This window comes from Crinia signifera, chromosome 4, assembly GCF_055691185.1.
Source record: "Crinia signifera chromosome 4, ASM5569118v1, whole genome shotgun sequence".
Classification (NCBI taxonomy): Eukaryota; Metazoa; Chordata; class Amphibia; order Anura; family Myobatrachidae; genus Crinia; species Crinia signifera.
Window position 1 is genome coordinate 256,697,387 of NC_139220.1, and position 243,793 is coordinate 256,941,179.

Below are 243,793 nucleotides of genomic sequence, written 5' to 3' on the forward strand. Positions count from 1 at the left end.
GCATAAAAATGTTGTAACGACATTATAAAATAATTACCATAGCCGTTTATAAGGCTCAATGATAAGAATTATAATCATTAACTGTAGTTAGTGAAGTTTGTGAAAACAAGGTTTTGGCAGCCGTCAACTGAACCTTTTTGTGGAACAAACGTCATGTCTTCATACTTGGCAACCCTGAACACCTTCCACTGAGTACGTAGAACAGGGAAGAAGGAATTAAAGAATTACTTTACCCACAATCCCAACGTGCCTAAGCAGCACTAGAGATTGAAACTGGTTTTCAAGGTCAAGAAAAGCATCCAAGTTTGAGGACTCTGTAGATGTCCTTGTTCCAGCTGTACGGATCTCAACCATCAGGCAACATTCCGGGTTCAGTGGGGTATTTATGAAATGTCACCTTAAAATGTAATATCAAGTGTGGAGTATGAGGGCTGTGCACTTAATATTAGTACCACTTTACATTTTGGGGTCATACCTTCTGCGCTGCTGCATAAATATACCACTAGGGTTACTGTGAATAATGTGGTTTAAATAAAAAAGATGTTATATATTATAAAGGTATTTATGGGTATTATCTAAACATTACACACCATACTGGTTTATCAATTATTGAGGGTGAAATGTAATAGAATGAGAGATTCAGAAAGTGAGAGATTTGGTAAGAAATCTCCAGGTTTTTTTTTAAAGCGGCAATCAAACTGATTTTGCAGTGTAAATGATTGCCGCTTTAAAAAAACTTGAATCTCTCACTTTCTGAATCTCTCATCCTATTATATTTCACCCTTGGTATCTATATATAAGCCATGCTGTTGGCCAATTATACCCTAACTCAACTGTATAATGTGGGATACATAAAACTCCTCCTGTGATACCCTCTCTCCTCCTCACTTCATACGTACTTTCTGATTTCTCCCCAATGGGGACTGTTGGTAAACACATGAGGCAGCTCCATCTTGCCCTTTATACTGCATGGACGGCGTAATAAATGATTAACATTAACCAATGCTAACCATTGGTTCAATAACCACCATGGCCCTAACTATGTGGAGTTTGTATATTCTCCCCGTTCTTGCGTGGGTTTCCTCTGAGTACTCTGGTTTCCTCCCACAATCCAAAAATATACTGGAAGGATAAAGGTTATTTGGTTTCCAACAAAAATAAACCCTAGACTGTGTGTGTGTGTGTGTGTGTGTGTGCGTGTACATGTGGTAGGGAATATAGATTGTATGCTGCACTGGGGCAGGGACTGATTTGAGTGTTCAAATATTCTCTGTAAAGCGCTGCAGAATATGTATAAGAAACTGTTAATAAATAAATGTAGTGGCTGCTAACTAGACTGTGGGGAACCCAGGCAACTAGAAACTTCCTCCCCACATTTGCCTATATTGGTTGGTATGCATACCCTCCAACATGACCCATTCCATTAGGTACAAAATGCTCTGTTCCTGGACTTCTTAATCTATGGTTGCCGTCACCTGTGTTGAACTAGTTCATTTATAAGAAAGGTGTTTCACCACAGGTGGAGGCAGTCATATAAGTAAAGCTAGGTACACATATATACAATCGTCGGGCCGTTCTTCCAATCTGGGGGCAAACGGCCGTTCGATTGTATAGGTGTGTACGCTGTCCCAATTGCTGCTGTGCGATCGATAAACGGCCAAAAACGCTCTTGGCCGTCCACGGTCGGTCGGTCGAAGGTTCTTTGCTGCTTAATATTTCATCCGACAGGACGGCTCCATATCGGAACAAAAGTGAAGTGTGTACGCATGTTTGATCGATATCCTTGACAGTTTGACAAAGCACGGTGGTATGCTGCATTATGAGAGACCCTGTAACCCTTTGCCTGCTGTTTTAGCTAATGTGTGTTTAATGCCTCACTGCCCAACACTTTAGAGGCATCACTTTAAGACATTAATCAATGTTGAAGTTTTAATAGAGTGTGCTGGAAGCTCTTTGCAGGGCACCATAACACACTATTAAAACTTCAACATTGATTAATGTCTTAAAGTGATGCCTCTAAAGTGTTGGGCAGTGAGGCATTAAACACACATTAGTTAAAACAGCAGGCAAAGGGTTACAGGGTCTCTCATATACTTCTTCTTGCGATTGTTTGGACGGGAGTACATCGGACGTCGCAAGTAAAATTGTACATATGTGTACGCGCAGAACGGTCGTATGTTTTGGACGGTCGAACGTGTATTCGGTCGAACGAACGGTCGCAAGAAAAATGAAATTGTACATATGTGTACCCAGCTTAAGAGGTAAGTCCTGGAACAGAGCATTTTGTACCTAATGGAATGGGTCACGTTGGAGGGTATGGGTACGCATTGTATGAATAAAGCATCACAGCTGAGTACTTGTTCCACAGGCGTGTCCCATCTATCATTAACAAAGAAGCTATACTTTCTTATCAGTATGGTAATTGTAACATGTCATGATCCAAGGTCACAGCATTATTGTAATGTGATAGTGTATATCTTTGGAGAGACAGAAAGAAGCTGAACACCTGGTAACATGTCTGCTAATCTGGGGTTTAGATCAAGCATGGCAATGCTGAACACCGGTAATTACCAGCTGTGGATGTTCATAGTGGAATTGCTTCTTTGTAAAGACCAGTGGAAGGTTCTCAGGCAGCTCAGATAAACCAGAAAGCAATCCTGAGAAGTAGGATAAAAGAAACGGTCAGGCTAAGGCGCAGTAATCATTTCTTTACGGATTAATCGTATCGGAGCACAATATACTGTATGAGTTCTGTACTGTTATTAGCTGCCTTGATTTATCAATAAGTGGGTCATGAATAACAAAGTGGAGCAATTTGCAGGAATCATACTACAAGCAGAAGGCATTGCAAATAAAAAAATCGAGATAAATGTAATGTCGTCTATTGGATGATGTAGTAGGAAAAAGTCCAACTCTGGGGTGTATAGTGCTCAGGGGCGGATTGGCCCTGGCGGGAAACCGGGCAATTTCCCAGTCGGCCGACCCATAACAGATCAAAACACATCGCTAGACCCCCCTGGCTGGGCCGCGGGCCGCGACTTTAGCGGTTATTTGCAGCCGCATCATTTTGCCTATCTCAAAGATGGCTACATATGCGGCCGGGCTGTTTTGACAGCAGTCAAAATGGCCGCGGGAGGGCTGCTGCGCATGCGCAGTCACAAGCAGCTCCTCCCGTGGTACTTTGGTGTGCAGTAGTACAAGCTGGAAGAAGAGCTGCTCCCCTCTGTCTCTAAAAGTATTTAAAGCTGTGGTGCCCAGCAGCGCTGCGCTGCTTTTTGCTTCCAGTGTCCAGGATTGCTGAAAAGTAAACTGTCCATGGCATTTTGGGAGCGGATTAGGAGAGGATTGAGGAGCACTGTGTGCAGCCAACAGCTGAGAACACTGTAGTAGAGCTTCTTTCAGCACAAAAGCCGCCCAGTGTGTACAGGCAGGCGATGAGCGGTGAGCTCCCGCACCGTCGCCGTTCATCTGCTGGTATTATATGTTTCTTTGAGGTCCAGTGTAGGTTCCACTTTCCATTACAAATGTGCTGTTTGCAGACAATAACGACGTTTGAAGACAAAATTAAGCGCTGATAAGGCGCTGTGATCAGTACACTAAGGCCCTAATTCAGGTTGACTTGGTAAGCTCGAACATCGCAGCTTACCGAGCGCCTGAGACGCTGTCTGGCTCAATATCTCCCCACTGATGAATCCCCTCTGCACCATGCGATGGGATGTGTACAAGAATACATCCATCGCATGCCGTCGCTAGGAGGAGAAATCATTCCATGGTCGCTGACCTTTGACCGCTTTCTCCTGCCTTCTCAAATAAAAGTCATTCTCAACTGACTTTTATTTCCGAGCGATAGGACGAAGGCAGGGCGGGCGGCTGACGTCCAGTGACATCAGCCCCCACCCCCGGCAAGCATCGGTCCGCCCGCGTACCCATGGGAACGCCCAGCGTTTTCATGGGGACGCCGATAAAACGCTGGGCATTCCCATGGTCCGGCATTGTCACCGCAACCAACAGCCCGGCGAGCGTGTAAGCCAATGCTGTTCGTTGGCATGGTCTGCATATGCGCAAATACGTGCTTGCACATGCGCAGACCCCCAAACAATGGAACGGGGCCGATTTTGCTCCATTCAGTGTAAAACACAACATTCTTTCTTTCCCATAGTTATGGTTGTGTTCTGATGAAATTGTGCAACTCTTCTTGAGAACTTTAAGTAGTGGGGACAATCGCACAGAAACAGTTGTAACAAAACATTCGGGAAACATCCGGGAAACTTAACTTTTGCTAGTGCTCAATGCACATAAGGTGAAGGGTAAATATTTTCTCAACAGGTGTTTATGACATGAGGTGACGATGGATCGAAGCTCCTGAAATAGCATGCTTTGTGCTTGTGTGTGTGTTATGGGTAATGTCTATATACCATATGATTTTGTGCAGGGTTGTGGAGTGCATGGGAGTTTACGTGTGTTTTTTTTTTTTCATTTATGGGAGGAACTCTCCCTTCCATCTTCTTCATGCTGACCACTCTTATTCCTGGCACACAGATCTTCTATTTCTACATGGTGGCTTGAGCAGGTGACGCTGCTGGCTATTGCTTCCCAATGATGGTAATATACTGAGAGTGCAATGATGTGCTATAATCAGTAGTGAATTTATCACAAGGCAACTAAAACAGCCACTTAGGGCCCAGAAGGTTCCAGGGGTCCCCATGCGGGCCCCATGCAAGGGCTGAATCATGGAGCTGAGAGGGCATTTCTGATTTTTCGGTGGACAAAATTGTACAAGTGTAAGGCTGGCTGAATACTCTCTGCATGCTGTCAGTGAATAGACAGCTACTGAGCCAATCCCTTGCGACCTGCTGTCCAGCCAATTGCTGTAGCCAATCACTGCACACTGACTACTAGAAGGATCCTGGGAAAGCACTCACAAATCACCAGTGCTATGGTTGTCTCACCCAAGCAGCATTCAGGTTTCTCAGCTCCTGTGGATATTGCTCCTGGTAGAGACCTGTACTTTTCCAGCTTGCCTCATCAGTCCAGATGCTCCACTCCATCGGTGTTCCACCATCGATCCAGATACTCCAATTCATGGGTGTTCCCTCAGAGATCCTGATACCCAGCTCCATCTGTGTTCTGCCATCGATCCTGGTTATCTGTTCATCAATGTTCCACCATAGATCCTGATCTTCTGCTCCATCCGTGTTCCGCCATCTCTCAGAACCCTCTGCTCCATTGGTGTTATGCCATCCATCCTGATCCTCTACTCATTGGTGTTTATCATCAACCCTAACATTCTGCTTCATCGATGTTCTACCATCGATTCTGAACCTGCACCATCAGTATATTCCCAGTCTCTATTTATCAGTAACGTATTGCCAACTACCTAGTCTCCTGCTGTATCCATTGCATTACTGGGACTTCATCATTGTTTCACACTGCATCTATTGATACATCTCACCATGGATGTTATACTAGCTACAGCATTGACTGTGCATACAATTATGTGACTGCATTACCTGTGATACCGAATTGCCAAGTCTTCTGTCGCTGTTTATTCCATCACTTGCATGCCTTAATAAAAGACTTGTTTTTATATAACCTTCTCTTCCATTCTGGTCACGCCTTCAGACCTAAGCTTAACAGTGTACAACATTCTGGTTTATGTACAAGAACGTTATCAGTCACCCAGGTTCATATGTCAGCTCCTATGCCTGAGGCCTCCACCAGTCAGAGACAGACCTCAGGCTTGACACATGATCTATGAGAGAGTATCTCCTTTCCCACAGATTTGTAACCCCAAACCCACACCTATATCGACCCCCGCAATCTCCCACATCTTTATTCAACGCAATATTTGAGGCTCAATTTCATACCACACTTAACTTAGGTCTCCTCCTAGTTACTTGACCTTTATAGCATGATTCTTTCTGGTACATATATTGTTGAGGTCAACAGCAGAAATCAATGGGGGTAATGTACTAAGATGGGAGTTCTATTTTATATGGGATGATGCTATGGGCAACCAATCAGAATTTACTGCTTATTTATTTAACACCTTCTAGATAATAGATAGTATCGGATTGGTTGCCCATAGGAACATCCCATGTGAAAAAGAACTTCAGTCTTAGTAAATTTCCCCCATAGTTATAGGCGAATCTAAGGGGTGGTCCGTGGGTGCACCAGACCACCCATTAGACTGCCCGGCGCCTGTACCTTTAAATGTTAATTCTGGCCGCCGCTGCCCAGGTTTGACATTACAAATATGCCCGCAGGACCCAGTAGGGCTGCGCGCATGCCCGACTGCAAGCAGCTCCTCCTATGGGGCGGGATATATTAATATACATCGCTGCCCTTCGCCGCCTGGCCGCCGCGATGCTGCCGCATATGTACTAACATATGCGGCTGGCATCGCTATGCAGTGACGGAGGCCCCCCGCGATTCCTGGAATGTGGTGTGCGGGGGGTCTCCGTCACCTCCCTGCCCCCTCCTGCATCCCTCACGCCGGGGACAGCTAAGCAGGCTGTCCCCGGCACCTGCTCCCACCCCTGCAGCCGGAAGGACGTCCGGCTACGTCACTAGGGGGAGGAAGGTGTTACCTTACGGGTCCAGGAGGACATGGACCAGGTAAGATAGGGAGGGGGAGAGGGGGGTCGGCGGGTTTTTCGGCGGAGGCGTCGGGCGGCGAAAAGAAGCCCATAGGTTTCTATAGGGTATCGCCACCCAAAGGTGGCGATACCCTACACTGCGGTGACGTGGTGGTCGGGTAATAGTACATAGGAAAATGCGGTAAAACAGGGGTTTTACCGCATTTTCCCGTTAGTACATCCCGCCCATGGTCCTTTCCAGAGCGTGCGCCACATGCAGGGCCGGATTTGTGCCTAGGCCCGTGAGGCACCGGCCTCAGGGCGGCACTAATTAAGGGCGGCAGGCAGGCTGACATTCTGTTAAATGGCACAGCGGGTGGGCAGTGGCGAGTGACGAGCGCCGCCGCCGCAAATTATCCTATGTCGGCGGCAGCGCCGCTCATCACCCGCCACTGCCCACCACTCTGCCATGCATTACATCACCGCTTAGTGGCTGGATCCGACGGTCCCCCTGCGCATCCGAAAATGGCTCATTGCTGCCGGCTCCCGCCCATTGGCTACTCCACACACACAGTCTATTGGCTGCTGTGTATCCAGCAGCTGAGCTGATTGGCGCGCAGATCCTTCCTGCGCTCAGTCAGTCACAGTGTGTGAGCCGGAGAGAGACTGATGGAGACACTGTGCTAATCACTGTACTAATAAGTGCCTCCCTCCGGGTCCTCCGTACAGTGAGCAGTCCAGAGTGCTTAAAAAAATATGAAGGTGGGCTACAGTTAAATTTTTATGAAATATATAAATAACAAAATATATATACATTTATGATTACATTAAAACAGGGTTGCCGACCCTCCCGGAATTACCGGGAGGATCCCGAAAATCTGGTCCTCCTCCCGGCCCCCCGGAAAGGTGGGCAACCCTCCTGGATTCTGGGGGACCCCCACGCCACCCCCCGATTGCGGCGTCTTCCCCATACCTTTGGATTGAAATCCATCAATCCGCGGGTCTCAGAGGAGGGGGAGGAGCTAAAATCGCGTCATTTTAGCCCCGCCCCCTCAACGTAGATCTGTGAATTGGGGTTTTTACCATCCTGGGGGCGGGGCTTAATGATGTATAGCTCAAGCCCCGCCCCCCGAACTGCAGCTGGAAGTCTCCTCTCCGACAGAAAAAGTCGGCAACCCTGCATTAAAATAGGGGGGCAAAAAATGTTGTGCCTAGGGGCAGCCTGGCCCCTAAATTCGCCCCTGGCCACATGACCTTGGGCGGCGCCGGCTCCCTCCGTGACTTCCTCCTCCTTCATCCTCCCTCCGGCTCCTGCATGTGCTGTGCTGCTGTGACAGGGACTAGAGCACACACGTGTGTTTGTGTGGCGCAGCAGCCCAGCCAGCACAGGCGTCGGCATGATCTGAGACTTCTTCCCGGCTCCTGGTCCTGGAGACCTCTCATTCTGGGCGCCGGTAAGTGCAGCAGTGAGAGTGACTCACTGCTGCAGTGCTGCCTGTGATTTATATTTGGCAATGTGAAAAATCTTGCCCAGCCTCCTGCCCAGTGCCAGCCCAGCAATGGCTTTTATTTTTTTTTTAAAAGCTGTAATCTTTCCCAGTGCCCTACAGGCCCTGTAGGGCACTGGGCAGGACACTGAGAAAGATTACAGCATATTTTTTTTTTAAATAAAAGCCATTGCTGGGCACTGTTAAGCCACACCCCTCAAATGAGGCCACACCCCTTTTTAGGCCATGCCCCCTTAATTTTTTCCGCAATCCATTACCTCCAGTCTAGGACCATCCATTAGCATATTTCTAGATTTGCCTATGCCCATAGTTATAGTTAGAATGAGATGCCTCCTTATTTTCTAGAAATAGACTTATTTCTTTACTGAATGTAAACCTAAAAATATGTGCCTAAAACAGCCATGTCCAAACTATGGCCCTCCAGCTGTTGTGAAACTACAAGTCCCATCATTCCTTGCCAAAGTTTTGCTATTAGGGAATGCTAAAACTATGGCAAGGCATGCTGGGATGTGTAGTTTCACAACAGCTGGAGGGCCGTAGTTTGGACATGCCTGGCCTAAATCATTCCTTATGAGCTTTATTTAACATACATAGGGCTAAATTTCTACTTGGAATTTCTCGGCTGTGACTCACTAAATGTTGTTAGCGCTGAAAAGCTGTGTAAGGAAAATGCAAATACTTGACACATGAAAGAAACACACTGGAGTTATTTGTCATAGAAAAAACTTTGGGGCCAAAGCAGTGTCAGAATGAGGCATGAAAGGCTCACATACAGAATGCAATGGTAGGGGCCCATGCATAAGGGGTCCATAGCTACCACAGATGATTGGCCAACCAGAAAGGACAGTGGTCAAGAGACAGGGGGAGAGAAAGAATGTTAGCGAGAGAAGGGGAGAAAAAGAGGATGTTGTGGCGAGTCAGGGCTTAAGATAGAGGGCATCAGGGAGAGAGTGAGAGACTATGCCAGGTGGGGGAAGACTGTCAGAGAGGGATTAGAGACAGGGCTAGAGAGAGGGGCTTGGGGAAAGAAATGGGTAGGAGAGAGAGAGGATACTGAGGCAGAGATATAAAGAGGTGAGAGAAAGAGCGGTGGCATGGGAAAGAGAGAGGAGGGAAGAAAGGAGAGAGGGGCAACTGGATAGAGCAGGATATCTCCACCCCCAGTATAGATGGCGCTGTGGGCCTCCCACTTCATCCCACTCTCCCAGTAAAGGTGCCGCTGTGTACTCCCCCCAGGACAAATGGTGCTGTGTACCTCAGCAGCACAGGGTTTCCCCTCACCAGCACCACGCTACCACCAGGCCTCTGCATTGCATTGTCGAGTCTCCGCACCACACCCCCGAGTCCCCGCCAGTGCCAAACTTCCCATTAGGCATGTTAGACACATGCCATGGGCGGCACATGTTAGGGGGGATGTTTGTGATAGTACTGTCAGCCTGAAAGGTACCAGCAACTGCAAAATATACTCTATACACCAAGGGATTAACTATATAAAAAAAAACCTAGGTTGAATTAGATGGACGCAGGTCTTTATTCAGCCTGATCTACTATGTAACTATGTAACTATACTGTACCATATTCCATCTTGAATAGAGTGGGCCCCATAGCAACTACATCCTCTGCACCCTCTATTGTTCTGCCACTGAATCCTGATCCCTGGGATCCTGAGATTTAGCCCTAAATCACTGGAATTTGAATAGGAATTAGCTTGCACATGTACAAATCTAATGCTGGGCAGTGCTGAACACCAGCTCAGATGCTGCTTGGCTGCTTCAAACCCCGGCTTTGCGGCTCTACAGCATTGCGCAGCGTGACCTAGTATCAGGGGTCACACTGTGCAAAACATCTGCTGCTGGGCTCCCGTCCATCTGCCAATCCTCTGCTAACCTCTGCACCGCCTCCTGCCCACCATACTGAACCATCTCCTATCAATGCACCGCCTACGCTCCGAAGCAATGCCCAGCTTCTGCCCGATGCATCGCATAGCTCCTTCTTGTTGGCAATTGAGTTTTACCCACGCAGTCAGGATCACCTTCTGTATCAAGCTTCATTCAGTAGACACACACTGGAAAGGTCTTTGTGGTATGATTGGTTTTATATAAACTGGAACTGGTCATAACATGAACTTGTAATGAGAACAAGGTAACTGTACATGAATATCTTTCTCTGCATACTGCATCTGTCTTTCTCCTTCATGTAACCTTCAGACACAGGAAACAACAACAAACAAGTATATACATACATCACAGACTGTAAGACATACAAACACATATGTGACAGCACCGCCTGCTGTCCCTCCAGTGTAATTGCAACTTAAGTCTCATCTGATGTATTTATTCTCAACACCCCTTCTCAACAGATGAGGCTTGATCCACGAGACCCATCTTTCTGGATAGTCTGTGATGTCTTTCTCCAACCAATGGCTTGGTGAGAATGTCCGCAGTCATCTCTTCTGTTGGGCAATATTCCAAGTTAAGAAGACCTTGTTCCTGTAGATCCTTCAAGAAATGGTATTTCACATCGATGTGCTTGGTCCTTGGATTTACCCGTTCTGTTTGAGCTAATGCGAGACATCCTTGATTATCTTCAAAGATTTTTGTAGATTCTACTTGTTTCTGTCCCAAATCAGCTAACAATTGTCTTAGCCATATTAGCTCTTGACTTGCTTGAGCTGCTGAAACATACTCTGCTTCTGTTGAAGAAAGTGCAACGCATGATTGCTTCCTACTTGTCCAACTGATCGGTCCTTCACCAAGTAGAAATATGTGTCCACTTGTAGACTTTCTGTCATTAGAGTCTCCAGCCCAATCTGCATCCGCGTATCCAATCAGATCACAATTTCTGCTTGCTGGAAGATTAAGCACTAAGTTAATGGTTCCCTTTAAATAACGTATTACCCTTTTCACAGCATTCCAGTCCATCTGACTTGGCTTGGAGACCTTTCTGCTTAGAGTTGATACTGCTGTAGCGATGTCAGGTCTGGTAATAGTGGCAATGTACAGCAATTTTCCTATTGCCTTTCTGTATTGGTGATTATCTGGTAATGGTGTACCTTCATTGTACATTTCCTTTATGTAGTTGGTTTCCATGGGAGTACTTGCCGGTTTTGCATCTTGCATCCCAAACTCTTCAATGGCTTCCTGTATCTTTTGTTTCTGGTTTAAGGTAAAGTCACCGTTTTCTTCTCTTGATATTTGAATACCTAAATAGTGTGTTATATTTCCTAGGTCTTTTGTTTCAAATTCCTTATTCAGGATCTGCAGTAATTCCACTTTATCCCCTTCTTGCTCGAAACATACTAGAAGATCGTCCACATAGATTAACAGGTAGATCCACCTGTCAGTTATCTTCTTGACATATAGGCAAGGATCTGCTTTGCTTCTCACGAAGTCTTCCTGAATGAGGATTTCATTTAATTTTGTGTTCCAGGCTCTTGCCGCCTGCTTTAGACCATATATACTTTTCTGGAGCTTGCACACTAGGTCTGGACTTTCAGGGTCTTTGAAACCCGGTGGCTGTTCCATGTAAATATCCTCTTTTAGCTCGCCATGTAAGAACGCTGTCTTTACATCAAAGTGTCTTACTTGCATATCCTTTGCGGCTGCTACTGTAAGCAATGTCCTGATGGTTGTGTGCTTTACTACTGGAGCAAATGTCTCATCATAGTCCTCTCCATATTTTTGTGAGTATCCTTTGGCTACTAGTCTGGCCTTGTATCGCTCCACTTTTCCATCTGTGTTGTATTTAACTTTGAATGTCCATTTGCTGCCTATGGTTTTCCTTCCTGATGGCAGTTCTGTTAGTATCCATGTCTGATTGTCATGCATGGATTTAATTTCTTCTTTTGCTGCTTCTATCCATTTCTCAGCTTCCCTTTCTGGTAAGTTGGATATTTCTTCCCAGGATGTGGGTTCACATATACTAGTGGTGCTAGCTTTATATGAGAGACGCACTGGTGGTTTGCCTTTGTTCTCTCTGCTCGAGCGCCTTACTTCACCTGTTGTGCACTCTTCCATACCTTTGGTAATTGGTTCCAGACCGACTTCAACCTCTTTGATGGTATCTGTTGTGGTGGTGTCACTAGAGTCAGCGTTGTCTCCTTTATCCAGATCGGCTGGAATCATTACTTCATTTCTTAGCTCCTCCACAAAGGTCACACTGTTGCTTATGGTTATCTTATCTGTCTTTGGGTTCAGAATTCTGTATCCTTTGGAACATTCACTGTATCCAACGAAGATTCCTTCTACTGCGCGATTCTGCAGTTTACTTCGTTTTTCTGCTGGAATGTACATAAATGCTTTACATCCAAAGACTCTTATGTGTTTCACATTTGGTTTCTTGCCATGCCACAACTCATATGGTGTTTTCTCCACTGTTCTTGAGAATAATCTGTTTTGTAAGTACGTGGCTGTCATTACGGCTTCACCCCAGTATTTGTCAGGTAGTCCTGAATCTGTTAACATGCATCTGATCATTTCTGTCAGAGTCCTATTCTTCCTTTCAGCTACCCCATTCTGTTCCGGTGAATAGGGTACGGTCTTGTGGTGCTCTATACCGAGCTGTCTCAGGAAGTGTTCTATTCTGTGACCGGTGAATTCACCTCCATTGTCGCTACGAAACACTAGTGGATTTCTTTGAAATTTATTTGTAGCCATTGTTATATAATCCTTTAACTTGTCCAGTACTTCATCTTTGCTTTTGATGAGATAAGTAACTGTGTATCTGGAGTAGTCATCAGTGAAAGTCACTATATATCTGTTACCGCTTGGTGTATGTACTTGCATTGGGCCACACACGTCGCTGTGTATGAGATCTAGAGGTCTCTGGGCTCTGTTCTCACTTTGTTTTGGAACTGTCATTCTTGTGGCTTTGGCTTTTATACAGCATTCACACCTCATGGTTGTTGAACAGTCTGATACTGTGAGATCCTTCGTTAGACCTCTCTTTTGTAGTTCCTTAATGCTGTCTGGATGCCTGTGTCCTAGTCGTCTGTGCCACATATGAATACAGTCGTTGTGTTCATGTGTGCTTAATCTCACCTGTTGTACTGTCGTGTCTAGGCGATACAGGTGTTTCTCTGCTTTGGCTGTGGCTACTGTTTCTGTTCCATTCTGGATAAGACACATCTTGTCTTGGAATTTAACAGTAAGTCCTTTATCCGTTAAGCACTTTACAGATATTAATCCGCCTTCCAATCTGGGAACATATAGTACATCTTTAATTGGTATTGTTTTGTCACTTTCATTAGTACTGGAGCATATGAGCATACCATGCCCTTTACCTTCTGCAGTGATATTGGTACCATCTGCAAGATAGATTGCTTCTCTATGACTTGTGTCAATCTCGGTGAAGAAATCTCTGTCGCTTGTCATGTGACTTGTTGCTCCTGAATCTATGAACCAACTAAAGTTTGTATGTGTTACTGTCGCTTTAAAAGTTCCATTCCACTTATCTGTGCATATATCTGTGAGTGCAGCTTTCACTTTCTGCTTGGACCCTTTTAAAAGTAGTTTCTGCTGTTCTTCTTTCCATATGGAACACTGTCTTTTTAAATGCCCGATTTTCTTACATCTAAAACATGCTCTTGTTTCTTTGTTATGCACCCTGATGTCTGTAACTTTGAGAGATTTTTCAGAGTCACTGTCCAAACAATCCTGTGTGATTTCTTTCCTGCGCTGATATTCATCTATAAGCCTATTTTTCACAAAGTCTAGTGTGAGTTCTGTTTCAGGTCTTGTTTCCAAGGCATTTATCAGTGCACTGTATGTGTCTGGTAGACTGCACAGGAGTATGGCTACTATGTGACTGCATTTCAGCTCTTCTCCTATAGATCTGAGCTTTGCTACCATTTCCAGCAATTTACTTATATGCTCTTGCATAGTCTGCCCTTTGCCAAGTCTCATCTGGTACAGTTTTCTTAGCAGGAATAATTTGCTGTTTAAACTGCTTCTTTCATGTAGCTTCTGCAATGTCTCCCACATGCCCTTTGCAGTGTTTTCTCCATTTAAATGGACTAATTGATCATCCTCAACTAATAAGCCTATAGTTGCACGTGCTTGTCTGTTCTTCTTGTCCCATTCCTGGTAATTATCACTTGGTCTGTCTGTAGTTATGACTTCCCACAAATCATCTTTAGTCAGCAGCATTTCAACTTTAAATTTCCACAGTTGGTAGTTATCATTAGACAGCTTGGTTACTGCAAGTCTAAGATCTGTGCTGCTTGCCATCTCTTCTGCTTATCTGCTATTCCCCTTGAGTTATACTGTAATACTGGGTTTACTCACAGTTGCTTTGCAGATCTCTCAGAGATGTTTCTGGTGCCTTAATCCTTGTAAGCTTTACTCCTGGTAACTGGGATCCTCTTGTCTGTGTCTGGGCCCATAACCTGTTGGCAATTGAGTTTTACCCACGCAGTCAGGATCACCTTCTGTATCAAGCTTCATTCAGTAGACACACACTGGAAAGGTCTTTGTGGTATGATTGGTTTTATATAAACTGGAACTGGTCATAACATGAACTTGTAATGAGAACAAGGTAACTGTACATGAATATCTTTCTCTGCATACTGCATCTGTCTTTCTCCTTCATGTAACCTTCAGACACAGGAAACAACAACAAACAAGTATATACATACATCACAGACTGTAAGACATACAAACACATATGTGACAGCACCGCCTGCTGTCCCTCCAGTGTAATTGCAACTTAAGTCTCATCTGATGTATTTATTCTCAACACTTCTCTGCCTGCCACCACCAGGTAAATAACAGTGCATGGCACCCGGTCTGAGGAGAGCAGGGGAGTTACAGTTCATCTCAGGAATCTCAGGATTGAGCATTTTTTAATCCGGAATCCTGATAACAATGTCTCACAGCACTGAGCTCATGGGTTCAAAAAGCTCAGGCTACATTGCCAGCAGTTAGGGAAGGTTATGCAGGAGAAGGGGAATTAGAGGGAAGCCTGGGTAATGCGATCTGGAGATAGTGTTATTATAACAATTAGTTTACAATTTAATTTTAGTAAATTCGGGCAGACTGCACTTTCCATTATCACAGTGGCGGATTCAGGGGGGGGGGCAACTGGGCACGTGCCCCCTGTCATTTGTAGCTGAGGACCAGGGCTTTCCAACGAGCCCAGCCCCGTGTCTCTAGCCCCTTGGGAACCGGAGATATCGCCTGGCAAAGCTGTAACGTTTTTTCTCCATAGGATAATATGGGACCCGTCAATTCCGACCCCCACCCTGTTCCGACGGCTGCCAGTTCACCCCCTGGCAAAACGCTCACAAAACGCTGGCCCTTCAATATAATATCAGGCTGGTCCATATCGGTCAATTGGTTCCAGAGATATTGCGTGTAAACCGATTTTTTTATTTTTGAAATGTAATTTCATGGCTGTTCATGTTCTTTGAGGGCAGATTACTTTGGAACCAAACATTCCAGTTTCACTGGACCAAAATCATTTAAAGCCCACTCAAAAGTTCTTCAATATGATACTTGTCTCATGTAAATGGGCCAGTTGGTTCCGAATATATAGCCGGTTAAATGAGATAACTGGTTAAAGGGGGGGAGGGGTGGTTTTCTCTCCCTCTCACACCAGAAAATGCAGGGACTAGGCTGGTGTAAAAGGGGCCAACCTGGAGTATTATTTCAAATAACCGGGACCTGCAGTGCTCTGTATACAGCCATGCTCTGCCACTGTCAATGGCTATCACTTCTGCCTGGTGGCGGCTGTCCCCCATTTATCGTGAACATGTATTCCCCCTTGGCAATGAGCATGTAATCCCACATGGCAATGGGCATGGAACCTCTGGCAATGAGCATGGAACCCTTGGCAATGAGCATGTAGATAAGCAGCACTTATGTAGCATAATTTTTAATAGGCATTATGGTGTTTGGCATAATACATAATGGACATAATGGCGTGTAACTTAACGTGTAATGGACATTATGGTGTAAATGTTTAATAAGCGCCTTTGGTGGACAATGTCCCTGTTTATGAAGCGGATTGTGAATTTTGGCTTAATCTGTGTGGCATTATGTGAATTTTGTCTCAATTCATGTGGCATTATGTGAATTTTGGCTCAATCCATGTGGCATTTTATGAATTTGGCTCAATCCATGTGGCATTATGTGAATTTTGACACAATCCATGTGGCATTATGTGAATTTTGGCTCAATCCATTTGGCATTATGTGAATTTTGGCTCAATCTGTGTGTTATTATGTGAATTTTGGCTCAATCCGTGTGGCATTATGTGAATTTTAACACAATCCATGCGGCATTATTTGATTTTTTGGCTCAATCCATGTGGCATTATGTGAATTTTGGCTCATTCCATTCGGCATCATGTGTAAGGGGGAAGTATAAAGGGGTCTAGTATTTTGTTGCATAATGTGTAGAAATTGTATATGGTGTTGTACACTACACTCAAGGACATGCCCCCTGTTGAGTGGCCACACCCCCTTTTTCAGGAGCGCGCCTTTGGCGCGCGCACAACTACATCCTTCACTTTTGTCACCATGGTGGGCCTGTGTACTTTAAATGCCAGGGCCTATTTTTAATCCTATTCCCACCTTCTCTCTGCCGCTCTCTTAGCATGTACACTGGCACCACTAACACCGCCCCTCCCCCACCTAAACCCTCTTTTATCATGGTGCCCCCCTGTCATTTTATCCTGGATCCGCCCCTGCATTATCAGTATGGGAAATGCAATGTAGTTACTAAACAACTGAAACCAAACCAAAAGGTATTTTCATAAATTCTACTCCAATTACTTAATAGTGCATTCAGGTAATACTAAAATACTGTGAACATAACATGAAATTTTGGGGGGATAAATTAGCCCATAGGTCTGTAAACATAAAACGGAAAAATTCAGCTTCCAGAATTAACTATAGATGTACACAATTTTGTAACAATGTAGGGACACAATGCAGAGACATGTACATAACAATGTGTAACCTGGGCACATTTTTTAATTGAGTAATGGAATCACTGTGCTGTGGTAACAGTATCACCAAGTATTTTATGAGCATGGTAAACTGATTAGATTATGCTTGGCATCTACTAATGTAGCTACTGCCACTTATGGGGCCTAATTCATGTGTGTGTGAAGTGAACATGCCTACATAGCTACAATTTCTCAGGCTACGAACTTGCTAATCATCACAAGTATATTTTCGCCCAGAAAAGAATATAGATGCCCACTAGAGTCATCACAACTGCTTACACATGCGCGGCATGAAAGCAATATCGAGGAACATCGATTCCCAGAGTGAGTCTATGGTTTGTGACAGGCCTGCGTTCCTAGTTACCTCCATTAAATGGTTCCATCCTGTCACAGGCTCTGTGTTGAAATTGTCACTGTGAGCTGCACCAAAAAGGTATCTTGGGTGCATGCACAGTTTACTGATAATCCCTTAGTTGAGTGAACTGCGTACAAACATGAATTAAGCCCATAATTCTCACTATGTTTTACTCAGGACAAAATGACACAGTTCGGAAGGCATGTATCAGCATGGCTCAATACAGTACTTGTGAATAAAAAAATTATCTACAAATAGGTACATTCAAAACAGAGTTAGGCTTTATCAAGTAGCACAGTACATGTGTGAAGTGTAGCCTCTAGTGAGGCTCTGCACCGCATCAGGAATACAGTATGTTCACATTTATTGACAGTAATATCCAACACTTTTGTTCAGGATTATTTCAAAAGCCACTTTCCACATGCGGCCTGATTCTGGTTCTGACACAGGTCCTGCAGTAAGGCAGCAGACATCAGCAGAGTGAGTGTCTGCACAGTGGCGGTTTTTACCTATGGGCTGCAGGGCTGCAGCGCCCCCCCCAGGTAAAATCCGCCACTGTAGTGAATAGGGATGGCCATCGACTATCGATGTTCCCAAAACAGCGATGGTCGGGACCTAGTGCTCAAAGTTTTGGGCATCGATAGGCAAGGGTTGAATAGTTTTATGCCATCGATGGATGGCAACCGATGGTGATTATTTTTTATCTTTTTCCCTGCCACTGTCTGCTGCTGCCCTACTACCACCTGTCATCTCACTCTCTGTCACTGCAGTTTGCGCCGCAGCATCTTGTCTTCTATTGCCAGGGCCAGGGATGATCGGCTGGTCGTGGTTGACTCAGTGGCAACGCATTTCGATTGGCCGTCCGGCCAGGTGTGCATATATAACGTGCCTTCTGTGCTACGGCTGAGCTGTGTGGACATGTGCGCGTCGCGGAGTGAACTGCAGTGGTCTGGAGTCGCGCTGCTGCTGGCTGCCGTTAGGTGATGAGTCTTTCACTCATGATTCGCTGTTCCTTACCACATAACTGACCAAAAGGATGACATATAAACACGATTTACTTAATTTAATATTTGTTTATGTATTTCGCAATAAGAAACATTTGGCCTAGGGCATAGTTGCCTACTTTTGAAAACTAGTTTCAGGGAGATTATAGTTGGCAGTAGAATTTTGCATAGCTCCCTATTAAGTGTATGTGTCATGCTCCACCCAAGGGGCATGGTCAGTTCCATATATGGGCATATATGTGCTTAAATGCTTGTTGCAAGATATTTCTAGATAACATTGGTAACTATATACTTTGGGAAATGTAGCAAGTATTGATAATAACAGTGCTGCCTGCAATATTGGATTATTTGTTTGCGATTATTTGCTGTTCATTAGTAACAACATACGTGATAATAAATGTGATACCTATGTAATAAATTCCAAGTGTAAATCCCACTTGATTGTATATATCTCTGATTTCTTTTTTCCTCAAAAAGGTAACAGCTGCATAAGGTGGGTTAGAAGAAATGAGGGAGATTTCTAGACTTTTCAGGGAGAGAGGGAGATTGCTCCTATTTCAGGGAGTCTCCTGCAGAATGCAGGAATGTAGGCAACTATGGCCTAGGGGTGCCTTTAAAAAAATGTTGATGCTCTAGGGTGCCAGGTGTAAAAACAGTTTGGGAACCACTGCTCTATGGTCATTTTAATGGAATTGCCTTTATGTCTTACAGCAGTCATTCTTGCCGTTACCTACTGTAGCTTTTCACAACCAAACTGAATTTTTTAGAATTGCATTTGTCTCCCACAGTTCCTGTACTCCAGTCCTATGCCTGCCTAAGCAGCTATTACATATCCTCCATAACATTGCTTGTACACGGATGGGTATAAGTCACCCCAGCCAGGTGCTTTATCTGCCTGTGCCTCCTCCCCTTGCGTAAATGAAGTAATATTTAATGGCATGCATAATAAACGGCCATAAAAGCTATTTGTTCGTACTGTTTCCTCGTATGTGACGTCTTCCAAGAACATCATAATTACAAAATGCTGCCTTTTGTTGTTCCTTTTATTAGGAGTTATCAAATAATAGACGTCAGGACAAAACATTTCCAAGCAACAAAAAGAACGTACATCAAAAGAATGCCTGAATTCTGTACACTAATGCTATTATTACAGCAAGGTCTCACAGGATCACATGACCATCAGCTCCGCACGCCAAGACACAGGATGGTGTGAACAAGTTAATGCAATATGAAATATCAAGCTAAAACAATACTATGCAGTCTCAAGAGAATAGCTGAACATGTAATTTCATTGTAAATTCTGCAAATCCAGCACATAATTAATCTGTGGATAAATAACCCATCCTAATAACCCTGTTCATAGCTTTGAGATATTTGGAGTATCATTTTTGAATCTCAACCTTATTTTCTGCTGCAACTGAAATTAAAAAAGTTACTTATTTCCCAGAGCTTCATTCTACAGCACTTACATTAAACCGTACAGTTCCAAATGTGCAGGTCACCTGATATCCGCTCATACCACCCCCATACTTGCTTACTTTTGAAAACTAGATTCAGGGAGATTATAGTCGGTAGTAGAAATTTGCACAGAGCCCCATTAAGGGGGGGTCGGGGTCTAGTTCCATATATGGAGAGATTGTGAAAAGAGATTGTCAAAGAGGCATCTAGAATCATGAGTGTGTACTGCTATATATGAGTGGAATCTTTTTAATTTACTTATATCCAAATATAGATGAGCCCTAAAGCAGTTAGTAAGAGCCAGGGGCTGGCTGACAACTTTTAGTCTGGGGGGCAACACAAGCAAGTGGCCCATCACCATCGTTTCACCACCCTACCCTCTCCCATCTAGTATGCAGCAAGGATTAAACAATCCTTCCCCACCACACATATACACCAGAAACGGGGACAGTGCGCGCCGAAGTCGCGCTGCAAAAATTTACACTATAATGCCCATTACACATAATGCCACACACCATAATGCCCATTACACATAAAGCCATCACTGTAATTTCCAAACATAATGCCAACACCATAATGCCCATCAAACATAATGCCAACACCGTAATGTCCATTACACATAATGCCAACACCGCAATGCCAATTAAATATAATGCGACACCCCAATAATGCCCAGTACACATAATTCCAACAACATAATGCCCATAAATTATAATGCCACACGCCGTAATGCCCAGTACTCATAATGCATAGGCTGCTCCCCTGCATAACAGGAGGACACCAATGGCTGCTCCTCCTACTTAACAGGAGGACACCACAGGCTGCTCCTCCTGCATTACAACAGGAGGACATCACAGGCTGCTCCCAATTCATAAAAACAGAAGGACACCACAGGCTGTTCCTCCTGCATAACATCAGGACACCACAGGCTGCTCCCCCTGCATACCATCAGGACACCACAGGCTGCTCCCAATGCATAAAAACGGGAGGACACCGCAGGCTGCTCCCCCTGCATAACATCAGGATACTGAAGGCTGCACCCCTTGCATAATAACAGGACTTTCTCCGGAAGCCTGTGGTGTCCTGACTCCTCAGTCCCGTTTTCTCCCTGTAAAGATGCTAATACTGTACCTGCGGTAGTGAAGCTGACCTCGCCGCCGGATGAGAACACCGAGGCTGCAGGCCTGCAGCACTAGTAAGGGGAAGTACACGCGCGCAGGCCGGCCGCCGGAAGTATGGTGCCATGATCGGCAGAGGCAGGATTCCTTGTGTCTGCTCTGGCCCCCCTCGTCCCGCCTACATCCAGCCCACAGCCCTGCCCAGTGCCCTTTGTAGCTGCCTCCTGCACTGTCTATACATGTCCTCAGTGGAGGAGGACGGCAGCCATTGTCTTGGAGCGCAAAAAAGCCCCTTGCAAGCTCGCTGTGCTCGCCACGCTGTGCTCGCCACGCTGTGGGCACGGTGGCTCGCTACGCGAGCCACCTATTCTTTTCTCCCTCTATGGGGGTTGTGGACCCCCACGAGGGAAAATAGCAGGTGGCCGTCCGGCACCCAGCTGTCGGCGGTTTGACAGTCGGGATCCCGATGTCGGTAAATGACGGGATCCCGACTGTCGGGAACGCGTCCGGCACCCGCAGGAGGGTAGGCAGCTATGACCTTCCCCCTTACTCACATAGCTGTCCTGCACTGCAATTGAAACCACTTGCACTATTTGTGTCAGGAGCAAAGTACCAGTTCCCTGTGGCCTATCGTAGGCCTTAGTTCTCCTCCAAAATTATGGTCATGCAATAAAATGTATTTATTTGTATAGACACCTCCTTCAGCATGTATGTCTATCATTCAGGTCCTTCTGGATCACTCCAAAATAAATTATCTGGTTCTCCTACATACTATATTGCTTTATTACAGTGGCACTCGTTCATTTTCCACCTGGGTTCTCCTTGACAGTTTGTAGTCATAAGAATGTCAATAACAATGTTGATATTCAGAATGTCGCCAATGCAGCGTCCACATGGTTAAAAACAAACATGTCGACATTCCGAGAATTTTATTTGAAACCGTTCAACGTTATTAACGGAGAAATGCGTTAACCCTTTGAGTGCCAATTGAATTTGTCAAATTAGGTGTGAAATTTGCCCAAGCAAAAAAATATTTTTCCATAATGACCTGTAATGTTTACCTTATATAGGAAATATAATCTTTTTTACACAGCATTTTTATTTGAATTTATATAACAAATGTGAGTGACCAGTGGCGGTTTTTACCTATGGGCTGCAGCCCCCCCCCCCCCCAGGTAAAATCCGCCACTGTAGTGAAGCCAAATGCAGTCTGTGAGACTGCACTGGCTTCACTATGACTGGCAGTGACTTCCTATTGGAAGTCCGACCTGCCAGTCACAAAGGCAGTCCCATTGGTAGGTGTTACCTCCCTCCGGGATGCCTTGTTGCGGGCTGCCGGGCAAAAACGGCAAATGCGCATGCGCAGTACCTATATCGGTACTGCGCACGCGCTAGTCCCGGTGCCTGTAACTTATATTGTACAGGTACCTGGACCAGAGCTGGATTAACAATGGGCCTGATGGAGATACCGCCAGGCAAACCTGGAACGTTTTCCCCATAGGATAACATGGGACCCGCTAATTCCGACCTCCACCCAGTTCCAACGGCTGCTAGTTCCCCCTACAGCATCACAGAAACTCGAGGTTGATCTCAGTTGAACCCAAATCGCTGGGCCTTCAATCTGATACCTGCTCCATATGGGTTCATTGGTTCTAGAGATATTGCAGGTAAAACTATTTTTTTTTTTCATTTCTGAAATGTAATTTCATGGCTGTTCATGTTGTTTGAGGACAGATTTCTCTGGACCCAAACGGCCCAGTTTCACGGGACCAAAATCATTCGAAGGCTACATGTAAATGGGTCAGTTGGTTCCGAAGATATAGCTGGTTGTTTAAAGGGGGACGGGGGTGGTTTTCTCTCCCCCTCACACCAGAAAATGCTGGTGTAAAAGGGGCCAGTCCGAGAATGTCCCTGCATGATCCTGGGACCATATTCCCTGCATTTTCTGGTATTAAAGGGGTAATATTTCAAATAGCCGGGACATGCAGTGCTCTGAATACAGCCGGGCAGCCCCCTGCTCTCTGCCCGGCTGTTAATGGCTGTCATTTCTGCCCGGCAGCGACTGTCCCCCAGTTACCGCGAGCATGTTTTCCCCCTTGGCAATGAGCATGTAATCCCACATGGCAACGAGGATGGAACCAATGGCAATGAGCATGGAACCACTGGCAATGAACATGGAACCCCTGGCAATGAACATGTAGGTAAGCAACACTTATGTAGCATAATTTTTAATAGGCATTATGGTGTTTGGCATCATACGTAATGGAGATTATGGTGTGAGGCTTAACATGTAACGGGCATTATGGTGTAAATTTTTAATGTGCGCCTTTGGCGCGCAATGCCCCTATTTATGAAGCATATTGTGCATTATTGCTCAAACTGTTTGGTATAGTGCAGGAATGTCCAAACTATGGCCCTCCAGCTGTGAAACTACAAGTCCCATCATGCATTGCCACAGTTTTGCAATTAGGGAATGCTAAAACTACTGTATGTCAAGGCATGCTGGGACATGTAGTTTCACAACAGCTGGAGGGCCACTGTTTGGACATGCCTGTATAGTGTGTATTTTGGCTCAATCCATGTGGCAAAATGTGAATTTTGCCTTAATCTGTGTGGCCTAACGTGAATTTAGACTCAATCTGTGTGCCATAGTGTGAATTTTTGCTCAATCGGTGTGAATTTTGTCTCAATTTTGTCTCATTCCATGTGGCATAATGTGTAAGAAGCAAGTACAGTATGAGTTACTTTTGTGTTACATGATTTGTATAAGGGGTATATGGTGTGGTAAACTTAGGTTACCACATAAAAGGTGCTGACATATTGGGTGACATTCTATGCTATGCGCTAAATGCGCATGTTTAATTCGCACACCACATCGCCGCAAATCGCCTATTTTGAAATCGCATTTTTCAGCCTAAATGCGCATATTTAATGTGATGCGCATTGGAGGCTGAAAAGTGCGAATAGGGGCGATTTGCAGCGAAGTGGTGCGCTGTTTTTAGTCCTGAAAATGTGCGATTTTCATGTCTGAAAATCGCACATTTGCAGGACAGCGCAAGGTTGTAAAAAAAAGAACCGAGCGCGGGGTCCCCCGCCCGAGTGTAACCAGCCCCGGGCTCACTGAGCCGGTGCTGGTGACATAAAATCAGGGTCCCCGACAAATAGGGGTCCCCTTGATTTTATGAAACCAGCACCGGGCTCAAGGTCCGGCGCTGGTTCCCAAAATACGGGGGACAAAGTGACTAGGGGTCCCCCGTATTTTAAGAACCAGCACCGGACACAACCAGCCAGCAGGGTAATGCCACAGCCGGGGGGAGACTTTTTATACAAGTCCCCCCGGCCAAAGCATTAACCCCCTGGCTGGTCAGCATGGGCAGGGGTCCTGGGGGACGCCGAGGGAGTAACATCTCAGCGCATCCAGAGCAGAGATGTTACTCCCTCGGCGTCTATATTCAGAATGATTTCTGGCCAATCAGGAGCCGACTTTCTCGGCTCCTGATTGGCCGAGAAATCATTCTGTTCAGAGACGGCGAGGAGGAAACATCTCAGCGCCGGACAACCTCCTGCAAGCCGGGTACCAGTCTGGAGCAGCGCTGTCACCGGAGGTCGCCGCCGGGGAGCAGGTGAGTTGGATTTTCCTCCTTAGGTACCCCTCCCCGTATTTTGGGAACCAGCGCCGGACCTTGAGCCCGGTGCTGGTTTCATAAAATCAAGGGGACCCCTATTTGTCGGGGACCCTGATTTTATGTCACCAGCACCGGCTCAGTGAGCCCGGGGCTGGTTACACTCGGGCGGGGGACCCCGCGCTCGTTTTTTTTTTTATTTAACCATTTGTTTTATTTTTTACAGCAGAACCCTGCACGGAACATTGCGATCTGTGCAGGGTTCTGGCTAATTCGCCTAACAGACCCAGGTCTGAAATTAGTGCGAAAATTAGTCACTTAAAAAATGCGATGTGTAAATGCGCATAGCATTAAATAAGCGACTTGTATACTTTTCTGTGCGCAAACATCTGGATGCGATAAAAATGCGAATTAATCTCGCATTTTTATTCACCAGACCTTAACGCACAAAATATGCGATTTCAGCCCCTATGCGCATTCCATTAAATCAACGATTTAATGGGAAAATGCGATATCGCCATTTTGTGGTCTAATTACCGCAAAATAACGAAAATCGCATAGCATAGAATGTCACCCATTGTCTACTAAGTTTCGGTTTTTAGTATTTTTTTATGACTGGAGTGCCGCCTCACCCCGCAAGTATCTTAGGACATCGGCGTCCTGTGGTGCACCTTTTGGAGTGCACCCGCCAATATATCTCCCTGCATTTTTTCTTATGCCAGCCCCCTGCCTTTTCCAGGCATATATAATTAGTTGAAAGTATTTACACAAATAGAGACACACCCATGTGCAGACCACCCAAACAGAACACTTGTCACGCCACCCACATTATTAGGTGCTGGCCGCAGCCCCTATTATTGCGCATAATAGGCCCTTGATAATTTTTAGCTCCAGGCCCATTTAGACCTTAATCTGGCTCTGACCTGGACCATGATTACTTCTATGGACAGGAGCCGGGGACGGGAAGAGGCAATGGCGGCGGTGACAGGGGGAGGGGGGTGCCTGCAGCCCCCCTCACCGAACGAGGCAGGAGCTGCCACTGTGACCGACACTGGCATTTTTAGTGGATATTTTGAACATCTCTCACAGAGATGTTGGCACTCAAAGGGTGAAGGATCATAGACTTTCCTGCACTATCCATTTGACCGGTTATTGATGTTCCACCACCAACAACTCCCAAGTAATGTTCTCCATCCTATGAATACCCCTGCATCAGGACCACCATTGTAACGGAGGTCCGATAAGCTCATTCCAGTCTGACTTTAACATTACAGTATGATAGGGAGCCGGTGAGAAAATCCAGTCTCCTTAAAGGTTACACCGCTAGCACAGCCCACCCACAGAGAAAACAGGTCTACTAGTTCGGACACCTCCGTGCCCACCCTTTTGACTGTGGAGAGAGAGGATTCAGATGCACACTAGTGGCTTTTTGCACACTGCCCTGTACCTGGACAGCTGAGGTGTCCTGCGGCTGCATATTCGTAAGTGCGGATGATCCATCGGCTCTTTTGATCCATCTGGTTCATGTCCCAAATTTACCAAATAATACCATCCGGACTCCGAACTGATTGTTACCCAAATATCCTTAGGAGGCGAGCATAGCACCATTTACAATATGCAATTTACTGGAACTTTATAACCGGATCATCTGGCTCAGACATTAATTACTACACTGATGTAAGACTGATTTGTAATTATTATATTATTTTATTGAGTGTGACATATGTGCATTGCTATAAATCCTTAAATAGTTATTAAATACATTTTAATTTATAACAGTCACTTATATTGCGCTTCTTTAACAATACATTTTTACTTGATCATAGTCTCCTGGGTACTACTTAGGTCTTAGGAACATCAAATTTGTGACTTTATTTATACTTAAGAATTGGGGCCAGATATATCAAGCTTCAAAGTGCGAGATGTACTAAGCCTTGGAAAGTGATCCAATGAAGAATGGCAAACCACAAACCAATCAGCTTCTAACTGTCATTTTTCAAACATAGCCTTTGACATAGCAATTAGGAGCTTATTGGCTGGTGCATTATCACTCACCATTTTATCACTTTTCAAGCTTAGTACATCTTTATAAAAAGCCAGCCAATCAGCTCCTACCTGCCATGTAATAGGCTGGGTATAAAAAATGACAGGTAAGAGCTGGTTGTTTATCTCTCCACTTTATCATTTTTTGAAGCTTGATACATCTGGCCCTTGGTCAGATATGCACCACTAGGGAGGGTTAGGCACTAGGAGGAGGTTAGGGTTAGGCACTAGGGTGAGCTTAGGGTTAGGTACTAGGTGAGCTTAGGGTTATGCACTAGGACAGTGGTTCCCAAACTTTTTTGAATCAAGGCGTCCTACAGCATCAAAATATTTTCAAGGCACCCCTAGGCCAAATGCTTCTTATCGAGAAATTCAGATTTTTTTTTTTAAATTAAGTGCATTGTGTTTATATGTCACAGTTATCTGGTGAGGGACAGGATTTGCTTCTGTTTGCCCCCATATATTATGATTCGCAGCCACAAGCACTGGTTTTTCCTGGTACATTGACCATAACGAATATGAATTGATCCTGGTCCACCAACCCAAGCCACCCCTGCAAGTGTCCTGAGGCACCCCATGGTGCCTAGGCACACAGTTTGGGAACCACTGCACTAGGAGGAGGTTAGGGTTAGGCACTAGGAGGAGGTTAGGGTTAGCCGCTAGGGTGAGGTTAGCGTTAGGCGCTAGGGTGAGGTTAGGGTTAGGCACTAGGAGGAGGTAAGGGTTAGCCACTAGGGTTAGGTTAGGGTTAGGCACTAGGAGGAGGTTAGGGTTAGCTGCTAGGGTGAGGTTAGGGTTAGGCACTAGGAGGAGGTTAGGGCTAGGCACTAGGAGGAGGTTAGGGTGAGACCCCACTGGGCCACCAGAGACAATATGTTGACATTTCAGAATTGTCTTAACACGGGGTACAAGCTGATGGGCAACCATCATCTTGTACCCCTTATGTATCTTATGTGGAGGGATGGGGACGGGCCACATAAACATATTTTTGTCTCGGGTTTTGTTGCCAGCAGTGAGTGTTGTTCAGGACTTTGCACACTGGGATTTGCAGGGATGGAACAAACGCCACTGCGGAGCGCTAGGACCCTTATTTATTTAGAAGCTGGCCAACATTTTCCTTTTTTTTCTTTTACAGTAAAGACTGATGCTTTATATTAATGCATAGGAAGCAGTTAGAAAGAGCAGGCATTTTCCAGGAACTCCTAATGTGGGCCTCCTCCAGGAACTGACATTTGTGTAAATGTAATCTTAAAAAAAGGGAACCCAGGCTTGGCTTTAGAGAGAGTAACTTGAATAAAGTGATCTTAGTTTCTGTACATTAACTTCATGGGGTCCAATTACAAGATATAATGTATGAGACATTTCCCTATAAATTCTCCTTTATTTTTCTTTTTTTTATTATGTTTCTGAATTTGTTTTATACACTGGGTGTAAATGATGATTTGCTGGCCTCCCCTTTAGCAGTGCATCTTGTGTTATAGAATGTATTGATGTTTATCTCTTTCAAACATTGATAATGATGTCACACTTTCCTTATATTAGTATTGAGGCAGGCATCCGTACAGAAGAGAAAATTCTTGCAATTAGTGAGATTTTCAAGAAGCTTAGTAGAAATTAATTTTCAGGCAGATCGTGTCTCATACGCCTTTTAGACTGAGACAAAAACACGGGCATCCTACCCTTGCCCTGGTCCTAACCAGGGTGTAACATGGGGAGTACCCGGGTGGGAGGCACTGTAAACGGGTATGCCAGGTCATCTGCGGAATTTATGGAGGTTGGGCGGCGGACGGGTAGTGGAGGCAGGAAGGAGGTGAATGGATGCCTGTGTGCAGCATCCATTCACCTCACGGACAGGGGCTAGGGAGGGTGCACAGAGGCTGGGGGCAGCCCAGCAGCTTACCTTGTTGCTGGGTTTGCAACCAGGCCCTGGCATGGCAATCCACGGTTTTGGCACTTGGAGATTATGTCATCTCCAAGCACTACCCCCGTTTACACTGCGGGTCGGCACCACAGTGTAAACGTAGCAAATCACTGATCCAACCAGGCTTGGAACCGTGATCAAAATATCGTGTCGGATCCAGGATTTTGGTGTAAAAAAGGTATTATTTAAAAAATAAAAATATCTAAGATGCAGCGCAGCACCCTCTATGTCATTATGTGTATTTTACGATATATGGCAAAGTGTATAGGTTTACATAGCCAGATAGCAATGAAGTGGGCAGACCTAGAATAAGGCCCTATGTCCCTCCAGCTGTTGCGAAACTACAAGTCCCATCATGCCTTGTCACAGTTTTGCTATTAGAGGATGCTAAAACTATGGCAAGGCATGCTGGGTTGTGTAGTTTCACAACAGCTGGAGGGCCACACTTTGGACATGCCTGCCTTAGTACATCAATGGTTAGTACACCAAAACATGTTATCAACAAACAATATTTAGGGATCACACTTATATTGAGCTTTACTATAGTACTTAACAGGGACATGCATTCAGGGGAGGCAGTGCCTCTCCTGTCATTAATGATTAAAATAATATAAAGAAGATACTTGTGACACATTTTCAAGTATCTTCTTTATAGTAATCAAATCATTTTTAACTGTCGATCATGTTTTAATTGGTTTAGGAGGCACCGAAAGCAGTGCCTCCAGCTGCCCTGTACAAATAGATAGAAGCAGGGGGCCGGTAGGGGGAGGGGACAAACAGATGTGGTGGCTGTAACAGAGCCTCTCTGTACACAGCCACTACCGCACGTCACTGGTACTTAACAGAATATAACATCAATAGTTATGTCATGAAAGAAGTGCAGGATGGTGTCGGTGACTGTTTCTTATGATTTGCTACATAGAGAATTAACTGCTTCTGTTCTTTGTTGTTACTAAGTGACTGGTTATATTTTTAAATCAAACTAATGCCTCATTTGGCAGTGTCATTCACAACCCCCATTTTACAGTAATGTTCACAAAGTTCAGAGAAAATGGTGATCCTCGTTCCACTTTTTAAAGTGCCTTTGCAATGGCTTCAGCAACAAATACTGCACCTCTGACAGCTGCCAGGGCGAGTTTATGCCAGGGCCAGTCCCAATAATCCATGTAAAGTGGATTACTATTATGCAAATTTGGCCCACCAAGACATCTATGAATGTACATACCTCCCAACTTTTCCACTTTTGGCAGCACAGTCCAGTTTTTTGGGAGGGAAGGTCCTGACAACCCTCCGGCAGACCGCAGTGTCCCACAGTGGAAAATGTTGGGGAGAAGCGGTCACCACTGTTCCGCATGCGTGATCTGTCCTTGCAACTTCTGCTACATCCAACATGCTGGAAGGATCCCCCAGATACACCTAAGAAACAAATATAAATTTTCAATTAGGTCTCCAGGCAAATTATGAATACTAAAACAATTGCTAAAAACGAATAAAAAGAAAAACAGTTGCCCCCCAGCTATTGTAGTTACACTTGCTAAGCCATGCATAGTCTAGTAATGACAAGGCATATCCCATTGCTACGGCATCACTCTAAACAGGTAACTGCATGAGTAGCACAGGGAAACAGCCGCCCTGGCACACTCCTTGTGTAATAATATCCAGAAATGTTCTAGGATTTTGGCTTTCAATTTTATTGTGGTTTAGAAATCACACAAAAGACCTGGAGGCATTTCAGATCACAAGCACTTAATAAAACCGCCCATGCTGATTTGCTAAATAATGTGTTCCATTAATGATGTATCCCTTGCCAGGCACAATACGGTAGCTAACAGGGATGACCTCATCCGGCACCATTAGTCATGTGCAGACGGGGAGGTACGACGGACTATAGGAGCTAAATGGATGCAGGCAACCACAGTCATTTGTGGGGAAAATAAGTCTGCTTTGTGGACATAAAAGAGGAAACATTGAGAAGACATTAAACAGCTACCTCCATCACTGCCATAGCCAAAAGGATATGGGCCAAGCCTAGGATCTGGGCATGTCAGTGACTGTTCTTCTAGTAATAGAACTTTTCCAAGTTAGGCTGTTTCCACATGGTTTAGGCCAGACATGTCCAAACTGAGGCCCGCCAGCTGTTGGGAAACTACACATCCCAGTATGCCTTGCCATAGTTTTAGCATTCCCTAATAGCAAAACTGTGGCAAGGCATGATGGGAAACAAAAGCTTTTCACAAAAGCTGGAGGGCCATAGTTTGGACATGCCTGGTTTAGGCTAACAATAAGTATTGGGCTATTTATGAAGTTTCTCATACAAGAGATACCAGAGATACTGTACCTACTGCAGAGTAAAGCAGTTTTATTTCCCACAATTCTTTTTTTTTTTTTTAACATCAGTCATTTTTATTGAAAATGATAGAAAGTAAACATTTTAGTCAAGAGGATACAGAAAAAAAAGGGGGAACCGAGGGGGGGGGGGGGGGGGGGATATGGGGGATACATAGACCTGAACATAGATATAATAATCCAGTGGTACATACAGAGTTATCACATTGAACCAAGCAACAATGATCGCTGCATTTGAGTATGAACCAAACGCAATTGGGGGAACAAACCAGTGAGGGAAGATCCAGTTGGGAGTCAACAATGGCTTACTTGTTAAGGCTAAATGGCATAGGATCAGTTTGGGAAGCCATGGGAAATTAGTGAGCTCCCTCGCCCTCTGTGACAAATTCATGCCATGGTGACCGGAGTACTAGTGGGGACGAGGTTGAGTAAGACTAAGGCATGTAAACTGTCTCCATAGTGAAATTGAAATGAGTTTTGTGTATGACTTTTAATAAAGAGGGTGGAGAGAGTTGTTTCCACAGTTGTGCTAATGCAGCCCTCGCTAAGATAAGGATCTACCTGAGGACATATCGTTATGTGGGGGAGCATCCTCTGAAAATAAGTGCGGTACTAGTGTAGTTTCACAGCGCCAGCATGGCGCCGTGCTACTTCCGGGTTCTACGATCGCCACAAACTATGTTAAACTATGTTAAAGAACTTAACTCCATGCCAACATGGATAGTTCATACCTCCATTATCCATGTTGGCATGGAGTTGATTTTATATAGAGTGACTAACGTAGCGAGCCACCAAACCCGCCGCGTGGGCGAGCGAAGCGAGGGGACTCATACTGGCGCTGTGAAACTACACAAGTGCCATAAGTGCAGTAAAGCCACAGAAGGGTAGGGAGAGAGCTTTAAATGCAATATTACAGTAATAATCAGGTGAAATACATCTAATCAGAAGTGGGTAAGAGCTGGGCATTCCCAGAATACATGGAAAATATGACCTATCTCACCACATTGGTGCCAGCAGTATTTTGAGGGCCAAATAGTGTGAAGTCTATCTGGGGTTAAATACAGTCTATGAAGCAGTTTTATGTGCATCTCAGTATGATTTAAACACCGGGAGATTTTAAACAAAGAGATTCAAATTTTATTCCATTGGGACTCAGATAATGTTATTTTCAGATCTTCCTCACACCTTATTTGAGCCTTGAAGTCAGGTTTAGGATCTGAGTCTACAAGGACCATGTGCCATCCCCCATAATTCTGAACTGAAGTCTGAAACTAATTATTAGCAGATTGCACTTTACTGTATTATTATTGATCTCATTCTAATGGGCCATAGGGAAGGGGAGGGGCCTAAATGCTACATGCCTCTCTGAAATGATCCACTTTAAATGATCTTAGTTAATATTGTGCTTCAGAAACACACATTTCCTAACATGGTTTCTTTATATTCACTTTTAGCTGTTAGTAAATGCGAGTTTAACTCTGGAAACACAAATTAGATTTTCATTGATTTTAAACTGATAATGAATGAAAATGGACCTTTAGAAAATATAAAGGTATAAGGTCTGGGGCAGGCAGATGGGTGACTTGCATTCTCTAAGTGGGAGGCCATGGGGGGATATGGGGGAATTGCCCACCTTTTCGTTTAAGGAGCTTCCTGGCCATTTCAGGAGTGAAGGCAAGTATGCAAAACTTGCTTATTTTTCCTTATTTGTATAATTTCTTATAACCTTAGTGATACTTAATAATTGACAACATATATTTAGTTACAGTGGATAGATGTATCATCCCTTGAATAGAGATAAAGTACCAACCAATCAGCTATTAACTGCCATGTTACGGGCTGTGTTTCAAAAAATAACAGAAGCTGATTGGTTGGTACAGATGGAGCAGTTCTCATTTGAGCTGCTCCTGGCAATTCTATGACCAATCACCATCCGCCTTCCTACGACAGAGGGGGGCGCGCACACGAGACGCTTGCGTGTCCAGTTCTGTAAGACCCCTTTGTCTGTCTCCCGCACTCCCTACCAGGGGCGGATTGGCCCACCGGGAAACCGGGCTATTTCCCGGTGGGCCGGCCAATATTGCACCAGAACCGGCTGCCTCCCCCCCCTGGCTGGGCCGCGCGTTATGCCAATACCCAAAATGGCCGCGGGAGGGCTGCTGTGCATGCGCGGCCGCACGCAGCTCCTCCCGCGGTACTTTGCTGCCTAGAGACGGAAGAAGGTGGGGGTTCCCGGGTCAGCATTGACCCTGGAGTCAGCATTGACCCCCCCCCCCCCCTCTGAAAGCCCCCCCGCCCGCCGTACACCAGATGTCAGTTCCGTCCGTGGCGTCCGGCCTCCAGCCTCTCCAGCGCACACTCACAGCTGAGTGACGAGCAGGCTGCAGGCTGCACGGAAGAGGAGGTCCCTGCTGAATTGTGCTCGTCGGAGGAGAGCACTGAATTGATCCAAGTGAGTGTCCAAGCCTGCAGCGAATAAAAAAGAAAGGCTGGACCAAACATTCATGCTTCATACATTATATGTGTGTGTGTGTGTGTGTGTGTGTGTGTGTATATATATATATGTGTGTGTGTGTGTGTGTATATATATATATATATGTGTATGTATATATATATATATGTGTGTATATATATATATATATATATATATGTGTATATATATATGTGTGTGTGTGTATATATATATATATATATATATATATATGTGTGTGTATATATATATATATGTGTATGTGTATATATATATATATATATATATATATATATATATATATATGCATGGGCGGATTGGCCCACCGGGATACCGGCCTTTTTCCCGGTGGGCCGGCCCATTTCAGCCATGCAGCGGCCGCTCACCCCCCCTGGCTGGGCCGCAGACCGCCCGACCGCCTTCTCCGCGGTTAGCGACCGCGGCCACAGCACTTTTCCCTGGAAGCAATGATAATGGCCGCGGGAGGGCTGGTGCGCATGCGTGGTCGCACGCAGCAGCTCCCACGGCCCCTTTGAGTGTGTCTGTGCGGCTGCTAAGTTGCGTGCTGGGGATCAAAAACAGGAAGGGGGCGGCAGCAGAATTAAAGACTGAGCAGCAGTCTGCAGCGCCGCCCATCTTTCTGCTAGCCTCCTCCCTATAGCAGCAGCAGCAGAGCAGCAGCCTGGCAGCCACAGCCATAGGAAGAGCCAGCCAAGCATGGGCAGAGCCTGGAGCACCTCTACAGCTAGCCAGCCAGGTATATAATGTGTGCTGGGGATGGGCATGATATGATGGGCATCAAGGTGTGTGGCATATGTATAATGGGCTTCAAGGTGTGTGGCATATGTATAATGGGCATCACGGTGTGTGGCGTATGTATAATGGGCATCACGGTGTGCGGCATATGTATAATGGGCATCACGGTGTGCGGCATATGTATATTGGGCATCACAGTATGCGGCATATGTATAATAGCATCATGGTGTGTGGCAAATGTATAATGGGCATCACGGTGTGCGGCATATGTATAATGGGCATCACGGTGTGAGGCATATGTATAATGAGCATCACGGTGTTTGGCATATGTATATTGGGCATCACAGTGTGTGACATATGTATAATGGGCATCACGGTTTGTGGCATATGTATGTTGGGCATCACGGTGTGTGGAATATGTATAATGGGCATCACGGTGTGTGACATATGTATAATGGGTATCACGGTGTGTGGCGTATGTATAATGGGCATCACGGTGTGTGGCATATGTATAATGGGCATCTCGGTGTGTGACATATGTATAATGGACATCACGGTGTGTGGCATATGTATAATGAGCATCACGGTGTTTGGCATATGTATGTTGGGCATCACGGTGTTTGGCATATGTATATTGGGCATCACAGTATGCGGCATATGTATAATAGCATCATGGTGTGTGGCATATGTATAATAGCATCATGGTGTGTGGCATATGTATAATGGGCATCACTGTCTCCCCTCCCTGCATCCTCCACCACTTATTGACTCCCCTCCCTGCATCCTCTGCCACTCTGCATTCCCCCATCTACCCTGCATCCTGTGCCACCATGCCCCCCTCACACTCTGCGTCCTGTGCCACCCTGTGTAAGTCTTCCCTCCCTTCGTCCTCAGCCACCCTGCATCTCCCCTCCCAGCATTGTACGCCACCCTCCATCCCCCCTCCCTCCCTGCATCCTCTTCCACCCTGTCACTCTACTCTCACCCCTCGTCACCCCCTTCTGACCTTCATTACCAACCCCTCTCACCCTGCACCAACCCCCTCTCACCCTGTGTCTCTCATTCCGTTGCATAATGTTTTTTTATCTCAGCGGCAAAAATCAGGCGTGGCCTCGTTGGGATAGGCCACACCCCCACACTGATAGGCCACGCCCCCCCAAATCAACAACATCGCCCTCCCCCCCCCCCCCCCCCCGTCAGGGCTGCTTCAAAATATTTCCCGGGCTGGTTTTAATTTCCAATCCGCCCCTGCTCCCTACCCATACGCAGCAGCCTGCCCCCACTCCCTGCCCATCTCCCTGAAGCTGAGACTGGCAGGGAAGCTGCCGATTACCGCTTCCCACTGCTCCCCCTCACTGCTTTGCTGATGGGGACACGCGACTGGAAGAGACGCTCGCGCATCCCGATCAGCCAGTCCACTGACAGCAGCTCCACCTGTACTTTATATCTCTGTAATGGGGCATACACAGGGTGATTGAAGCCCTATTTCTAAGCGATCTGACTAGATCGCTTAGAAATTAAGCAGAGATCACTGCCTCCGCCCTATAGTGTAAATGGGATCTGGGTCGCTCAACCCGGGTTACCCATTTGCATTGCCCAGCAACCCGGGTCCGACCTGGGGAAAACCCTTCTTTTAACTCAGGTCAGAATGCCGGGTTGCTGGACCTGCGTTTTTCCAAATTGCACTTTCACACCGCATAGAGGCCCTTCTGAGAACGAATATCACAGAGTTCAAATACAATTGCACCAGTAATATGAATGACCCTGAATATTCCTGTCTCAGAAGTGTGTAACATGTCCCTCATTTTCCGGTTTCCTGTGTTTATCTGAAACACATTTTCAGCAGTATCTTGCCTATGGCTGATGACTGACATTCCTAACCACAAACACATTTCAGTCATCTCCATTAAGACTTGTTAAAGTTGCAGCAAAGTAACATTATCAGTGTGTTCCGGAAGATCAGTCACCACATGGTAGCCAGACGGTGTTTCATCAGCAGCTTCCATAACTATCAGGCAATCCAAACACTGCAACAAAGGTACAGAACAGATTTTTTTCCCTTACAGGAAACTTATACATACAGTACATAACTGAACTTCAAAGGTGCAAAAAAGCAGTTTTATTATAATTTACTACATAACACTGAAAATGAAAGAAGAAAAGTTAGGACCACAACTTACCTGACATTTTGTCAGAAATAAAGCTAGCCAATGTTTTCTTTTTGGATCCCAAATACCGTTCAGTTTAGCCTACTGGACCCGGTCTATGGATGTGCGGTGAGGTAAATGGATGAGGTGTCCCTGGCAAGTACCAGAGCCAGATTTGCACACAATTTATGAGCCGTCGGGTACATCCCGGCATTATACACATGTGCAGCAGTATATACTGCTGGAGACTCGCTGAGTTTTAATGAGAGATGTTCAGAAAAGGTAGCCAGGTGAGGCACTGCCTCACCTGCCATAGACTTTTTACTCCAGATTTTTTACTATAAAAATGATTAGAATAATAAAAACAAGATATTTTTTATATATTCTTTGTATTTTTGACATACTTTATTAACTGAAAACTCCGGCGTATACCTTAGTATGACAGGAAAGGCTGTGCCTCACCTACCTCACCCCACCGCACGCCACTCTATTCGGAGTATAATAAAAGGCTTGAGGGATTTATCAGTGGAGAGGGCTCAATTGCAGTCTATGGCCCTTATTCTGATTCGCGCGGTACGGCCCGCGTGCGGCCGTACCGCCGATGTTTTCCGTCTGCACATGCGCAGAGGTCAATCTGCGCATGTGCAGGCGAATTCGCCGCACATAACGTTACTACGCCGCAAAGGGGGCGTATAGGGGAGTGAGGGGCTTCATGCCCTCATTTCCCTATGTATACGCCCCGCGTTTCATGGGCGTTCCCATGCAAACGCGGGGCGTACGCATGCTAATGAGGGCATGACGCAACTCATGGGGGCGGAAAGCTGACGTCGCCGGATGTCAGCTTTCAGCCCCCATACAAGCTACCACACGGACGATTGTCCGTGTGGTCTCAGCTTGCGGGAGCTGCCGCGGCGTGCGGACCTGCCTTCGATGGTCGACGACCATCGAATGCAGGGGGCAGCTCCCACCATGGTGGAGGCGTAGCCTCCACCATTTTTATGCGGATCGCCAGCCGTCCGTGTACGGACGGCCGTGGCGATCCGTAGGGTGGGCGGGGATTCGTCTGGTGCGGTCGGAGCCGCATATGCGGCTCGACCGCACCAACCAGAATAAGGGCCTATGTGAGGACCACTCTCTTCACACTGAGACAACTCCAACACTTGTGCCATTTTGCCGGTGATATCAGCAGGGTGCAAATAGGTGCGCAAAGTCAATGTCAGTGCTTTGGGCCCCTACCCACTCATTCAAACAAATAAATGTAAAAATATTATAATTTACCCCTCTTGTGGTCCTGTGCTGTCACGCCACAACCTACCATACAGTGAGTGAATGGTTGTCAGCACTCTGATTGGTTAATAGCCACAGCCATCTACTAATCACAAAGCTGACAGCTATTCACTGCTCGGCTGCAGGTTGTGAGGCAGGTATAGAATGCTGCCTGACTGCTCTGTTTGTGATTCACAATCAGGCAACATTCTCTACCTGCCTCCCAAGAAGCCCTGGGACACAAGCCCAGGAGGCAGAAGCCCCTCCCCCATTCCAGGTCCAACTGTAGCAGGTGTTTGTACAAAGTGTATTGTACAAAGTCTACAATACAAAAATGTGTTTAGTGTTTGGTCTGCATCCAAAGCAGATGCAGTTTTCCAGATGACTAGCACCTGGGGTTCCGGGAGACTCTTGTAGGAGTGCCTCGAGTTGGTAGACCAAATAAATGTATTTATGTTCAAAGTGACAGGTAAAACCAGTGCTAGTGGCTGCAACTAATAAACCAGGTGAGGACTTCCAGTTCCGGCGGCTGCATGGAAGGCTGATGAGAGACGCAGCTCCGTATAGACAGCCATCCAAATAATCTTTTACTAGGCTTTAAGCCTCCCCAAACACAGCTCACTAACCCCCGCTGTGTCGCTGATCACCCCGCCTCATGGACAAATACTTTACGGCGATGCCAGGATCACGGAACCGCTCTCAGAGGGAGAAATCAAAGGGGCATAGAGAATCCAAGATGGCGCCCGGACCCTCCGCCAGCGTGTCTCTCCCTGCATCTCCTTCTCACAGTCAGTACCACTCGGAGGATGAACAGACTACAGAGGACACGCAGGTACCTGACCCCCTCTCCCTCTCTACCCCTCTGCTGCTATCTGGCACAGACCAGCCTGACGCTGCCACCCCTATCACATATGGGACTCTGGCTGCAGTCATGAGACTGACTATTGGCCCTCTCCTTAAGGAGCAAACCAAAGATATTAATCTACAATTGGCCCAGCTACAGCATAGGGTTCTCACCACAGAACACAGAGTGGGGGAAACCTTCTCTCAAGTTAATGAGATATCCAGAGTCACAACTGATCACACTAAAACTATTAATCAGTTACAGAATTAAATCCAGGATCTGGAGAACAGATCCAGGAGGAATAACCTGCAGCTAGTGGGGGTGCCTGAGACCATTAAAGGGCAAGAGCTATATGATTTTGTAAGGATCACGCTGCCTACTTTATTGCAATGCCAAGATAGATGCAATGATCTTGTGATTGAGCGGGTACACAGGCTTGGTCCACAGAAACCACAGGAGGGCGCCAGACCCCGTCCCATCATTTTCAAAACCTTGAACTATCTTCACAAGGAATTATTATGGGTCGCTTCGAGTAAAATGAGAAATGTTACCTGGGAGTCCCATAAAATCCTGCTATTTCAGGACTACTCCGCGGAGCTGTCAAAGGCCCGCAAGGATTTCTCCCAGGTCTGCTCCTCCCTAATACAAGATGGCAGAAAATTTGCATTATTATATCCGGCCCATCTGCGGATCTTTGAGGGATCCTCTTTCAAAGACTTCCTCAACCCAACCGATGCTATGGCATATTTACAGGAGCAGGCGGGTAATCCGAGATCCCCTCATCACATGGCGGACTGTGACTGACTCAGCGGCCCCCCTCAGTATTTTCTTTCCCCATAAGATGTGCGACAATGGGTAGCCTGGATTGCATGTATGTACTGACCAAGATGGTGACTGTGTCCACTTTCATTTTGCTACTCTATATTTTCGTTGTTTATTCATAAGTGCTCCCAGTACCAGTTAGAGGCCAATTGATTTACATATCTTTTTTGATCCCGCTACTAGCCAATGCGTTTGACTCATAGCAATATTTTTCCTTGATTGCTTATACCCGCATTTGGAAGCCAACCCGGCTCTGTCTGCAACAGGACTCATTATCGATTATAATGACTCACAGGTTCTTTGATGTTTTTCCTTTTGTAGGTTTATAGCGGTTTGATCACCCTCATCTTGCACCATTAAGCAGCAGGAAGGGGTGGTCACTATTGAAGTTTTAGATACACTATTAGTGAATTCTTGTTTGTTTAAGTATACCAAAAATGGACGGTTGGTGTTAGGAGCCAACCCTCTCCAAGCGAATTTCTGGGATACATATATTCTAGAATGCAGATGATTTTCCACGGAAGTCAATTTGTACAATTATTCTTGTTTGTAAGGGTCTTTATGTGTCTCTCCTCCCCCTTCTTTCCCTCTGACCTTCCTAACCCCTCCCCCTCTCTCATAGGTTTGATAAGTATGCTTATGCTATGCTCTGGAGCGGTGCACTCCGTTGCAGACACGCCATTACTGTGCCATGCTCTTGCGTTTTCCCATCCTGAGTTACTAGTTGTCACTTAAAATTGGGAGCTGGAACATTGGTGGCATAAACTCCCCGGGCAAACGCAAAAGCATCCTGATTTACTTGAACAAACTCCGTTTAGATGTAGTCATGTTACAGGAGACACACCTGATAGCCAGTGAAACGCTAAAATTAAACGCCCTGGGGTGGAAGATGGTTGCGGCTGCTCCATACACTTCAAAGGCCAGGGGTATAGCCATACTGGTCAAATCCAACCTACCTATTCAGGTGACTAACGTCAATGCGGACCCGGAGGGCCGCTTCCTATTATGCCATATGTCTTATGAGACTCAGCCATTTGTTGTTATGTCAATATATGCACCTAATGTATATATAGCAAACCATTCTTCTTAAAAATAGTGTCTTTACTAACACCCCATACACACTCTCCAGATTTGGCAACAAATCAGGAAAACTCCTCACCAATCTCCTACAGGGCCAACGTGCCCCCTCCACTATTCATCCCCTAAAGCGCCACGATAACACCTTAACTACATCTGATAAAGAAATAGCCCAAGTGCTACATAAATTTTACATCGACCTATACTCACAACCCACCTCTGACACGGCCAGGGAGGCGGCCTTCTGGGACAACCTACCTCTCCCACAACTCCCACATCCTTTCGGATCAACATTAACCCGTGATATCATGCTTCAAGAGGTAGTAGATGCCATAGCAGCACTGAAGCCAAACAAGGCCCCTGGCCCTGACACTTTACAGCGGCATATTACCGACTATTGTCCCATAGGATCGCACCCAGCCTAGTGTTGGTTTATAATGCCCTACTTAAATCCCCCAAAATCCCTCTAAGTTTCAAGTCTGCAAATATTCGGGTACTTCCTAAACCGGGTAGAGATCTTTCGGACCCTGCCTCGTATAGACCAATATCACTACTCAATCTTGATTATAAGATGCTGACCAAGATTTTGGCTGAGAGGCTAAAACCCCTTGTCCCGTTGCTGGTACATGAAGACCAGACGGGGTTCGTTTCAGGCAGACAACCGGTTACGAATATCTACCGGGTGCTTTCGGTGGTGTGTGACTCCCGATGCGCCATGTCGAACACGTCTAAAGCCATACTTTCCCTAGACGCAGAGAAGGCCTTCGACATGGTGCATTGGGACCACCTATTCCACACTCTACACCGCTTTGGATTTCCCCCAGTCTTTGTCGACTGGCTCAACGTTATATACTCAGGGTCTTCATCCAGATTACTGTGCAATGGAGATATCTCTGACCCCTTCCCCATCCTGAGAGGTACCAGACAGGGATGCCCCATGTCCCCCCTCCTCTTTGCCCTGGCCTTGGAGCCCCTGGCAGTAGCCTTGAGAACCTCACCATTATATCAGGGCGTTTCTGTACGAGGGGTGGACATGCGGGTGTCCCTGTTTGTGGACAACATGCTGTTGTTCATATCTCATCCCGAACACTCTATACCTACCGCATTTGATATTATAGACCAGTTTGGCAGCTTCTCTGGCTATAAAATAAATGTAAATAAGTCAGAATTGTTGATGTTAAGTGGTGGCTCCCCATCTTTCCCCTCATCTCCCAACTTGAACTCCATTCAAATCAAAACCACTCATATCAAATATCTAGGTGTACAGATTCCAAAAAACCCTAACTCCCTCTACTCCCTCAACTTTTCACAAGCCATGACTAAGATTAAGGCATCAACCGAGCTGTGGCACGACCTCCCGCTGTCTCTACTGGGCAGTCGAAGTTGTAAAGACTATACTTATGCCGAAACTTACTTATCTTATGCAACTATTACCAATTAAGCTAAAATCTTCAGATATAAAAATCCTAATGCAGACTTGCTCAAAATTTTTATGGAGGTCAGGAAAACCGCGCATTGCCATGGGCAAGCTTCAGATGCCTAGATCGGAAGGAGGCCTGGGCTTTCCAAACATAACTTTGTATTCCAGAGCAATGCTGTCCAGATATGCCATGGATTGGCTTCTGACAACCAATATCTTTACGGTCTATGAATTAGATTGTGCGTCCTTTTACCCATACTCCCCCGCAGCTCTTCTCCACACCCCAAGGAACAAACTCCTGAAACAAATATACGCCCACTTACTCTTTAAAGACACATATGAAGCGTGGTGGTCGGTTTGTAATACCCTCAACCACAACCCACGCACCTCACAATGGTTTACTATATGGGGCAATCCATTATTTACCCCGGGGATTAACAATCCGGCTTTCCGCCAGCTCTTCCATAAGGGCCTCAGACTCACATCACAAGTTTTTGACCCGGGTGGCAAATTACTAACAGGTAAACAGATACAAACTAACTTTGGATTTTCGGCCCAGAGTATATTCCCTATAATTCAATTACTACACTATGCTAATACATTACAGCCCAACCAGGATGACCATGACGCGGGCGATAAACTCTCCCCAGTGATCACTAAATTCCAAAACCACAAATTCAAAACTAAAATGATTTATGCTGAACTGTTGTTGCCCACGGCTCATAAACAAAAATCACAGACACAAACTCGTTGGACAATAGAAGTTCCTTTATTGAATGATACAGACATGCTATTTAAGTACTATCATAAGACGCTACGTATATTACAATCAGGGCTATTTTTGTGCAGGCTCCAGCAGGAACTGTGGCCCTTATTCTAGTTCACTCTTTCTGACAAAATATTTCTTAGATGGACAAAACCATGTGCACTGCAGGTGAGGCAGGTGTAAAACCCCACCCAAATCTAATTATCTCTGCACAAGTAACACCTGCTTTACCTGCAGTGCACATGGTTTTGTCCATCTAAGAAATATTTTGTCAGAAAGAGTGAACTAGAATAAGGGCCACAGTTCCTGCTGGAGCCTGCCTAAAAATAGCCCTGATTACAATCATCTGTATTACAGGAAACACATATAAGATTTGTATTTAGAGCCTATATGTCCCAAGCCCAAAGGAGACACTTCATTCCCGAAGAGTCCGGACGATGCTTGAAATGTAGCCTCTTTCCGGCCACTTTCTTTCATAATATATGGTCTTGCGGGCATATTAAAAAATGTTGGCATAAAATTGTGAATTATATTTATACCACCTTTGGCATCCAGGTTTCTATACATCCCCTTCCTTTGTTACTGGCAAACTTGATGTATGGCAATTGCAGGGCGCCCACTCACAACTGGTACCCTTCCTGACCTTGCTGGTGACAATGGCTAGGAAACTGATCATGAAATGTTGGACAGTCAAGAAATCACCTATGGTGACAGAGTTGATCCAGTTTCTCACACGCTTTATGTCATATGATAAATATAATGTCATGATACAGCCCAATGCGTCTGATAGCTATGATAGACGATGGGGCCTACTTGAAGCCACTCTACCTATAGACTAGGTTAAATGAGAGGTGCAAACGCTATGTTTAAATGCTTCGTTTCAGAGTGCCAGATAAAATGCCGTTGTGTACTACTCACCTATATTAGTCCCCCCCCCCCCTTTTTCCTTCCTCCCCCAACTTTCCCCCCATCTTGCCCCCCCTCCTACCCTCGTCTAACTCTTCTTTGTTTAGTTATGAAAATAAGTATCATTTGTGACGTTTGAAGTTCATTGGGGTCGCATTACTATGGTAGAAAAAACCATGAGGTGTATATTCTCCTTGGCAGATTAGGATTGTACCCAATTAAGGATCTTGGACCAGGTGAAGCTCGGTTATATCTTTGCTAGCATCCAGCTGGAAACTAGAAACTGCTAAAATCACATAATTTAGGTGTGGTTTTTTTTGTTCCTACGATATTATTGACCTCAATCACCTTAATTTTCACTCATTTCCAGTCTATTTTGATCACCGGACGCTTCTCAATATTGTTTTTATGCCAACAGGTTGTACCCAGGTAGCTGGATGACTACGCAAAGCAACACAAGTGGGCGGCACAAACACCTGGCACATCTAGCAGTGGCACTGCAGCGGCAGACAGGATGGCAATTTAAAAAACTAGGCCCCAAATAGCACATAATATTAAAAAAAGAGGTGCAAGATGGAATTGTCCCTGGGCCCTCCCACCCCCTCTTATGTTGTATAATAAACAGGACATGCACACTGTCTTTAACAAACCGATTATTTCAGTGACAGGGTCTGCCACACAACTGGCTGAAATTATTGTTTTGTTTGGGCCCTCACAATAAATGAAGCAAATCATCACTCCCTGTACAGACCGGCTCTACAGAGGCAAGATGTCGTTCTCATCCTCCGATTCCTCACACCCTTCAATGTGTACATCCTTATCCTCACAGATTATCAATTGGTCCCTGCTGGACTCCACAATCACAGGTCCATCTGTAGTCTCTGGATGCAACTGCTGGTCTTCGTTGATGAATTGATAATTCATTTTGCTGAACATCATCTTCTCGACATTTTATGGAAGCAACCTCCTACACCGCTCAGTGACCAGGTTCCCAGCTGCACTAAAAACTATTTCGGAATATGTTAAGTCTGTCGTGTCAGTCCTGAGGTGATGCTAAGTGTGCCATATCAGTCCAGGTGTGCTACTAAGTGTGCCATATCAGTCCAGTGTTTGTGCCGCCCACTTGTGTCGCTTAGCATAGTCATCCAGCTACCTCAGTGCAACCTTTTGGCCTAAAAACAATATTGTGAGGTGTTCAGGATAGGCTGGAAATGAGTGGAAATAAATGTTATTTAGGTTAATAATGGCCTAGGAGCAAAAAAAAAAAAACAAATTCTGCAATTTTATTGAGTTTTATGTTTTTTTTTTCCAAAAAATAAAGTGGCCGGTGCACATCCTTACTTCTGACACTATCATGGGTCCAGGCCCCTTGCCCCCTGTGAATCCCTGTGCATCTGACACTATTATAGATCCAGGCCCCTCACCACCTGGGAATCCCTGTGCTTCCGACACTATCATGGGTCCAGCCCCCTCACCATCTGTGAATCCCTGTGCTTCCGATACTACCACGGGTCCAGACCCCTCACCACCTGTGAATCCCTGTGCTTCCAACACTACCATGGGTCCAGGCCCCTCACCACTTGTGAATCCCTGTGCTTTCAACACGATCATGGGTCCAGGCCCCTCACCACTTGTGAATCCCTGTGCTTTCAACACGATCATGGGTCCAGGCCCCTCACCACCTGTGAATCCCTGTGCTTCTGACACTATCATGGGTCCAGGCCTCTCACCACCTGTGAATCCCTGTGTTTCCGATACTATCATGGGTCCAGGCCCCTCACCCCCTGGGAATCCCTATGCTTCCAACACTATCATGGGTCCAGCCCCCTCAACACCTGTGAATCCCTGTGCTTCCCGGGGAGCTCATTTTGCCCACCGTAACACCCCCCGACTGCAGCTCAGTGGAAGGGGAGATGGGGGAGCGGGAGTTGGGTTACGGTCAAGTCAAGTGAGGGGGGGGGGACTGGAAATGAGTCTGTGGGACCTTATATAATAAGCATCCCCTGGCTGTGGCATTACCCTGCTAGCTGGCTTTCCCCGGTACTGGTTCACTAAATACGGGGGACCCCATACTCCCCTGTATTTGGTGAACCAGGACCCAACAACTTTTTTTCACTGATTTTTGTAAATCAGGACCAGGTTATTTCCCTATATTGTTTCCCTCATGTTTTTTCCCCTCCCCCCATATGTCTTTTACAGTTTCTTCCTTATATTACTTATTTTAGTATTTGATATAACCGCGCCTTCTAGCCTTTTATTGATGTCTGGCGATGTTATTTGTAAATGGCGCTTTCAAGTATGACCGTTGTGTTCATTGCATATGTACCACAATGTTGCCATGTTTTGATCACGATTTTATTGGTCATTTGTTTTATTTTATTTTCTCTTATTCTGTATTGAAAACTCAATAAAAAATAAAAATCAGGACCAGGTATTTGAGCCTGGGACTGATTATGGCTGTGAGGAAGGGGGGGACCCCATGCCATCGGAAAAATATAAATGTGTAAATAGGGCAGATTAGCTAATCAAAATACGACCAATGCCAGTCGTATTCTGTCGTATTAAGAATACGGATACGAGTCGTATTCGTATTCTTAGTAAATTTTCCCAAAAAATCCTTTGAATCAACTTTTCTAATATCTTTTAGATCAGTTGAAACATCCTTCCTTACTGTATATAGATCAATGTACCTGAAAATCTTGTACACAGACTGGAAATCATGTTGGACTTGTGACAACTGATAATGCAGCCCCTGAGATTCCAGTATTTCCACATTCCTTAGAAGATCTCATTGAAGAGGTTGTTCTGAATCTACTTTGAAAAGCAGATTGTTGAAATAAGGAATAATAAATCATAGATCTGAAGAGGCCGCCTTGACTACCATAGAAACAGAATTTGTCAGCAGATAAGAACCAACATGGCCCACAGAGGCTGCCCTTTGGGGTTAAGGTATTACAATTAGGGTATTAGAGTTAGTTATTAGAATTTAGCGATTTGGGTTAGGGTTACAAAGAAACATAGGTACTTGTTTCCTAGCACGGCCACAATCGTGAGTAATCGTGTCCCTTACTTAAGGGACACGATTACCCACGATGGACCCGATTTCTTTTGAAATCAGGTCCATTTTGCCGGCTAGGATAAAATATCGGGGGCATCGCGTCGGTCGGGACCATTAACATTGGTCCCGACGCGACCGACGCGATGCTCCCGATATTTCCATAGACTTCAATGTTAAAAAATATTTTAACATTGAAATCTTGTCGGGAAAGGTAAAATATCGGGGGCATCGCGTCGGTCGGGACCATTAACATTGGTCCCGACGCGATGCGACGCGATGCCCCCGATTTTTGCATAGGATTCAATGTTAAAAAAATTTTTAACATTGAAATGGTGTAAAAATGTCAAAAAATGTGAAATGGGTCCATATGACCCATTTCACATTATAGATGTCCCCGTCGTCGCCCCACGATAGACGCCAACCCGAAGCGTGGCGAGCGCAGCGAGCCCGCGAGGGGCGGCGGTACGCGTCCTCCGACCTTTTCATGCCCTACTATCCACTAGGGCGTGGAGTGAGAATAGAATAGTGTGGCGAGCGCAGCGAGCCACCGAGCCCGAAGCGTGGCGAGCGCAGCGAGCCCCGCGAGGGGACGCAGATACCTTCACAGTTATACGCGTCCCCTTGCGGGCTTCACAGGTGTCCGTGGCGACGCGGACACCTGTGAAGCCCGCGAAGGGACGCGTTTACCTGTGAAGGTATCCGCGTGCGCTCGCCACGCTTCGGGCTCGGTGGCTCGCTGCGCTCGCCACACTATTCTATTCTCACTCCACGCCCTAGTGGATAGTAGGGCATGAAAAGGTCGGAGGACGCGTACCGCCGCCGCTCGCCACGCTTCGGGTATGCGTCTATCGTGGGCTGCTGTTTACGCGCTTCAATTTGGGGGGGGTTGGGAATTTTTTTCATTGAATACAATGTAAAATTGGGTCCCAGGGACCCAATTTACATTGGATTCAATGAAAAAAATCGGGTCAAAAATCGGTCGGTCGCGTCGATCGCATCGCATGCGACCAAATCGCATGCGATGCGACCGACCCGATTTTTTTCAGCACGACCACCCCGATCTTAATCGGTGTGGCCGTGCTAGGAAACAAGTACCGAAACATATAAATTGGCAGAACCACTTACAAAGAGAAACAGAATTTCACGGTAGACAAGAAGCACATAAAAGTACTGTAGGTTATAATATTATAGGTCTTGGTTATGATGATAGATAGATAGATAGATAGATAGATAGATAGATAGATAGATACATAGATACATACATAGATAGATACATAGATAGATACATAGATACATAGAGAAATGTAATCACAGGTCTGTATTATACTGTATATTATCCCCTTGGAAAGTATGCCATTGTTGTTCACCAGCGTTTCAGCTCTCTATCCTGGGTGTGGTGAGTTGAAATGCCTGAATGCGTGGCCAGTGGCGTAACTAGATACATGTGGGCCCCATAGCCAAACTTTTTAAGGGCCCCTATTTATCACCTAATGCTGAAAAATGTATACAGCATATGATACTTTGACAGGTAAAGGGGGCCCCTCTTAGCTCTGGGCCCCATAGAAGCTGCGTCCCCTGCACCTATGGTAGTTACGCCCTTGTGCGTGGCTAAACCTGACCATAATGAGCATGATATGCCCCCAAAAATAGATCAATTGAGTTTTGCCCCACGATCTCACGTCACTTTATACGGGAGATCGGGTGCGATGTAACAATTGAATACCACCCATACAGAGCCTCCCCCAGTTGGCGGGAGGTGAAATACTAAAGAACATGGGCTATGCTATTGACTAACAGTGTTTACATTTTATTGGCATGTTATTGGTGTGTGCAACATGCCTCCAGGTGAAACATCATTCATCCAAATTGTTGCATGTAGTGTATATTTATTTACTTTTTATTTCATTTCTGTGGACTAGGGGCTATGTTACAGGGTCAATGAGTGCTGGTGTCAGGGGATATTTGTTGTTTCCTGGAAGTTTCTTCTCTAAGCATTCTGCATTTAATAATTAAAAGGCTGCTGACGTCAGTAAGTCCTATGAGGTGGCACCAGCTGGGACTGAGTTCATACGAAGAGGCCCCTCGGAATAAGCGGAACATATAAACAGAAATAAACACTCATTACTTCTCTGCATCGATTGAACGATACCAGCTTGAGAGTATCTTTATAGGAGCCTGATGCTGAAAGGAACCAGATGCTTTGTTCTCCAGGGCTTGTAGATGAAATAACGAGTGGTCCAAACTTTTTGCCTTGAAACATCTGTTTGCTCTGCATGGTCACAGTGGAGTGAACCACATTCAGAACTGATTTCAATGACAGGAAACAGAATGGCATACATACAGTATACTGTAGTTCACACAAAATGCAACATACTCATAAATATGAGATTTTATAAATGTATAATAGGCAGGTACTCTATATAAATGGCCACTAGCACGTTACCTGCCAAGTGCCAACAATGGACTGTGGTGGATCCAGGAAGGCTGCTGCTACTGAGTGCAGCGTCTCCTCTGCCCGCAGGGAGGGTTAGTGATCTTACTGATCTGATGATGTTTTCTCAATCTGGTATGTCTGTCTACATTTCCTGGTCTTGACTGATATTTATATTAGCCAATAGCCGTGGTGTGGTCCTCAATACCTAGGTGCCACCAAGCAGTGGTGGACACATTAACACTGACATGAAAGGACTGTGAATGGGGAAAAGCACAACTATGCCGACCTTCTGGGGACACTATCAGACATTACACTACAAAGTTGTGAGATGAGATTTTGCAGCAGCTACTTAGAACACATTGCTGGTCCCCAGATTACTGCATACAATTATTTTCATTAGCCAGGATTTAAATAGCACCAACAAAGGATGCTGCACTTAGCAGAATATGGGACAACTGCAGTCAAAACAGTTTCCATACACTGCAGATGATAAATGGTCCACTCTTCCAATATCTGCTGTGATCTATCCATTTCTGTCAACCAAGCTCCGGGATGCTTCTGAAGATGGCATTGGCCCATTGTAGACATTGGGCACCACTTCTCAAAAGGCAGAGGGTCCACGCCAATATCTGCCACCATAGGCGATCATTAGACAGGAGTCCTGCACAGGAGTGAACAAATCGCAGGGTCCTTTTGGAGCCCCTGTCCTTGTATGTCATACATCTGGTCAATATAATTGCATCCTGTAATAAAGAATGTAATGGAATCCATCCTTTCCTTCCTTGTGTACAGAGAGCAGCAGCCTTGTAAGAAATGGAATTTTGTGATTGTTGTTATGGTTCGATCATCAATGTTCCAATTTCATTGATGGTTAACCGATCCTTACAATTGTGAATTTGTCTCTAAAATAACTTTAAGTAAATGTTCTTAACCTAATTTATACCCCTTTCACACCAGCCTACATTCCCGAGTTGGGCCCGGGAACAACCCGCGACTAGTGCTGGTGTGTAAGGCTCCCGGGCCAAAATCCAGGGAAAATTTACCTGGATTTCAACGCTGCTATGGAGCAGGGTTGTTCCCGAGTTCAACCCGGGGTCCTGGTGTACTCTCCTGAGTTGCCTGTCCTCGGTGTGTGTTGTCAGACCAGGGATCCACACCCACTATCTGTGTGGACCCCCGGCCTGCACTGAGGACCAGCACCCTGGGGTGAGTACTCTCTGCCGCCAACCCACCTCCTGCCCACCTCCGCCGCCATTCTGCCACCATCCTGCCTCCTCCCACACCAGAAAATGCAGGGACTTTTCTGGTGCCGGGAATGCCCCGTCATGATCCCTGGGCCATATTCCCAGGTGGGTATCTGCATTTTCTGGTGTGAAAGGGATATTAGTCATAACTGGCAGAGGCTTGCTGTGGAACCCTCCATGGCAATTTGTCCAGGACAGAATGGTAATCTACATAAGTATATTTGAATGATGTTTGTGTATGTAAGTATGTTTCATGATAACTCTTCAATGCTTTAACTAATCGTCTTCAAACTTTGCACACTACCTTATCACCGTAAGGGACAATCTAAGTTCGACGATGGGTTTAATTGGACAAGCCCTTAAGGGTGCTGTCAAAAGGGTCCATACTATTTCTGTTGTTTTCATGCATTGTGATATATTGTTGAAAAGCTTATGACATTCTGAATACAACCAGGTCTGCTGAAAGCGCAGCCAGGCCCTGGCAAAAAGAGTATGGTCAATGGAAGGGTGTGGCCAATGGGAGGGGCGGGCAACATCCCTGTAAAAAATTTTTGCAGGGGGTGTGGACTGTGGGCTGGCGCACAGGCTGCTGCTGCAGTTGTCTCTCTTCCCCACTCAGCACTGAGCAGCAGGGAAGAGAGGCTGTGCTGCTGCTGTAGCCTCTGCTCTCTACTCCCAATGCCCGGTCTGGGGAGGGAGGCACAGGACCTGGGCTCCTCCAACACCTGGGCCTGGGTAAAAAGTTTGTCCTGCCCCAGAAGGGGCAACCGCTGCCTTCTGCAGCAGCCCCTGCTCTCCTGGGGCTTTACAGTGGCCTACCCTAGAAATTTCTCAGTGCAGCCCGCTTCTGCAGTCCAGATCAGCCCAAGAAATTTCCGGTCAAACCACCGAAGGGTTTAAAGGCCTATAGGGGCCATTAAATGAAAAACATTTTCACATTACAAAACTTTTGCGAATTGCATAAGCATAAACTTTTACCGTCCGTTGGACTAGTGTATTATAAAAATGTAATTTATTAATAAATAAATCCACTTTTATAAACCTGTTTCAGTAATTGCTATTCATAAATAATTAGTTATTATTTCAGCTGACACCATTTCTAGGTGTGTGTCCTCCCGGCACCAGAGTCCTTGTATTTTCATTGCGAAACTGCAATACAAGCAACACTGAGAAAGACTTTCCTCCTGTAATTCCCCACAATCTGCCCCAAAGCCTATGCTGCATTGCTATTACGTTTGCTGAATACCAGTCTGGTCACCCTGGGCTCCATATCAGTAACTAATGTAAGAAAATAGGCTGAGACTTTAAGCATTTTCTATGGGACCTTTCACTGTAGAGTTACTATTCTAGTACTGTAGACTGTAAGCTCCTTGGAGCAGGACCCTCTTCCATCCTGTTGACACAGCCTTCTTGCATTTCAGTTACAGCTCTCACCTACCATCTATACCTGCATTACTTCTTACTTGTGTTCCTTCATCTCTACCAATAACAACCTGCCGCTGGTAGCATGCACACTGCTCCTCTGCTTCCTTTCATCTCTACTGTATTGTGTACTAAGAGTGGGTCATTTTTACCCGGGCCTGGGTCTGATGGAGGGCCCGCTGCCCTCCTCCCCTGTTGCAAAGAGCCAGGCAGTGGGAGAGAGAGCACAGGCTGCCACTGCCTCTATCACCAGCCCAGCACATGCTGCTCAGTAGGTATGGTCACCGTTGCTTTTGCCATCGATGCAATGGATGACCATCAATGTTTTTTTAGTTTTTACATATTGATGGTCCTCCATTTTCTTTAACTGATTGGCCAACACAGGGTGGAGCTTTACGGGTGTCGGAGGTGGATCTATGCTCTGTGTCCAGCAAAAGAGCAAAACATCGGTTTTGCTGTGCTATTGATGGTGGGAAAACCATCTGGATGGCAAAAGTATTCGACATTGGCCATAAACCATCAATAATTGTGAATCGAGGGCCATCATTACTGCTCAGTGCTGTGTTCTGAGCTAGGGAGAGAGGCCGCTGCAGTGGCTGCCTGTCCTGTCTTTCCCTGCATGTGGGCGTGTGATGTCGCCCACTGTGTAGTTTTTCCTTTTTTTTTTTTTTTATATTACAGGGGTGTGGCCACGCCCCCCTCATTTTCCTGGGATCCGGCAGAGCTGTTGGCAAACCTGCTAATGAATTGTGCAGATAATTGTTACCTGTGCTCTGAATTAGTTCTCCTCAGTTACTGTTATGTTTAGTTCTGTGTACCCTGTATTGTTCTAATGTGTGCCATATGTACAGCACTGCGAAACACTTGCGGCACCTTATAAATAAAATGTAATAATTATAATACAGTATCGCCCTTGGAATATCTGCAATTTACTGCTTCTGAGTAATGCACAAAGGATATGAACCCATCCACACCGACAAGAGTGTTTAAACAGGGGGCCCAGGTCAGAGCCCTTCTCCATAAAACTGGTTTAGAGGTCTTTAGGAGTCTAGTTAAACAGTAGGTCACATATCAGGGTAAATGGTCTCATCTTTCCACAAAAACACAGCATGCTTCCTCCTCCTGCTGCCAATAAACTCTGCAATATTTTAGCCACCCTCCCACTCCCACACAATGTGTTATTATATAACCCTTTATCTACCAGTGCCATAAGGTCCTGCAATGCTATCCTAGATTTTATCCACAAATCCTACAGTAGTCGCTTTCCAGGTGTCGTTAGAGTGTATCTCATCTTACAATGGTGTATCTACCATCTGCTCATGTTACCTCGCTCTGGGATCACTCATGTTGTGATGGATCAAACTTTCACACACACACTATACAATAATGTATCATTTGTTTAGCTATATTGCCCCAGTCGCCAGCTTGTGTGTACACCCGATATGTCTGTGAACGACATAGATCACAGACATATTACATTGGTTGTGCAGCATAGCAGAAGCCGATATATCTTGCATATACGTTATTACAGATGCCCAATTGACTGATATGCTGGCTGCAGGCACACTGAGCATCTCTTCTCATTCGTATCATTCATTTCTACCAATGACAACCTGCGGAAAACTCCTGTTTCCCTAAAAACTATATTGTATGATAACAATTGTGCTGCTAAGTGCTACCTGTGCTCTGTTTAGTTTTTAGTTTCTGTTATGTTTAGTTGTGTGCACCCTGTATTGTTCTGTGTGCCCTATGTACGGTGCTGCAAACCATTTCTGGCTCCTAATAAATAAACTGTAATAATAATATTGAATATGTGCTTCCGTTCTGGGAATTTTGCTGTAAGGACATATCAGAAAACAAAGATGAGAGAAGGGTTAGCTTAAGTAATAATGAAAATAGAGAGCTTCAATGATAAAGAGATTGGGGTGCACACTTGCCTCCTCTCCGACAAGACCACAGAAGGGGTATGGACAGAGGCGTAACTAGAACTTTGTGGGCCCCATAGCAAAATTTATAATGGGGCCCCCCTTGAAATGCCCATTACACATTATGTGTCACACTGTAATGCCCATCACACATTATGCCGCCATCGCGATGCCCTTAACATATTATGCTGCATACCATAATGATTATTACACATTATACCAGACACCATAATGCCTACCACACACCGTTATGTCCATTACATATTATACCACACACTGTAATGCCTATTACATATTATGCCACATACGTTCTGCTTATCTACATGCTTGTTGCCAGGAGTATACATGCTCGTTGCCAGGGGTTAATTGCTCGATGACAGGGAATATTTCTCCTTGCCAAGAGTCACATGCTTCTTTCCAGGGGCTTCATGATCTCTGCCAAAGGGGGAAGGGGGTTTACAAACTCATTGCACAGGGGGATTACCATCTAGTGGCCATGGCGGTTTACAAGCTCATTGTCAGGTGGAATTACTTTGTGCCTCTCCAAATTGACAAATATAGATGTATATATGTGCACACACACACACATATTTTATATATATATATATATATATATATATATATATATACACATACACACGCACTGTAGACAATATTCTGCCATCCCTTCCCTAAAGGTGCATACACACTGGCAATTACAGCGAGGAAGGTTGTGCCACAGATATGGTTGAGGGGTTTTGAACTGTGAGGGGAGAGAAAGTTCGCAGAAGCTCTGTGGAGGAGGGGGTTGTGGATTGTGGGGAGTGAGCTGGAGTGGGGAAATTATGTGAGGGAAAGTGAGTAGGAATAGCGGAGAAGGGAGAGGAGGAGGAATAGAGGGAGATGGGAGAGGAGGAATAGAGGGAAACGGGAGAGCAGGAATAGTGGGAGATAGGAGAAGAGGAGGAATAGTGGGAGACAGGAAAGAAGGAATAATGGGAGAGGGGAGAGGAGGAATAGCAGGAGACTGGAGAGGAGGGATAGTGGGAGACTGGAGAGGAGGGATAATGGGAGACAGGAGAGAGGAAGAATACTGGGAGACACGAGAGCAGGAGAGAGTAGGAATAGCAGGAGACGGGAGAGGAGGAGGAATAATGGGAGATGGGAGGAGGAATAGTGAGAGATGGGAGAGGAGGAGGAATAGTGGAAGATGGGAGAGAGGAGGAATAGTGGGAGATGGGAGAGAGGAGGAATAGTGGGAGACAGGAGAGGAGGAATAATGGGAGACAGGAGAGGAGGAATAATGGGAGATGGGAGAGCAGGAGAGAGTAGGAATAGCAAGAGACTGGAGAGGAGGAATAGTGGGAGACAGGATAAGAGGGATAGTGGGAGAAGGGAGAGGAGGAAAAGCGGGAAAGAGGAAGAATAGTGGGAGATGGGAGAGCAGGAGAGAGTAGGAATATTGGGAGATGGGAGAGAGGAGGAATAGTGGGAGATGGGAGAGAGGAGGAATAGTGGGAGACAGGAGAGGAGGAATAATGGGAGACAGGAGAGGAGGAATAATGGGAGATGGGAGAGCAGGAGAGAGTAGGAATAGCAGGAGACTGGAGAGGAGGAATAGTGGGAGACAGGATAAGAGGGATAGTGGGAGAAGGGAGAGGAGGAAAAGCGGGAAACAGGAAAGAGGAAGAATAGTGGGAGATGGGAGAGCAGGAGAGAGTAGGAATATTGGGAGATGGGAGAGAGGAGGAATAGTCGGAGATGGGAGAGAGGAGGAATAGTCGGAGACTGGAGAGGAGAAATAGTGGGTAACTGGGGAGGCTGCTCTCTCACATTCGGCGCAGGGGCCAAGTATCTGCACCCTTGATAGGGAGTGTGCGCCCGGGTGGGATCTGGCAATGAGGGTATAGGCCTGGTGAGCAGTGTACAGCAGTGAGGCCTGGTGAGCAGCAGTGTACAGGCCTGGTGAGCAGCAATGTACAGGCCTGTGAGCAGTGTGTGCAGTGAGGGTATAGTCCTGGTGAGCAGAGTGTCAGGTGAGCAGTGTACCTGTAAGCTGGATCACGTTGCAGGCTCCTGCCCGTCGCGTGCTTCTACTGCAGATCCCGCGGCTGGCTGCTGTTCCCTGCTGTGACGACTGCTGCCTTCCCACGTGGGTCGTCTGTCTGGTCCTCTCCGGGGGCACACTAGTGCGGGCGCCTCAGCGTTGCCGCACTCAGTGGCCTCCCCCGGTCCTTGCTGCTGCAGGCTGGATGAAGGGGGGGGGTTTGGTTCCTGCCGCCCGCTGTGCTCCCGCCGGCTGTCTCTCCCTGTGCTTTTTGGGACTCCCTTTGCAGCACACACCTCGCCGCTGCCAGGCCCCTCTCTCTCCGCGCTCTCCTTCCCGGCTCCACGCGGCCAGCCTCACTTCCTCCCCGCCGGTTTTCTCCGTGCCCACTGCCCGCCTCACCTCAGATCTCCTCCGCCTGTCCATCAACAAGGGGTCAGCTGAAGGGTGCTGCTGCACTTCACGGCGCCAATCATACGCCTCCTGCGTGTCCCACCATGGCTGCCGGGTGCTCCTCTTTGGTAATGGCTGCCTGCTGGAATAAAAATAAAAAGCACTGTATATATATATATATATATATATATATATATATATATATATATATATATATACACACACACACACACACACACAGTAGATATATATATTTTATATATATCTCCTATATATTTGGCTACATCTGTCACTCAAAGTGGGTGTCTGTGTCTATAACGCTCTGTTCCTGGACTTTCCTCTTGATTGGGCCAGATGTACTAAGCTTGAAAAGTGATAAAATGGAAAGTGAAAAACAACCAGCGAATCAGCTCCTACCTGTCATGCCACAGGCTGTGTTTGAAATGTGATAGGTAGGAGCTGATTGGCTGATTGTTTTTCACTCTCCATTTTATCACTTTTCAAAGCTTAGTACATCTCGCCCAATGTGTGATTGCCTTCATCTGTGCTGAACACCTTTCTGAAAAATTAACCTGTTTAAAACAGGTGATGGCAATCATACATTAAGGGGAAGTCTAGAAACAGAGCATTGTGTCCCTCCTGGAGAGGGTCATGTTGGGAGGTATGTGACAGAGAACCAGCCCAGTGAGCCCACAGACAGTGCCAGACACCCACTGCCTTCCCATGTTGCCCAGCACTGCTGCTACTCCACAGCCACCAGGTGAGCGCCCCCCTCCCGCGATTTGCGGCAAAACCTACCCCCCCCCCTCCCGCGATTTGCGGCAAAAATACCCGCTCCCCCGTGACCCCCCCTACCGCGATTCGCAGCAAAAACACCCCCGCGACCCCCCCTCCCGCAATTCGCGGCATAACCACCACCCCGCGACCCCCCCTCCCGCGAATCGCTGTAAACCCTCCCCCCTGACCCCCACCCCGATTCGCGGAAAAAACACCCCCCCGCGACCTCCCTCCCGCGATTCGCGGCAAAAAGGACCCCCCCGCGACCCCCCCTTGCACGATTGGCGGCACCCCCCCTGCGATCCCCCTCCCGCGATTCGCGGCACCCCCCCCCCCCCCGCAATTCGCAGCAGCCCCAGGATTAAATGGCACATGCAAAACACTGACATGGCTATGGTCGACAATGAAAAAGGTTGACATGAGTTTTTGAAGATTTATTTTTAATTTTTTTTAATTTTTTCATATTCATTGTCATGTGTCGACATGGACACCAATGAAGTGGCACACTTATGTCAACATTTACATGTGTTGACCTTTCTGTGTTGATTTTTTCTTGTGGCGATTCGCGTCACACCCCCCGCAACCCCCCCTCCCGCGATTCGCAGCACCCCCCGTGACCCCCCACCTCCCGCAATTCGCGGCAACCCCCCACCAGAACCCCGCCCTCCCGCGATTCGCGGCACCCACCCCCGCGACCCCCCCCTCCCGCAATTCGCGGCACCCCCCCGTGATTCGCGGCAGCTCCAGAATTAAATTGCACATGGAAAACACTGACATGGCTATGGTCGACAATGAAAAAGGTTGACATGAGTTTTTGAAGTTTTTTTGTCATTTTTTGAATATTTTCATATTCATTCTCATGTGTCGACATGGACACCAATGAAGTGCCACACTTATGTCAACATTTACATGTGTTGACCTTTCTGTGTTGATTTTTTTCTTGTGGCGATTCGCGTCACACCCCCCGCAACCCCCCCTCCGGCGATTCGCGGCACCCCGGCACCCCCCCGCGACCCCCCCCCCCTCCCGCAATTTGCGGCAACCCCCCACCGGAACCCCCATGAACCCCGCTCTCCCGCGATTCGCGGCACCCACCCCCCGCAACCCCCCCTCCCGCAAATCGCGGCACCCCCCGCGATTCGCGGCAGCCCCAGGATTAAATGGCACATGCAAAACACTGGCACGGCTATGGTCGACAATGAAAAAGGTTGACATGAGTTTTTGAAGATTTATTTCATTTTTTGAATGTTTTCATATTCATTGTCATGTGTCAACATGGACACCAATGAAGTGGCACAGTTATGTCAACATTTACATGTGTTGACCTTTCTGTGTTGAGTTTTTCTTGTGGCGATTCGCGTCGCAACCCCCACTCCCGCGATTCGCGGCACCCCCCGTGACCCCCCACCTCCCGCAATTCGCGGCAACCCCCCACCGGAACCCCTGTGAACCCCGCCCTCCCGCGATTCGCGGCACCCAACCCCGCGCCCCCCCCTCCCGCAATTCGCGGCACCCCCCGTGATTCGCGGCAGCTCCAGAATTAAATTGCACATGGAAAACACTGACATGGCTATGGTCGACAATGAAAAAGGTTGACATGAGTTTTTGAAGTTTTTTTTTTCATTTTTTGAATGTTTTCATATTCATTCTCATGTGTCGACATGGACACCAATGAAGTGCCACACTTATGTCAACATTTACATGTGTTGACCTTTCTGTGTTGATTTTTTCTTGTGGCGATTCGCGTCACACCCCCCCGCAACCCCCACTCCCGCGATTCACGGCACACACACACCCCCCCCGCGATTCTCGGCACCCCACCCCGTGACCCCCCCTCCCGTGATTCACGGCACATCCCCCGCGACCCCCCTACCATGATTCGCCGCAACCCCCGCCCCCGTAACCCCCCTCCCGCGATTTGCGGCAACCCACCCCGCGACCCCCCTCCCGCGATTCTCTGCAATCCCTCCACTTCCACGATTCGCAGCATCCACCCCCCCACAACCCCCCCCTCCTGCAATTCGCGGTACCCCCCGCGACCCCCCCTCCTGCAATTCGCGGCACCCTCCGCGACCCCCCCTCCCGCGATTCGCGGACGCCTAAGTTGCAATACAGGGCATCTTTCATACAATTCTAACCATATTTCTCATATACAAACGTTCACAAATTAAGGGGGCGCAGCCCCTTACGACGGTGTGAAGAGCGCCCGTAGGGCGCGATGAATCACCTAGTATATATATATACTGTATATATATATATATATATATATATATATATATAAATATGTAAGTGTACAGTAGATGGACACTTGGATGGGGGCATACAGCCTAGATCTCATGGTGAGCCTGGATGCTGAGGAGGAGAGGGAGGTTAGAGGACTGGGGACCTGATACAGGGGAGCTGGGTGTTAGGGACCCTGGATGCTGGGGAGGAGGGGGAGGTGTGAGGACTGAGGAAGCCAGAGTACCTTATACAGGGGAGCGGGGGGAGGAGTGAGGAGCCGCACTTCACTCTAACCCCGTTCCGGCGCCGCTGACAGCCTTATAGCTTGTCAGGCACAGCGTCACCTGGCAGCAGCTGCAGTTTAGCAAATGCAGGGAGAGCGCGCTGGTAGCGCTGGCCCGCGCACTGCGCATCACTCTCCCTGTTCGGCTGCCTTCTCGCTTCTCCTACACTGTGACGTCATCCCCCCTTTCCGCCCGGCTCCTTCCGCACGCTGGTCGCTGCCTGCCTCTCCTTGCCTGGCTCCAGTCCAGCCTCCTACTGCACGGCGCGCAGCTCTTATTATAGAGCCTGGGGGAGTTTTATAATAAAGTAATGAAACTACGAGGGTGCAGGGGACTGCTTGCTCTCCACCGGGCCCCCCCAGCCGCCGGGCCCCATAGCAGCTGCATCCCCTGCACCCACGGTAGTTCCGCCACTGGGTATGGATCATTGGATAGACAACTAGGTCGACAAGCATTAGGTCGACACCACTAGGTCGGCATGCATGAAGCTTGATATGACTGAAGGGCGACATGGGGTTAGGGCGACAGGGTCATTAGGTCGACATTCAAAAGGTCGACATGGGGTTTTTCACTTTTTTACCTGAATGTCAACACAGTCGACATGGACACTAAAAAAGTGCACCGCATCCCCTTGCTTCGGGCACGCCCTAGTGGATGGTAGGGCATGAAATACCGCCTGTTGGCACATGTTGGCTCAAAAAAAAAGGTGAAAACCCCATGTCAACCTTTTGACTTTCAACCTTGCACATGTCTACCTAATGCTTGTGTCGACCTAATGACCCTGTAGACCTAACCCAATGTCGACCTTCATGCATGTCGATCTAGTGGTGTTGACCTACTGCTTGTAGATCTAGTGACCGTATCCCCAAAAAAGAGTTCCGCATCTTATACATCCCACCTGCTTCCTAGTGAAGAGGGCAGGATATGGACATTAATAGGGAAATCCTGGAGCCGAACCAAGAGGTGGGGCTAAAATATGCCAAGATCCGTCAATTAGCCACGCCCCCTACCAGCAGACCTGAAAATCACTGCATTTTGGTTGTAGGACCTACTAATGTGTAGCCTGGTCTCACTCAGGGGCTGGCTGGCAACTTCCAGCCTGGGGGGAAACACAAGCAAGTGGCCCAGCACCATCGTTTCATCACCCTATCCTCTCCCCTCTAGTATGTAGCAAGGATTAAACAATCTTTCCCCACCACACACATATACACCAGAAATGGGGACAGTGCGCATCGAAGGCGCATTGCAAATATTTACACTGTAATGCCCATTACACATAATGACACATGCCGTAATGCCCAGTGTCAGACTGGGGCATGAAGGGCCCAGCAGGGCAATGCAGTGGTAGGGGCCCATCGGGACTTGGCTAACCATTATAGATGGCATAGCCTGCTGGATACTTCAGTGTATGTCTAGTCTAGTCTAGAATATATATATATATATATATATATATATATATATGCAAAGCCAAATGTGCGGCGCCACCTGTGCCTCCTCCGCTAGAAAAAATACAGTAGGCAATGTCCCCCTTTGTATTTTATGGGGTGTCAGCCAATCCTCAAAGTCCAAGTAATGGTAAGTTACTTACGAGAAGAAATGTGTTCAATAGATGAGGATACGGCGACTATTGCTAATTAAAACAGATAATATAGTGCTACCTGCCCTAATTGGAACAGGATTCACTGGTGTGGAGTACGGACCTGGTACCACTGAGGTAAATTAATTGGCTATAATTACCAATTAAAAATGATCACTATTGTGAATAAAAAGATTGAATTTATTACAATAAAAGTAGGGATATTCATACAATAAAACAGGGGGAGGTATAACAAATAAACAATTGGTAAGCTTCCTATCCTAAAACTGTTGTTTGGAGATCTTTTTTAAGAATATACTAAAGGGATAGAAAATATTTAAAAACAATTCAAAGTGCAAATAGTAAGTAAGGTGCTTATCTTAGATGAGGCAGGAGGGCTAGAGTGTCCCAACGTGTTTCGTCCTTCTGACTTTGGCATCCCTTGATAAAGTCAGAAGGACGAAACACGTTGGGACACTCTAGCCCTCCTGCCTCATCTAAGATAAGCACCTTACTTACTATTTGCACTTTGAATTGTTTTTAAATATTTTCTATCCCTTTAGTATATTCTTAAAGAAGATCTCCAAACAACAGTTTTAGGATAGGAAGCTTACCAATTTTTTATTTGTTATACCTCCCCCTGTTTTATTGTATGAATATCCCTACTTTTATTGTAATAAATTCAATCTTTTTATTCACAATAGTGATCATTTTTAATTGGTAATTATAGCCAATTAATTTACCTCAGTGGTACCAGGTCCGTACTCCACACCAGTGAATCCTGTTCCAATTAGGGCAGGTAGCACTGTATTATCTGTTTTAATTAGCAATAGTCGCCGTATCCTCATCTATTGAACATATATATATATATATATATATATATATATATATATATATACACACACACACATATAGCAGTTTGACTAGCAAAAACAGGGGAAAAAATTACAGTGGGTACTAGTCCATAACCCCCTTTTTAATAATCACGCCATGACATTACAGGCTGCTCCCCCTGTATAATAATAATGCCATGACACCACAGGCCGCTCTCCCTATATGATAAAAGTAATGCCATGACATACCTCCCAACTTTCCGGCTGCAGAAATAGGGACACTCGTGCGGCGAAGCCCCGCGAGCGCCCAAAAAGGGGGCGCGGCTTATGCAAATGAGGGGCGCAGCAAATCGATACTGCCTTTTTCTATTGTTAAAACACAAGAATTAAAAAATTCTGTTATATGTTTTTTAAAATCATAAAAATGCAGAAACAGAAGTCACAAAAGAAGAAATCACTGTCATGCTGTAAAAATTATAAAAAAAGAATGGCACCCAACTGTGCAGTGCTACTTCTTAGCATCACTTCTGAACCTCAGTGATAGAGAACCTTGCCACTCCAGCTACACATCCCAGCATGCCCTGCAACAGTTTTGCTATTTAGCCATGCTAAAACTTTTGCAGTGCATGCTGGGATGTGTAGTTCAACAACAGCTGAAGTGCCAAGGTTCTCTATCATTGCTCTAGGGCAGGAATGGGGAACCTTTGGCCTGCCAGCTGTTGTTGAACTACATATCCCAGTTTGCCCTACTACAGTTTTGCTATTTGGCCATGCTAAATCTATTGCAGGGCATGCTGGAATGTGTAGTTCAACAACAGCTGGAGGGCCGAAGGTTCCCCATGCCTGCTCTAGGGGGACCTACACATGCATCAGTTACGGGATGCCCAGGTCAGTCCTACAGTACGTTCTATCTGCATAGCATTTAAACCAGTTACACACTCATATGCTGATGTTACCCAAATAACCTGGACCATGTTAGCTTACCAGTTACTGACTTGCAGATGGATTGGATAACTGTCCTATAGGACATGGCAGCTGTAATTGCACTGAGGACCTTGTGGGGTTTATTGTTCTAGAAAACGTTTCTGATTTTTGAGGTCAGGAAGGACATTTTCCCCTGAGAGAGGCTAAATTGGCAACAGTCCCGCTCATGTTGCATGGGTTCAGTCTGCCTTCTGCAATTAGAATTAATAAATGGTTGAACTCAACGGACCTTTGTCTTTTTAGCCATATATGTATATAACTGTATATTAACTGCTTCATTACATATAGAAGTACAAAACAATTGGTTTTGTACAGTGTAATATTCGTAGAAACATAGGTGCAGAAACGGAAAACGGTCATTCAGTCACCAGCATGTTGGTCGACGGTCATTAAGTCTACATACATTTAGGTCGACATGTAGGAAGGTCGACATAAGTCGACATGGGTTGTTTTTTTTAAAATTGAGTCGACATGCCAACAGGCGGTATTTCATGCCCTACCATCCACTAGGGCGTGGTGGGAAAATAACATAGGGCCTTATTCTAGTTCACTCTTTCTGACAAAATCCTTCTTAGATGGACAAAACCATGTGCACTGCAGGGGGGCAGATGTAAAATGTGCAGAGATAATTAGATTTGGGTGAGTTATTTTGTTTCTGTGCAGGGTAAATACTGGCTGCTTTATTTTTACACTGCAATATAGATCTTACTTTGAAGTAAAACCCCACCCAAATCTAATTCTCACTGCACAAGTTACATCTGCCCCACCCGCAGTGCACATGGTTTTGTCCATCTAAGAAGGATTTTGTCAGAAAGAGTGAACTAGAATAACCCCCATAGTGTGCCCATGTTGACCTTTTGACTGTTGACCTACCCCCTTGTCGACCTAATGACCCTGTCAACCTAGACCCATGTCAACCTTCCTGAATGTCGACCTATACTCATGTTGACCTAATGACTGTCAACAAAAATGCTGGTGATCTATTGATCCATACACGCAGAAACACGTGAGAAGAGGCAGTGGGGAAGAAGTTGATGGAAAGAGTGAGGGAGCGAGAGCGAGACTGACTATATGTAATACCACAAGCAAAACCCATAAACTACCCCCTATAGCCTAAGCAATACACCAACCCTAATACCGTATCCCTAATTCCATAACCCATAACCTATCCCTAATACACTAAACTTATGGTTTTCCCTCTGCGTACATTCAGACCCATTCGCTGGGCTGCGAATTCACAGCCTGAGCCATTATCAGCCAAACGCGCACACAGGCGGTATGCAGTACGCATACCATCTGTGCGTACACAGCTAGCAAAGGCACTTGGGGGTGGTAACACAGTGTTTGCTGGGAGTGCCCCAGAAAAGGAAAGCATGCCACGGCTGTTGGGAGAGAGGGCCGCTGAAGACGCCAGCGCCAAGTGAGTCAAGACACTGATGACATCTCTATTTGATGGTGATGTCTGTGTGCACGGCTTCGAACAAGCTGACAATGCTCCAAAGAGCACATGATGCAAAGAAAAGAGGTGCAAGATGGAATTGTCCTAGTGCCCTCCCAACCATGCCCAGTTTGATAAATCCATCATTTCAGCGACAGGTGGCTCCCCTGGAAAAAGCTTGCCAAGTTCTCTGAATCATAGTTTCGTAATCAGCTTCTGCTGATTACAAGTATATGCTACATGTATATATTCTGCGTATGACTGTGGCTGTGTATGCATTGTTACATTAGTGTTTTCCAAGAAAGCATTATAATGTAGTATTTCATATACAGATACAGCCACAGTGACCCATATAATATATGTATCCCGTGTATATATATAATTTAATCAACATAAATTTCTTGTGCATCCTTTTCGCATAGCGGTGCACATAAGGCACATATTAAAGGAAAAAAGTTGCATGAAAAGATGCTCGGTACTACCATACCCTCCACCTGTACCTTTTTGTCTGTAAAAAGGCAAAAATAGTCCCAAGGCGCAGTCTTAATTTCTGCTGCCACACAACTGAAGTGAGGATGACTGCAAACTCCTCAAATGGTAGATATGAAGGGTAACAATATGTGTGTTGGCGCTGAAATCTTGTTGGTCCACCAATTCTTTTTCCCCAATTCTCTCGATATGATCACCCAATGATTTTCTCATGTGTAGTAAAACTGAGAGAGAAAAAGAGATGAAGGTCACTGGCAGATCCAATGCTCAAATAAAGTAGGGGGGTAACCCAGCTAAAGTTATGTGTACCCTCACTTACACAGTGGGGGGGGGGGGGTGATATGTTCCCATAAAGGTATCTTTAACTTAATGGGGATCACCAGACATAGGGCGGTATTCAATGAGGCTGATTCGTCAGGTTTTTATGGCGATTTTGTGCTGTAAGGCGAATTTCTGACTAAAACGGTGAATCACCCTATTCAATGACCAGATGGCGAATACATTTCAAGGTTTTTTGCGCCATGATTCACCGAGTAGCAATCGCTATCTTTTTATGGTGAAGTGGAAGGTGAACTTTTAAAATAAAGTATTTTGTTTTTTACAATTGGTGTCAAAAAATCTGGAATTTTATTCTGAGGAGGAGCATGCTATTTTTATTCATGTGCTGTAAGCACATGAATATATATTTAATTTAAAAAAATATATATATATATATTTTTTTTTTTTACACAGACCAGCCAGCAGGGGGCCGGAGCCGAGCCGCTCATTAGATATTCAGGTACTTATGTAGTATCTGGGCGTCCGATTTAGAAATCGGATCGCATCGCATCGCATGCGACCAAATCGTATGCGATGCGATGGTCAAGATTTTTCCATAGGATTCAATGTTAAAATGGTCCATTTTAACATAGAATTCAATGGGAAAAAGGGGTCCTTTTCCTTTCCCCACTATCCAAGTGGGCATGGAGTTGGATATAAACCTGTGGCGAGCGTAGCGAGCCACCGAGCCCGAAGCGTGGCGAGCGTAGCGAGCCCCGCGAGGGGACACAGAATACTTTTTAAGAAATATGCGTCCCCTCGCTCGCCACGCTTTGGGCTCGGTGGCTCGCTGCGCTCGCCATGGTATATAAAATCAACTCTATGCCCACTTGGATAGTGGGGAAATGAACAGGACCTTCTTAACATTGAATCCTATGCAAAATCGCATCGAATCGCATCGCATCGCATCTGATTGTATGCCTTAAGGTAAGGCATACAATCACAAAATCGGACGCCCAGATACTACATAAGTACCGATATTCATATATTCACTTCACCCGATCATTACATATGCATGATCGGGTGTAGTGAATATACCCGGTCCCCTGCTGGCACCCCCGGGGGGCAGCCTGTGCTGCTTGGCTCCCGGGGAGCCCACCTCCCCCCCCACAAACGTTCTGGGGCAGGCAGGGAGACTTCCATCTCCCTGCCTGCCACCGTCCTCAGGCTCCCTGCAGTGTCCGCCGCAGGAGCTCAAATTCGCCGGTCAGGGGCAGCGAGCCCCTGACTCGTTAAATACCGGAGCAAGCGAGGCTCCGGAACGCAGCGAGCAGTGGCGAATGTGCAGCGAATCCTAAACAGGATTTGCTGCACGTCGCCAGTATTCACATTGAATACTGCCCATAGTCCGATATGTTTTTCTCATGGGGGGGTGGGGGGAGCTTTCAATATCTTGGTATAGGGTTCACAAACTTCTAGTTATGCCCCTGATGTCAGCAGGTCTAAGTGTCTACATGGGTTGCTTTGCAGTAAATCCACTACACATGTGTGTGTCCATCAGTCCCAAATGGATCCAATGTGTCCATTAGACAAACCAAAAGGTGATGATAAATTTGTCTGGGTGAACACGTTTCAGCCGATTAGTTCACAAGTTCATAGAGCTGCCAAAACCCACTGGCTGATTATTCAATCGGATCCACATTGAAAATCATGTATTGGGTAGCATGTGTGCCTATCGGAGAAGTAGAAATTTGAAAGACTATCTAGTTAAATATGATGTAGCATCTTTGCTGGGTGGCACAGCAGAGACTACCCTTTTGGGCACCCCGAAGGCGGGATGTTACCGCTGTGGTGGCTGTGTAACTTGCAGCAACATGGTATCCGGTGACAAATTTCATCATTCCTATTCAGGAAAAACCTTAAACAGCGGATGTCATGCACCTCTAGAAATGTTGTCTACCTAGTCAGCTGTCCTGGGGATGCCACTATGTGGGGCCAACGGCGCGTGCTTTCAAAGAAAGTCTGCAATCGCCTTGGGTAAAAGTGAACAGCCAGTGGCGTGTCACTTTCAAGAGGCAAGACCAAGCCTTGCCATTCTAGAATCATAGAGCAAATTTCTCTAACTACATGTGGCGGGGATAGAGGGCTCAGATTATTGCAGGCTGAAAGCCGATGGATCTATCGTTTAGACACCTTGGGTGACAATTAATAGAATGCGATTTTTCGCACATTTTGAAATCGTACCTTATCGTATCTCATTGCACTTTTTGAATTCACATTTTTTCCTTCAAAACCGCATATTTAATGAAATGCGAATTTGCAGCAAAAAAGAGTGATAAAGTGCGATATAGTGTGATTTTTAGTCATGAAAATAGGCGATTTTCAGTCATGGAAAAAAAAAACGGCGTGGGGTCCCCACTCCTGAGCATAACCAGCCCCCGGCTCAAAGAGACGGTCCTGGTTTCATAAAATCAGGGGGCAAACCAAATAGGAGTCCCCAGGATTTCATAAAACCAGCACCAGGCTCAAGGGCCTATGCTGGTTCCCAAAATACGGGGGCCAAAATGAGTAGGGGTCCCCCATATTGCAAGAACCAGCACCGGGCCCAACCAGCCAGCAGGGTAATGCCACAGCCGGGGGGAGACTTTTTATACAAGTCCCCCCGGCCAAAGCATTTATCCCTCTGACCGGTCAGCATGGGCAGGGGTCCAGGGGAAAGGGGACCCCCCCCAAAGAAGGGGTCCCCCCTTCCAGAACTTATCTGCCCATGCCGAAGCCCGGCTCTGTCCTCGATGCCCCTGGGCGGTGGGCATCGAGCAGATAATTGTGTAGAAAAACTATTGTGTATTGCTGTGGAACTATGAGACCCAGCAAGCCTGCACCGCATGCAGGGACTTGAAGAACCACAAGTCCCAGCATGCGGGGCAATAAAGGGCCTGCTGAGACTTGTATTCCCACAGTAGAACAAATAGTTAAATAAATACACACACACACACTTACAGTAAAACTTTATTTATCCAATAATCAGTCCCCTTGTCCAGTAGTATCCATGTGGGTACCTGTGGAGAGAAAACATACTCACCAGCCGTCTTCAGGGCTTCTCCGGGACCCCTGCACTGCTCTAACCACACTCCGGTCTTCTGTTTACTTCTGGGCCTCCGCCCCCGACCGGGACATAGGCCCGCCCACCAGCCAATCATGGTCCGGCATGGGGGTTTTCCCGGACCATGATTGGCTGGTGGGCGTGCCTATGGGCCTTATTCTAGTTCACTCTGACAGAATCCTTCTCAGATGGACAAAACCATGTGCATTGCAGGTGGCGCAGATGTTACTTGTGCAGTGAGAATTAGATTTGGGTGGGGTTTTACTTCAAAGTGAGATCTATATTGCAGTGTAAAAATAAAGAAGCCAGTATTTACCCTGCACAGAAACAAAATAACTCACCAAATCTAATTCTCTCTGCACATTTTACATCTACCCCCCTTCAGTGCACATGGTTTTGTCCATCAAAGAAGGATTTTGTCAGAAAGAGTGAACTAGAATAAGGCCCTATGTCCTTATTCTATGAACTATAATAAGGCCCCATGCACAGAGTGCAATGATCTGTGCATGTCTCTGACAAATTCGCCCATCAGAAACTGGTCTGAATAATCTGCGATTTTTAGACACCTCAAAAATGCGAATTCCGTTTGCGCATACCATTAAATAAGGGATTTGTATACTTTAGAATAGGAAAACATCTGGATGCGATAAAAATGCGATTTTTTTTCCAGCAAGTGAAAAAGTGCGAGTTATCGCACAAAATGTGCGAATTTCGGGACTTAGCGCACCCTATTAAGTAGGCGATTTCGGCAAAAAATGCAATAACGCCATTTTGTTGCCTAAAAATCGCAAAAAAACACAAATCGCACCCTATTAATTGTCACCCCTTATCTCCAAAAGGCTTGAGAATTTAGGGCTTTCATGCTTTCTATAAATTTATCATCTTGTTGCAATACTGGGGGAAATTTACCAATATGAAAAACCTAGTTTTTCGTATTGGTATTTCCCCTACGGCTGCATACGACTGTTTTAGTCGTATGCAAAGTCGTGTTCCGGAGGGGAAATTACAAAGCAGTCAGATACGACTGCTTTGTAACCCTCCGATGATGTAACAATTCGTATTAGCTGGCCATATATACGGCTGCTAATACGAATTATTTCTAGCAGTCTGCACGGATCAGTCAGATCCGTGCAGGCTGCAGAGTGTAAAAAAAAATAGAAAAAAAAATAAATGTAAAAAAAAAACGGCGTGGGGTCCCCCCCACAGCCGAAACCAGCACCAGGCTGACGGAGCCTGGAGCCGGTAATTAAAAATCAGGGAACCCGACAAATAGGGGTTCCCCAATTTTTAACAACCAGTCCCAGGCTCCAGGTCCGGGGCTGGTTCCCAAAATACGGGGGACAAAATGACTAGGGGTCCCCCGTATTTCAAGAACCAGTCCCAGGCACAACCAGCCAGCAGGGTAATGTCACAGCCGGGGGGAGACTTTTTATACAAGTCCCCCCGGCCAAAACATTAACCCTACCGACCAGTCAGCCTGGCCAGGGGCCCTGGGGGAGTGGGGACCCCACAATGAAGGGGCCCCCCACCTCCAGGACTTACCTGACCAGGCTGAAGCCTGGTACTGTCCCCGATGCCCCTGGGCGGTGGGCATCGGGCTGATTCAAGTGTAAAAAAAAGAATAATCTATTGTTTTTTACTGTGGCACTACAAGTGCCAGCAAGCTGGGACTTGGAGAACCACAAGTCCCAGCCTGCTGGGCATTAAAGGGCCCGCTGGTACTTGTAGTTCCACAGTTAAAAAAATAGTACACAAAACACACTGACACACTTTTAAAATAAAACTTTAATACATACATTACACACATACTAATACTTACCTATCTTCTTCCCGTAGGTAGCCCTGGTCCTGATGTCCTCCAGTCCTGTGTCGGTGTTCCTCTTCATGTCGACGTCCTTCTTCAAGTCGACGTCCCTGTCGGCGATGGCGTCCGGTGTCCAGGTCCGACGAAATCCATGGAGGAACCTGTGGAAGGAAACCATACTCACCTGTCCCAGCGCGACGTAGTCCAGGTAAGTGTCTTGTCAAAAAAACAAACCGAACACCCCGAAACCAGCCGGACAGAGAGCCGCACGGTGTTTGTGTACATCCATCGTGCGGCTCCGCCTCCCGAATGCCGCTATTGGCCGCCTTGCGGCCTAGCGGCCAATCAGGAGCCGCTAGGCCGCAAGGCGGCCAATAGCGGCATTCGGGAGGCGGAGCCGCACGATGGATGTACACAAACACCGTGCGGCTCTCTGTCCGGCTGGTTTCGGGGTGTTCGGTTTGTTTTTTTGACAAGACCATTACCTGGACTACGTCGCGCTGGGACAGGTGAGTATGGTTTCCTTCCACAGGTTCCTCCATGGATTTCGTCGGACCCGGACACCGGACGCCATCGCCGACAGGGACGTCGACTTGAAGAAGGACGTCGACATGAAGAGGAACGCCGACACAGGACTGGAGGACATCAGGACCAGGGCTACCTACTGGAAGAAGATAGGTAAGTATTAGTATGTGTGTAATGTATGTATTAAAGTTTTATTTTAAAAGTGTGTCAGTGTGTTTTGTGTACTATTTTTTTAACTGTGGAACTACAAGTACCAGCGGGCCCTTTAATGCCCAGCAGGCTGGGACTTGTGGTTCTCCAAGTCCCAGCTTGCTGGGGAGGCTTGCTGGCACTTGTAGTGCCACAGTAAAAACCAATAGATTATTCTTTTTTTTACACTTGAATCAGCCCGATGCCCACCGCCCAGGGGCATCGGGGATAGTACCAGGCTTCAGCCTGGTCAGGTAAGTCCTGGAGGTGGGGGGCCCCTTCATTGGGGGGGTCCCCACTCCCCCAGGGCCCCTGGCCAGGCTGACTGGTCGGTAGGGTTAATGTTTTGGCCGGGGGGACTTGTATAAAAAGTCTCCCCCCGGCTGTGACATTACCCTGCTGGCTGGTTGTGCCTAGGGCTGGTTCTTAAAATACGGGGGACCCCTAGTCATTTTGTCCCCCGTATTTTGGGAACCAGCCCTGGACCTGGAGCCTGGGGCTGGTTGTTAAAAATCGGGGAACCCCTATTTGTCGGGTTCCCTGATTTTTAATTACCGGCTCCAGGCTCCTTCAGCCTGGTGCTGGTTTCGGCTGTGGGGGGGACCCCACGCCGTTTTTTTTTATTTATTTATTTATTTAATTTTTCTATTTTTTTACACTGAAGCCTGCACGGATCTGACTGATCCGTGCAGGCTAAAACGCAAATAGAACAGGATGAATTCTTTTGAATGGTGATTTCTGTCGTATCCTATCGATGGTGTAGGACATTCGTATTTGTAAATACAAATACGAATGTTCCATCTTTAGGACTACGAATTGTTGTATTTTTGGGATTGTAAATCCCGAAAATACAAATTCGTAAAAAATAAAAGGTGTATTTCTCCCTACGAATACACCTTTTTTCTACGAATCCATTTTGGTAAATGTCCCCCACTGTGTTAATTTGCAACTGTTCTTATGTTTATATCTGTGTCACTTGGCATCCGATACTGTATGTTTCTATTTTCATTGGTGCTAGGTGGGTCACGTCACTGTACAGGAGCTCCCCGTGCCTTCCCAGCGGTCGTGATGTCATTGGGATATGGCGGATCGGCAGCGAGGAGGACACATATGGTGTTTACAGGTATTTACTTAGGTGAGTGCTTTTGTAATGTTCTGGTGTTCATTATTTAAAAAAGAAAATATATGCTTTGAAATGTTGGCTATATCCGCCTCAGGGCCTCCTTTTTTATTTGAGTGCCGCAATCACCTTACATACATACATACATACATACATATACATACATACATATATACAAGCGCCTTTCAGAATGATTTTCTGTTGCTGTAAAGTAGCACTGTAAATTCTCCTCTACTATAGGCTGTTATTAATGTAATCTTTGTTGACATTCTTATACAACCATCTTAGGTTCGAGTAACTAATAAACGATATTGACGTACACATTTGTAATGTTATTCAACGTAGTATGATGTCTGTTATGCATTGGGAAATCATAAGTTTGTCGTAAAGCAGGCTATATGTTATTGTAAGTTTATTATGTTCAATTCTAGGGACTCACAGGAGTTGGTAAAACTTAATGGACAGGGTGAAAGAGAAGGGCAGTTATCCAGTGAATATGAATATTTACCGTACCTCCATTATATAGATTTCTTCCATATGTTGACTGGTGCTGCTTTAAGTTAGAGGTTGTCATTTTCAATTGAACCCTGTGGGATACTATAAGATCGTGTGATTAATGAGAGAAGCAGTGCTCTGTTTACTTTCCCTTCCCCACTCTCCCAGCTCGCATCATTGATGATCTTATAGTATCCCAGAAATGACAGACAACATAAAGCATTCACAACAAGGCCAAGGGGACAGAGGCAGTGCGTGAACCACTACAGTTGGATTTTTGTATCTGGTGGGAATTTCCACTGCACATGCCCAGAGAAGGGCCTGAACTAAACATTGTCAAGGACCTATACTGGGAAGGGCATGAGCTGTGAGGGTGTGGCCAAAGCCACATGGGAGGCAGACCCGAAACAACCCCACTGTCTCCCGCAATGCATACAAATAGTAGCAGCTCCATCTGCCCCAATGTTAATATGGCCCACTAGGACAGTGGGCGTAAGCATATGCATCCATGCAATATTCAACAATTTTGACTTTTAGACTTTTATGCCTGGGATTTCAGATAAATCTATTTCTACTAAATGCAAGTTCACGGATTTAAAGGAAAAATACATGTTACACCTAGGAAAGACAAATTGTTTGCAAGTGGTCAGAGGCAGGTGTAAATAGCAGACAATTATGACGGTCAAGAGGATTAATAAACTTCTTGTGGTTTACTGTTTGCAAATGACAGGGAGTGATTTCATCTTCTGCAGTATAACTACGTGGCACTCCCTGATTTGGTGGCTGGTCTTCAAGATGTCACGTGGAGGCCAACCATTCAGGGAACAGAATTCATGGGTTATCGAAAGTTCATTTAGTTCTAGTTCTGCATTGTTTTTTCAACAACTGGGTTGCCTGCATGGATTGAAAAAGACAAATCTACACTGGATTATGCGAGTATATTTTTGTTTTGTTGTTTTACAGGTGATCTATGGATTTCTAATGGACAAGATGATTGAGGGGCTTACAGGGCATGTATTTAAGTATGTGTTAGTGTATGCATGAACAGTATGTATGTATGTATTTGAGTGTGAGTGAGGTATGTATGAGTGATTATTAAAGCGTAAATGTAAATGCTTTGAACCTACCACCCACAACCCACAGCTGAATTGCACTTGACTTCATCCCTGGCCCTTGGGTAGCCCGGAGAGGGGACTTTAATAGGGGGCCCTGACTCCCCCAGGGAATATACCCTCACCAATAAGTAAAGCTCTGTCTTCTGTGCTCAACCCAACCTTACTCTGTAATCTCTCTCTTCCTCTCTACTGGTATAGTTATACTTCTATTCTGAAAAAAACACAATTCTGACCCAAATTGTCTCTCTAACTGCTGTCCTATCTCTCAACACAGGGACTGGCTGGCAACTTTTAACCTGGGGGGCCACTGCAGAGCACCGGCCCATAAGTAAAGGCCAAAATAGAGGTTTTCAGTACAAAAATATATGGTACTTATGTAATATCTGGGCTCCCGTTTTTCTTATGAGACCGCGTCCGCTTGCCACGCTTCGGGCACGGTGGCTTGCTGCGCTCGCCACACTATATAAAATCGATTCCATGCGTAGTTGGATAGTAGGGGTATGAAAAAATGGGGTGCATTTAACATGGGAGCCCAGATAATACATAAGTACCAAATATATATATATAGAAAAATAGAATTTGACGGCAGATAACCATTTGGCCCATCGAGTTTGCCCCTTTCTATCCTTTAGGTAATCTCAAACCTTTTTGATCCTTATTTCTTTGTAAGGATATTCATATGCCTATCCCAAGCATGTTTAAATTGTTCTACTGTCTTATCCTCTAGCACCACTTGTATTAGAGCACTTCCTATGCCAATTCAGAGACATATCACACGTGAACGCCGACGAGAAGACCCGGTATTCAGCGGCATATGCTGGGCTTTCGCGTCACATCCGGATCTGTTACCATGGCAACGCTCTTTAACCGGCTATATCTTCGGAAACAACCGACTCATTTGCATGAGACCAGTATCATGCTGAAGAACTTTTAAGTGGGTTTCAAATTATTTTGGTCCCATAAAACTGGGCCATTTTCTTCCAGAGAAATCTGCCCTCAAAGAACATGAACAGCCATGAAGTTACATTTCAGGAAAAAAATATCTCTGGAACCAATTAACCCATATGAACCAGCCTGGTATCGATTGAAGGCCCAGCGATTTGGGTTTGAATGAGCTTCTGTGATGCCAGGGGGGAACTGGCAGCCGGTCGGAACTGGGTGGGGGTTAGAATTAGTGGGTCCCATGTTATCCTATGGGAAAAATGTTCCAGCTTTGCCCGGCGGTATCTCCAGTTCCCGGGGGGCTAACTTTGTGGGGCTGGGCTCATTGGAAAGCCCTACTCCTCATCTACAAAATGGGCATATTTGGAGATCCATCACACCCATTGTTAATCCGGCCCTGATGCTAGGGAGGGCAGAGACAGACGCAGAGCCCTAGAGAGGGTAATGAGACACAGGGCACTAGGGAGGGCAGAGAGATGCAGGGCGCTAGGGAGGGCAGAGAGATGCGGGGCACTAGGGGGGGCAGAGAGAAATGCTGGGCGCTAGGGAGGGCAGAGAGAAGCAGGGCGCAAGAGAGAAGTAGGTTAATACTGACAACATACTCGTCACATGATTAAAGCGTTGTTCTATTGTGCAAGCTCGTACACAGTGATGAAGATTTCCTCATCCTGTGCATAGGGCCAAATCTCTACCCGCACTTTAGACAATATAGCCCCAAGGGTCAGACATCCTCTGTCTGCAAGGAGCAATAGAGAGTAGCAGGAATTCGGGATCTCCGCAGTAAGCACTAAGGGGCTGATTCAGACTCATTCAGTCAGGTCTAAATTTGGCTCCGTTTTAGATGGTGGGGGTCTGCACATGCGCGAATATGCGCATGTGCGAACACCTGTGCGAATATGCGCATGTGCAAACACCTGAGCTAATATGCACATGTGCGAACACCTTCGCTGAGGCATTTGCTATGTTAGGGGGAGATAGAGGGACAGCAATACAGCAAGGGCAAGATCTACAGTCAAAAGGTCGACACGAGTATTCCCCATTTATTTGGAGTGAACAGACGGTATTTCATGCCCAACCATACACTAGGGCATGGTGGGGGAATAAAATAATGTGTCAAGCGTAGCGAGGCACCGTGCCCGAAGCATGGCGAGACATGCGAGGGGATACAGTACACTTAGACCATGTGCATATCGCCTATGTTGACATTTGGGATAAAAAAAGTGAAAACCTCATGTCAACGTTTTGACTGTCGACCTTGCCATTGTCAACATAATGCTTGTGTCGACCTTCCAACCATTTCGACCTTCCAATCATGTTGACCTTATTCATTTCAATTTATTTCATGTGTCAACCTAAGCCATGTCCACCTTTAGTGGGTGACCGAATACATGTTGACCTAATATTGGTCGATCCAATGCCCCACGCGGGCTGCTTCAACCACATATGGTGATTTTCCCGATCAGATAATGTGTACATTTGTTCACAACTTCATACTTGACACTACTGGGACCAATCTGCATTCATTTGTTTCGTACTCTTTTCTGTCTAGGCCAGTGGTCCCTAAACTGTGTTCTGTAGCACCCTGGAATGCCTCAGGATTAGGGTTGCCACCTCACTCATGCTTGATTCCTGTAGATTCTCTTAAGTTTATGGAAATGCGCGCGCTCCCGGGAACGTGACATGGGCGTGGCTTATTTAGAAAGGTGGGCGTGGTCTCATTTTTTTTTTACAAATAAACACAATACTTTTTTTTACATTTCAAAAATCTAAAAGATATATATATACACACACATATATATATATATATATATATATCTGTGTGTGTGTGTGTGTGTATATATATATATATATATACATATACACACACACACGCACTTAGCAATGGGCTGGCTAGCTTTGATTTATCTTCTAATGGCAGCGGCAGGACAGGAGGACATATAGTTGTCAGTGCTGTCGGGAGCCTCACACAGGACAGTTACAGGCAGCTCACAGGAGGGCCGCAGGGTGCCGCTCCAAAATAGTCATACTCACGCAGCGCCAGCGCCGGCAGCCTACACACGCCTGCACGCCACGCAGCGGAGTTCACACACACACATACAAACACCCGATCACTAGCGGTGGGCGGGCGGCAGGCCTGTAGACAAAGACTCACGAGATGATGACATCATCATCTCGCGAGTGCTTCTGTCATACTAGGACACTCCGCAGCGGCGGCACAGGCTGGGAGAGGCTATGTGGAGGGCAGGAGGCTTTTTTAGACACCCGGATACCGGGAGAATCCCGGAATCCGGGAAACTAGAAAAGCCTCCTGGAGGGTTGCCACCAAAACCTGGAGATTCCCGGAAATCTGGAAGAGGTGGCAACCCTACTCAGGACACATGCAGGGGTGCCCTGCCCAGGGATGGTGGTAGAGGACCAATTCAAATTATTTATGGTTAATGTAACAGGCAATGCTTGTGGCTTCCAATCGTACAATATAGAAAGAAATCCTGTCCCACGTCACGTCATTAGGGAGACATATGATTACAATTTACTACATTTAATATTTTTTCTAAATCACTTCATAAGATACTTTTGGCCTAACGGTGCTATAAAAACATTTCTAATACTCTAGGGCATGGGTCCTCAAACTGCGGCCCTCCAGATGTGGTGAAACTACAAATCCCAGCATGCCTTGCCACAGTTTTCCTATAAGGGAGTGTTAAAACTGTGGCAAGGCATGCTGGGAATTGTAGTTTAACAACATCTGGAGGGCCGCAGTTTGAGGACCCATGCTCTAGGGCACCATGAAGTTTGGGAACCACTTGTCTAGGCCAATCCAAATGCCCCAAATCACTCCCATATACTAGCTTGTCACTCAACAGCTGAAAACTAGATAACATCACAGTCCTCTCCTGCTGACAGTGCAGCCTGCTTTGCGCTCTGAGGACTGCACTGACAACATATTACTGTAGTTTGAATAGGCACCAAACTGGCACTTCTGGTTCACTGGCCTTGTAAGTGTGATTTCATCATGCATCTTGAGTATCCAGAAAGTTACTCAGATGTCAGACAGTTGATCAGATGCAGTTGATCAGATGCTGCTTCATTTCAATGAAGCAGCGGATCAGGGAAGCTGGCAGTTGGTATCTTCTCATTAAGATGCAACCTGTGGTTTTAGCATCATTTCAACAGCAGATGCTTAAAAAGATGCAGCGACAGCTGAGAAATATTCATTCACCTCTGAAGCAGCTCCTAAGGCTCTGAAATACTGTAGGCTATCGCATAGTATAAAAAAAGGAAGCAGGCCCTCCCAATATTGATGGTATAGACCAGGGGTGGGGAACCTCAGGCCCAGGGGCCGTATGCAGCCCTCTTAGCCGGTCTGTGGCCCCCCACTCGTCCAGCGGCTTTCCCGGGAGTCAAGTACAGGGGAATTCTTGCGAGAGGTCGGTAGTTCTTGCAAGATTCCTCTTAATCAACAGCAGCCGGACACTGTCAGCCCTATTCAGCGGCAGCCGACGGAGCGATGGCCCCTGATTTTTTCCCCATACAAACGGCCCTTGGCACAAAAAAGGTTCATCACCCCTGGTATAGACTGAATTAAAAAATGTTTCACCAGAAAATAATAGCAGCTATCTATATGGGTAAGAAAAAATTACATTGTTTCCTTTCAGCGCACTGAATGGCATTAGTAACCAATCTTGAACCCTTTCATGAAACCTGAGTGGTACAGGTTGAGTATCCCTTATCCAAATATCCGTTATACAAATTATTCTGAAGACCATAGCTTTCAAATGTACTTTTTTTTTTTTTGCTAAAACATACTGGGGATATATGTAACTGGGACTTCAGGGGACAGGAAATGTAATTGGCACTACTGAGGACATCTGTAACTGGCACTACATGAGACAGGATATGTAACTGGCACTACTGGGGACATCTGTAACTGGCACTATTGGGGACATCTGCAACTGGCAACATGATATGTAAGTGGCACTACAGGGGACAGGATATTTAACTGGAACTACTGGGGACATCTGTAACTGGCACTACTGGGGACATGATATGTAACTGGCACTACAGGGGGCATGATATGTAACTGGCACTACAGGGGACAGGATATGTAACTGTCACTACAGGGGACAGGATATGTAACTGTCACTACAGGGGACAGGATAACATCGGATTATACTTACCGATAATTCCTTTTCTTCCTAGAGACCATGGCAGCCATCACATTGGGATATCGTCCCATTCCTTGAGTTAGACAGGTTACCTTTTTTCCCAGGCTCCTCCCCTCTTGGGTATATACCACTGCTCCTCCCTTCCACTGGTGTCTTTTCGAGTGTCTCCTTCTTCTCTGGGAAAAAAGAACATAAGGGAGGGCAAATAATGGCTGCCATGGTCTCTAGGAAGAAAAGGAATTATCGGTAAGTATAATCCGATGTTTTCTTCTACGATCCCATGGCAGCCATCACATTGGGAATACCAAAGCTAAATACACGGGAGGGCCCAGTCAAGTTATAATTCTTTTAATTATCCAGTACACCATGTAATACTTGACCTCCAAACTGAGGAACAGACACATTTAATTCATAATGTCTAGAGAACGTATGAACTGAGGACCAAGTAGCAGCGTCACATAAGTCCTTTATCGACGCCTTCGCCTTCAAAGCCCACGATGTCGCCGTAGCCCTTGTAGAGTGTTCCGTGACAATTGCCGGAACTTCTCTTCCTTCCAATTTGTACACGAATATAATGATCTCCCTGATCCACCTTGAAATGGTTTGCTTCGTAGGAGTCAATCCCTTTCTTGACCCCTCAGGGATTATAAATAAACTTTTTGTCTTCCTGATTTCCTCTGTTCTCTTCAAATAAGTAGTAATACTTCTTACTACATCTAAACTGTGTAAGGCCATTTCTTCCTCGCTCTTGGGGTCCGGATAAAACGTCGGCAGTGAAATTTCTTGGTTCAAATGAAATTCGGAAATAACTTTGGGAAGAAAATGTGGATTGGTTCTAAGAACAATCTTATCAGGAAGAATCTTTAGATATGGCTCTTCTGCCCATAGTGCTTGGAGTTCACTAACTCTTCTTGCCGAGGTAATGGCGACTAAAAATACAGTCTTCCAATTCAAGTACTTCAATGAGATTTCTGTTAACGGCTCAAAGGGTGGATTCATCAGAGCCTTTAATACTAGATTCAGGTCCCAAGAGGCTACCAGAGACCTTATTGGAGGTCTCATCCTCTTGATCGCATTCCCGAACCTAATAATCAATTGTTCTTCCGCCAGTCTTCTCTCTAATAGGACACTTAAGGCTGAAATCTGAACCTTCAATGTTGAATTGGCCAGACCATCCGCAAACCCCTTGTAGAGGAACTGTAAGACATCGGCAGTTGGGACCTCTTGTATCGCCTCCATCGATCCTCTCCAGTCGAGAAACGCTCGCCAGACTCTGTAATAAGCTACCGAAGAAACCTTCTTTCTTGCTTGGAGCAACAGAGAAATTACCTGGTCCGACAGACCCTTCTGCCTCAGATGACTCCGCTCAATCTCCACGCCGTCAAAGCTAACCCTGCGGGATCTGGATGTAGCAGCTGTCCCTGCATCAGGAGTTCTGGAACTACTGGCAATGTCCAAGGTTCTTGAACTGCCATTCTCAGCACTGTCGTGAACCATGCCCTTCGGGGCCAAAAGGGAAGAATTATTATCACTTCTGTCCCATCGTCCATAATCTTCTTTAGAACCTTGGGGATTAATGGAAATGGGGGGAACACGTACCCCAAACTGCACGTCCATTGGACGGAAAAAGCATCTATCGCTGCTGTCTGAGGAAGAGAGTATCTGGAGAAGAATCTGTTCACCTTCTTGTTTAAGTGCGTCGCCATCAGATCTACTTCCGGCACCCCAAAACGACTGGTCACTTCTTTGAAGACTCTTCCATTCAGCTCCCATTCCCCTGGGTGAACCTTGTTTCGGCTGAGGAAATCTGCCAGTATATTCTGCTCCCCTGGGACATGAATGGCTGTTAATGACTCCAAGTTCTCTTCCGCCCAAGATAGTATTCTCGAGAGCACTGTCATGAGCGACTTGCTCCTGGTGCCCCCCTGGTGATTTATGTAAGCAACTACTGAGGTATTGTCGGAGAAGATTCTTAAATGCGTCCCTTTGATCGTCTGGGAAAAGTTTCTTATTGCTCTCCATACGGCCTCTGCCTCTCGCCAATTTGACGAGTTTGTACTCTCCTTTCCCTTCCACGTGCCTTGGATTGTTTCTCCCTCGCAATGGGCTCCCCAACCTAGTTGACTTGCGTCGGTTGTGATTAACCGGAATCTTGGTGACTGCAGAGATGTTGTTTTGTCTTCCAAAGCTCCTTTGGCCCACCAGTGTAGAGACCTTCTTGCTTCCGAAGACAGATTTATCTTCCTTGTTATGGACACCCTTTTCTTTAGAAGTGGCAGGATTGTCCACTGTAACTCTCTCATCCTCCATTGAGCCCATGGAACGACCCCTATTGTGGAAGACATCATCCCTAGTAATCTTGTGCATTCCTTCAAGGATGTTATTCTTGTTTTTGCAACTGAGTCTGAAAGCCCCTTGATCTTTATGCACCTCTCTTCTGACAGTGATATCTCAAACTTTCTTGAGTCTATTATCACCCCCAGAAACTTGATTCTCTGTGTGGGCGTCAACTGGCTCTTCTGACGGTTCACTAGCCACCCGTGCGTCTCTAAACAATTGATCACAATCTATACATGCTGTGTCAACACCTGTTCGGATGGAGCCGCTATGAGTATGTCGTCTAAATACGGCCAAATAAGAATCCCTCTTCTTCTTAATAATGCCACCAGAGTTACTAACACTTTCGTGAAGACCCTCGGAGAGGCCGCAAGACCAAAGGGCAGGCACGTAAATTGGTAATGCTTCCCCTTTATGCAAAACCTGAGGTACTTTCGATGCAGCGGATGCACTGGGACATGATAGTAAGCATCTTTGAGGTCCAGGGACACCATGAAGTCCCCCCTTCTTATTCCTGCCGTAATGGTCCTCATGGTCTCCATACGAAACTTTTTTACTATTAAGAATTGATTCAGTCTTCTCAAGTCTATAATAGTTCTGAACCCCCCCGTATTTTTTTCTACGAGGAATAGTTTGGAATAAATCCCTTTCCCCCACTGGTTCCTCGGCACCGTTTCCACCGCTTTGATGGACAACAAATTGGTCAGAATCTTCTCTAATTCTCTTGACTCTAGGGCCGACCTGGGTCTTCTTGATACCTGGAAAAAATCTGTGGTGGGAATCTGGCTGAATTCCAAAGAATAACCCTCTCGAATTATCCTCTGTACCCATCTGTCCTGAATTGAAATGTCCCATACATTTGGAAATTGGGCCAGACGGGCTCCCACCGGGGGAAATAGCTGGTTGTCATTGTCTTCCACTTCTTCTATAATTCTGCCGAAAGGACTGTCTGGAGCTGGAAAAGGAGCCTCTCTGACTGTATGGCCTACCCGGCCTGTATGCTTTGGCATCTCTAAAGGCTTGCTTATAGGTACTTGGATACGGGAATTTATTCTTTTTATCCTGAGGAAGCTTTAGGGATTTGCCCCCCGTAAGCCTGTGAATCAGAGCATCTAACTTGGTGCCAAAGATGAACGATCCCTCAAACGGTAACGAGACCAGACGGTTTTTGGAATGAGAATCAGCCGACCAGGATCGCAACCATAGAGCCCTTCTCGCTGCTACTCCTGCTGCCATAGCTCTGGCCGCAAAGGAGGTAACATCCAGTGACGTTTCACAAAGAAATTCAACCGCCTTTTGAATAACCTCTAGATTCTTCATGATGTATTGTCTCGAGATCTTCTCCTCTATGTCTGTATGAAGTGTAGTGCACCACATCCTCAAAGCCCTTGTGGCTGAAGCCATCGCTACCCCTGATTTCAAAGATACCGCTGTGGAAAGATGCAGCTTCTTCAATGAACCCTCCATTCTTCGATCCATTGGATCCCGGAATGAGGCCCCATCTTCCAATGGTAATGTAGTGCGAGATGTAACCTCTGCCACAGCCGCGTCTATCTTGGAGTGATGAGGAGAGTGAGCAAGGTAACGTGGCGCTATCTGGAGGGATCTGCCTGATGGATCTCTCAAGGTGTATCCCAATTTCACCTCAGAATAAAGACAGTAATAGAAGGGGTGTGGAGATCCACTAGTGGGCGCTCCCTGTGGTTCGGGAAATGAAAAAGAGGGGAAAAGTGGAGAAGGTTACTTCCCTTTGTCTTCCTCTCCTGTGTGGCTATTTTCTCCTGTAAATATTCTTGGGTTTGGATGTTCTTGATTCCAAGTGTGTCTCGAAGATCATAGGAAAAGGATGAAATAAAAAATAGGAGAACCCACAATGAGAAGTATTCCTAAGATAAAAAATGTTAATGGAATGTCACTTTGAGCTGCGGTGGCGTACCGAACTCACTTGTGACAACAAGGATAAAAGTGCATCAAGGTATCTTTTGAGTTGATAAAGAGGGTGGCGTACCCTTACTCACGTGTTGGGACGTAAATCAAAGCGCATCAAGGTTTCTTTAAATATCCGTATTTTTATTGGACACAGTTAAAACATCAGGGGAATAAAATGGGAAAGAAGGTGTAAAGAGGAAGGTGAGGTGCCTTACCATGTGATGGTTGGGTGAAGTCAAACCGGATAACATACACCCAATTTCTCACAGGTTAGCTGGACTCACCTTCACAACTTTTCTGCCTCCTGGGGGTACACTAGATCTGGGCCGACATGTTTCGAGATAACACTATCTCTTCTTCAGGATCCAGACTAGTGTAATCCTCGTGGCTCTATATATGTGATATAGAACTTCCGGTTCCGGGTTGTGTGACCCCGGAAGTGAAAAAACATCGTTTTACTAAGTACAAACAAAAACTTGCAGTTATGTGTATAAAATATAGGTGCAAGGTCCCCCTTGCTAGTGTCCCGTCTTATGTCTCAAAACGAGATGTATTGCGGGTGTGGGATATGTTTAAAAAACTGTTCGCGGCATCTGCGGAAGTTGTTAAGCCGCGACCGGAAGTTACTCCGGCGGGGCTTGTTCTCTGTACACCCGGAAGTTCTGTAGTTCCGGGTGGCTTCACTGATGGGCGGAAGTGACGCGGGCGGGTGTTCCGTAACCGGAAGTCCGTCTGCCTAGATTCCTCCTTTGTACACCCGGAAGTTCGTTTCACATCATTCCTCATTGGCTTCATTGGGTGTAGGAAGTGATGTGAACGGCGAATAAAGGAATGTATCGATTTGTATATGATGATGCGCTGTCTTGTAACGCAGGATGAGATAAGCTTGTTGAGAGAGGATGATCTGGAATGAAAAAGGACTGTTGAAGAAACAAGATAGATGGAAAGAAGAGTATAAACAAGAATGAGAGCTGTGTAAAAGAATGAAAGCCCGAAAGGATGAATAAGCAGAGGGAATAAAATAAAAAAAAATAAAAAAAATAAAAATTTTTTTTTTTTTTTTTTAATAAATAAATAAATAAAAAGAAAATAAATAAATAAAGAAAAATCATAAAAATATGAATGAGAATAATAAAAAATAAAAAATATATAAAAAATAAAAAATAAATAATGGAAGATAAAAATAAAAATAGAAAAATTAAAACAAAAAATAAATAATGAAGAAATTTGGGGAAAATTGGGCTAAAAATAAAAATGGAGCTTAAAGTGGCAAAATAAGAATATATAAATGAACAAATAATAATAAAAATAATAATGAAATAATGATAAACATATAAAATAAAAATTACGAATACAAGTAGATGAAGAAAACTGGGAAAAAAATAAGAAAAAGAGGAAAAGGAAAAAAGGTGAAGGTGGAAGTGTTCCAAAAATGATGGGGGGAAGATGTAAAGGGCAAGAGGTGTGGGTTAGAAGGAGAAGGGAGGACCAACCGAGGATGTGACTATGATTGCAGAGGATTTTTTTTTATTTTTTTTTTATTTTATTCCCTCTGCTTATTCATCCTTTCAGGCTTTCATTCTTTTACACAGCTCTCATTCTTGTTTATACTCTTCTTTCCATCTATCTTGTTTCTTCAACAGTCCTTTTTCATTCCAGATCATCCTCTCTCAACAAGCTTATCTCATCCTGCGTTACAAGACAGCGCATCATCATATACAAATCGATACATTCCTTTATTCGCCGTTCACATCACTTCCTACACCCAATGAAGCCAATGAGGAATGATGTGAAACGAACTTCCGGGTGTACAAAGGAGGAATCTAGGCAGACGGACTTCCGGTTACGGAACACCCGCCCGCGTCACTTCCGCCCATCAGTGAAGCCACCCGGAACTACAGAACTTCCGGGTGTACAGAGAACAAGCCCCGCCGGAGTAACTTCCGGTCGCGGCTTAACAACTTCCGCAGATGCCGCGAACAGACAGTTTTTTAAACATATCCCACACCCGCAATACATCTCGTTTTGAGACATAAGACGGGACACTAGCAAGGGCGTCTATCTTGGGTATACCACACCATTTAAGAAATTCCTCATCCTTTATAGGATACATCTTATCAACACGGAATAATTTCCCTTGTTTTTTCTCCAAATTTGACCATTCTTTCACAATAGTCTCCTTCATAACACGATGGACCGGGAAGGAACGACCCTTCTTGGATCTGTCCTCAAACAACAAATCTGCCCCTTCTACGGGTGTGACAGTCTCTTTATAATTCATAGATTTATAAATATGCTTCAGCATATATTCCACTGTTTCAAAATTGAACGCTCTTGTATCCTCTTTGATCTCCCCTGGCTCATCCGAGGAATCCTTAAATTCCTCCCCATCATCAGAAGTATTATTCCCTTCATACGCCAATCCTGCCTGGTCTCTTGTTCTCTTAGACCCTTGCTCTAAATACTCCTCTTTGGCCACAAAGGATTTCTTCATCCAGTCCATTAACTTCTCCAGCATTATAGACTGATTATCAGAAGCTTCAGGCTGTGGTTCACAACTGTCACATATAGTTTTGTCAAGTGCAGCATCAATCACTTTATCACAAGCCATGCAGCGTATCTCTGTATGCTTCTTCTTAACAACTTTCTTCCTTGCTTCAGAAGGCACACTATAACAACAATAAAACCCTATTACTAATCTGAAAATAATACTCTAAAACTCCCTATCACAAAAACGAATAAGGCTCACCTCACAGGGGCACTGTTTTCTCTACTGGGGGAAGGCAGATCCATTTCACAACACCAATATCTGCAGCAACATAAAAGCCCATAGGTATATACAGATATACTGTGTTTAAAAATGATGATAGCAGAAAGTAACCCAGCGTCCTACCTTACAGCCGTTACACAGAACTCCACTGCTGCTTTGCCTCACAGCAGACACTGACAGGCTCCATCTTTTATTCAAGCAGAGCGCGCTGGGAAGCGTGCAAACGCCGTCTGGCGTACCGGAAGTGCGCAATAGCGCAAAGCATCCTGGAGCCTGTAGTCTCGGCGCATACTGCCGAAACCGGAAGTACGCTACAGGAAGACGCGACGCAAGGGATTCTGGCTCCTGTAGTCCAAATCCCAGCGTCCGCACTATAGCATCACACGCTGAAGCCAGAGTCCTGTAATCCCTGCTGTTGGAAGCGTGCACACGCTGTTTGGCGCTAGTGTGCTGGTGTCATGAAGGAGAGAGGAGGCTTACCAACTGCTCCCTGCTGTACTCCAGATGGCATGGACAGGAACCCTACAAGGGTCACGCTCCCAAGCTGCAACCACCCTGAGTGACCCCTGTATCTAAAGGTGAGCCCAAAATAAAGTAACCTTCCTGCCCTAACTAACAAGGAGACAGGAAAAAAAGACACCAGTGGAAGGGAGGAGCAGTGGTATATACCCAAGAGGGGAGGAGCCTGGGAAAAAAGGTAACCTGTCTAACTCAAGGAATGGGACGATATCCCAATGTGATGGCTGCCATGGGATCGTAGAAGAAATGTAACTGTCACTACAGGGGACAGGATATGTAACTGGCACTACTGGGGACAGGATATGTAACTTGCACTACTGGGGACATTTTTAACTGACACTACTGGGTACATGATATGTAACTGGCACTACAGGGGACAGGATATGTAACTGTCACTACAGGGGACAGGATATGTAACTGGCACTACTGGGGACAGGATATGTAACTGGCACTACTGGGGACATCTTTAACTGACACTACTGGGTACATGATATGTAACTGGCACTACTGGGGACATGATATGTACATGGCACTAAATATGTGCAAGAAAATGATTGCTTGGCATTCAAATTCAATCCCTGAGATAGGACACAAAATTTGTTTCATTTTTTTATAAAATATATTTGTGTGTATTTCATGTGTGATATGTTTATTTATACAACATAAATGCAAGATACCTTAAGATACCTCATTGAAATTTAAAAATATTCCAAAATACAGAATAATCCATTATCCAAAATGCTTCTGGGATCGAGCATTTTGGATAAGGGATACTAAACCTGTATTATTAAACTAATTGAGCATCTGCCAGTATATATACTGCCATCTTTATAGATTTGAGTGTTTCCCTTGGGGTTTGGTAATTTCCCAAATCAGTTGTGAAATAATAATAAAGGCCCCTATAAACTTAAGTCAACAGGCCATATGTTGACACATGAAAACGTCGACATATATTTAGTTGACATGGTCAATGTCCACATATTGCTTGTGTCGATCTTGTTACCATGCCAACCTAAGGTATGACAACCTTTTTCAGGTGCCGACCAGAAGTGGTTGACCTTATTACTGTTGACCCTATGACCCATACCTACACTTATGCGACTTCTCTGAGGTAAAAGTCGCATAAGATTTCCCTTGAACTGCCCGGCAGCTTCCTGGGCAGCAGGATCACATATGATGCACCATATACAGTCCTTCTGCATGTATCGTATGCAATCCCAGCAAGGGCTGCCGGGTCTGAGAGTTCTTGATTGCAGCCCCTGTGATCTCTGGCTCCGATCCAATGCACATGGGACTGGATCAGATAAAACACTTGCGACTCAACACTTTTTCTAACCCAATTTTGCAGCCTAGTGATCAGGTAAATGCCACATGCCGTCCCGCCATGCAGATCCCCGCTTACACATCCACTGGAATGCAGCCTAAAACGCTGGGCGTTCCCCTGCTCCCTTACTGGAGTGAACGCCTCGGCGAGAGTTAAACTCGCCAAAAGCTTCACTGAGGGGGTTTGCACAGGCGCATATTCGGCTGGGGGACCGAATTCGGCCTGCTATGAGCAGATCTGAATCACCCCCTTAGTCTCTATCTCTACTACAGTACACGGTAATGCTGGGTTCATCAGGTAATGGGAAGCACTGTGGGTGGAATATACATATTCTGAGCGACAACTTGGAATGAGCATCGTGTGACCATTCTGCAATGTGGCTCAGTTGTCCTGCCTGCATGTAGCCTAATACTGGGGACACGCAATCTCTCCTGGACTTAATTAAAATAGTGATGAGACCGTAAACCTAAGATGACAGATCCCCCAAGCACATTCAGAGCAGAGGTAGATTGCTAATTAAGAGGGACAAGAGAATATAGCTAAAGCCCGTCTAACATAAATCCGGCCAAACCACCAACAGTAATTATTGCCAGCTAGTATATTGTCTTAATACCGTGGTTGCAAGAGGGTAACAGGCAATGATGCAGTAGGAATGTACTTTATCAAGGGTATATTTTACATATCTTACCACTGCAGAAAGGTCTCAGATTTCCCATAATTAACTTAGACTCCAGCTTGATCAAGGTATCAAGCATTAACCTGTTTCAAGATGAATATTATATAAGCTGTGAGATACTTTGTATCATTCATACAAACGGCCTGCGCCATAAACTACATCCAGATACAGGTCCCATAAATGACTCATATCATATAATACAAGCAGATGTGCCTCTGTAATCAGAAGCTGTGTTGTTACTTGGAAGCATCCTCTAGAAAGTTGGGGGCATCTTTGAAGTGCCCCCTGCATACAAACCCCCCCCCCCTCACACACACACACGCACGCACGCACACAAACAGGCTACAGAAATCATTTGATGGTCAGTGACCATTAAATAATTTCTCCTCCTCTTCTTGGGCACATGTGAGGGGATGTGTTAGCGACACGTACACATGCAAATGTGGGGGATCGCACAGCGGGGATGGAGGGTGGCAGCCGGGCGGCGTCTACCCATTTGCTAGTCTGAACAAACCATTCTGAATCAGGCCCTATATTTGGTCACAGTAGCGTCCTCATGATGAGATGTAGTAAAAATGTCGATAACAATAAGATCGGGAGGGTTAGAGTTTGTGTGTGTGTGTGTGTGTGTGTGTGTGTGTGTGTGTGTGTGTGTGTGTGTGTGTGTGGGGGGGGGGGCACTAGAGGAGAATTCCCGAATGTGCAACACCATAAGGTTGGCAATTCTTGGAACAAAAATGTACTGACGTATCAATGGCGTAACTACAAATTCTGCTTCCACAGCCAAAAATCTTTCAGGTGCCCCACTTCCCCAATAGTAACTGTTTGTTGTCTTGTGTTGGTTCTTGTTAGAGGATTCCCTGCCCTGGCCGCTGCTGCGGGTCTGTGGTCACAGCAAGGGCCGCTGTTCACGCTCGCCTCATTCATACTATTGGAAATGTCCCTCCCAAAATGGTTGCTTCCAGCATCATAATTGCTGTGTCCTCTGAGGCGGTGGTGCTGCTTCACAGGCTTGCCCACCTTTCGCGGGGGGGGGGGGGGGAGCCTCCTGGCCATTCTGGATGGAAAGGCCACCTTGATAGCAAAATTGCAATTTTTGCAGATGGACAAACCATGTTGCACTCCAATCAGCTCCTACCTATCATTTTTCAAACAGAGCCTGTGACATAGCAGGTAGGAGCTGATTGGCTGGTGGTTTAACACTGTCCATTTTATCACTTTTCGAGCTTAGTACATCTAGCCCTTAGTAATGATCCCAGAACAGTGTGTGTCTGTAGAGATAGAGGGGTGAGTGCACCTACACAGTCTTTACATTATTCTTAGCACTAAAACTTATGGTGCACATCAGGGTCTAAATCTTGATATTATTGGCTCAGAGGCAGGTTGAGTGCATGGATGGATTGGGGTAAAAACGTCATACTTCTTGAAGTGTATATTTAGATCTTGTTTATTAGCCATCATAGAAAGAGATTATCACCTTCTATTGGCCGCAGTAAATTCCTTGGTAATCCATTTCAAATCTATTTGATTTCATTTTATGAATACTTGAGGCTCATTGCTCGGCTATGACTATGCCCATATGAATATATGTGCCAAGTGCCCACTACAGTTTATAGTATTTGTTGAGGGATTTAACTCTTCGGACAGAGTTCAGTGTGTTTCCAGAGTCATCTTGGTGATGCAGACTACACTGTGTTCCAGGAGATTGATGACTCAGGTGTTGCACTTAGCGTGACCAATACCAAGATCTGGATCGGCGGGATCCTGCGATTTGGCCCCCAAATTTTTCGGCATTTCAAGACCTGGATTGGAGTTTCCAATCTCGGGATATTGTCATTAGACTGCACACGCCCACCCGGCTCCTGGGTAAACCCGCCAATGGAAGTAAATATGTGGGGTGACCAGGGCTTTTTTTTTTATTAGTGAAGCCAATCCCAGGATCCTGGGATTAAACATTTTTCATTCCTGAATCCCGAGGTTGAAAAAAACGCCCTGGGGATTGACTTTACTCACTATTTATCATCAGTGATAATCCTACAGGTAGTTGGTGATGGGTGTTACATAAAAGTATTATCTCCATGAAAAAAAATGCATTGCATAAGATTGTAGGGATAAAATGCGTATTAACCCTTTGAGTGCCAAAATCTGTGCGATGTGCAAAAAAGCCGCTAAAAATGCCAGCGTCGCTCACATTTGTTATATAAAGTCAAATTAAAAAAAATGTGTAAAAAATGTATATTTTCTATATAATGTAAATGTTACAGGTCGTAACATTTATATTATATAGAAAATATGCAAAATATATTGGAATGTTTGCTTGGCAATTTTCCCACCTATTTTGACAAATTCACTTGGCACTCAAAGGGTTAAGAGAGGCAAATGTGCAGTACATTATTAACATATTGATAAACATAAGTTGACTAGCAAATCACATTCTGTACACTCCGGTATACATTTAATGGGTATGCCCCACAGAACGTTTGGATGGGCATTCATTTTAATGGTCATTTCTTTATATACTTGCAACCAGAATAGAGGTTTATATGGAATACTAGCCAAGGAACTAGTGGTTGTTTTATTTACCAGTTTGTATTCTTCTGTGAGCCGGGTTCATTTACCAGTTATTATTTAGCATATATAAGTGTAATAGTTGTATGAGATTTCTAATTCCTCTACACAGGCACCAGAAGCACATTCACATTGATCACAGTACCATTTATATGAGGTAGGTGGCAGTAGGAAGTATATGTGCTTTGCCTGTATACAATGAACATCTGTCTTATACATCTGGTTCTTCCTGTGCTCGGCCACAAGATCAGGATGCAGTCCAGTGTAAACCCAATGCCTGGCTTCAATTTGTTATAAAAACTGTCAGAATTAGCAGCCCAATTCCAGCTTCCTTCAGTGAGTGTTTGTGAACATGGCTTGAAGGGCTGGTGGGTAAGAAGATTTAGGAAATGGCCAAAGCTGTCATGAAAACATTGAAGATCACAAATCAGAGATAACAGCCAGTACAAAGCTGCCAGATGTTGGGATAAATGATGCCCCTACTCTGTGTGTGTGTGTGTGTGTGTGTGTGTGTGTGTGTGTGTGTGTGTGTGTGTGTGTGTGTGTGTACACACAAACAATGTTACCGGTGGGTTTAAATTTACGGAGACCCAGATGGGTGGATTCCCAGAAAAGTACTTCAACAAATCATTAATTGGTGTTTCATCCAAGAATGAGGTTTTTTTACACTGACAGAGTCCCGGGCAATATAGTCCACAGAACTCCTGAGCACGCTGTTTGGTGCAAAGTTCAGACTGTAACATTATAATACATGTACCTCAACCATGAATGTATTGTCCCAGAAATAAGACAAGGTTGAAAAACACTTGACTATTTGACTAGACTAGTGATCTTTGTCTATTGGGAAAAACATATATTATAAACTAAAATCAGCTTAAAGGGAAAATCAGCTTAAGGGAATATATATATATATATATATATATATATATATATATATATATATATACAGAGAAAAATACCAGCGCAAAACACAGTCCTCTGATGATATAGAATCCAATAATGTCTCGATGTGTGCCGCTCTTTTGAAGATCCTCACCAAAAGGATCCAGTACAGTACTTGCAGAAGAAAGGAAAAAAGCGCACTCGTGAGTATAATGAATGTATAAATTTACTTATGTACATATGCTCACATACATCAAGGTTTAGGATAATCAGCTTGCCAGCAAAACATGGTACATCAACCGGTACGATGGAACAGGTGGGGGACGTCAGATGGTATCAGGAACAACCTCCAAGGCAGACCGCTCTCACCGCCGCACTTGTAGACCTGTATCCAGGGACGTCACACCGCAAACACTCGGGACCTCTCATTTGTATGCTGGAAGCAGACAGCCAGAGACGCAGAACACGTCAGGAGTCTAAGCCACGCCCAACGCGTTTCGTCACCGTTGGACTTCGTCAGGGGGTGTGTCCATACCTCTCCTTGTCAGACATATATATGGCTATCAATTAACCCATCCAGGTGACATATATTAAACAATCTTAAGCAATTAACAAATATATACACAGTTCACATTTAAATATCTACAAGCATATGCTACAAAATGACAGTTCATCCATATATCTTTATTACATTGGATCAAACCGCAATAAAAAAGAGGGAGAAGTATATAAAAAACATCAATTTCATTTATCACTATAAAAATAAGTATATATAAAAAAGTATATATATATATATATATATATATATATATATATATAAAATATATATATATATTCATAAAAAACATACATATACCAGGTAAAAAATCTCTAATAAAAAAGCACATATTTATCTAATTCCGGAGAAATGTCAGCGAGGTAGCAGCAACCTGTAGATTTACAAACAGGGCAAAGAAAAACAATATTAATGACTAATCAGCAAATTCATACATATATCATAGTAATGAAGATATAGAAAGAAAATATAAAGAGAATAATTCATAAGGGATTACAACATCACTCCTACACATTATTGCGCGCACAGCCCGACCTCTATGATACACAGGTGGAGCACAGCTCAACAGCACCTGAGCATCGAGTTATACATACATACATACATACATACATACATACATACATACATATACACACACATATATATATATACATATACACACATACACATTCCCTTCTTGTCCTACCACCATTTATATTCATATGACAAACACCCACTATACTTCTAAAGATTACAATGTATACCAAAGCAATAACATATACATTTATAGTATATTCCTACCAAGTTATATTACAACCCTTTCTGACATAGAATTGAATTGTCAGTATACTACCTGAAGTAGAATGATTAACTACTGTGTCAGCATAGGTATGTGTACTGAGGCTTGTTTGACTGAAGGTAGTACAAAACAACCTGAGTTCACTTAAATCAGACTAATGAAATATAATGTATATATTTTATATTTTCATCAGTCCTGCTACACACACACACAATATAATGGGTATATTATGGCTTGCATCAGGACACACATACTGCAAGACTACACTTTGCAGAAGAATCAGAAGTCTACCCACATATATTACTAGCTGTATAGTAATATGCCTATTCGTAAACTGCTTATCTGATCTGCACCCATACAGTTTGATCCCTTTCAATATAGGGGAGTATTTGATTAGCTGTGGTAATTTACAGTGGGCTAATTAATCCCCCGTGGCTATCCAATTAGCCCAGAGACAGCCAGCAGGCTGCAGATAAAAGGGATTTCTTCAGGTCTGAGTAGAACCGAACAGAAATCCCTGATAAATCAGCGAACCAGTTAACAAATAGGTCCAGAACTTATCCTGTATTCTAGCAGAAAAAGGAAAGAAAGAATGTCCTTTTTGGTTGGGTGCACCTATGTATAATTAAAATATAGCTTTTAATGAGAATATATAAAAAAGATTTTTTGCGAAGTGTTAAAAAATATTTTCACACACAAAGATTAGACATACAAAGGTTAAAGTCAGAAATAACACTTAGTAAAAATGAGGTGGCAGACAGAAAGCTCTCTCTTAGTATCCTTCTCTCGGTAGTGGATGGATTGGTGTAAAAGCACCTTGTATTTAATTCATACAAGTGGGGCACTTGAATTGTGATCCCAATATATGCAGACCTATTATATATATGCTGCTTATTGGTTGTGCCCGCTCTGCGGGTACCCACAGTGTCACTACTAATGGTCCTGACACACCAGGTCAATCACCCGTTTACCCAGATTGTAACTGGGACAGAAGTGGGCTATTACCATGTGTGGTATGGAATAATAATACGCTAGGTTAATTATTATCCACTGCGATCCCGCAGGTGGATATTATATATCTCTTGGATGATAAGCCTGGCGATTAGTGTCACATAATATATGTCTCAATACACAGGATTTGTTAACAGGATCTATCAGACTCATGCGTTGTGTTACTGGTCTGAGATCACTGATAACAGATAGGTAATGTGTATCAATTGGTTCACCGCGTGTCCCTTAAAGAAGCAGTTAACTGTCCCTACTTATTGTGTCATGGATACAAGCTCAATGGCTGGGCACATAGGGACAGAAGGCACCGGTATATATACCGTTAGTGCCCCGCTATATATTGAAGGGACTGCTCTAGTATGTGCAGACTCTTATTGAGCCCAGAATTAGTTAGCGTTGAGTTACTTCCCAATTACCCTGCATATAGCCGGGACAGATCATAAGGGTAGATGATTATACTCATAAATAGTAACAAGCAGTTAGGGCTGGCGTTATTCCACTGCGAGCCCGCAAGTGGGAATTGGAGTCTACAGTGATTTAGAGCCACAGATGAGGTCACAATCTGCGCTGTCAGTATGTGCCGACGTGGCAGTGGTTCAGTGTGTGCAGAGTGATTTGAGACATAGATGCTTGAGATCACGCAAGCTCACTGTGGTGTAGTGTCCACACAGTGCTGCAGGACTTAGATATCAGATCTCATCGACCAGTACGTTCCTTCCCCAGACCCACAATGTACGCTCAAGGCCTTGAAAAAGCTGTTCTGCGAAGCGCGTGCCGGCTAGCGGTGCGCAGACAGAATCAGCTCTCTCTCCTCTTTATTATTTTCATTATTTAGGATGTATTTTGATTGTGTGTATTAGGCAGTGTCACCCCACAGCCCTTGTAAGGGTAGCGGGGCCAGACAGGCATTCATACCGGCGTCTCCAACCCTTCTGCACCCAGCCACTGAGCGTACATTGTGGGTCTGGGGAAGGAACGTACTGGTCGATGAGATCTGATATCTAAGTCCTGCAGCACTGTGTGGACACTACACCACAGTGAGCTTGCGTGATCTCAAGCATCTATGTCTCAAATCACTCTGCACACACTGAACCACTGCCACGTCGGCACATACTGACAGCGCAGATTGTGACCTCATCTGTGGCTCTAAATCACTGTAGACTCCAATTCCCACTTGCGGGCTCGCAGTGGAATAACGCCAGCCCTAACTGCTTGTTACTATTTATGAGTATAATCATCTACCCTTATGATCTGTCCCGGCTATATGCAGGGTAATTGGGAAGTAACTCAACGCTAACTAATTCTGGGCTCAATAAGAGTCTGCACATACTAGAGCAGTCCCTTCAATATATAGCGGGGCACTAACGGTATATATACCGGTGCCTTCTGTCCCTATGTGCCCAGCCATTGAGCTTGTATCCATGACACAATAAGTAGGGACAGTTAACTGCTTCTTTAAGGGACACGCGGTGAACCAATTGATACACATTACCTATCTGTTATCAGTGATCTCAGACCAGTAACACAACGCATGAGTCTGATAGATCCTGTTAACAAATCCTGTGTATTGAGACATATATTATGTGACACTAATCGCCAGGCTTATCATCCAAGAGATATATAATATCCACCTGCGGGATCGCAGTGGATAATAATTAACCTAGCGTATTATTATTCCATACCACACATAATAGCCCACTTCTGTCCCAGTTACAATCTGGGTAAACGGGTGATTGACCTGGTGTGTCAGGACCATTAGTAGTGACACTGTGGGTACCCGCAGAGCGGGCACAACCAATAAGCAGCATATATATAATAGGTCTGCATATATTGGGATCACAATTCAAGTGCCCCACTTGTATGAATTAAATACAAGGTGCTTTTACACCAATCCATCCACTACCGAGAGAAGGATACTAAGAGAGAGCTTTCTGTCTGCCACCTCATTTTTACTAAGTGTTATTTCTGACTTTAACCTTTGTATGTCTAATCTTTGTGTGTGAAAATATTTTTTAACACTTCGCAAAAAATCTTTTTTATATATTCTCATTAAAAGCTATATTTTAATTATACATAGGTGCACCCAACCAAAAAGGACATTCTTTCTTTCCTTTTTCTGCTGTGATATTTCTCACTGTCCTGGGGTAGCACACCTCCGCTATTACCACAACCTGACGGTCGTGATTGCATCTAGGGGGTCCTGTAACACATACTATATGGTCTTGTGCGACCAATTTCTTCTGCCTTTTCCTACTATCCTGTATTCTATGAGTTGAAAACAATTAAATTAAAGAAAATGGGGCTCTAATTGAATAGCACCGAACGTTAAAGTAGAGTTGCCTACCCTACCGGAATGGCCCGGGGGGTTTCTGCAAACTGAATACACCTTCCGTGCCCCTCCGAAAGGTGGACAAGTTACCTGAAATGGCATCAGTCCCCACGCAATACCTGTGAACTGTGTCTTCATGACCCCGCCCCCTGCTGGGCATTACCGGCATTACACAGCGAAGGGTGTTGCCATGATGATGCAATCACAATGGCCCGCCCCTTGTAGGTTCTCTGGGTATCCCCGACTCTGCCCCATTTCATGTCATGGGCGCCGGCCATGCCCCCTACCTCCTGGAGAGCTGGCTACCCTCTCCCTGAAAGGGCAGTCCCAAAGTCGGCAACCTGATGTTAAAGCCTGAGGCTAATACCCTTTTCTATACTCATTAAATGAATGGGCCTGATTAAATTCTCCTCTTAATCAGAATTTTTTTCTCCCCCTTTTTAATAAATATGGTTTAAATCCAGATTCATTCTGTTGCATAGTAAACTCAAAACGTAAGCAAACATTTACAACTGAGTAACGTCATAGGAACACTTATGTACAAACATGTAATTATGTTATCCAGAAAATATAATGGCACTCAAGACTATTGAAGTAAGTAGAAACCGGTTATTGCCCAATCAGAAATGTTTGGAGTGATATGTGAACTTTTTATGTTTACTGTAGTTCCAGAAAAGGTCACACTTGACCCAAACCATTGCTGCTAGCATAATAAACAATGTGCCTACTTCAATACCCCTTGCATTATCAGGATTTTCTATATATACATTCCTATACACATGAAAATGGAGCTCCAGGAAATCTCTTTAAAGATATTTAATGTCACCTTATTTCCTGGAGCACTTCTTTCTTCCTTATACATCATGCCTTGTTTGTAAATAAGGGGTAATGACCTCTGAATAAAAGTTGTCTCCATAAAGGAGTCTTTTTATTTTTTTATTGCGCTCCTTGTCTCTAAGGGGTGTACACATGGTACGATTTGGCCAGGTGATTTTGACTAGAGTGTGAAAATCGCCAAGGTTAGCCAGATTCGCCCCATGTGTACATAGCGGGAGATAGCAATGTGCAGCGCTAATGCCTGGCCAAATAGACTATGCAGGCAAGGCGAGTTTCAGTAGGGTGCCTATCGCTGTGTATTTGGCTGCGGCTGTGGGAATGCAGGATGGAGTTAACGTCTTATCTCTGACGGCTAACTACATCTTGATTAAGGACTTAGCTTAGTGAAAATCGCAGAGCTGAGTCTCATGTGTACACCCCTTAAGTCCATTCAGGGACACTGTACACTCAACCTTAGGAAGTGTACAGGCTCACTGAGTGCCAGACTGCCCTTACCCCCTGTGACTTATCACCACTTTCCCTACAATATAAGTGAGTTTTCCTACCCCATACCTCCCAACTACTGTAGCTGTGCCAGCTGGACAATTTGGGGGAATGGCTTATGATTGCAGCCCTACTTCTAAGGGGGCATGGACAGCACTCTGAGCTGCTGGCCACGCCCCCATCCCCTCTGAATAGATGCAGCGCGCATGCGCGTAGTGTCTATTCAGCAGAGCAGCGGCGGGCAGGGGGGACTCCCAACTGGCCCCCCACCGTGGGACACTGCCAGTCCTGGGTGGGACATGGGACAGTCCCCCAAAAATGGGACTGTCCCACAAAAATAGGGACAGTTGAGAGGTATGATATCCTTGCCTTGTGTCATTGTCCTACATACAGTAGTGAATGAGTTGCTCAGCATTAACCAGAGGGTTAAGGACTGGGAGTTATTGAATTACTCCCCAGGAGTGTGTTAGCAGAAATCTGTATCAAATAGAGGGCAGGATGTATTAAAATACATTGCCGCCCTTCGCCCCCCCCCCCCCCCCCCCGCCACGATGCCAGCGCATATGTACTAACATATGCGGCTGGCATCGTGGTGCGGTAACGGAGCCCCCCCCCCGGGATACCTGTACTCTGGTCTGCGGGGGGTCTCCGTCACCTCCCAGCTGGCTTCTGATGCCTACACGCCGGGGATAGCTAAGCAGGCTGTCCCTGGCGCCTCCTCCTCCCCCCTGCAGCCGGAAGAACGTCCGGCTGCGTTGATAGGGGGAGGAAGGGCTTACCTTCCGGGGTCCAGGAGGACCTGCAAGAAGGTAAGCCCAAGGGAGGGGGAGAGGGGGGGTCGGTGAGGCGGCGGGTGGTGAAAAGAAGCCCATAGGCTTCTATAGGGTATCGCCACCCAAAGGTGGCGATACCCTGCCCTGCGATAATGGTGCGGCTGGGTAATAGTACATAGGAAAATGCGGTAAAACGGGGGTTTTACCGCATTTTCCCTTTAGTACATCTCGCCCAGTGTCTGATTCATTGTGTTAGTGTGCATTTTCTATGTTCTGTGCAATTGCATGGTCCATGCATACGCGATAAATCATATGAAAAGCATCCAAATCACAAGTTGTTGACGTGAGGTCCGATGCAATGCACGGTCCCATGCGCATCATATCAGAGCCTCTGGGTCGCACGGGCTGCAGGATAGATATGTTGGATCGCCAAGCCTTTAGGCAGGCTTGGCTGGGTTTGCATACGATAGACTGAATGCAAAATGACTGCATACAGCAGTGGTGTCAAACTCATGGCCCTCCAGCTGTTGTGGAATTACACGTCCCAGAATGCCCTGCCACAGTTTTAGCAATCCATTATATAAAATCTGTGGCAGGGAATGCTGTGATGTGTAGTTCCACAACAGCTGAAAGGCCATGAGTTTGATACCACTGGCATACAGTACCCTCTATATAGTTTTGATGTCCCAGTTCCATGCATCACAGTAGAACCCCCATAATGATTATATAATGAAAAAGTCCATCTCTGTGGCCCGGAGATATTTTGGATACACTAAAAATAGCAAAGATTTTTCGTGTGTTGACCATGCCGACATTTTGCTTGTGTCGACCAAATACATGTCAACCCAAACTCAGGATCATATAAATCTCAAAATTAAAGAGTTAAAACTGAGCCACAGATGTTTGCATGGGTACCAGAATTCCGGCAAATGCTTGGATCAGTACAAAAGCATTTTTTTTTTCTTTTTAAAGGAAGGCAGCTGGTTTGTACTTGTCTGGAATGACTAATAACAAGAAAACTAGTAGCGAGTGCTCTGTGCTTGAAACATCTAAGAAACAAGGTCTGAAATCAGATGAAATTGGATCAATCATGCCAACCATACAAATGATTATTGTTCACAGCAAGGATAAAATTCAAAGCTGAACTTGCCTATTTTAATGGCATTCCTGTCAGTTAGAATTAATTTCTAGCCTCATTTATGAGAACATAATCATGTGCTAGACGCAGGAGGAGAATTTTCCAGCTGTTTAAGTCCTGGAGATCAGCAGCTATCCAAAGGCAGGATGTTAATGCCATTCTGTAACAGCATGCTGTCACTTCCTTGGCTCTGGCACCTCGGCATGGCACAAAGCTGTAGATGCCAGTTTGTAGAATAAAATATTGCTTTGGAATAAGCATTGTTAAAGGATGGCTGCTCAAATTGTAAATTGACCTTTTTATCTAACCGAATTTATTTTTTTAAATTTACACTAATTATGTAAACTTGCCAAGTATGCCATTCCACATTAAAAAACAAAAGACCAATGAACTAAAAAACAAAATAACAGCGCACAAACATAATTACAATAACTAGTTCCTGTGACAAAGACAGCTAAATGTGGTTAATCGTGTTTATGTCCGTCTCAACAAGACAGAATACATACCACCCTTAGGTGGTGTCACTTCAATTATTATAAATAAGGACTATGGCCCTTATTCTGGTTTCCTCGCAAAGGCAAATTCCTTCTCAAGTGGACAAAGTCATGTGCACTGCATTTAATATAAATGATGAGGGACAGGTTTTTTTTTTTAAGTCAAAAGACCGAAGTACAAGTTTAAATAAAAGTTTCTCTCTCTCTCTATATGTATTACTATCTTATTGCAGGTAAGATACCTCTAGTTTATGGGTGTGGTATAGGGTTCCGACAGTCGAGATCCCGACCAGGGGCGCCGATTTATATTTTTTCTGGTGGGTGCTCCCACCCCGCAACCCCCCCGCCCCACCCCCACCCACAGAGAACCAACTCGATGTCGGGTAAATGACTGTCAGGACCCCATCCGGCACCCTGGTTTATATGTAGTATGGAGTGGTCTACAAATTGAAAAGCACCTTGTAGTTTGACAATTGACAGACACAGATATGTGCTAGATGTATCCAGCTTCAAAAAGTGATAAAGTGGAGAGTGATAAACAGCCAGACAATCAGCTCCTAACTGCCATGTTACAGGCTGGGTTTGGCATGTAGGCACTGATTTGCTGGTTGTTTATCACTCTCCATTTTATCACTGTTTGAAGCTTAATACATCTGGCCCTTAAACCTGTCAGTCAGAGCCAAGCCCAAGTTAACACTAAATAATTATAGGAAAACAAAACAGTTCTGGTGCTGAGTCTGTCTGGCTGCTGGCTTGCTGGCCATGTGACAGTCATGACTGCAGTCTTTTAGCAGACACACGCACAGCAGTCGCACTTTGGAGTTGGTCTAAGGCGAATGATCCTTACACACCAACATTGATCCTGAGGAGTACCCACGGACCATGACTAGCAGGGAGGAAAAGACAACAGGCCACTACTGACATAATATGCATCCAGTAGAGGGTGGCCAATCCCGGGATTGGGATCGGTGGGATCCCGGAATTAGACTGCGCATGCGCAGTCTAATGCCGGCCAGCGCCTGAGCGTGTGCTCAGACGCTGCCCAGACCCGTCCTGGGCACGCAGAATGACTGCATCGCACCGCCGGGTCCTGGTTCCTGCTGGCTCGCGGCTTCACTACGTGGCTGCCCATTTACTCACCCGCCCGCCTCCCGGCCTCAGTGATCGGCGGCCAACCCTTCCAGCTTCACCGCCGACCCTCCCAGCCGCACAGCACTGCACAGGGTTTTTTTAATTAGGGAAGCCAATCCCGGGATTGGGCATTTTTCAGTTCCGAATTCCGGGATTGAAAAAATGCCCCAAAATTGGCAACCTTAGTCCAGCATGTACTGGGTGAGCCTGTGGACTTCTGGATAAGTGTACTGTGGCATATTGGCTGTCACTCAATGTATACTGTAACACATAATATACTGTACACATATAAGTTTTAGTTACCTTTCTTTTTTTTAACACCCTTTATATAATGCAGTATGCTAGAGGCGTAACTCTGTGAGGCTAGGGAGTCGCCTTTTCCTAAGGGGCACCTCTCCTCCCCTGCAAGTTTGAATCAGTTAATTGGAAGCGGTCAATACCGCTTCTGTGGCTGACTCCCCCTCCTAGCAGGACCATAGATGTCACAGTCTCTTTATTGTAAACATAACATACATACATATACACACACACACACGCATACACATATTTAAAGGTTCTGTGTGTGTGTGTGTGTGTGTTGGAGGGGGGGGGGGGGTTTGGGTGCACCGATATTTACAAACTTATGCCACTGCAGTATACAGTATGGTTATTTGTCATAACTTTACTAGCATAAAATTGCCAGGAGGCTAGAAATAAGCTCGGTAACCGATTGCCACTATGGACTTGACCACGGTCATTACCAGAGCCACCCTGATTGAAAGTGGTAAAAAAAAATCCAGAAACTAGCCAGGTACTGTGACAGTGCAACTGGTAGAGGGGCTTTCGTTAAAACAGTTGTGGAGGTTAAAAAAAAAAAAAGGTAGAAAGGTTGTTTTGCTCATTACGGATTTGCAACCAGTTGTTCCTTTTCTAGTACAGATTAGAAAATGACAGCTAAACTAGAATCAGATAGGTTTTCTAAAGTGTTGAGAGTAGAACAATTTTTAAAAATATCCCTGCAGAACATTTCCACAGTAGGATTAGTGAAGGCAAACCAGAGTTTGAGAAATATGCATAGTTTAGCTACAGTCATACTGCACGTATGGACGCCTGCATGGTGTCCATGAAAATAAAAGTAGATCATCACTTCATACCAGGGACGTGCAGTCAGGGGAGGCAGGGGAGGCAGAGCCTCCCCTGTCATTAATGATTAATATCATTAAAAAATACAAAGAAAATACTTATGACACATATTATGTGTCATAAGTATATGTTTTGTATTATTATAACCATTTTACCTTTTTTTTTTTTTATTTAGGAGGCATCCAGTCCGGTGCCTCCCGCTGTCTATCGTACAGTAACAGAAACAGGGGGCGGGCAGGGGGCAGGGCTGAGCACTGGGCTGTAAAAGCCCATTAAAAAAAGGTGTATAGGCGGCACCTATAGCGGTGCCTCGGTGACAGGGACGTGCATTCTGCCTATATGAAAGCAGACCCCTGTCACTGAGGCAGATGTGATTGGGCACAGTGGCGCTGCCTCAGTGACAGGGGTGTGCTTTCATATAGGCAAAAAGCACATCCCTGACTGTCACCGTGGCTCTTCTATAGGTGCCGCGTATAGCACAGAGCCATTTTTAATACCGGACGAGCCGTACCGCTGACTTGTATTGCCGCTGTCTCCCGGCCACTGGGTACCTGCGTGCTGCTCTTTTACGTTTTTTCCTGTGCACACAGGGTCCTGTGACATCGCAGGATCCTGTGTGCTGCGCTGTACAGAAGTATACAGCAGTTGACTTGCCACTCGCCGCCTGCAGCAGCACCGCCGGGCGCCGAGTATATCTTATGGATAGCAGGGAAGCAGGGAGAAAGCGGCATGCAGCAATCTGCTAGAGTAGCGGTAAGGACCCTTTTAGTACTGAAGTTTGTGACCACAGTTGATCTCAGCGTTAATGCGGCGGCGGCGGGGGGTTAGGTGGGAGAAGAGAGAGAGATTTGTATTTATGCACAGAGCCGCACTAATGTAGTGTTGTGGGGGAGATTTGTTTATATGTACAGTATGGAGTCACACTGGGGTTGTATTAGGGGATGGGGGAGGGGGGGGGGGGGGGCAGGGGGACGTATATTTGATTTGATCATATAAGAGAGGCAGTGTACACTGTATGTAGAAATGTAAAGTATGAGAGTGGCGGTAGGTGCATGTATGTATGTATGAAAGAGACCAGCAGTGTATATATATATATATATGTATGTATGAGAGCAGCAATGTATGTTTGTATGAGTGCGGTTATGTATGTATGTATGTATGTGAGAGGCGGTGTATGTATGTGTGTAGGTGAGAGCTGGTGTATACATTTATATACAGTGTGAAATAGCAGTACATGGATGTATGCTATGTATGTATGTATGAGTATCCGAATGAAATAGAAAATTATAGAAGTGTGTGTATGAGAGTGAGAATGAGAGACCAAGAAAAAGGTGAGATATGAGAGAAACCAGAGAGGGAGAAAGAAAGAAGATCCCCTTAAAGCCCCCGTACACACGGGGGGAGATATATTGCTGAGCAATATATTGCCCAGTGTCTCCTTTTCATCAGCGACCAGAGATGGTCGCTGATGAAAGGGAACCTCTGCCCGGGGAGCCGCAGAGGTAATTAGCTGGTCGCAGGAGCAAGCTCCTGCGACCAGCGATTACAATGGGGCTGAAAACAGGAGCACGCACCCGGCGATTTATCGCCGGGGCACACTTCCATCACTGGCAATATGGTCGCCTGCGACCATATTCCCAGCGATTATAGCCCCTATCGCCCCGTGTGTACACAGCATAATATTAGACAGATGACAGAGTCCTACCCCTCTGTGGCAGACAGCAGAACAGTCGGTGACTTTCACCATCCTGGTGACTCCCATCCTTAACCCCAGCCCCGCCAGCCACTGCCTGGAACTCAGAGTTTTTATAACGGAGTAATGGCTTGTTTGCTGGGCCAGCATTAAAAGGATTAACAGCGCTAACCACACCTCTTGTGCGGCACTAGCCATACAGACTCTGGGGGAAACCTAAGTTGGGGGGCCCCTTTAAAAATGTTGCTATGGGGCCCACAAAGTTCTAGTTACGCCCCTGGCTGCCAGTTTGTTGTTGCGCAGGTAATCAGTGCCTTTGGTAAACAATGCGGTATGTATGGTGTTTGTGGAGGGTGGGGGCTGTGTTTTTTTGACAGAGGTGTGTGTGTTGTGTAAAGTGACAGAAGTGCATTTGTGTAAAGTGACAGAGGTGTGTGTGTTGTGTAAAGTGACATAGATGTGTATCTGTGTGTTTGTGTAAAATGCTGTGTTTTTAAATGAAGTATAAAGGCCAAATGTACTAGCCTCTGAGTACAGTGGCTGTGCGGGGTGCTAGCTGAACTCAGAGGTTCTTTTAAAGAGGCAGACATCTACAAGACAAAACCATGCATTGTAAATGATTGCCCTGTTACAAAAAACTCAGAGTTCAGTTGGCACCCTGAACAGCCACTGAACTCAGAGGCTTCTACATTTGGCCACATGGTTTTTTTAAGTGAAAGTGTTATGTGGACAGACCCCATGGTGGCTTGGTGGAGCCAGTGACGACGGGGTCTGTGGCGACCGCTGGTCCGGGTTGCTTCTGCATTGACAGGAAGGAGCTGCTCTGCCGGTCTCTGCTGCTTATGCAGGTGGCAGCTCCTGCACTTACCTGTCAGCACAGAAGCAACCCAGTCCCAACGCTCCCCACAGAGCCCATCGGCACTGGCTCCACCAAGCCAGTGCCTCACCAACCACTAACCTCACCGCACGTCACTGCTTCATACACAGTTACACCATACTTGCCTACTTTTGAAAACTAGTTTCAGGGAGATTATATTTGGGAATAGAATTTTTAACAGCGACCCATTGAGCAGATGTATCATGCTCCACCTAAAGGGCGGGCCTAATTCCATATATGGAGAGATTTTGAATGTGGCACTTAGAAGCGTAGGTGTGCACTGCTACATCTGAGAGGGATCTTGTAAAATGACTTATATCCAAATCTAGATGAGCCCCAAAGCAGTTAGTAAGAGCTATTATACTTGGTAAAGTGCTGGGAAATGGTGCTGATAATTCAATGTAAATGTATTTGTCTATTTGTCTCTCATTCCTTTTTACCCCAACAATGCAACAGTGTAATGTTGGCTAGGTGACATTAGGGAGATTGCTAGACTAATGAGGGAGAGGGGGAGATTGCTGCTATTTCAGAGAGTCTCCTGCAGAATGCAGGAGAGTAGGCAGCTATGAGTTACACTTATCTGTTCAGGCACCCCTCCCCATCCTGCCCAATCTGAAATCAGACTCCAGCCTGCAAAGCATACAAGATGCAACTATACGGCCTCATTAAGGGCCAGATGTATCAAGCTTCAAAAAGTGACAGAGTGGAGAGTGATAAGCCAATCAGCTCCTACCTGTCATATTGCAAACCCAGCCTGTAACATGGCAGCTAGGAGCTGATTGGCTGGTAGTTTATCACTCTCCATTTTATCACTTTTTGAAGCTTGATACATCTGGGCTTAAGAGGTGGACGCTGAGTGAATCGAGCAACTAGTGAATGCAGCTGCATTTCCAAACACCGACCCCCAGCCACGAAGGTAATGTTGGAAGAAATCACACAAGGAGCGCTTGCCATAGGCTGGTGCTGATAGTGCATGCAATGTTGCAACAATATTCTAGTGTTCAGAACCACCAGTGGAGTTGTGCTGCTCACAGGCATTGTGAGCGGGCACATCAGGAATTGCACATACTAGTACACAAGGGAAAGACTAAAACTAGCATTTGCAAATTAGCACTGCTGTAACTACACAAAGAGTCATAGCTGTGCATGCAATTGTATTGATACAGAAATGTATCCAAGATCCCTACAGTGCTGAATTGCCCATTCATGCTTATATGATCGGCTTGGACTGTGAAATATCACAAGATCAGCCCCAATATGACTTTCTTGGGACACGGCACGCCATGTTGTTGAACCAAATACTTTCCCCATACTATAGGATTCATGGCGAAATGTCACTCACGTCACCATAGACCTGCCACTGTGAAAATGCTGCATGACCAGCTTTGTAACAGTTCTGTTTCCATGTCAGAAACTGGATTCCTTCTAAAGTGCTTGTGTGACCTTGCCCCAAGTTGTCACTAAATAAGAAATGTTTTCAATTTCAGACGCAGATCCTCCCAGAGCAACTTCAAACAGAAACAACATCTGAGAGGAATTGGGTAATTGTACTAATCATAACCTGGGGAGAAGGTCGAAAATTCTGAAGGGATTAACTCCTGTGTTCTCACCAACATTCCCATTTCATCCGTCACCTATTAGAGGAGAAAGCAAGAGTGGAACGGGCTTCATACAAACCTGCGGGCGGGAGTATTAGATAAACAATGGGTATATCAAAATAATGTTGATTTCTCATGTCAAATTAACAGGGAGAGGACAAAAATAGTGAAACCAATATAATGTTATTTAATAGTATGTTAGGGCCACACGTGGCTGGTACACATCGCGACTATCATGTATGCAGGAATGATGTAGCATTATTCTTCCATAAGGATCCCATTGAAGGTATGCTTGATGGATAGCAGTGGAATGAGCTGCTGCAAGTATAATAATAGATTATCCTTTCAATGTTCTGTTCAACCATAGTACAGGTTGAGTATCCCTTATGCAGATATGAGTAATCCAAATAATTCCAAAAACCATAGTTTTTAAAATGTACTTTGCTTTTTTTTTTTTTTTGATAAAAGTACTACAGGGTACATCTGTAACTGCAGTACGGGGGACATCATATGTAACTGGCACTACTGGGGACATCTGTATTAGCACTACTGGGGACATCTGTATTAGCACTACTGGGGACATCATCTGTAACGGCACTACTGGGGGCATCTGTAGCTGACACTACTGGGGACATCTCTAACAGCACTACTGGGGACATCTCTAACAGCACTACTGGGGACATCTGTAACTGGCACTATTGGGTACATCTGTAACAGCACTACTGGGGACATCTGTAACTGGCACTACTGGGGACATCTGTAACTGGCACTACTGGGGACATCTGTAACTGGCACTACTGGGGACATCTGTAACTGGCACTACTGGGGACATCTGTAACTGGCACTGCTGGGGACATGCTACGTAACTGGCACTAGTAAATATGTGCAAGAAAATGATTGCTGGGCATTCAAATGCAGTGCCTGAGATAGGACACAAACTTTGTTTCATGTTTTGGGACCTTGTTCATGCACAAATAAAATAGATTTGTGTGTATTCCATGTGTTTGATGTGTTTGTACAACAGAAATGCAAGATACCTTTAAGATACCTCATTCAAATATAAAAATATTCCAAAATATGGTAATCCATTATCCAAAATTCTTCTCGCCCTGAGTGTCTAAGTGGGTGCAAGTGACCCCATATAGTGTAATACCCCCAGGAGCCAACAGCTCCCAGCAGACCCCTCCTGAGTCTAAAGATTGAGAGGAGAACCTCCAGGCAGGTGTTTTTAGCTCTGAAAACCTCTGAAACCATTTCAAAAAATTAGATATCACAGTTATGAGTTGCACACATACCTACTGTAATCCCAAACTGTGGTAATCCAAAATTGGATGCGAGGTACACAAGGTTTTTTTTACTTGACTAAACTGCATTGCTAAAAGAATTCCCTAATTAGTCATACCTCCCAACATCAGATCGGTGGGAAAAGGAAGAACTTTTGGGGCATGGCTGCAGAATAGACACTGTGCGCATGCACACAGTGTCTATTCACGGGTGACGGGGGGACTCCCAACTGACCCCCCCCCCCCCATGGGGTACTGCCAGGAACTTCCCCAAAAAAAGGGGCGTTTGTGCGAAAAGCGGGACAGTTGGGAGGGATGCTTAGTCTGTTGTTGATCATTCACCTGTATTACTTTGCTTTTCACGTTATTGTATGAATTTCAATGGTGTATGTATGTTTTTACCCTTGGCGTTCTATGCTATCACCACCCTCAATATTACACAACTCAGTCTCTCCTGAGACCTTTTCTCCTCCTGACATATCAGGTGGACCTATTATTCCCCAGTTCTAACAGCCAGTTCTTTGTATAATCTTCAACAACTACTTATAAACCATTGAGAAAATAGCGATCTTACTAATTAAAGTGACTGCCAACCACACCCCAGCAATCAGCCCTGCTTGTTTGCACTGCCACTTTGGACATTTCTAAACTAAAGCAAACACAAGATAAAGGCTGAATATTAATTGAATGTACTCTGGTTATAATATGAGCAAAGAAGTGATTGGTTTAAGTTTGTGATGACCTATCACATCAATATTATCTTAAAGCAGATTAAAAAACAATAAAGACTATAATATTATTCTTACTATTACCAGTTATTTATACACACATATTCCGCAGCGCTTTACAGAGTATAGTTGAACATTCACATCAGTCCCTGCCCCAGTGGAGCTTACAATCTATATTCCCTACCATATGTACACGCACACGTAGATATTCTAGGGTTAAATTTGTTGGGAGCCATTTAACCTACCGGTATATTTTTGGATTGTGGGAGGAAACCGGAGTACCCGGTGTAAACCAACGCAAGTACAGGGAGAATATACAAACTCAACACAGTTAGGGCTTAAACATAGGGAAACAAATTCAAATCGCATCACAAATATATAAGAGAAACCAACCTATAAAAAGATTATGATGTGACACCTTTCAACCTCATGCACTCAGTATTCATTGTGAATGGATCAGGCAATTTCTCTTTGAATACCAGTGCAGGAAGCAGCCCATAGGCACCAGAAGTCCGGCTGTCATTTCCCTAGTTTGACCAACTCTGTGACCAATCCAATCAACTGGCCTAGCCTAATTATTCCCCTTTTACACCAAAATCCCTGGTCGGACCCTGGTCTTTGAACACAGGAGTTTCCAGGGTTGGACCCAGCTTCATACCCCATTTACACAGCACTGTGACCCAGGTCGGACCCAGGTCTGCGCCATTTACACTGAACCTGGGTCAGCACTGCTTTTCTCTATGGATGACATTAAAAATGTCCATTTTAGGACTGATAAAATCCTATCCAACCTTCCCTCAATGATTTAAAATAAAAATAAAAAGACATGACAAGTTAGCATTGAAAAATGTTGGTTTGTTTATTTTGTTAAATATTTTTTCAAAAAGTTTTATTCATTGCTCAAGCCTACATAGCAGTATAAAAGTGCAGCATCACCCATGTGCTCTCCCCAGCCCCTTCCACTGCAGCAGCAGACGGAATCTCCCATGTGCTCCCCCCAGCCCCCCACCCCTCCAAAATAATAATAATATAAATGATAAATGATATCAATTATGATTTCTGTGTGCACTGCCCGTATCCTTCATGGCTGCTGTCTTTTGCCACAGCAGCGCACTGTGGAAAGGCGTCCAGCACTTCTGGTATCCTTTCAGCACTACCCGGATGTCTCAACCTGGGTTGGGACCATTTACACCGCCCACGACCCAGGTCCAACCAGTGTTCAACCCTGGTCAGGACCTGGGTAGGAGACCAGTGTTACTGGACCTGGGTTGGCCCCTTTTACACCAATGCTGACCTGGGTCCGACCTGGGTCCAACCTGGGTTATTTCTTGGTGTAAAAGGGGTATTAGTGACCTGATAAATTATGTAGACATCATGATTTGGGTCAATGGAAAACCATTAATATGTGAGCTTCTGCAACAAACATATATTATAACGAGGTGATTAAGCACGCTTTACGGCGAAATAGGGTTTGTATTGTATGGAGGATTGCAGTGCAGATTACATTTTTAAGATCCAAAGGGTGACTGAATGTGAAGGGGGTGTAGCCTCTTCCGTTGGTACGAACAGTGCTTAGAGAGTAAAATGTACAGAATGAAGTTATGAAGGAACTTTTTTAGTAAAAATAATGTATTTTGGTGAAAGTATGAAAAAACATTTTTAACGTTTGAAAGACGTTATTGTAAACAACAGTGTCTGCAGGGTAAGTTATGCAGGGGAAGATGTACAGAATTTAGGCGTGGGTGGGTGAGGAAAAAATGTTTAGCCTGGGAGGGCCCTGTGGGCTCTACTAAACCTGATATTCCTGGCGATTGTTTATAAGCAAAATTGTCGCAAATGCCACATAGATTAATGTATACTGTAGGCGTCAGCTGCTGCATGTATAAGTGAGTCTGCTGGAACTCACATGAACTAGAAAAACATACAATACCACAAATACAATGCATTGCTGAGGTTAGGGATTTAGGTCAACTCTAAGGGCATTATTCTGGTTTACTCCTTCTGGCAACTTCCTTCTTAGATGGACAAAACCAGGTGCACTGCAGGGGGGCAGATGAAAAATGTGCAGAGATAATTAGATGTGTGTGAGTTATTTTGTTTCTATGCTGTGTACACACGGTACAATCCAGCATGAGATTTTGACTACATAGTCAAAGTCGCATGCAGATCGCACAGGTTTTTTACCTTGCGATCCCAATTCGCGCACCCGTGACAGCACAAATCGAAACCCAGATAGACAGGGCAGCAATGACTATATAGTGCAGATTGTATGAATTGTATGTAAAAAGTACAGAGTTGGCAAATTGTATAGCACTCGAATCGTAAGTTGAATAGCAAGGGAATCTCACCGGGTACACAGCATTACATATAATACCGCTTTCACACTGCCAAAATGTTTTAAAAACCGTTATTTTTATAAAGTATTTAAAACGGGTCTGAGCCTTCACATTGCAATAGATTACCGTTTTAAATACCATTTAAGTACGATTCACATCAGTCAACCCATTTAATCCCCTGAACACATTTCAATGCAGAATGCAGGGGACAGCCTATCACAGGTCTGTAATCTGTTGTTTTTACTAAATACCGTTTCAGAGCCATTCTCACTGCATAAAAAACGTCTCTGAAACGTTTTGAAATACCGGTTATCTTTAACTGGTATATCAACTCTGGCGCTTTCCCACTGCAGCCTTAAACGTTTTAAAGTGGGGAAAAAACGGCAATATACCATTTAACAAGTGCAGTGTGAAAGGGGTATCATAATAGTAAACGTCAATACATAATATAAAACATATAAAGGGCAAACTGCTTGAATATGCTGATTGGCAGCCAGCTAATTCACAGATATGTGCACCTAGATATGTATGCAGCACCTCAATGGTTCCCAAATCAATGTGCCTCTTAGATCAATGTTAGTTGTTTGAATAGGGAGTTAGGACCAGATGCACTAAACTTGAAAAGTGATAAAATGGAGAGTAATAAACAGCCAGACAGCCAATCAGTTCCTACCTGTCATGTCACAGGCTGTGTTTGAAAAAGGTCAGGCAGGAGCTGATTGGTTGGTTTATCACTCTCCATTTTATTACTTTTGAAGCTTAGTGCATCTGGCCCTTAGTCTGTTACAGTAACAGCAAAAAGCCCGTTAGTGTGTATGCTGATATACAGTATATGGAATATAGGCAAAGTAATATTTGTATTGTTTGTATAAGCCAGACAGATTGGTATAAGAAAAGCAGGTCTGCGTAAATTGAATTGAATTACCAGGCTCACCAAGGATGCAAGAGTTTGCAATCATGCACTCACTGTAGTGTGCGAGTTCTGCATCTCCCTCGGGGACGCTGTTGCACTGGGCTTCCGGAAGGCTGCAGATGGATAGGGGGAATGGATAACCCCGTTGCCAGCACTGGTAGCCTGAGACGCTAGGCTGTATAGGGTGCAGTGGGAGGTGGTGATTACCAGAAAGAGGTCAGCAGCTGGCAGTCAATGACATTCCAAGTGTGGGCGGAAGTGTAGGACAGCAAGGGCGGAAGTGACAATAAATGTGTTTAGTCTCCTAGACCAGCGGTTCCCAACCTGTGGTCCACCCGCTCGGGGGTACGCGGTGGCCCGGCCTGTAATGGCGGCCGTGGCAGTCAGACGCGCCGCCAGCTTCTGAGACTGAGGGGAGGCTTTTCCAGTCTCCTAAAAAAAGCCTCCAGGCTCCCCCAACCCGCTGCAGCCTCTCTGTGCTCCCCCCCTCAGTGCGTGCCACCGTCCCCCGGTGCATGCTGGATATTGTAGTTATCCCTCCCTCCCCGGCTTTTACTTCCTGTAAAGTCACTGCCCCGGCGCGTAAAGTGACTGCCCCGATGTGTAACACTTGAGTGGCGGCTGGGGGTGAGGGAGAACCCGCTGTTCCAGGAGCACCTCACCTCATTTACTTCCATGGACGGTGTCGGCCGGATCCGCAGCTTACAAGAAGACAAGTCCCCGGCTGCCTTTAAGGTATCTGTTCTACTGACAGGTTAGTGGGGTTGGGTAGGTTACACTTGTACTGGGGATGGCAGCGGGTAGAGAGATATACACACAGGGATACCTCTCTCTCTCTACCCCTCTCGCTCGCTCTCTCTCTCCTTCTCCCTCCCTCTCCCCCTCTCTCTCTCTCCCCCCCCTCTCTCTCTCCCCCCCCTCTCTCTCTCTTCAATTGAGGCCACACCCCTTTTTAGGTCACGCCCTCTAAAAAATTTCACGAGGGGGGTACTCATAAATGAAAATCCTAATCAAGGGGTACGGGAGACAAAAAAGGTTGGGAACCACTGTCCTAGACGAACGGAGACTTTTTCAAGACAAGAGATCTTCTTGCGGGGCATGCAGCAGGTTCTTTTCGGAGGTTCCCATGTCCGCTATCAGAGAACGTGGAAACCTCAAAAAGAACCTGCTGCATACCTCGCAAGAAGATCTCACTCACGCTTTGAGCTGCATGCCGGGAGATGACATTTGGGGAGACAGAGCAGTGCTGAAGTGTGGTGATTGACAGTGGCAGTTAGGCTATGACTCCGCCCAGGATTATACACACAGTCAGAGTGACTGATCTGGACTAATATATAGGAGACAGAGAACTTCCTGAACGGAAAAAAGAAAACTTCAAATATTACATTTACTGCATGCTTGAGGGACCATGAAACGCCACAAACAGCATTCATGGCCTGCCAAGTGTGTACTGACAGCCTGTGATCAACTTCTATGCAGAGGAATAACTCTGGGAGGCAATGGAGTCATCTCCCGCTGGGCTCCTGCTCCCAAGGGGGCACCTCTCCTACCCTGCAAGTTTGAATCAGTTAATTGAAAGCCATCAATATCGCTTCTGTGGCACTAACATTTATTCCTAATCAGAATCTGCATATTTACTGTGCATTCAAACATTCATACATATATTTGTTTAAGATGTGGGGAGGGGACGGACAGACGGGGGCCACCAATATTTATCTTGCCTCTGGGCAACCGGGGTGAACTTACGCCACTGCTTTCAAGCTGCCAACAACTGAGGGCATTACATGAAAACCGGTGCAAGGTCAGGGCATGTTATTTCTTTTTTTAGTAAAACTTGGTTAATTAATGAAAGCAATCTGTGGTACTCAAAACCCATCAGCAAACCGGTGTGCTTCATATTAATATGCATTTGTGTCTTTAAGTGTTGGGGATGCATTTATGCCGTACCGCCATCATTGGCAGCAAGTGTACAATCTGTACAGTATTTTCTTTAGAACTTGTGAACAGAAAATCTCAAATACATAATTCTCTATGAGCTTTTGAATTGTAAAATAAGCAAAGTAGTCATGTAACTTTGTGTTAAAGAAAACACCTAATGATTTGTTTTTACCCAGTAACAGACTCCAGCACAGACCCTGACTATCAGGATCTGCTATGACAGAAGGAATGTCCCTTTCACCCCCTGTCAATGAAGAAAACGCAACCTGGGGAACTTGCTCTGCCAGACTGTAGGAGGATTAGATTCTTGTGTAAAACATTGACATTTTGCCTTTTGTCTCAGTTTATTTCTGGCTAAATGTCAGGCTGCAAGCAGAAATGGAGCCTCTATATAAGGTAGCAAGAGGTCAACATCCATTACTGAGGACCCTATAGTGTCAATGTATGTAACATGCTGGAGCACACTGTAAAATTAAGAATGTGAACTAATAAAAATAAAGTCTCCATAGGTCCCATATGCCCTGCAGCGCTCTTTGTTTCAGAAGAGCAAGAACAATCAGGCATTGCCCCTAGTAAGACCAATAAATCAGTGCCACAGATCACATGCTTTGTGGAAATATCAGTAAAACATCAAAACTCCTAAAGGAAGGGACAAAAAGGGCAGAGAGACACAAAGCTCACATTTCAGCGAAATACAGACATACACGCTCATTAGCAGACACTCCATGACACCATAAATCAGGAATACAAGTAAAATGCTGTACTCTACTCTTACATCATGCTCCTAAATGTATCCTAAGGGCAGTGTTCTGCAGTAAATATTAATGACTGGCAAAAGGTAGAACTGGGATATATACACGTGTTCCTGTGGATCAAACGATCGACACCAGCATCTCAATGCAGAGGATCCTAAAAGAAGCTCCATTAATACCATAATTCTCTTCCCTTAACCCTCCTACCTTGCCACCTAAAGCTAACCCTCCTTCTAAGTGCCTAACCCTATCCCTCCCTGCCTAGTGCACATAGCCCCTCCCACCTTATGCAGGATTCCAGTGTTGGGATTGTAATCTATGTTGGAGTTCCAGCGTTAGTATTCGGTCAGCAGTTGGAATTGCGGCACTGGGATTTTAACCGCAACACTGAATGTGAGCTCTGACAAACACATAGGGGGAAAATTGCAGGTGAGGGATGCACACTGATGCGATCACAGCATATAAACGCCGGCAAAGGTAGTGCATCTATTTTGGGACAATTTAATATACAGTATTTTGCAATTTTGGGACTATGTAAAAACCGGACCCGGACAATACCCCGGACCGGACATCAAAATCTGCAGTCAGGAGCTTGTAGAGTCTGGTCCGGGGGGTGTTCCATTCTGGTGTGTCTTGTCTCTACTCAGCCTCCTTAATAAATACATTTTGTGTGTACGGACATCGATGCAGGATAAGATGGTTGTGAAGTAGAACATAATATATTGGCACAGAAGAAACCCAACTCACTTATGTATTCCCCCATTCAAGGTGAAGAATTTTCCTAGTGATGATCAGTGCCTCAAACTAATATAGCACCGGCCAGCCTGTCTATGAAGACAACTCTTCCACTAGAAGACGGTGGTCATCTTAAGGACAATATGAATTGAAACATAGAAGTTAGGTCCTTTTTCCTCAGGAACAGATACAATTCATAAGTATACGCAAACGAGTGCATTGACCATATACAATAAATCGCTTTTTACAACACTTAAAATGTGTTTATGTTCCTTGTGAAGTTTTTCTGGATGGAATCTCATCCAGAAATCGATCTCTAGCAGTATTTTTCTGGGTAAACCTATGCAAACCATCGTGGGCAGGACCCACAACTGAAGAATATTTGACCATGCTTACATTATGGAAATTTGTTTTTTAGTGGTTGTAGGATTCCTCTCCAGTAACGTTGAGTGCATTTGCAAATATTCATGGATACTACAGTAGGAAAACCTTGCCCACTTTTCTCTCTAGTATCACCTGGCAGATTAACTTGCATAGTATTGATTCTGCCCATTGTACCCATCCCCCACCACAAACATTACTGGAGATAAATACCATCATTTGTAATAGAATAGATGTAATAGACGTTTTACCTTATCTACTCGCCAGCATGTTAGAGAAGCGCAAAGGTACCAGCCATGGAAGCAACATTTAGGTCAGTTGGGTGGGAACATATTCAGTGCACAGCCAAAATGTCTCTATCTGGAAAGGTAAGCCAGGGCTACATTGTGGGGACTACATTAGTGGCCACAATTGTGGAAACCTTTTCTCAAATGAGTTTTTTTGGAGGTTTGATGGTTTATAATACCATTTATTTAAAATATCATAAAATTGTATATCAATGTAGAAATACCGTAATTCAATCAACAATGTAATGCAATAACTTTTATGAAGGATTTTTTTTTCATTAGAACAGTAGTCAGTTAATAGTTGAGTAAACTTTACTCTTAATGATGGCCTTACAACCAATGTTCCCTCTAATGTTACGAAGGCTAAAGATTTTGGCTGTGCAAATTTGGAAGGAAATTTAAATTTTTGTGCGTCACTTATGTATAACTGGAAAATGACGTTCAGCATTTGTGTTAACTTTACTTCAAAATGATATTAAACATTCAAAACACAACACACAATGTAGTTAATGGGTGAAACACACATTGAGTCCACAACTGCAAAAAGGGACCACTGCTGCTTTGTGCGCTCTGTTGTAATGTCTGTGCGCATGCTCGTCGAGGTGTGTGCGCGCACACAGCTTAGAGGGAACACTGCTTACAACTCCTTCCCATGGAGTAAACCAAGTCATTTTAGCAACATGAGAGAGCGGAATCCTGTTGAAATATAAAAGCTTCATTATCTTGGAAACGATCATGTGGGGAAGGCTTCAGTATGGGCTGAAGTATTTCATTTATGTATTTTTGCCCATTCATATTCTCAATAATAATGCAAAATTTGCCCACACCTTTGATGCTATACAAACTCATTTTACCTTGTATACACCCAGATGATTTTGATCGCGGGCATCGCGGCCATTGAATGCACTAAAAATCGGGTGCGACGCGACCGACGCAATGCCCCCGACGCGATGCCCGCGATTTCCCATAGGGATCAATGTTAAATTTCTCAATTGACCCGATTTTACTGTTCAATGCCTCAATTGACCCGATTTTTCCATAGGAAACAATGTTAAATGGCCCACAGAGGCCAAATAGCCACCCTGAAGTGTGAAATGGCCCCCACAATTGTTAACGCCACCCCACAATCAACGTGAACCCGAAGTGTGGTGAGGGGCGGCGGTACGCGTCCTACGACCTTTTCATACCCCCACTATCTACATCGGCGTGGAGAATAGAATAGTGTGGCGAGCGCAGCGAGCCACCGAGCCCGAAGCGTGGGGAGCCCCGCGAGGGGACGCGGATACCTTCACAGGTAAACGCGTCCCTTCGCGGGCTTCACAGGTATCCGCGTGCGCTCGCCACGCTTCGGGCTCGGTGTGCTCGCCACACTATTCTATTCTCAACTCCACGCCTACGTGGATAGTGGGGGTATGAAAAGGTCGTAGGACGCGTACCGCTGCGCTCGCCACGCTTTGGGTTCACATTGATCGTGGGGTGGCGTTAACAATTTGGGGGGCCATTTCACACTTTAGGGTGCCTATTTGGCCTCTGTGGCCCATTTAATATTGTTTCCTATGGAAAAATCGGGTCAATTGAGACATTTAACATTGTTCCCTATGGGAAATCGCGGGCATCGCACCCGATTTTTTAGTGCATTCAATGCCCGCGATGGGCGCCGTGCTAGGTAAAGAGTACCTGATTTTCTTCTGTCACCTATGCAGTTTCTTAATTTTTCTATCATTACTTGCTGTTGTGCACTGTTCCTGCCTTTAACAGTCTGATTTGGTAGTGACTGTGGGTGAAATTAAATATGATAAGAGGTTCAGAAAGTGAGAGATTTGGTAAGAAATCTCCAGTTTTTTTAAAGCGGCAATCATTTACACTGCAAAATCAAATCTCACAAACCAAGCACAAGATGCGTACGTTTTGTTTTGAGTCACCAGAAGGTGCAGTGGAGACTTCCAGCATGTAGAAGACATACCTGCTTGGGACTGGTCCAGCTGCTTCATCAAGTGGTTTGAGCGCATGCACCTTTTGCAGACTTCTCTGCCAAATACGTAGAAAAAAAAAAAAAGTCATATTTACTTTGTAAATAAGTTTGTTTAATTTTTTATGCATTGATAATTTATTTACTGATTTCTACATATAGAGAGCACTCACCAGACTTGCTTGAAGTACTAACGTTTAATCACATACCAACCAGGACATGTTGCATAATGAAGTCTACGTTTCGATCTTGTCGACCATGCCCATGTTGACCTAATGCTTGTGTCGACCCAATGTCCTGTCGACCTAGTGGTGTCGGCCCAATGCTTGTCAACCTAGTTGTTGTAGACCTAACAACCCACACCCATCTCTGACTGGCTATTGCAGCGCTCTGCGTACACCTCATTTCCAGTACGGCACTAGTGAGCCCATATTCATTGTCTGCTGCTCCATACCCAGAGAGCAAAATTTCCTCCAGCTATCTGTGAGATCCCTTATTTAGAAATACATATACAGCATGTATACAAATATTAAAATACAAATCCCAAAAAATACAAAAATTACAATCCAGTAATCCCTTTTTGTGGAAACTCACTCTAGTCCTGGCTTGGATAACCAATATGATATGGAGGCTTGGATAACCAATTGGATATGGAGTGCTGAGACTCAAGGGAATATTGATGATCAAAGATGTATTTGACCCAGGTGGGGGTTAATTTCAATTAGCCACATTACAGGATACTTTTGGTTTAAGCAATAAATGTTTTTTTTTTTTTTTTTTATGTACCTTCAAATACACCATTATATAGTCTACCACAGGCTTATAATATCCGGGGGACTCATGATCCCTTGGTTTATAAAAGTCCCATACATATGAAACCAGGATCCTATTAGACTATTTATCAAAGAACGAGCTTTCATCGCCTGGAATAATAGGTTTAAGTTGGACTAAGGCTATTTCAACCTTTCCTAAACCCAAAACCCTTTTCCTACATTTTGATAATACAATGAGACACCTTCGAACTGCAATGTTACAGGAAACCCATTATATGGTTTTGAACAGAGCCTATATTTCACAATCTCAGAGGAGACATAGGGTGGTGGAGGAGTCGGGCTACTGTCCTGAATGTCATGCGTCCGATGCATCATTTTACCATAACATTTTTTCGCTCTCGATATGCCCAGACCCTCTAGCAATACTAGGGCTTCATTATACGTGTTGGAATTATTTGGGACCGAACCATAAGTCAATCATTCCATTATTATCTATTATATTGACGGTGGCTAGAAAACTTATTTTAGTACAATAGACTAACGCATCCCCACCTCTCCTCAACTATTGCTCTTAAAAATGTTATACTATGACAGACGGGCTTCATTACCAGATGTTGAAAAAGGGAATGTTCATTTCTACAGATGATGGGGTTTGTACATAGAGTACTTGCCAACAGAGACCAAAACTGAAATATTACCATATATTTGAACCTATTTCCTGATATTTACTTTTGTAGATCATTAAATTTTTACAAGGCAAGTTAATGTTTAAACTTAGCGCAACCCCCTTAAGAAGATGTTAGATGCACAGATAAATTTTATAAGGATTTATTGTGACGTGACAAATAACAAAAAATAATGACATAAAAATTGGCATAAACAATTGACATACATATGAAGCAAATTTACAATTTTTTCACCAAGCTATGGATGGACTGAAATTTTCTGCACAAAGTAGTAGACTTTTTCTCACCATAGATGGGAAATGCTTCCAATGAAGTTTCTGCGGCACCACCGCAGATGGCGTTCTATGGAGGAGTCCTTAATAAAGTGCTGGTGCGTCCATAAAGTGTCTTGATGTCCAAAAGTGCAAAGTGTCAAGTGCACTGGGATTAGCAGCCTGTATCCAAATAGGTAGCTGCCTGTAGATCATTAAATTGTCTAATGTTTGCACTGCGATCTACATCATGAGTATTAATGAATATTTGGTTGATCTCTTAAAGTTACCAAATAGTTACACTTGTTGAATCTCCTTATCTGTACTGCTGGATGTTTAAGACTATCGGAAATTCTCCATTCTATACCTTTCCTTGCATTTCCCTTCCCTCCCCTATATCTCATTGTCATGTAATTCATGTTTTCCCCATATAAGTTTTATTTTTATATGTTTATTTGGTACTTGTGTACTTTCACGGCTCCCACGATGTGCATCGTACAGGGAAAAATCGCATCTGATGCAATGTCATTTTTCACAGAAATTATGGACATGAGTTGACATCATGTAAAATGCACCCCAAATGTCATTTTTCACACTGTGTCACCCCCACTATCAACGCCAACCTGAAGCGTGGCGAGCGTAGCAAGCCCGCGAGGGGCGGCGGTACGCATCCTACGACCTTTTCATACCCCCACTATCCACGCCGGCGTGGAGTTGAGAATAGAAAGTGTGGCGATTCTCAACTCCACACCGACGTGGATAGTGGGGGTATGAAAAGGTCATAGGACGCGTACCGCTGCGCTCGCCACGCTTCGGGTTGGCGTTGATAGTGGGGGTGGTACAGTGTGAAAAATGACATTTGGGGTGCATTTACATGATGTCAACTCATGTCCATAATTTCTGTGAAAAATGACATCGCATCGCATGCGATCTCATGCGATTTTATCAAAAATGCACAAAACCACGGGAAAATCGCATCGCATGCCACTACATATGGCATGCGATGGGAGCCGTGAAAGTACACAAGTACCGTTTATTTAATTATATGTACTAGGTTTACATATGTGACATTTACCGTATTGCTCAGAACGTTGCTACTGTAAAGAAATACTTTCAAGTTCCATACAGAGCTGAGCTTTGTTCTATTTTTCCATTTTCTTTTTATATATCTGGTATTTTTTCTTTTATGTATTTACTTTAAAATGTAATGTATATCTGTTCTGATAAGTGGTTTCGGATTTTGTTATTAGAAAACTAATAAACAGATTTATAACAAATTATACCTCTGGCTGGGCTATGAACAATGTTGGGCCAGCAGTCACTACCAGTGTAAAGGGAATAGGTCAGATTCGTAACGGATATGACTTCCTCTACTCCACCATGGCAGCCATCACCTGTGGGTCATACCCCAGCAGTCAAGTCACTGGGTGGGATATACCATCAAACATATATACCGACAGAAAGGAAAAACTACTTTTATATCTTCTTTATCTTTTTTTTCTAATATCACAGCACTAAGAAAAGGTCCTTCTGAATTTAGCGTCCGCTGAGGATAGGACGTAAATTCTACAGTGCTTTGTAAACATACGAGCCAAAAGCCCAGCCCCCAGCTTTACCTATATATTAGTGATTGATGCCAACCCTTTTTCTGCCCAAGAGACTGCCATGGCCCTCGTCGAGTCTCCTTTTAACCCCTTCGGGGGTTCTTGCTTATTAATCTTATAAACCTCTGTAATGCAACTTTCAATCCATCTAGTATTAGTGACTTTTGATGCTACTTGACCTTTATTTTTCCCCTTCTGTTAAAACAAATAGCCTCTTTGTTTTTCTAAGGGTACATTCACTTTTAGGACTCTTACAACATCCAATTTATTAAAATCACTCTTTAAGATCGCTCGGATTTGCACAAAAGTAAGGAAGCACTATCTCCTGATTTATATGGACACCCTTCTTGCTGACTTATAGCCACCAAGAATACTACCAAGTTAAAATCTTCCATGAAACATGTTCTAATGGTTTGAAGGGAATGTCTGTTAAAGCACTGACCACCAAGTTCAGGTCCAATGGTGCTAGCAGACAGTAAAATGTAGGCTTTATTTTCCTACTTGCCTGGACAAACTGACCTATATATCGGTCACCTGCAATATTTTTATCCAGAATAGCACCTAGGGCTGATATCTGCACCCTTAATGAACTTGCTAAGAAAGTTTTTGTCCAGTCCAGATTGTAGAAAATCCAAGATCTGGTCTGGGTCTTGTAGATCTCATCTGCCAGTTGAATCTCTTTCCCTGCCAAAAAGTTTGAAACATTGCATTCTGCCCATAAGAGCAGCTCTCTTACTTCCCTCATCATGGGAGAACCCCTTGTGCTGCCATTCCGGTTTACATAGGACACCACTGTTTGGTGGTCTGATCTCACTATTACACTTACATTGCCTTTTAAGGATTTCTGAAAATGCCAGCACGCTAATGTCACTATTCTCATTTCTCTTATATTTGAATGCACCAGCTGAAATACCTCTGGCTATTTTCCTTGTACAACTTTCTTGTCCGCAGACTGCTCCCCAGCCTACCTGGCTGGCATCCGTGGTCACCACGACTTGACATTTCATTGCGAACAACTTTCCGTGTTCCAACCTTGTCTTGTTTGACCACCATATCAAATCTGTCCTTGCCCCATTGATAGCAGCATCTTCTGAATCATCCTATTGCTGTTTCCATCCCATTGGGAAAAGAAACAGCTTTGTAGCCCCCTCATATGGAACTGTATCCAGTGGTGCCACTATGAGGCCCAGGGTCTTCATGCAGACCTCTGTTTTAAATGCTGCACCAGTTGTTAAATGCGGTTTTCTTAACCCCAAGTCTATCCATTGGGTCTTTATAAATATTAGTGTCCTCTAGGGAGGTAGCAACTTTTTTTTTTTTTTAGAGATACAAGCTATATCTGCATCCACCTTAGACGGTTCCTCCTGTTCAAATGGATACATTTTATCCACCTTTGGAGATAGTGTGACTTATAGGCGCCGTGCAGCTCAGTGAATATACAGTATGTTCCCTGTGTCTTTACCCCCAGGGTACATCTAGTGTATACCTGTATATGTTATGTATATCTGTAGGTCACTGTTTAACTTACCTTAAACCAAATTCCTAGTATATGCAAGTATATACCTGGCCAATAAATCAGATTCTGATCTGTATGTACAGAAAAAAAAAAAAGGACTCCTAATTGCGCTTTATTTGTGCATAGTGCAGCTACAGGCACACCATTTGGCGCCTCCAGAAGTTTGGCTCCCACATGGAATGGCCAAAGCAGCGGCAGGGGAAACCAGCCAGAATTCACAGGGTAAGCCACTGCTCCACTACCCGGAATGGAAGAGAGACACGGAGGCTAATACACAGGTGATGGCTGCCATGGAGGTAGAGGAAATACACCTAACCCTAGGTCTCTGCCACCCCAACAATAACTTCATAAATTATTATTGATTACTGTTGCAACAGTCTTTATATACCATGTACCGGTCCTAAATTGCCTTGTACCATAAGTCAGGGCTCGACAAACCCCAGGGGCCAGGTCACCAAAGTGACCAGATTCTGCTTCCTGGTGACCATATTTTTTGGGGAAGAAGCAGAATCTGGTTGTGGCCGGCTGCACTAGCCGCAACAGCTGGGCAGAGCTGTTGACAATGCGCTGTATGAGAGGCTGAGCGCAGGTCTGCCGTGGCGGTTACAAAACTCAAGGTTGCATTGCGAGCAAAATCGGAGTTTGTGGTTCGGGAGCCAATTGGGTGCGGCATGGCTCAAGATCTGGCATGAGTTTTGAAATAGCCACCTGAAATAGGACCTGCTCTCAGCCTCCCATACACCCAGGTGTGTTGTGCACAGCTGCCTGGCTGTTCACTTTACTGTGGATGGTCACTGCAGGGAGGAGGCTGTCTTTTACCCCTGGCAACGAGCATGTAGCTAAGCAGAACTTAGGTGACATATGTAATAAGCATAACAGCATGTGGTATATGTAATGGGCATCATGGTGTGTGGCATAATGTGTAATGTGCATGATGGTGGGATACAGTCATTAGGTCTACAACAACCAAGTCGACAAGCATTGGGTCAACACAAGCATTAGGTCGACATGGGGTATTCCACTGTTTTTTGAGCTGACAGGCGGTATTTTATGCCCTACCATTCACTAGGGCGTGGTGGGAGAATAAAATAGTGTGCCGAGCGCAATGAGGCAACGTGCCTGAAGCAAGGTGTACTTCAAACTGTGTCCATGTCGACTGACGACATTTGGGTAAAAAAAAAAAAAAAACAGTGAAAACCCCATGTCAACCTTGACCCATGTCGACCTAGTTGTTGTAGACCAAACGATACACCCATGATGGCACGTGGTAGAATATGTAATGGGTATCATGGTGTATGTCATAATGTGTAATGGGCATGATGGCATGTGGTATAATATGTAATGGGTGTGTGAAGTGCAATAGGCAATAGTGTAAGTTTTTGGTGCGCGTCTTAGCGCGCACGGTCCCTGTTTTTAGTTGGTCTGGCTCCTAGATTTTAAAGAAAATTTGTCAAGCCCTGCTGTAAGTCGTACTGCAACTCAGATGGTAACCCTTTTAAATCAAGGGGCAAGTGACTGACACTATCCAAGTAGTGCTTAGTCTTCCAGGTCAGTGAGGTTGGTGCATCTAGCTTTGATGTGTGCATGCAATGAAGTATGAATGGAGTAAGGCTGAAAGTATCAAAAACCACGTGTTTAGGGTCCTGTGTTACACATGAAAAACATCTACAGATGATACATTTTAGTAAAGTAGTAGAGGAAAGAGTAGCACATAAAGGAAGGGAATCACTATACAACTGAAATACCTGTATAACCCATTTTCTGAAATGTAATAGGTTTGTTTAAAACCAAAGTTAATGCAGACTTTTAATTGAACATTTTATTAAACATTTTATGTAATCAAAACATTTTATCTTTGGGGAGGGATTCAACAGAAAAAAAAACCAAAACCAAATAATTTAAAAAACAGTCCATAGCGCACTAATCTCCCAACCCAACAAACAGGAGACTGAGGAAGGAGGAGTCCTGAAGACACAGAGCTCTGATCCGACAGTTTATAAGATGTATTTGGTACAACAGTTCAGTGCCTTGTATCCATTGCACTGCCCCCTGGCAGAAGGAGAGGGCATGTAAGGCACAGAGACACATCAAGCAGTATTTCTGAAAAGCAAAGTTGAAAAGTAACACTTTGAAGTTACCTACTAACATGATTCTAGGGTACATTCCTCATGTTGGTAACAGATACCTGGTGAACTGGTCCTTACATGGTCTGGGTAGGCAGGTAACAGAGGTAAGGCACATTGTAAAAATGATCTTTAACATTTTGACAGAGACCCGATTTGTTGGGAATGTGCAAATATTTGGTCCAAAAAAAAGGGAATGGGACAGGACACAAAATCAGACGCTGCTTTAATGGCAGGATTCCAGTATAAAAACCATTATGGAGTAGTAACAAACCCTGCAGTGTACCACGGCAATCCCAGAATTGGTAATAACACTGGCACACAAAATGTGGTCAAGTATCACTTCAACAGCAAAAGGAATGTGTGCATACACAAAAACAAATCACCACAAAAACAAATCTACTATGGGGAGATGTATCAAACCTCCTAAATAGGACAAGTTGCCATAGCAACCAGAATCTTATTTCATAAAATGATAAAACTACAAGCAACTGTTGATTTGGGCAACACCACTTGTCCTCTTTAGAAGGTTTTAGCCACTCACTACATGGCTAAAAAAATAGGTTCTAAGCCAAGAAATAAAATTGACAAAAAAAAAAAAAACAACACACACTAAAAATTCAGATTGAACAAATGGCCTTACCAAAAAACTAATTTTAAACATTTTTGCTACATATATTTAGGTTAATCACAAAAACCTAATAAAAAAACAGCACTCCAATGCATTAATATGGGCAGTCTAAAAGAAATTAGACTGTTCATACAATTGTCAGGAGGGCAATCAAATCAATCCTAACATTAAACATAAAAAAGGAATGCTTTGTTCCCAATAAAGTCTGCTTCTCTGCAGACATAATAAAACATTAAAAGTTTGAAAAGATTTGTAACAATGTTACCATTATGGCGTGAACATATAAATATAAAGAACCAGTAACAAGAAAAACAAACTGGATGTGCCAGGTACAGTGCAGGGTCTACCGGCCACATTTCCATGTTTGCAATAGGTGGGGTGGGAATAGACTTGAGGACAAGACTTCATGGAATGTGAGAACACAGGGATTTGATCATAAAAAGATACTTCAAGTTGTCATATTGCAATGGCTAAAAAAAGGCAAATACTGATCACATTTGTTTTAGTCTGAAAAGCTTAGTCAGCTTTTCAATAGACAGACCAAGTAAAAAAAACAAAAAAAACAAAATTAAAGTGAAAAATAAATTAGATGGCTATGAAAGTCCAGCTGTGCTGGCTTGTCAGGATGTCCTCACAGTCTCATTTGTATGAATGGCTTTACCAAATGTAGGGTCATTTTTCTCAAGCCATAGTTCAGCTAGCCGCTGGGTAGAACCGTATGTAGAAGCTTTGGATCCCAAACACATTTTGTACTGTTTAGGATCAAGATTGGGGTCGCAAAACACCGGATGGTGTATGTGGACTACACCCACTTCTTCACTTCTAAAAGTCTTTAAACCGCTCTGTACCACTTTATTAAAAAGGTCCACATCCTCTAGACCCCATCCCTGAATAGAGACATCAAAGCCCCCAGCTCGTATAAGGTCTCCTTTGTGAACACAGGTAATTCCAAAGCCATAGTTCCTCCAGAAACCAGTCTTCTGTGTGAAAGCATAATGGTTATCGCTGGGAACCTGGCCAGCATAGACAATCTTGGGATCATACTGGCTGAATATAATTGGAAAGTATATTTGTTGCCCTAGGATGGTGTTGGCCCTACAGCGCTGGAGGAACTCTGTAGTAAATACCAAATCCACATCGCAAAAGAAAAGCAACGAGTCATTGCTAAATTGAGATGATCCAACTTCCAAGGCCAAAGCTCTGGAGAACTCCCCACTCACAGGTAAGATTTGCAAATCTGCCTTTGGATATTTAACACGATAATCTCTCATGAGGTCAACTTGTTTTTCTTTGTCTGTGTTGGCATCAGAATTGAAAAGCAAAATAACCAGCTTCACATTTTGGTTGGGTATGAGGCAAGTCTTTTCAAAGTTAGCCATGAACCTACTAAACATTTCAAAGCGACCAGACAATGGAACCAAAATGTTAACCTTCTTTTCTTTGGGTTCCTTGTGTTCAACCCTTGAGGCAGTGAGCTGAAAAGGAACAAACATCTTAAGCGAGTTGGAGAGGAAAGATAAGGATCCTGAATCCTGGTTTATTCTATTAGCCAACTCTTTGGCATCAATCTCTTCATGTTCCATGAATTGAATCTTGCTGAAGGTTTGTTGGAGGTAGGCATGTCTCCTCACTGGTACAGTCATTTTCTTGCCTTTGTGCTTTTTGTATAGCAGGAGCAGATCTAGAACATATTCTGCACCATACATGGGATTGAGTCTGCGGTATCCATACTGGATTTCTTTAAAGTCAATAATACGACCACGAGTTTTGGCATTGGCATTAATCATTTCCATGACTTGCATGACTATGTCATCAAGAGCTACTTTTTGTGAAGTATCCATCCCACGTCTAGGAGGTTGCCCATCAGCAGCTGAAAACAAGTACTTGCCAGTCAGGAACTCCCACTCTAGGATCTCCTCCCGTTGACGTGGTTGGAACCGCATAAAAGATGGGGCCATCCCCAGTTGTAGATCATCCCTGTGAACTTCTGTGCTGCTGTACTTGCTCATCAGGACAATCTCTCGGTGGAGCTGAATTGTGCGGTAACGCAGCTCTGCTATCTTGCGGCTCAGCATGTAACTGTGCAGCCTATATTGATATGGAGGGTTCTTATTCGGGTGTAGAGTGATGGCTCTGTGAATCTTGCTGTTTCGCAGATCTCGAATATAACCCTTTTTGTTTTGCTCGTAGTTCTCATAGAACAGCTGCTGCATCTGAATAGGGAAATAAGAAAAAAAAATAAGTTTTAGTTTCCAAAAGCAAAACCTTTAATACCTATTTTAGGAAGCAGCAAATGTCCCCCCTCCCCAAAAAAAAGACAAAAAGTAAATGTTTTGCTACCAATTCAATCGGTGGGGCTTCTAATCTTTAATTTAATCCTGCATAAAAAGATGCAACATGCAAATTATACAGCACACACTTCTTACAAACTGCCCAAAATTAAGGAAAATTCCCTGTTTTACACCCAATTTTTTGTCCAGGAATGGAATTAGAGCCCTCCCTAATAGTCAATATATTTAAGCAAATGCTCAGCTTCATCAGGAATGTAAGGAATTTGTACAAGTTTCGTAGAATATGCTTACAGGGACAAGGGAAAAAAAAAAAAGTTCAGGCGGGCTAGGTACTGACAAAGTATACTCTTGAAGTTTGCAAGACACCAAATGTGAAGTGTGCGCGTAAATCACTTGGCACGAGGAAAGCAGAAATGTTAATTTACATACATATCAAAACAGCACTGTATAACCCATATCATCCACACACTGCATAAAGCATGAGAACAGTTATAATTTTTAAAATTCAAAAGGCGGGTATAACCTGTGCATAGAAGAATCTAATGTCTCAACATTGGAAGCATAGCATCTATGAGTTACGTTGTTACAAATAAGCAAAGAACTTCATACATTCATTTATTTTTCCTGCCATTTCATAGTGCACAGACTTCACCCACAGAAGGATACGGAGCCTTCTGCCACTTCTGTTTACCCAAGACCTGTTAACGCCTTAAACGCTCTAAAGTTCCCTCGTCCATTAGGAGGTTGGATATTTGTGGTACAGCTGTTGTGAATGACATTGGCGGCTTTCCAGAAACCCAACTGAAAGAGTTTGTGTTGCATTTCTGAGTTTTAATGAAGACAAACTTTTGCCAGAGAGAGTAGAGTGCATTGGGCAAAACGGGCTTCAAAATAAGGCACATTTTATAGGGAATTTGGCATTCTGCCTGGAGATTGTCCCTAAGGATTCCATCACAGGCAGAGATTGTACTGCAGAGTCGGGCTCCAGTGTAGCAGAATTGTGAACAAGGCAGCGTTCAGCAGGTTATCAATGGATAAGTATGGGCAATGTGTGGTGCCTTATTAAGGGGGGGAAAAATAAAAAGGTGATCAGTTCAGACTCATCAGGCTTAAAATGTATCCCATTCTCTTTAAATAAAACAAAACTCAATAGGTCTAGGTAGCAGCCTCTGTATAAAAGGGTACGCTACAATTATAAAAAAAATTGACCTGCTTTGTGGGGGGGGGGGAAAGCAACTTTCTAAATTAAATATTCTTCCTATTTGTCTTGTGACCGCGCCTGCTAAACTGTACAAGACCCATTTGAAGTATTAAAATGCTGCATATTGTGATCAAGGGTTGAAATACTGGACAGAAACTTGTACTGTATAAACAAGGAGACTGTGTTCCAAAAGACAGAAGCAACCAGACAATGGAACCAAAATGTTGACCTGTCCTAGGTTGCGGATCATTTGGTCTATAACAACTAGCTCAACAAGCATTGTGTCTAGAGCAAAATGGTTTTTTTTCGTTTTTTTTTTTTTAACCCGAATGTGGACATGGACACAGGTTTGAAGTGCACCGCATTGCTCGCTGGGCTCAGCACACTGTTCTATTCTCCCATCATGCCCTAGTGGATGGTAGGGCATGAAATACCGCCTGTCGGCACATGTCAGCTCAAAAACGGTGAAAAACCCCATGTCGACCTTCCTGTTGTAGACCAAATTCTTTAACTTTGGGATCTTTATGTATGCAAGTAATGTTTATTTCCTTTCCTGAACATTATACACACTCACCCAAAAATCTGACGTCTGTAAAAAATGTTAAAGGTTAAAAAGCGATTGCTTCATACAGCTTTCCTAATAAAATGCCTCAATTGGGTATTCTCATACCATAACTCATGTCAAGCATACCATGCAATTACACTGTTGCAAGTTTATTTTGCACTTTTGAACCAACATAAATAACGGCACACCCCAAAACAATACAAGTGGAAACTTCTAGAGAGAATTGCGACAGAGTTCTTGAACTTCAAGTGCACACTGAGTGATAGGTTTGGCCTTTGCTGCAGTAACCCTGCAACATCTGAACAAGGGTAGGACTGTTCACAAAAGGTAAAAGGCATGGAGATTTGTATACGGCTAAGGACGGGGAGGGGGGCACCTGTACAGTTCTGCCAAAGCCAACAGAGGCCCTTGCACAGCTGGTACAAAGTTGCAAAGTAATGTACTGTGTATCAGCCGTTCTGGGGACATTTTTCATCTTTCAGGAGGTCATCTCAGGTTGGCCAGGATCAGCTACACACAAGTTTGACGGTAGGAATATTGTGAGCTTAAAATATCTCCCCCTTAAATAGGTTACAAATGTTAGGGGGAAGTACAGTGCAAGCAGAATACAATAGCAATATTCAAATACAAGTGTCAAGAGTTGCAAAGACCGGTCATAGGGCTTCAAAACTAAAAATCCATTAGCACATGTCATGTGTAGTGTGGCCAATCCCGGGATCAGCGGGATCCCGGGATTTGGCCTAAAAAAGTCTGGGATTTCGGGATTAGACTGCGCATGCGCAGTCTAATGCCAAGCAGCGTCTGAGCACTCGCTCAGACGCTGCCCGGCTGTTCCCGTAACCTGACCCGGCGTGCGGCCTGCGTAGCGTGACAGTAGAGGTCACGCTGCGCAGGCCACACGTCACTAGTGACCGCCTACCCGCCTCTTCTCCGCCGCCCGCCAGCACACCGGCCTGACTCCGCCCGCCTCTTCTCCGCCGCCCGCCTGCCTCCGCCCACCTGCTGTCTTCTATGGAGGTGCACTTGCCGGGAGGCACCGTGCACCTCCAAACCCACTCCCGGCCGCCCGCCCGCACCCTAATGTAAGTAGATGTGCGGGTCGGCTGGGGTGGGTCCTATGCTAAGTTTTTTTTTTTTTTGGTGGCGATGCCAATCCCGGGATCCTGCGAATCCCGGGATTGAGCATTTTTCAATCCCGGGATTGAAAAAATGCCCCGGGATTGGCATCCCTAGTCATGTGTGGCACTACCCCAAGATGACCAAAAACCGTAGCTTGTACCCAAACCATGCTCCACTTTAACTTTTAAATTTTCTAGTCATCTTCAATATAGCCAGAACATTCTCCACAGCACTTGACATTCAGAATGTACCAACTACCACTTAAAAAGTGGTGCTTCTAATGTTATTTCCCTCCACTGCCACAATTATTGTAAAAGCCAATTCGACTATAGGTGTGTACACACTGTGCAATATGGTCGCTAAGCAATTTTGGCTTAATACCCCACAGCAATATAATGCTCAGTGCACTGTTCATCGGTGACCAGCCATAGTGGCCGGGAGCATGCTCCAGCGACCATTAAGGGCTGGCTGCGAGAGCGTGTGTCGAGCAATTTATCTCCCACAACACAAAAAAATATGGTCGCTCAGTGACCATTTAGCCAGCGATAATGGCTTAAATTGCCCCATGAGTACAGGGCTTATCGGTACTAGTGGACTATACTAAAATTTGGGGATTTGAAGCTTCTGCACAGTAAATTAAAATGCGACACACACACACAAACACACACCTCCAAGATAAGGCATTCCATAAATAATAGTTATTGCATCTAGTCACAGGCTATCTAAAATGGTTTAAATGGCAATAGCGCAGGCAGACACAGAAGGGACTGTAGGGGGAATCGGCTCTTGAGCTGCTCAGCGCTTAACTGGGGAACATAAACCATGTAAATAGCAGTCTGCTAAATATAGGATTAGAGAAAAGATCTGCTCTGGTGTCATGGCGGATTCAAACACACTGTACTCGCTTCTTGAAGACAAAGCAAAACAAAAACAAGGGCAGGGAAGTGCAAACACCTCCACCAAAGCCCCACTATTTGCCAAATGAGGACAAATACCCTCCCTGATCTCTAGGCAAGATAAGGCCAAAAAGGCTTAAACGTACATATTTCAATAAAAATTAGAAAGTATAATGACAGCGGTTACACAGTAAACTGTTTGATGTGTTCACGGCACAATCATTGTCCCACTACAGCACGTAAAATATTGAATGCTTGTACAAAAGCCACTAGCTGCTACACTACAGTAACACTAGACAAAGATTAACCCTTTATGCACTATTGCAGGTTCCAGATGTACCCCAGTGATGACACTGGTATAGACAAACGAGGCCCCAAGTAAAAGTAAATGGTCACTGGAGACACACCCTTTAATCCATGGCAATATGTGCATTGCAGCAGTGTGGTCAGGGCATACACAATGAGCAGAGAGCGATGATGTGGCATTGAAGTAAATTCGATGTCACCTAGTGGCTTGAACTTGGCAGGATGTTAAAACAGAGCCCTTTCTGAACATCCCACAGATACACATAATTAAGAAGAAAGCAACGAACGTTTCTCATTCTGAGAAAAGTAGTAACTTGCCCCAGGCCAACCACAAACCTTTCCCACATTACAACTAAAGGGAACCACTTAAGCCTGGTGTAGAGCTATTTGGATGCATACGTGGCACACAGACCGAAATCTTACATTAACAACTTCATTACGGTCTCCTTGTGAGACTGCCATGTTGGAAATAGTCAAGGTGCCATTGTTACAGTATATTGCCATCACATCCAATGTGGCACCTATCAATGCTGGGAGTACAGCAATTGGCAGGTACACACTGCCACAAAGCCAGTTATTTGTCCCATGTTAAGCTGTAAGAACTAATTAATGCATACAACACTTGTAAACAGAAATTATATATATATATAATTTTTTGCAGTATTCCGCACTCAAGTCAATATCAATGAAGGGGGTGCTCCTACTGATGAATCAACATCAAAGTATAGGGGAATTGAAGAGGGCACTCACCAAGTTGTAGTAAATCATCAACTGATTTTTATTGGCATCTGATAACCAAGCATATCGACGTGACGTTACGTTTCGGTCCAATACAGACCATCCTCAGGACAAGGTTCAGCATTACAAACAACTGTCAGTAGACATGCGACCTGGCATCCATCCTCTAGAGAGGATACATCTACACTGCCTCACCGGGTCAGCATATATACCCCTGGACAGGAAGTGATGTCACCACCTGCTGTCCATTGGTCCCACACTTAAAACACTTGAGCCACACTTCTAATGCTGAAACACAGTAATGTATAATCAAAAGTACCTAGCGATTAGGTGTATAACATCTAGTAAATGTAAAAGCACCACAGAAAAAAGTGCTCTAGTAGCAAACGAAGAATTAACACCGGACCGGACGTCCGCAATGCATTCCACAACCTTAACAGGAAGTGTGACGCTTTGCGTTCCAGCTACAGGAACTGAACATGTGGCTACTCGAGTAGCTATAGCAACCACACGCCGCCCGGTCTGTCAGCGTTTGTGCACGAAGTGCAAAGCGCTCTTATATGTAAACAAAGTCTGGCATTCTGTGAAACATGTGGACATGCGGTCCTGGCATATAGTAGAACTAGACTTACCTAAATTGAAACAACAATTGTAAAGTCATATGCTGTATGTAGTGTGTAGGACATGGGGCAATAGCCAACCCGGGTGGCAACACCAATACAAAACATACACAAATAAAAATAAAACATCAACCTATTTACACAAAAAAAACAAAAATATGTGCATAACTCATAAAAGTGAAAACCTCCATGTACACTTAGTAGCAGCAAAAGCAGATGTTTATGCTCTGTGTTCGATACTTTATATCAAATCATAGCCATCCTAATGTGACTATTTAATATATCCAGCTTTTTGATACGGTTTAGGTGTGTACATGAATAAGTCAATAAATTTTTAGAAAAATAAAAAAAAATTATATATATATATATAATCAGTTACTCTTTGTATCGTGTATTCACTGTCCAAGTGCCGCTCCCTTTCGTGGAAGTTATATGTGGGGTTCCTCCTGAGCCACCCTTGGTCGTTAATATGCACGATCGGGTGCAGTGAATACTGGGTCCCCCGCTGGCTATAGGGGGGGGCAGCCTGTGCTGCCTGGGTCCCGGAGAGCCCCCCTCCCCTCCACATTCCTCTGGAGCAGCCAGGGAGACTAATCTCTCTGGCTGCTTCCGTCCCCCGGCTCCCTGAAAGCTCCCTGCCGCGGACGCTCGTCCGCTGCTGGGGTTAAGACTCTCCGCGAGTGGCGGAGAGCATCAGCCACATTGAATAGTGGGTAAAGTGCCGTGACGGAGAATCTCCAAACATGGAAAATCTCCGCACAAACACGGAGAGTGCATGGAGAGCGAAATAAAACGCTCTCCATGCACAGAGAACTTTCTCATTGAATACTGCCCTAAGTGTACATGGAGGTTTTCACTTTTATGAGTTATGCACATATTTTTTTTTTTTTTTTTTGTGTAAATAGGTTGATGTTTTATTTTTAATTGTGTATGTTTTGTATTGGTGTTGCCACCCGGGTTGGCTATTGCCCCATGTCCTACACACTACATACAGCCAAATGACTTTACAATTGTTGTTTCAATTTAGGTAAGTCTAGTTCTACTATATGCCAGGACCGCATGTCCACATGTTTCACAGAATGCCAGACTTTGTTTACATATAAGAGCGCTTTGCACTTCGTGCACAAACGCTGACAGACCGGGCGGCGTGTGGTTGCTATAGCTACGCGAGTAGCCACATGTTCAGTTCCTGTAGATGGAACGCAAAGCGTCACTTCCTGTCAAGGTTGTGGAACGCACTGTGGATAGACCGGGCGGCGTGTGGTCACTATGGCTACGCGAGTAGCCGCATGTTTAGTTCCTGTAGATGGAACGCATAGCGTCACTTCCTGTTAAGGTTGTGGAACGCATTGCGGACTTCCGGTCCGGCGTTAATTCTTCGTTTATGCTGACCCGGTGAGGCAGTGTAGATGTATCCTCTCTGGAGGATGGATGCCAGGTCGCATGTCTACTGACAGTTGTTTGTAATGCTGAACCTTGTCCTGAGGATGGTCTGTATTGGACCGTAACGTCACGTCGATACGCTTGGTTATCAGATGCCAATAAAAATCAGTTGATGTTTTACTACAACTTGGTGAGTGCCCTCTTCAATTCCCCTATATATAGATATAGATCTATATATCTATGAAAAAAAAAAAAAAAAAAGTCTTGCTCCCACATGTTGAAACCAACTGCTCGTTCCAGGAAGTGCTCATCAAGGGAAGATCAGAAGTGTAATAACCAGATTATCAGCAAACAGCAAGTGTAATAATGCATAATAAGCTAGGTTATAAAACCCAGACAACAGCTTTTTAAGCAGTTTTACAACTAGTTTAATACATATGTCATATACCAAATGGTTAATGATCCTACAGGGAAGAAGGAAAAAACAAAACAAAAAACCCCTACAACACAGGTTAGTGGCTTTCTTCATGATTTATTCAAGGTGCATCCCTTCAAAAGCGGAGTCAGAGGAGACACCCTCCTAAGTACACCATTAGAATCTGGATGCATCAAACACTAGGCAGAATTTAAGCAGCTTATACAGCATACAATGAGCACAGGCCGCTAGGACCGTGTACTATATAGAAAAGTAGTAATAGCATTAGGGCAGGTAGAATACAGTAGGCTGCTTTGAAGATGGCATTAGGTGGCCAGATGAAAAGCAGAAGGAAACATCCTGCAAAACAGGAATACTCTACAGCTGACCGTCTGGTTACAATATGGAAGATTCTTTATACTAAACGGTGCCCTTTAGCAGTCTGCGTCTCTCAGAAGAGGAAGAGACTACTACGCAGACCTTAAATAAAAGTTAACAGGATATTAAAATAAATACAGGATATTAAAATGGAGTTACATAAAAAAAAAAATTAATACATATCTTAAAAAAGGAACAAAAAATGGTCATGGAAACATTCTGATTGTCACTATTATATTAATGAACTATTAAAAATAAAAATTATAAATATATCGCTAGAGGTATTCCATTTTTTGTTTGGGCACTGTGCAATACAGTTAAATCGGTGCCTGTGGTATTTGCATCTGAGCAGCGTATTTCTGCTAAGCTAAGAAATGTCTGGCTTTCTGCACACTCTCGTGCTTTATAGTTTAAATGCAGGGATGGGGAAACATGCGGCCCGCAAACAGCTCCTGACTGATCGGCTGCTGCTGTATGTGCGTGTCCAATGGCGGCTGTATGTGCACGGCATAGTCCAATGTAGCTGACGCTCAGCCTGGGCGTAGCAGGCGCGGCCGGCTCGTGCGCTAAAGGCAGCAGGACTATGCTGCGTGCACACAAACACATAGCCACCATTGGAGCTACCCGCAATGTCACTACAACCGGTGCCGAGATTGCATGGGGCTGCAATCGGCACCATTTTTCAAGGTTGGTGTTTGGACTATCTAAAAAGGGGCAGGTGTGTGGAATAACGAAGAGGGAGCTGGTGTGTGGAAATAGGAGGGGCATGTGTGGCATTACTAATGGGGGCAGGTGTGTGTAATTACTGGGGCAAGTATAAGCCTACTATTGTGTTGCATGAAGGGTAGAAAGGGGTATATGGTGTGCTACAATACATTCAAAGACAAATCCCCCTTTGAGTGGCCACACACCCTATTTCTGGAGTGCAGCCCTCAAATATCTGCTGGAAGTATTAAGTGGCCCCCAGCTGAAATTGCCCACCCCTGGTTTAAATGTGTTTAGCTGCTTTACACAGCGATAGTCTATTTTGGGGTGAACAGAGTGAAACAGGAATGGCTGACCAGCGTCTAAAGAAATTGAACGGGGGCTCACAAAAAACAACTGAGTTGTCCTTTAAGATTAGACCATTTTGCAAAAGTTAAACAAAGTTTAACTGGAGTTTTTAAAGCCTGCACGGTGGCTATAGGAAACGTAGGCAGTTTCTGTATTAAAAAGTACAACTTCTACAAAGCCCATCTCCCACAGACATCCATATTCAGTCAGTTAATCTAACACAGTGGTCTCCAACCTTAATTGAGCGAGAGCTACTCGCGACAAAAAAAACTTCCCGGAGAGCTACTAAAATTTGACCAATGCCCCTGATACTATACCGCACACCATAATGCCCATTACACAACATGCCACACACCATAATGCCCAGTACATGTCCACATAAGTAGCTCCCCACCCCCCAGACTTCCATTATTAACGCTTCCTCCTACAACCTCAGCACCTACCATGGCAGAAACAGACCATATTTTTAGCACTGTTACCTCCATCACCCCAATGATCCAAGCTCCTACCCCTCTTACATTACCCTTCTCACCCACTATGCTCCCATAACTATCCACCCCATTTGCTCCAGGTAGTTACCCATTTGTGCCCCCTGTGCACAGATGCAGCTATTCTAGTTACACGTGCAAAGATGCAGCTATGGTATGTACATTAGTTGTATTTGTACAGATGCAGCTATGATATGAATGGCAGCTGCATATGCAGAGATGTAGCAATGGTATGCACAGGAGATATATGTGCACAGATGAGCACATACACAGCACTGAAGGTGCATACTGATTGGATATAGGACACAACGCTGTCCATCTGTCCGGGGGCCGCGCTAACCTGCAGGCAGGTGTCTGCTCCCGGCGGCGGTACGCTGCTGCGGCATCCCTCCCCTGCTGTTGCTGTCTCCAGTTATCTGCTCTCACAGCGCTGCCCGCAGCACTCTCTCCCCATAGCCGGCTCTGCCGCCACTGACATTGTTACTGCAAGAGCCAGGAGAGTGGGCGGCGCTGCGGAGAGTGGGATCATGGCTCCAGGTCTGATTGGCCAGTGTACGGTCAGTCGTACTCTTGGCGGACCAGTGACTGGGGAGAACTTAGCGAGGGACAAAACAAGGCGTATGTGAAATCAGTGGCAAGGTCCCTGTGGTGATAGTTCCCATCCACCACCGGGACCCCGCAGCTGATCTCACATACACTGCAGGGACCCCCTGCCCGTCGGCTGCTGAGGAGTCCCAGCATGTAAAATAATCACCCCCACCTCCCGCCCGCCTCAAGCCACGGACAAGCGAAGCAGAGCTAGGCACATGGTCGGCCAGCCGGGAGGTGCAGGAGGGCAACAGTGGTCGAGCCACCCGTTTTGCTCAGGCGAGCTACCAGTAGCTCGCGAGCGACGGGTTGGCGACCACTGATCTAACATATAGGGTTACATATTATACAGGGACTGCTTTCTGACAGGGTTGTCCTTAAAATTTTAAGAGTCACCAGTATGTGCAGAACGTGCCAATGTGTCCCCGTTGGTACACATTGGTGCAAATGAAAATTTTGGAGGTAAAAAAACACCAAACCCAAACAGACGAGGCAGCTTTTTATTAATAACCTTAAAAGGAGTGGAGGGAAATGGGAATACTTTGTATCATTTTCAAATAGATAATGCCGGAAGAGAATGATAACTGTAAAATGAGGCTGAGTTATGTGCTATCAGCCAGCTGGGAAGATTTCAGCCAGGCTATTTATGCAGAATGATCCATTATTTCCATGACCACAAGGTGTATGTCTACACACTTCGTATCTTAAACATTTTATTTCAGATTAAAAAAAAAAAAAGTTGAAGCTTGAAGTAAAAAAACCTGTTAAAAAAGAAAACTACACTCAAAACCTACATCTATATGAAAACTTCATGTGCGAGACAGGAGATAGATAGATAGATATATCTATCTATCTATCTATCTCAATATATCATTCTGGCTATAATATTAGGGTACTTGTGTATGATCACGGCACCCATAGGCTAAGCTAGGTTGTCAGCGTAGCCCAACGGCTGCCTAGCGTAGTCAGTGCAGTGACTCCGCGGCAGCCATGCGTAGTGTCCTCATCAGACAGCTAGTCACCGTACTGTCCCTGGGAGCTGCAGCTCTGTCCACGGCAAGCACCTCTCACACATCGCTGGCGCCCACATGATCCCCTCTCCACTGGCGGGATCATACGGGCGCCGGCGGAAAAGGCGCTCCATCTGTATGAGACGCAGGAGCGTCTCAGATGCTTCAGGGTCTCAGTAAGTATTGTGGCAGGGTACAGCAAACCTGCAGACAGGGTTAGGGGTTTGGTAGCATGTACATCTCCTGCACAAACGGGGGTCCGGCCGCAAGTGCGTCTCATGCACAATAAAGGAGGCATTTGCCAGTGCTCCATGTTACATACTGGCAAATGCCTCCATTTGAAACCCCCACTAGCCTCGCCAGCCCGGAGAGGAGAGACCAGCGTTACGCGTGCTCCCGACCTTTTCATACCCCCACTATCCATGTCGGCGTGGAGCTTATGTTATAAAGCAGACATGTCCAACGATGGCCCTCCAGATGTTTTGGCACTACACATCCCAGCATGCTTTGCAATAGTTTTAGCATTCTCTAATCGCAAAACTGTGGCAAAGCATGCTGGGATGTGTAGTTTCACAACATATAAAGTGTGGCGAGCGCAGCGAGCCCCGCGAGGGGACACATTACTTCACATGTATGCCGCGTCCACTCGCCACACTTTATAATATCAACTCCACGCAGATGTGGATAGTGGGGATAAGAAAAGGTCGGGAGGACGGGTAACGCGTGCGCTCACACGCTTCGGGCTGGCATGGATAGTGGGGGTGTTTCAGGAACACATTCACACCTGTCATGTCAGGCAGGATAAAATGGTCAATGGTTCCCACACAATGTAATAAGTGCAGACTGACTACGCTAACTAAGTAAGCTCCGGCTGGCCACGAATGGGCGGGAACACGACGCTGATATTGACAGGGACGCCTGACTGACTACGCCAACTACGTAAGCTCTGGCTAGCCACAAATGGGCGGGAACACTACACTAGGCTGGCCGCGGGAATACTATGCTAACTACGTAACGGGCACCGTTAAAATACAAGTACCAATACTAGTACAGCCACCTTTACCACAATCCGTTAAAGACAGGCAAAAAAAACACCACACAACTTGTATACAAAAGAAAACCCATACGTCTGCTTCTCTGTTCCTGAGGAGACTGCAAGCCAACCCACTCTGTCCATATTCTGCTACATAGAACAGACATTCCAGCATCTCGTGAGATCAAACCTACAAGATGCTTAAAGAAAAACAGAAAAAAAAACAAAAAACACACACACACACACACACACACACACACTTCTGCAGATAGAAGTGGTGGTCTTCAAACAAACCCCTGCAAAGTAATTCCATGCTATGCAAGGGTACTTTTATGTGGCTGGGTGACTTTTACGAATATATTTGTAATTTTTTCCCTAAATCTGTCTTTTTGGGGAGATGGGTATTGGACTGACTGAAAAAAGGGTCTATTTTAAATGAGCAGCTACTATTTGTGTACCATCACATAAGGACATTTGTGTGAAATAGATGCACCTTCATTCTGGACACATTGCTGCTGCTGAGCAGCAGCACCGCAACGACCATGTCCTTTATGTGAGCGACACAATGTACCTGGTTAGACATGGATGGGGGACTACCGCATTTTTCGGACCATAACTTTTTCTCCGCCAAAAGGTGTGTGGGGGGGGGGGGGGGGTCTGTCTTACGGAATGAATACGTGGGTGAGCAAGCGCAGATGGAGTCCGCCGGGTCTGCTCTCTGCTGCATACCTAGCAACCGGGTAGCGGCGTCTGCGGCCCGAGACAGTGGGCGGCTGAAGACCCGGGATCCGCTCCCAGTGACACCCGGCCTCCCAGCTGACTCGCCCTCTGTCAGCGGTGATAGCCATGTTATCATTACCCTGTGTTACCCCAGCGTCCGCACTCTCCCTCCAACTGCCTGGCCATGTCTCTCCCGCTGCTCTTTATCTACTTGGGAGGGGAGATGCTGTATATCCTGTACCAGCGGCTGCAGACGCAGAACATCCCCCTGGATAAGGTTAAGAAAGGTGAGCGTTGGTGCACCGGGCAATATGGCTGCTACCCGACAGCCCCCCGAGGCAGCAGCGGTGTGCATGCAGGAGCCAAAGCCCATGGTGATGCGGAAGGGGCTTGTCTAGGCTGTACGTTTGGTGCCTGGGCATTGCTAGCTGGATATGGGCATAATATAGTTCTATAATTATATTGATGAGCCTGCACTGCTGGGGTGAGGCTGCAGTGCCCCTCAGGAATCGTGTATATTTTTATGGCACAAAACAGACAGACATACTACCAAAGAAGTGCTCTCTACCCACCTACACTGAAAATAGACTGTAAGATAGCACGATAATAATAATAATGGAGGCGTCAGGACTATGTTCACAAATGCTTGCCATCTCTTGCTTCAAACCAACTGTTGCTAGTCATATACAATTAGGGCTGAGGCTTATAATTGGAGACTGGATTGTGCACTGAAAATAGAAACTTCCAGCCAAACAGATGGGTCTGAGGTTTCCTACACAGATCCACACCCCCATTCAGTTTCTCATTCATACTCTTCCATATTGTGGGAGGACAACCAGACTGGTGCTTACTGTATTCTGTCCTACAATTAACATTCCACAAGATGGAAAACCTGAACTGCCAGGACTAAATATGGAGCTAGGCTTTGTCAAGTTATACATGGTAGAAGGTGGTTCAGGTCACTACTTTATTTGTAGAAATTGCTGCACACTACTTATCCCATTGACTAAACCAGTTAGTGAATATCTGATGTGTGTTCTAAACGTCCAGGTTCTTGACACGTCAAGGCATCAGCTATGCAGCTGTCCTAGTGTATAAAGTTCCTTTGCAAGGGGCAATTTGTGTAATTTCCTCTAATGGTATTTCACAATCCATGCGCACTCCTGTGGTGTGCTTCCTGGTGGTCATGGCTGAAGATATACTGGGTAGAAAGACTAGATACGTGCTACATATACTTAAGCAGGTATCCAAAGCTGTAGTATACATGCTTAAGTATATGCAGTATGCTCCTGAACAGCCACAAACGGGGTCCTAAGTTTAATGCATGGATCTTCCTGGTCAATACTAGTTTTTTAGTTGCGAGACTTTATGCCTCAGTCAAAAGTTGACCGAATCTACTCAATCCAGTTCTGCTAGACCACATTCTGCTTCATCTCCACATGTACATACCCGCTTGCTCTAGAGCAGTGGTTCCCAACCTTGGTATGATCCAAGTACCCCCCACAGTTCACGTTATCCAGGTCTCCTGGCAGGAGCACTCATTACACAGACATTTTAGAAAGATCCACAAGTGATTCTGTGTGGAGACCTGGAAATGGTGAACAGTTGTTGGTACATGAAGACCAAGGCTGGGAACCACTGCTATAGAGATTACCAGGATCTACCTTCAGTGTTACCGTGGGGAAGCTACAAAAATTTCCAAATAAAACAAAAAACAAAAACACACACCACAACTCATGCTCTCTGCAGTGTTCTAGCACAGTGTGGTCTTTATTTCAGCACTGATTTGCAGACCAGACCTGCGAGTCACAGCAGAGAGCAACACCGCAGGTGGGGAAGTTGTATATGCAGATTCTCTCTAGCTTTATTACTTCCTGAAAAATCAATAGCTAACCAGTCCATAATAAAACAAGGCGAGTGAGCATTTTCTGTTTAATGAATGTACATACATACGGAATGCTCATCTCCAGCAGCATTCACAGAACACAGCTCACACCTTATTCTGGAGGAATCTTTGCGGTCGGTGGAGTCGGTACCCACTGCATATAAATTTAATCAGCACAAGGGGCTTGTGCATCCTATCTTCATCGTTTGCAAATAAGATGCATGTTACACAAAAAAACAAGGCAGTGTTACACACGGCACTTCAAGCATACTTTAGATAGAGCTACTAAAGAGTTGCACAATAAAAACCAGCAGCATCGGACAACATGGCTACACACATTAGCCCCTAGTATACATATATACCAATTATTTACATAAAAGGGCAGAAAAGGCCTACAGACATACGTCTTTTTTACGACAAACATTTTTACCATTCACTAGTGCCAGTATGTATCGCAGAATGAGACTTTAGTTAGCCCCAGCAAACAGGAAGAGAACTCTGCACCTAGAGAGCCCTGTACTCCCGAGAGAGAATAGGGGTGATATCATACGGCCTGTAAGTTTTTCCTGGCTACGGTCTTTTCTTCAACGTATGCCAAAGAGGAAAAGAAATGGGTGGATGACACAGAGGAGACTATGGGCAGAGAATAAAATTCATCAGCATAGAATCTCTATAAAATGAATCTGCAATAAAGCACAGTGAGGGTATGGATCCCTTTATAGGACGTGATTGAGCGCATGTAAATGGTAACCCTATGATCTATATATGTGCATAATGTAATACATGGCCAAGATATTACATCTAAATGGATCAGACAGATGACCACAGCCTGACTTTCAGGCAGGTTATACAGTAGCAAGAGACACAGAACGCTACTGTTCTACATAAAGGCTTGCCAACTGGCACATACAGCACAGGAATAGGGAATGGAGACGTATAGCTGTATGTACTGCTCCCAAGTTCAAATACAAGTAGGTGGGGACAGTTTCCTGTGAAACAAAAAAGTTGGGGGGGGGGGGGGGGGGGGGGGAAGAGAGAAGAGAGATCATTGGAATGGCATAAGGAAGTGATTGTGTCTCAAGTACACAATACTGGAGAAATAAATATAGTATATTGTATATAATGTGTTACAGGTTTATTGTAAGTAAGTTTAATTTATATAGCGCACGTTCTCCAACAGGACTCAAGGAAAAGGGGTACATGACAGTTTTACCTCTTTAATAAGCCACCACAGTGCATATACTCCCAGGATGCTAAGTAAAAAGAAAAGGAAGAACCACTAATGTAGCCAAAGCTGCATAGGGAGTGTGTAAATCTCCCAAATAAGTAGCAAAATAGAAAAAGTGTATACAGCGCTAGGGTTTTACTGAAAGAGGTACTCTGCCACGGATAAAAAATTAATACATTTTTTTTTTTTTTTTTGGAGCATCACTTCACAGCATGTAGTTAACATACAGTAACTGATATATAAAAAGAAACTGAGTAATTACCACAATTACATAGAAAATCGTATATACATTAGGTTGGGTCTCGGTGGTTCTTGTATCATCAAGTATGGTATACTTAATAGTCATGACATTTAACAGGAAACACAGCAAGCAGCAATACAATTACATGTAGATGCACATTAAAAAGGTACATAAGCAGTACGTTGGGTTCTGGTTATGATTTATCTTTAAATATAGAGCATGGTATTAAAATCGATAAATAACCTCAAACTGACATGGAGACATGGGAGGACCCCGACCCAGCACGAACCACCCACCAAATATAAACGCCAAGTGGTAATCTATGTAATTGGGGGATCCCCCATGAGCACTCTTGTCTCATAGTATTCTATATTTTGAAGAGTTTTTGATTCTGCCCTGGAAGTCACTAGGGAGGGTACCAATATAGGTCTCCCAAGTGGCAAAAAAACTTAATTATAATAACATGATTACTGAGAATTCTCATAACAATTACACAATAAACATTAAGCAATATTATATTGGGTACCGTTAAAAATGTTTAAATAAAATCAAACAAGCGATTATGCGCCACAGGTTTTAAAGGGAGAGCAGTTCACTGCACCAGCATGTATATTTACCAGCAGTAGAAATATTCAAATATGCGAGTCCTTAAAATAGCAGCATGTTTAGTGGCAGTCTTGTTGGTATAAATTACCTGGCATGGCGCTGCAATAGTTGCTGAAGTAGAGGAAGTCCTGGAATGAAAGCAGATGGAAAACGGTTTCGGAACAAAAGTACAGGCTGGTCCATGCAAAGTGCAGGCTGGTCTGTGCAGTATAAGCAAGCTGGTAGATGAAAAGGTGCAGTTGAAGGGAATGGCAAATGTATTGCTCAATGCGTTTCAACATGATTACACATCTTCTTCAGGAGCTGAGATGTTTGGTCTGTCTACGGTTCCTCCATATATACCATGAGTTAATTGGTTCAATGATTGCAGCTGTGGAGATTGGGTTTCTCCACACCTGCAATCATACATGCTGGTGCAGTGAACTGCTCTCTGTTAAAACCTGTGGAGCATAATCACTTGTTTGATTTTATTTTAACGGTACCCAATATAATATTGCTTCTTAATGTTTATTGTGTAACTGTTATGAGTATTCTCAGTAATCATGTCATTATAATCATATAATAAATAATTTAATTTTTATCAGTGGCAGCATACCTCTTTCAGTAAAACCCTAGTGCTGTATAAACTCTTTTTCTACTCCCAGGATGCTGACTGGCTTCCGGGTGTGGGTGCAATGCCGCAGCATGTCAATGGAGGTCAGCAGGCGCTCTACCAGGAAGGAACAGTGCAACAATCACCAGATAACAAACTAACCATCTATATTATTACGGGTCTCTGCAAATTGGGTTATAATCGGTCAAAACTGCCTGTAGTTTTAAGGAAGGGGCAGCGCAGCGCACATGGAGGGTAAGTAGATCAGCCAATGGCACAGCGCTTTAAAAAGACAAGCCATACCCTTGCTCAACCAATATATAATTTAAATAGACCATAATCCCAGCATCAATACGAGAAGTACAGTGGATTACTCGATAAAACACTGTCACTGACGGAACTGAAAAATAACTGTATCTTCTGTTTTATATAACAGTTGCATGTGATTTACAGTAAGAATGTAGAAATATTACATTATATCATAGCAGTGCGGCATATGAGTAGCTATGTTTGCAGTATACATGTTACGATGGCGATTGTTGCACTGTTTCGTATATCCTTGGAGAGCGCCCTCTGACCTCCTAAAACATTGCAAGAGCAGCATGCCTCACTTGGTAAATTAATGAATAAGGAATCTGAGTAATGAACACACACACACACACACTATACGCATGACAAGTGCACAACATGATTTTCTTTCTCTTGCAGAAGTTGCTTTCCAGCAATTCAACAGCAGTCATCAGCACCGACTGTTACTTGTTCTTCACTTCCAACTACTGTGTATGGAAGCTGAAGCAATAGACACAGAGGTGGCACCTTCTCTATGAGAAAAATATTAGCTTTCAAATGACAGAATGCAGCAGCTAATTACGCGTTGTCTGAGCATGTCTCGGCCTGCTGACCAGCCCATGAATAAATAAATGTCTTCCCTGAGCACATTGCTCATTGAGACCAGGCCAGTAATGCAGATCTGCCAAAAGGAAGTTCTGAGGCTGGTTCGAAGAAATAAATTCAAGGCTCTGGCAGCCACATTTCTAGGATCAGCTTGTATTAGCACACGTGGTATAAAAACACGCTGTGTGAATAGAAAATGGAGTACACGTCTTATGGTCAATGTGGAACTCAAACCTGGAGACTGGACAACAGGGTTGGATGCGATTAGACAAGTGAACAACACGCCTCTGACCTTGAAAGTAAATTCTATGTATTTCAATAGTTGCAAAATGAAGGTCTCCTTAAATGGAAACCAGGGTAGTTTAGCTTTTACTCTGCCAGGTCCCCATCCTCCAATCAGATACATTTGCAGCGGAGCCTCTGCCATCCAGTGACCAGTCCAACTAGACTTGTGATACCCCCTTTCACATTCCCACTTTCCAGTGACTGTCTATGGACCGCCCACTGTCCTCTGCTTCCTCACAAGCATCATGTCTGCTACAGCAGGGAGCAACAGTAACTTCTTCTAGGTCTAGCAATAATGGGCATGGTTACACAATAGCAGTGCACAACCACACCTACCAAGAGAAATTGTACAAGGTGACTTCAATACATTTGGGAAAGGGAATCTTTTACAAGTATATGTTACATGAATGGAACAGTCACCAGACAATAGGCACCTTTGGTGTTCCAACAGTTCCATTTACTCTGTAATACCCCTTTCAGACATACGGCAAAATCCTGGGATTTTTCACGTGCACAATCCCAGGACTAGCGTATGTCTGAAAAGCTCTACCCGGGATTTTAGTCCTCTAAAATCCCGCGTCCTGTGCACCTGCAATGGACCCGGGATTTTTTCAAACCCGGGTTTGAACCGGGTCTAAAATCCCGGGTAGTATGTCTGAAAGGGGTATAAGCCTCCAAAATGACAGGCTTCTCTTCAATTAGTGGGTGCACATAAAAACATTACCCCACTCATATGTCTGGGGAACTTAATAGTTTACAAAATAGGAAAGAACCACACAGTGATTGAGGTGGAACTACTTTAAAAATGCAGGCTGTGAAAATAAAGTAAAATCGCCACGAACTGATACGATTAGGGTAAAGCTTCTCAAACTCTGTCCTCAGGACCCCAAACATGTTTTCAGGTCTTATCACAGAACCACAGATAAAGAGAAAAAGTCTGAGTAATGAATACACCTGTGCACCTGTTAGGCGACCTGGGAAATAAAACGGTCCATGGTCCTGAGGACAGACTGAGAACCACTGAAATAGTAGAGATATACCCTTTATGAATTATGCTTCACTTACACAGCTTGTATAGATATCAGCATGTTTTATATATAAAAAAAAAAGTAAACCTTCCAACTGAAAAGGAATTCCTATATAGAAACATGGAGTACCCACCAATCACCATACCTATCAATTTTTACTTTCATCGAGGACAGACTATTGTGCACCTACTTTCTTCTTTTTTATGGTGTATGTGCAGGTTGAAAAGATTACTAATTTTGGAAAATATGTAAATTCTGAGGAAATACACAGGAAATCTTGTTTGATGATCATTGGGTGCCTATTGACTGCCTCGATTTCATTCTTAGGTTATTAGGGAATTTGGTGGTTCCCATTGGCAGTTTGGGCTGTACATCCTTTGTTTGCTCCTTGGAGTCTGCCATTTTGTTTGTATTTTGACCATTTACAGGTTTATCCTTAATAGATACTATGATGAGGCACCCATGCTACATTCATAAGCAGATTTACCATTCCTGGACAGTACATTAAACCCACTAGCATAGTAAGTTTCCATCATACCTGTAGAGGTGTGAAGGATAAAAACAGGAGAGGTCTGCACTGCTGTAAATGGCAGATTGTGTGCAACCGGGCATTGACACATTGCTTTGAATTAAAATCCCCCTTTGAATGTATGGGCACTTGAAAATAACCCCAACTATCCAACTGATTGTAGAAAAGCAAACACATATATATATATACACACACACACACACTTAACTACACTTGAACCCACGAGGAAAAAGTTAAAGAAAATCTGACTATATGCATTCCACACATGACTTTTCAGTTTGATTCTTGAACTCTGCCTGCTTGTATAATGAACTCTTTACATCATATGGTCTACATTAAGAGCCATTACAGCGTCAAACATACTTTACATGTATCATACAGTTGTATATTCACTAGCATGAGAAGAAGTCTTCAGATAAGAGAATTCATCCCCCCCAGTATATCAGTGCTGTGACATCACAAGCCATTAATCTGGCTGCAGCCTGTCAGACAAATCCCAAGGCATCAGCAGTTTGAATCTCAGGATCTTGGAAGCGGTTAGAGGGATAACGCCAAGAAACATTAACAGACTTGTGATCACTTCAGAAAATATGAAGCTGAGCAAGAAAAGGAGGGAAGAATCAATGTACACGGAACCGGAGAACAGCAGAATGGTTGTAACTGCAGAGCATTAACCCTCAGGCACCCACAAAACAATCAACCTCAACTAATGAAAACACTAATTCATTTGAGTAGAAATATCATTAAGGCGGACACTTGTATGAGTTGAATTGCATATTAATTTTTCAGTCAATACATTCCATAAGCGAAGCAGGTCGCCAAACGCACACAGATTGATTGGGAAAGTGGAAGGAATCTGTATGCTAATCAGATTTACCTCAGAACAAGCCCTCTTTGTAGAACTCTTACTAACCTTTTAACAGAATCTTCCTTGCATTTTAAACCTACAGAAATCCAAATGAGTAGACAAACATCCTATTGGTCAGTCAAGGACAGCTCATTACGGTTTCCAGATCTCTTCATTAATTTTATTCTCTCTCTCTCTCTCTTCAGGATGCAGATACACAGAAAGCGAATGAAGTGTTGCAATTTTATGATGGAAAAAGTTGATGTCACATACGCGGTTGCAGATATATAACAATCATTAGTCACCCAATCTGCTTCAGACACAAATCCCTGATTTATCAGCTGCCAGGAAGTGGATTTGAGATTATGAAACCTTTCAAGCAGGAAGGTAAACTGCTTAATGTATTTCTATGACACGAGTGCCAGCAAACACTTCATTCCCAGACAGTGAAGATCTAGAAGTATTTTCCAAACTTGAAACTGAGAAAAAAAACAACCTAACTTTTGTTGTGCATATTTACGGACTCTGTAAGTCATTCCAGTGTCACATATTATGCGATAGAAGATTATCCATCTTTTTATGGGGGGTGGTTAATGAGAAAGGGGAGATCAAATATTTGCCCTCAAAAGTTGGAAAATAGTAAAAAAAAAAAAAAAAAAAATCCGGTGATCATCATGTGCAATTCTTCCAAAATACACATTGTGGCCATTGATTTGAATTGGCCCATTAATCATGTTACATATACAAGCCTTATAATTAAATGTATACCATAGTTTTATAGTGGGATTAGCTATGGTTGAGAACACACCGTGAATGCTCTGAACACCAGTTATATTTCATGCGTAAGCTGGCCAGTCCAGTTGATCAAAAGGGGTGGGGATTCAATTGTTCTTGCCAACGGCTTGGGGTGGTAGAGAAGTTGTCCTCCGCCATCAAAAGAGGATTCCAGGAGCAGAAAGGACAGTTATGGATTCTGGTCCACATGTGCAAGCAAGCATCATGTTGTTCTGTGATGCCTGCTGTCTAGCCATGGATGTAAATTAAATGGTGTACAAGAGCAATGAGCAGGCCGTCAGGAGACCACGTATTACATTGCTTTACTAACTGTGGAGAATTCTGGGAAAATGAGAAAGCTCTTTATGCAGAGCGCCTACGATTGCTCCGCTATGACGTATAGCAGACTGGCTGAGACAGGTGGTGCTCAGTCACCTCCATGATCTACAGATCTATTTTCCTATTTCATGCTAAATGGCCAGGGAAGGCTCGCCGCCAGGGAGCTGCTCCATGGAAAAAGAGCTTCTTTGTAAACACAAACTTGTGTGTTTTAGCACTATTCAGATCCACAGCAGTCAAAGGGGACTTTCAGGAACACAAACTGACAGTTTTGGTTTATAAAAACATGGTTGTGAGCTTGCTCTGTTCCTGAAGTGCAGGGACTCCAGATCAGCAATTTACGCAGTGTTTTAACTACTTAGCACCATGGACTGGCCATAAGCAGCTTCAGTGGACAGACAAGTCCCACCGCTGTGATCTTGTACACTATAGTGTTTTTTTTTTATTCATTTTGCGGAACTCATTAAAAGTTTTAAATTAAAAGAGGGTCCCGCACCACTTTAATAGTTTTTTCAATCCTAGAATAAAAATTATTCAGGAAGGGAGACAAAAACCCCCCCCCCAAAAATTATTGGAACACACTGAACTAATAAGAGGTTCAGGACCCTCTTTTACCCCTTTTCCACTAGCCTAAATATCCCAGGATTTTAGGCAGGTGGAAACACTCACAGTTGAAATAACCCGGGTGGCCAGACCCTGCATTTCAACACAGGTAGCAACCAGGGTTGAACACTGCAGTGTAAACGGGTAACCTGTGCCGATATTCACAGCAATGCAAAAGCCGGCGCTGGGAGATGCTCTCATCTCCCAGCACCGCCCCAACCTGGCCGGCATTATGTCATGTGGGAACTCTAGTGTAAAAGGATTCACAAACCGGGTCGCACCCAGGTACAAAATCCCGGGTGCGACCTGGCTTGTAGATTGAAAAGGGGTATTACTTACAAGATTTTACTTAGAGTTCCGCCTACATGCAAATATACTGGATATCCACCAGTTAGGACACCCAGGCCATTATCCAATTACTACTCTAGGTCCAGGCATTTACATATATTAATTCCGCCTAAGCTCTGCACAGCATTAGTACTGACCCAAGTGACTTTATGAGGTGATGGTGTTCATACAGCCATCACTAACCTGACATGCATACATTATATGAACTGGCTCTTTGTTATACAGCCAGACCACAAGATTTGCACAGCCACAGAGCTTAGCGTGTAATCTTGTTCAATTAGAACGAGCACTTTATACATTGTTGGATTAAACGCTCCATGAACAATGAGGAAAGTAACAAAACAGAGCTCTACGTTACTTATCTGCGTGCCAGCCAGGGAGCAGACTTGGCATCCAGCAGACCAGGAAACCTTACAATGAGAAGGATTTAGGTAGTGCTGGGTATCGCCAGCTTCCGAGTTATAATATAAGGGAGTTTTAGAATACTATGTGGTTCAAAGAGAAGGTTAACAGAGAGGGAAATTACAGTCTATGAAATGTGTGTCCAGCTGATCAAATCCAATGCAGTGAACACTAAATTAGCATTTTTAGTGGTAGGATGCGATTGATTAAGTCCGAATCACATCTGGACTTTAAACACCAGGGGGGGGGGGGGTTAAATTGTTTTGGGCACCACTATAAGTAATGGTTGTCTGATGGGACAATACAATAGTTCAGAGTGCACAATAATTATGCTTGTTGACTCCATATAGATAAACCAAGTTATACCTAATGTAATGGTTTGGACACCTAAACAATTGATTACACTTCTCCTCAACACCTTAGAGGCTGCGAGAAGAATTGGTCAGCCGACAGCACTCTTAAGGCCCCCATACACCTGAAAGACATTGCCCCAATCATACAATCTCGAGGGATTGAATACAGATTATATGCACATCTGCACACAATTGTGCAATGCGCGGTTCTGCAGATTGCACTGCAGACGTGCTGCATCAGTTGGGATTGGGAGCTGACTGCATGCGCTTTAAAGCACATGCAATCGGTCATTTGATGGCTCATACAGCCAGTGTCATTTGAATGGCAGTTTTTTTTAGACAGGTTAGGTGCATACAATCGATTGTGAGACGACTGGTCGTATGCAGCAGCTGGATTGTACGACGGATTGAGAGTATATTGTCTGTCCAAAAACCTCCAAGGACTGCCTAGGAGCTGAAGGGAAAATTGGACACAATCATGATTGTAAGACCGGTCTCTCTCGTGTATGGTCACCTTTACACAAACAAATGAACTGCTCCATTAGGCACCATCTAGTGGCAGCCACATGGTAAACAATTGAATCACCCATCTACAGTAACCCAAAGAGGGGAACTACTCAAGTTGTTCAGTTCTGCCCTTAAGTGAGCAAGAGAGGTTGTTAAAGTCAAGAGGGAGTTCTGATAAATTATACGATAACCTCCACTTTGTGTCTATCACCTACAGGACCAATGCAATTGTTTCCTGTGGCTCCTGCTGGGAGCCTATAGCAATGGGCATCTATCAGAGCTATACAATTGTTGCTCTGATCAGATGGCCATTAACATTCTACATTAAATAATGTGCGCATCACAGATAAAGGATGAATGATCAGAACTGCATACCATTATTATAGATGTCCAGTAGGGGGTGCAAAGGTTATATGGGGCAATTTTATTCTATTTGCTCGTGGACGTGGGTATACAAATACTAAAATGTCTAAACAGTACATCAAATGTGAGCAAAATACTACAATAAAAAAAAAAAAAAAACCACCACCACACACACACAACCCACTAACAAACAAAATATAATACATTCTTAGTGCATTAGATTAGAACTGGTAGACACCAGTGGGACCCATGTACATTATCTACTGTTGGGAGAAATCATCTGTCCAGAAGTGGTCTTCGAGAGGGGGAATGTAACAGACCACAATAAAGTTATTACTGCAGAATTAATGAGGGCAGGTTGCATGCATAGCCCATAGACAGATGTCAAAGAATACACCAGACAAGAGAATTAAAAATCACTACATGGAAAATTTGAATGGTCATAAAAACAAACAAAAAAAAAACAAACAGAAGTCAGGAAACAAAGCAACCACACACTAGGCAACAGCTCAGCCTACAAGAGTGCAATGGGTTTCTAGCTGAAGTGTTAGAAAGTATCAGGCATCTTAACAGCTCTGATCAGCACCATTTAGGTGCTGGCAAACAACGGCAACATCCTGTGGAAACACAAATGGTAATGCACAAATTATACAGTTTTCTGTTTAACCAAGACAAGTGTGCTACACTGACACAATTAACAGAGGGGCCAGGTACACTTCAAAACCTAACTGGTTTACTTGCAATAAACACAACCTTATGCAGAAGAGGACCATTGACCTGCATGTAAATCAACAAATGCTGGATTAGTTAGTGGATATTTAAATTAGACAACAATTCATGCCACAGCAAGGGTCAGTGTTCACCTTAGGACTTCGGTTTCTGTATAAACTGTATGCTTAGCTCAAAATATCTCCCAACCGGACCTTCACAAGACCTACATCTCTCAGCCACACATTTGCTTCCATTCATGATTGAAGCTGCACACTCTGGACGAGAATCTTCTTGTGCATGGAACAGCATTTCATCAGTCTTCAAGCGTTCCCTGAAAACTCTGCTCTTCAGGCAAGCAATCTTTTTTTTTTTTTTTTTTTCAATCAATCCCTACAGATTGTAAGCTAGAGGTAGGAGGGCCCTGCTACCTCTAGGTCAGCATTTAATTACCCAGCTTGTTTCATCCCGTTTCCCAATTGCTATACGCAAGAAAATTTCCTGTACTATATACGACTTAATAAATAAACTATAATACACACTGGGGTCATTCAATTCACAGCGTTGTGAATAGTACTGTGAGGGATCTTCTGGAGCTATTTTATTCAGCGTGCTGTTATGGTCAGAGAATGCGGGTACTCGCTGGCGTTTAGATGCAAAAACCGACATTTTACGACTTAAGTGCCAACCTTGATTCAATCTGATCTGCACTAGAGCACAAAACAGCACCGCCGTACTGCTTCAGATTTTCCTGGAAAGCGCGTGAGCAGGAATCCTCTAGCCAGACTTTGCAGAAAGCGAATTAGAACATGATAAAGTCTCTGAAAGCCAATAAGATCTCCTCTTACTAAGTCGTGCTCTGCCACTAACCAGTAAACAAAAGATCGCTGGTGCATCGCTGTGTGCTGAGCAATCTGTGCTTAACTGCATTGCTAAGCACAGATACTCAGTCACCCCGTGTATACAGGGATTAAGAGATTAAAGAGGTCTAAGAACATTAAATATTAGAAGTACCAATGATAGATATATTTTATGCAGTTTCCAAATACATGGAAAACAATTTGGGTGGGCTTGTTAGATGGAGATGGTTACTTATGGGTTAGGACCACGGTCCTTTAATATCCTATGGAAATCTGTGGGTAAACAAAAAATTAGCCTGGGTTTAACATGTATGTCCCCACTACAATGCAAGAAAACCAAACTACAAAAAAAAAAAAATTATAATAAAAAAAAAAAACACCACCACAAACACATATACATCCATCTATCTATCTTTCTTATCTGGGCTTTGGGTCATTTATAATGACCAGTTTCATTCGCTATACAGGACAATGCACAGGCTGCATACACCCAAGTGAGACCTTCCAGTGATGTAAAATGCGCATTTCTATTGCTTTGTGGTTCATAGTTGTCTACTAATCTTCTGCCTGACCCTTGACATTGTATAAAGGATGAGATGTGTACAAACACGTGCCAGCAGGATACAACAGATTACTTAGATTTTTGCATTAAGATTATTGCCTATTTTAATTATTGCCCCTTAAACACTTCCTCATAATGGGTAAAACGCTGCATTCTGCAAGGACAGAGCAAGTTGCTGAGCTCGGCACACTATTATATTCTCCCACTATGGTAAAGTATAAAACAAGTTTTAATGTGTTGACCAAAAGTTGTCGATCTGACAGTCAACCTAGAACACACTGAAACTAATGATGGCATATTGTCATGTACAAACCAGTTAATATATGGCAATATTATGGAGCCAACAGGTAAATGAACTGCTGCAATGCAAATTGCTTCAAAATCACATTTAAATTTTAAGACTCTAAACCTCGATTTTTTTTTTTACTGCAAATTATTTATGAGTACCATGACAACCACTGTCACATGATGTAGTGAGCATAAAAGCTTTGGAACACCTTACACACATTTTGGAGAACCGAAGACTTTTAAATCAGCTTAAAAACACCTGTAGATTTATTAGCAAGCCTATTTACACAGCTGAATACTGAAAGAAAGCCAGAATTAAGCCAGCAATAAAACATGGTAAATACTCTTTACAATATGTTGGGGGTAATCTGAATCTAGAAATAGGGCTACTGCATGTAAAAGCTGTAATATAACTGCAAATTCTTTTAAATATAGTTTTCATAAGAATGTAAAGACCAACACCCAATCTGGACGTACATGTAAGGCCAATTCTCTAACAAGCATTACTAAAGTACAGAACTAAAGAAGCTGCAGAGAGATAGCCATATATTGTCATGTGGAGTAAAAAAAAAAAAAAAGCCGCGAAAGCAGACATCAAATACAGCCAATACCATTCTCAGGAGTGTGTGCGCCACTCAGTTGTAGACCACCATGAGAGTGTCTTAGGCTTAAAGCATAGCCAATAGATATCATTGTGTGGTATAGCTTCAGGTATAGCTTATTAAAAGCTTGATAGGAGTGCAGAGCTAAGCCTGATCCATTGCCGCTATCCTTGGCTATGCTTTTAGCCCAACATTCATATTGGTGTTCTACAAAATGTTTGAGTGCCGTGCGCTTTTTATATTGTGGACTTCTTTGGCACCCCAAATTGATGTATCAGCTGAGTGGAGTGACCAGCTACTGCCATCATGTTACATTATATGCAGAGAGGTAAGAGTCAGTGAGCCTCTTCTAGTAATTGTGATCATCCACATATGCAGCGTCTCCTATCGCCCAGGTTTTCAGGGAGAAAGACAGTGTTCTGCTGTGGCACAGCAACCAGAACTCACTTCCTGAATAAAGAGAATCCTTTAAATCAGTCCTGAAGATGACAATGTGCCTTTTAGCTCAAGTTAAATGGAAGCGGAAGGTGGGTTTTTTTTCCTCCCTTCAGTTTTGTGACTGAGTCATTGTGCAGAAAATGCTTCTGTAACCGATCACTTATCACAAGATAACTTGGATTTAATATCCTTCTCCTAGAGAGCACTGCAGCCAAACGCTGGGCAGGGGGGCTGGCAATAGGTCTGAACAATGTGAGCTTTGTAAATGCATGGGGAGGGCTTTATTCGCCCCCTTCCCAAACCATATCCTGAGTGATATCCTCTTACAGCTGAAGGAGAGACTAGGGGCTGAATGACTTCTTAATTGACACGGTTTTAACAGTTTCAGGCACAGAATAGTAGCTACCCCATAGGTGCAGCAGCAAGGAGCATTACATACAGAGTAGTTTGCCACAATGCTAAGTTCCATTGTATCGCTTATAGCAATGTAATATTTACTGCCATTGTACCAATAATCCCATTATCTATTTAGCAAGAACCTCACACTACAATAAAGTGAGTTACAAAGGGGAAATTGTGCTGCAGATATGCCATAAGCAAGTCATCACGTCCAGTGACAGCTTGTGCTGCAATCAAAGAACCACCCTTAACTGCCCGTACATTTTTCACAGCATAAACCAATTATAGAGCAGAACATTTTGTATAGGATACTTTGGCATTGGGACTTAAGCTTTGTATACACGGGGGCGATAGGGGCTGAAATCGCTGGGAATACAGTCGCTGGTAACCATATTGCCAGTGATGGGAGTGTGCCCCGGCGATAAATCGCCGGGTGCGCGCTCCCGTTTTCAGCCCCATTCTAACAAAGCTCCTGCAACCAGCTGATTAGCTCTGCGGCACCGCCCGGCAGAGGTTCCCTTTCATCAGCGACCATCTCTGGTCTCTGATGAAAAAGGAGAAACTGAGCAATATATCTCCCCCGTGTGTACGGGGCTTTAGGGTCAGTTTTCAGTCAAGTTCTGGAAATGCCAATTACAGCCACGCTCATACTAACACAAAAGTTGTGTAGCCTTTTCTGGACACTTCCTTGAATACATGTTGTATTAAAATAACCAAATACAAAAAGAAAAGCTACAACCCCCCCCCCCCCCCCCCCCCACACTAAAACCTTAAACTAGTTTTGTAAAAAATAAATAAGAAAAGATAGAACTAGATTCAATAAGATAAAAAGGATTTTGTGTTTAAGTAGTTTAAGTCAGTTACGTCATAAATGTTAACACCCCTGTTAAACTCATTCGAACCTTATTCAGACTGACCCTGTCTATGTCGACCATTTCCCGTGTCGACCTATGCACAGTCGGTTAGTGGTGGTCGACCTAGTGACTGTCAACCTAGACATAGTCTACCCAGTAACCACATACCGTTTAAGTGCTAGAATATGATCTCTTCCTGATATAAAAGAATACGAAGGACAACCAAAGCCTTGGAAGGAAGGAGATCCCTGCCATAGCACAGAATGGCATACCTCCATAACAGAGGTGAATAAATGTGGTTATTCATAGCTCACCTTGTCCCACACTTGTGTGCGAGACTTGAGTCAGCAAGTGGCAAGTCATATGTCACATTCTAACACCGTGCTCCCAGTCATGCTCCTTTAACCTCTCCTTTGTGCGCATTCTTGTCAAGCCATACTTACGAGAATTAGAATGAGCAAGGAATGTAACAAAGGGGTTACAGGCATGATGTTCAGACAAGTCACTGTATTTCTTTACCTTTGTTATAAAGATCTCACAAGACCTTATTTATTGCTATAGAATTTTTAGTATTGGGGGGGAGGGGGGGGGGGCGATTGCAAAACTAAAGCTACAAACAAATACCAAGACGATGACCCGGTTAGATGACCGTTCATGTTAATCAAATAGGTTCAAAATCCAACGGGAAACTTTCACACAACACACTGTTGAAGCAAAGGATGCTGGGGCAGAGATAAAAAAAAAAAAAGACAAGAAAATCAAAAAAATTTCAGACTTTGCCCATAGAGAAGGAAGATGGGCCAGACATGGTGAACATGGAAGCACTGTACTTTGATCAGCACACACATCTCATTACAGAAGCCATTTCAGTCTCCCCTAGAATCTGTCCATCTGAACTTCACCTCATCTGATTTCTAACATTCTCCAGTTATCCGTATGACCATAAAATCTAGCCGCAAGCAACTGCAATCTGTAGGGCTTTCAGCAAATAGAGAGAATGGATTCTTTTACTTGGGCCACAGGAGATATTAATAGCATGTACAGCTAATTATCTATAAATAATGCAAAATAGAACACCCTGTACAGGGCTACGAAGAAAAGACGCGTATAAGGCGCAGAAATAAATCACACAGCACATGTTACCACCAGCAACAAGTTACACGTGCCCTCACGTAGTGCAATGGAAGACTGATAAAAGGCAAACATGGGTCTAATGTGCATACCACAAAAGCCAACCCCAAGTGGAACCTCAGGAAGCCAGGGACTTACAAGAAATGTCACAGAGCTGATGAAACCCTCTCTAGCAACTAAGGACATTAGTCATGACACTTTATTGGAACATAAATTCAGACCATTATGGCTGCATGTAAGCAGATCAAACAGATTGTTATGTAAAGTCCTGCTGGCAGTCTAGTTGCATATCAAGTCCATTTATATGGCAACCAGCTGCTAATGGGTCAATGGAAAGCTCAAAAAAGGTCAAGAAAGTACAGGGATGATATCAATTATAGAGAGATTGCAAAAAAATAAAGCCACACCCACACCATGTACTTTTCAAGATCTTTCCATCAAAATGTATTCCTGTCTTTAGTCATCAAAACCCTAATTTCTCTACCGTCCAATGCAGATAGTTAGAGGGAACTGCATACCATAGAGCAGCAAATGGTCAAACATGTTATCCTTCAACATAACATACATGGGCACAGCTATGAAGAGCCTTGTAGGAAAGCCAGGATTATTTTTTTTTTTTTATATAGATAAAATAATCAACTGAAAATAAATGTAAAAAACCAACAATAATCAGTGACCCTTTCTATGCCCGCAGAGCCCAGCTCTGACTAGCCTACATCTGACCTAGGTTGTGCACGTGGGCACCACATTTAATGGTCAAATGCTCCTAGTGCAGAATATCTCCAGGCAATACCTAAAGCTTGTTCTTCCAAGGCCACTTTTCCGTCTCATCCCATATGCGCATCTCCAACAAAATCAAGGTCCCAACCTCTATAACAATCTAGCGGTATAGTATTAATTTAACAGATGGGCTGATAACGTTATTTCGAAAGAGTTATAGTAAAAAAAACAAAAAGGGAAGCAAAGATATGCTGCCTACAGTGAACAGAGGACCAACTGTTCTGATGCTACTGCCCTCGTCTCAAGTCTACAGGCAGGTCACAAAACAGGTGACTGTAAAAGGTACCCACACACTACAAAGATCTTAAGATGTGCGCATAAATTAGCCTTGAAATCTTTTGTCCGTCCTGGACAAAAGATTGCAAGCAAGAGCACATCTTCAAAGATTTCTCTCAAGATCCGATGTGCGTTCCTATGGATCTTTTGCTAAATCTTCTGATCTTTCATGCAGCGCGCTCCTGACCAATATCGGCCGATTTTTTGATTATTGGTAAACATCGGCAAATCGGTCAAAAAAAAAAAAAATTGGTTCTAGTGTGTGGGCACCTTTAAACACTTATGCACACTTGTGGACAATTAGGCAAAGCCAACGATCCTGCAACCCAACTACAGAGATGCCACATTATCAATGTGTGATGAAATAATCTTTAGCGAAAATATATTTATTTATTCCACAAGATCTCAAAACAGCAAATAAGAAGCAGAACTTACCATTTATCTGAAAAACTAGCTTCTTTTTATAAGCTTGATATACTGAGCAATAGTGCAGTTCAGAACTGCCAATAACAGAATAAATAAAATACTGCATTTACATACAGTTTACGGTTCTCTTGTAGGAGTTCAAGGATGCTGAAGTATACATATGTACTCTGACATCTCTGAGCTGCCATCTAGGGGGATTAGTCCCATAATTCAAGGCAGTTTAATTAACTATGAATTAGTCTTGTTTTGGGAATTCTTGTTGCCAGAAGCAGAATTTCTCTGCATTTGAGCTGCGGAGGGGAGCACTGGCTACAGGTACCTACGCAGGGCCTTAGTAGACCTCTAGATCCTGACAATCCTCAGCTACAGATTTAAAACATTCAGATATTAATCATGTTAATGCTTATAAGGATTGTAAAACTTGATGCAGTTTAAATAAGACCCAGAAGAGCACCATGTCTCCTCTAGTGTCTGGCAATAAGTGGTGCAATGCTGGAGGGGCGAAGAACTGATTTGTTTGAATAACACTGCAGTAAATCCTTCCCGGGCAAACAAAACACTCACATTCAGCCCATGCCTCCTTTAAAAAGGACAACATGGTAGGATCTGAAGGGACCCCATTGCCCAGCAATGGTCACTTACAATTCCAGCACTATCGTGCTGTATTCAGTGTGGCCGGTGAGGGGGATCACCGAAAACAAGCAATCCTCCCTGTTTAACCCCAGCGCCGGCCGCTCTCCGTAGTCAACGTTCTCGTGGAATCCTCGATGCCACAGGACATCGAGGATTCCCCCAAACATTGAAGCTCGCGGCTAATGCAGTGGGTCCACGAGTCTCGCTGTTTCTGCATCTGTATAGCTGGCTAGCAGAGGGAGGAGGAATCGGCGTGTGCAGGGGGGTCAGGTGAATACCGACAGGGCGAGCTGTGATCGCGAGCAGGCATCACTGCTCGCCCCCGGTATTGAATATACCCCTATGACTCAAGTCTTTTCAGAACTTGGGCTACAAGTTAAAATGTATGGATCTCTGCCATTGGGGCCTTTAATACAAGCCTAAAATGAACAAACTTGCACAATTACATGAAGGAATTAAATCTCACCTTTTTATATGAACGTAACTAGCCAGTGACACATAAGCCAATGCATTGTAGAGACTCGAGGGACTCTGTCAACTAGCGTTAAATCCTCCTGTTAAGAATGGATGATGACCCTGCCATTGACTGCTGTAGCTTTAGGTCACTTTGCCGGTCTCCACATATACTGCGCTGTACGCAGGATTCTGTCCAGTCACCTGGACCACTCAAATAAAAGTTTAGATTCGGCTATTATATACTGTAACAGCTCCTTGTTAGAGATCATAGATTAAGCTAGGACACAATCTTGTCTTATGCTACCATGCCCTGAAAAATGCCATTTTACAGATGCCCAAAAAAAAAAAAAACAACCATAAAATTCCTACCATTTCATGGAAATCACCAGCAAAGGCCTTCTAATTACAGGTTAAAAGCTCGTCAAAATGAAGGTTTATGCAATTTAGGTTTTACTTCGTGCTGTGCCACATTTTAACCTAAAAACTCACCACCCCACCCCCTATCTGCTCCTACCTGTTTTCACAGCTCCCTCTCCACATCCAGGAAGTTTGAAAGATCAGTGTCCCTGCAATAATTGCTTTCACTTTGTCATGACAATTGTTAGCAAACAAAATAAGTAACTTGGTGCAGCAGCGGTGGCACTGCGCCTCATAGGTGGTGAGTGATACAATACATATACTGTTCCTCTATAGCACAGCATATACCGCTGCGCTTTACAATTGGGAACAGTGACAGAACAAACTAGGTAGTGACAGAGGTTTATGATACGAAGGTTCCCATGCTGCACGCCTTTATGTTATAGAACTGCTCAGTAAGCAGTTTAGCAGCCCAAGTGCTAGGAATTCACAGTGAAGTCAGAGTTTCTGCAAATTAATCAAGAGTAAAAGAAATATCACCTATAAAGGGTACGAGTTACCGCTAAACACTAAGCCACAGTTACCAAGGTCACAGTAACAACAAAAACAGACACACCAACACGACAAATTGACACAGATAAGGTGTGTACAGAATGGAAAGTGAACAAATACAACAGAAGTTACTAAAGTACAAGGAGGCCACCGCTCACTGTGTTGGGACTGCAATACCCAGCATTCCTTATCACTTCTGCAACATGCGCCTTATAAAGCTGTGCTATAAGATACACTTAGCCATAAATGTAACAAATGCCTCATCAACAATGGCGCTGTCCATGTGCAAAAGGGCCTGTCCGCCAAGAGCCCTTTGGTGCATTAGAGCCTAGGTGGCATGCTGTCACAGACTAGAATAAGGAGGCTCAATCTGCAAGAAGTACCCACAGCAGGCCAATAAAGAGACCAAGCTGTATCAATGGAAACCACGCAATGACACTGTGTTGTGCTTTCATTATATCCTTTAGGAAAAGAAAATGTTCTTATAGTACCAAATCTATAACAACTATCTTCTGGTCTAAACCACAACAAAAACAAAACCCTATAGCTTAGAGTTGGGCTAAGCACAAGCTACAGCCATCTGTTCAAACAACTCCCAGCATGCTCTACCAGAGGTCATCACCACCACCATCATCATGGACTGGTCACTGCAAATACTAAAGCCAGATAAAGGGTTAACTCAGCAGCTTGGATCTTATACTGAACATAGCAATAAACCCTCACCAACTGTTCAAATTCTCTCCAGACACTTCCTCGGCCCCCATGCACGCACTTAAAGGCTTTCACTCTCCAGAGTGTTAAGATGATAATCTCCACCTTCCTGACAATATTTAGCCAGTGTTTCCCAGGCTTCTGTAGAGGGACACAAGACAGGTCCCTCTGCAACACCAGGAGTTTGGATAAGCTGGAGCTTGCAGGAAGAGAGTGCAGACAAGCGGCCTCGCAGGATAATAGCTCAGACTGGAAATATGCTGGCCCTAATTCCATTACTAAACTTGTGACCCTGAAGGTCTCGTAGAGCCAACAGTAAGCGGGGACCAATACAACCGTTACGCTGCATGAGAAGCAGCAGAGATATGGGAGATGGTAGTCTCTTAATATACAAGTACTAGAGTGATGATGCATGCTTAGCACTCATTAAACACAACAGTAACCAGCAGGATTTGAGCTCATCTTTAGAATGCTAGCTTCCTAGGCCACATTGCGTAGAATTTCATTTAGCAGCAGTATTTCATTTAGCAGCAGTAGTTACTACTATTAAATTATATAGTCCATTTATTTTATTATTTATTAACAGTTTCTTATACAACACATACATATTCTGCAGCGCTTTACAGAGTATAGTTGAACATTCACATCAGTCCCTGCCCCAGTAGAGCTTACAGTCTATATTCCCTACCACAAATACACAGATTTTCTAGTGTTTGTTGGGGGCCAATTAACCTACCAGTATATTTTTGGATTGTGGGAGGAAGCCGAAGTACCCGGAGGAAACCCACGCAAGTACAGGGAGAACATACAAACTCTACACAGTTATGACCATGGTGGGAATCAGACTCATGACCTCAGTGCTGTAAGGCGGTAATGCTAACCATTGCACCATCTGTACTGCCCATTTAAAGATATTATGTAATGATTATACAAATTTCCAAGGGTTGAGTTACATCCTCCTCAACAAATGGGGACTCCTTTACCAATATTCCCAACTCTCCATTAAGAGAAACAAACCTTCACAGTGCTTTCCAAAGGGTGAGGCAGATTAGCCTTCTCTGACCTAATCGTTAGTGACGTGTAATCCGGTGTGCGCGTTATCCCCTATGATGCTGGTAATTGTGCCATGTGGGTCAAAACTACAAGCTGCACAGATTGAGAAATCCTGCCAGGAAGTGAGCAACACATGGGGAGTCAGCCTTACTATAGTCCACACAACACTTGAATTATGCATTTAATATAAAGTCTATTGATTGGTAGTTCAAAAGGACACGGTTCAGTTATTTTTGGTTCTGTATCGCAGAGTATACAGACATAATGTCCTCTTCACCTACCAAACTCTATACTTAGAACCCCAAATAGTCCATGGTTTTCCAAGTCACCTAAACAATCAACAGGTGCAGATAATTTTACATGCGATTCTGTAAAGAGACCTGGAAAACATGAACCGTTTCGGTTCATGAAGACAGTTTGAGAATTTAAATTTTAATGTAAACTGTATATTAAATAAAGCATAGTCCCACAATCCACTGCAATACATGACTGTACATGTTGACATTTATATTTAATAGGATGCAAGTTTAATTATTGCCATTTAATAGAAAACTCACTTCTATTCATCTGTACAAAACCACACACAGAACAGTTAAGAAGCGGGTGGGAAAGGAATACTTAAGGCACCTTACAGTACTGTTCTTTTGCTCTGAACGCCAGAGTGAGACATTGTTACCAGAGCAGCATTATTATCCTATATAAAAGCCATAGCAGTACTTTGTGTAAGTGCGGCTTATTTCGCCCAAGTTGACTTACCACTAGCTTTAAAGAAATAATTACATTGAAGTAGTAACTAGCGATCATTGCCCTTAGTTTGGAAACAGAGTTGTGCTCTAATTAGCTGCCTACAGCAATAAGTCTCTTTATCCTTATGAGGGGATTTGTTGGAACTCTGTGGAAAGGATGATCCATCTTCATATCTTATTCATTTCCCGCAGACTGGACTGGAAACAGTCACAAGATATCTGTGTCTCAGAAATAGGTGAGCCCATAATGAGAAAGGATTGTAATTCGGCCCAGCAAGCAGTATTCTCATGACAGCACCTTCGCTCAAGTGGTGGTGGGGGGGCACATCACACAAAATAGAAAAAAAAAAAATTGTGCAAAGCAATTTGATTCAAGCCGCTTGAGCAAAAAATATGTGTGACAGTTATCAAGAACCAGAACAATTATAGGCAAAGGATGTGGTGGCCAAAGCAAAAAGGTACATTTGGAAAAACATATGCCATAGGTGCATGGCCAGCGTTACCCTTTCTACTTCTATATATGGGACAAAATATCGTACACCTCATTTAAAAAGGTTCTACCAATTGTGGTGCTCTTCCAATTCCTACTTGGTACAGATACAGCAACCTCCATAGCCAGATTAAAAGATGGTTTACTTGTCTGACTTCCCTGAACTCAACTATATAATTTATTATTTTTCTCTTATATAAAGGAAGGAAATATTATTGTCTAAATACACACACACACACACACACACACACACACACACACACACACACACACACAATACCTGAAGACAGACCAAGAACTAAAATGGAAGTAGGACATAACTGTTAAATTAGTTAAAATTTGTAAAAAAATAATAATAATAAAGTGGTGTGTACTCAAAAAGAATGCCCACAAACGATCCCAGTGGTTCCCAAATGCAGTTCTCAACACACCCTTATAACCCCCATCACATTGCAAATACCAGTTCACACCAGTGATTTGGACACTGGTCCGTCCTGGGAGCGACCCAGCATTTGCTGGGTCAGTGCCATCAGACAGGGCTGAGCAGCGCATCAATGGGGTGAAGGCGGTGGTTGAACTGACAGTCGCCAAATTCTGCCTCCTCCATAGTGTGGACGAGATCCAGTTTGCTTGTTCACACTGCACAACAACCCAGAATTAACCTCTTTTAACACAGGTGAGAACCAGGGCTGTGGAGTCGGAGTAAATTTCGAGTACCTTGAGTCGAGTCGGAAAACAATGCACCGACTCCAAAAATTATAATTAATGACTTCTCTACTGTAAGAATAAAGACCAATGCATGCAGTGCCTCACGTAACCGCAAAACGAACACGTTAAGGGACCGTGAAAAAGCATGCTTTTCATGTGCTTCACTATATGGCATGCAACGCACAATTCAGAGCACCAATACTTATAAATGTATTCTCCCTTGTTTCCAATGTTCAATAAGGTTTTCAATACCTCGAAAAATTCATTCAACCAAGCTCTCCCACCATACGCACAACATCTTTTTACGCGGATGAAGATCTTGTTTCATGCGCGGGGTCGTTTGTTTACCTTGGCTAAGCCATTCCTGGTTCATATTGATGTACAGGCACCATTTTTCATCACCAGTAACGATTCGGTAAAGAAATCGTTCCTTGTATCCATGAATTGAGCGCTGACGAGCAAGCAAACCAGCGGACAAACATTGTGTTTGTCCTTTGCTTAAACTGTTCAATACAGTAGACTGTTGGCTTCCCAGCCTCTAGTTTCTGTAGTAATAATATGTATGTTGCCTTTCTTTCCTTCAAGGAATGTATCAAATACATTCCCATATTAAAACAGAGGAGTCGGAGTCGATGAGTCGGGGTCGGAGTCGGACCATTTATCTACCGACTCCACAGCCCTGGTGAGAACGCCGGGTTCCTGGACCCCAGAAAATTTGAAAAGGCTCCTTCACATCGCAGAGACCCAGGTTGACCCGGCAACAACCTGGGTTATTTTTGCGATGTGAGGGGTACTATAGGCCAAGGTTTTAAGGATATCCAGACATTAGCACAGATTGTTAAACCAAACTGACAGATACTATAATCTGACAACCTAGACTGTCAGGGTGCGTTGAGGACAAAGTTTGGGAACAACAGAATTAATAGGCCTTCTTTGTAAGGATCACATGAGAAAACAAATCTGGTAGGGACCTGCAGGAGGTATATCTTACTTCCAATCCTGGCGCAACTAAATCTGTTGATGAATTAGACATCAGTAATGTAATAAAATTACAAGCATGTAACCAATCACATCAGATTTTTTTTTTTTTTAAACCAGCAGTTCCTAATCTTTTGCTGCCTATTATGTATATGTGCCTATTAGACCACATGCCATCCATCTAGATTCTAGGGCCCCTTCAGAATCTTGCAGTGCCAAAGTGTTCATGTGGGCACTATACACAAGTGCAGCAGTATATACTCCGGAAATGTATATTCCTGAAACGTGAGGTTTGATCAGATCTGTCCAGAAAAGGTAGGCAGGGGAGGCACTGCCTCAACTATCAGACTTTTCTCCAAAGCTTTGACTATAAAAAGTCTAAGAATAGCTAGAATAATTTAAAGAAGATAGTTATAATATACTCCCTGTATTTTCCATATACTTAAGATAGTCAAAACTCTTGTGTACACTGGAGTATGACAAATAACTGTCTACCTCAGCTGTACGCACATCACTGCTGGCTGACCACCCACCCCTCCACACCGTATTCACAATTGCCCCTTTAAGGGAAAAGTAACCATAGAATGAACTGGAGGCAGCTCTTACCTCATACGACCATACACACTGCACACCTGCGAACCTCCGGACACATCTGCCAATTTCCACATCCTCATGGGTGGTGTACATCTGTTGTAGACATTCTCCGATATGCGGCACCATCCTTCGAAGGACCTCTCTACTCATGATGACACCAGGGCCACCCATGCAGAAGTTTTCACCTGGTTCCAATGCCAGTTTTCCCATCTCTTCTGTAGTGCCCAGGCCAGTCTGCCCCAAGAACAAGGGCTCACTGCTGTTGAGGCTGCGCAGGAAGCTCTCTAGGCGGTCACCTTTGATATAAACATCATCATCTGCTCTCATGAACCACTCATACTGATCCAGGTAATGATCATGCATATATTTTAGCATCATAAAGGATTTCTTCTGTGGCGGGTAAGAATCGTCTACACCTTGGAGTGCTATAATTGGAATTGGTATGGAGGTGTCCGAACCCTCGCTTGAGAAATATTCCACCTTTCCCGGAATGTAGTGGGACCATGTTCTGGAAGAGAATAAAACACAAATGCTTAATATAGGAAGGTCTGCATTTAAAATGGGGGAGAGGAGGATGAGTGGAGGTTGACTACTTATACGGGACAGGTAAACTCAACATAACTAGATAAAAAAGTTTTATTAGCTAGTACTGACATGACTGATTTCCAACTGGCTTCTACAGGAATTGTACCAGTATAGAAATAAGAAAAATGTACTTTAGTCAATTGCAACACATGATCATTGCATGCAAATAAACTAAGCATTTATCAACCAAAGAGATCAGAGGAGTGACTTGGCATCCTGGCAATTATCCAGCAAATGTTAGTTCTTGTTTAAATGTAAAGTTACAGTAAATTAGAAATATATACACCGCTGACTGAATTCCTGCGGTCTTAATCACACATGTATAAAGATACATTTAACGGTTCCCAGTTAGTCACTGTCTGTAGAGGTAAAGAATATTTACTGCATCGGTCAGAAGATTCGCTCACTATATTTAGCAAATTCCTGTGCAATTCTCACTGAGAACTGTCAACCAATTCAGTCCCAGCAGCCTGGAGGCAGTTTAGGAGTTATGTGGCCCTTTTATCATGGGGGATGGGAAGCATGCTTGGAGCATATGACACTTGTAGAAGCAACATTCTTGGAATAAGAACGTGTATTTAAGTCACATTAAGTAATTAAAGAAAACCACTGAATCATTTATGTCAGTTTCATGTATAAGGAGTTCCCACCTAAAAGCTGGACTACCAAGTAAATGGGTGACAATGGTGGCAGGGCACAAGCTGAGGGAATGGCAGGGAGAGAAAACAGGCAGGGGAGACTAATAAATTAATTGTGGCAAAGAGTGCAAGAGGAGCAGCAGCAAGCTTCAGCTACGGGGATACATTACACCATAAGGTCCTGCATGCTTGAGGATTTATATTGGGTGGAAACAGATAAAAACTGTGTTGTATTTTAGGTGGAAACGGGTATTCACCACATAGTATAACTGTGCAGCTCCGACAAAGAACAGTAGTTTCTCAGTTTCAACAACAGTATGTAACTAAAGTTCTGCAAAGGCAAAAAGCTGTATGGGTGACTTTAAAGTAGGCTTTCCATCACATCATTAAATTGCAATATACAATATAAAAAGCACAGATAATTACCACCTTAAGTGGTACAGATAATGCTTATCTATTACACAATAGATCAATAGCAGATTGGCAGAAGTATTGTCCCTTCCATCTCAAACCACTATGGTATCAGCAACACAACAGACAGATACAATTATCTTAATAAGCACTTCAATACTTGTTTAAACAGCCTGAGATAATCCTTGAACTCAACCAAATTAATTACAATAGTGTAAGTAGTTGTCATAATACAGTGTTTGCCTGACCAGGTGAATAGTCACTTGTGTAAGCAGTAGTGTATATGCCACTTATATTTGCACCCTAACAAAGGACTTTGTTTAAAATCCCTCCTATTAAAGAGGGTTTGCGGCTAGTAATTAAAAAAAATGTTTTTGAGTATTAAAACAAATTGAAAAAGGCAAACTAGTTTGTGGGACCTGAACTTGGAAGCAAGGAGATGCCGAGCGCTGCAGCAGTGACCGGCTGCACACATCAGCTGCTTACAATAGTGCCAACATGGCAAAGTTTACCCTAGCACTCCACGTGCTGCAAGGGAAAAGTAGCAATGTAAATGGGCACCAAGTGACCATGCCCATTGCATCTACAGATATGAACTATACTTCTTTGTTGTCATTAAGGCTTCTAAAGTGGTTCATAGAAGACGAGGCCTGCCAAATCACCCTTGTGCTTGACTAAACGGTCCTCTAAAACAAATTGTTGACCTGAGGCTCAGTTAGTAAAGTTAGCCAATGACTGCAGTTCAAATGGCTGCATAAATTAGCATTACACCATGTCAGTATTCTGCAGTCGACATAGTGGGAGGAAGGGGATTATATTCAGCACTATGGACACATGTGAGGGAAAACTTGTCATCTCTGCTTTTCTCTATATGGGTAATATGCACTCAGCCGGGCATCACAGAAATTTAAGGGGCACACCAGATGGGCCGAGGTGCTCTTATCTGCCATCAAATTCTATGTTTCGATTGCTAAAAATGGTCGCCAGTGATCGTAGATCCACTAAAACCACAAGCTCGGTTTCAATTTGGAGTGCTACCAAACATGTTTCTGTATGTTTGCCAATTCTAGGTGCTAGCTGCTCAGCAAGACACTTGGAGACTGTATAGTGTTCTACAAACACCAAGTCAACAATACAAAGTATTTCAGCCATTACATTAAAAGGGACCTTCAGGGCAGAACTAGTGCAGACCACAGAATTACTGATATGCAGAAGGCAATAAAATCTGCATATGCAAACAAGGTCTGCTTACACTGCTGGACCTCATGAAGAGTTCCTTTGTTATAGCAGCCCAGCAGGCTACATGGCATGGACTTAACACTGTTAAGTGTAGTCAGACAATGCTTAGGATCAAAGAGAAAGTGCACTAAAGAGTACTTCACCTACACAGTACTGTGAATCAGGCAGTTCAGTCTTTTAAATCTGTACTGCAGTAGGCAATCAATGGTTAATGTAAGGAGCCAAATCTGGCTGCGCTACAGGATTATCTGAAGTGGAAATATCTACAGTAATCATAACTAAAAAGCATTGCATTATTCCAGACCAGGCCCTGGGAGCATAGTAGTCATTTAAGTGGGCATGTGTTGTCAGATATGGGACTCCAAGCAACCTTTACAAACTCCTTAAACAGAGCTAATGGGGACTGCCCCCTCATATGTATATAACTGAAGACACCATGACCAACATCAGAACTCTTGTAACTGGACCACAATGGGAAGTAATGCCAGTAATACAATGAATAACCGTATATCAATTTGATATGACATTCCTTCTGACTCATCGTAGGAATGAAGGTTTCCAAAGTACAACTGCATTGAGCAAGCTCCTCAGCTCCAGCACTGAGCAGCATGCATCAGGTATTTATAGGAGCAAGGAGTTCCCAATACCTCACCCACACCCCAGTGATCACCTATACGCTTGGGGCTTGTATTGCAGTCAATGGGCAGTGTACGGGGGAAAATAGGAGCCCATGGCCCAGCAGCGTGTAACCCGGCAGCCTGGAGACAGAAGGTGCAGTGTCAGGCTGCCATGGGGGCAAGCACTCACCTGTACGCGGCCACAGCTCGGGTCTGTAGGTACTTCTGTGCGGTCATCACGCCCACATAGAGGAAGTTATTATTCCGGGGCAGGTCCTCGTCGCTGCCCCCGTCCATGGCTCCCAGGAAGGGCGCATGTAGGTCGGTCCTAAGACCGGGATGCACCCCACAGCTGCTCCTCTGCCCACCTCCTGAACCCCGACCCCCGCTTCCTCCTCCTCCTCTCCGCCGGCTGTACCGGTGCAGCTCCACGGCCCGGGGCAGGATGAGCCGGGATGCCAGCAGGAAGCCGAGCACCAGCCCGAGGAGCACGCTGAGCCAGGAGCGGCGGCTGCGGCCAGCCATCCCGGGGGAGTAGAGCTGCGTTGTGCCGGCGGCGGCAGCAGCAGCGGGGTCGCCCACTCTCTGCAGGGCTGCACCGATCTCCGTCCCCCCGCCCGCAGCTACTGCCAGAGCCCGGAGACAGCGCACACACCGTCCCGTTACTCGGAGCACATGCCCCGTTCCTCACTCTGCCACATCCACCCGGCCCGGCCCCCTCCTTCTGCGAGCTGCCGCCCCCGTTGCTCTACGCTCGGCGTCGGGCCTGGGGGTCTCTCTCCCCATGCAGCCTCCCCGTCTTCCTTCCCTCTCCCTTACTCCCGAGCTCCTCACGTCACCCGCGCCCGCCGCGGCTCTTTAAGCGAACACAGAGCTGGGAACGAGGGATTGAACCCGCCCGGCACCCGTCTGCCGCTACTGATTGGCGGAGAGTGTGAGAGGCCCCGGACCACGTGACCTGGAAAGAAACCAAAACTTTCGCTACTGCTGCTGTGAGAGGCAGAGCTCAGTCAGTTCCGTGCGTGCGTTGGTGGGAGAGCGCCTTGTTGTGTGCCTGCTGGTACAGAGGCTCACTGACCTCACTACAACATCATCACATCCATACTCAGTATCACTGTAGTGTACACCGGGGAGAGAGCAGCATTGCATTGCCATAACGACCTGACTTAAAGTCGAATTTGCATAAAGGTCGACATGAGGAAGGTCGACTGGTCATAAGGTCGACATGGGTTTTTCACTGTTTTTTGTGCCGACAGGCGGTATTTCATGCCCTACCATCCACTAGGGCGTGGTGGGAGAATAAAATAGTGTGCCGAGTGCAGCGAGGCACCCTGCCCGAAGCATTGCGAGCGATGCGAGGGTCCGATTCTCATTGCCGACTGTGTCGACATTCGGATAAAAAAACAGTGAAAAACCCATGTCGACCTTATGACCAGTTGACCTTCCTCATGTCGACCTTTATGCAAATTCGACCTTAAGTCATGTCGACCTTGGCCCATGTCAACCTTAAGTCAGGTCGACCTTCCTGCCAGTCGACCTAGTGGGGTTGACCTAATGACTGTAGACCTAAGTTCATTCTGACAGATGTCCCGATTCCGTGAAGAAGCTGCTACATAAAATTTTATAGAGGGGCACAGCAAACTGGTTCAGATCCACTGACTGCATAAGAATAAGGAGGAGGAGATAAGGATTAGGTAGGGAAGAAAGAGAGAACTTCTCTTGCTAACTTAAGGGCCCATTTATCATATATTTGTGGCTAATGCCCAGAAAACACCCATTGTCAGGGGTTAGGAGCAAATATTAAGTATCCCCCGAATGTATCAGAAGGGACAGCAACACAAATCTCTGATACCTGCTGCAATCCCTCCTGTCCCACGCCAGCCACATCCCCCATATGTATGTATGGGGGATACAATGCTGCCCAATGTTTTACGATCAGGCAGCATCACATCATGGGTGAGATTTGATAGGATGAGAGATTCAGAAAGTGAGAGATTTGGGAAGACATCTCCAGTTTTTATAAAGCGGCAATCATTTACACTGCAAAATCAAACTGCTTTTGCAGTGTAACTGATTGCGGCTTTAAAAAAACTGGAGATTTCTTCCCAAATCTCTCACTTTCTGAATATCTCATCCTATTAAATCTCACCCCATGTACCTGGGTTACCGCCATCCTGAGATGGCTGCTGGAGGGGCAGTGCAGACTCTTCTGCCACCATGCACTTGTTCTACAATGTCCTTTAGTTTTTGTTTTCTTGCTTTGCTCATTTGTTTATGTAATTTATTAGGCAACGCAGTACCCGTGTGGCGCCATAGAAATAATATTGACAATAAGAAATGTTGGGGATCTTGAAATCCATTGCATACTTCCTTTGAAAGTCCAATTAAAACAGATGAAGCATAACATATACACATTTACTGCATGAATTAGAGTGCAGCAACATCCTGAATACTAGAAACATAAGCCCAGAGTTTACAATTTCATGGAAATAGGACACCCATGGTACCGGCAAACAAATTTAGTACAAAAAGTAGGATAAAACGCACCAATTCTGTTATCAGTGCTGTTTGTGTGAAGATACAAATACAGAGAAACCAATATATTGTTGTATGTGTAATTAATATAATGACAAACATTTTCTCCTTTCTTACAGGCTTGCACACAAAACTTTTCAGCGGGCTAAAATAACAAATGACTTAAGCAAGATAAAGGAAATTAATTTCATTAAGATCTCTGACCCCCTCTTGTGGGGACACCTTGGAATAACATATCAAAGGAACAAAGGAAATTCGAGTCTTTGTTGAATGAAAGAGTAATGGCACGCAGACAGACTACGCTACATGACATTATTGTTCACTTCCAGACAACAGGGGGCAAAAACAAGAATCCTGGTGGAATATAATGACCAAATTGTCGGCCTGGTACTCTCCCTTTTGGGCAACTGCCCGGGTGCCTTCTGGAACCAAAAGATGCAGGAGAAGGAGACAGCAGCGGCACTCAAAACGGGAACTTTTCAAGTGATTTAATCACAGCAAATAACGGACCGACGTTTCGGGGATTACACGCCCCTTTGTCAAGGTGTAAAAAGCAATACAAACAAAGTGCACACAGTGTTTACCTTAAATAGGGTGAGAAGACAGGAGTCACGGCGTGCAGGGTCCGTCCCCCGGCACCAGCGTCAATACCGGAAGTGCAGAGGCGACGGAAGTCAAAGTGCGTCTGGAACTCAAAGTTAGAGTCGCTCCGTGGAGCGCAAGCCAGAAGGTAGTCATAGTTACCTGCACCGATTGTCTAGGTGATCGCGTGTGCTAGGGGAATGTCAACCCTGGGCGCCGTGTCAATCTGAAAGTGACATGTACATAATTACCAAACAAAAACAAAAATGCATAGGCAATAACAAGATTATAAATAGTGTTAAGCGCATAGGTGCGCACATTTATAGTGAGAACGGACTTGTTGCCGTTGTGTTAATAAAGTGGGAATAAGTGCTTAAAAGGGGATATTAAATATTAAAATGTGGACTAAAATACAGAGAGGTAACAAACAGGCCCATCTTCTGTATATTATGAGGGCGACAGAATAAATCATATGTTTTATATATATCGGGCTATAACTGAAACATACTGGGGGAGTACACAGAAAGCCAGCCCCGGCTGCGAGACACAATTGGTTTCCTGTATGATCTAAATGATGCGTATTACATACTACCGTTTGAAATCATTTGGTGTCCCCAGCACATTGGGGGAGGGGGAAATTTTTTTGGCATGAAGCAAATGTTAAATGCAACAGTGACATGTACCATATTATAGTGCCATATGTACCATATTATAGTGCTATTTTGACGACTGAGCATAAAGGAAATTTAGGAAATTTAAGAGCAAAGACCCCAGTATAATGTACTCAGACCTATACTGGAGTGAATGAACACATTATTATAATAGGAAACACGTTATTACACTTGGAAACAATTAAAAGGGACAGTAAGAGAAGCGGAGATGAAGAAAAAGCACACCGTATACGTCAGATATGACATATGTCTACATGTGTCGGCTGTTCTACGACTATGGTTGAAATGTGGGACCTTAATGGTTCCTACTGTTCTTACTAATGGAAAAATGTGAAAGGGACAGTGAGAAAAAGCGGAGATGAAGAAAAAGCACACACATGGAATATCACGTCCGACACACCTTTGTTGGTGTCGACTAGACCACAGTCTACTATTGGGACCGGGAATGTAACTCTGTTCATTTATAGAAAAACGTGTCAAAGGGATAGTAAGAGAAGCGGAGAAGAAGAAAAAGCACACCAAATGTGTCTAAATGACACTGTACGACATCTATCTGTCGTTATCATGTCACCTAACAGATCTTATGCGTGAATCTATTGTAGCTACCTTATATACGAATGGAAAATTTAAACAGGGATAGAAAGAGTAGCAGAGATGAAGAAAAAGCACACCATATGCGTCTATAATGACACAGGGCGACATAATGTCGACCATATACTAGGTTTTAAGTTTTAAGTTTTGATGAACCACACTCATCTGGACTACTGTATCAAAGAAGAAAAGGTCAAAGGGATAGAAAGAAGAGCGGAGATGAAGAAAAAGCACACCATATATGTCCTTCAGGACACTTGTCGACTTGTGTCGACTTTTTGTACTAGGTTTCTGAAAAGACACAAAGTAGGTTAGACTTTAAGCTTTAGTCCGGGGAGAGCTGGAAGTGGATGTTAATAGACATGTGTCCATGAGAGTCACAGAAATATGCCAAGGGATAATTTCTCATTTAAGCCGTGAGGGCTTGTGCTGTTCAGTTTATGTATCCACATGGTTTCTCTTCTCAACAGTTTTCCATCGCGGTCTCCTCTCCGAATCGATTCAGGGATGTGGTCGATTATAATATGCTTAAGGTCAGACAGTTTGTGATGGGCTGCAGCGAAGTGTTTAGCTACCGGTTGTTCGTTCTCTTTCCCAGCGATAGCCTTACCGATGGCGGAGCGGTGTAGGGCCATTCGGGTACGCAACGTCCTTATGGTCTTGCCCACGTATAGAAGGTTACACGGGCATACAATAACATACACAATATGTGTTGTAGTGCACGACAGCACGTGTCTAATAGGGAAGACCCTCCCGTCCTTAGGATGGATGAATGAATCTCCCGTAAGCATGTGTTGGCATGTCGTGCATTTGATGCACTTGTAGCAACCGTTTTGTTTTTTCATGAAGTTGCTTGTTTCCGGGGGTCTACTCGAAGAAAAACCTGTGATATCATTGTGCACAAGCAAGTTTTGTAGATTTTTGCCCCTGGTATGGCAGATGAGTGGTCTCTTGTCTTTAAGTGCTGGCAGCCGTGCATCTGTTTTTATTATTGGCCACAGGGCCCTTGTGGCTCTGGGTAACACATAGCTGGAAGTATTGTACCTGGTTACAAATGGGATGGTGTTCTCCACTCTCGTGTCAACACCTTGCTCTCTCTTGTCTGAAGATAGGAGTGACTCTCTTGGGATGTTAAGTACTTCTTCTTTTTGTAGTTGTAAAAGGTCTGGTTTGTATCCCCTATTCACAAATTTTTCCACCATACTGTTCAGCACTTCTGGTAGAGCAGAACTGTCGCTGACTATTCTTGCTGCTCTCACCATCTGTGATTTCGGCAAAGCCTTCTTTAGGGCAGGTGGGTGAAAGCTGTTTGCCCGTAAGACATTGTTCTTATCCGTTGGTTTCACAAACAGACTTGTGCTGAGCTTTCCATCTTTTAAGTCAACTCTGACGTCCAAATAGTTGATGGTTTCTCTTGAAGATTGAAATGTAAATTTAATCGGAGAATCTCTCCGGTTAATATTTATCATCGCATTGTTGAACTCCAATTCTGTTCCCCTCCAGATTAGGAATAAATCGTCGATGTAACGCGTCATCATGATGATTTTGTCCCTGGTCTCCTCATTGTTGTAGAACATGGCCTTCTCCTCATTAAACATGTAAATGTTTGCGAACGATGGGGAGACATTGCTCCCCATCGAGCACCCTGTCAGTTGCTTATAGAATCTCCCGTTAAAGAGAAAATAATTATGGGTAAGGGTTAACCTTAGTAGGTCCATGAACAGGGTATGATCGAGTTGGTCCATTTCGTTCTGCCTGGAAATATTATACAAACAGTGGTACCGTTTAAGAAAAAGAGAGACTGACTACCTGCTCCATGGGGTATCGCTGTCGGAATACCACAGGGAGAAAATGATCCCCCGGGGCTTCCGGGTAAGGAACACCCCGACCATCGGCCGGCACAATCCCAACTTCTGCTGCCGGTGGATCGGGATTCTTAATAAATGCAGCCATGACCTGCTGCTATTAGTCATAGAAGAGTCCGCACAAGAATTAAAATCTGCAAAAGAAGCTGTAGCAGAATTTGAATGCAAACACAAGCCTGCTTTCAGCTCAGATACGTCACAAGATTGGCTGGCTAAGTTGCAAACGCAATGTGATGAATACCAGAGAGACTTACTCAAATTTAAAAGAAATAAATATTACACGGTGAAGGACGACTATGACAGTAACAGGGTCTATAAATGGCTTTCAGGAAGTGAACGTGAACCATCCAATTACAACCATCCCCAAAGACATCGCCCCTTAAAAAGATCACAAAGGTACCACCAGAAGAAGGCCAGCCATTCCTCCAACAGTGACAGTGACTTCAATGTGGAGTCAGACGCCCCAGAACAATCAATCCCTTTAGGGACCCCGAGGGAGACTACAACAGCCACCACCTCAAAGAAAAGAGGAGGAGGCAGACCACCCGTCGGGGTGGCCAACACGCGCGGATCCGCAAAAAAGAGCGGCAACCAGTAGAAACACTGGTATTTAACCTGTCACAAAGACAGTTTTCCAGAGAAGAGATGAGCGTTTTAGAACATGGACTATCGTTTGTTCCAACCACCAAGTATGACGAACTGACTTGGAAAGTTGACATGCACAGACACACACGCAATCTCAGATTGAAAGAATTTTTCCAAGACAAAGCCACAATTCCCTCCTCAGAAGAACATCATCAGTTCATTAAAACCAAAATAAAGTCACAATTTGACCCCCAATCCACCAACCCTTCGATCGCCACATATACTAGGTTACTGGATGCCTCGATGACTAAGTTCTCGGCAGCCCCCCATCCACTACACAGTAATTTAAGCCGCAGTGAATACAGCGCACTATTACGGATGAGTAAGTACAAAGATGTGGTTTTCCGAGCCGCCGACAAGGGCGGTGGGTTGGTGGTACAAGATCTGTCTGCGTACACTGCTGAGTGCGACAGACAACTAGCTGATGCTAATACCTACATGCTCCTGACCACCGATCCCACCATTGCATACAAGAAAAAATTAGATACAGCACTAATAAAAGCATCGCAACAGAATCTCATCACTGACAAATTACGACAAGCATTAACTCAGGAGAATCCGTCTGTACCCATCTTCTTTGTATTACCCAAAATCCACAAAAATCTCATCAATCCCCCTGGACGTCCAATTATATCAGCACAGAACTCCATTTTTCAACCAATTTCCCAGTTCCTAGATTATATCTTACAGCCTCTCATCAAAAGACAACCCTCCTATATTATGGACACATCTGACTTTCTGAATACACTCAAACAGGCCCAAAACCTGCCAACAGACGTTCTATTATGCGTCATGGACGTCTGCTCGCTATATACATGCATCCCGCATGAAGGCGGCCTAGAGGAAGTCCATAAATTCCTCATTCAGAACGAAATGGACCAACTCGATCATACCCTGTTCATGGACCTACTAAGGTTAACCCTTACCCATAATTATTTTCTCTTTAACGGGAGATTCTATAAGCAACTGACAGGGTGCTCGATGGGGAGCAATGTCTCCCCATCGTTCGCAAACATTTACATGTTTAATGAGGAGAAGGCCATGTTCTACAACAATGAGGAGACCAGGGACAAAATCATCATGATGACGCGTTACATCGACGATTTATTCCTAATCTGGAGGGGAACAGAATTGGAGTTCAACAATGCGATGATAAATATTAACCGGAGAGATTCTCCGATTAAATTTACATTTCAATCTTCAAGAGAAACCATCAACTATTTGGACGTCAGAGTTGACTTAAAAGATGGAAAGCTCAGCACAAGTCTGTTTGTGAAACCAACGGATAAGAACAATGTCTTACGGGCAAACAGCTTTCACCCACCTGCCCTAAAGAAGGCTTTGCCGAAATCACAGATGGTGAGAGCAGCAAGAATAGTCAGCGACAGTTCTGCTCTACCAGAAGTGCTGAACAGTATGGTGGAAAAATTTGTGAATAGGGGATACAAACCAGACCTTTTACAACTACAAAAAGAAGAAGTACTTAACATCCCAAGAGAGTCACTCCTATCTTCAGACAAGAGAGAGCAAGGTGTTGACACGAGAGTGGAGAACACCATCCCATTTGTAACCAGGTACAATACTTCCAGCTATGTGTTACCCAGAGCCACAAGGGCCCTGTGGCCAATAATAAAAACAGATGCACGGCTGCCAGCACTTAAAGACAAGAGACCACTCATCTGCCATACCAGGGGCAAAAATCTACAAAACTTGCTTGTGCACAATGATATCACAGGTTTTTCTTCGAGTAGACCCCCGGAAACAAGCAACTTCATGAAAAAACAAAACGGTTGCTACAAGTGCATCAAATGCACGACATGCCAACACATGCTTACGGGAGATTCATTCATCCATCCTAAGGACGGGAGGGTCTTCCCTATTAGACACGTGCTGTCGTGCACTACAACACATATTGTGTATGTTATTGTATGCCCGTGTAACCTTCTATACGTGGGCAAGACCATAAGGACGTTGCGTACCCGAATGGCCCTACACCGCTCCGCCATCGGTAAGGCTATCGCTGGGAAAGAGAACGAACAACCGGTAGCTAAACACTTCGCTGCAGCCCATCACAAACTGTCTGACCTTAAGCATATTATAATCGACCACATCCCTGAATCGATTCGGAGAGGAGACCGCGATGGAAAACTGTTGAGAAGAGAAACCATGTGGATACATAAACTGAACAGCACAAGCCCTCACGGCTTAAATGAGAAATTATCCCTTGGCATATTTCTGTGACTCTCATGGACACATGTCTATTAACATCCACTTCCAGCTCTCCCCGGACTAAAGCTTAAAGTCTAACCTACTTTGTGTCTTTTCAGAAACCTAGTACAAAAAGTCGACACAAGTCGACAAGTGTCCTGAAGGACATATATGGTGTGCTTTTTCTTCATCTCCGCTCTTCTTTCTATCCCTTTGACCTTTTCTTCTTTGATACAGTAGTCCAGATGAGTGTGGTTCATCAAAACTTAAAACCTAGTATATGGTCGACATTATGTCGCCCTGTGTCATTATAGACGCATATGGTGTGCTTTTTCTTCATCTCTGCTACTCTTTCTATCCCTGTTTAAATTTTCCATTAGTATATAAGGTAGCTACAATAGATTCACGCATAAGATCTGTTAGGTGACATGATAACAACAGATAGATGTCGTACAGTGTCATTTAGACACATTTGGTGTGCTTTTTCTTCTTCTCCGCTTCTCTTACTATCCCTTTGACACGTTTTTCTATAAATGAACAGAGTTACATTCCCGGTCCCAATAGTAGACTGTGGTCTAGTCGACACCAACAAAGGTGTGTCGGACGTGATATTCCATGTGTGTGCTTTTTCTTCATCTCCGCTTTTTCTCACTGTCCCTTTCACATTTTTCCATTAGTAAGAACAGTAGGAACCATTAAGGTCCCACATTTCAACCATAGTCGTAAAAACAGCCGACACATGTAGACATATGTCATATCTGACGTATACGGTGTGCTTTTTCTTCATCTCCGCTTCTCTTACTGTCCCTTTTAATTGTTTCCAAGTGTAATAACGTGTTTCCTATTATAATAATGTGCTCATTCACTCCAGTATAGGTCTGAGTACATTATAATGGGGTCTTTGCTCTTAAATTTCCTAAATTTCCTTTATGCTCAGTCGTCAAAATAGCACTATAATATGGTACATATGGCACTATAATATGGTACATGTCACTGTTGCATTTAACATTTGCTTCATGCCAAAAAAATTTCCCCCTCCCCCAATGTGCTGGGGACACCAAATGATTTCAAACGGTAGTATGTAATACGCATCATTTAGATCATACAGGAAACCAATTGTGTCTCGCAGCCGGGGCTGGCTTTCTGTGTACTCCCCCAGTATGTTTCAGTTATAGCCCGATATATATAAAACATATGATTTATTCTGTCGCCCTCATAATATACAGAAGATGGGCCTGTTTGTTACCTCTCTGTATTTTAGTCCACATTTTAATATCCCCTTTTAAGCACTTATTCCCACTTTATTAACACAACGGCAACAAGTCCGTTCTCACTATAAATGTGCGCACCTATGCGCTTAACACTATTTATAATCTTGTTATTGCCTATGCATTTTTGTTTTTGTTTGTTAATTATGTACATGTCACTTTCAGATTGACACGGCACCCAGGGTTGACATTCCCCTAGCACACGCGATCACCTAGACAATCGGTGCAGGTAACTATGACTACCTTCTGGCTTGCGCTCCACGGAGCGACTCTAACTTTGAGTTCCAGACGCACTTTGACTTCCGTCGCCTCTGCACTTCCGGTATTGACGCTGGTGCCGGGGGACGGACCCTGCACGCCGTGACTCCTGTCTTCTCACCCTATTTAAGGTAAACACTGTGTGCACTTTGTTTGTATTGCTTTTTACACCTTGACAAAGGGGCGTGTAATCCCCGAAACGTCGGTCCGTTATTTGCTGTGATTAAATCACTTGAAAAGTTCCCGTTTTGAGTGCCGCTGCTGTCTCCTTCTCCTGTATTTATATACATACATAATTGCCAAGGGGGGTAGACCGCACTCACACTTTATAATGACAACTTGGGGGTGTTCAACAAAGAGGTTGATATGTGTCACCATATCCCTCAAACATAGTCCAGATTCCCAGAACACTTTCGTGTCAAGGGTGTGAACACTCTCCTCCAAAATAACACTTCAAATGTTGATATCCATAAGAAAAGTTTTTTAATCCATTAGTTTAACTTGCATCATGCCCCGACGTTTCGGTCCACATCAGACCTTTATCAAGGAGCCTACAATATAGTATAAAACAAAACAATTCGCTGCAGGAGTGTCCACAAAGTATCACAGGTGGAAAAACAACTCAAACAACTTAAGTCATAAAATTACATACTTTGATGATGGTCAAAAAAAGTTCAGCATAGCTTCACAGATTAGCCCTCGGAACGGGGGATCAGCTACACTATAGTGCTGCCCATGCCTGACTTAAATACCCAGTTTAAACTGATTGTTTTGGCGCCGATATTGCGATCAGCGCGATAGTGCGCTGACGCGACTTCCGGTGAGACCGGAAGTGCGTCACCCGGAAGTACGTTCCGGTGGAACGCACAGATGAGCCGCACAGAGCCCGGAAAACCCGGCGCTGTGTTGTGGCTCATAAGGAGATAAATGGATTGATTATATCTTGCACAAACTGTCCAAAAGCGGCTTCATGCAGCAAATTAGAGATCAACTCAATTCATTTCAATCAGAAAAATGTACGATCGTGTGTTTACTATAATACAACTGTCTAACAGTGTGATGGAACGCTTGGGGTGACAGCGCCATCTATTGGAAAAAAGGCATAGTGTTCTTGTATTAATTTAATGCCAGCGTCAGCACGTAATGAATCCTATGTGCGGGGGTATTTGTACGTCAGACTATAAGCCCGCAAGGTGATACAAGATATAAATTTGTACTATTGTGTAATGGAAATACATTATATTTATCAATATCAATTCAATTCACTCAGTGTTAATTTCATTATAATAATTTATGGTTGTTTAATTTTTATTATTTTTATATTTTTATTGTATTTTTTAGTTTTTAATTTTTTGTTTTTTAATTATATATTTTTTTATTTTATTTATTAACACTATTGTGAAAAATAAATAAATAAATTCACCCAGTGATATACACGTGTGTATGAGTCTCAAATGTCAATCATAATTTAGCAGCAACCTCTCTCGTTGCTGAAGTACATACCTATCAATCACCTATTGGGGTTGTACCAATGGTGCATTGAAATATTAGGACCCAAGTCCGACTGTTCAATGCTAACAAGATGTAAATGGACCTATCAGGGACCTACTATCAATAGACAATGGGTTATCAGATGTAACGGTTGATGGTCTATGATGGCCATCAACTATCATTGCTCGACATTCCGTCAAACAATCATTATATTGGAGCCAACTAGATATAAGAAAAAGCAATCTAGATTCATCCTATCAATACATAATCCATTTTTAATCACCCTCTCAAGAATAGAGAAAGAGGGTTATGCTCATTTAGTCCTCTTGGGGATAACGTTCCCAATTGGTGGATCCACCTGCATTCAGTCTTTTTGAGAAGTAAGACTCGGTCACCCCCTCTTGGTGGGGGAGGTACCCAGTCTATAAGTCGACAGCGGAGTGTAGATATCGGGTGACCTGCCGCCAAGAAATGGCGTGGCACTGGGAGTTCAGCCTTCCCTGTTTCCATGGCTGCTCGAATCGAGTTTCGATGGTTTGCCATTCGCTCGCGGAATTTCCGCGTGGTCATTCCTACGTATGATTGTCCACATGGACAACTCAATAGGTATATAACAAAGTCCATCTGGCAATGTAAATGGTATCGAATTTTGATCGATTTGCCCGAATGAGGATGGGGGAATGATGAACCCGGAGTCATGCTGTTGCATGTAGTACATCCTACGCATCGAAAACAACCCGGCCGCTTGGAGTATAACCATGTTGTCTTTGTTTCGGAGTTGGGATTTGTTGTGGGCCTCATCAATAGCTGTTTAAGGTTGGGGCCTTTTTTATATGCAACCATCGGGGGATGATACTGCTGTAATTTAAGTGAGGTATCAGTAGACAGAATGGGCCAATGTTTTTTGATACTGCTGTTGATCTTCTTAGATGCATGATTGAAGGTATTGACATATATCATACGTTTATTTGTTTTAGTCGAGATCTCAGGACTAGTAGCTAGATTTTGTTTGCGCATGTTTTTTCTTGCTTTCCTGAGACATCTATCCAACGCTTGTGTGGAGTAGCCCCTCTCCTTGAATCTGTTGGTCATTTCTAGTATCTGTTGTTCCATGATTCCGATATTTGTATTGTTACGGATCACTCGCATATATTGCGAGATTGGTAAGTTCTCCTTCAAGGCAGGGGGGTGTTGGCTTGTAGTGAACAACAAAATAAAATGTAGACAGAATGGTGCACTGCTCAATTTATTGGCACATCCCTGGTGCATGTTAACATACCCTCCAACATGACCCATCCCATTAGGTACAAAATGCTCTGTTCCTGGACTTCCCTGCCAGTGACAGTTACAGATGTGAGCCTACAGCACAGTCCAATATTCAAAGAGGGGGGGGGTCACATCAACTCTCAGTGATGTTTGCAATGGCAGCTGGTGTGGCTCCCCTTTTTGAATATTGAATATCTAAATTTAGAGCCACATATATATCACCCAATTACAGTGGCGTTTGTAAATAGTAGAAGGCAAGATAGTTGTTTGTGTCCTCCCCTTTGCATTCACTACCAATACCCCATAAATGAGCACTTAAGAGGAAGTCTCTTCCGATAGGTGCCGTCTGCTGTGGGAGGGGAACTGCCTTCTGGAGATCACATTCACTTTTACCACTTCAGCAACACCATGGCACTTGTACCCATTTTTGGATTACCATGGGCATGTGCACACAGGATTCCTGTGGTATCAAATAAAAAAAAAAGGTTGTGGAGTTTCAGCTCTGAAAACCCCTTGACATGTTACCTGACCAATGGTCTTCCCACCATCTTTACACTGGGGAGAGGTGTAGATCTCCCAGCTTCTTTTTAGAATAAAGAAAAGAAAAACTTGGTAATGGGAGGGGGGGGTAGGGGGGGGGGGAGGTGAGGAAAAAAAAGGAGGTGCAGTGATGTCTGTAAAAATCTGAAACAGCACTGAATTAGCTGTGCACAAACTGCAATACTGCAGCCACCACCGGGTACTAACCCGATAGTGAGACACATATGGACCCAAAGCAAAGGCAATACCGGATAATGGATCGCTTGATCATCAGGAATGCAGGAGATTAGGTTGTTAGACTGGTTGTCTTCTGGAATTGGTCCAGTCATTCAGTGCAATTGAAAACTGACGGATTTGGATCCATTTGTCAATCCCTGCACATTGCACAGGGACTTCTCAGGACTCAGGCTGAGGAGATAATAATAAATATTATTAACAGTTTCTTATATAGCACATACATATTACACAGCGCTTTACAGAGACTATTTGAACATTCACATCAGTCCCTGCCCCAGTGGAGCTTACAATCTATAGTCCCTACCACATGTAGACACACACAGACATTCTAGGGTTAATTTTGTTGGGAGCCAATTAACCTACCAGTATATTTTTGGATTGTGGGAGAAAACCGGAGTACCCGGAGGAAACCCACGCAAATACGGGGAGATTATACAAACTCCGCACAGTTAGAGCCATGGTGGGAATCGAACCCATGACCTCAGCACAGTGAGGCAGCAATACTAACCATTACACCATCCATACTGTCTCCATATATTGTATTAGGGCAACTTTACACAATATAAGCAAATATCTGACTGACCACTGGGTTACTGTATATTTGCAATTTGAGAAAAGAATCTTCAATATTTTCCTCCTAAAACTAATTTGGTTGGAAAATAGAGATTGTAGTAGCAACATTCTGACAAACTCTTATATAATAGCCCAGAACTGTCAATCTGTGAGTGTGTGTATAACGCTGGGCGGGGTCAAAGTAAACTCCGCCCCCCTCCCAGCATTATACACACTAAAAGATTGACAGGTTTGGGCTATAGGGACTGCAGCCACCTGTCCACCCAGTCGCCCCCTCCCTTCCCCCGGCCACCTGCACTCCCGGCACACAGCCGGAGGAGTAGCAGCCAGCAGCACACGGCGGTCCCTGGCGTGATCCAAGCTCTCCTTACTTGCCCCATCTGTCAGGCTGATCCAGACAGAGGCTCCACCCAGGGGCGGAACTACTAGCACCGGGCACTGCACCGGGCCCCAAATAGTCCATGCCATCCGCTGCTGTTTCTGGTATTTTAAATGTTATGTGCGGCGGCAGCGGATTCACATTCTGACACTCACTGCCTTTGCCCGCATCTAATAAGCAGAAACTAGGGACCGTGCAACGCGACACAGGAGGAGATCCTCTACCGCAGGGCCCAATGTGCAGCCTGCAGTGGGGCCGGCACCATGGAGCAGGAAAGAGTGCGCCACAATGAGACCGCCCGGCTCCTTCATCAATGTGCAAGCTACAGCAGAGCCGGCACCAGACAGCAGGGGCTGGAGAGCGTGTGCAGGAGCACAATACCTGGCCCTGTGATTGCTGGTTACTGTGTTCAACTTCTTTAAAACACTGCTCTCCCTTATTCAACCCCCTTCTGTCCCCTCCCCCCCCCGACCTCTCCCACCACTCTTTCACATCCTCTATCCTCCTTTTTCTCACTAACAACCCCTCTCTCTCTCTCACTCCATGTCTCTCCCTAACACCATCCATGTCCCTGTCTCTACACCCAGTGGCATAACAATGGCCCTTATTCTGATCGGTGCGGCCCGATCAGAAATATGCGGTGATGTCCGTCTTGGCGAATCCCCGCCTTCCATACGGATCGCCACCTCCGTCCGTATGCGGATATGTGGCGGTCCGCATGAATGTGGACGGGGATACGCCTCCTCCATGGTGGGAGCAGCCCCTGCATTCGATGGTCGCCGAACATCGAATGCAGGGCCGCACGCTCCACCAGGTCCCGCAACACAAGACCACACGGACACTTGTCCGTGTGAAATCTTGTATGGGGGCGGGCAGCTGACATCCGGCGATGTCAGATGCCCGCCCCGTACCCACGCGTCACGGCCTCATTACCATGCATACGCCCCGCGTTTGCATGGGAACGCCCATGAAACGCGGGGCGTATGCATAGGGTAATGAGGATAAGTAGCCCCTCACGCCCCTCTACGCCCCCTGTGTGGCGTATAAAGAATCCATGCGGCGAAATCGCCTGCACATGCGCAGAGTGACCTCTGCACATGCGCAGACGATAAACATCGGCGGGCCGTACGCAAGCGGGAATATCCGCACCGATCAGAATAAGGCCCAATATTTCATGTTCACTTCATGTTCATATGACTACTGAGGACATGATATGTAACTGGCACTACTGGGGACATGATATGTAACTGGCACTACCGGGGACATCTGTAACAGCACTTCTGAGGACATGATATGTAACTGGCACATCTGTAACAGCACTACTGAGGACATGATATGTAACTGGCACTACTAAGAACATCTGTAACAGCACTACAGAGGACATGATATGTAACTGGCACTACTGGGTACATCTGTAACAGCACTACAGAGGACATTATATGTAACTGGCACTAAATTTGTGCAAGAAAATGATTGCTTGGCATTTAAATTCAGTAGCTGAGATAGTACACAAACTTTGTTTCATGTTTTGAAACCTTGTTTTATGCACAAATAAAATATATTTGTGTATATTCATGTGTTTGATGTGTTTGTACAACATAAATGCAAGATACCTCAATATACATAATTGAAATATAAAACTATTCTGAAATACGGAATAATCCGTTATCCAAAATTCTTCTGGACCCGAGCATTTTGGATAAGGGATACTCAACCTTGTACTTATAGATGCAGTTTAAGTGACATCAAATCCACAAAGCAGAACAAGTTTTAATACTGATGCTGCTTGGATGGATATGCTTGAATTTGTAATGTTCCTGACTGCCAACACTTGTACAAGAATCTACTGCAGATCTAGCAATATGAAGTCACACAAACCTTGTGGGTGTGTCTGGAATGGATACGTACCAATGTGTCGGCTAGTATTTGTGAGTGTGTGTGTGTGCGTGTGGGATAGGTATGTTAGATAAAAATTATAAGTGGAATTGGGTTAAAGACATATTGAGAACTTATCACATACAACGCAAAAATTACAAAATATTACTATAGGGCAAAAGTAAACCAGAAAAATAATTTTTCAGCTACATATACTAAATGTAAATATGAAATCCCAAAACTTCAAGAACACTAGATGCACAAACCACCAGGCGATTCATATAGGAATGTTACATTGCCCATTTCTGCAACCCGCACAGTACAGTGTCTGTAAAAGGCCACCAATCTGCACGTAACAAGGAGCGTGGAACAAGACATATGCTAAATACAGCCAGGCAAGACTGCAGCACCTACAAAACAAAAGCCAAGAGTCAGTATCCATTGTACAATTGTAAAACCTTGGAGCACTTCTTTTTGTAACCCATAATACTAAATGAATTATTTGTTTTAGATGGTGATCTCTTAACAAACAAAGTAATGTAAAGCCCTCCATGTGTGATGCTAATTAAATACAAATGAGATACATCTTAGATTATCTAAAATACACCTATTATAAACCGTCTCGGACTAGAAGATAAAAGGGGCAGACTAGATGGGCCAAGTGGTTCTTATCTGCCGTCAAATTCTATGTTTCTATGGAAGATAATAGGGTGTCCCTCCAGCTTTTCACTAAATTGGCTATAACAAAATTTATACGTTTCCTCTCAAAATCATTATTGCTTACCATGTAATGGTTTCATTCTCCAGCCGGGTTGGTTCCCTTTTCCTAATTCCATTCTTCCTTTTCTCTTTCCATCTTTTCTCTCTCTTTCATTCCTCTTCCTTTCTTCTATATTTTTCTTTTTACTTAGTTTTTGTGAATACTTTTAAACATAATACTTTATAAAATGAGGGTACTCTTTACCTAGATGGGCGCCAGCGATTGAAATCGCGGTCGTCGGGGGTAAAAACCGCGGTCGTCGGGGGTAAAAATCGCGGTCATCGCGGGTAAATCGGGATGCCCGCGATGACCGCGATTTTCCCATAGGGAACAATGTTAAAAAGGCCGATTGACCGCGATTTTACTGTTAAATGGCTCAATGGACCCGATTTGGCCATAGGAATCAATGTTAAATGGGCCATAGAGCCCATTAACCCTTAAATGTCTCCTCCGACCTTTTCATGCCCTACTATCCACTAGGGCGTGGAGTGAGAATATAATAGTGTGGCGAGCGCAGCGAGCCACCGAGCCCGAAGCGTGGCGAGCGCAGCGAGCCCCGCGAGGGGACGCGGATACCTTCACAGGTAGACGCGTCCCCTCGCGGGCTTCACAGGTGTCGGCGTCGCCACGGACACTTGTGAAGCCCGCGAGGGGACGCGTATAACTGTGAAGGTATCCGCGTCCGCTCGCCACGCTTCGGGCTCGGTGGCTCGCTGCGCTCGCCACACTATTATATTCTCACTCAACGCCCTAGTGGATAGTAGGGCATGAAAAGGTCGGAGGACGCGTACCGCCGCCCCTCGCGGCCTCGCTGCGCTCGCCACGCTTCGGGTTGGCGTGGATCGTGGGGTGGCGTTAAAAATTGGGGGGGACATTTAAGGGTTAATGGGCTCTGTGGCCCATTTAACATTGATTCCTATGGCCAAATCGGGTCCATTGAGCCATTTAACAGTAAAATCGGGTCCATCGCGACTTTTAACATTGATTCCTATGGTAAATCGGGAGCATCGCGTCGCGGGCATCGCGACCGACACGATTTCCATGTTTAACATGGGTTTCAATGGGAAATCGCGGTCAACGCGTCGGTCGCGTCGCGGCCAGACATAAATGTACCCGCGATGACCGCGACGGGCGCCCAACTAAGTAAAGAGTACCAAATGAGTTGTCTATATTAAATGAAGACTGTTCACATATATAGAAAATGTATTTTTATTTTGAAACCACTTAAGTTTTCATGTGATACGTTTTCTGTGTATTCATGATATATCGCTGATAATTGTTCACATATTATGATAAATTTTCTATTTATTATGAAACCTTTTGACAAATATTCCTGTAATGCTTTTTCTCTGTATTCATGACTTCTCATTAATAAAATTTATACTAGAAATAGGGTGCATTCCTCGTCTTGGCTGTACTTCGCATAGAATGACAAACAGGTGCCCACTCCGATACTTGTTTACATGTTACAAGTGCATTTGTGACCAGGAACAGACACTGTAATGTATTTTACATTTAGCGCTTATTTTATTTCTTTACATACAGTGACGACTATCAGTATGAATCAGCTGAATAAACTATTGCAGCATCATAAATACTGGCGTGACCATTCTACGAGATGTCTGATGAACATAGATGTTTATATGAAAGAAGTCATTTTGGAGAAGTTTTATGCTAACTAGAATAACCACATCATTTGTACAAGGCTTTCCGTTCAGACGTTTTCAAAAAGTTGAACATAAAACAGCCGATTTTCTTACAGCATTTGCTGCTCCAAAAGGAAACTATTACAAGATCTTAGTTTACAGCCAAGAACATTTCTAACAATGATATAAGCGCAATAGAGTTCTGCAAAACATTGGCATGGGTGTCCTATCTCAGATAACACTAGGTTATCAGTTTTTCAAAACATTTTGAAATGAGATTCACCTAAAGGTGCCCATACACGTTGCGATATTGTATACAATAATTGTATCTCAGTTTGCAATGAGATGAGATCTAGTACAAGAAGTACTGTATGTGCAGCACATACTTTTTGTACTAGATCTCATCGCCAAACCGAGATGCAATGAGATGCGATATTGTATACAATATTTGTAACGTGTATGGACACCTTAGGTGAATCAATACAATGAGCCCGGAAAACTTCCGGGCATACCACTCAAGTGGTTAATGCACAAAATGGGGTACTTGTGTATTATCTGGGCGCCCGATTTTTTTCATTGCATGCCACTACTTAAAGCATGCAATTCATTGTATTGCATTGCATGTAATATAGTGGCATACAATTCATGCAATGCGATTTTTCATTGCAAAGACCAGATTTTTAATTGTATAGTCACCCATGGGTGATTTCATACCCCCACTATCCAACTACGCATGGAGTTGATTTTATATAGTGTGGCGAGCGCAGCGAGCCACCGTGCCCGAAGCGTGGCAAGCCCCGCGAGGGGACGCGCATTACTTTACATGTATTCTGGGTCCCCTCGCGGGGCTCGGAACATTTAGGGCTCGGTGGCTCGCTGCGCTCACCACACTATATAAAATCAACTCCATGCGTAGTTGGATAGTGGGGGTATGAAATCACCCCTGGGTGACTATACAATTAAAAATCTGGTCTTTACAATGAAAAATCGCATTGCATGAATTGTATGCCACTATATTGCATGCAATGCGATGAAAAAAATTGGGCGCCCAGATATTACACAAGTACCCAAAATGGTTAAAAACATTGTATAATATACATATTAAATATATGTATTCTGTTTATAGACTTGGGCCCCATGTATCTCTTCATGGGACACAAATATTCCAACTTCTGGTCCCCGGCCTTTTGTATAAGGGAGTCTCCTTGTATACAACTATATATTAACGGCTTCGTTCAAACACGTCACATAAACATTGGCTGAGCCAACAAAACATCTGTTTATAAAATGTATAAACCGGGACTGTGTGATACAATCAGCACAGTAAACCACTGAATATTACAGATTGCCATGCAGTGTGCTTTTGATTATTTACATAAAAAATAGTCAAATTCTAGTTAAAAAAAAAAAAAAGTAAGAATGTTTGATTTCACTCATTGACAATTCAGGGCAGCCCTGTTTGCATTACCAGCTGCAGGAAATCCCTGGCAACTAGCAAATGCAGTTTACAAACAAACACATAACAGCTTCTGTTCATTTGTTGTAACTAGAAAGCCAAAAGGAGACTGGTAATGGGGAAGTTGTGTATTAAGACATGGCTAATGTAACACAGTAGAGTGTTATGTGTTGCTAAATGATAGATGTATAGGGCACTACTTGCTTGTATAGGGCACTACTTGCTTACTACTTATATTGAACTAATGCAATAAATACAAATACACCGGGAGAAGCCAGGAGAGGCATCACTGTGCCCCGCCCACAAACAAGTGTGAAGTTTAGAACCACAATTTGAGACTTTATAAAAAACAGTTAACTCAATATGTAGTTATTTTACGAATGCAGTTTAAACATGAACCACTATTTGGAAATGTACAAAGATATGCAAATGAATGATGACCAAAATGCTTAACAATGTATAAAAGCACTTTTTTTTTTTTAATGAAACATTTTTAGATTCTATAGATTACAGGCCTCTTTTAGCTCCTGTAAGGTCTGATGAGGCAAATCAGAACAGAACGGTTGAAAATGTGCCTAACTGTCTAGAGTTCAAGATCTAAAACAGGTCTTTCCAGACAGATATCACCACATGTATTTAATAGTGCAAAGTGCCTGTATTTTTTTTTATCTATTAACATCAAATGCAACAATGAGAAGACATTTGTATATAGGGCTAACCACCATATATTATCAGTCAACCTTCTTGGTTTCAAACCATTTGTAAGGATGACATCATTCAGAGCGTCACAGTGACAATTTGTATAGCATCATCTGTTCATTTAAGTTGTCGCTGGCTTTTCTAGATATTTACTCATTCTCTCTAAATGCAGGTGTTGCCACACCGCAGAAAGCACGGCTATAGCAGAAAGGACAGAACATACTATGCGTCCAATTTCTACTCCAGATGAAGCTTCAGACTCAAGACCCTTGAGGGTAGAAAGAGACGCTACTATTGCAGGCGGTATAGTCCCTTCACCTTGCTGGTATTTTGAAAAGAGGAATACCAGCAAGGAATTTAACCTCATCCCCCTGAAGACGGGCCTCTTCTTCCAGGTCTCCAGGCACATGTACCCCCTCCATCGCCTGTCAGAGGGTTAAAGCCTGAGGAAACAAGGCAAAATAAAAATCAGCTGCAAGTTTAGAACCTCACATAAATGTGTCTCTGTATAGGAGGGAGTATGGCTAATCCTAAAAGGGTTTCAATGCCATAGTGGTCAACGGAGATTAACTAATGACGCACAATTACGACTGAAAAGTAAGACTGCTGTAGCTTGCATTGCTGGTCACTAAGAGTAAGAGGTTTGGATGCCTCCTATGTCTGTCTGCTGCAGTCTTTCTGAATACAGCACTGTATAATGACGCACAATATCTCTATGTCCGGCCTCACAATGTTCAGCTTGTGAATACACACAGGATCAGAGGTGCAGCGAAGGGGATGAATCCAGATATAATGTGCTCTAACACTCGGCTGTGGTATCCAGATTGTTAATGTGGAGTGGAAGTGTCCCAGGGCTGTCCGCCCCCCTGCAGTAATATTGGCAGTATATACAGCATTCATATTGTGTATACATATATTGAATAGTTTACATGTTTGGCAGGGGGAAGTCAAAACATCTACTGGTTTATTTTAAACCTTTTTTTCCCTCCCTAGTGCCCTGCATTTTTAGCACATACTGACCGCTGCCTCGGAGAGCTCTCCGATCTGGTTTTGGCTTTGCAGCAGATGATGATGATGTGGAGGTGCTGGAAGATGGCTCCTCAGACTTTAGAGAGGGGAGGAAAACAAATATTAAAATTGAACATATCTATTAAATAGGACGCAGAAATAAAATAATATAGATTAAGGTAATATGACCGAAGTTTGGTAGCTGTGAGTGCTGGAACTAATGATAGCTGATAGGGAGTGCATGTATGTATTTGGATTAGACAAGTAAGATGGGTCCATTCTTGAGGGAAAAAAGGTATTAGAAGGTACAATATGAGTAGATAAATCCCAGACTACATTAATAAACCCAGATGAAGCAATAGGCCATAACTAACATGTTAAGACGTAAAGGCAGTCTGTGAGAACAGGACGGTATAGAAGGTATAAATAGATAGTCCTCCCGATGTTTAACACCATGACTAGGGAAAAAAAAGATGTTGTTGAAGGTGCCTCGATGTCCACAAGAGTAAAGTGTCCAAAAATAATGTATTATATGTAAGGTAATGTCATAGTTGCCTACTTTTGAAAACTAGTTTCAGGGAGATTATAGTTGGCAGTAGAATTTTGCACAGCTCCCTATTAAGTGTATGTGTCATGCTCCACCCAAGGGGCATGGTCAGTTCCATATATGGGCATATATGTGCTTAAATGCTTGTTGCAAGATATTTCTAGATAACATTGGTAACTATATACTTTAGGAAATGTAGCAAGTATTGATAATAACAGTGCTGCCTGCAATATTGGATTATTTGTTTGCGATTATTTGCTGTTCATTAGTAACAACATACGTGATAATAAATGTGATACCTATGTAATAAATTCCAAGTGTAAATCCCACTTGATTGTATATATCTCTGATTTCTTTTTTCCTCAAAAAGGTAACAGCTGCATAAGGTGGGTTAGAAGAAATGAGGGAGATTTGTAGACTTTTCAGGGAGAGAGGGAGATTGCTCCTATTTCAGGGAGTCTCCTGCAGAATGCAGGAGGGTAGGCAACTATGGGTAATGTACTGTATGTTGTGTGTTAATGAAAATGTAAATGCACTCTGATAATAAATTAAACATTGTAAGCTGCAACACGATAGAACGACAGATATGATCAGAGTGTAAATACAAAGTAAAGATGTCTTATGTGAATGTAATGTATATGTGTAATTTTGCAAATAAAATAAATTCAAATAAAAAAAAAAAAAAATAGGACGTAGAAAATGTGAATACTACAAACTATGCTAGGGTAAGAACACTTCGGTACATACCCCTGTGTATTTCCTAAAACAAAGCCATTATTATTTATGCTATTTTTTTGTTGCAGACAGGAAGCTGCCAGTGTCCAGAGTAGTATGCAGTGTTTGTGAAGGGGCTTCTGGGGGAGATACAGTGGGGATGGGTACATTGGACAAGATGTACTAAGCCTTGAAAAGTGATAAACCACCAATCAGCTCCTACCTGTCATTTTTCAAACACAGCCTGTGACATGGCAATTAGCAGCTGATTGGCTGGTGGTTTATCATATGTTATCACTTTTCAAGCTTTGTATATCTGGCCCATTATGCCGACACTCACAGTTTACACAGTAACTATGCCGACAGGACAATGCCGGTGGCAGTATTCAGACACAAGTCTAACTTAGGGCAGTTCATCCATGTGAGCGTTATAATCTTAAAACATGTTGTGTCGACATAATGACCTGATACCATGCAGAGGTTACCAGCAGTCCATACATTCCATATACTGGTTACGGGGCCTACACACTGGGCCATTTCAGAGCATTTTTTAAGCAATCTCATTAGATCGCTTAGGAAATGCCCCTTCATCGCTCCATGTGTAGGGGCCACAGCAATGCGTGGCCCCGCATGCCACTATCGTCCAGTGATTAATATCCAGCATGCTGGATAAATTACTTAATCGCCAGTCACGGGAGAACACTGGCCCTGATGGATTGCTAAGCACACAGAGCTGACCCATCGCTGTGCATCACTGTGTGCTGAGCGATCTACATTGCTAAGATCGCTCAGCAGTGTCGCCCCACGTGTAGGCCCCAATAGGCATTACACAGAATGTGTGGGTTTATTATTATGCATTAAAATAAAGTTGAAAGAAGTATTTGTCTTGCCCCGCGAGAAGAAGTGTGAATATGCGGAATAAATAGGACAGGACATAGATTGAGTGTAACTTATGTAACCCCACAAGCAGCAATGATAATGTGCTGCAGAGATCAACATATCCTGCCCATTTCACCACTAGTTTTCATGATTTATGCCTCACTTGGAGATGGATGATCTCAGATATTGATCAATGACCATTCTAGTATCCCGTCCCTGACATGCAGGTCTGTTATGTCACCTGACTGAGGTTAGAGGTCATCCTGTAACTCCTTCCTTCTTTCATGCTCTCCCAACTCTGAATCTTCCGATTTCTCTTCTCTTCTTCTATCTGAAATATAAATTTGTAACTAGATGATCACATTCTTAATTTTTAAAAGGTGCAACAGGATTTTTGTAGTGCCCTACACAGTGGATGGGAAATCCAGCAAACCCCCCCCCCCCCCCCCCCCCAAAAAAAAGGGCAGTGTATATGCTCAACAATGCATGTTCTCGCATATCCTTAACAATTCCCGTGATCTAAACATGCAGGTAAATTTTGGCTATGTAGCCAACAATTTGCATGTTCAGCGAGGTCCCGTTGACATCACTAAATTACATTGTTTAGTGTGTATGGACAATATCGTACTCCCGTGGCATCTAGTTAGATGGAGAAGGCGCACAAGAGCTCACCCTCTGAGGAATGAGCATTTGCAAAGTGGATTACGGGAAAACACAGAAAGATTATCCTCTTATAATCTAAGAGGAACTTTGTTGTCTATAACTTTCAACTGAATATTTTACAATATATTTCAAAATGATCATATTCAGAGAACCATTTTTGTATTTAATCAATATATATGTTTAAGCATTAGTCAATCAACATTGAGCATGCAAAACCTGACTGCACACTTATACTACTAGAGTCTATGAAAACGCCAGGTGGTACTGTACTGAACATACAGAGGTATTTCCTCACATCCAGGTTCCTTAGTTTAGGATGGCCAAGTATCGCAGCTGATAATTGGTAACTGGTCATATGCTCAGGGCGTGGAACCAAAACAGCTGAGTTGCCTGGGCATTTTAGAAGAAGGCTGCCATCATTCTGTATGTGCAGTCCTCTTCTGATTCCACTCAGCCATCCTTCTGGCTTTCCACTGTAACTTGAAATGCAATGTGTCGCTGTATTTGACTACCTTTATCAGAATGGTCATGCATCTGATCAACCACTGTCATGTATGAAGCTAAATTGTCTACATTGCTGTAGTAATAAGAGTAGCAGTGCTAGATGAGATGTGAGAGCTGTCTGCTAAATTATTAATGAAAAATACAACAAATCCAAAGTGCAAACACAACACAACAAAAGCCAATGAATGTAAAACGCAAGGGAGATAAATATAAACAGTATAAATAAAGAGCTTGGAGTGTAATTACCATAAATGACTGTGTAAATAAAACCAAAAGGCTTGCCTTTCTCTGACACTCTACTGTAGCAGCAACTGTGATGCTGAAATGTTATTTTACCCCTTTTACACCTACAAGCCAGGTTGCACCTGGGATTTTAGACCCGGATCCAACCTGGGTGCAACCCCACTTGTGACCCTTTTACGCCACCGTCCCCATCCAGCATAAGCCGGGTGGGTGATGTCACCGGAGGGGGAGCCTGAGGTGGTGCTGGGAGATGAGAGCATCTCCCAGCACTTGCTTTTCCATTTCAGATAACGGGTCCCATTGACCCAGGTAGGACCCAGATCGACACGGCAATAACCCGGGTTAAAAAAATAAATAAATCAACGGGTAAATTTACTGAGATAGAAGTTATTGAAGATTGGATGTTGCCCATAGAAACCAGATTATGTTATCGTCTAGATGAGGTGCTTAATAAATAAGTAGAATCTGATTGGTTGGCAACATACCATCTTCAATAGAATTCCCATCTACCCCTAAGATTCTAAAGGGGCCTACACACATAGTGATTTGCCGAGTGTTCTGAGTAAATGCTGTGTGCTGAGCGATCTGTCAGGGCCAGTGTTCTCCATGAGAAAACTGGACCTGTTGTGCGATATTACTATTGCTATGGCCCCTACACACTGAGCCATGTAGGGGCATTTTCTAAGGAATCTCTTGAAAATGCCCCTAAATTGCTACATTTGTAGGCCCCATAATGAGCTATAGATCAAATAAACTCAATTCTGGGTAAAGCTCATTCACATCTATTCACCCCTGTTATCTTTACTTAACTAGAATGAACAAAGAGCTAGTAAAGTACTGTACACACTTCTACAATCATTCTACTGATGAGATTACACTTTTGTTTGGAAGCCCCAATCAAAGTGCTGATATAGCGAAGACTTTAAAGAGCAATAGTACAATAAAAAAAAAATGTATATAGTAGATGTACATAAATCCTGAGCACATGTATAACGGTGCTGTCTAGTATAATAAGTGCAATAAAATATAAATCCATACAGGTGTTCTATCCGAAGAGATCACATTCATAAAATATATACTGTACCATAAAGCACGACTACTCACCAAGAAGCATGAATAGAGGATCAACTATGAGATTCACAGAATCAAACTAATATCTGTGGCCACAGACTGGAGTTCTTATTGCATTAGTATTGCATGCAAAAACTTAAGCTGGCCATACATCTACAGATTGATTGTCAGATTGGGCTGGTTGGACCAAAAACCTGGTAATATCTGAGTGACAGTTTTTGGCAGTTTTCCAGCAATTCAAAGCAAATGGTTCCAACCAGCCAGATCTGACAATCAATCTGTAGATGTATGGCCAGCTTTAGTTATTACAGATTAAGTAATTCCTGATGAGAGCCTGTTTCCTGTAAAACCTGATCACAGGGCTGTGATTTCACAAGTCGGGCGATAACCGAGCAACTACACATGCATACGGCTCGTAGTACTCATGTGCGTGGCCATCCGGTGATACAATCCTGCTACTCTTTTTATTGCTGGCAGTAGGCAAGTTGACTGACAGAAAGTCAGTGTTTGGGGGTAGGTAACTGTTAAGGTGCCATACACGGTGCATTGAACTCCGTGCTTTTAGTACTAGATCGCATTGTATCTTGTACAAAAAGCATACAATGTGCTACAGCACTGTGTTTTTTGTACTAGATATGATGCATTCTAGTACTAAAAGCACAGGCTGCACAGACTTTATTTGCTGTGCAATGGGTTGTGGACTGGAGCACGCATCTCATCGCACTGCCCTGTCGCACCGTGTATGGGCACCTTAGGTGTCAGGGAAGACGCAAGTTTGGCAAGGCATTTTTAGGGAGGGTGCATGACGTCCGTTCCGGCCTCACTCAACCTGTTTCTACCGCACCAGCTGAGTAGTTTCTGGGTTAAACACACTGGGAAAACCATTAGATGGTTAGGGAGTTGCAAATGGTTTTGCAGCTAATCGCAGGCCTGCGATATTTTCACAAGCGTTTCGCAGGGTTGCACAGAGTTGGATTTTACCCTATCTACCCTGTGTCAAATAAAACAGAGTATTAGACAGTTATGCTGGGTACACGATTTGGGCTCAATTTCCCCAATTTTGCTGCGTCTTACGACTGACTGTATGTAAAAAGAGCAGAATCGTACTTGTTTTCACTAAGATTCTGTTCCGATGAGCGCCCCTGCTGGTCGTCTGTCGGATTGGAGATTTTACCTACTGCAGTAAAGATTTGTTAAACTACATTCGATTGGGTACCGATCGTGTGCAGATCATGTGTGTCTGTATACTTCAATCCAGGAAATAGTTTCACGATTGTCAGACGATCACGTCCTGGTGTGTACGCTACATTACTATTTAAAGATTCCTCACTAGATGTTCCCTGGCATTCACTTTATGTTCGTTTTAAGTAAGATAACAGCGATGAAACAATATATAGGAGGTGTACACATACATAAAGCTTTTAATTGGGTGTGTATGGTATAACACCTGGGGGGAGATTTATTAAGTGAGAAAAGTGAAGCGTTCCTGTTCCACAACCCATCGCACAGCATTCTATAAAATTATACACTGCGTTTCACTAGTTGCCACGGGTAACGTCTCCACTCATCACTGCTTCCTACATACACTTCCTGATCACACTACATTCACCCACCAGTAACAGTAGGTTACACCCAATCAGTACATATGCTTAAATTGGTTCCTTAGCATGTAAAAAGGTGTTTCTATATTTTAGGGTCATAGCTTCGGTAACACTAATTTTAACTTTTCCATAATACCTGTATCATAATCTTCCCACCATGGGACTATATGGGCATACCACTGCGGTCAGTGATATATTCCATTTAGTAAACATCACCTCAGGTATAAGAGAACCCATTTTGTACATACAGTACATTACTAGGTATTTTCTGTAATAAACAGAACCTTTGTGTACTATGATTTTTCACGTGAATGTTTTGGAGGAGCATTTAACCCATTATACGAGTTGCTGTGTATATTATATTAAAAGTAAAATCACTGTTTAGCTCACCAGATTAGCCATCTATACTGACAGACACAGACACAGAGCTTGCAGACGCCTGAAGTGGTTGATAAAACGGGAACAATAGTGTCTATTCAATAACAAACACACATGGGACTCTTCTCATTTACACAAATAGTCATTTCAATTGCTATTGTTCATCTAATCTATTATAAATCTCTGGGAGGTAAGGTTGGGATGTATTTAGCAAACAGCTATTGATGTTGGCAAAGTACAATCACTGGTTTTATGCAATGGATTCTGTGTCAATACCAGTCAGGGGAAAGAAAGAATGTGATACAGATGTAACTTCATACATCCAGCCGCAATATGATACGCATACAAGATTTGTGGCGTGAGTGAGCAGCCTGGTTCCATGCAACTCCGCTTGCGCCGGGCATCTCTTTTTCGCCAAAAAGCTGTCTTTAGTTGCAACGCAATGTGACTAGGTGACACTTGTGTATTGTGTGTGTGACTTGTCTGTGTACAGAATACAACAGAACTTGTATTGGAAAAAGCTGCATCCACTGCATCAGTAGGAACTAAGGGTTTGGCACAACTGCATCAATGATGTAGGAGGACACACTTATGCATATGTAGTACACACAATGGAAAATCTAATAAAATGAATGGGCTAACCGAAACGGTGAAGATATAACTAAACACTAAAATACAAATAAACCTAGAAAAGTTTATAACCTTCTCCAAAGAAGCCTGCTCCTGGGCTGCTTTCCAATAAAAGCGAGATCTGAAAATGGATTTCTAATGACAAATACATCTATAGCTGGCCATGCATTAGAATGATTTGAGGTCCGAATGCATGATTTTGACAGGTCATGCAATGCATTGTGGGTGTTTTTAGTGCACATCTTGAGGTGTTTCAGTATGATTATGATCCAATGTGTGTGCCCACGGGTCGTGAGGTGTACCCTATGATCTTATGTACTGCACACATGATCTGTCGAGACCGGTTACATTGTAAGGACATTGTTAGCACATTGTATGTAAAAATGCACAAAATTGTGAGTCCAGGACTGCCAGGGAGTTCAAGGGAAATCATGAACCGATCCGCATCGGATGCTGGTCGTCCTGATGTATGGCCAACTTATGGGTGCTACAACAACTTTTCCCAGATTCCACCAATGAAGACTCTGAGCCTCTGGACCATCTACTTGGCCACTTCCATTATACCGGGTACAAGGTGGCAAAGACCTTTGTCCACTGGCATTTTAATTCTACAAGATACCAATGATATGTGTTCCGATACAGCACATCACAACCACTAATATAGTTAATGTTCCCTCAAACTGTAGAGTTGTTTATGAAACCTGCTCATTTTGACCTATCACAATATGGAAACGTGTGCATCCACACAATGTGGCCCTCGGTTGCACAGAATCAACACCCCATAATTTCGAAGCAGTTAAAATCATCTTGCAGCATTCACAATGCACACGGTTGCAAAAGCACAGGAGCCGTGAGAATACGTAGCTGCCATATGCAGACAAAAAGAGCAGTAAAACAAATCAATGTTTTCATTGCAGTTATCACTTAGTATGGAAAAGACTTTTTGAGGCCTGCACCTCTTTCTCTGAGAATGCAGCTTATCAATGGACAGGTATAATAATGGAAGAAGTCTCCAACATATCTGAATTTGAATAAACTTTCCCAAAGAACCAAAATAACATTTGAACGCGGTAACAATTACTTCCGCATTTTACTAAAGCTGGGTACACACCAGGACGACTAGGGCCCGATCCCATCAATCTAGATCCAATTCCGACCAATTGGATGTAGATTGTGTGCTGATCGGGACCTTTTCTGACCTGGTGTGGACCGATACCGATCCGATGCGCGGTCCCGCGGGTCGGTCGGTCGTTATTGAGATCCTACCTGCTGCAGGTAGGATCTCAATGACGACCATACAGCCGGGTGCGGGTCGCCATCGGATCGGACCCGCTCACGGTGCACATCGTGAGCGGGTCGTGCCCCCCCGCGTCATCGTGAGCGGGTCGGACGAGACACTGACGACCCGCTCACGATGTGCATCGTGAGCGGGTCGCCCTGGTGTGTACCCCGCATAATGTTCCTTAAAAAAAATAAAAACACAACTTAAAATGCTTAGTTCTCTTTTTTGCCAAGCCGGACGAGCCTCAATAAACAGCTACCGCAGGGTTGGCATTTGAACGGAGCAACAATTAAATTGTTCAGTCAGGTGCAGGGCTCCCAATAAACAAGTGAATTTCCGCCTGAGTCTAACTGGGAGAAAATCACTATATTAATATTTATGATGGAGAATTGCAGTTGATATTAGATATAGCTTCAGACTTAACTATTTACTCTTCATCCCTGACTACCTCTATAACAGTAATAGATCCAAGATACATGGGCAAATCCATCCTGGGAAAGAAACCCATCCCCGATTTGTATAAATAAGCTTTTGTATCACCCGCGACTAGTGATAACATGTTCCTCCATCTTTGACACAGAGGGAAGCAAAAAAACATTGACATAGAAATATTACCAAGCAGCGAAAGGGAAAGTTTTTTTTTTTAAAATATTATCATTACCACTCCCTTACCATATGGTCCCAGTATTCAGAGGTTATGCCCAGTCTCTGGAAATCTATTTTCCTAGAAGTCAAGTTCCGCATGCGCCTAGGTTAACTAGCAGCAAAATGCTCCGGAACCGTGTAATACAAGCGCCAGTCATGCTGCAAAACAATAACATAACTACTACACAGGGGAACAGTTACATTGGTGTAGGTTTCCCTTTTTTGTAACAGCTCTTCGGTACATTATAGTGTCTCTGTGCCGATGCACACAGTATGGTTTCTGTTCTGACCTCAGCTACCTCCTATGAGTCAAGCAGAGATATCATGTATTATATGTACAGTATTATATCTGGCACTCGGCTGTGAACTATTCAGGTTCCCACATCCCCGTCTGCTCCGAGAGGAGAAAGCTGCCAGGACCTGGATTTCATTATTTGCTTTGGGTGAAAGAGCCAGCCCTTTTCACTGCCAACATGACTATTGTGATGCAGAGAGAGGAAACCTGCCAGGAGATCTCCCCTCATCTATTACCAAGCGGCATTACAGCATGTAACCTAACAAAGAGCCAAAAAGTGAGCAACTTGTAGATTACACTCAGAGGGAGAACGTTATTAGCATGCAGTTTGTAGACAGTATATTGCATGAGCCATTTGTGTGGTGTCTACACATTGGAAGTGGCCACAGGCCTCAGGATGGCTTTCCCTGCAGAAGTTGCATCACATGGAGATAAAGTTTAGATAAAATAAATATGTTCATTCATAGGGCAGTATTCAATGAGAAAAATTTGCCGTGTTTTATGGCGAGTTTGTGCTTTTCTCGCGTTGGACGGAGACTTTTGTGCTCTCAAAAAGCGAGCAACCCTATTCAATGTGCACTTCTCGCCGTCTTTCTAAGTGATTTTCGCCGTGTCTCTGTGTAGCAATTCTCCATCTTTTCATGGAGAAGTGGAATGTGAACTAATAAAATAAAAGTTTTTTTGTTTTAATTTTGGTGTAAAAAAAAAATCAGGAATTTTATTCTGTGAAGGGGCATGCTATTTTTATTCATGTGCTTATAGCACATGAATATATGTTTAAAAAAAAAAAAAATTATATATATATATATATATATATATATATATATATATATATATACACATATATATATATACACATACTCATTTTTAGCAAAATTGCTGGGCATTTTTGCCGCAATTGAATACACAGGTATTGTAAACGTCCCGTATTTAGCCAGCCAGCAAAAAAAAACGGGACAAAAGGAATACCTCCCTAAAGGTCCCCATACATTGGGCCGACTTGTCCAAGGGACAAGTCGGACCTTATTTCTTCGGCAGCTCCGTCACGATTTGGCACTTGCGCCAAGTTTTGCATGTGATAAATTGTATGCAACTCCCGGGGAGCTGGATGGCAGAGGGGAGCTGGGCTGGGGAATGCTTGGAGCTAGGAGGGGGGCAGCCAATCAGCGGCCTCCCATTCATTTGTATGTTTTTTTTTTTTAACCTAGTTTCCCGGCTCTCCAAGAACACCACCACCCGGCTCCCTCGCCAGCGCCCACTTACCACCTCTGTGAGTCCCCCGCCTGCCACTCTTCATCCCCCCTGCTGGCTCCCAGCGTTCCCCAGCCCGGCTCAGGGCTGCACATATTTATCTTATGTGCAGCCTGTCCGACCTCCTGACTCCAATCCGATGTGCATGGAACCGTGCATATGGTCAGACGGGATAGCAAAACATGAGATTTGGTCCAATTTATCGGCCCGATGCATTGAAATTGAGTCAAATATCACTAGTGTATGGGGGCTTTAAGACTATGCAACCTGAAATTACTTTTTTTGGCCTGTATCAGGTCATTAAGACATGGCCCTAGAGATGTGAGAGGAGCTTCAGCCATCTCTTTTTAGCTTCTAACATAGAAGTGGTGTGAAGTCAGAGTACCATCGGATAATTGTTCTGCAGCACCAAACAGAATACATAATACAATGAGCAAAAATGAGAAAACAATGACTTACAGTATGAGGCAATTTAGCACAAGTACATGGTAAATACAGATTTACCATGTACCATTTACCGGATACTGGTGGAAACCGCAGAACTGTGAGAGGTGCTGAACGTGTGGTTTATAGGAAAGAGAGGAATAAAGAATAAAGCCAAGTAGTGCACTTGGCATCTAGAGGAGATAGATGTGCTGTCAACAGATAGAGAAATTATGGGAGGTGTGGTTATTCGGGAGGGTTGGAAGGTGATCAACTCAGTCTTCCATATGTCAAAAGTTTAAGAAAGCGTTGGGACATCAAAGAAGAGATAGTGGAGAGACACTAAAGCAGTATACACACGGGGGTGATAGGGGCTGAAATCGCTGGGAATATGGTCGCTCAGCATATTGCCAGTAATTGGAGTGTGCACCAGCGATAAATCGCGGGGTGTGCACTACCGTTTCCAGCACCTGAATGGTCGCTGGTCGGAGGAGCATGCTCCTCCGACCAGCGACTTCCCCTGCCTTTTCTCCCGGCAGTGTGACATTTTCATCTGCGACCATCTCTGGTCGCAGATGAAAACGGGACACTGAGCAATATGATTGCTGAGCAATATATTGCTAGCGATCATATTGCCAGCGATCATATTGCCCCGTGTGTACGCACCTTGAGAAATACAAGTGAGGAGGGGGGGAGAGAGGCCAGGAAAGGAGAGGTGCATTTGAGTAACATTAGCATAGAGGTGATATGGGAAGTTGAAGGAGTTCTACAGGATGTATAGAGAAAAAAGGAGAGGCCCAAGAAACGCGCCTTGGGGGACACCTACTGTCTGGGGAAGGTGGAGTCTTGTATTTTACCTTCAAGGTTCGGATCTGAACATTTCCATTGTGGGGTTCAGTTGTCCATAAAGTTACCAGAAAAGGCGACAGGCCTAGATATTACAATGCAAGCGAGTCACAGCACCAGTCTCTTACCTGCTTCTGCTTTTCTTTATATTTTTCGGCCTGAGCATTGAGCTCCTCCTGCATCCTCAGCCTGGCCGCAGCCACGGCTTCCTCTCTTCGGAGCACTACTTCTGGGTCTATGGAGAAAGACATGATCAGGCTGCATGGTGTTGCTAGGCAAAGCTTCCCTAATACTACGAAATAAAGTGGCAGTGAACACAAAGGAGATGCAAGATCTCTACTGGTACAATTTTTATGGGAGATATTAAATTATATCTCCTCCTAAGCCCAAAAATTCAGTTTTAGGTAAACCCAAACACCAAGGTGATCTTAGGACTGGATTTCAGGTGGGTCCCCTCATACTTTCCATGTGGAAACAGGCTGTCTATCTCAAAATTGTAATTACATTATAGGATGTGCACTTTGTGCCCAGTAACAGATCATTTCTCCTCAAATGAAAATGTAAATCTCCCCTATAGCTCGACACCCCATCCGTATCTATATATCTTTATTATAACTGGATCCCTTTCACAAAAACAAAATAGTTTTATGTGGTGTTAATAAAACCCATATTGGGGGAGATTCTCTAAGAATCTCCGCCCATCGCATATTTAATTATCGCATATGCTGTAACATATGCGATAATTAAGGCAAAGGACAGCTCTTGCGTTAAGAGCTGTCCTTTGCGGTGAGAGTCGCCGGGTCCCAGCAGGTCCCGGCGGCTCTCCCCTCCCTCCCACACCTGGCGCTGCTGCTGCTGCGCCGGGCTCTCCTCCTCCCTGCACCCGTAAGCGGATCAGTGCAGGGAGGAGGTCACAGGTCCGGGCAGCACTGCGCTGTGCTGCCCGGACACAGGTGAGGGTGCGATGCGGGGCGGCGGAGGGTTGTGATAGAAGCCCATTGGCTTCTATGGGGCATCGCCAGATTTTTCTGGCGATGCCCCTTGCCGCGGTAACCCGGAGGGGGATGCTTACAGCATCCCAAAATGCGGTAAAAACCCCGATAACTGGGTTTTTACCGCATTTTTAGCTTAGAGAATCTCCCCCTTAAACCTTCATGACACCTTAAGGCTATTCTATCAGGAGAAATAGTTGGATAACGATTACTATTAGGGGGTAGATTTAGGAAGCAGTGATAAGGGAGGAAAAGTGAGCCAGAGGAGAAGTGGCCCATGGCAACCAATCAGCTGCCCTGTATAATTCTATATTATGCAAATTATAAATGTTACGGCAGTGCTGATTGGGTGCCATGGATCACTTCTCCTCTGGCTCACTTCTCCTCCCTTATCACTGCTTCATACATCTACCCCTTTAATTTCCTTCCACTGCTGCTTTGCGAGGAGTAAGAAAAATAATTCTTACATGCTGCAGAACAACGGCCAGCTTCCAGTAAAATGAATAAAATAAGGACATTTAAAAAGCACAGTGTGTTATCATAAAAAGGTGCTTTGTGATACCAGTTACAAGTCCAGCCTCCATTGGGTGCAAGAAATGAAATAAGGTTTTACTGTAGATCCAGCCAAAAGTAAGGGAATAGCACATTTCCTTACAACTCACTTTACAGACTGTTCTAGAAAAATGAACTATCCCTGTGCACTTTATCTCCAAGATTTCATAAATCGCCCTCTATACCTCAAAAAAAACAAAAACAAACCACAAAAAAAAAAAATCAACATATGGCAAATACTAAAAATGAGGACAATGCGATCTGGATTAAATGCCATAACAGGACAAGTTGTGAGATTTATGAAAAGCGACACATGGGTGTAATGGACTGTAAGCTATAGCAGCAATATGCATGTTCTAATTTTCAAAACCATCTTAGAACAAGTTTGACGCATTCAATTTTTAATGCATTAATAGAGTGATGCATGGACATCACAGTTTTCCTCTGAGTTTCAGAATAGCAATTAAATAAGGTCCAAAACACATTCCAGAATGCTATTTCTACACTGCATAGGTAGCATATATATGAAAAATAAGATATCCAGATGATAGGTCAACGTGGTAAAAAGGTGGGAAGGTACAACTTATGGGGTGAAATATAATAGGGTGAAAGAATCAGAAAGTGAGAGACTTTGTAAGAAATCTTCAATATTTTTAAAGCGGCAATCATTTACACTGCAAAACCAGTTTGATTTTGCAGTGTAAATGATTGCCGTTTTTAAAAAAAATGAAGATTTCTTACCAAATCTCTCACCCTATTACATTTCACCCATGGAATACACAAGTTATTTTTTGGAATGTTTTGCATTTTTTACATATTAATGCTTTACCATAAACGTGGACTATGACTGGGAACGGTAATCTGTGCCAAGCACAGCAAGCCACATTACCTAAAGCATGACGGGTGAAGCGAGGGAACGTGATACACTAATTAGGGAGTCATGTGCTCAAACCTACAATTGGACACCCAAAAAGCACGTGTCGACCAATTCCACGTCAACCGTTTAATCATGTTGATTTTTTACATGTCAACCATTTGGGGTCGACCTAGACACTTAAAACTTTTACTGTCAACCTTTTTTACCACACCCAAAAAATATACCCACACCTTCCCATCATACCCACTAACTGAATTGACCTCTAATGCTGTGTACACATGGTACAAATTGACATTAGATTTTGAGGTACTTGTGAGTTATCCGGGCGCCCGATGTTGAAATTGAATGTCAGTACAATAAGAGTACGATGCGACGCGATTTCCCTTGAAATTTCCTCGTATCCAAAATCGCGTCGTAATCGCGTCGCATTGTATGGTATACAATGCCACGCGATGCGACGCGACGCGATTTTAACACTTCCCGCCCAATTGTAATCCCGCCCTCTGCCACATCTGGCACAATTTCACTCTGAGGGAGTTTTGACAGGAGAAAAGAAGTGATTTGCTGTGTTGGTGTGTCTGAGAGTTTTTGTGAGGTGAAATTTGTGAAATTTGCTTTCAATTTATTTGGATATTGCCCCATTTTGCCCCTTACACCATATTTCACAGTATGGCTTTGCCGGCCAGTATCTTCAGCCTCCCCAAAACTGAAGAGGATACAGTTAAATTCATGCAGGACAATGGGCTGCTTCCATCCACAGCTACCTCTCCAAATGGACACCCAATGCGCCTGTCCGTGAAAGAGCGGAAATAGCGCTGCTATATCAAAAGCTGTGGGAAAAAGCAAAGTCTGCGGGCCTCACTATTTTACCCCGGATGCAGGCTTCCATTTATGACCATACTCCGCTTTATTTTCTGCTGGTGTGAGGAACTGACATCTATAGACTTTTGCGACAAGCATTTGAACATATGTAATAAAACTGCTATCTTTTACAATGCATTGATGCGGGAGGCATGTCAATGCGACCTCATGTCCCAGCCTCAACGCCGGATTGGTGGACCAGGCAAAATTGTTGAAATTGATGAGTCGCTCTTCGCAAAGAGACAAGCCAATGTCGGCAGAGTTCTCCCACAGCAGTGGGTCTTTGGAGGAGTGTGTCGTGAAACAGGGGATTGTTTTATGTTGCCAGTGGAAAAGCGAGATGCGACGACCCTGATGACTGCAATTGCGGAGCACATCGAGGCTGGAAGTACAATTGTCAGCGATTGCTGGCGTGCGTACAACACCGCAGAACTGGAGCGGGCTGGATACAGTCACTTGAGAGTCAATCACAGATATAATTTTGTGGACCCGGACACTGGAGCACACACCCAAAATATAGAAAGACTATGGGGATGTGCAAAGTGGCGGAACAAACGCCAGCGGGGCACAGCCCGCCATCACCTGGACTCTTATATGCAAGAGTTTGTGTGGCAAAAGTGCCTGGCGGGTGACAGCCCATTTAACCGCATTCTACATGCACTAAGTTTGTTGGCAAAATAATTACGCCTATTAATTATTGTATGCTATGTGTTGTTGTTGTTGTTATAATTTATTTCTGATATATGCTAATTACAGTTATTCCTTAAATTCTGTTGTCCTTAATGTGTCAGATATGAATGATATTGATGAATGATATTGGATGTTCACAACCAGGCCACTATCAACGTGAACCCGAAGCATGGCGAGCGCAGCGAGCCCGCGAGGGGCGGCGGTACGCGTCATCCGACCTTTTCATGCCCTACTATCCACTAGGGCGTGGAGTGAGAATAGAATAGTGTGGCGAGCGCAGTGAGCCACCGAGGCCCGAAGCGTGGCGAGCGCAGCGAGCCCCGCGAGGGGACGCGGATACCTTCACAGGTAAGCGCGTCCCTTCGCGGGCTTCACAGGTATCCGCTGCGCTCGCCACGCTTCGGGCCTCGGTGGCTCGCTGCGCTCGCCACACTATTCTATTCTCACTCCACGCCCTAGTGGATAGTAGGGCATGAAAAGGTCGGAGGACGCGTACCGCCGCCGCTCGCCACGCTTCGGGTTGGCGTCAATAGTGGAGTGGCGTTAACAATGGGGATGGGATTTAAGTTTTGTCACTTTTTGGGGGTTTTGGCCATTTTTACATTGAAATTAATGTAAAATCGGGTCTCAGGGACCATTTTACATTGATTCCAATGTTAAAATCGGGTACACTGCTAAAATCGGGTGCTGATCTCGTCGCATCGCATGCCATTTGGTTAACACGCGATGCGACGTGATCCGATGGTACCCGATCTAAAATCGGGCGCCCGGATAACTCACAAGTACCGATTTTGACAATATAGTCAAAATCGAATCGGGATCGCATATACATCACATGAACTTTCTATCCGATTCGATGCCGAAAAAGTAGAAAAAAATAAAGTGCCAGACAATCAGCTCTTAACTGCCATGTTGCAGAATGTGAGACAGATGTATTAAGACTGGAGAAGTGATAAAGTGGCCGGTGATAAGGCAGCAGTCAATCAGCTCAACTGTCAAGTTACAGGCTCGCCTGGTGCCTGGTCACCTCTCACTGTAGCACTTGACCAGGCTTAATAAATCTGCCCCACTGTATTTAAAAAATAACAGGAGTTGTTTAGTTGGGAGCTTTATCTCCAATGCTTGGCACATACAGTATGTCCTTATATTTCCTTTCATAATTACACACTAGTGTTAATTCTTGTCATGAGCCAATTAACCTACCAGAATATTGTGGATGGTGGGAGGAAACCTATGAAAGCACAAGGTGACTATACAAACTCTGCACAGTATCATAAAGGGAATCTAACCCATGACCTCAGTGCTGTGTAGCAGTTATGCTAACCATTTCACCAACCATACAGCTCCCACATCTCCACATGATTTGACCAGCACAAGAATCAGATCTGTGCTTTGTTCGAACCTTACCTATGGCAAAATGGAGGACATTCAGGATGAGAGGATGTCAACAATTGGTTGCTATAAGCGGTAAAACGTTTTGGACTGTAACCTGTGCAACCATCGTAAAAATGCAGCACAAGTGCAGGTTCTTATAGTGATTAAAATAAACAGTAGATAAAAATAGCACAATCAATTCCAAATGTTGGCCCATCTGCTCTGTGTGAATAAACCTTACACAACTCCCGAGTTCCCTTTCATCCCAATAGGGAAGCGGAATCCCCATGTGTAACTTATAACCAGACACAACATGCTTTATAAATCATTTACCACCATATTATTTTACTTTCCTCTGAATGAAATATGTCCAATCCTGGTGACTTCTTGAAACATATCAAGATAAAACTATTACGTGTCGAGCAAGTCAGACAACCTTGTGGGCTTGGCATAAACTGGTCTCCAGTAGCGGTGAACTCATCCTCCCTTCTCTGCAGTTGTCACTACGAACAACAGCATCTCTTACACCTAACCTACGAATAGATAACTGGTCTGCTTTAGGTCTTCTGCTCTTGGAGGATATTCTTAGTGATGGGTCACCTTCAAAGACAATTCCATGTCCCGCTGCAGGATTTCCATAAATACCTATAAGTTAGACATTGGATTCGCAGTCACCTCCCTGAATCCCCTAACCTTATATATTTACCTAAGATACGGTTATCCTTTTTGTATCCCAATCTAATAGAGGAGGCATCTCCTGATGGTACCAAAACCTGCTAACAGATGCTCAAAGGGAGAAATTATCCTCACAACATAAATGGGGAAATGACTTAGCCAACGTGTTTACTGAAGATATTTGGAAAAAAGATTTCGCTTCTGCTTCACAATTTCTAAATGTGTTAATCATTGTGAAATGTACTAAAAAGTCCATAGGGCCTACTTCACAGGCAACATAAGATTTGGCCTCTGTACTGTTGGAGGAACTGTGGGATGGTGGGCGATACCTTACATGTCTTTTGGTCATGTCCAGTACTTCGACCATTATGGAGTACAATATTTGTCCTTATATCAAGAGTGTTGGGTGTTGATGTCCCATTGGAACCGCTCTTAGCTCTGTTTCACTATTTCCCAGGTGTGATGTCCAGTGGGGATATCTATCTCTTAGGCCACATTATAATAGCTACTGAGCCTTTCATTGCTCGGCTGTAAAAGTCAACTTCAATACCCAGCGTAGTGACAATGGAGAATGAAATACACACTCTCTTTTTGAGACATCTGGTAGTAAATACTCCTCCTCAGCTTCTCTATCCATATGCGGTGGCTCCAGTGCAGTGAATTTAGAGAGAGAGAAGAGTCAGGAGATAGATATCTATATATTACCCAATTGTGGTGTGGCACTTAAAACTTATAAGTAATGTCCATATATATGGTGGTCCAAACTTCAGTGAAGCAACAGGGAATGTTCATCCAATAGTTTTTATTTGATTCTTCATCAAAATGTACCAGGCAAAACAGCAATCCAAAAACGTCCCTACGCGTTTCGTCTAGACCAGCGGTTCTCAAACTGTGGGTCCTGACCTTCTCAGCATGGGGTCGCGACTCCATGTTGCTGACCATCAGGCTGATAACTTTTCTAATCTCAGTCAGTGATTCAAGGAGCCTGTAAAATCTGTTGAATTGTCTGTTACATCAGACTCCTCACATCATTTTGTGCCTCCACAATGCTGCCATGTATGTGCTGTCTGCTGACTACACATGTGATGTGATGTCCTTATGCAGTAACTTACTGGGGTCCTGTCATTATTTTTACTGTCTGCTGGGGTCCCAGAGCAAAATAGTTTGAGGACCCCTGGTCTAGACAGACTGTTAGGGGAACAGCATTTTTGTATCATATAGGTTTTAGATCAGGGTTGCCGACTTTTTAATGCTCCTCTCCGGGAGAAGCCCGGAGAGGAGACTTTCCTTACCCGATCGGGGGGCGGGGCTTGACGGTGACGTCATTAAGCCCCACCCCCATGACGGGAATTCGTAGAAATGACTGGTATCCATGGAGGGGGCGGGGCTAAAATGACGCGATTGTGCTATTTTAGCTCCGCCCCCTCCTCTGAGACCCGCGGATTGCAGCATCTACATGCCGCGATTCGGGGGGCTCAAGGGGGTCCCCCAGATTCCGGGAGGGTTGCCCACCCTTCCGGGGGGCCGGGAGGGGGACCCGATTTTCGGGAGACTCTCGGAAATTCCGGGAGGGTCGGCAACCCTGTTTTAGATACCTATGACGCCTTCCCTGCTTGTGCTATTATAATTGTCTATACCGATGATAAAAATGGATATCTGTGCATCCAGAAATAATAACAGCAATAAAAATTGGGTCTTTTATAAGGACCTCTATCACCTACAGGGAAGAATAGCATTATATTATATATATATATATATATATATATATATATATATATATATATATATATATATATATATATATATATATATATATATATATATATATCCTGTAGACCTGTCTGTTTTAAGATCACCTGACTATATTTTATGCTTTGGCTGATGTATGGGTTTATATTGACTGTCCACCAGGCATGTCTAAACCTGTCCCCTCCCCATTTTACTTTTGTACCTCTATTATACATACTTTACTGCATTTCTTTCAAATGTAATAAAAATCTATTATTAAAAAAAATAATAAAGAAATAGACTAATGAGTATTATGCCTTAAAAAAAAAAAAGCCTGCATTACATACCGGCTACAGATGTGGATGTAGTTGTGAGCAGTGCATTGATGTTGTCGGATAACTTCTGCTTCAGGAGGTACACACCAATGCAGGCGAACAGGAGGAGCCAGCCATAGTTTGATAGAGTTGTGCCCACTGCAATAGGAAAAGATGTCATCAGGAAAAGTCACTTGTCACATTGCCCTATTACACAGGCCTCTGATAAAGGCACTTTTCAGACACCTTCCACTTACTGCTTCCAATGTTATCTGGACGCCGGGTCTACAGGGTTTAGTCGATCCGGCTGAGTTAGACGCGTAAACATCTGGTATCTGGACGCCGGGTCTACAGGGTTTAGTCGATCCGGCTGAGTTAGACGCGTAAGGATCGGTGGAAGCCACTAGAGCGGCAGTCACACTGGTAAGACATCGGCGGCTGATCTCTGGTCAATGTACACTTGATCGACCATGGTCCCACCTCCACCTTGGATCATTCTTTACTATCCAAGTGGACAATTGTAACAAGGCATTGTGCCCAAAGCTGTGAGGGGACACTGTGCACCTATACAGTGTCCCCGGGGACCCCTGTGACATTCTGCAACAAAAAATCCTAAAAAATGTCCTGTCGACCACGTGTCCGTTGACCATGGTCCCGCCAATCAGCTGACGGAATCTTTAGGCGTCTAACTCAGCCAGGTCAACCTGATATACCACAACCGCTTCCAATACACAGATCTATAGAACCAAATTCCTAGAAGACTTGGGGCCTGATTCTGGTTTACTCGCAAAAGCAAATTCTCTCTCTAATGGACAATACCACATGCAGAGAGTTACATTTGGGCGAGTTATTTTGTTTCTGTGCAGGGTAAAAACTGGCTGCTTTATTTTTACAATGTAATATAGATTTCAGATTGAAGTACAAACCCCGCCCAAATCTAACTCTCTGCACACGTTACATCTGCCCCACCTGCAGTGCACATGGATTTATCCATTAGAGAGAAAATTTGCTTTTGGTCCCTTCTCCTAACAGATAATCAGAAAATAGACTATAAACTCCAAAAGTACAAACACGCACATACAGTATATGAATATGTTATCTGTTAGGTATATACCAATGTCCAATTTTCACTGAACTGCACCGCCCTCTAGTGGATATCTACTGATGTTAAGTGAGAGCAACTTCAAATTGTATCAGAACTTTCTTATTTTGGGATATTGTTCTCTAATGCTGGGTACAGCACTCTTATAATCTAGTGATGCGAATAAGCTTGCTTCAGGAAAATGGATTTTTTAAAGTTTAAAAATTCTCATATGCTACTAATAATTAAACAATTATACCTTTTTTTCCACGAAAATTACGGTATAACGGGTTATTTTTTAAGGCAACCCGGGTCATGGTGCAGTATTAATGTGCAACCCAGGGTTATCCGACCAGGATCACTCTAAAGCATAAGGAGACATGGTGCCGCATGTGGTTCGCAGTGCCGTACAGAGGGCAGACAGTACAGCATGGCCAAAAGTTTGGAGAATGACACATTAATTTTCACAAAATCTGCTGCCTCCGAATAGAGATCAGATGAATTGCAATTAATTGCAAAGTCCCTCTTGCCATGAAAATGAAGGTGGGTCTTAGGGCTAGGAGGGGGGTGCAGGGTTAGGCACTTAGAAGGAAGGGGGGGGGGGTAGGCAGCAGGACTTAGGGTTAGGCAGCAGGACTCAGGGTTAGGTGTAGGTGGTAGGGTTTGGGTGTTAGGGCTAGGCTGCAGGGATGAAGGGTTATGGGCAGTGTTCCCTCTAAGCTGTGCGCGCGCACACAACTCGACGAGCGTACGCACAGATATTACAACAGAGCGCACAAAGCAGCAGTGCTCCCTTTTTGCTGTTGTGGACTCAATTGATGTGTTTCACCCATTAACTACATTGTTTGCTGTGCTTTGAATGTTTAAATGTTTAATATAATTTTGAAGTAAAGTTAACACAAATGCTGAACGTCATTTTCCAGTTATATATAAGTGACGCACAAAAATTTAAATTTCCTTCAAAAGTTGCACAGCCAAAATCTTTTGCCGCACACAGCCTTCATAAAATTAGAGGGAACATTGGTTATGGCAGGGTAAGTATACTTACCTGAGCCCGGTCAGGATTGATACGGTGCACTTTTTAGTGTCCATGTCATGTGTCGACATTTGGGATAAAAAAAAAAAAGTGAAAAACCCCATGTTGACCTTTTGACTGTCGACCTAGACCATGTCGACCTAATGACCCTGTCCACCTTCAGGTATGCCAACCTTGATGCATGTCAACCTACCCCGTGTTGACCCTATGAGCCATACCCCAACAGAACACAGGTGACATTCTGTTAACATGCTACTTATAGCATGTTATCTCCATCAATAGCACAACTTACACGTTTACAGCTGATACCAGTCCAGTTAACATGTTCTAAGTATCATGTTGTCCACTTCAGTACCTGCATTCTGGGGTCGACAAAGTGGGTCCCACATATCCATCCCATTCAGCACCCCCCCCATTTATTTGCTTTCTAAAAGGGGTGTACACAAGGGGCGACTCTTCTAAGCGATTTTGACTACATCGTGAAAATCACTTAGGAGGTTTGCCTGAATCACCCCATATGTGCGCAGCGGGCAATAGCGATGTGTAGCCCCTCAGTGTCGCCATCACCCGGCCAAATAGACAGTACAGGCAAGAATATTCTTCCTAGACTGTGTATGTGGCCGAGGCTGCCAGGATGTAGTTAGCCATCTCTCTGACAGCTTAACTACAGCTTGATACACACAGGGCTCAGCTGAAATCGCCAGGACGGAGTCCAGTGAGTACTGGTTTTAATCCGTGCAAACATGGGGTAAGATATTGGCTTAGTGCCAATTCTGTCTAAGCTGATTTTGAGATTAGAGCACTAAATTATTTTGCTAATGTGTGTAATTGGCCATAGGTCACATACACACAGACAGCGGCTTAATCAAAATTGCCTTGCCTACACTGTCTATATTCACTGGGTGATATCGATGGCATGCATTTTTAGACCCGTCAGTAGTGTCTCTGTGAATGATGCTAGTGGTCACAGTTGTGGAGTGATAACAGCGGCAGTAAGGATCGCCAAGTGTATACAGGCAGTTAGGGGCAGATTTGGTAAATTAAAAGTGTTCTCAATAGCAACCAATCAAATTTCAGCTATCAAATCGCACTGTATCTTACCCCTTTCAGCGCCAACATCTCTGTGAGAGATTTGCAAAATATCCCCTAAAAATGCCAGCGTCCCTCACATTTGTTATATAAATTCAGGATGAGAGATTCAGAAAGTGAGAGATTTGGTAAGAAATCTCCAGGTTTTTTTTTTCAAAGCGGCAATCATTTATCTCTCATCCTATATAAAGGAATATATTACAGGTCATTATGATGAATACAAATGTTTGCTTGGCAATGTTCACACCAATTTGACAAATAAACTTGGCACTCAAGTGTTAAGAAAATCCCACGCCCGCCTCTCTGCCTCACCCCTTCCGCCTCCGAGCTGCACATAAGATTTATCTTATGTGCAGCCTGTGCGACCTCCAACTACGATCCGATGTGCATGGGACCGCACATCGGGACGGACAGGATGTCAAACACATAAGATTTGGTCCGATTTATCGCCCAGATCTGTCGGAATTGGCTCAAATCGGACCAAATCTCACTAGTGTGCATTTTTTGATCGCATGCCATACACCTGACGCACTGCGATGCAGCCCCCTATACGATATACCCTAATGGGTGCTTACAATGTTAAATGCACCCTTACTATAAATGTGAACCCGAAGCGTGGCGAGCACAGCGAGCCCGCAAAGGGCGGCGGTACGCATCCTCCGATCTTTTCATACACCCACTATCCACATCGGCGTGGAGTTGATCTTATAAAGTGTGGCGAGCGCAGCGAGCCCCGCACGGGGACGCGCATAACTTCACAGGTATACGCGTCCTCTCACGGGGCTTGCTGCGCTCGCCACGCTTTGGGCTTGGTGGCTCGCTACACTTTATAAAATCAACTCCACGCCGACGTGGATAGTGGGGGTATGAAAAGGTCAGAGGACGTGTTCCGCTCCGCTCGCCACGCTTTGGGTTCACGTTTATAGTGGGGGTGGCGTGGGGGTGCATTTAACATTGTAAGCACCCATTAGGGTGCTTATACAAGTTATAATCGCATCCCATCGCATTGTATGCCATATACAATGACATACAATTTTTAAATTGTATGACATGAGCGATATCGCACGCCAAATGGTCTGCGATGCGATGGACGCCGTGATACTACACAAATACCAAATGATATATATATATATATATATATATAGATCTATATATAGATCTATATATATATATATTTTTTAATTAGAAAAGGGTAGTAAAATACTGAATCATCGATTGGAATACCTCTGTGTATCTTCTGTGCTTCAGGCACGGTGTTCAGCACAGTATTATATTCCTTATATTCCCCACTGGGAAGTTGGTTTAAAAAAAAAATTCATGAAAAACTCATGTCGACCTTATGAACATGCCTGTTGACCAATAGTGGTCGACCTAATGATTGTCGACTATACAATCCAAAATAGCTGCTCCAGCAGCTTACCCTGTCGGTATGAAATAGAGGGGGGAAATAAATACAGAAGAAAGTGTAAACCTATAAGGCCCTGTCTGAAATGGGGGACTATGTAAAAACCGGACCGGACTAAACCCTGGACTGACGGACAGGACATCAAAATCTGCAGTCCGGAGCTTGTAGGGTCCGGTCCGGGGGGTGTCTTGTCCGGGGGGTCCCTGTGATAGCTATCACCAGGGACATGGGGGAGGGGAGATTACAGCCTCCCCGGGTGGTCCGGACCGTCCGGTTTTTGCTACATGCCCGGACCATACAGGGAGGCTTTATTCTACCCCTACCCCCCCCCCCCCCCTCTACCTGGTGACAGATGTGACAGGCAGCCCCCCGGACAGGACACCCCCGGACAGGACACCCCCCGGACCGGAGGCTACAAGCTACTAAATGCAGTTTGATGTCCGGTCCAGCGGTTTTGTGTTGGTCCGGTTTTCACCCATACCCCTGAAATGGTGCTAGTAAGCTGCAGTGCTAACCACTGTACTACCTACCAGCTCATTATAATTATGAGCTTACAATATATATGCTATACACAGTGCCTATACGTATAACAGCGTTAATAATACACTGTGACGCACGTATTCCCCACCTGTCTCCTGCAGGAAAGAGGACCAGTCTAGCTCCACCACGTCGTTGTTCGCTGGAACCTCCCGGTCCCCGAGCTCCATGCTGACCGTGACGGTGCCAAATCTACTTCCACCGGCTCTGCTGCTGTTTACTCGGCGCCAGCTAGTGACAGCCGAGGGGGTGACGTGTCCTACGGCGACGTCACATTACAGCTCGTCTGCGTTTCAAGCCTCGTTGTGGGGAGTGATAGTTCGGCTTCTGATAGGTTTCCTTGGCTCATTTTACTGTGAGCTTTGACTTAACCGTTACCTTTCACCGTGACGCAACCGTACATCTATTTCCTACAGCAGATAGTAGCGATTTAAAAACCTTTGTCCATTCCAGAGTTGAATAGGTAAATGTTATTCAGACTTTGTAGGAATATATATTTTTCCAGCATTTCAATGTAAATAGTATCTTTATTAAAAATCACACACTTTCAGCATTCTTATTGTTGCATTAAAGGAAGTCTAAAACAGTATGGAGAAGCAACATTGTGATATCCCAGATGATATGTTAATTGGCCCAACATTGTAAAATGTATGGCCTCAAAAAGTCTGTGATGCTTTATTATTAATATTGTTTATTTATATGGCTCCCCAAGAGTTCTGCAGCGCCTAACAGAAAACATAAGTAGTATAGAACTTAAATGACATCCTATTACCTCTATCTAGATCAGGGGTGTCAAACTCAAATTCATCGGGGGCCGCATCAGCAGTTTGGTCACCCTCAAAGGGCAGGATGTATCTGTAGGACTATGTGTCCACTCTTTATTATCATAAATTATTGTCACTGCATTCAATTATTACTGTTTTTTGTAATAATGTAAGTAATAACTAGCAGGGAGATTGGCTGGGGGCCTGGGACAGCAGTAGCGCACGCAGGGGGGGGGTTCTGAGTACCCAGAAACCCCCCTAGGGATCTAGGCTGAAAGCTGAGGGTCCTCTCTTTCCATGGGTACAAGAATTTTAAAAATCGGCCCTTGGGAACCGGAGATATCTGACTTCAAAGCAGTGGTCCCCATCCAAGCCTGTTATTGCTCTTCCTAGTCAGATATTTCAGGTTCTTTCTGACTGAGAGTTTTTCTGAGGGTATATTCCAAAAGCTGAGACTCTCCCCCTTTGATGGACACTAGTAGCTTGTCTCTACTGTTCCCAGAACCAGAGATATCAGCCTTCCAGCAGCTGGTTACTGCCCAGCTCCACACACCTGGTATGTAGTCTTATATTCTCATTGGCAGATTGCTCTGCCTCCTGAACTCTGATCCCCTAGTCCCCAATACCATTTGGTAGGTGGGATTCTCTAGTTTTTAATTCTATTAAAATCTAAGAAATCTATTTCTGGGAACTGGAGATATCTGCAGTCAAGCAAGCTGTCCTCCCACCTGAAAATTATGAATAATAAGCCCACTCCACTATACACCCCTACTCTGCATATTAAACATCCTCTACCACCCTGGAAGTTATGTATCAGGGCCCCTTCATTCAGCCCAATGCCCCCTTCTCCCACCCCATCTCCCACCATCTGTGCAGTAAAGGGGTAATAAGTGGAAATTACTGATCCAGGCCCTACATGCTGAGCGGTTGATATAATACCCCCTACCACCCGCAGGACATCAAAGCTTCCCCCACCCCTACCGCTGGAGGATCGGTAGGGGCCCCAATACATTGCTATGCCCAGGGGTCTACACTGCTGTTGACGCCCCTGTATGTATATATATATATATATATATATATATATATATATATGTGTGTGTATGTATGTATGTATATATATGTGTGTGTATATACTGGGTCACCTAAGTGTCCATCTCCGTGCTTTGCTCCGCCCCTCTGGAAACCCCCTTCTGAAAATCCTGCGTTTGCCACTGGACAGGGCACAGTGACGTGACGTCAGATCGCCCAGCAGGTGACCTGGGCCTCTGGGTTCGCAGGACTCTCGCTAGAGTTCTGGACTGGTGGTGACAGTGGGACAGATAATGATAATGACCCTGGACACAGGCAGCCGCACTGCAGATTTGTGGGCTCAGGCTGCGGCTGTGTGCTGCTGGCCTGGCTCTCTGCCTGCCTGGCCACGGACTCTGGACTGGACAGACTGGTCTGGACAACAAGAGACAACACAACTGTGCCCACCCCACTGCCGAACTTACAGTAAATATACTGAACCAACTGATGCCACTGCTGCGCAGCGCGGCACCACAGGCAGGAGTCAGCTCACCGCCGGGCCGGCGTCCAAGTCCGACAGGCAGCCACAGCAGCATGCACGTCACGGTGTCACTGGCACTGCTGTCAGGCGGGCGTGTCACACATGGCAGCGCCGTAGCCGCTGCCCGCAGGAGGAGCCGGGGAGGAGGATCCCTCAATAGATCTATAGATCCCCTCGGTTGATCCCGCGATGGATCTATAGATCCCCCTTTGGTGGATCCCTCAATGGATCTATAGATCCCCCTCGGTGGATCCCTCAATGGATCTATAGATCCCCTCGGTGGATCCCTCGATGGATCTATAGATCCCCCTCGGTGGATCCCTCAATGGATCTATAGATCCCCTCGATGGATCTATAGATCCCCTCGGTGGATCCCTCGATGGATCTATAGATCCCTTTCGAGGGATCCCTCGTTGGATCTATAGATCCCTTGTTGGAACTATAGATCCCTCTCGGTGGATCCCTCGATGGATCTATAGATCCCTCTTGGTGGATCCCTCAAAGGATCTATAGATCCCTCTCAGTGGATCCCTCGATTGATCTATAGATCCCTCTCCGTGGATCCCTCGATGGATCTATAGATCCCTCCCGGTGGATCCCTCGATGGATCTATAGATCCCTCTCGGTGGATCCCTCGATGGATCTATAGATCTCTCTTGGTGGATCCCTCGATGGATCTATAGTTCCCTCGATAGATCTATCGAGGGATCTATAGATCTATCGAGGGATCCATAGATCTATCGAGGATCTATAGATCCCCCTCAGGGGATCCCTCGATAGATCTATAGATCCCCCTCGGTGGATCTATAGATCCCCCTCGGTGGATCCCTTGATCCCCCCGGTGGATCCCTCAATGGATCTATAGATCCCCCTCGGTGGATCCCTCGATGGATCTATAGATCCCCCTCGGTGGATCCCTCGATGGATCTATAGATCACCCTCGGTGGATCCCTCGATGGATCTATAGATCTATCGAGGGATCTATCGAGGGATCTATAGATCTATCGAGGATCTATAGATCCCTCTCGAGGGATCCCTGGTTGGATATATAGATCCCTCTTGGTGGATCCCACGATGGATCTATAGATCCCTCTCGGCAGATCCCACGATGGATCTATAGATCCCTCTCGGCAGATCCCACGATGGATCTATAGATCCCTCTCGGCAAACCCCACGATGGATCTATAGATCCCTCTCGGCAGATCCCACGATGGAACTATAGATCCCTCTCGGCAGATCCCACGATGGATCTATAGATCCCTCTCGGTGGATCCCTCGATGGATCTATAGATCCCTCTCGGTGGATCCCCCGATGGATCTATAGATCCCTTGATAGATCTATAGATCTATCGAGGGATCTATAGAGGATCTATAGATCCCCCTCGGAGGATCCCTCGATAGATCTATAGATCCCCCTCGGAGGATCCCTCGATAGATCTATACATCCCTCTCGGTGGAACTATAGATCCCCCTCGGTGGATCCCTCGATAGATCTATAGATCCCCCTCGGCGGATCCCTCGATGGATCTATAGATCCCCCTCGGCGGATCCCTCGATGGATCTATAGATCCCCTCTCGGCAGATCCCACGATGGATCTATAGATCCCTCTCGACAGATCCCACGATGGATCTATAGATCACTCTCGACAGATCCCACGATGGATCTATAGATCCCTCTCGGTGGATCCCCCGATGGATCTATAGATCCCTTGATAGATCTATCGAGGGATCTATAGATCTATCTAGGGATCCATAGATCTATCGAGGATCTATAGATCCCCCTCAGGGGATCCCTCGATAGATCTATACATCCCCCTCGGTGGATCTATAGATCCCCTCGGTGGATCCCTCGATGGATCTATAGATCCCCCTCGGTGGATCCCTCGATGGATCTATAGATCCCCCTCGGGGATCTATAGATCCCCTCGGTGGATCCCTCGATGGATCTATAGATCCCTCTCGGTGGATCCCTTGATGGATCTATAGATCCCTCTCGGTGGATCCCACGATGGATCTATAGATCCCTCTCGGTGGATCCCACAATGGATCTATAGATCCCTCTCGGTGGATCCCTCGATGGATCTATAGATCCCTCTCGGTGGATCCCTCGATGGATCTATAGATCCCTCTCGGTGGATCCCTCGATGGATCTATAGATCCCTCTCGGTGGATCCCTCGATGGATCTATAGATCCCTCGATGGATCTATAGATCCCTCTCAGTGGATCCCCCGATGGATCTATAGATCCCTCGATAGATCTATAGATCTATCGAGGGATCTATAGAGGATCTATAGATCCCTCTCGGAGGATCCCTCAATAGATCTATAGATCCCCCTCGGTTGATCCCTCGATGGATCTATAGATCCCCCTTTGGTGGATCCCTCAATGGATCTATAGATCCCCCTCGGTGGATCCCTCGATGGATCTATAGATCCCCCTCGGTGGATCCCTCGATGGATCTATAGATCCCCCTCGGTGGATCCCTCAATGGATCTATAGATCCCCTCGGTGGATCCCTCGATGGATCTATAGATCCCCTCGGTGGATCCCTCGATGAATCTATAGATCCCTTTCGAGGGATCCCTCGTTGGATCTATAGATCCCTTGTTAGAACTATAGATCCCTCTCGGTGGATCCCTCGATGGATCTATAGATCCCTCTTGGTGGATCCCTCGAAGGATCTATAGATCCCTCTCAGTGGATCCCTCGATGGATCTATAGATCCCTCTCCGTGGATCCCTCGATGGATCTATAGATCCCTCCCGGTGGATCCCTCGATGGATCTATAGATCCCTCGATGGATCTATATATCTCTCTCGGTGGATCCCTCGATGGATCTATAGTTCCCTCGGTAGATCTATCGAGGGATCTATAGATCTATCTAGGGATCCATAGATCTATCGAGGATCTATAGATCCCCCTCAGGGGATCCCTCGATAGATCTATAGATCCCCCTCGGTGGATCTATAGATCCCCCTCGGTGGATCCCTTGATCCCCCCCGGTGGATCCCTCAATGGATCTATAGATCCCCCTTGGTGGATCCCTCGATGGATCTATAGATCCCCCTCGGTGGATCCCTCGATGGATTTATAGATCCCCTCGGTGGATCCCTCGATGGATCTATAGATCACCCTCGGTGGATCCCTCGATGGATCTATAGATCTATCGAGGGATCTATCGAGGGATCTATAGATCTATCGAGGATCTATAGATCCCTCTCGAGGGATCCCTTGTTGGATATATAGATCCCTCTTGGTGGATCTCTCGATAGATCTATAGATCCCTCTCGGCAGATCCCACGATGGATCTATAGATCCCTCTCGGCAAACCCCACGATGGATCTATAGATCCCTCTCGGCAGATCCCACGATGGAACTATTGATCCCTCTCGGCAGATCCCACGATGGATCTATAGATCCCTCTCGGTGGATCCCTCGATGGATCTATAGATCCCTCTCGGTGGATCCCCCGATGGATCTATAGATCCCTTGATAGATCTATAGATCTATCGAGGGATCTATAGAGGATCTATAGATCCCCTCGGAGGATCCCTCGATAGATCTATAGATCCCCCTCGGAGGATCCCTCGATAGATCTATACATCCCTCTCGGTGGAACTATAGATCCCCCTCGGTGGATCCCTCGATAGATCTATAGATCCCCCTCGGCGGATCCCTCGATGGATCTATAGATCCCCCTCGGCGGATCCCTCGATGGATCTATAGATCCCCCTCTCGGCAGATCCCACGATGGATCTATAGATCCCTCTCGACAGATCCCACGATGGATCTATAGATCCCTCTCGACAGATCCCACGATGGATCTATAGATCCCTCTCGGCAGATCCTACGATGGATCTATAGATCCCTCTCGGCAGATCCCACGATGGATCTATAGATCCCTCTCGGCAGATCCCACGATGGATCTATAGATCCCTCTCGGCAAATCCCACGATGGATCTATAGATCCCTCTCGGCAGATCCCACGATGGATCTATAGATCCCTCTCGGCGGATCCCTCGATGGATCTATATATCCCTCTCGTGGATCCCCCGATGGATCTATAGATCCCTCGATAGATCCCCGATGGATCTATAGATCCCTCGATAGATCTTTAGATCTATCGAGGGATCTATAGATCCCCCTCGGAGGATCCCTCAATAGATCTATAGATCCCCCACGGAGGATCCCTCGATAGATCTATAGATCCCCCTCGGTGGATCCCTCGATAGATCTATACATCTCCCTCGGTGGATCCCTCGGTGGATATATAGATCCCCGCGGTGGATCCCTCGGTGGATCTATAGATCCCCGGTGGATCTATAGATCCCCCGGTGGATCCCTTGGGGGATCAATAGATCCCCCTCGGGGGATCTATAGATCCCCCTCGGGGGATCTATAGAGCCCTCTCGGTGGATCTATAGATCCCTCCCGGTGGATCCCTCTATGGATCTATAGATCCCTCTTGGTGGATCCCTCGATAGATCTATAGAGGGATCTATAGATCCCCCTCGGGGAATCCCTCGATAGATCTATACATCCCCCTCGGTGGATCCCTCGGTGGATCTATAGATCCCCCTCGGTGGATCTATAGATCCCCCTCGGTGGATCCCTTGATGGATCTATAGCATCCCTCGATGGTTCTATAGCTCCCCTCGGTGGATCCCTCGATGGTTCTATAGATCCCCCTCGGTGGATCCCTCGATGGATCTATAGATCCCCCTCGGTGGATCCCTCGATGGATCTATAGATCCCCCTCGGTGGATCCCTCGATGGATCTATAGATCCCCCTCGGTGGATCCCTCGATGGATCTATAGATCCCCCTCGGTGGATCCCTCGATGGATCTATAGATCCCCTCGGTGGATCCCTCGATGGATCTATAGATCCCCCTCGGTGGATCCCTCGATGGATCCCCCTCTTGGTGGATCCCTCGATGGATCAATAGATCCCCCTCTTGGTGGATCCCTCGATGGATCTATAGATTCCCCTCGGTGGATCCCTCGATGGATCTATAGATTCCCCTCGGTGGATCTATAGATCCCCTCTTGGTGGATCCCTCAATAGATCTATAGATCCCCCTCTTGGTGGACCCCTCGATAGATCTATAGATCCCTCTTGTGGATCCCTTGATAGATCCCTCGATAGATCTATAGATCCCTCTCGGCAGATCCCTCGAGGGATCTATAGATCCCTCTCGGTGGATCAACCTATCCCTCTCAGCGGACCCCTCGAGGGATCTATTGATCCCTCTCGGTGGATCCCTCAAAGTATCTATCAATCCTTATCTGTGGATCCCTCGATGGATCTATCAATCCCTTGATAGATCTATAGATCCCTCGATGGATGTATAGACCCCTCTCGATGGATCCCTCGAAGGATCTATAGATCCCTCTGGGTGGATCCCTCGACGGATCTATAGATCCAGCTCCATGGATCTCTCAATCGATCTCCCTCAATGTATCTATAGATCCCTCTCGTGGATCCCTTGATAGATCCCTCGATAGATCTATAGATCCCTCTCAGCAGATCCCTCGAGGGATCTATAGATCCCTCTCGGTGGATCAACCTATCCCTCTCAGTGGACCCCTCGAGGGATCTCTTGATCCCTCTCGGTGGATCCCTCAAAGTATCTATCAATCCTTATCTGTGGATCCCTCGATGGATCTATCAATCCCTTGATAGATCTATAGATCCCTCGAAGGATGTATAGACCCCTCTCGATGGATCCCTCGAAGGATCTATAGATCCGTCGAGGGATCTATAGATCCAGCTCCATGGATCTCTCAATTGATCTCCCTCAATGGATCTATAGATCCCTCGATAGATCTATAGATCCCTCTCGGTTGATCCCTCGATAGATCTATAGATCTACGTGGCTTCTGCCACTGCAGCCTACTTGGCTCGCCTGATTTAATCCCTGCTGTAATATAGGATGCACCAGGTCTAATGCTAGGGGGGGCATGCCTGTTAAAATATATCTGCTAATGGGTATAGGGGATATGCGGGTATAATCTTGTGACGATGATAATTCCTGTGGGGTGGGCGCACACCACCATACTGTTAACTCAACATAGCTGGCGGGCTACTCCCTTCAATTGGCCCCTGTATGAGAGGGGCCGGTCCTGGTTGGTCACGAATATGGGACCTTAGGACATACTCTCAACACCCACGACGCCTAACAACTGCACTTAATATTCAGATAGTATAATGGATATAGTAAGGGTTTACACTAATAAATGTACTACACATCAGACCCTCGTTGGGTGCAAAGAAAAGGGATGGATGGCTTGGTCTAGTGCACATGCACAGGAGCCATTCAATCTTTTGCCTCAAATAGTTATTAACCACTAGGGTTAGTTTCTCTTTCGTTTTTTTCCGGTTATAGGGAAGAGATGTACTTAGTTAAGAAAGTATACAGGGAGGGGGGTATGGGTTTTTATAAATGTTTAGTGTTAGTTTTGTGGCTCATTACAGCCAATTGCTCTGATACTGTTGAAAATGATGTACATGCATGTTACCTGCTCTATCGATACTGTTATGTTGACTTGATTGCACTCTTGTGGTCCTATGTATATGCCCCACCATACAATAGATGATGGCCTCAAACAATGTCAAACTCCTTACCTGGAACGTTAGGGGCCCCAATGATCGGATTAAGCGAGCACTAGTGTTACGGCAGCTCAAACTATACGACCCAGATGTAGTATGTTTACAGGAAACACACCTGGAAGGTGCTAAGGTACTTGCCCTCAAAAAACCGTGGGTGGGGTGGGCTTACCACTCTACTCATACCTCTGCATCAAGGGGAGTGTCCATACTTATACGCAAGACAGTCACATTTCAGGTAGAACAGGTGCAGATAGACCCACTGGGTAGATCGGTTTTCCTGAAATGTAGAATACACTCCTTATCGATACTGCTGATGGCGGTGTACATCCCGCCCCCCTACTCACACGACGTGCTAAAGGCCGCGGACATGATGGCAGCCTATCCCGATACCCCCACTATTATTCTGGGAGACTTTAATAACGTCATGGACCATACACTGGATAGACGCACGATCGCTGGGGACACTCATAGACGGGGTAACGGACAGTTCCGGGCATTGGTGGAGGGCATGGGCGTGTGCGATGCTTGGCGTCATAAACACCCCGACATAAGTCAGTTCTCTTGCTTCTCAGCGACACACACTGCCTTCTCCAGGATAGACATGGTCCTGCTTACACCTGATCTGCTCCCCAGAATCAGACTAACACAGTACGAGACCAGGGGTATCATGGATCACTCCCCCTTGTCGCTCACGCTGGGCCTGAGGGGACAGATTCACTGGTAGCTAAACCCTTTTTGGCTTACCAGACTGGGTAAGGGACGGGACCTGGAGGACACCTGGCAGGAATTCTTTAGATCTAACATGGGCTCGGCCCCGCCCTCTGTAGTGTGGGATGCATTTAAATCCTTCTTAAGGGGCACCATGATACAATCCATATCCACACTTAAAAAATCATACAAACAATAGGAAAGGACTTTAGAAGCCTCCTGCCGCTCACTCGAACTTGCCTATTTGGAGGATGGCCTTGATGCATCCAGAGAGGCTTGGCTGGGGGCCCAGAAAGAATGGACTAATTGCCTTAAAGATAAAACCTGCACTATACACTCCTTTTTAATAAAAATAACCAGTACCTCACGGGGGACAGGCCTGGCAGCTTTAAGGCAAGGTTAGCTAGGGCTGATAGCCTTAACAACACTATATCCGAACTGATAGACAATAGTGGAACTAAATATGACAACACTCCAGATATAGTGCAACAATTCCAGATATACTATGAGCAACTCTACAGCACCAAACTACAACACACAAATTGAGAAATTGAGGAATACTTAGCCCCCATTGACAGCCGAGGCGAGTGACATCCTTGACTCCCCCCTTAGGGTGGATGAAATAGAAGCAGCGATCAAGTCATTCCCAAGCAACAAGGCCCTGGGTTTGGATGGCATTCCCCTGGAGAGATATAAAAAACACATTACCTTCTACGCACCCCGATTACTTGAAACCTTTAACGGGATATTTGAGTCTGGCTCTCTCCCACGCTCTATGTCGGAAGCACTCATTATAGTGTTGCTGAAGCCTGATAAAGACCCGCGCAGAGTTGAGTCGTATAGACCCATATCCCTCCTCACTACTGATATTAAGGTACTGGCGAAAGTCCTGGCCATGAGACTTAACTCAGTCATTGCCCAACTTGTGCACGGTGACCAAACCGGGTTCATGCCGGGCAAATCCACACTCCTAAACCTTTGCAGATTATTCACCCTTCTGCCACTTCCCCGCTGGGAAGCCCCGACATCCATTGTGGTATGCTTAGATGCTGCAAAAGCGTTTGAGTCGGTGGAGTGGGACGTTCCTGTGGGGAACCATGTCTAAGTTCGATATTGGTCCAGGGTTCATTAAATGGGTGCGGATTCTGTATTCCTCACCAAGCGATAGGGTCTCAGCCAACGGATATATATCCCACTCATTCCCGTTATCTACAGGCACCAGACAGGGCTGCCACCTCTCCCCTGCTCTGTTCGCCCTGGCGGTGGAGCCTCTGGCATACCTCCTGAGGCACAGTCAGGCAGTTGCGGGATTTGTAACAGGATCCCTGAAGGATAAAATAGCGCTGTATGCGGACGACATACTCTTGTTTGTCTCTGACTATGTAAACACTATGCCCATTGTTCTGGATAACATTAACACATTCGGTAACTACTCCGGTTTACTGATAAACTGGGACAAATTGTGCATCATGCCCCATACTGGCCCATGCCCGGTTGACACACCCATCCCTCTTCCGCTTAAATGGGTTGATAAATTCAAATACTTGGGGATTTGGATATCTAATAACCCCTCCAACTACATAGCACATAACATTCAGCCCCAGATAGAGTATTTGCAGTCCAGAATAGCGGTGTGGGGAAAATTGTCCCTCACGGTGACAGACAGAATTGGTCTCATCAAAATGGTCGCACAGCCTAAGGTCCTATATGCCCTACAGCACTCCCCAATCTACATTCCTCAATATGTCTTTAAGAAAATAGATGGAATTTTATTCTCCATCATATGGTCCTCAAAGAGGGTTAGGGTCAGCCTCAACACATTAACTCGCACAAAACACATGGGGGGCATGGCGGTGCCGAACTTCCGCTTTTACTACCTTGAAGCACAACTTTCCCACATACATTCATGGGTGGGGGAGACAACAGAGGGGGCCCTCCCCGTGCAGATGGTCTCCACCATGGTTCCGGGACTTAAGCCCCTTCAACTCCTTCTTTCGGGCAATGTTGCACTTGGCAGGCTGCCCCTGGCTAAACAGGCCATCCTGGTCTGGAAAAGAGCAAATTACATCATGCGCGCTACTGTGTGGGACCCGGACACTCCACTAGATGACACACAGGGATTTAAAGAGCTGAATGGAAAACAACTCAGGAAAGTCTGGGGACGATACGAGGTAACCTCCATAGGACAACTATATACTAACTGTGTATTTAACTCCTTTCAACAACTACAAGTAGCCAACGCAATACCCAACGCATATTTCTTCAGGTACCTACAATTGCGGCGCCCAATTCCCCCAGGGCCAACCCAACCTACAGGTGTCCCCTGTTAAGTCCCTACTGCAATCCCTGGGAGACTCGCGACTAATATCTAACATATACTCCTCAATACTCACTCTAACCCACAACAATACACTCCCCAACCTCAGGGCGCGCTGGGAGGAAGACCTGGGCCCATTGTCCTCTGAAACCTGGGCGCTTGCCTTGGCTAGCCCACGCGTAGCGACCTCCTGTGCATGGTTTCAGCAAATCCAACTGCATCTTACATAGGGTATACCTCACCCGACCAGTCTCTTCAGGATGGGCGGGGAGGGCCGACTACAGGTGTCCCAAATGTGCCCACTCGGAGGCCAATTATTGGCATCTAATCTGGACCTTTTGGTAACAGATCATTCACACTATAGCATCCACTGGAGTTCCTCTGGACGCACTTACACCTGTGACGTGCCTACTGGCCACCGCTGGGGGGGGACACACTCGATAAAGACGCCATGGGCTACATAAACATCCTGTGCATGTTGGCCAAGGTCTGCATAGCCTGGGCATGGCTGGCACCTAGCGGACCATTTTATGAGGCATGGGTGACTCACCAATGAGACTATGTGTCATGAGAGGTTTGTGTATGTGGCCAGACACTCCGATCCCAAATACTTGAGGATATGGGATATAGATGGCTATCCTCCCTTCGTTGTGCCAGACCATAGCTGGGTCAAGGCCTACTAACTTCCCCCTAGCCATGCAGCAGATGTGATCTGTCAGACACAATCGCATAAAGTAATGTAACCAGGTTATTGTATACACCTGCTGCGCAGATACAGATCGCCTAATGAAGTGCTTGCATGTTTCCCCAAGTATGGTGGGACAAAGGGTTACTTGCATGAAAGAATGTAAAATTTGACCACAAGTTAGATGGAACACCTTTATTATATGGGTAGCTACAACCATGTCTTGTACAAAATGCATGTTGTCTATTGAAATAATCCAACATAACAATTGATTTAACAGTTAACATATCACAGCTGGAATGTTGACTGCTTGGTAGATGTGAGACCACAGGGACTTGTTTTTGTTCTTGAATGATCTTGATTTCTTTTGCCTTTTTTTGTCTTCCTTGTTAAATGTATGTCTCATTGTATGTATGTATGTATGTATGTAAAAGAAAAGCAAAATGTTAATAAAAAGTATTGAATTTAAAAAAAGATGCTTCTTTTATACAACTGTCCTACATTACGATAAAGTAGATTGGCTGATGAAGAGTGTAGAGGGAATGTGTCGGGAAGGAAGGCCCCGGTAGTAGGAGGTCTGGTTAAGGGCTCTAATGACCTGCTAAAAGAAGCTCCTTCTCATTAGCCTTCAGTGGGCTGTAGAGTTTCCCTGACCACAACAGAGAGAATAGGCCATTGTTGGGATGGCTGAGGTCCTTCATTATCTTCCTGGCTTCGGTCCAGCATTGCTTGCTGTATACAGTGTCCAGGTCTGGGAGCTCAAAACGGATGGTACCCTCTGCCGATCGCACAACCCTCTGGAGAGCTTGCCTTTCCTTCTTGGTGCCGTTTCCAAACCAGGCTGTGATATTTTCTGTCAGGATACTCTCGATGGTGCAGGAATAGACATTCTTTAGTACTCTTGAGGATATTCTAAAGTCCTTCAGTCATCTAAGATGATAAAGATGCTGCCAGGCCTTTTTCACCAGAGAGTTAACCTGGCAGGACCAAGTTAGGTCTGCATGGTGTAGACACCTAGGTACCTGAAACTGTCTACTCTCTCCACTGATGTCCCGACGATGGATAACCTGTTACTGCCCTGGACAAAGGAACAACTCCACACCTGATTTCATTGCTGTCATGGAGTATGACAGACACATTCTAACATTATGGTGAAGGCATTAAACAATTAGGAAATAATTGAGGATATACATAGCCACACATAACACACACACGTACACACTGTACACGCACAGTACACCACATACGCACACATTTATACGTAGAGCACCTCACACACTTAAGCTGTGTACACACGGGGGAGATAGGGGCTGAAATCGCTGGAAACACACCGCATGCAGTACAATACAAATCCATACACACTACAACACACACCCAAAAACAGTACAACAAACACACAACTCCTGACTTCAATCAATTCTATGGAGACGGACCATGATAAAATGGCCGCCAAATAAAGCAGACAGTTCTCTGAAACTGTTTGCGGTATGGGGGCGACCATTTTATCGTGGTCCGTCTGCATAGACTTATTAATTGAAGCCAGGAGGGGAGCCGGGACGCAGGTAAGCCTGCGGCGATGGGGATATGGGGGGAGCGCCCTCCCATTAACGGCGAGGGGTCACCCCAAACCAAGCTACGCCACTAAGAACACACACACTTAAACATTGCCAGGATACACACACACACATATATGTAGCGCACCTCACAAACTTACACATTCAGCAGATATACACAACACAACACACACACACAACTCACAGTACAACACACACCAACATTCACTACAACACACACCCAAAAACAGTACAATACACAGAACACACACTTAAACATTGCAAAGATACACACACATAACATACCTCTAACAGCACAACACACACCCACATTCACCACACACACCCAAAAAACAGTACAACACACAAAACACACATTTAAACTTTGCACAGATACACAAAGACACAACACACACATACTGTATATACATAGCACACCTCACACACTTACGCATTGGACAGATACATACAATATAACACACAAAACCACATACATTACAACACACACAAAAACAGTACAACACACACAAAAAATAATTTGCCGTTTATTTAACAGTCTGTACCGGCAAATAAAAACTGTACCTAATGTACCATTTCTACTTTGTTCCCCATATCCGTCCCTCCAGTTGCACTGAGAAATCGTTGTCCTGGCCAATGCACCCATTGATCAATACAAAGTGGGTACACTGCACTCACCCTGTTAGTTGGATATCAGGCACTGCTCTGCCTTAAGGATTTCCCAGACTCTTTTGGTTCATCGATAATGTTTGGTCGATGGGCATGAGCGCTGCATGCATTTGTTTGAATGTTATGAGTGTAAGAAGTTGAAGAATAAGACTGAGATGAAGATTTGTCATGTTATAGCGTACAATTTACTCAATAAATCGTGAAACAAATGTGTACATAGAAGTACAATCAAGAAATGAAAGTAGGATTAAAAAATAAATTATGATTCAAACTGATAATTGTTTGGATGGCGGTGGGTTGCGAAACAAATCTATAGGTGGAGGGGGTATGGATATTGTGGGCATAATTGGTGTTTGGTACACCTACAGGGGGTACCCAGATGATGAGAAATGTTCACTTCAGTGTCACCAGTTATGTGACATTTAGTGTTATGTCACATCAGTCCCTATGTCAGTGTTATGTCAACAATACTTACTTTTTACAAACTGAGCGGGTCCCCACAGACAAGCTCTGCGGCAGCCAGTCTTAGAGATGTCAAGCAGCCGGGGGCCAAGGAAAGTCGAGAGACCCGCTGGTGCGAACAAGACTTGCTCTACACACCCCCCCCCCCCCCCCCCAGACCTCCTTTCGCCTCAACCTCTCATTCCCCCATCCCTTTCCTCTTTTGCTTTCTCCCCTTCACCTTTTCGCTCTCCTCTCAATTCCCCTCTGCTCTCAGCCACTCCCATATCTGTCACCCACTCTCTCCCCTACTGTCTGTTCACCTGATCTCTCTTCCTTGTCCCCGCCGCCTCATCTTTCACCTCTTTCTCTGCCCCTAATCTTTCTCTTCTCCTGACACACTCTTGCTGTTTCACGATGCTGCTCTCGCTAGCTGTCTCCATCAAACATTCTCAAAAAAAAATTCTCCGACACACTTTCAATCTTGCTCTTTCCCTGGCACCAAGTCGGTCCTCCTTTTTTGTGCTGCTGTCTTTCTTCCTCCCAGACATTCTCTTACTCCAGCTCACTCCCCTCCCTCTTGTTTCTCCCCCTTTAACTGAAAACCCTCTCGTACCTCTTTCCCTATTTTTCCATGAAGCCCTCTCCCTCCCTAACCACCCCTTTCTCACGGTCATTACCCAATACCTTCGTTTCTCACTTTCTTCTGCCCACCTAAGGGGTGTTGTAGTGACAGTAGTAAGGGGAGCTCAAAAGCATAATCTGGAACGAAAAGATTAGTTGTAGTAGTAGAGTAGGACCCCAACTTTATAAAGTGAGGGGCACCCAGAACCCACACATTGTTTTCACTGAGCGCAATCACTGGGGTTGGGATCATTGGGTCTACAGCAACTGGGTGTCTACCTAGTTTACTGTAGACCTGGGGTAGCCAACTCCAGTCCTCGAGAGCTACCAACAGTTAATGTCTTCCAGATCTCCTCACAAAATCACAAGTGAAGTAATTAGCTCCACCTGTGGATCTTTGAAAATGTTTCAGCTAGTAATGAGTGCACGTGTGCAACAGCTTGGTTGAAAATGTGAACTGTTGGTAGCTCTCGAGGACCGTAGTTGGCTACCACTGCTGTAGACCAAATGACTGTATCCCGATCACTGCATACACCATCTTATTCCATTATGAAGTCAGAAATACAGAAAAAGGTTTATTGGAATTAAATTTACAGAAAAACATTTACAGTAAAACAAAGTTTTGTAAATCAACATTAAAAACCCAAACACTCAAGACCCATTTACAACAATGTCTTCCTCCATCTCCTCTTCTGCTTCCTCTGAAATGAACACTTCCGTTCCTGTGGATTGTGAACAGAAGCATTTAATGCAATATATACTAAATTATTACAGGTTTTATCTATTAATTATCATGAAAACGGTAATAGTTCAAGAAAGCGTTTGGCCCTTAGTTGGGAAATAAAGCTTATTTATTCAATGTAGGAAGGAACACACACAAAACTAAAAGCTGGCCATACGATTTGCGCACTTTTTACCCGATTCCGACAGATCGGTACGAGCAATCTGTGCCTAAATCACATGCGGCTTACCGCCGATTCTGTTCTGCGGTCCCTAGGGCATCAGATCGGATCCATTTAATGCAAGTGCCTTACATAAGATTTGTCGGACCCGGCAGCAGTTGCTGGGGATCACGTTGCACAGGTATCACATGCAATACCTCAGATTAGTGTATGGGGGCCTTAAGGCAAAAAGGAAGATGTATAGGAATGCCAGGGAGTGACCAACACGCAAGTAACAAATAGCGTACAAGTTTGCCGGAGGTGCGGAATGACTGCTGGACTCAGACATTTTTAAGGAAGCAATCTTTTACAAGGCATGGCATGGCCTGCTGCTTTGAGGCGGCATCCAGCACCTGCAACATACTGAAGCCAGTACACATGCCGCTATGTATTTATGAACATGACTGATGCCTTTTGTAGTCTGTTAGTTGGGTGTTTAGAAAACATATTTTTGCAGACAAAGTTTGCAATCCTCTTAAGATTACACACGCCTGCCACCATATCCATATACAGGACTATTATGCAGAAATCAGTTATACTGAACCATAGCAATGTCAAGTTCATACATGTTCCTCCCAGTCATTGTGAGTAGCCAGGTCACACAAAGTAATGAGGCAGCATTGCAAGCAAATACAAGGAATTATTAATTGCACAACATACATTAGTTACATAGGGGCACAATTTCCATGTGGAATTTGTGCAGTCCAGATCCCAATGTATGTTAGAACCACCACTCAGAGCCCTCTTATGATGATATAGCCTCCACAATTAAACAAGCTGCCAAGATAAATATCAGGATTTAGCAGCCAGGCCCCATTTACCCTTTTTCACCTGAGTACTGTGATAGGATTCCATGAGGTCAGTGCCCATGATCTCTCCAACTGAACCTTATCTGGTTGTGGATATTGTTAAAGATTAGAGGCGGCACACTTTTACACATGCCATCCAGCAAATACCTGACATTTTTTAGTGTCAAGTCATTTTGCCGGGTGCAGCCTGATCCCAATTCACACCAGAAGCAAATTCCCAGGTTAAAGCTTTTCAACCCGGGAATTTGCCGGAAAACCTGTTGTGTTTTTTTTTCCCCTGTGGTGTGAAAGGGTCAACATGGGTCTTAAATCCCAGTACTCCGACCCTGCTCTTGACCAGGGCCGTGTGCCTGAATTTAAGACCCTTGCTGACCCTTTCACACCACAGAAAAAAAAAAAAAGCAGTTTTTTCAAAAAATTCCCGGGTTGAAAATCTTTGACCCGGGAATTTGCTTCTGGTGAGAAAGGTGTATTAGTGAATACAGTGAAGGTCTGTGACACTGGAGATTCAACTACCCATAGCCAAATGCTAAAGTACCAGTGAAGTGCTATCCTTCACCACTCACTTCTGTTTGGGATTTTATACAGGTTTGATAGCAGATATATAGATTTAAAATAAAAGAAAAAGTCTTACCAGGAGGCTGTTCTTTCCCAGGAATCATACCAGACTGCAGCAGGCCTTTGAGCCGCTCTACTTCTGCCAGGGTAGTAGCATTGGCAATAGCATTCTGCAAAAGGCACACGTATCACACAACACATAGTGATCACTACAATACTGCATGCTTCAGTTCTGATACATATTGCAAAGGTATGGCAGGCTAGATGGGCCAAATGCAATGGAAGTCTATAGCCTCCATACTTTTAATGTGAATGAGACATGCAATTAAAATGAACCAATAACAAGGGATTTTACGTAATCAACCACCCAGATCACTTAATGGATTCAGACTATGCATCTGAGAAGTGTACCTTGATAGCCTCAACATCAGCAGGAGAGAGGCCAGCCTTCTTCTTTTCTGTAGGTAAGCCGGCACCAGGTGTGAACCTAGAAAGAAGGGATAATGTATCAGGTACAACACGTAGCACTCACACACTGTATCCGCTTCGCTCATCTTTCACAATGAAAGATATAAAAACCAGTGTAGTATCTTATCTTTGTTAACAACTGATACATAAAGAAAGCATCTTCAGAAGCACCTTGTTATGGAGAGTTTTGGGGCAGCCCAAAATTAGTTTGTCTGCATAGAACTTGGTTACATACCTTAAAAAAATTTAAGTGACAGCAGTATTGATGAACTCTTTCCTCCATTTACTCAATGGAGGACCCAAAGATGGAGATGTAAGCCATTGTTACCAGAGTAATATGGCATGATCTACATTCCTGGAATAAACTATGTGTCCGCTTCACGTGAAAGGTGCTTGTGAAGAAAACTTTTGCTTTCAAAGTAGAAATTCGTATCTTACGTTTTTGATCTCTTGGCAATATCCTTTGCAAGCTGTGCACCCCGTTTGCCCTTGAACATACTCGCTGCTTCCTCTCGCTCCTGAAGCGATACCATACATAGAGTTAATTAAGAATCAGCAAGAGCAAAATGGAACACTGGGGATGAACTGCTCAGCAGTCTTATAAATTGCATAAAAATGACAAATGTGCAGGCCTGACAGGAGGACCACATGAAGATTATACCGAAACCATCACCGAGGCAGTGCCAAAACTTCTTTATACCAAATAACTACGTCAGGTTCCATAAAACATCCAGTCTGAGCAGCCATGCAAGAACAGAAGAGACGTGGAATTCAAGAGTGAGCTGCCTAGAGCCATTTGGCTGTGTGTGCAAAAATGTAACGCACAACACCCCCAATTCACATACTAGAGTATCCTGAAGTATATGCAAGGCAAGGGTCAATCACCCAATGATATGCACAAGCCTTATACTCGCCAATTACCAAACACTACTTCACTTCATGCACATCAGACAGACCTACAGATGGAGCGTGCTCCATCTTTGCAGGGGCTGGCTAAACTAATGCATCCCCCCCAATCCTGCCCACCTCCCTGAAGCGGAGACAGGCAGGGACCTCCTGCCCAGCCACAGAGAGTTTAATGGAGTCCCTCCCCCCCGGCGCTCACCAGAGGGGACGTTCTGGCGGGCAACAATGAGAGGTGCTCCATCTGTATCTCGCGTTACTTACTGCCTGTCGGACCTTCTGGAAGTCAAGCACTCGGACCTGTGGTATCTTGTAAGCCACATACAGCCTGTAATGTCGCTTGTTAATGACTGGGTTTCTCAATAAACTGAAAAATAAGAGATAAGTGAAAATAGATGACAAGAAATATAAGCAAGAATTTCAATTTTAAATGTGGTTTTATCATTTCTAATGGCGCACCACCAATCAGCTATATGTTTCTAAAACCTGCAAAATACATCTATCATTGTGTTACGTTATTACTGGTCAGCAGAAAACATTTATTGACTTGTGCAGAAACCTACCTACAACTTCTACCTTGCATACATAAAAGCATGTATTGGAGAGGATTTAGACAGACACTGCTAACATCAGCTTCAGGATATTATCACATGCATGTTTCAAGAAAAGTCTACATTTGCGTTGATCAAAAAGTGCACCAGATTGCCATCATCACTTATAGGGGTGCAGAGTTAATGTCAGCAAACCGTGAGATTGAGGTCATCTAATTGCATTTTCCACTACTCCAAAGTTCCCTGACTAGGAATCACCAGATAGTTCGTAACAAGTCTTGTGTTCTCATATCATACAATACAAGAGGTTTCTAGTGTATTTTACTTACCAGAGATAGGTAAGATTTTTAAGTGTTGATAGATTATCCAGATCGCCCTGAAAATATAAAACACAGTTGTTAAAATGTATTCCCAGAAAGGGTAGTTGACAAGTGGAACAGACTCCAGTCAGAGGTGGTAGAGGATTTTACAGTAGGGCAATTTAAACATGCTTGGGATAGACCTATGGATACCGTACACAGAAATAAGGATCAAATAGAGTTGAGGTTGCCATAAGGCTTAAAAAGGGGAAGGCAAAATGGGCCAAGTGGTTCATCAAAATTCTATGCTTCTAAAAATTCACAGAAGCAGCAACATTAAAACAAAGAAATAAAAATAAAAGTACAGTATCTTACCAGTTCCATAATATTATTGTTTGTGAGGATAACTTCAGTTAAATTAGGCAAAACCAGTTCCAGACCTTCCCCGACACGGCTAGAACGAAAAACAACAAGCCAATAAGGAAGACTGTCACATAGCCATCATGAGAAAGTGACACCATACTATAGTGCAGAACCTGCAACAAAGAAAGTTGTGAGCTGAGCAGGCCGATATCTGCACATTTTATTGCTTCCTATACACGAGTGATGGGGAACCTTTGTCACTACACATCCCAGCATGCCCTGCTACAGTATTGGCATTTACCCATGCTAAAATTGTAACAGGGCATTCTGAAATGTGTAGTTCAAAATATAGCTGGGGTTCAAAAGGTTCCCAATCACTGTTTATACCATTTCAAAGAGATTATATAATGCTTAGGTCCATGTCAGACCTGGATAAGGTTCTACTACAGTTGTGATTGCGAAACAAGAACACAAACTGAAACTGACAATCTATTTTAATATATCCATGTATTATTTATTAACAGTCTCTTATATAGCGCGCGTACATATTCCGCAGCGCTTTACAGAGTATATATATGAACATTCACATCAGTCCCCCAGTGGAGCTTACAATCTATATTCCCTACCACATGTACACAAATACACAGACATTCTAGGGTTAATTTTTGTTGGAAGCCAATTAGCCTACCTGTATATTTTTGGATTGTTGGAGGAAACTGGAGTAAACCCATGCAATCACGGGGAGAATATACAAACGCCACACAGGGCCATGGTGGGAATCGAACCCATGACCTCAATGTTGTGAGGCAGTAATGCTAACCATTACACCATCCATGATGCCCTTATGGTCACTCAGACACAAATATACCATCAGGTTCACTCAACAGGAGCCCAGCTGCACTTTAACAGTCACATATCATAGAGCATGGGTCCTCAAACTGCGGCCCTCCAGATGTTGTGAAACTACAAATCCCAGCATGCCTTGCCACAGTTTACACTCCCTTATAGCAAAACTGTGGCAATGCATGCTGGGATTTGTAGTTTCACAACATCTGGAGGGCCGCAGTTTGAGGACCCATGTCAGAGCGACAGTCATGATATTTGGATGCACATATCTGCACAAGAGCAGAAGCCAGCGTTAAACACTGCAATATTCACATTTTAAGTCACAATAACCATGACTAAGCTAACTGAATTGCTATTTGGGGCGTAACCTGTAAAAGCAGGTGCAAGCAATGACCATTTGGGTTTTTAAGTCATTGCATGACTTAAGTCATTACCGGGACAAATGCATACAGCTGAGCTCCTTGGAAAAATAACAGCAGAGTATAAATGTTCTCTGCAAAATTCGAGACTTGTAAATGCCCAAAGTATATTCTATCTGGGATAAAAGGGGGAATTCAATCCTGGGTCAAGACTGTCGGACCGTCCCAACTGTCTGGACCCTGGCCTGTTTTTGGTCCGCTCGCCTGTTTATCGGCAGGCGGAATTCAATGTCCTGTTCGCCGATCGGAAAAAAAGGGTGTGTGTCTGCGGAAACGGCCGTTATCTCGACAACCCGTGGCCGTTTTTGTCAAAATGGGCCTGACTGTTTTTAAAGTCGGGACAGTTCTGACGAGCTGCCACCTCAATGCTGTCGGGAAAGGCAGCTTTCAATAGGCGCCTGTCACTCTCCCTTCAAAAATAGCGACGGGGATTGAATACCCCCCATAGATTATAACTTAGCGAAGATCAGGTTGGAACGTACTGGACTTTAGAATGCTGAAGTTGCCCTACTATAAAGGTTGTAATCACTTCTGCCTGTGTGGCAAGAAACCAGGTAGGATGCTGGCTAGTGCATTAAGTAAGGGCCATCCCTCATGTAGACAGATAGTATAGAAAACAAGCCAATATCAGAAAGAGCATAGGCTGTGACGGCTATTTCTGCATCACACTACAAAGACATTCAAAGATTACTCCTGCAGGCTTTTAATGCTATTTCTCCAACAGCAGGGACACGTTATAGTCCATCCAAAAAGATTGGAAGGACCCTTATATTTGCCCGGCTATAGTATATCACTTACATATATATGCACCATACACGCTAGAAGATAAAGTGAAAGATATCTTTCAGAAAGCCCAATTTAATGAATCACTGTTGTATTGGGCAGTCTTTCTACTGGGTAAAATGCCTGTAGCAGCAAAAAAAAAAAAAAAAAAAAAAAAAAATCTGATCACAGATCTCTATACGACCAGCTACAGCTGATTTACCATCTACACAGAAGATCAAACAAACAAAAAAAAAAAACTGTACAAATCAAGGACTAAACATAGAAACAGACCAAATACATTAGCCTTTACCTACCATATCCTGTTATTGTTTAATAATAAGGTTTTAAGTCTTTTCAGGAGAGGAAAACCATCCAACTTCCTTATTTCATTGTCCGAGAAATCAATTGTATCAAACTGGTCCAATGTGGCCCCAAGATTCTCAATAACTGGGATTTTGTAGCCTATGGGAAAAATAGCACATAATTATAGTCTATTTAACAAAGCCACTGAGTGTCCATAATGCCATATAATGAGAGTTACAGTATAGGCCAGGCATGTAAAAACTGTTGCCCTGCAGCTGTTGTGAAACTACACATCCCAGCATGCCCTGTCAGTTTTAGCATTCCCGAATAGCAAAACTGTGGCAAGGCATAATGGGACGTGTAGTTTCACAACAGCTGGAGGGCCATAGTTTAGACCTGTTTTTATTGTCTATACCAGGCATGTCCAAACAGTACAATAAAACAAATAAATAAAACCATCATTTTTTTTAACAGTAGCACTCAATGACCCACAGAAGGGATTAGTTGCTGATTGAGTGGGAGCATATTGGAGACAATGATAGTGCAGGGTGAGTACCAAATGGTTGTACCTTCTTCTCAGACCTTAGTCCATGGAGTGGCAGGTATAACTGCAAAATGCATAATAGGAACTAAAGAGAATGAACAAAAATAATGAGTGGACAGTGTGAGGAGACCTGGTGCAGTTTTATAGTATGCCTTAAATGAGGTTAGCAATAGTAATAGGAGAATAGCATGTAAGAAAAAATAAATCAGAATGGCTTTGGAAGTACGTAAAATAGAAATCGCTTTTTTCCCCCCTATAATTGAATAGGAAAAGCCTGTGGCTGCAGGAAAGATCTCCAGCTCTGAACTGAATCTGCCCCAAAGAGGGCAAGCAGCAGTATGGACTAAAAGGAGGTCAGATATTGGAGTAATGTAGTTCGTTGAAAGGGAGTTTAAATTGGATTCTGCTGGGGAAGGAAAGCCAGAGAGAAGTTGAAACAGCAACAAGATGGGAAGAAAAATTGCAGCACTTAAGAGGGAATTGTGGGATAAAAGATAGTATTTAATATGCACATTTTTCTCAAATCAATGTAACCACAGTAGTTATCAGAGCACTGAATGTAATGAAACATTTGCCCACATGCAGGGGTATTCCATTTCTGGAAGGAGATTCAGAAAAAAAAAACTACCACAGGCTATTCAATTACTGAACTTTAGAAAAGCACTGCCTCTTCTTACACATCCAGGCAAATTCAGATTTTTCCCTAAAATTCTCGGGCACCCTGGCGGCACTTACAATGATCGCTATTTGGAAGTTTCCGATCTGCTTATTCCTGACTCACTTTCCAAAGCACTTTGCCCTTCTGCTACATGGGAGGTTTCGGTCCTCCCTGAGCTCACCTGCATTACGGATAGACAGGTGTACCGCCCTTCTGCATTGGGGTTGTGTATGTGAATGTGTAATTCTCCCTTTCTGGGAGAATTACATCTCCCAGCAGTCACTGTGCATCCCGCTTCCCCTTTCCAGTCGCACAGCCTTGATATTTAGAAAACACACTATGCAATATTTTAAAAGGACACCACTCAGAAGGTGAACAATAAGCAATATTGTTTCAAATATCGCCAAATGCGTATGGGGCTTTGGTCAATCTTGACATTTGTAATTGTGATTGGCATACCAAAATGGCAGCACCATTACTAGGACACAGTTATGACGCTAGCCACATTTTAAATAAACACACTGATAAAGCACCACATTGAAACTTTTAATGCCATTAACTTTAAAATGTGCTCAGTATTCATACCAGGCATTTCAGTGTACCCCTAAAGTTTGTCAACATGACTAGTCTGCACTAGTGAAAGGCTCTACACCAGGGCTGGGCAATAAGCAGTCCTCCGGCTGTTGATGAACTACACATCCCAGCATGCTTTGCCTTAGTTTTGCTATTTGGCCAAGCTTAAACTGATGAAAGGCAAGCTGGGATGTGTAGTTCGTCAACAGCTAGAAGGCCACTTAGTGCCCAGCCCTACACGGTTTCTTAGGATGACATAAAAATATAGCAACTTATTACAAGCGAGGCACAGCTGCAGAAAGACTAATACTGACAGGACTGTCTCATAAATACCAGATATGAACTTCAGCTTGTTTCCTTAACCCTTTGAATGCCAACATTGCTATGAGATATGTGCAAAATATCTCCTTAAAATTGTTTTGTTTTCACCACTTCATTTAATTGACCTCAGATAATTTGTTGGCAATAACTAAAGTGATTCCTCAAGTAGGGCCCTGGCAAAGGGGTTAAATATCTGCTGCTCAACACTGACTGCTTTCTCCTTTTATGTTATTACAAGCTCTAGCAGATTTTATTTCTATGTGATCACTTTTCTGTATTTGGTAGTCATTGATGCTGTATAACAATAACCCACTAGCTGGTTACAGGGGAGTTATTGGCTCAATCAACAGCTGGACAGCAGCAGTAACAGCTGACTCGGATGCTGGAGGTCTCCCAATAACAGGGTACCTTCTGTCCTATGTAAGAACCCCAATTACACCTGCCTAAATAAATACTCATGCAATTCCCTAGGTAGCTTAAGCCAGTGCCTCCCACACTCCAGGTTGTAGGGATAGCCAGCATGAGCAGATGATGCACTCTTTAAGCCAGCTTTGCCGAAGCATGGATAATCGAAAAGCGGTATAGGATATAGACTTAACCATAGCTTCATAGCCGCCCAAGGGCTTCGCGGGCTCCTGGCAGAAGCGACACTCCGTGCAGCTAACCAGGGTCCCTGACAAACACGGGAGAACTCACCACGCAGATCCAGCTCCCGGTCCCGTACCGCGTTTGTGTACTGCGCTGCCTGCTCGATCAGATCGGCCGTGAGCTTCACCATGGTGCTGCCGCCCAAGCGCCTCTGTAAGATGTATACTACACAGCACGGAGATACAGCGCCTACTATACACGCGTGTTAGCCAGGCCGCAGGACGTCACTTCCGGGACGTTTCCCTCTTCGGCAGGCTCAAACGGCTTCCAATCACAGTGCAAGGATACAAGTCAGAAATAATGGAGCATAGAAGTAATCGATCGCAGAAGTTGTGTTGTGGCTAGTTGTGTATACGTATATCGATTTGAATGCCTTCCTATATACTGCTGTTTTTAGGGTTGGCTTAGCTATAGTTACCATTCTGACCCTAACTGGGGTGTGGACCAGCAAGTTGTTAGACAGTCATTAGGTCGACACTATTAGGTCGACATGGATGAAT

At 44.4% G+C, this 243,793-nt stretch overlaps 3 protein-coding genes and 1 long non-coding RNA gene across 4 annotated transcripts; 1 reads left to right on the forward strand and 3 right to left on the reverse strand.

Annotated features, from left to right (window-relative positions):
- Positions 1-85,692: 85,692 nt before the first annotated feature.
- Positions 85,693-113,638, forward strand: LOC146072567 (uncharacterized). The gene is made up of 3 exons (XR_014473189.1): positions 85,693-85,814; positions 105,912-105,965; positions 113,397-113,638. It is a non-coding gene; the product is annotated as an uncharacterized LOC146072567 (long non-coding RNA).
- Positions 113,639-123,975: 10,337 nt separating this feature from the next.
- Positions 123,976-170,573, reverse strand: CHSY1 (chondroitin sulfate synthase 1). Its single transcript, XM_083184285.1, has 3 exons — positions 169,839-170,573; positions 166,171-166,666; positions 123,976-127,141 (listed from the first exon to the last, which is right to left on the reverse strand). Exons 1-3 carry the CDS (start codon positions 170,171-170,173, stop codon positions 125,549-125,551), a joined length of 2,424 nt encoding a protein of 807 aa, XP_083040411.1. The 5' UTR covers positions 170,174-170,573; the 3' UTR covers positions 123,976-125,548.
- Positions 170,574-191,010: 20,437 nt separating this feature from the next.
- Positions 191,011-217,645, reverse strand: SELENOS (selenoprotein S). Its single transcript, XM_083184286.1, has 6 exons — positions 217,476-217,645; positions 212,270-212,395; positions 204,302-204,408; positions 194,583-194,672; positions 192,214-192,298; positions 191,011-191,636 (listed from the first exon to the last, which is right to left on the reverse strand). The coding sequence occupies exons 1-6, from the start codon at positions 217,552-217,554 to the stop codon at positions 191,557-191,559; spliced, it is 567 nt and encodes a 188-aa protein (XP_083040412.1). The 5' UTR covers positions 217,555-217,645; the 3' UTR covers positions 191,011-191,556.
- A 16,241-nt stretch (positions 217,646-233,886) lies between these two features.
- Positions 233,887-243,541, reverse strand: SNRPA1 (small nuclear ribonucleoprotein polypeptide A'). The gene is made up of 9 exons (XM_083184287.1): positions 243,342-243,541; positions 240,561-240,708; positions 238,229-238,307; positions 237,884-237,930; positions 237,268-237,370; positions 236,539-236,618; positions 236,044-236,119; positions 235,709-235,802; positions 233,887-234,046 (listed from the first exon to the last, which is right to left on the reverse strand). Exons 1-9 carry the CDS (start codon positions 243,421-243,423, stop codon positions 233,976-233,978), a joined length of 780 nt encoding a protein of 259 aa, XP_083040413.1. The 5' UTR covers positions 243,424-243,541; the 3' UTR covers positions 233,887-233,975.
- Between the last annotated feature and the right edge of the window lie 252 nt (positions 243,542-243,793).

Coding starts and splice junctions, on each gene's coding strand:
- CHSY1 (XM_083184285.1), bottom strand. CDS start 170,173: ATGGCTGGCCGCAGCCGCCGCTCCTGGCTCAGCGTGCTCCTCGGGCTG. Junction 166,667..169,838: donor CGAGCTGTGGCCGCGTACAG/GTGAGTGCTTGC, acceptor ATTCTCTTCCAG/AACATGGTCCCACTACATTC. Junction 127,142..166,170: donor AGTGTGTATGGTCGTATGAG/GTAAGAGCTGCC, acceptor TTCCCTATTCAG/ATGCAGCAGCTGTTCTATGA.
- SELENOS (XM_083184286.1), bottom strand. CDS start 217,554: ATGGAGCTCGGGGACCGGGAGGTTCCAGCGAACAACGACGTGGTGGAG. Junction 212,396..217,475: donor CTCTTTCCTGCAGGAGACAG/GTGGGGAATACG, acceptor TTCCTATTGCAG/TGGGCACAACTCTATCAAAC. Junction 204,409..212,269: donor TACATCCACATCTGTAGCCG/GTATGTAATGCA, acceptor CTTTCTCCATAG/ACCCAGAAGTAGTGCTCCGA.
- SNRPA1 (XM_083184287.1), bottom strand. CDS start 243,423: ATGGTGAAGCTCACGGCCGATCTGATCGAGCAGGCAGCGCAGTACACA. Junction 237,371..237,883: donor AAAAATCTTACCTATCTCTG/GTAAGTAAAATA, acceptor CTTATTTTTCAG/TTTATTGAGAAACCCAGTCA. Junction 236,120..236,538: donor ATTGCCAAGAGATCAAAAAC/GTAAGATACGAA, acceptor CCTTCTTTCTAG/GTTCACACCTGGTGCCGGCT.